This window comes from Lonchura striata, chromosome 6 (genome assembly GCF_050655825.1).
Source record: "Lonchura striata isolate lonStrDom1 chromosome 6, ASM5065582v1, whole genome shotgun sequence".
Taxonomy (NCBI): domain Eukaryota; kingdom Metazoa; phylum Chordata; class Aves; order Passeriformes; family Estrildidae; genus Lonchura; species Lonchura striata.
In genome coordinates, this window is record NC_140708.1 from 2,088,037 (window position 1) to 2,327,631 (window position 239,595).

General features: G+C 51.2%; 5 protein-coding genes across 10 annotated transcripts; 1 reads left to right on the forward strand and 4 right to left on the reverse strand.

The window, feature by feature from the left end:
• The first annotated feature begins 7,489 nt into the window (after positions 1-7,489).
• Positions 7,490-193,985, forward strand: CDH23 (cadherin related 23). Its single transcript, XM_077784783.2, has 69 exons — positions 7,490-7,637; positions 16,648-16,722; positions 19,869-19,946; positions 47,449-47,591; positions 50,380-50,427; positions 50,615-50,707; positions 86,329-86,523; positions 90,394-90,522; positions 96,892-96,970; positions 106,193-106,305; positions 108,245-108,433; positions 116,641-116,790; positions 117,557-117,715; positions 132,733-132,797; positions 133,312-133,549; positions 134,086-134,191; positions 134,275-134,402; positions 137,398-137,470; positions 137,695-137,811; positions 138,166-138,278; positions 140,335-140,442; positions 141,611-141,800; positions 142,591-142,736; positions 143,064-143,283; positions 144,084-144,236; positions 145,245-145,358; positions 146,415-146,563; positions 153,592-153,652; positions 154,511-154,659; positions 155,636-155,771; positions 155,957-156,345; positions 156,438-156,539; positions 157,055-157,057; positions 158,082-158,231; positions 158,933-159,061; positions 159,183-159,311; positions 160,898-161,125; positions 176,225-176,446; positions 176,529-176,648; positions 178,501-178,681; positions 179,531-179,664; positions 179,894-180,103; positions 180,253-180,360; positions 180,788-180,890; positions 181,725-181,850; positions 181,935-182,138; positions 182,360-182,818; positions 183,596-183,712; positions 184,289-184,513; positions 184,597-184,766; positions 185,037-185,174; positions 185,330-185,449; positions 185,862-186,039; positions 186,663-186,874; positions 187,449-187,643; positions 187,935-188,045; positions 188,229-188,358; positions 188,517-188,780; positions 188,905-189,066; positions 189,183-189,439; positions 189,698-189,795; positions 189,882-190,002; positions 190,172-190,251; positions 190,557-190,597; positions 190,876-190,936; positions 191,315-191,444; positions 191,526-191,648; positions 191,824-191,937; positions 192,859-193,985. Exons 2-69 carry the CDS (start codon positions 16,653-16,655, stop codon positions 193,183-193,185), a joined length of 10,083 nt encoding a protein of 3,360 aa, XP_077640909.2. The 5' UTR covers positions 7,490-7,637; positions 16,648-16,652; the 3' UTR covers positions 193,186-193,985.
• On the reverse strand, positions 147,579-151,381 carry C6H10orf105 (chromosome 6 C10orf105 homolog). 2 transcript variants are annotated; one of them, XM_085583779.1, is made up of 3 exons: positions 151,334-151,376; positions 150,240-150,541; positions 147,579-148,631 (listed from the first exon to the last, which is right to left on the reverse strand). In XM_085583779.1, the coding sequence occupies exon 3, from the start codon at positions 148,624-148,626 to the stop codon at positions 148,228-148,230; it is 399 nt and encodes a 132-aa protein (XP_085439905.1). In that variant the 5' UTR covers positions 148,627-148,631; positions 150,240-150,541; positions 151,334-151,376; the 3' UTR covers positions 147,579-148,227. The 2 variants fall into 2 exon arrangements, with proteins under 2 accessions (XP_085439905.1, XP_021384782.3); XM_021529107.3 differs by lacking the exon at positions 150,240-150,541 and having other exon boundaries at positions 151,334-151,381.
• VSIR (V-set immunoregulatory receptor) lies at positions 164,448-174,633 on the reverse strand. Its single transcript, XM_021529104.4, has 7 exons — positions 174,484-174,633; positions 169,492-169,950; positions 168,746-168,793; positions 167,397-167,504; positions 165,995-166,022; positions 165,385-165,572; positions 164,448-165,142 (listed from the first exon to the last, which is right to left on the reverse strand). Exons 1-7 carry the CDS (start codon positions 174,545-174,547, stop codon positions 165,105-165,107), a joined length of 933 nt encoding a protein of 310 aa, XP_021384779.3. The 5' UTR covers positions 174,548-174,633; the 3' UTR covers positions 164,448-165,104.
• A 219-nt stretch (positions 193,986-194,204) lies between the features above and the next one.
• On the reverse strand, positions 194,205-202,193 carry LOC110469904 (prosaposin-like). 2 transcript variants are annotated; one of them, XM_085583778.1, is made up of 14 exons: positions 201,589-202,193; positions 198,448-198,569; positions 198,114-198,188; positions 197,902-198,027; positions 197,514-197,708; positions 196,884-197,027; positions 196,589-196,645; positions 196,164-196,271; positions 195,878-195,964; positions 195,596-195,779; positions 195,356-195,525; positions 195,198-195,278; positions 194,973-195,080; positions 194,205-194,888 (listed from the first exon to the last, which is right to left on the reverse strand). In XM_085583778.1, exons 1-14 carry the CDS (start codon positions 201,647-201,649, stop codon positions 194,853-194,855), a joined length of 1,554 nt encoding a protein of 517 aa, XP_085439904.1. In that variant the 5' UTR covers positions 201,650-202,193; the 3' UTR covers positions 194,205-194,852. The 2 variants fall into 2 exon arrangements, with proteins under 2 accessions (XP_085439904.1, XP_085439903.1); XM_085583777.1 differs by having other exon boundaries at positions 198,114-198,191.
• A 137-nt stretch (positions 202,194-202,330) lies between these two features.
• LOC110469893 (prosaposin) lies at positions 202,331-224,372 on the reverse strand. Of its 4 annotated transcripts, none has more exons than XM_085583776.1 (15): positions 224,281-224,372; positions 215,658-215,791; positions 214,591-214,665; positions 213,792-213,917; positions 213,343-213,537; positions 212,479-212,622; positions 211,898-211,954; positions 209,588-209,656; positions 209,048-209,161; positions 208,203-208,295; positions 207,820-208,006; positions 207,519-207,670; positions 205,786-205,866; positions 205,159-205,266; positions 202,331-204,612 (listed from the first exon to the last, which is right to left on the reverse strand). In XM_085583776.1, the coding sequence occupies exons 1-15, from the start codon at positions 224,333-224,335 to the stop codon at positions 204,577-204,579; spliced, it is 1,626 nt and encodes a 541-aa protein (XP_085439902.1). In that variant the 5' UTR covers positions 224,336-224,372; the 3' UTR covers positions 202,331-204,576. The 4 variants fall into 4 exon arrangements, with proteins under 4 accessions (XP_085439902.1, XP_085439900.1, XP_021384777.3 ...); XM_085583774.1 differs by having other exon boundaries at positions 208,203-208,298; XM_021529102.4 differs by lacking the exon at positions 209,588-209,656.
• Between the last annotated feature and the right edge of the window lie 15,223 nt (positions 224,373-239,595).

Here is a 239,595-nt window from a genome sequence, read left to right on the forward strand (position 1 = left end):
ATCCCTGTTTGGTGCCCAGCAGTGCTGGCACTGTGACCCAGAGTTTGGAGAGTCCCAGGCCTGGCAGCCCAGCACAGAGGCGTTGCTGTGCCTTTTCCAGCAGCCTTTGGAGTTCAATCCAACTGGCTGAGGGGGAAAGCAAGCTGGGAGCTGGCAAAGCAGCAGCAGCAAGGGCAGCAGGATGCAGGAGAGGAGCAAGGGATGAAAGGGCACAAAGTGAAGGAGACGCATCTGCTGCAGCTTCTGCTCAAAGGAGACCAGCTGAGCCCATGCCTGACCTGGTTTTGTCCCCTCTGCCCTCTGTGCTGCCAGCTCCCCCTCCCTGCTGCAGAGCTGGACCAGGTTAAGTGTTGGTACTGGGGGCTTTGAAGCGAACAAACGTGCTGGAGGAGGCGAGGGGATTTTTGTTATGGAGCTATCTACTTTGTTAGGTGAGCTATATCATGTCAGCCGTGAGTGGCTTTCTCAAAGCCTTGCCCAGGCTGTCCTGCCTCAGTGGAGTGCCCCCAGGTAGGAATGGGCCCCCTTCTCCATCTGTGCCACCAGCCTTTGCTGGCAGAGCCTTTGGTGCAGCGCTGTGACCCCGGGGAGGTGGGAACCACCTCTGAAACCACCTCATTATCCTTCAGCAACACTTTGGTGGTGGCCAAAGAGTAGCAGGAGCAGGATGGTCTTTGAGGCCCCTTCCAGCCCAAACCATTGTGCGATGCCACAAAACACAAGTGGCCACTGGGGCTTGGGAAGGGCCAGCAGCCTCAGCAGCTGAGCTGAGCTGATCCTGCCCCTCCACGGGTGCCCCAGAGGAAAAACACAAACCTTGGCTTTGAAACCTCGCCAGCCAGCTGCAGGCTTGCCCGGCTGCTGTTCTCCTTTTACGTGTTTTATGGAGTAATTTGTACTATATTTACACAGCAGTGATAAACAGTTTTTAAAATGGAAGCAAAGAAAATGCTGCTGGATGAATTGTTACAAAAAAGCCCTGTTTGCCATTCCAGCAGGGGGAAAAAAGGGGATAAAAATCACCATCCTAGGGACATGCTGTTCATCAGATCTGGGTATTTTTTCCCTTGATTTGTGTGCCTAATGTGAGCAGAAGAAGTCGCAGATGCATGCTGAATTCTGCAGGGAACATATGCATGCATTTAAATCATTTACAGCATTTACTGGTGCAATTGTAAAGCACATTATTTTTCTGCATTTGTAATTAGGCTCCAAACAGATGGTGAAGGACTGTAGCTCCTGATTAGACAGCCTTGTGCTCTGTTGGACGGCGCTGTGAGAGAAAACTGAGATGAGAAACTTTTCCTTCTAATTTATCACGCCAGGGCGGGGGAGTGCAGGAGCTGGGGTTGCCTGAGCGAGAGCTCCTGGAGCAGGCTGGGCAGGGCTGGGCGAGCCATCCCTCTGCCATCCCCCTGCTGATGGATGGGGCACCGGGCCCCCTGCCCAGCTCCTTTTCCATCCCGGATTTTCTGGCCCTGCCTTGCCGCAAGGCTCAGGACACCCGGCAGGGTGGGATGGAGCTGCCGTGACAAATGGCTCGGGAATAAGCAGGAGCTGGGAGGTGAGAAGGGTTTTTACAGCAGGAGTGAGCTCCAGGCTTGTGGCTGTGTTGGAGGAGTGATGCCACCTGCCTGGCCTGGGGGGAGCTTTCCTCCTCTCCTGGGGGCAGCCTTGAACCTTGAACAGCACCACGGGCTCTGCACTGCCTCCTCCTCATGCCTCATATTTTAGAGTTTGTATTTTTCAGATTCTGTGCTGCTTTAGTGTGTGGGTCTGAGCTCCATATCAGGGGATGCTGAGCTCTCTGCACAGAGCAGGGAGACAAAACAATTCCTTCTCCAGCTGGGGACCAAGCACAAATGATCCAAATCTCAGCCCAGAAGCACAAACACCATGGGCTGGAGAGAGAAAAACAAGCAGGATGGGACTGCCTGGGCTGAAGCTGGAATGGGACAATGAACTCCAAGGTGCCAATGGAGCAGAACTGATCCCAGGGAGAGCCCCCGGGAGCGCTCGTGGGACCATTTTGGGTCCATTTTGGGACCATTTTGGTTCATTTGGGTGCAGCCCTGGCTGGGCTCTTGTGCTGCCCAAGGTGGATCCATGGAGGAGATCCTTTTAATAAATCCCTGCTTTATTCTGTGACTCTGTCTGGCTCTGCTCCAGGCCAGCCTTCACAAGGCATCACTCACACTCTCCCTCCTTCCAGCAGTCCTGGGGCCCCCCTTGCTATTGTCACCCTGCTGCCCCCCACCACACAGGGGACAATTGATCTGGGTTTTTTTGCACTTCTTCCTGCAGCTTCTTATTTTCCTGGCTTGCCTCCTGAAATCACAAAGGTAAGCTGGGTTACATGAAAATCACCTGGTCAAATGGGTTAAACGAGAGGCAACTGATGAGCAGAGCAAGGCAGAGGAGGAGCACGGTGTGAGACCCACAGCGTGAGCAGAACAGGATTCCCTTGAGGCAGCAGCGTGCCCAAAGTCCCTTTGTGTCCCTTTACTGGTTCCCCCCCAGGCTGTGGATAGGGGTGGTCGCCTTCCCTCGGGTTTTTCTTGTATTCCACTGTGTTAGCAGCGAGGTTAAACACAGGTTTAACCCCGGGGCTGGCCAGCAGGGTGCTCATCTTCCCCCTGGCACAGCCCTCCAGTGCTCCCTGATGCCAAAAAGGGCACAGGCAGCTGGAAGAGCACGCGGAGGGAAGGTGGCAGGGGACAGGGACACGGAGCAGCCGTGCTGTGGGTTCTCTGTGCTGCTCATGGATTCTCTGTGCTGTTCATGGGTTCTCTGTGCTGTTCATGGGTTCTCTGTGCTGCTCATGGGTTCTCTGTGCTGTTCATGGATTCTCTGTGCCTGTTCATGGATTCTCTGTGCTGTTCATGGGTTCTCTGTGCTGCTCATGGATTCTCTGTGCTGTTCATGGGTTCTCTGTGCCCGTTCATGGATTCTCTGTGCCCGTTCATGGATTCTCTGTGCTGTTCATGGGTTCTCTGTGCTGTTCATGAGTTCTCTGTGCTGCTCATGGGTTCTCTGTGCTGTTCATGGATTCTCTGTGCCCATTCATGGGTTCTCTGTGCTGTTCATGGGTTCTCTGTGCTGCTCATGGGTTCTCTGTGCTGCTCATGGGTTCTCTGTGCTGTTCATGGGTTCTCTGTGCTGTTCATGGGTTCTCTGTGCTGCTCATGGATTCTCTGTGCTGTTCATGGGTTCTCTGTGCCCATTCATGGGTTCTCTGTGCTGCTCATGGGTTCTCTGTGCTGCTCATGGGTTCTCTGTGCTGCTCATGGGTTCTCTGTGCTGCTCATGGATTCTCTGTGCTGTTCATGGGTTCTCTGTGCCCATTCATGGGTTCTCTGTGCTGCTCATGGATTCTCTGTGCTGCTCATGGATTCTCTGTGCTGTTCATGGATTCTCTGTGCTGCTCATGGATTCTCTGTGCTGTTCATGGGTTCTCTGTGCTGCTCATGGATTCTCTGTGCCTGTAGATGGCACCTTCTCCTCTGCTGAGGGAGACAGGATAAACCGAGGGGAGGGAAGAATCTCAAGCAGAGCTCAGAGCCAGGAGGAAAGTGCTTCAGGTGTGTGGCACGAAGTGACTCAGGGGGGTCCCACAGATGTCCCCTCTCTCTGTGGGTGCTCTTGAGCCAGATCACCTGGATCATCACTGAGCCCTCTCCAAGTTTACTAACATTCACTGGGAATCACAGGGGCTGAGTGGAAAGTGCTTCCAGCTGCACAAAGGGCTTTTTTTACCTTCATTAACCCCTTGTGGCTGTAACAAGCCCAGCCTGGGGCTGCAGGGTGCTCCTGGTGCCTTTAAGGGAAGACAGGTCCTTCTGGCCCCACCCGGAGCTGCACAGGGGCACAACTCTGCCAGCAGGCTGCTTTGGGCTCTGCAGAGCTCTTGCAGCCAGCTCCTACAAGGCTTTTGGGGGCTCACCAAAACCCCCTTGATCCTTGTTGCGTGTGTTATCCCCACAGGAATGCCTGGCCCAGGTGTAGCTCACCTGGACCCACCTGTAAGCACAAGCTGGATGAAGCCTGAGGAATCCCCACAGAATCAGGTCTGTGCTACAAAGTTGAGCCCAGTTTCTGCCCCTCCTGCTGTCTCCACAAGATCACCTTACAAAGATACAATTTGAAACCCAGTACTTCTGTATTTCCAAAGGAAAAAACAAAACAAAGCAAAAAAAAACCCAACAACAACAAAAAAAAGAAAAAAAAAAAAAAGAAAAAAAAAACCCACCAGCTGCTCTTTCAGTGCTTCTTCAGAGAGCAAATTCCAGCAGTCCCTTAACTTTGCTTGGCTTTTTCACCAGCCTCCTTCACTCATAAATTCCTAAACAAACAGCGTGATCCTAATATTGGCCCTAAAATTCTGTGTGAAATGGACCTGGAAATTAATTTCACACCGGAAAAGCCAGCTCACTGTCAGCCACAGCACAGGTGGTTGAAAAGAAAACTCCAAGATGATTCTACAAATTAATTCAGTGACTCGGATGAGAGGGTAGCAGGTGGGGAGCTGCCACCATCCCAAGCCACGCTGCACCACAGGGTGCTGGAAAGCTGTGGGAGAGGGAGGATGCAGCCATTCTCCTGGGGCTTGTGGTCTGGGGGGACAAAATCACCCAAAAAAGTGGAAGCAGGGGGCATGGGCTGCTTTTTCCTGAGCACAAAAACAGCCCTGCTCTCTTACACAGGTCTTATTTACTGAAAAAAAAAAAAGAAAAAAGGATGGTAGTTTGAGAAAGCACTTCCAGGGACCCTTGTGGGGGGCTCCTGGGGAAGAGGAGGTGTGAAGAAATGACTGATGGCACAATGTTTCATGGGCTGGTTTTCTGTGCAGGCCCTGGAGGCCGTGGCAGAATGTGGTCCATGGCAAAAAGCTAATTCAGTGCCTTAGTAGGGCAGAATTTTGCTCATATCTATGTTTTACCTGCTTTCCTTGTGATATTTCATCTGTTTAGAGCCAAATGGTGATCCCAGCTCTTGCAGGCAGAGGAGTGAGCCACCGTGGGGAGAACTGGATGCGGGAATGTTCCATGGCTGGGTGGAAAATGAGAAGGGGGAGAAGCCCTGCAGTACAATTTCAAGGTTGAGTGAGTGGTGCCAGGAGGCTGTGAAAGGCTCTGTTGAGCTGCTCTGTGTTCACAGGCAGGATGGAGAAGGGAGGTCACGGGGTCTGCCTCCAAAAAAATCAGGTTTCCCTGTAATGAGTGTGGTGAGAAAGGCTGGGATAACAGGGAGGTTATCCCAGCCCTGCAGCTCCCTGCTTTGGGGCTGGTGTTAAATGTGATCCCAGCAGCAGCCAGGAGCATCTCCCTGCTCACAAAGCATCACTTTCTACTCCTGCCTCTTTTCCCAGCTCTGATTCTGTGGAAAGGCCAGTCTCCCACAGGCTGGGTCTCAGGGTACCACGGATTTCTCCAAGCAGGAGCTGGGGAATGCCAGCTCCATGGGCTGGTTTGACGTCCAGCCTGCAAACAGCTATTGCTGTCCCTGCCTGATTTAAATCGACACTGGCAGGGAGGTGCAGCTCACAAGATACTGAATTCCTGTGTGTTTTGTGAACCCAGGCACCGAAATCCCCCTCGATGGGAAAGGCTGCAGCCTGTACTCCATCAGGAATGGGACTGGGAGCCAGGCCAGCAGGAGCTCAGCCTTGGTAGAACTGGCTTATGTAGAACATCCTCAAACCACTCAGGGTGTGAGCAGAGCAGAAATCCACGGTGTGAAGCCAAGGCACAGGAAGCTGGCAGAGGAGAGGTGTGCCCCTGTTTAAATAAAAACCCTGACCTGGATTTACCAGGAGAGGCCTTAAGTGAGACATCACCTGTGCAAAGTCACAGCAGCTACAGGCACCCCGGCCTGAGACACATCTGCACCTGTGGTTTTGCTTTGGTTCCTCCCCTTTTTTGTCATTTCTTCCCCTCATTAGCTCCCTGACTTTGGGATGTGGCTGGGATGAGCACGGCGTGAGGAGCCTGGCTGCGCACATGCTGCTGTGTGAGGATGAAGAGGGCAAGGAAGGGATGAAGAATCCCCCCCAGAGCAGGGTGCTCAGAGCCCCAGGCAGGTAACACCTGCACCCTTTGCTCTCCTGCTGACCCCAAGTCTGGTGCCAGCTACCGAGGCCAATTCCTTAAAGAACCCAACGCAGCCCAGGTGTGATGTGAGCAAATTATCTGCCAGCACTTAATTAGCTGCACTCAGAGAGAGCTCCTCGCCTTCAGCCTTTTGCTGGGATGTTGGGGTTTAGCCCCAAGGCAGCTGCGGGTGTGCCAGGGCTGCCAAGGACCAGCAGCTGGGCCAGCTTTGCTGGGGGAATGCCCCCAGCCCGGGGAGGACCAGGAGCAGACCCGTGCCAATTCCAACCAATTAGCCCTGGAGCTGTGCTAATGGCATAATTACAAGAATTATGGTCTCTGCTCAAGAGAGGCAAAGGCTTAATTACCCCCTCCTGCTGCTGCAGGGGCATTTGCCTGCTGGTGCTGCAGGACAGGGCTGAGGTGAGTGGAAGCTCCTCGCACCCCTGGGAGTGCTGGAGGCCGGGCTGGGTGGGGCTTGGAGCGCCCTGGTGCTGTGGGAGGTGTCCCTGGCCGTGGCAGGGGGGTGAAATGAGGTGATTTTGATGTCCCATCCAACCCAAACCATTCTGAGTCTATGATCCCCAAGCAAGGCTTTAGGGTGGGTTTTAACATCCTAAGCTGTGCTTATTCAGCGTTTTAATCAAAACTGGTCGTGATGGGGTCGGGTGGTAAAGCTGCCCCGGCCCCACGTGGTGGGAGCAGCAGGGCAGGACCCAAAGCCCGGCCCCTTCCTGGGGTCACCCCCTCGGTGCGAGGGTCGCTGTCACTGCAGGTGGCTTTTTATGGCTTTGTGGCTTCCAAGGTAGCACGAAATGGGGTGAAGCAGAGGTTTTGGCCATTTTCCCAAAAGCTGCTCGTGGGAGGGCTGGGACTGGAGGCAGGAGTGTCCTGCCAGGTTTGGGGGGACACAGAAGGGTTTGATGGGAATGGCGTCTCGGCTGTACAGCAAGTACAGCCCCGTGCCCAGCGAGGTTTCGGGGGGCAGCAGCTGGGCAGGAGCCTCCATCCATCCCTTCCTCCATCCATCCCTCCATCCCTCCGTCCGTCCGTGCGGCTCTCCTGGCACGCCGTGCCCGGATCGCTTTCCCCGCTCATCCATGATTTATCTGCACGCTCCGGGCCCTGCCAGCTGCTCCCGAGCACAGGTCAGAGAAATAACAATAGTAGCAAAAAAAAAAAAAAAAAAAGGTGGTGGGGAAGGATTAAACGCACCGAGGCGGAGTTAAACTTTCAGTAACCAGCGCCCGCTCGGGCTGAAGTTGGATTTGAGCCGGCGGCTGCTGGCCGGGGGCAGCCCGGGATTTGGGGGGCGAGCCGGGGATTTTGGGCGGCCGGGAGTCCCCAGGGAGGGGTCGGGAGGGGGGAGGTGGAGCCGGCGCTGAAATCCCGGGTACCTGGCGAGGGGCGCTGCGCCGCCCGCGTCAGCGGCTCCCGCGCTCCCTCCCCTTCCTCCTCCTCCTCCTCCTCCTCCTCCCGCGGCTCGCCAGGGCGCAGGGGGGGCATGGGGGGTCGCCGCTGACTCCGGGCTCCGAGACAGCCGCGCAGGTAATGCCCCGCCGCTTTCCTCGCTCCTCGCGGCTCTCTTCGCCCGGGAGGGGCGGGATGCGGGGCGCGGGCATCGCCCCCTGCCTCTCCCGGGGGTGGCTCGGCGCGGGGTGCCCCTTCCCCAGCCTCCTCGGTTTGCTTTCACACGGCTTTTCCTGAGGGCCGAGCCCTCTCTCATTGTTATTTTGGGCGGGGGGACGCGCTCAGCGCGGTGGTTTCCTTGGCAGGAGAGGGGGAGCCCAACCTTTGTCCCCTTTCCCCCAAAATAACGCCACGGATGTCCGCTGGTGCCGCTGTCCTGCCCCCATCCCCGGCTCGGATGCGGAGTTCTGATGCTGGGAAGCTGCAAAGTTTCTGGGATGAGCCGCTCGGAACTTCGTCCCAGCCGTGGGAATGCCGCGCGTGGGGGCTGAGCCGCAGTGCGAGCGGTGGGATTTTTAAATCCCCTCCAAACACTATCGGGACGGGAGGACAGCGTTTCCGAATGCCAAACTTGCCCTGGTTTTGGGAAAACACTTTATCTTAGATTATTTTCCCCCTTCTGGTTTACTTGCCGCTGCTTTCCCTCGTATCCCTCCAAACCTGCCGTCCTTCTCTTCTTTAAATTCCACCTTGCCGGCCGCTGTGGCTTCCCCGGGTCGCCTCGCCTCCCCGGCAGCGTTTTCCAGGAGAGAGGGATGCTGGAGCGGGACGTTCCCTGTGCTGCTGTGCATTTGCTTTGTTGTGGGTTTGGGGTTTTGCCCTCGTGCTGGGGGAAAAGCCGCATCTGGCAGCAGATTCCTCCTTGGGCGGGAGGGCTGGCAGGGCTCGCTGCACGCAGCCAGCCTGCCTCCTTCCCGGGATCTCCCCGGGCATCCTGCGGGAGCCTGGGATCAAGCCTGCCTCCTTCCCGGGATCTCCCCGGGCACCCTGCGGGAGCCTGGGATCAAGCCTGCCTCCTTCCCGGGATCTCCCCGGGCACCCTGCAGGAGCCTGGGATCAAGCCTGCCTCCTTCCCGGGATCTCCCCGGCCATCCTGCGGGAGCCTGGGATGCTTCGTGCGTGTGGGATAGAGCTGGTGCATTGGGATGCTCTAATTTTAATTTTTTTTTTTTTTTGGGTGGGGGGTATTGGTGGGAGCAGGGGATAAAGTATCCCCGCGGGATGCTCGCGTTTGTGAAAATTCAGGTGGTTGTTTCGGCAGAGTGAGTTTTACCTTCGTCTCTTCTTGCCCCCTGTCCTGGGGAAGGAGAGGAGGAGAAATCGTTGTGCAGTTCCACGTTCCTTCACCACCCCGCTCCCTCCTTCCCTCCCTCCATCCCCGGCACAAAGCTTTCTTGTTTCCAAAGGAGTCATGAAAAATACAATGTTTTGAGGGAAATTGTAAAGATGGATGTTGTCCCTTCTTTTATTTTTTTTACTATTTATTTATATTTTTGGGGGGCAGTTAGTGGGAACAACAACGTCTGGAAGAGGTGGGAGCCGTGGAGCTTGGCTGGCTGCTGGGGCTGGGCTGAGCCTGGGGAGAGCCCCCAGCCCCTGTCCCTTTTCTCAGGAGCATCACCTGGATGCAGCACCAGAACCACTCCTGCTGCCCAGCTGCAATCATCTCCAGATGCCCAGGGCACGGCAGCTCCTCTGGTGCAAGGAAAAAAGGCAATCCTGCAATCCTGCCCTGAGCAGCCGGGGGTGAAAGGACCTCTGAAAAAGGATTCGGTTTAGGAAGTTTCTTAGATGTTCTGTGCAGATGGTCTGGGGCACAGATTATTTTTGCATTTAAGAAGCTTTAGCATGTGGGATTGGCTTGGTGAGGGGGCTGGCCTGTGGCCTCTTGTTAGGGTGTAAAATATCCCAGCTGCTCACAGCCAGGCTAATGGAGCTGAAGCATGAACTGTTCCATGTGCAACCTAAAACTTCCGTGTTTTTTTTCCCCACTATACTATCCTGTTTCCTCCAGTAGGAATTCTAATAATGTTGCAGCAGAAATAGGGTTGTTTTGGGGCTTTTGTGGCCCAGGAGCTACAGAATTCCTGCCTTTGTGCTGATGCTTGTATCTGACTCTATTTCAGGGTGTAGGTTCTGCATCTGAAATGGGGAGAAACAAGGAATTCCAATGGTTAAGACCCAAATCTTGCAGATATCCTGGATCTTGCCAGGGGTTTGGTAAAGACCAGGGGCTGGTGGTAGCATTTATCTGTGGGCTGTGCTCAGCTTGATGTTTCAGTGTGGGCAGGAGATATTTGTTCACGGGTCCTGGTGACTTTCAATCTGTGAAGGTGAAGATTAGATGGGATATTGGGAAGGAATTGTGCCCTGGGAGGGAGGGCAGACCTGGATCCCTGGCAATGTCCAAGGCCAGGCTGGACAGGGCTTGGAGCACCCTGGAATAGTGAGAGGTGTCCCTGCCCATGGCTTTGTGGTCTTCAGACTCCCTCTGGCCAGAGAGGCAATCCTGGCACACGATGTCACTTTTGCAGCAACCATTTGAAGCCCTGGCTTGGGATGGAAACTGCTCAGGGTGTGGGAGGCCTGTGCTGTCCCTTGGGAGCCTCTGGCAGACCTGGATTGCTGTGCATGTTGGATAAAACAGCTGCTCTCCTGGGAAAAGAGAGGTCCTGCCTGGAGTGTGCTGAGGAGAGTCACAGGGGGCAAATTCCTGATGGAAATTGAGCGATGTGCCGCAGCCTGAGCGTGCTGCACCTCTGGAAAGGGCATGTAGGAGAGGGGCTGGAGAGCTTCAAGGGCCCTCAGCCACATCTGGGGTCTCAGGAGGGCTTGCATGCACAAGCCTGTCACTGGTGACGAACTGCTGTCATTAATCCAAATAACTTCATCCCTGCTGCAAGCCTTTGTCTTCCTATTCAATCCCTGCTCTCTGGGGCTGCTCCTTGGGACTGAGGGGGTTTCTCCTGAGGATCCCCATCCTCCTTTCCCTGTGCTGTCTGTACTTTTTTCCCTGCTTCTACAACCCCCAGCGTGCCCACGGTGCTGCTCCCTCTATTAGCTGGAACAGCCAGCGGGCCTTGGAGAGGTCTGGAGCAGTAAAGTGCCTCTCGCTGGAGTTAAGTGAGCTTTGTGTGAAAGCAGCAAGGACACTTCCCTCTTGATTTGGATGAGGCAAGAAATGGCCTGAGAGCCTTTGCAGCTCTGGTTCATCATTGTGAAGGGTTTTTTTTTAATGGGTTTTCCTATGGTTGTTGTAATTTTTTACGCTTCTTCTGAAGCATCTATTTTTCCCCTCTGTTTTTAAGATCTGAAATTCCAGTGTCCATAGGTCCGAACAAAATAGCCCTGCTGCTTTTTTTTTTAGTGTTGAAAGCTCCCAGCCTGGAGCTTAGGGGCAGCTGGAGGCAGGGAGATGGGATAAAATCCCAGGTACACACACAGCCAGGGCCCTGGGCTTGGAGCAATGTCTGCTGAGCATTACCAAGGGACATGGACTTAAATAACTCACCCATCTCCTTTGGCACAGCTTTAAAATGCAGCACAGTGACTGATTGGGAAGGGCTAGTGGTTTTGAGGCTGCTGCCTTGCTCTTGTGGCTGATGCTGACTTCTTTATCACTGTTGTGGGGGGACATCCTGGGGCAAAGCCTCCCTCCTGCTGCAAAAAGGGGATCCTTGCCTTGAAAGCTGCAGCTGGATGTGGCAAGGAGGGAGGTGCTGAGGCAGTCCCTCCCAGCACTCACTTTACCCCCCCCCCTTTACTCCCACTTCACACACATCTTGTCCTCTTCTTTGCCTTGAAACCCCCTGAACCAAGCAGAGCTCGTGTACTCAGGCGTGGAGCCCCCAGGATCTGTGGGCAGGGCTGGGTGGCAGCAGCACAGGCACACTCGGGGATCCTGTGTGGGAGCCCGAGGATGTTGGGCACTTCTCCTGCACCGTTTCATGGCAGTGCTTGGATGTGCAGCCAGGCTGCTGCCTGCCCTGGGTGGGAGGGAGGCTGCCTCCTTCCAGGCAGGGCACGAGAAGAAAGCGCCTGGCATCGCATTTCTGAGCAGGCTTGGAGTCAGGCCTTCAGCACCCCTCCACTTGCCACTTTGTCCATTCCTGTATATTTTCTAAGAGCCTGGAGAGAGGCTCCTGTCTTGTGGGACCAGACTGTATGTGTCACTTCACTGCATTCACCCTTCCACTTCCTCCTAGAGCAAGAATTCCCACCCTTCCTCCCCCTCCTCCTTTTCTTCCTTCCTCTTGTCCTCCTTTAAGCCAAGATCTATTGCTGTTGGCTGCTTTTCCACCTTTTCATCCCACGTTAGCATCATCTGCTCCTCAGCTTTGCTGTGTTGATTCCATGTGTTGGAGCAGCCCAGGAGCCTCTTGGCTTGGTCCCCATGCCCCATCCCAGCCTTCCTCCTGGCTCAGAAGCTGCTGCTCCAGCTGAAGAGATGTTTTGTGATGGAAAATGGTTGCTATGATGCCTACGGTGACTAGCAACCAGTGCTGGAGGCTCCCTTGAGCCAGTGCTGCCCCACTTAAAAAGAAATCGGGAATTCCTACTTCTCTCTCCCCAAAAATGAAGCTGCCCTCACCGTGGAGGGGTGGGTGGCAGTGACTGATGCAGCAGGGAGTGGGAACTCTCTTCCCAAAGCTCCCAGGGTGGTATTTTAGTATCCCATGGATGCAGAAGTTGAGTTGGATGCATTATCTGGCTCTTCCTTGGAGATGCCACAGTTGTGGTGAAAGGTTTGCGCGCTGCTTACGCAGAGCTGGAGGGTTGTTGGGATTATCTTGTGTCAGGGGCTTGGAAAACCCGTGATATTTCCCGTTCCAGGGGAAAACCTGTATCATTTCCTCTTCCACAGGAAAACCCGTGTCATTTCATTTCCCATTCCATGGGAAAACCTGTGTCATTTCCCATTCCAGGGGAAAACTCATGTCATTTCCTCTTCCACAGGAAAACCCATGTCATTTCCCCTTCCATGGGACAACCCGTGTCGTTTCATTTCCCATTCCATGGGAAAACCTGTGTCATTTCCTACAGCCTTCCTGCAAGGACTGGGAAGTTTAAAGGTGACATTTCCTCCTGGGTTTTTGGTGAAACGATGTCTTAGTGTCATTTTGCAGCTGATGTTTGTCTCCTGTGGAAAAGCAAATGTCTGGGAGCACCAACCAAAATGCTTCCACTCCTGTCCTTGGTTTAAAATGGAAATAAACTGCTGAAAGTGAGGGGAACTTCTGGGTGCTAAGGAAGGAGGAGCTCCAGCTTTTTCCCTGGAAGAGGAAAGGTTTGAGTACCCCAGCTGGGAAGTGCAGAGCTTTGTGGGGAGAAAGCAGCCCCATCTCCAACCTCAGCTTTGGGATGAGGGAAGAAGAGAGGAATTTCCATGCTCTTTTCTCCTGCAAACACCATGTCAGGTGGGTCGCAGCAGGTGCCAGCAGCTGTGCCCCTTATTCCCTGTGGGCATTCATATTCCCCCTCCCAAGTGCAAACCAATATCCTGGCCTGTATTTATTTAACCGGGAAATTTTATTTCCTTTCGCTGCAGGGAATAGAAAGCCAAAAAAAAAAAAAAAATAAAAGAAGGGGGCAAGTTTTTTCACTGGGAACAAATCTCATTTTCAAGAGTCCTGACAAAATGAGCCATAAAATTACAATATTTCAAAGTGCTTTGTAATTCTAGCGTGGATGGCTCTTCATCACGGAATCTGAAAGCTCAGAAAATATAAAACTCATTAGATTAAAATAAACCACCTACCGCACAGGAGAAAAGCTTATTTATCAATATCAATTTACTTCTGATTACTCTGTTCTGCAATTTGTTATTTTTGGGAATTATGATTTGGGCATGGCTCATGCCAATATGGGGGTGGGAATAAAAAAAAAAATCAGAATTAACTTGTAATTTTTTCCTTTTGAATCTTACTTATTGTAAAGCCCTGGCCAAGAGGCAATAATGAGGAGAAAAGGTGCATTTCTAGCTGTGTTTTTTTTAAGGAGCAGAGGGGAAGCTGGGAAAGCAGGAGAGGCTGCTTTTTGGTTGAGGGGTGGTGCTAAGCCATGTGCTTGGCCAAAGGGGGATGCCGGGGGTGGTTTTTGGGTTGCGTGGTCGGTGGTGGTCCTGGCTGCTCTTCCAAGGTGGCCCCAGTGATGGAGGAAGCCTGGGAGAGAGGGGTCCTCCAGCAGCCGGGTGGATGCGGGGACATCCCGGTGACACCTCGGGTGCTTCCACTCCACCTCCCACATCAAATCCTGCGGGGGGAGCAGTGCTGTCCCTCTTTGGGATATTCATTGCAGGAAAAGGGGTGTTTTTGGGAAGGCACACCCAGTTCCCTCCCGTGGCACCTGTTTGGCAGGCTTTGATTTAGACTTCCATTTCTTCTTCACACCCCCGGAGCAGCGCGGAGAGGTTGGAGCTGCAAGTTCTGAGCACCACGATGCTCTTTGGGGCAGGGAAGGCCAGGTTTGGGGTTAAGGCACAGGGCTTTGGGGTGATTGGAGGTGCCGGCGTGGGGCAGCTCGGGTGGAGACAACGGCGCATTCCACATGCGCGCAGAGCGAGCTCCCGCTGAAGTTTATTTTACAATAAACCAGTCCAGGTGCAGAGCCTGGCAGCGCTGTTAGGCACCCTGAGAGCAGTCCATGGCCCGGGCTGGAGCAGTCAGCTGAGGTGCCAGGAGGCTCCTGGAGCATGGCCAGGATGCAGCAGGTGGGATTTGCCACGTTTAGGGATGCAGCAGTGCTGTTGAGGCAGGGAAAAAGCCACTTCCCAGGCTTGGGAAGGAGGAGGCATTTGGAGAAAACAGGCTGGAAGACCTCTGCTTGAGCTGATTTCTGAGCTTTGAAGCCCTGGATTTGTTTGCACTGTGGTGTTTCCTCAGCTCCCCATTTTTGGAGGTTCTGTCTGCAGCTCCGTGTGCCTTGGGAGCAGCTGCCAGCGGATGGGGAAACCTCTGGGTTTAACATCAGTGCTTTGGCAGCCAGGAGGAGACAGCACCTGAGCTCCCAGGGACATTATCATGCTGGAAACTGCACCGAGTGCTTCCACCAAAGAGCCTCTTTCAGGCACAAGATGCAATTTAATCTGCTCTTAGTCACAATTTTTTAAGTTCTCCCCAGAGACTTCTGGATCCTGTTCCTTAAATTTGCAGTATTTGAGTGAACCATCTCGAAGAACCAGTGAAGAGCTGCAATATTAATGAAGACAGAGAAAATCAAAATGACATTTCAGGCAATTACTGACATAATGAAGTGACTGACTTGGAATATCCAATATTTAGATTTATCATGACACTCGAAAGGGGATGCTGTCAACCGCCTTTATTTCTATATCACATAAATTGTTCCTCCACTTCCCTGGTGCTTTTTAAACATGGGCTGTGAAGCTGGAAAATAATGTTCACGCTCACTTGGGCTGATAGCAATGCTGCTTGAGAAGAAAGTTAGCATTTTCCTTTGGCATTTTGGCACTGCAGAAGGCAGAGGATCTCATTTCCATCTCCTCCTCTCTGGCTGCAGCACCACAGCCTGGGTTCCATGCAGGGGTCTGGAACAATGATGCTGAAATTTCCTCCTCCCCAAAACCTATTAAAGCAGGGGGGAAATTGGGATGTTTGGTTTTTCTTAATCACAAGAATCTATTCTTCTTTGGTAGGCCAAATGTAGGGATTTAAAGGGCTTGTCAGGATGCCTGGCTCTGGGGAAAGTGGCCATTTTTGTTTAGAAACTGGGCTTTTGGATAATCTGCTGGCATTGAGCAGAAGTCAGAAACTTGTCATGGGGTGGAGGTTTAAATTCTTCTGCCCTTACTGTGTATTCTGAAGCAATGCGCATGATTGCACCTGCATGTCTTCTCAGGCTTGCACCGAAATACCTGAAGAAGCACAAAACACAGCACAACACCATTTTTCTTGTCTAGGCACAGACCTCTTCATCCCAGAGAGACTCTCCGTAGCAAAATAGCAGGAGAAATTAGAATTTCAGGCCTTTTCTGTGCTGACAGGGTTGTTACGAGCTGTCTTCTGTGACACATCCATCAGTAAAAATAAAATAGGTGTAGCTATAGCTTGGAGCTCCTTCAGGAGCATCCAGGAGGGTTCCTGTGAATCTCTGAGAGGGAGGCAGAGCCCTTCACCCTTAGCTGGGTTGGGTTAACTGTACCCACAGGATGCTGTGGAGGGAAGTTCAGCTGGCTGTCACCTCCTGCCCCTGTCCCTGGGGCTGCTGGTGGGAAGGCATTCCACTGCCCCACAGCTTGCAGAGCAGCCAGGGAAACGTGGGGAGTCTCAGACCAGTCCCTGGGGTCACTCAGGAAATGTCTGGGGGGTTTCCTTGTGCCTTTGTGCTCTCTGTAATGCGTGTGGTTAGCGTTTACCTGCGGGCTGGAATGTTTTAAAATCCACCTGTGCCCATTTCCTTGCAAAGGAGCCCTCGGCTGAGGTTTTCTGGGGTTGGTTTGGAAAAAGCTTTGGGTTTGATGGTCTGAACACCACCAAGTCAGGTTGTGGCTGTGCTGGCAGCTCCCTGGTGCTGTTTTATTCTGTTTCCTTAGCGTGGGGAGACATGTGCTGTGTTGAAAAATTAGGAGGCAGAGAGGGATGGGGACAGGCCTGGCAGCCTCCCTGCTTCCCATGCTCCTGCTCTGCGGCCACCCGGGTGGCGTGAGAGATTCCAGGGGCTCTGCTCTCAAATCTTGGTGCCTCTGCAGTGATTCTGGGTCAAGCTTCTGCCAAACCATCTCAAACCTGGGTGCTGACAGCTCGCTGCTGTGTCTCTCCCGGGTCACAGCAGCTCTTCCTTGCTGCTGGAACAGCTCATCCCAGCTGGGGCTGCTCCTCTGCTGGCCACTGAGGCCACCCTGCCTCGTCCCCTCACCAGAGAGGAGCTTGGGGAAGCAGCAAGGAAAAAATGGAACACCTCCACCAGGTGAATCCTGGTTTCCATTGCCCAGAGGATGTTTAAAACAGAGCTTTGATGTCCTGAGGGCTCCCCTGTGGCACAGCCTGGGGCAGGGCTGCACCCTGAGCCTGATTTCGGGAGGTCACGTCTGTCAGGGGCTGGACTTGACACTGCCTCTCTTCTTTGACAGGAACCATGAAGCATCCCGTGGCTGCTGCTGCCAGCTTCCTGCCTCTCCTCCTGCTCCTGGAGCTGGTCTCTCCAGGTGGGTCTGTCTCTGCTCTCTCCCTGCTCGGGGCTGCTGCTCACAGGGTGCAAAGGCAGCACTTGCTGTGCTTGTGTCTCCTGGTGAATGTGCAGAGCTGCACTGCTGGGGTGGTGTGGGGGGTGAGCAAATCTCCTCTCTCCATCAGACCTTTCATGTCTCCAGCCCGTGGCACCGTGGGGACCTGCACGTGCTGCTCCCACTTCTCCTGCAGCCCTTCCTGGCTGCACACGTGGCCCTCCTTGGGACAGGGGAGGTGGGGCTGGAAAAAGCCTTGGAGAAGGATGGATGTGCTGCTGAGCCAGCAGGGGTACATGCTCCTGGGCTGTCTCGATGAAAAGCTTTGGAAACTTCCAGATGTGGATTTACCAAGGCAGAGCTGCTGCTGGACCTGGCACGAGGTCAATTTACATCAATACAACCTAGGAAAGCTGGAGGGAGGGATCACAGGCAGGGATGCAAAGCAGAAGCTTGTTAGCTGTGTAGCAGCAGAGTATTGCTGGCAAGGCTCTCCCTCTGCTTTCAGCAGCAAAATGATGACCTGAACTGTGCTTAGATGTGTGCTGGGGGGGGGGGGGAAATAACTCCATCCCAAGCTGCAAAACCTTTTTTCTAATTCCAGATGGGGGGAAAGGCAGGGCTGTGGGCCAGGAGAACCTCCACAGGAAGCTCTTTCCACTGATGCTCTGGGTCTTTCCTGGCACAGGGGCTTCTGGCAGGGAGCTGGTGGGACAATGGCCTTTTGGTGTAGAAAATGTGCCTTTTAGGACAGGTTTTGGCACATCACAGGGTGCATAGGAGCTGTAAATGTACAGCAAAGCCCCGTGAAAATTGGGATTGTTACATGACTGCCCTAACCCCCCTGGGTGCTGGTGTGGGGAGAGGGTGCCCGTGTGGCTGTTGCTGATAAACAATAGGCAGTGTGTGTCCATGTGATAGCACTGTGCCCTTTGGAATAAAGGCTTTTTTCCCCTTTTTTTTCCCCTCCTGAAGCCTGGAGATGGCTTGGCCAGATTGGCAGCCTGATTAAGCAGTCAGTGGATGACATTAGCTGTGAGTGACAGGCGCAGTCAATCTCCCTCTGGTGTCGTGTTGGATCAAGGAGAGCCTCACTGGAGCTGGAGCTCCTCTGGAAAGGGAACAAATATGGAAAAAAGACAATCCAGCAAGTCCTTTACCTCCCTGAGAGGTCACCTGCCACCCTGTCCCATTGGAAGTGGGGTCTGCCTGCCAGCTGGGGACTTGCTCCTTCCTTGCAGTGACCAACTGCAAAGCCCTGGGCAGGCAGCGCATGGAGACAGGGATTTGGAGGCTGTGCAGCTCAGCAGAATTCCAGCCCTGCTCCCCTAAACCCTGCCCAGGGCTTGGGTTGCCATCTCTGTGATGAGCAAGTGCTGGCACAGCTGCTGTGCCTGGCACAGGGATAAGGGCAAGGATGCCCTGGGCACTGCAGGTGATGGAGCAGCTCTTCTCAGAAGGTTTGCAGAGCTCCTGGTGAAGCCATGAGCTGGGATGTAACGGGCAAGTGGAGCTTGAGTGGGCTTGGAGTGTTGGGAAGGGGATGATTCAGCTCTGGCAGTGGAGTGGCAGCTCCTGCTGGCCCCTGCTGCAGATGAGCAGAGACCTCCATCAGCCAAGGTCTCCCTGGAGCCCTCTCTTCTCCAGGTTGAGCATCCCCAGCCTTCCCAGCCCACAGCAGCCCCAGCTCTCTCAGATCTTCTTGGCCTCCTCTGGGGTCTCTCCAACAGGTCCATGTCCTCCCTGTGCTGGGGGGACCCCGGCTTGTGTGGAGGGTTACAGGGATGGAAACTCCAGCCCTTATCCTGGCATTTGCAGCCCAAAGTGGTGTCCTGCCTCCAGACCCTCCTCAGCATCTCCCAGCTCCCAGTGCAGGTCTCCCTCCTCCCTGAGCACACAGATCCTGTGTGCTGCCTGCTTTGGAAGCCTCCCAGCACCTGCTGCAGCTGCATTTGGAAAGTGCAACTTATTTTTAGCGTGCTGGTGATATTAAGAGATGTATGTTGAAACTGAAAGGTTTTGCAGAAGTGAGTCCTGTGTGCCACTGGCTGCTGGGGGTGTTTTAGCCTCATTTACCCCTCCCAAAGCCTGCTGGCCTCAGTGGCAGCCAGTGACAAGTGTGCTGCCAAACCTCTGGAGATGCCCTTAGCTCTCAAATAACCCACTTTGTCAGGTTCCTTCTTATTTTCTTTCCAGGTGCTTAACTCCAGAGGCTGGGATTTAAATGTGCCTTTGCAACAGTGCTGCCTCCAGTGCTTTCCCATTTCTCAGGGTGTTTAACCAGCCTGGTGCCTCAGGAAAGAGGGCAGCACTGAAAAATCCCTGTCTTGTTACGGAGGGAGCCCTGGGGGAGCTCGGGCTGCTCCCCAGTCCCGTGCCTGTGTCCCCAGGAGCTGGTTTGGTGGGATGCACACCTGGGAGCTGTGTTTGAAAGGTCTCAGGAGCATCTCCTTCCTTTGGGAGCTTGGCAGGCAGAGAGGCTGCTGAAGCTCGGTCTGTTCTCGCTTCCTGAGGTGGGATGCTGAACACACTCCGCTAAACCTTCCTGGGAAATCACTGTGTGCCTCTCCTGCCAGCTCTTTGCCCGCAGCAGATCTTTCCTGCTCGGCTCTTTCCCCGGCTCAGGCTGCCTTTGTGACTCTCCTCTGCACTCTCTCTGTCCCAGTGAGGCTGCGGGCCAGGGCAGCCGCGAGCCTCCAGCACGGCGGGCGCGGAGAGCAGCCAGCCCGGCTGTCAGAGGGGAAAGGAGGCAATTCGAGGCAAAGGCAGCCAGGGAAGGAGCACAGGGCTTTGCTGGGGTGCCTGACCAGGCGAAAGGCTCTCGGCTCTGGGAGCAAAGCAAAGGTATTAATCGTGGGCTAAACCAGTAATTGATGCTCCTGGTCCCCGTGCTGTCGGCTTTTCCCCTGCCCTCTGCCTTTTGGAAATCCAGAAAGGCTGGTGGAGGGAAGTGCCTCCCCTGCCAACTTTTAGGGGGGACCTCATGGGATTTCTGTGTCCTGCTAGCTCTCATCTTGGGGCTTGTCCCTTGCCAGCATGAGCCTGGTTCCCTGTGAGCATTCCTGAGCCTTTCCCAGCCTTGCTGGCCTACGCCGGGGACATAACTCCTGTTTTTTTCCTCTTCCCAGGTCAGGGCAATCGCCTGCCATACTTCATCAATTACTTCTTTGACACCTACCTGCTGATCAACGAGGACACACCTGTGGGTAAGTGGGCTGGGCATCACACAGTGGAAAAGTATGGAAGAGGAATGTTTTCCTTTTGATTGACAGATGGAGCTTTTCTTTCTTTATTTAGCTGGGGATCGGTTTTTTAGTAAATGCAGAAATCGACCCGGTCGTTCTCAGCGCCTTCCCAGGCTCTCAGTCCATTAAACTCGTGGTCTTCAATCAGGGCTCGTGACTGGCCTTTAATGTGGGAGGAATCGATTGGGAGGCTGGGATGGAGCCTCTGGAGGTGCCTTCTCCCACCTGCAGCACTTGCTGGAGGAAGGGCTCTTGCTGCACCCAGGTCCCCTCAGAGCTGCTGAGGGCTGGCAGGGTCTGCAGAGATCTCCAGTGACCGTTCTGCTGAGCCTTCTGTCCCTTCTAGGGTCCCCTTGGTCAGGCACTGGCAGCCCCTGTGAGATTCGGGGTGGTGTCTGCAAGCAGGCAGGACGTGGAGCCTTGGTGTGGGGGGAAGGTGGAGCGCGGTGGCTGAGCTCTGCACAGGAGAAGTCCTGGGAAGGGAAGCTTCATCCCTCACTGGGAAGCTTCATCTTCCCAGTGAGAGCTGGCTGGCTGGGAACAGCTTAATGGAAATGCTTCCTCACGGGGCACCTTGCTCTCCAAGCACTTGAGCCTGAAATACCTCATGGGAATTGGACTGAGCTCCTATTTTGTCAGAAAATAGGGATATTTCCTACAGCCTGCTTTCCAGTGAGACATTATGCGAGTCAAGTCATTCTTGGTATTACTTTGGCAGCTGAATTTAATTTTTTTTTTAAACTTTGCATTACCCTGTGTGTATATATATAATTGACTCTTAAGTATATTGGCACCTTGAGATTTTGTTTCCAGATGCACCGGAGGGAAATGTCAGCCCGGAAAGTGTTGACACACACAGTTGTTTCTGTGTTTCCTGCTGTTGGTAGGTGTTTTCTGACTTAAAGTTTATTAACTTGAAAAAAAAAATAGCACCTGGAAACACCTTCCAGAGATCCTGAGTGTGAGGAGCAGAACTGTGAGTTGTGCCTGTTTCCTGGGGGGGAAAACAAATTGTATTTTTTTGAGATCTGTTTGAAGGCCCATCCCTCCTTCCAGCATCCCCTCCCTCCAAACCCAGCAGCTCCCTGCCTGCTGCCTGCCATGCCAAAAGGGATCTTAAGCAACAATTAAGAGATCATTCCCCCTCTAATCACTTACAAGAGTAAATTAGTCTTGTCAGGAGCTATTAAGACAGAGAGCTCAGAATTCATTAGGCAAGATTGGGCCAGGGGAGCTGCTGGCGCTGCCGCCGGTCCAGGCTGATTAATTTCTCCCAAAACATCATCAATGCCCATCTGTTTCATTTAGGTCTGGGGAGAGCAATTTTCAGGTGGACTGACCCTGTAGTCAGTTATTTCACCCAGAAGTAATGGAAACACACACACACGTGTGCAGAGGGAGCTGGGAGCTCCGGGAAGGTGCTGGGGAGGGAATTGGAGAAGGAGGGAGATGCCTGGAGAGGAGGGATGGGGACTGGTTGGGTTGTGGTGGCATGGGCAAGACATGGAGAGCCCATGGCAGCTGCCAGCAGCTCTGTCACCCTGTATTTTACTTGGAAAATAGGAGAACTGACTGGATAGAACCCTCTGGGAGAAGAGCGAGCAGGAGAGGGACTGTCCATCTCCATCCTGCTGCTGTTTGCCTTAAGCAAAATCATTCCAAGGGTCGTTTTGCTTAATCCCAGACCTTTTGGAGGGCTGTGGGCCAGGGGTGCTGTGGATGCCAGGTGAGTGGCCCTGGCAGGGTGTGACGTGAGCTGGGAAGGCGGCACTGCTGCCACGGGGGTTACTGCAGCCCTGGATTTGCCAGCAGCTGGGGACGGGCAGGCAGCACTCCAGGCTCCTCCTGTCAGGGTCCCTGCTGCTGCCAAAGCAGCGTCTTCTTAGCATAATGTAATGACTGGAGTCTAATTGCCCAGCAAATGGATTTGCTGTGAGCAGGACAGGAGAGGGAAAATGAAGATGATCCATCATGTCAGGTCTGTAAGTAGCCTTATAACCACCTAGCTTGGACTCACCCAGGTTTCTCTGAAAGCTTTCATGCCTCAACGCCTTGCAAAATGCGTGACAAAAGAGGCCGTTCAGACGAGTGTAATTCCACTTCCCCTCCATCCTAGCGAGAACATTTTGGCCTCACTGGAATAATGTTGTCTTAAAAGAGTGGGAGACACTTCATCCACTGCACTTGAGGTGATAACATTCCCTTGGCCTTGCCCTCAGGCTGTGTTGTGTCAGGGGCATGGTCACCCAGGTGGGGACAATGTGTCCCCTCCTGCCCATCAGGCCTTGGTAATTCCTGCCTGGCTTAAAACCAGCAGAGGGACTTAGTCTGGATCTCAGGTCAGCTGCGTGGGGCTGTGAGCACGTGGTGGGAGGTGCCCCTGGGTACGGCAGGGGGCTGTAACAAGATGACCTTTAAGTGCCTTCCCCCCCAAACCATTCCACGGTTCCATGAAGGACTGGTGTCCCCTGTAAGGCCTGCCGGGCTGAGCAGGGCATGGCACAGGGAAAGCCACTGGGATGGCCATTCCCTGGGCAATGGGGGTGTGAGGACGTGCTGGTGACAGCACCTGGGCCAGCTGGCAGGTGGGGAGGCTGGGCTCCCACAGGAATTCTGCCTAGGCTGCTGTTTGATTCCATGGCTTACTCCTGTGCAGGAATGGCTGCAGCTCAGGCTCTCAGCTCTCCACCCCACCAGCTCACTGGGATGCCTGCTGTGACTGGTGAGATCCTCAGCCCTGTGTCCCCCAAATCTGGCTGTCTCTGAAGGTCCTGAGTTCGTTCCTCACATGGGCACCACTAAATCTTGGTTCTCCTCTTCTTCTTCTCCTCTTCTCCTCCTCTTCTCCTCCTCTTCTCCTCCTGTTCTTCTCTTCATCTCCTCTTCATCTCCTCTTCTCTTCTTCTCCTCCTCTTCTCCTCCTCTTCTCCTCCTCTTCTTCTCCTCCTCTTCTTCTCCTCCTCTTCTTCTCCTCCTCTTCTTCTCCTCCTCTTCTTCTCCTCCTCTTCTTCTCTTCCTCTTCTTCTCTTCCTCTTCTTCTCTTCTCCTCTTCTTCTCTTCTCCTCCTCTTCTTCTCCTCCTCTTCTCCTTTTCTTCTCTTCTTCTCTCATGTCTTTCTTTTTTTTTTTTTTGGTTACGTTTGGGATTGAAAGTGTTTGAGATGGTATTTTGTGTTTAGATGCAGATGTTTAATGTTTTTTATTTATATCACAGTCCTACAAGCTGTGAGTTTTACGGTATTTTACTAACAAGCTACAAAATGCTTCCTTATCTATCTTTACAAGTTTTTTAATGGAAAAACTATTTAATTAAGAAATGCCACTTGAATTATTTTTATTTTTAACCTAATAACTAATCTCTTATGTCTTGAAATGTGGATTTTTCTAATTACAAAATACTACTAAAAAACTACTGCTCAAAAAACTACTACTCAAACTCATGAAGAAGAAGGTGAAGAAGAAGGACTAAAAATCTCTTCTTTTAAGAGAAAGCTTTATATATATTACTATATCCTAAAACTAAGTTTTCTACCACACTTTTATTCAAACTGCACACCTATAATTTCAGTTCTGTCATTCCATTTTGGAAGCTTTTACACAGCCTCAGGTCAAATGCAGTGTTCCCTTGTGGGTCTGTGCCTTTCAGCACAGAAAGTCTGAAATTCTCAGCATCCAGGCTTCCAACAGCTGTCTCAGCACCTCCTCCCACCCTGGGACCATGGAGAAGTCCCAAGTCAGCAAGTGCCAGGGCCAGGAGCGTGGGGTGACAGCCTCGGCAGTGCCACATCCAGTGACCCAGGCTGTGGTCCTGCTCAGAGCCCCCTTCTCCTTCCCTCCCAGGAGGCCTGGGCTGTGCTCTCCATCCCGGGGCGCGCCACGCTCAGGGAGCAAGGCAGATGGATGGCTGACAGGGAATTTCATGGCTGCTCTGCCCTCTTCTTGCTCTGTGCAGCTTTTGCTGAGCTGGCAAACTCTGTGGCCAGGGATATTTCTCCCCTAAATTTGAATAGGCAGGGCTGAACCCTGCTCTTTGTGAGACCTGCTTCAGAATGGGCTGCAGGAGTTGTGCCTCTCACTGTGCCCAGGAGGAGCCAGGGATGGTGGAGTGCCACCGAGGAGCACGTGTGCTTGGCTGGCCAGTGGCAATGAAAGGCTTTAGATTGGCGTGTGACACCCTGTGCTTGCTGGGACACAACCATTTCACAAGGAGACTAAAGAGGAGCGTGGTATTTCAAAGGCAGGGTGCTCTGTGGTAGCTCCTCACGTGGATCTGAGGCAGCACATCCCTCTGATATTTGTGGATGATTTGATTTAATTCTCTGTACTAGAAAAGGACTGGGCCAGAAGGCTTTTATTCTCCATCCTCCACGCTCTGTGTCTGTCCTTTCCAAGGCAATCATCTCTTCCAACACTGCCTTATGCGCAGGGAGATGCTTTGGCACCCAGGAAAGGTCCCTGGGGGTGCTGGGCTGCTCAAGCTGCTGCTGAAGATATGGTTATCAGTGTAGAACTGAGCACGGGCTGAACCTGTTTGATCCCACAGCTGTGCCCAGGCTCCTCCAGATGCATCACTGGAAGGAAAAAAGACAAAAAAAGATGCTGGCTCTCCAATTCCCTGCCTGCTTCTGGACTGATTAAATAGTTTCAGAGCTCAGATATCCACACTTGAGGCTTGGGGGCCAGCTGTGGCCATCTGAGCTCGCCAGGGCCACCAGACCCTTTTCCCTTTGGTGTCCCCCTCACTGTTCCTGGAGAGGGGCTGCACCTGCTCCGGTGTCCCTCTTGCTCAAAAGGAGGTGTTCAAGCTGAAGACAAAATCATAAATGCATCTCGGTGTGCATAGGGTTGAAAGTCAGAAAGGACCCTAGAGGCACACTGCTAATGAGGTGTTAATTGGTTACCCTGTGGGGCTCAGGATGGATTTAAAATGTGGGCCTAGCTGATGGTAGGCTTGTGGGATGAGGTGCATTTACAGGAGTCATGATGGTGATGCCCCTGTGTGAAAAACGCCAATCACTTGGTTTTTAAAATTTTGAACGTTTAATAATGATAAAATGGTTATAAAAATAGTAATACAATTAGAGTAATAAAAATTTAGAGTTAGGACAATTACAAGACAATAAAAAACAAAGACTTAAGGATGTCTGGATGCTCTTGGGCACTTAAACCCTGACAAGAATAACTTGTGAACAAAGGAATAACCCTTAAAAACCATACACTGTTGCATATTGATACATACTTCATGGTTACGCATACATTCTATTTAAAACAAGAAACTGTGTCTGGACTATGTCAACTCCTTTTCATCCCTACAGTGTTTTTGAGTCTGGGCAGGGCCTGAAGAAATCAGCTTCTTCTGATAAGCAAATCATAAATTCCTCTTCTCTGGAAGATTTAGGTATTCTGTGACTGTTATCTCGAAGTGAATATCTCATTCTTTAAAAAAAAAAAAAAAGTATAGATTCTATTTTAACTACAAAACTACATTTACCATACTATTAAAATGTTAATGCAGCGCTTCTAATCCATATAACATAATACATATTGTATTCAATTTAACATTTGCAAAAAGCCAACCATAAAATATGCATTTTTCACACCCTGGACCCCTGGCAGTGTCTAAGGCCAGGCTGGACAGGGCTTGGAGCCACCTGGGCTAGTGGAAGGTGTCCCTGGCTGTGGGAGGGGGGTTGAAAGAGATGGTTTTGAGGGTCCCTTCCCACCCAGACCACTCTGTGAGAGGATAAGGGAGGCTGCCCATCCCTCTGCTGTGGGATTGTCTCTGCTGAGCTTCAGCTGCTGTGAAACCAGTAAATAATCCCCAGCTGGGAGGGCAGGCACGGGCTGGGACAAGTGGGCAAGTGCACGGTGGCACTTGGTCTGGTCACAGAACCTGGGGACCAAGTGTGTTGGCACTGACACAGGAGCTTGTGGTTCAGAATGGTAAAAAACCCCCACCAAGCTGCTTTTGTTGTTTATCTGACAGACATAAGGTGAGCTGGCAAGCGCTGGAGGACCCTAAAGTGCTTGGTTTGCTCGCTGGGTGGGCTGCCCAGGGAGCAAACACCCGTGTGCAGCAGGCAGGATTGGTTTGGCCTTTTAGGAAGGGTAATTCCAGAGGAGTATGCCGGGCTCTGGCTGTGGGGAGATTGCCTGGTTTGAACCTGCCTCTCAAACTTCCTTGTGGCCATCGCTGAGGTTCTCCTTCACAAAGGGAGGCTGTGGCCACCTCGCCTTCCTCTTCATTGTTTATCTATCACCCAATGGCTGTTTACTGCCCAAAACTGAGTTTTAAGCGTTCTTGAGTGCTCTTCAGAGGAGCAGCCTCGTTTCTAAGTGTGCTGAGGACCCTAATGAACAGCAATATTTGAGGAGAGCCTAAGAGGGGGATCTCAGCTCTCCCAGCTGAAGCCCTTTCTCTGTCATCTGAAGGCCCATTGATGAAATTACTTGTTGAGCTGCAGAAAGTACAGCATCTTTAATGAAAACTTAAGGCTAGAAAATTAGTTATTCCCAACATCAGGAAACTTAAGGCTTAAAAAAAAAAAAGCCCCACTCCCACCCAAACCCTTAACCCTGCATCATTAAATTAATCACTTCATCAATCACTTAAACTTTCATATCTGCTTTGCTAATAGGCAGTAACATTAATGCTCATGTTTAAGAAGGGGAAGAGGGAGAAGGAAGAAAGTATATTTGCAATATGGACTCATTAACATGCCAGGGTAACCTTGCTCCTCATCACACCATCCTGAGGTTTGATCTTGCCACCTTTTGAGCCCTGGCACAGGGGCCAAGCCCTTTCCAGGGAGAGGGAGGAAGATGTGGGAGCTTGGTAATGAGGAATGGGGTGATTTTTTATGTCTGGGATGGCTTTAGCAGCATTAATTATCTGTACATGGCTGGCTTCTGACTGGCTGTGCCCCGTTCCTTGTTACTCTGTAGTGCCTGGGCTTGGATGTCAGCACTGTCCCAGCTCAGGAAAATTGGGTCTTCCAGGCTGATTGGAGGCATTAACATGGGTGGCAGAAGTGACAAAGAGCAGTAAGTCAGGCTTAATAGAGAGAAAAAAAAAAAAAAACACAGGAGGGGGGAAAAGCACATATGTATGGATATGTGTGTATATATTCAAGTTAGGAGACATATATATGTGTGTGTGTGTGTCTGTGTGCGTGTGTGTGTGTGTGTGTAGCTTTGTGGAGGTATTCATGTTCTAGGGGAATATTATTAGTCAAGGGTCGTTCCCTGTGCTGGAGGGGAACACTCGCATTTGCACACACTGATAATCTTATTTTTGGTGGGGAAGGTGAACTGTGATTTCACTACCAGGGAAAAAAAGCCGTGGTTGCAATCTGTGATGAACATGATTGTGTGTTTTGCCAGATTGGAAACTTGATATTTGGGTGGTGTGAGTTTAAAAAAGAAGGGAAAAAAAACCTTAACCCTAACTCCTTTACCCTCTGCTTCTAATGTTGGCACATCTGAGATCTCTGCAGTCTGGACCTGCCCCATCCCTGGCAGTGCCCAAGGCCAGGCTGGAGGGGCTTGGAGCAGCCTGGGATGGTAGAAGGTGTCCCTGCCCACACCAAGGGGTGGAAAAAGACAGCCTTGAAGCTCCCTTTCAACCCAAACCATTCCATGGCACCCTCAATGACTCTTTTTATAGAATTTTCAGGCTAGAGAAGGAATTACCCTTTCAGTTAAAACTTCCAATAACTGGGCACTGTGGAAGACCTTTCCTTTAAGAAAAAAACCACCACCACCAATTGGTGGTTGTTCCTTGCTGGTGTAAAACAATCAAAAAAAAAATATGCCAAGGAGAAAAAAGTCAACAACAACAAGGAAACAAGGAGTTAACTCAAAGTCATCAGAGCAATTAAAACATGAAGAATATACTGAGTGAGTGCCCACTGTGGGAGCTGCCCCCTTCCAGAATGGAGAGCAGATAGAAGAGATCTCCATCTTCTGGAGGTGGATCCACAATTGGGGAATTGTGGGGTGCAGTTCCTGTTGTTGGGAACCCGCTGCTCTCCCGCTGAGCATCCTCTGCGTGTTGGTCCCTGGCACGCTGTGTAGACTGCCTGGCTGGCAGCTGGTTTTACCTCCTGGGCAGCTTGTTTTACCTCATTTTCCATGGTTTTGGGGAGCATGGGTCACCTCAGAGCTGCATGGATCCATCCCCTCCCCAGCTTTTAAACTGATTTATGGAGGTGTGAGCTAAGGCAGCTCCTGCCCTGAACGGCTTCGTGTGCTTGGCTGGCAGGGGGAGTTCATACACTGGTTCCTCCTGTCAGCCTGCTGGGGTGCTTTGATGGCTTTTGAATTAACTGCAGCCACTTGGGGAGGGGGGAAAGGAAGCCTTGTTGGACAACTCTGTGAAAACATCTGCTCCGTTCGCAGCGCTGGCCAGGGCAGTGAAAAAGCTCCATGCGCTCTCTCTCTTTAAGATTTATTAATATTGCTGGGTACACGAGGGGGGAAGATCTCAAACACTTGACATTTAATGGTTAGTAACTCAATTTTATTCCATTCATCTGCATGGTTTGTCAGGTGCCTGCTCTGGTATTGTATCACGGAGGTTGTCTTGCTGCCTCTGAGCAATTAGGAGGGTGATTTGGTACCTGAATCTGGAAAACCTTTTTATTTTTCCTTTCTAATTGATTATTAGCTTTGAGGTGAGAGTTGGTGTCATGGAACGTAATATCCTTTCATAAACAGTGATGCAGTGGCTTTACTTGCTCTGCTGTTTTGGTTTCAAGCAGTTAATTTGAAAAGAAGGAGGGGGGGGAATATTTTGAAATATAGAAAGTCCAAGGGAGATGAACAATTTGGGGTATGGAGAGAAGCGAGGAACATCCTCCCGGGCAGAGATTAATGGTTGTTACAAATGATTTTGGGAAATAGAGGGGAAGGAATAAGATGTGGCAGAAGACTGTAAAATAAGTACCAGCACTGCAGAAAACCCTGACTCTGGAAATGCACCTTTTCCCACATGACAGCAGCATCAGATTAAACACATCCTGCCGGATAAAGCAGCATTTCCCTGCCAGGGAGCACTGGTGTGTGCTGGGCAAGAAGTGAGGGGAATACACAGAAAGCATCAATCTTCCTCCACATCTCTCCCAGCTGCTTTCCATGGGGCGTGAAAGGTGGGGAAAAAACATCTCCCAGGATTTGCAAGTTGTTCTTTGCCTCGTGAAAATTGTCTGTGCTCCCATCAGGTGCAGAGCAAGGAGTGAGGGACTGCAGAGAGAATCAGCCAGAAGTCATTGCCCACCTGCTTTGCTGGGGTGGGGGAAAGAGTCAGAAATTGAGGCTCTGTACTGGTGGGGGGAAATATCCCAAGCTGGTTTCATCACACTGCAACAGGATGATCTTGTGGAGGCATAAAAATTGGCAGCATCCTCGAAGTTCACAGAACAGTGGCAGGAGAATGAGTTTCACTGGTGCTGGGATGCTCCATAGGCAGTTTCTGGCAGATACAGATGGGAAAGGTGTCTCCTAGGAGCGAGGGGGGACCTCCATGGATTTCCAACCAGTAGCTTGATTTTGCATTCCAGGTTGTAAGCGGGGGGTGTAATTTTTTTTTTATTTGTTTTGCTGGCTAGTTCATCTCAAAAGCCAAAATTGCTGTGCTTGGTGTGAGCACAATTCCACTGTAAAATCAGCTGGATTCTGTTTTCCATTGGTGGTATTCCCCACTCCAGCCCCCTGAGGTAGAAGTTCACCCCAGGACCAGCAAATAGAGTGGTTGGTCTGGGTTTGCTCTTGGTGTGTCCTGCACCCAGTGCTGTTATCCAGGCGAGCACAGGGACAGCTTTCACCGGGATGTGCTCCCAGCAGTGGAGGATGCTCTTTAAAAGAAGTTTTCCTGTCATGGATCTGCATGCAGCCTCTTTGGAACAGGGTGCAAGGTCAGTATTTAGGGTGCCCTGGCTGGAGGGGGTGACAGGGCCAGCTCTGTGCTAGGCAGGGGCTCATCCCTGTTTTCCATGAAACCCACTGCCATGTGCAAGTGGCCCCAGGTGGTTGGGTAATGGCATCCTTAATTGTGCTCTGAAGGAGATTAACTTCTTATCTGGCAGCCTGACATCTTTATTGTTATTAATGTGTGAATAATGCACTGTGGTGGGGTTTTTATGCATAATTCTGGTAACAAATATTTTCCTTTTGTTTACTCGTGTCTGTTACTTTGCCACCGTGGGATTCCCAGGCTCCAAGGGGGGGAAATCCCAGAGGTCAAGGAATGCTGCCCCTATTTCTTTCCTTATTAAATGGTCATGACACTGCAGCTCTTCCCCTTTATTTCTTCTGTGAGTAGAGGTGGTGATGGGCAATTCCTCTGGTAGTCTGGAGTTTCTGGGGACAGTGGGTGTTGGAATGGGACATGGAGGACTAGGGACCATCAGTCAGATGAGGCTTGTGATTTTGGGGTACAAACAGGGATGGGCAGGCTTGGGATGCTGCCAGGCATTGGTGCAGGTGCCTGTGGGGCTGGGGGTGCTCTGCAGGGGCTGGATGTGTCCCTCGGTGCTGGCAGGGCAGGGAAGGGGAGCTGTGGAGGGTGGGAGGCAGCTGCAATCTGTCGACTCCACGACAAGCAGCTCCTGTGATGTAACTTGCTATTGAACAGGATAACAAGGTCAATAATGCCTTTGCCTGGGAGAGCTTCAGCCAACACTTCTATCAAAACCAATATTAATTTTCACTAATTAGGAGCTGCAGCTAATGAGTGTCACAGCTAATTTACCTCATCCATAACGAGGGAGAGGAGGGGGTCAGGTGCCTGGGATCAGAGCCTGCAAATCTGCCTCCTTTCTGCTCCCCCTTCTTCCTGGCCCAACACGTGTTTGTCACCTGGGTGGCTTCTGTCTGCAGGGACGTGGGAATGTGTGTCTGGTGCTCTGCTGCCTGCCTTGGAGCACGGGAATGCTTTGGGAAGGCAGGGAAGGAGCTGGATGGGAGATGTGCTCTGCAGCAGGTGTTGGCTGCTCCAGTGAGGGGAGGAAAAAGAGCTTGGAAGGATGTGCAAGGGAAGTCTCTGGGAGAGAAAAGGATGCCTGTTGTCCTGAAGGAGAAGTTGGAGTGGAGTGTTTGCTCTTGAAGCTTTAATTTCAAAAGCCTTTCTTGTGTGTTTTATTATCCTGCTCCCTTTCATACCTTTAACCCACTCCCATCGGCCTGGAAAGCACCAAACAGTGAAGCAGTGAGTCTGTCACCATCCACAGTCTTGTGCCTCGCTCTAGGGAGCCTTTCTGTCAGCTTTGATCATGGGACAAGCTGGACAAGTGTTGCAAATGTTTATGGGGAGAGAACTTTTGTGTGCAGATAACTTTGGTGCTGTGCAGGTCGTCTTCCTGACCAGGTCACAGGCCAGGAGCATTCTGTGGATGTTGCCAAGAGTGCCAAGAGAAAGCAAATTCCTGATTTGGAATTATCTCTGTTTGGCTTGTAAGCTTGGTCTGATGGCTCAGACAAGGGAAGAAAGGGCACAGGGAACATGTGAAACATCGCTGAAACATCTTTATAGTCTGTGCTTTCTAAACAAGCCAGAGTCTAAGAATTATCCACAGGGATTATTGCCTTAAATAAGAATACACTAGAGAAATCTGCGGGCTGCTGTCAGACAGCTCATTGTTAGGGATGGCTAGAATTGACTGAATAAATGATTCACTGGTTTTATTCGTGTTGCCCTGAGTGTAAACCTCAGGAGCCTTCCCCGCTGGAATTGATTTGTTCTGCGAGCAGCACGTTCACCACCAGCCCGTCCTGATGCCTTGTAGGAGGACAGAAGAACTTTTGCCTGGTCCAGGGCATCTTTCCTGGGGCCTTGAGAAAAGGGCTTGGCTTTTAGGCATGTCCTGGGGAAGTCACACAGGGAGTGATGTGCAGGGAAGGAACGCAGCTGATCCCAGAGCATCCTTTTGGGGCATCCCGTGAGGTTCAGGTGGGAGCTGCTTGTGGTCATCCACGTGCATGGTGGGTTTTGCATCCAGTTTGGTTATCCAGATGCCCTGCTAATCCTGGTTTGGGCAGGTTTATTTGATTTTTTTTTTTTCTGTAACTATCAGCCTGAAAGAGCTATCCAACCCATGGCAGCCTCAGTGGGGAGAGGAGAATACAGAAACATTAATAAGTAATAATAATAAATATATATTATAAGTAATAAAAATAAATATATATTATATAACCATATAATATAACTGTATATAATATACTATTTTATATTGCATTATATATATATATTATATATAATATATATATATATATATATAATATACAGGAGACAGTTGTGCCCTGAGGCTGGTCACATTATCTGGAGGCCGTTCCCATCCCCTGCTTTCCCTTTGGTGGGGGCCAAGGTGGCTGGGAAAGTTCCTTGGAGCCCATTGCCCAGGGAAAAGCGACCTTCAGGCAGAGTTCTTGGGGGGAAAAAGCTTCCCCAGGCGTGACAGATTTGCCTGTGAATCTCCAGATTAATGCCCAGGTTCCCAAGGTCTGTCATCCTGCCTGGCACGTGAGCTGCTCAAAAACAACAGGCTCATCAGTCATTTGGGAGCCTGTGGACATGCCTGTGAGGGAACACCAGGGACAGATGGGACAACATCCTCCTCTGAGGGCACACACAGGCACCCCAAAACCTGAGGAGCCTGGGATTGTGTCTCAGGCAAGAGGTGGAATTGAAAGAGAAGCAGGGGTTTTGCATGAGAAATACCTGGGGTGAGGAGATGGAGGACCCCAGGGTCTCTCTTCTCTTTTTTTTTCTCATGGGAAGAGTCAGACTGGTTTTAAAGTAGATTCTTCACGAGTGTCTCTTATTGGTACAGGTATTAAGTTGGTTATGAATTTCTTGCACTTTTACTCCCAGGAAAATCCTTCCCTTATTCCTTTTGCATTCGCTCTTGATTGATAAGGTTTATTATCACTCTTTAATAACCACAGATACCATCTCAGCCCAAATTTGAGGAAATTATGGGAGTTACTAGGCCAGGGTATCTGTATCCTACCAAGGACAAGGGCTAGAGTAAAGGACAACCAAAAAAGAAGAAGAATTGCTTTCTTTTAATGGGAAGGAGGAAAAGAGGTGCATTTCTTGCAGTGGCAGCTCACAAAGCAACACTGCATGGAAGTGCCTGTGTGGTTGGATCGGTGGACTGAGTTTATTTTGGGGATTTCTTTGAGGTTTTTAGCTGTGCCTCATACTTTGGGGATTGGCAGCCTCTGGGACAGCGTCCCCAGGGCTGTGGCATGGCTCAGCTCTCAGCTCTGATGCACCAAGATTCATTTCGGGAGATCCATGAGGTCCTTCAGCAGAGCCAAGGGGTCGAGGGGCTGACGTGGATTCAGGCTGGAAATCGGTTTTAGGTGGCAGGAGTAAGGTGGGTTTTCTTCATCCAGCAAGTGGTCCAATAGCACAGGAAGGGTTCAGCTCTGAAGGGGCTGGGTTTGCATGGGAGTTGAAGCTGCTGCTCCAAAGGGGCTGGAAAAATATGGGTGTGTGTGGCACCTGTCGGGCCACAGGAGTCTCTAATGTGTACAAGTAGCAAGGAGATGCTGAATTTGGTGGTCAATGCCCATTTCTCCCTCAGTCAGGGCTTCAGGGGAAAGAGGAGCTCTGAAAGTCTTCACTTTGAGCAACTGAAAGAAAAAAGCCTAAAACTGGGATTTATTGGATCACTTTTCATAAATTTCCACTTTTAGAACAGTCTGTGAAACCTCAGTGATTGCTTTCTTTTTGCTTTCAAACAAGCCAGCAGCTGGGATTTAGCGTGGAGTTTTGTGTTCAGTTTGGATTTTTAAATGTATTTGGTTTCACATGTGACTGAGGGAGGTTTTTTTGAGCCCTGGCTGATCTGGACACCGGGTGAAGAGGGGTGTGTAGGCTCAGCCACCCCTTGCAGCTCTGACCCAGCCTGCAGAGAGAGCAGCCAGGCTCTCACAGGTCACCTTGGCCAGGGGAATCATGGAATCCGGCAATGGTTTGGGTTAAATCATCTCATTCCAACAGGAATCCACTACCCCAGGGAGCTCCAAACCCCATCCAGCCTGGCCTTGGACACCTCCAGGGATCCAGGGCAGCCACAGCTGCTCTGGGCAGCTATGCAGGGCCTGCCCACCCTACAGGGTGAATATCTTCCCAATATCCCACCCAGCCCTGCCCTCTGGCAGTGTAAAGCCATTTCCCCCTGTCCTGTCTGGTAGAAGGTGGCAGCTGCTCCTGTAGGAGGATTTGTGATTTCAGACATGTCACAGGTACTAAAGAACCTACGGTTTGTAGTGCCCTGTCCAGGGGGAGTCTGGGCTCGTTGCACACCCGAGGGGTTGCATCAGTCTTGGAAACAGCCCTCCACTGCTCCCCTTCGCCCTGTTCTCTTTGCTCTGTGGTCAGACTCCTGCAGCAAGCGTTTCCTGGAGTTCTGAGACAGAGGGGGCACCTGGAGCATCCTCAATCAGGAGCCCCGTGGATTCTTGCCAGGTGCTGTGGAAGTGACTGAGAGAGATGCTCGTGGTGGTGTTCTGCCTAAAGTCAATTAATTCTGGTGCTCTCGTTCTCTTTGTGACAACTTCTGAACTGTTACATGTAAGTAAAACCTTATAAAAGAAAGGCCTTATAAAATCAGACCTTGCTATTTCAGTTAAGCTAGCAACTAGCCTGAGAAGTTCCTGTGAGAAGAGAATCATAAGAATAAAAATTTGTTTGCATACCAATCTATTCTTGTGAGAAAACAGTTTGCACCTATATAAATAAAAAGTCTATCCCTTGAGAAATGGTGAAAAAAATGTAAACCTATCTAGAAAGAAAAAATGTAGTAAACATGTACACTAACCATTACCATCCAATAAAATGAATTTCAGTAATTTGCTGACCTATTAAATTCAAACACAGTACCTTCTAATACCATATAAAAATAAAATACCATATAAATACCATATAAAAATATGGTGTTATATATATAAATATAAATAATACCATATAAAAATAAATTGTGTAAAGATTCAACTGTTCTACAAGAAGAAACAAGTCTTTCTATTACAACACTGGACAAGCTGTTCTGTGCTTTTTTGGGAAGTAGGCAGGCTGGATGCTGTGTGTTTGTGTGAGGATGTGTTTTTGTGCAGGTGCCTCCACAACCCCTCAGAAAGCTCTTTCCAGAGGTAGATTACATTCCATCAAAGTGCAAAGGCATTCCCACCTGACCATGGTGACCATTTATGTGGGGTGAGCTGCCAGTTGCCAACACTCAGAGCGACAGTTGTAGGAGCAATTAGTGAGAAATCCTTTGCCTGAAATATGTTTTTAATAAACCATTCACTGGCTATATTCAAATAACAAATAGATTCCTGCAAACCAGAGTCTATTTGCAGGCAACTCGCAAATGAGAAAGGCTAAATTAATTGAATGCTCCAGTCACTGGGGATCGTGGTCCAGCTGTAACAGAGCTCTCCAGATGTTTGTTTGCAGAAGAGCGTGCTTTCATAGGAAAAGAAAAACACTCGTGGGGATATTAACTCAGAAACAAGTTTACAGCTGTGCGCTCGCACGCTCTGCCTCGCTCTCCCAGCAGCCACTGTGGAGCTCTGTTCCAAGGTTTCCTCTTGCAATAAACAGCCTCTTTATTTCTTACTCATTGTCCTCTTGGCCATCTTTAGACATCTGTGATGTCCAGAGTGAGGCAATGGCCCTGTGCAAGCCTCCAGGGATTCAGCAGATATCAGCCTTTTGTGCTCCAGGGTGTGCCATGTGCTGCAGTTCAGGCTGCTGTGGTTTGGCTTTTCCTGCTTTTGGGGTGGGTTTGCCACACAGGGCTGCAGGCTGGGAGAGCAAGAGATGGTTGGGAGAACAAGGCACTGTGTGTGGCTGGTTGGAGCTCACAGGGATGAGTGGGAGAGCCTTGCTCGCTGGGTTTGGTTTAATTCCAGCTAAAGACTGGAGCCTGGCTTTATCAGCACGCTGGAGTCACCGGTGCCGTGCTCTCCATCCATTTCCCTGGCCTTGTTTCTGTTGTTGAGCAGGTCAAGCTGGCTGTGAAGCCCTGTAGCTGAGGTGCCCCATTACTCACAGGGAGGGGACAATGGGACGTGGGGCCGCTCTTAAATGTCTCTGCACGTCGGCTTCATTAATAACCACCAGCTCCTAAATAGCCTCATTTATCAACAAGCAATTTCCTGCGTGCCCTGGCGGGGCTGCAGATAAGCTCCTGCTTCACACGCCCAGGCAGCACCTGCCAAGCGTCCCCCCACCTCCTCTTTGGCATTTCAGAGGGACAAAGAGGGAGGCACGGGAGGAAATTCTCTGTCCAAGTTGTCGCCAGCCCCGAGGAGCTGGGTTGTGCCTGGAGGAGTTGGGTTGATGGGTTGCATGAGTTTGTCACCCTTGAAGAGAGGCTTCCAAGGCCCTGGTTGTTTCTCTTGGTTCTCTCAAAGGTTTTGTTGCTTTCGTTGTGGCTGCTCCATCCCTGGCAGTGTCCAAGGCCAGGCTGGACAGGGCTTGGAGCAACTTGGGAATAGTGGAAGGTGTCCCTGCCCATGACAGGGTGGTTGGAACAAAGTGGTCTTTAAGGTCCCTTGCAACTCAAATCCTGCCACAACTCTTTGATGCAAGGAGGAAGAGGAGCAGGAAATGTAACCTTTCCAAAACTGGCTGCCTTGGGTTTCTGATTACTGCCCCGTTGCTCAAGTCCTGCTTTCACTGCAGCCATATCTTGGAGATCAGGAGGCACTAACTCAACTCCAGAGAGATAAATCAGGAAGGGATTTCACTGCATCTCCATTATAACGAGGCAGAATTCATCACCCAGCACATGTTTTGAAACCTCGGAGAGTTACGGTGACAGTCCAAGGCCGGTTTACTCGGGATCTGAGCTCTGCAGACAAAAGTCTGACTGCTGGCACCATTTCCTGTGCCTCTGGGACTGGGGTGCTCGTACCCAATCCTGCTTCAGAGCAAAACACCCTGTGCTATTTGGGCTGAGCATGGCTGTATTTTTGTTCCCCTGAACCATTCAGAGAGCACAGCAGCTGGGCAAAAGCTGTGGCAGGAAAAGGGTTTGTATTCCCTGTGAGACTGAGAGCCTCGGGGATGTTTCAGCTTTTGTGAGGCACAGATGAGGTTTCAAACAAGACGTGAATGAATCCCCTTCACTCGCACAAGTGTAATTTGCTGACGGGTTTGTTTTGTTGTTGGCTTTTTTTTCCTCGCTCCCCCATTCATATTGATCAGCTCCTCAGCTTGACAGGGCTGCTGGTGGAGGAAGCAGTTCAGCAGAGGGGCTTTCAGCAGGGCCTCTTGCAATGGGAGAAATGGCAATGGCTTTAAGCTGGAAGAGAGTGGATTTAGGCTAAATAGAAGCAAGGATTCTTTTACAGTGTGTGTGGTTTGGCATCTTGTTTTAGTGCTTCATCCCTAGGTCGGGTTGGCCAAGGCTCTGAGGAACCTGGTCTAGTTGAAGATGTCCCTTGGCAGGAGGTTTGCATTAGAAGGCCTTTGAAGATCCCTAGGAGCCCACTGTAGGTTCTCCATTAGCATTGCTAATGTGCCTGCCTCACAGTTCTGGGGGTGTCTGACCCCCAGAGGTGTCCATCAGCCCTGGGGGACCTGCTCTGTGGGCATTGCAACCTAATGAGCTTTATCTCCCACCTCATATTAATTGCAGAGCAGCTTCTCTTTTCTAATTAACACGAAGCTATGTTACCTTGCCTGGCTAAAATGCAAAACACCGCACGTGTCGCCTTACTCATAAATAATTTATTTACACCAAGTAGCAAAGCACCTCATTAAATAGATTTCTGGGGTTCTGCTCCTCTCCTGTTTGCCCTGGTGTTTTTACTCGAAAGTGAGATAAGGCCAAAGAGAAGCACTGAGCTCGAGGGCTGTGGGTCAGCTGCATCTTCTGGTCTCTGCCCTCCGGCTTTCTGTACTGAGGGGGAGATGGCCATGGGTGCGTGCCCCTGTTTTCCCAAGTTGAGACCCATGACAGGGTTTCCTTTGATCTAAGTTAGTTAAAAAATGAACATTTTTGGAGGGAGTTGAGTAGAAGGCAGGAAGGAACAAAGGAAATACTTCTTGTTCTTTCTGGGCTGTTTCTGATTTCAGAAGTTAATTAGAAAAGGATATTGTATGGATTTGGGGTTTCAACTTTGTGTCAGATGTGTTAATCAAGGCTGCATTAGCCAGACTTTTCTGGAGGAGTCAGTGGGGAGGGTGTACCGAGTATTTGACTTGTTTGGAGACAGGCATGGATGTGGAGCAGTGCTCATGGAAATCTTTGGCCGTGCAGAGGGGATGGATTTTGCCTTCAGAGGTGCCAGAACTGGGGTTTGGGTCTCATGCAGCCAGTGCTGCTGGGGCTTTTCCAGGATTGGTTTGCTATCAGTTTTTCTAGGCCAGTTTTAAAAGCCCCCAGGCAATGCTGGGATGTTTCTGCTGACCCCAGAGTTATGTTTTCCTTTGCTCTTCCTGTTCATCCTGCCTCCTCCCACCCCTTTAGGTGACCCACAAATAATTCTTAGTGGTCACATGAAGGCAGCTCTGAGGAGTGAGGCTGCCCCTGATATTGAGAGTTTTTCCAGGATTCCCTTTCCCCTGGGAGGTGTGTGGGTACTGCTGGAGATCCCAGTCTGATTTCCAGTTGGCAGTGCTCAGGAATGAAATACACATTCCTGCTTGAATTGGAAATGGTCTCTCAGGGTCTGCTGTGTCAGGATGACCCCAAAGTTGTAGAAGTCCTCGTTTTCTAGCTCCTGTAGTCAAAGAAGGAACCTGAAATGCGCAGGGTCGGCTTCTCAAGGTTGTTTATTTTTCCTTATCTAGAACATTCTTTCTCTGACCTGCTGAGCTCTGTCTAGCAAGTCGTTCATGGCATTCTGTCTGCTCTCTAGGGTGGTGTTTGCATTTTATACCAAAAACTACCTGTGCCATGTTTGCAATAATGTGCCAGTATCTGTCATTTATATTGGACAGTGTGTCTGTGCCTTAAACCAACAGAAAAGTGTCACCAGCACAGCAAGGCATGGAGGGCAAGGAGAAGAAGTCCAGGACACGCCCAAATTCCTCCATCTTGACGCCATGAATCCTAGTCTAAAAACCCCCAAATTTCTACTTTTTCACCCTGTGTTAACTCAAATATCACACTACTCAAACCCTTGTGGTTTGTAATTCCTCATACAAAGTGGGCATTTTTTTCCACGGCCTAAAATCAAAGCCACAGGTGTTTTTGACTCTGTGTCAAGGTCTCCGAGCCCCCTGCCAAGGTCTGGAGGCAGACAGGGCAGCCAGAGGGATGTCCTGGACTCTGAAAATTGTCCTGCCTCTTTTGGACCATCTTGGCTGTGCTCCTAAGGATTGCCCTGTCTTCAGGAAAATTCAGGATTTGTAAGGTGCTAGACCAAGTGCTCTCCTGAGTCGATGGGACATCTTGTGCATTTACAGCTCTGCCATAAAAAATCAAATTAATCTCATGGGATTTCCCCCTTTGTGACCCCATGGTGCTCAGTGCTAATGCTTCCCTCCCTCCCACCTTTTGTATTTATTCTTCAAGTTTACCAAACATGGACTTTCTACTCCAGGAAGTCTAAATACTTTAATTTCCCAATTCCCTGCTGCTCTTCTTGTTCTCTGACCCTTCACAGACAAAGGTGTGAGTGAACCAGCAGGTAATTTCCTTTTACAATTAGTGCCTTGAATACTTGGTTCACCTGCAGAGCTCGTGGGAACAGGATCCCATCCAGGCTGGAGCCAGCTCCTCTCCTTCCCCTCCTGTTGTGGGGATGAGGAGAGAAGGACAGATATCAATAAAAGTGAATAGGACTTTCTGACAGAGCAGCTTCTGCGAGGGAACTTTTTTTTAAAAAGGGTGCAAACAATGGATAGAGCAGAATTTGCATAAAACTCATTAGAAAAAAAGTACAAGTTTCATAAATCTTGTGATAAATTAATGCTATATCGTTCCGAACATGATGTATTAATTTTAGGATCAAATGAATGGGTCTGTGATCATTCTTGGTAATTATGAGGCACCCAGGCAGTTTGGAGAGGAAATTATTTTTAAGGGGCTTTTTTTTTTTTTAAGTGCTGGAACCCTTTTTTCACCAGAAATATCTTAACAGACTCCAACCCTTCCTTTTACACGTGCTTCTTTTCTTATCTCCTGGGTCTTTTGGTGTTTTATTTGATTTTATGTACTTCCCTCTTTCATGCTGGAGCAGCCTATTCCTTCCCAGACAAAAGGATACAAAAGCCCTTTCAGTTTTTGAAAATTCTCTGTGTTCTCCATGGTCTCAGGGAAGGCCTGTGGGGTTTGCAGTGAAGGGAAGGCAGGAATTGCTGGATCCCAGCTGGAGCAGGCATGGAGAAAGTACCTGGGGTGCTGCTGCCCAGGGATAAGCATTTTTTGATTCCCTTTTTTCCAGGCAGGTTTGGAGGTACCACAGCAGTGCTAAGGTGCATCAGTGATTTTGGCAGCAATATCCCAGCCTGGCTGGAGAGTTTTGGCCCATAAACCCCCATCTCCAGCCCAAGGAGGTGCCAGTGAGGGAGCAAAGGAATGTCATTCCAGGGATGTCATTCCCATCCATGGCATCCTGCAATGCTTTGGGTTGGAAGAGACCTTAAAGATCATCCAGTTCTATCTCCTGCCACGGGCAGGGACAGCTTCCACTGTCCTGGGTTGCTCCAAGCCCCATCCAGCCTGGCCTTGGGCACTTCCAGGGATCCAGGGACAGCCACAGCTGCTCTGGGCACCTGTGCCAGGGCCTCACCTCCCTCACAGGGAAGAATTTCTTCTTAATATCCCATCCAAATCACCCTCTGTCAGTGGGAAGCCATTCCCCCCTGTGCTGTCCTTCCATGCCTTGTCCCCAGTCCCTCTCCAGCTCTCTTGGAGCTTTTTCAGGCCTCGGAAGGGCCTCGAAAATCTTCCTGAAGCTTCTCTTCTCCAGGCTGGACAGCCCAACTCCCTCAGCTTCTCCATGCCCTGCAGAGACACAGCACCAGCACAAAGCCAAGCGTTTAAAAGTGGGTTTGGAGAGCTTGTGTGATACCTGTGCTGCTTGAAGGCTGTTAAAGGCTGATGGAAGACACTTACTCTGTCTCACCCATGTTGATGTAGATGTTGGCTTTAATGGGGAGGATGCCAGCAGCCAGGGACTGTGTGCACAGCATCTGCCAGGAGAGCCCCAGGAGTTCTGGTTATTTGAAAGATAATGTGAAGAAATTGCAATATGCCATTGATATTTTTGTATTTTTCCTCTCCTCATTTGTGTTGTAAAGTTAACCAAAGTGATCAGTTCTGAGCAAACCAAAGGAGCCCTCGGTAGATGGGAATGCTTAGCTCTTCTTTGCTGCTACTCTCTATCTTAAACAGCTTTGAGAGCCCTTTGAAAGAGCTTTGAGCACCCTTTTACACACCTCTGAGAGCTGGGGGCGGGCAGGCAGCGCTCTCTCTGAGGTTTACCCACTGGCTGTCAGCTCTGCTTATGGATTCTGCCTCCACACTGACTCCCCACTTAAATAACCAAACGCGGCAGAGAAATTACAGGCTCTGTCTCGGAGCATCTGAGGAGCCAGGAGAAGCTCTTCTGCTGTGCTTTTCGCTTCCCAGCTTGACAAACTCCCTCAGAAATGGTTTTGACTGCACAGATTTGTTTTCCTTCTTTCCTGTCACCTCTGTGTTTGGCTCCTTTCCCTCCCATACATGACAGCAGCTTGTGGTTCCTCGACCAGCTGGTCCAAGGCTTTTTCCTCACACCATTGGTGAAAAAAAAAAATCTTTTTCTGATGGCAGAAATTGTTCTTTTCTCATTTATTTATTGTGAGAGCCCTTTCTAAGAGGTGCTGGTGTCTCCCTGCCCTTTCTGGCTGGCTCTGCAGTGCAGGAATTGGAGTGGAGGCAGCCTTGGTGGAGGAGCTGGTGCTCCCCATCAGCACCTGGAAAGAGAAACGTGTAACGTTGAGCTCGGTTGAATTTTAGGAGTGGAAACTTCCCTGGCCGAGTCCTTCTGGAAAGTTTTGGCTCAAGTGGTCGAGCCTGTTCTGAGAAGGAGGCCAGGGAGGATCTGCTGGGCTTGTGCTTATGGATGAGCTACCAGACACCTGCTTTGGGAGGAAGGCTTGGCGTGAGGGGATGAGTGGCTCGCTCATGGAGCTGGGACGTGCCTTTAGGTGCCCCTGAGTGAAGCTGGCAAGGGTTTAAGCTCAGCATGGTTGTGTGGCAGGAGATTTGCTGTTCTGGTTCAGCCAGGGAATGCAGGAATGGAGGTGGAGAGACCCTGGTGAGAAATGATCCTCACTTCCAAAAAAATTAAAATGTTTATTAAAACCTTTTATCAAAAAAACCACAACAGAAGGCTGAATAGAGAAAATATTTCAGTGCTGGGAGCAGAGGATTTTTTCCACCATGTACTCACCTGCTCAATGGAGGTTTCACCTTTTAACCCTTTAGCCCCTCCAAAGTTCTGCCCAGTGGAGGGGGTCACTTCCTTAAATCCTGATGGGAGGCCAGGTGCTGCCACAGTGACAAGCCACCCCTCCCAAATGTTCCAAACTCAGGATAACAACACAAGGGGGGTAAAATATAACTGTGAGTCTATAAAACTTCTAACATATATAGATGATATTTGCCTTTTAATTGTGAGAATCAACCATGGCACCACTCATCTATCACACCTGGAGCCTGCAAGAGATGTCCTGAGCCCTGCTGTGCTTTGGTGCCCTCCCACTGTGGCACTGTCCCCTCCACACCAGAGGTTTTCTGTGCACACTCAGCTCTGGCTTTGTCCCCTCCAGGAAACTGATGAAGCTTCATTCCAAGCATGGGAGCAGCTCCCACTTCCTGTGACTCCTGCTCAAAACTAGATTTTACTTTACTTCCTCAGCCAGGGAGTCGCCATCCTTTTCTTTCCCTCTCATTGCTCAGAGATTGCTGAAATATTGGCATTTCATCTTTTCTTTTCAAAATCTTTGGGAAAGCATCTCCAGAAGAGCTTTCTATTCCTCCTTTTTCATTTTTTTATTTTTTTCTGAGAGGTGAAAGAGAAAATGAATCAGAGGCAAAGAAAAGGGAGCAGGTGACAAATGAGAAGAACAGGGCTGGAATTTCAAGATCAAATCCATCAAATCCCATGTGAGGGGCCAACCTGCTGTGATGCACTGGGCTAACTGGAGAGGCTGTGCTGGGGTGACTGGAGCAGGAAGGCAGGGCTGCTGGGGGAATGCAATGGGACTGGCTTGTCCCATCTCCCTCTCAGGGAAGAAGAGGAGCCAAGGAAATGTGGTGGTAGTTTTACTTCTGGAAGTAAAGTGTGTTGGTGGCCTTTGTGTAAGGTGGGGGTACAAAAATGATTTTTAACTCATTTAAGAGTTGAAGAATGGCTGAGGGGTTGGTTCCCTGTGCCAGCTTCTGGCCTTGATGGAGAAGCCACAATGTGGTGACTGTGCCCACACAAGTGACCCAGAGGTTGGGAGGGGTGAGGACGGGGAGCCGAGGAGAAACTGGTTCTTAAAATCAGAATTAAAATGCTTTTCATATTAAAGCCTAGCTGATGGCTCGATCTTGAGCCCAAAAGCCATCACAGAAATTCCTATTAACTCCACATGGGTATGAAAAACACATCTTAAAAGAGAAGCTTATTAGGCAATTAATTAGAAACCTGCCCCTTCTGTGCCCTCCAGCCCAGCCCAGCCCCTTCCTGCTGGCTCTGGCCCCGGGGCTCTGCACTTTCCAAAACCTTCCAGGAGCTCCAGCATCCTTCCAGAGACTGAGTTTGTTTTTTTCCCCTTTCCATCCTCTACTGAAAGCCAAACCAGTGGAGATGAATCGGTGGGGTGCAGCCCCTTTTCCCACTTTCCTCCTTGGCAAAGTGGAAGGGCAAGAAAAATGCAGATGTTTACAGCTGCAAGCCAGGTGCTGAGACAAGGGTGCCTCAATGGGATCCAAACGTGCTCCCCTAAAACAGCCAAACCTAAAAAAAAGTATAATAATATCTGATCAGGAAGAAAACAACAGAAAAAAAAAAAAAAGGCTCCTGAGGTCAATCAAAGTTCAACACTTGGAGAAAGAAGAAAATCTGTGTATGTGTGAGAAAGAGGGAGAAGTAGCTGTGATTGAGAGAAAGGAGGCAAAGGGAGACAAGATAAATTCTGATTATCTGGTAGAATCAAGACACTTAACTGCCCTGTCTGATTCCTGAGAGGAAACAAATGGAGCCTATAAGTTTGTACTGCAGGAAGATCATTTGTCCCTGTTCCCTCAGCCCCTGCTGGAGCCAGGTCGGTGCTCGGCTGGAGGAGGCTTGAGCAGCATCTCCAGCACGACCCTGGGGAGAGAGGGAAGGTGTTTTTCTTTGTGAGAGCCCTGAGAGGGGCTTCTGACAGATGTGCTGCAGCTCTGGCTCTGCATGGCCTGCCCAGGCTTCCTGATGATGGGGAAAAAAATAGGAGAAAATATATAAATACAATAAATAGGTGCTGAAGAAATCACTGGAATGTAACCTGGGCAAACTCTGTTGTGGTGGTGAAAGTGATGAAGCTTTAATACCACATTCCTAAACTTAGGGGTAAAACTTGGAGCAAAGCAATTGTGAAGTCTCATTTCTAATCTCAGGCCTGTGTTTTTCTTATCTTCTATGTATTTGTTATTTTTGCGTTTTATACACATGTAATACTTTTTTTCCTGGACGAGGTGCTCTGAAAGTAGGATGGTGATTACTGCCTGACTGGGCGATAAGGGGAAAGGTGCAAGAGCTCTTAGGTTTTGGTGCCTCCTTTGGGAGGGTTTATTTAAGATGGGATTTTTCTCTGCTCACACTGCTTCTGAGCTGTCCCTGGCTAAGCTCTAAAGAAGTTTCTTGTTTCTAACAAATCAAAGCACAGAGGAGATGAGGAATCTGTCAGTTTTGCTCCTTTTGGAGAGGAGGGTGGTTGAGCTCAGAGTGCTGATTTCCACGGACCCTACTCCAAAGAGTGACAGGAGGAACCCATGGAAGTGTGATGGTGTGCTCTGCCCAGAAATGAGGAATGCCTCCTTCTCCAGGCTGTCCTGAATTTAGGAACTTAATTCCCTGACAGCTGGAGGTAGTTGCAATGCAAAGAGAGAAGAGTTAAATATTAAGTGCTTGTTGATTTAGTTATTTATTTATTGCTACAACTGGGTTAGCAACACACCAACCACAAATATGATTAAAACTGGGTGGCACATGGTTTTCCTATTCAGCAGGAATTTTAAGATCCTTTTCCTTCCAAACTCCTTTTGGAGTCTGAAGTATTTATTGTTCTGGAGGGAAATGATGACCTGTTGATGTGGAGTTTGTGAACAGGAGGTAAAGGGTGGAAGCCTGTTCTATTAAAAAAAAAAATGGGCAGCATAAAGGGACATGATCCTGGATGTATTTTGTCCTAGTTACTGGCCTTCCCAGCCCTGGAGTCTGTCTTCTTTTTCCCTTGGGGCAAAGAAACCTTTGCTAAGGATGGCTTTGAACATCCTCCAGCATAAAACCAAGCTGCTGCCTTGTTTTTTGTCAGGGCTGCAAGCTTTGAGAAAGTGCAGGGGCTCGGTGTCCCTGGGCTGCACTGAAGAGGTGAGAACGTTGCAGATGCACACTCTGATCACAGGCTGGGATAAAGCCACTTGTTTTTGTCTTTCTCCAAAATGCCTTTGGTTGTGACCCATCACTCACTTGCACCTGTTGGTGGAAAAAATGTTTTTTTTCCAGTGGTTAATTCTAGCTGCTGCTTCTAAAACAACTGCTATTCCTCCTCCAAACAGGAATTTGTCTGTGTTTGGGCACTGAGTCTTGCTCATTGCTTTCTTGCTCATTGCTCGGTATCACATTTTGTCCTCCCCGTGGATGTGCTCAAGATGGCCTGAGTCATCTCACTCTTCTTAGTCATAGATGAGGCAGTTCAAGCTTTTAAAGTTTTTTTTGTTTTGTTTTTTTTAAAGGAAAAGCATTTCTGCTAGCTCTTGAAGTTTTGTGGCTTACTCTTGTGTCCAGGTCTGAAGGTGATGCAGCCAGGCAAGCAGCTCGTAGCTTTGCAGCCTTGGCAGAAGCAGCTTTTTGGCCTGAAAGCCTCTCCTGACTTCCCCAGAGCCCTGTGGCTCTGCAGGCAGGGTGTGGAGTGGCTCCTTGCATGCTTGAACCCCCGTTCTGCCAGCAGGGCTGGCTTTGGGACAGTCTCCTCTGCAGCTGTGGCCCTCCAGCCTTTTGAGGGTGTTTGGAGCAGGGCCAAAAATACATTTTCCCCAAAAGGGCCCAAATTACCAAGGGCTTCACCTGGCTGCTGGGTCCTCCCTGTTATGTGCCATGCTGTCACCTGAGCTTGTACCAACAGCAATTTTACATCCCACTGTTATGTCCCCAGTGGGGTTGGTGGCCTTGGGACCTGCCAGGCCAGCTGGGTCCTCACTCAAAATGTTCTTCACCAATGTCCTAGGGCACTAAATTTTTAATCACAAAGTCACTCGGGGCAAAGGCAAATGCCTTACAGAAGTCTATTATTTCTTCTTTATCTGCCAAAGTTGTACTCTCATCAAAGAATAAAATCAGGTTTGTTTGACAAGCTCTATTTTCCATAAAATCATGTTGACTGGCATTAATTATGTTCCTATCATTTAATTCTTTATTAATGGAATCTCATATTGGCTTTTTCCATTATTTCGGCCATGATTGATGTCTCACCAATCGATTGGGAATTGCCCAGCTCGCTCTGCTCTCCAAACTGTGCTGCTGCTTTTGCCCTTTGGTCTGCTGGATCTTCCCTCACCTTCCCAGAGGAATGAAATTTTGACATCTCTTCTCCTTGGCTAGGAGATCTGGGGGCATGGTGCTGCCAACAGACTGTGCCCCCACCCTCAAATCCGTGTGGCCAAGGAGAAATCTCATCCTTATCCCCCACCCTCAAGGCCAGGCAGCTGAGGGAATGTCCCACCCTTACCTCCATCCAGGAGGTTTTTCCTCCCGTTTCTCCCCCGCCGTGCTGGGGAAGTGGAGAGCAGCTGGCTGAGACAGCAGGCAGGCAGCCTTGGCAGACTGAGAGTGCACAGAGCTGTCACGGAGGGGCCCAGAACGACCCAGGGAGGTTCTTGTGGGACTGAAATGAGGCTCCAGGGCTGGTGGCTGTCCCTGCTCTTGGTGTTGTACCTGCTGGGGGTGCCCCTTGGCAGGAGGAGGGTGAGGGAGGCTGGTCAGAGTTAACCCAGGGGAGGTGTGGGCTTCTCTCTCTCTGGTGCCAGGGCTGAACCAGGCTGACTTTCTCTCTTGCTGAAGGGAAGGAAGGAGAGGATCTGTGCTTCAGTCCATCTGTGCCAGACAGAGCAGTCAGGCCATGCTCAGCCTGGCTCCCCCTGAGGCTCTGGAGCACCGCGGGCGTGATCCACAGCCCTCTGTTCTCTGACAAGCCACGTGTTTTCAGCATTTCTTCTTCTCTGCCACCTTTTGCTCAGGATTTCTTCCCTCTCTGTGTCTCCTAGGTTCCTCGGTGACTCAGCTGCTGGCCCGGGACCTGGACAATGACCCTCTGGTGTTCGGGGTGGTCGGGGAGGAGGCCAGCCGGTTCTTTGCCGTGGAGAGCGTCACCGGAGTCGTGTGGCTCAGGCAGCCCCTGGACAGAGAGGTAAAGCTGGGGCAAAACCACCACCTGTGCTCACAGAAGGGTGGCTATCCCTCCTCTGGGACAGCTGAGATGGATGCTGAGTCTGAGTGTGCCCACGTTCCCTGGACAGCAGGACAGTGGGGACATGGGCAATGAACAGCCTGCTCTGGTTTCATCTGACTTGTTGGTTTTCCTGGGCACTAGAATAACACCTGTGGGTCTGAAAGTAAAGGAATTAATAAGTGGAGGTGATCTACTAAGGAGCCAGGCTGCTCACACAGCCAGGGAAATGTACAGGCTTCCTCTTTAAATCTCTATGCCAATTAAATCCTTTACTATTTAGAACAGCGTGTCAAGAGATGTGAGGTATCCCTGCTTATTCAATCTCATCAAGACTTTTCATCCTTTCGTGGATTCAGGCTGCTGGATGCTAAATTTGGCAAGATTCTTGCCTCAAAGCTATTTTACCACCCCTATTTTCAATGGCAGCTTTGGTGTGCAAGGCTGGAAAGGCTGGAATCCCATCCAGGTGCCTGCTTTGCTAAAACCTTGGCCCTTTCTGCATTCCTGGAGCAAGGAGGAAGCGATAGTGGGGAGACTGGGAAAATATGATGTGATTTGGGCAATGTGCTTAATTTCCCCCGTGCTTGTGCTGCCTGCATTTAGTGCTGCCTTGGCCAGCAGCAGCCTTGGGAAGATCAAACCCATTAACACACCTCCGGCGCTCCCGGTGGGGGCAGCCAGGCATTGGGATGCAGAGGAGCAGGGTGGGGGATGCTCTCAGGCTGGAGCTGGGGGGAAGGCCAAACCCAATTTCACAGTGTTAAGAGCGAGACTTTGGGAAAATAAAGTGCTTTTCTTCACCCCTCTCCCCTCTGCCTCCCCATGCCAACAGCTGCTGGCTTGAGTCATAAATCTTCCCTCATCCGAATGCCTCCTGCTTCTCCACACTTCCCATGCCAGCCTTAAGCCCAGGAGGGTGATCAACAGATCTTAGGTGTCTTGTGGTGGGGAGCATGGGAAGGGAAGAAGCTGGGCAGAGCTTGGGTGCATGAATGGGCTCAGCTGATCTCAGGGGCTCAAAGTACGTGGGGCATAGTGAAGGCAGAATGGATATGGGGAAGGTGTAAAGGATGTGAGAGAGGTGTGAGTGACAATTTATGGTGGAGGAAGCAGTCAGAGGGAAGGGATGAGACGGGCAGAAAGCTGGGAGCAGAGATCACTGGCCTGCATGCAAATGTTCAAAAAGTCAGGGGAGCAAAAGCCACTCAGGTAGAAGTGGTGGGAAGGGAAAAGGAAGAGGTGAATTCTTGTACTGTGGAGGAGAAAGAAGGGGGAAGAATTCATAGGTAAATGATGCAGGAAAGGATGAACTGAGGAAAAAGAGGAAAAAGCAAATGTATAGAGGCAAAATGAATTTTAAAATATTTTTCTTGTACTCCTATGAAGATTAGAAAGAAAACGGATTTTTTTTAAAAAATGGTAAAGCCCGAGGCTAAAGAATTGTGTTAAAATAATTTTAGAGACAGCGATTGGTGTGTGGATGCTTCCTCTGATTATTTTATTGAGTTTTTAAAATTTAAATGCTCAACGGGTTGTTTCTTATCTCCTGCTTTTCCTTTCTTCCCTATTGCCTTGTCCCTGGTGGAAGAGGAGGGGGAAAAGAGGGCTGAAAAGCAGGGATGCAGCAGGGTGGGATGGCACAGGGAGCAGAGCATCTCCTCTCCCTGGGGATTTCTGCCTACAATCACTGCCCCGAGGCAGGACTTAGAAAGGGCTTTCCCTGGGTGCACTTCCCAGCTGTCTGGATGGAAATGTGGGAGCAGGAGTGGGTGCACACTGTGGGGAGCTGTTCCCCAAACCCTTCTGTGAGATGAACTCGACCCTGGTGCAGGCAGAGCTGCTGCCTGTCCCGGGGCTGATCCCATTAGGAGTAAGTCAGCCAGAGCTGCAGCAGGGAGAGTCAGTTCAGGCTGGCTTTTCCAGCCTGTCCTGCCTGATGCTGTGGAAACATCGAGTTGCTGTGCTCCAGCAGCTCAGGCAGGGCAAGGACAGCATAGCTGGGAAGGGACTGCCAGGACTGGAGGGGAACAAAAGCACCTGCTGGCGGGCAGGTACCAGGCTGATGCAGTGGCCCAATCTTTACAGGAGTCTTTGGCAAAATAGGAGCAAAATGATTGCTGGTGGGAAGAAAAGGGTCAGGAAGAGAAGGTCTGCCTCCACTAGCAATATCCCCCTGCCCTGATCCCCCAAAAATTCGCTTTTTCCCACTTTTGCTCACCACAGCATAAGTGACTTGAATAGATCCCTATTGCAAGCTGTTAACTTAGTTAAAGCAATAAGGAATAGAGAGAATTGTGTGGGAATTTAATGGAGTTTCAACCAGTTCTCACTACACAGGCTCGTCCCAGGATTGCCATTTGTGTGATAGGGAAGTTGGGAAAGCAGCAGCAGGATTTGGAGGTCCTCACTGAGACCGCGTTGCATTGCCACGGGTCCCAAATCTTGCTGTGTTTTAAGTGCCCAGCTGCCAATCAGGGAGCTGGTTCCTTAGCCCTGCATCCTCCTGCCCTGGGGTATGGCATCTCCTGTGCCTGTGGAATACACGGGAGCCCTGCTGGCATTCACATTCCCCAGCATTTCCTGCCCAGTGCAGGTCATGGCACTCCAGCACCTCTTCTCTTCTGGAAGGCCCTGGAAGCATTTTGCGTGTAATAGCATTGGCTAAAAGTCCCCAGCCTGCCACCTGCAGATAAACGCTACAGTATTTTAATTATAGTTTTTTTTTTTTCTTCTCTTTCCCTTTCAGACAAAGTCAGAATTCACAGTTGAATTTTCTGTCAGTGACAGCCAAGGGGTGAGTGTGACTTCTCATTTCATGGTCTGCGGCACGGGCGGAGGGGAGCAGGGGGCGTGGGTCACCTCTGCACCAGGAGAGAGGGGCCACCCCTCGGCCCAAAGCCCAAAAACACAGCCACCAGCTGGCTTTAGGCTCTAAATCCACAGCTGAAGCTGACTCCCTGCTGCCGTCCTTGGGTCCGCAGGTGATCAAAGGGACAGTGAACATCCAGGTGGGAGACGTGAACGACAACGCCCCGCAGTTCCACAACCAGCCCTACAGCGTCCGCATCCCAGAGGTAGGCACTCCTCTTCCCTCAGGGGCCACTCCTGCTCTCTGCTTGCCACCACGGAGCTGCCCACCAATGCACAAGCCTGTCCTCTTGCCCTGGATGAAACTTCTGGAAGTTACTGCCTGAAAACGGGCAGGAGCAGGGTGTTTGGAGTGCTGGGGGTGGAAGAGGAGATCTGGTGCTTTGGGGACATCTTCCCCGTGACAAATGGGAAGTTTGCAATTGAGTGTAAATGAGGATCTGTGTCTTGTTCTCTTCCTTGGAGCTGAGGGCGTGCACAGCTCTTGTCACAGATGTGGCCTGAGGCAGGAACGAGTGTTTCTCCAAATGCCCGAATTTTGGCAGAGTGCTGCCCAAAGGCTTCTGCCCTGGCTGGTGATTTCCTTTAACAGCCCCCTAGCAGGACTGGTCCCATGTTCTCCCTGGGACAAAACAGGTGGGAAGGGGCCACAGGAGATGTCTGGCCCAAGATCCCACTGATCCAGCGAGAATTTTCATGTTAGGCCAGATTGCTCAGGGCTTTATCCAGCCAAGTGTTGAATATCCCCTAGAACAGAGTTTTCACAACCTTTTGCTGTTCTCTGTGCTGGTCACTGCAAGGGAGGTGACATCTATTCATCCATCAGGGACAGTTTCTGCACCTGCAGCCTGACTTGGCCGGGAGTTTACAGGTCTGATGTGAATTTAGGCTTTAAGCTGTGGCTTCTGGTGCCAGGTGGAGAAGGTGAGGATATTCAATTTGAAACAGGGGTTTGGTAGAGCATTTGACATCCTCCAGTGGAGGAAACCTCTTTTTGCACCACAGTACCAGGGCAGTTTTTCCCAGACTCTTCCTGGGGTGTGGGTGAGGTCCTGTGTGCATTGTGTGTGTGTGGAATGAAGCAGCTCTGGTAACAGAGGTGCAAACGATTGTGTTACCAGGGTGTATTTAATATTGCTGCTGCTGCTGCCCCGCCGTGCGGGGCTGTGATCCCTCCCCATCCCTCTGCTGCCAGGATGAGGTTTCTTCATTACAGCTCATGATGTATGAGCCGGGAGCTGGAGTCTCATCTTTGCACCAGGTCATCTGAAACCTCCCCGTGAGAGTGACGCTGGGCCAGAGGCATTTCTGCTGCTCCTCAGAGCACGAGGCGTGGGGAAATGACTTGGCAAAACCCACAGCAGGAGCCCCTGCTCCTGCCCGTGCTCGGGGCTCTGCAGTGGCTGTCCTGCTTGCTGCTGCTCCTCCGGGTCGTGCTCTGCCTGCAGAGGTCTGCAGAGCAAAGGAAATGGCAGGAGGCTGGGAGGAGAACAGGCTCCTCTCCCCTGCCCTCGGACTGACCTCTGGTTCTGCTGTTACCTGCTCTGTGGAGAGAGGGAAATGGGTTTGTGTGACTCCTCTGGGAATTAGGGCTGTGTTAAATGCCAGTCTTTTGTATACCTGGAGTATCTGTGCCACATCTCTTCTTTCTGATGGCTTCTGTCCCTGATGCCTCAGGTTTTCGTTTTTATGTTTTTCAGATTCTGTGCTGCTTCAGTGGGTGGGTCTGAACTTCATATGAGGGGATGGTGGCTCTCTGCACAGAGCAGGGAGACAAAACAATTCCTGCTCCAACTGGGGACCAAGGAAAGATGATCCAAATCTCAGCCCCAGGAGCACAAACACCATGGGCTGGAGAGAGAAAAACAAGCAGGATGGGACTGCCTGGGCTGAAGCTGGAATGGGACAATGAACTCCAAGGTGCCAATGGAGCAGAACTGATCATAGTGAGAGACCCTGTGAGCAGTTGTGCATTTTGGGACCATTTTGGGTTCACCTTGGCTCTTGTACTGCCCAAGGTGAATCTACTGAGGCCTCCTAATAAATCCCTACTTTATTCTTTAACTCTGTCTGGCTCTGTTCCAGGCCAGCCTTCATAAGGCACCATCCTAAGAGCCAATATTGCAAAACTTGAGTTTTCCCAATTTCTAATATTAACCTGTGCCTGGCCTGGGGAACAGGGAGGGCAAAGGTCCTGATTTTGAATTATGGAATCTTAGAGTCACAGAATGGTTAGGATTGTTAAAGCTCCTCTAGTTCAGCTCCTGCCATGGGCAGAGACACCTTCCACTGGTTGCTCCAGCCTGGCCTTGGACACTTCCAGTGATCCAGGGGCAGCCACAGCTTCTCTGGGCACCTGTGCACCCTGTGCCTCCCCACCCTCACAGGGCAGAATTTCTTCCCAATACCTAATTTAAACCTCCTCTCTTGCACTTCAAGGCCACTCCCCTGTGTTCTATGACTCCATGCCCTCATGAAGAAAATTAGGGCTGGCTGAGAAAAGGGAACTGCAGGCACGTGATCTGGACAAAATATATATGTATATATATATATATAAAAGAAGAAGAGGCTGAACTTAGAGCCCCTCTGTGCCATATCACATGCTGTTCACGTGAGCTGTGGGTCTGCTGTGAAGGATTTCCAGCACTGCCTGGCTGCTTGGGGTACAGCAAGCCTGGCGTTCCCCCTGTGCAGCCCCCAGCTCTTGGCCTTGGGAGCTGTGCTCTTCTGGAGGTTGGCCTAATCTAATTATGAGGCAGAGCATGCCAGCTTCCAGTTTCTACTCGTGATCTTTAACCAAGGGCACCGATCAGAGGTAATGAGCCACAAATGCCTTGCTCCGCCAGCGTCCTGGAGGCACTCCTGTTCTTTTGCCAGGCAGAGAGAGCCTTGCTTTGCCAGGCACTGTGAGAGCAGGGGATGGGGTCTCACCACCTAAAGAGGACCCTCCAAGGGCTGCAGGCCATGGGAGGTGTCAGCAATAAATTTTTCTGAGTGTGGTGGCACAGCTCTCAAGGAGGAGATGTGCACTTGCCTGTGAGACCTGTGCTGAGCTACGAGTTTTCCTTGTTGCTTGCTCGTGACTACCCCAAGCTGGAGGTGATGTGGCATGGAAAAGTGGTGGGGTCCCACCCATGGTGAGGGATGACAGGTCACCCCATGCTCCAGACAGCTTGAGGGTGAGCAGCGAGGCATAGGTACCGAAATCCACCTCAGAGAGCACCCAGCCCAAATCGAAGGGCCTGTGGAGAATGAATGAAGAGGGCTGGAGCCTGGAGAAAGAGGAGAGGCTTGTGTGGTTTTCAATAGACTGGCTCTGTGCAGATTTGGCAGCTAATGAGGGTTTTTCTCTTTTTAATTTTGAGATAAATGGATGTATCGATTTGCAGTTGTCGTAGCTAATGGAGCAGCAACCGAAAGGCTATTTAAACCTCGCTGCTATTGTGTGGCACTTGGAAAGTCAAAAGAAGAGTGTGCACAAATAAATGGAACACGAAGTAAACTGACCTTTAAAAACAATACTGCCTCTAAATACCCATCCTGGTGTTTTACGGGGTCTGCTTGGTGTGAGAATGGGGATTTATTTGGGCACGGGGTGCGGGTTGTGGTGTGGAGAGGGATGGGGAGGATGCGGCACAGCAGCTCGGAATGCCCAGATTGGGACTGCTGGAGTGGCACTGCTCCCTTGCGCTTGCTGTGTGCTGATCTCATCCCTGGAACAGTGGAATAGCTGCCAGGGGGTGGGAGGGGGATATTGGGCTATTGCTCCAGCCTAATCGTCCGTCCCGTCTGGGCAAGGGCGCCCGGCGCTCCGCTGGCCACGAGGCAGCCAGGCAGGGTGGGCGCGCTCATGGCTGCAAAGGAAAGGGGAATCCTGCTAGCACTGGCAACTTAATTCACCAAGCTGGCCTCGACAGAGCTCATTAAGTTCCCGTGTATTCATTTCAGGCTAATGGCTGTCATGCTGGCTGCTGTTTGATTTGCTGTAATAGGCTTTTATGGCTTTCCAGTTTGCGAGGACGTGCGTGCCCGTGGCCGTGCCCCGTGGTGCTGCTGTTGTACATTAGTTAGCTGCTCATGTGCTCGCTACTCTGACCTTCAGGGTTTGTTCTGCTCTTGGTTGCATCCCTTGCACTTCATCTCCTGCTCACAGCCTCCTTTCTACCCCCCCTCACCCAACGCCAAGGTACCACGTTTCTGGTAGTCTCAGGGTTTTGGCTTTTAAACACGAAGAGATCTATTGCCGAGCCTGTGGCAGGTTGTTGTGGCCATGCCTCAGTTTCTGGCAAGTCCAATCTGTTTTATCTAATCTTTTTTCCATTTGGCTGGATCCACAGGGAACTCAGAGTTCTTGGATTGTCACGGTTCAGTGCTTTGAGGTGAAGCAAGCAAGCAGAGTGGAGCCAAGGCCCTGTTTGTGCTACCTGGTGTGATTGGGACATCAGGGTGGACTGTTCCCCCTGGGTGCCTGCTGGGCTTTTTGTCCCAGTCCCAAGCAGAGAACTTCCAGAGGCTTCCACGCAACTTTCCCTTTGCCTTTAACTCCTGGGGCAGTGGTGGAGCCACCATGCCTGGAGAGGATGTGGCACCCGGGGACGTGGTTAGTGGTGGCCTTGGCAGTGCTGGGACAATGGCTGGACTCGATCCTAGAGGGCTTTTCCAGCCTAAATTGCACTATGAGGTAAACTGACTTCAAATCTAGGCCCTCCTTGGGAAAAGCTGCTTTCTCCTATAATCCCCCAACATCCTGAACTTGCAGATCAAGCCACCCATGGCCTTCTCTTGCCCTTGGAGCCTCAGCAGTTCTCACACGCTGGCAGAAAGGTCATTTCATTCTTGGTTTCTTTGCTGAATGTTCCCTTGGGAGGTTTCCACTGGAGTTTTCTCTCCTTTTGTGCTCTCCTCCACCTCATTCCTTCTGTTATATTTATAATATAATACATTTAAGAAGTGATGTGTGTTACATCTTGAGGTTACGCACCCCCATCCCTGGAAGTGTTCAGGGACAAGGTTGGATGGGGCTCTGAGCCACCTGGTCTAGTGGAAGGTGTCTGTGGCAGGGGGTTGGAGCTCCATGGTCTTTAATGTACCCTCCAACACAAACTATTTCATGAGCCTATGATCTTCCAGCAAAAAGCTTGGCACTGGGCCTGAGATTGCAATTCAGCACCTCAGTCATTCATGAAATGACAGCTGCACCACAAGAGAAGTACCTGTAACTTCACAAGGACACAGGAATTAGAGCTCTGCTTTCAAATTTGTAACCACAGCCCTCTGCCTTGGGAATGTGCTCGTCTCATCCTGAATTCAAGCAGGGAGGGCTGTGGGAAAGGACTTTAAAAATGGAAAGGAAAGTTTCTGGTCTGCACACAGCAGTGTTGAGGTGGCCATGGTCCAGCTTGCAGGTGTCTTATCTCCCGAGCTTAGCCCTGATTTGCCAATTTATTTTAATTGGGAGGCAGGCGGGCACTCGCCATCAGCAGCAGTCCCTTCTGCTCGGGGAGCAGCCTTTGGGACTGAGCCTCCACCAGCTGCTGGCCACCATCTCCGTCCTTAATATGGGGGTGTAGCTGACATCGTGGCTTTTATGATGTCTTTTTCTTAATTGTGCAGAAAAGTATTTGGCAGGGAAGGAGAAGAGCAAGGAGGGGAGCGTCGCTGCCCCGTCCCACGGCACAGCCTGGAGCCAGGCCGTGCTCCACAGGCAGCAGGGGCAGGGAGGAGCAGAGCAAGGCCCAAAAGCCCTTGCTGTAATTAAAATTATTATTTTGCTTTAAGGGTAATAATGTCAGTAATTACATCCGTTTCCCTGCCATCCTGCCTGAGAGTCTTCGGGGGCTCGTATAATTCTATTGCCATGGCTGGAGGCCTGGCGCTGTGCATACGAAGCAGCTGCCACGAGCTGAGCTCCCCTCAGCTGCATTAGCCAGTCCCTTGCACACCCTCAGACACCTTCTGGGCCTTTCTTTCCTCCCCCCCTTTAAATAAAGAGTCTTTATAGTGGAGGTGATGATAGCAGAGCTGATAAGGAAGATAGGCCACATTGCAGAAATGGTCTGTAATCATTGCTGGTTGCTTTCCTCCCTAGTTGTTTGTTTGTTTTTTTTTTTTCATTCACTCTTTGTTTTCCTTTTCTCCTTGTCCTTATGTATCCATGTGGAGTTTAGAACTGAACAAATAATTTACAGTGAACAACTTATCCCCCAAATCCAGTCATCCCTTCCTTCCACTACCTTTGGGTGTGCAAAAATTTGCAAGTGTCTTGAACTTCTACTCAGTAAATCATATGCATTTTTTAAAATTTATTTATTTGTTTCTTGTGGGATTTTTTTGTTCGTTTGTTTGTTTTTACAGCTTCCTGGAAAGGCATCAAGCAATTCAGTGAGTTATTGAAGCTGTGTTCATTAAGCGCTGCTGGACAGAAAAGCTGGTTCTCCTTCCTGGCTACATCAACACCTCCATCTCCCCTCCATCCTGGCACCCCATTTGTGTGCCCAGTGGTGATCTCTCACCTCCAGGGCCGGCTGGACAGATAGGAAGTGGGGATTTGACTGGTGTTTGCTGTAGCAGGAGGGTGGAATCCAGAGCTTCCCTATGGCTGCCCTGGAAGGTCCAGGACCCTGGCAGGGGGTCAGGAACCCCCCTGGACAGAGCCCCCAGAGACACTGGCTGTGATCTCTGGCCATGGAAAAGAGTTTTCAATCTTACAGGATGAATTACCAGCTCTGAGTGTTTGATATCAGTAATAATTAAGTGTGGCATGGGTGCAAAAGTAAAATTTTAGGATTCTAGATTAGGGGTTCAAAGGGGACAAGATGGAGGAAATTGGGTGTGCCTTGTCCTTTTTCTCCTTCTTCATGCCCTCCATGTTTCTCTTTGGTGTTGGCATTTTTCTGTTGGTTTAGGCTGGGGACACACTGTCCAACGTAGGTGACAGATATTGGCACGTTATTGTAAATCCAGCCCAGGGAGTTTCTGGTATTTAATGTTTGTCACATCCCACTGAGGGCAGAGCCCCACACGCTGCCCTGCAGGACAGAGCTGGGCAGGGCAGCAGAACATGTTAGAGACAAACAGAATAAACAAACTGGAAACCAGCACAGACCAATTATGACTTCTTTGGCTGCAGGGCTGAAAGACAGAGACTTTTTACAGTCTCAGAATCATCAATAGCTCAGATTCCAACAAGGGTCTCTGTTGCACAGGAGATAATCTGCAGCAGGTGAAGCACTTCCCAAACTTCCCAGACATCCTCAGTTTTAATTGTCTTTATTGTTGCTGTCCACGTGCAAGCAAAACATAAACGGGCTGGGAAGTGCAGGCCCTGTCTTGGGCTTTCCTTCTGGTTTTGGGATGCTGGCAGTGTCTTCAGGCAAGAGCTTGGAAGCACAGCAGGCACCAGCTGTCATCTTCTCCCTGCCTTTTTCCACCAGGACTGGAGAAAAGAATGTAAATGAGACACAGTGCAGTGCATTGAGTAAAACACAGGGTTGGGGCTGAAGGAGTTTGCACAGCTGACGTTGTAGATATCAGAATTCTAAAATGGTTTGGGGTAGAAGGGATATTTAAAGGTGATTTAGTCCATTCTCCTGTCATAGGTAAGGACAATTTCCACAATCCCAGCTTGCTCCAAGCCTTGTCCAGCCTGGCCTTGAACACTTCCAGGGATCCAGGCACAGCTTCTCTGGGCATCCCCAGCCTCATTTTAAATAATTTTCTCCTTTGAAGCTGTGCCCAAGTAGGTGCTCAGACCTGGAGCATCCTTCACTCTGAAGGTCATCTGCCTGCAAGTTTTTGTTGTTACTGCTGGCGTGTCAGCTGTGACGCCAGAGTGTCTTAAGTGACGTCCTAGGGAGAAAGAAAGTGTCCCCTGTCCCTTGTCTGCATTCACCAGACCCTGGTCCTTTAATACACGTGACCGAGGAGTGAAATGAGAGATGCAACAGAAACTACTGGGGCGGAAAACTCCAAATGGCGTGGAAGTAATGTGTAAAGTGTCCTGGAGATAACAGTCATTTCCACCAGGCACAACTTGGGCTCTTTCTGGAAGGGTACTGCAGCAGAGAGGGGGGGCAGCCTGGAAATTAGAAATAGTCATGTGGTTCTGGCCAGTGGAGTGCTGGGCAGGACGAGGGGGACGGGGAAAACAGCAGGCTTTGACCAGAAATGGAAGCCGGTGTGGGGCAGCAAGTAATTTGGTGTCTCCATGCAAGAGCTGTCATGCTGGGAAATTAGGAAGTTATCTTGAGGGAGAGGAAGGGAAAGTGTACAGCAGCATCCTCTGAGTGAGGAGAGCACAGGCAAAGAGGGGCAAGGTAACTTGGGTAAGTCAGTAATCATGCCTTATGGGAGAAATGGGAAAAAGGAGAATCATCCTCAGTCCCCGAGCTCCTCGCTCTGGGTGCTGAGGGCACGTGTCTGCTGCCTCCAGATTCTGCTGGCTCTGTCCCACCCACGAGGTCAGGGCGTGTCTGAGCTCAGAGTGGCTGATGCCAGGTGATGGAGGCTCCTCAGGGTGCTGCTGGCAGCGGGTTCCTCAGAGCAGGCACGTTCCTCTGGAGCAGAAACAGTGCCTTGTGGTGCCGCAGCTCTTGCTGCTGCAGGAGCAGCTCAGCCTGGCCTGGAAGGTCTCTTTTGCAGGGGACATGCCAGCCCAGCCCTTTCAGTGTCATTACACTTACACATCTGGGCAGCAGATGGCTTCAAGGTCTCTTCCCTGTCTCCGTGCTGCTGGGAGCAGAGGGGTGAGGAGGGAGTGAATGTGACCTGCTGGCAATTAGTTTTATCTCCCTTTCCTCTGGTTACCATCTTCTCCCAGAAGCCTGGGATGTAACTTACCTCATGCCAGCCAGCAAAAGCTGTGTCCTCTCGCCTCACATCCCTGGTTTGTTTACCTCCCTCTCCATAGCTCACCTTTGGACTCACCAGCAGGACCGTGCCTGGATGCACAGAATGGTTTTTAGGAATAGCTTTAAACTCCTTCAGGTGGTGAGCAGCAACTGCTCCATGTCAGGAAGCAAAAAACCCATCACTGAAAATGTATTTAACAATTTTACTCACATACTCGTGCAGTTTCTTGGTTTAGGCTCCTTTTTTTCCATCACAGCACCTAAATTAAGGGATGATTAAGGTCTTTCTGAAAGGTGCTGTGTGAGGGACTCTGGAATTTTAGGGTCCAGACCCTTTTCCACCTGCAGTAACCAAGATCAGCAGCAGATCCATGAGGTGGGCGCACATTTGCATCTTCACTCCATGCAGCATGGGAATGTGAAGCTGCAGCTGGCACAAGAGGCACTTTTTCCGATAAAAACACCATTTTTAATTAAGATGGAAATATTTAGGGAAAATGTTTCCATTTTGACAGCAAAGCTGGGGAGAAATAGCATTTCAAAAGAACCATAAAAATCGCTCTTGCAATAGATTCATTCCAATTTCTTCTTGAGAATTGCATTTTGTGTTTTATTAGTTTGTAATGTGTCAGTGACAGTCATGTATAATAAGCTTTCTACTGCTGGTCAAACTTTGTGGTAAAATAATAGACTAAATCAGCCTCTCTGTAAGTTTTTAAAATATTTATGTGTGAACTGAACTGTTTGTATCGGTTTCAAACTATTTTCATTACAAATGGAGGGAATTTGATCTAAGTAGAAATTTCAATCAAAATTAGGGGCCATTACTTAATTTCAAACATTAATTGCTGTGGGAACTTTAAATGTGGGTGATTTATTTTGTTAGTGCAAATAATGGAGAGAGCAGGGAAAGTGAATAGAGGGTTCAAGGCAATTTTGGCTCAAGGAGGAAAAATATGGGGAGCTTTTAGTTTTGGAGATTTGCTTTATGGGAGATGTGTGAAACATATTTATTTGCTTTTCTAAGACAGGATGCAAACCCAGTGGGTGAAAAAGGAGAGGTGGTCACAGCTGTCACTTTGTGTAGGATGATGGTTGCTTGTCCCTCTTTTTCCAGGAAACTGAGCTCATTCTGTGTGGTCAGGGGGTTTTGCTGGGCTGCCAGGGAGGTGTGTTTGGCTGCAGCTCTGAGCTCAGGTGATGGTTATACCAGCAACCCCCTTGTTTTCCAGACCTTGCCTTGGCTTTCATTGTGGTGATATGTTACTTCCCTAGGCTTGTCCTGCAATTGTAAATCAAACTGGAAAGGGTAGTGGGGAGGAGGGAGGGGAGAAGAGGAGGTATGAGTGAAGTCAGCCCCTCCTGCCCAGCCTGTGTGAGATTAACCTCAGTCACTCACACGTGTTTGGAGGCACCTCCTGACCTGAGTCCAGCTGCTTGTGCCAGGATGGCCACCAACACTACCTTCAAACTGGTGCTTAAGGAAGAAAAAAAGGAGTTTGTAACTGATAGGCTGTCTGCTGGTATCCAAAGGATGCTTTTTTAAGTACTTCTCCATTCATTACCATCACTGGAAGATGATCTTTCCCTAATTAGTACATCTTTATTTAAGGGTAAGTTGAGAGCGTGGTTTTCCAAGCTGTGGAAAAAGAGGGATCTACCTGTGCTCCATCCCATAACCAGAGCTGGGTGAAAACCCTGAAAAGGGAACAATTTTTACTGCCTATTTGATTTAGATGACCCTGAATTGAAATGCTAGATCTCCCTGAATCTGCTGCACAATAAAGTGCTTGGAAAAACACTTTATTAAATGCGCAGCCAGGTGTGTGTTTGCAGATTCCTCAGCCCCCCAGGAGAAAACTCCCTGGGATGAGGGGGCTGAGAGGGAAATGGCAGGACAGGTGGATGGTTTGTTTTCCCGTGTGTAACTCATGCCTGTGGGAAAGGAGTTTTGCAAAGAAGCTGTGGCTGCTGGTGTGAGCCCTGTGGGGATGGTGGCGCTGCAAGGCACCCAGTTCTTGCAGCCAGCAGGAAAATTTCACCCCAGTCTTTGCAGCCAGCAGGGAAATGGTGCTGGGGAGAAAAGCCAGGAGTTGTGCAGGTGGGGGTGTCTCTGCCCTGTGGGACAGTCACGGCATTGCCTCTGAGCACAGCTGGAAGGTCCTGCTGGGGCTGGAGAGCGCTGGAGAGGCTGGGTCCCCCTACAGTGACAGGGATCCCCACCAGCCTGGCGTCCCTCTGTGTCACACAGCTCCACTGCAAGGCTTTCCCTTGGCCACCTCCTTCCCGAGGGCCTGGAACACAAGAGCTGCCCTGTGTGGAGGGCAGTTTTTCCAGCAAGTTTGTGCTGATTTCTCTCGGGGTTCCTAGGTCAGGGTGACCCCAAGAGATCAAAAAGAGCCTTTGCTTCCCTTTCCAAAGAAGGAGCCTGGAATGCGTCTGACTGTGCTTTCAAGGTTGTTTATTTCTTCTTATCTAAACATTCCTTTTCTGACCTGCCGAGCCCTGGCTAGCAAGGAGGCCATAACTTTCTGCCCTGAGCCCTGGGTGGCTCCCACCTTATATACTCAAAACTACGTGTCTGTGTTTACAATTTCTTCACCAATTCCTATAGTCTATATTAGACAGTGTGTCTCTACCTTAAACCAATAAAAAAGTGTCACCATCACACCAAGACATGGAGGGCAAGACAAAGAAGAAGGCCAGGACATGCCCAAATTCCTCCATCTTTTACCCCCTTGAACCCCATTCTAAAAATCCCAAAATTCTAGTTTTCTACCCTATGTTAGTTCAAATATCACACTACTCAAACCCTAGTGGCTTGTAATCCCTCATACAAACTTGGAAACTTTTTCACGGGCTAAAATCAAAGCCACGGGTGGTTTTGACTTCATGCCAGGGTCTGGGGACAGCCAGGGCAGCCAGAGGGATGTGCTGGACTCGGACAAGTTCACAGCTCCAGGGCGTGTGCTCCATCCAGTCCCTCGCCAGCACCTCCGCGTCTCGCCGCGTGCCCGCGCGTCACCGCTGCTGCGCCTCGGCGGTGTCTGGGGGAGGTCAGCTCTGCTCTGGCAGGCACAAATCTCTTTCTCACCTGGCTGTGGAAGCTGTGAGAGTTTCACCACCTCCTTCTCTTACAGTAGCACCTCTGAAACGGAGTGTGGGTGTCTGCACTGCGCTGGCCCTGTGTCTGCAGGGTGGGTGGGGCATTTGGTGGCCCAGAAGCTTGCACCCAGCATCAAGGAGCCTGATCCCCACGTGTCTGCTGCTTTGGGCTTGCGGGAGGCAAGCAGAGGCTGGAAGAAGAGCGCAGAGGAGCCGCATAAATGGTAGATGGTGAGGAGAGGAGAAGGCAGCCTCAGGGAGATGTTTGGGAAAGGCAGGACTCAGGCAGAGGAGAGCAGAGCCTCACCCTCACCTCCATTCTGCACGTCCGAGCTTGAGGCTGGGCTGCGGCAGGCAGGCTTTGTCTGGGGGGGACCTGCTTAAAAAGCCTCACCAGAGCGTTATGGAATCGGAATGTGAAGGGTAATTGAGCTGAAAGCCATTCTCCTCCCGCAGCCGCGCGGCGGGACCCGCTCCGGCACCCCGAATGGCACCCAGCCTGGCATCCTGCTGGCAGAGCAGGAGCTGGGGAGGCACCCCTGGCTCACTGAACACCCAACTGAACCAGCAGAGAAGCCACACTAGGGAGAGATGCAGAGGAAGGGTTTTCTTTTTTGCAGAAAGGTAAAGAGGTTCCTGAGCTGCAAATCTCCTTCCTTGCAGGCATTGGTTTGCTCTCCAGTTTATCCCTGCAGCTCAGCTGCCTTCACCCTGTGTCCTTCTGTGGTCACAGCCTTTGGCTGGCCCCTTCCCCACTCAGAACTCCAAAAAGCAGCCCCATGCTTTCTCCCTGTGCTGCCCATTAAGAAAATGCCACCCATACACACACAGATGCTCCAGAGCCTTCACTGGCATGGCCAAATGGCTAATTCCAAATGGTAATTTGGAATAACCTGAAGAAGCAGATGAATAAAAATCTTAACAAAAAGAGGAGTGTGGCTAGTCAGAATGGGTGTAGTCATTAAAAACACAAGTGAGGGTTTAGTGACTGTCCCTTGTCTCTCTAGTCCTGGGAGTTCATGGAAGGGGACAGGGGCTTGGAGAGCTGCTGGTGCAGCCCCAAGGAGGGGATTAGAGAAGACTCCCCCAGTTTGGACCCCAGCACATCAATGGTGTGAAATGCTCAGCCCAGTTGTGCGCCCTGTCTTCCGTTATTGATTGCTGAACAGGCACAGTTAAGTGCCTCTCATTAATATTTGTTTTGGTCTTTTCCCTGAATTCTGATGAGTGGAGGAGATGCTGCTTATCTCTCTCCTGCAGGTTTTCTTTCTAGAGGATTCCTCTGGCTGGTGACAAACCTGGGCTCTGTGGCCCTCAGGATGAGGGATGAATTGGTGGCTGACACGAACTCTTGGAAACTCTGCAGAAAGAAAGCAAGGAGGCAAAATTAACACAAAATGAAGATGTAAAAAGGCTCTGCTCACGTCATCCAGATGAAATATGGAATTCCAGGCTCACCTGTGTTTGTAAATGTCTTACAAGGGACTCTCTGGGCAAGTAGGTTGTGTTGGCTGAACTTTGAAATGGATGAGCAAGGAGGAATGTTGGGATGTGGGGCAGGCAGCCACTCATCTGCCTGGACTGCTGCCCATCAGTGCTCTGGTTTTGAGGTTTCAGATTGAGAGCAGAGGCTGTGGGAGTGGACATGTTCATAGTTTGGGTTGGGAGGGACCTTAAAGCTCATCTTGTTCCGCTCCCCTGCCATGGGCAGGGTCAGCTCCCACTGTCCCGGTTGCTCCAAGCCCCATCCAGCCTGGCCTTGGACACTGCCAGGGATCCAGGGGCAGCCACAGCTTCTCTGGGCAGGCTGTTGCACTGCCTGTGCCTTTTGGGGTGGTCTGTGTTCTTTTTTCTCTTCTGTCCCTAACCCTGCTGTGGGTGGGTGACTCTCCCTTTACTTTCTGTCCCCTTTTCCCAGGTGGCACACAATGCATGGGCCTGAATTGTTGGGTTTTGACCAGTTTCTCTCATCTACTCAGACATGAAAGAGATTTCTGAGACTTGCTTAAATAGGGCAAAGCACTTTCTCTTTCTGCCTTGTATAATAATGCCTTGTTTGTTAGGCTTGACTTAACTGCGACTGGCCCACCCAAAGCCATTGAAATGATTCTGAGCAGCAGTTTCTGCCTGCTCAGGTTGTGCTCCCAGGCACTTTAGGTGCAGCTCCTGAAATGAAAGATTTCTGGTGTGCCCAAAGTCAGTGAAGAGAGCTGTTTTAATGTGGTTGCTTCTCCAGCTTTTCAACAGAGAGTTGAGTTCAGGCTCTGCTCTGGAGTGATATTAGAGTCCATGGAGCATGAGAAACTGCATTTGTTTGTGGGTTACAAATGAAGACCTGTCAAAAACCTTTTTAGGCAGTGACAGAAGTTTTCTTTTTCATGATACATTTAACTTTTGAAGGCTTTGCCTCCCAAGGAGGCTTAGCTCTTCTCTCTCTCCCTTTCTATGAGTTTGCAAAAAGATGGTTGGCAAAAGTTGCTCTTCTCTTTCTCGCTCTGCATCCCCAGCAGTTTGATGGAGCGTTGGATCCTCTGGGATGCTCTTGCTTCTGGAAAATGGTGTGGCCAGGAACGAAGGGGGTGGCAACACTGGGGGAGAGGGGGAATGGGATATGGAGCCCTCCATGTGCTTCTTATGGGAAGAGGGCATTGGTTATTTCCATCGATTTGGTGCCAAGAGATGTTCTGCAAAGGATAAATGTGTTTATAGGATTTCTGTCCTTTTGTTGTAAGAAGCAGGAGACCATCCCTGGACACAGGAGTTTGCTGAGAGAGTGTCACATCAGTTCTTCATCACCGTGTTTGGTGTTGCAGCCCCGTTCCGAGGTGCAGGTGGTGTGTGAAACAGGCTGCTGCTGCTTGCTGTCTGCTGCAGCTCAGCCTTTTATTCGCTGCAGGCTCTTGGCAGGCACTGGGAAGCTGGTTTCAGACACCATCCCTCGTTTTGTGTGCTCCCAGGTACATCCATAGCTTCCATCTGAGCATCTGAAGCATCTGCCTGGCAGTGGGTTTAGGAATGTGCTATGACCAGACATGTAGAGAACAAAAAGGGGTTGTCAGAGCTGATGGGATTGTGGGCTTTTCTGCCTCCCTCCAAGTCCAGCTCAAGAGTTGTCTTACAGCATTTGTGGGGAAGGCAAGTACTTGTCACAGCCAGCGTGTTTGTGCAAGCTCAGCAGCGTGGGCTGTCCCCTGTCCCCTGTCCACCCAGCAGGATGGGGGTGCCCGGGGATGGGCTGGCTGCTGGCAGCCCCGATGCAGAGAGGCTCCCTGGCTCAGTCCTGCTGCACCAGTGCTGGGGGGGATTCGCAAGGGTTTTCCTGCCATTTGTAGGCACGGGTGGTGTCATGGCCATAGTGGTGGTTGGTGTCAGAAACCCAAAGAGCTGCCAGGGGCTGGGGAGGAGGAGCAGTAAGGAGAGGAGCAAACAGAAGGAGCTGCATGGCTTTTGTGAAAATAAATCTTCTTGCAAGGACAAAGGACCTCCATTGCAGAGAAGGAGGAGAAAGATGCTCCTGAGCGTTTGGGGAGATTTTAGCAGTCCAGTGGGTTTTTCCTTAGGGAGGAAGTGGTCGTGCTGACACATGGTGGCTGCCTGGAGCTCCCAGACAGTCTGGGACAAGGAGGTTTTAATTAACTCATTCTTCTCACATCTAAAGTTCATTTATTTCAGTTTACTTAGACATCTGCTTTCCCCCCTCCCTTTTCCTTGGGAAGGGGTGGGCATCCCTTGGCTCTGGAGCTGGGGGAGCTGCTCCTGCTGCCCACCCACTACATGCCACCGGGGCAGGGAGGGTTTAGCACTCCCAGGGCTGCTGGGTGTCCAGGCAGCATTTCTGCTCAGCTGCAGCTCCTGGAGGTGCAGGAAGGATGGCCTGCTGTGTTTTGCTCTGGGCAGTGCAGAGGCAGCACCAGCTCCTGGTTTCCATCCTCCAGAGCTGTCCCTGCTTCAAAAACTGCCCCTTTTCCCTGTTTTTCCCCAAGTTCCTTTGATGCTGATTGCCGAGCTGCTAGCAGAGTAGATCTTGCTTGTTTGCAGTTTGGCATATTCCTGCTGTGTGTCCCTTCCAGTGCTGTGCTCCCACAATGGTTGGGCTGCTTAAGACCCTCTGGGGTTCTGTAGACCCCAGACCTGTCTCCACTGCCTCAGAGCCTGTTCTTTGTAGCTCACGTCATATTCTCTGCCCTCAAGGTAAGTGGAAGGCATATTTCCCCTCCATTCTTCCTTGCTGTGTTTTTCCAGCAGGGATTTCTCTCACCAAGCTTGTTGTGGGCCATACATTTTGAGTTGGCACACTGAAAGTGCTTTCATTTAATACTTCTTTTATCAGGGTTGATTTTCTATTGCTTTTTCCCTTTGGGTGTGCTTGGGGGAATTTATTCTTTTTAACAGGTTTGTTCCAGTGTCAGGTATTGGTTCTAAAAGGCTGGGGGGAGGTGGGGGGGCTTTGATTTGTTGCATGGAAAATGAATTTGGCTTCTGTTCCCTTCCTTGAACTGGGAGGGATGGAAAAGAGGAGGAAAGTGAAACTTCTGCCAGTTTAGCAGCAGCTTTCTCATCCTGTGTGTCACACTTGCTTGTTTTCCTCTGTCGCCAGAGGTTGGGTCTTTCAGGAGCCTCATGCAGAGAAGGTGCCAGACTTCTCCTTGTGTATTTTAAGTGTCACATCCCTAATCCTTGCAGGTAGCCCATGCTGGCACAGTTTTCCACCTGCACAGTGCTGGCTGATGTTAATACTCCTGGTGCAGCAGTGCTGGTGTTCTCAGTTGCAGCAGTACCTGTAGGAATAAGCATTTTTTCATGTTGTAAAGGTGTGAAGACAGTGATTTTATTCACAGGAAATGCATGAGCTGGTTGAAGTCTCCATGTGAGAACTAGGGGAATGGGCACATGGAGACAGGATGATTTTATTATTTTATTGTATTTTTTTCAGTGCTATTTTCCCTTTATTTTTCCATTATGTTCCACAAGTCTCAAGTTTCTCATAAGCAGAACTAGAAGCAGGGTTTTGGGTTGGTGATTTGGTTAAATCTCGAGGAGGGATTAAATTGAGAAATACCCCCATACATCTCCCTTGCAGCTGAGGGCAAATTTAACCACTGATTCCAAAGCTTCCGAAAATGCCTTTGTCTGAAAATGAATTTTGGCCTCTCAAAGTTCAAACATTTATCCTGAGCCAGAAATATACACAGATTTGCTCTCTAATTTAATAAAGCCATCCAAATAATATGATTTCTCCCATAACCATCGTTTATGTTTCACAGCGAAATGATAATGAGAAAGTCATTAGAAGTAATAAACAAAACAAAACCCACACAGCAAATCCTTCACCGAGCCTGACGGATGGGAAGAAGAGCAGCAGTTGAGTCTTAGGCCACGGAATGTGCAGCTGGTTTGAAGGAGATGCATTCTTAAAACATTTTTTTTACATGTTGCATTTCAATGGGGTTTTGCAGGTCTGTGCTTGGTGTGGGTGCTGCACCCGTGCCAAGCTGCCATTGCTGCTCTCACCCCTGGTTGCACTGGGTGATAAACAGGCACCTTCCCCCACCCCCCCCCCCCCCCAAAAAAAAAAAAATACCCCTCCTTATCACACCTTTGACAAGGTGCTTTTGTTTAATTTCCTGGTTAAGTCTTGAACTCAGTACAGGGAATGTTTTGAGAGCAAGACCTACATCCAAAAGTGCTCTTTTTTAGCTTTTATTTATAGCTAGCTGTGCACTTTGCAGCCTTAGCACTCACTTCTGGGTTAGCCTCAGCCAGGTGAATTTTTCTTTGACTTCAGTGTTTTGCTCCAGTGGGTGTCTAGATTGGATATTAGGAAAAAATTCCTTACTGAAAAGGTTGTCAGGTTTGGAATAGGCTGCCCAGGGCAGTGCTGGAGTCACCGTGGCAGGAGGGATTCAGTGGCTGTGTGGATGTGGCACCTGGGGACATGGGCGAGTGGTGGGCTTGGCAGTGCCCAAAATATCCCACATTTGTTGCTGCTGGATGTTTATTCACTGTCTCTGATCCAGGCATTGGGGGAGGGATAGGATTTTGGTGACAGCTCTTATCTGCTGGTTTCTTGGAGCTCTCGGGCTTCCTCACGAGTCTCATTAATTTTAAATTAGAGGATTTCTTTTGTTGATTTTTGTGCTCTCAGAATCACAGCAAAGGCGTGTGGACCCAACACACACCTTCCCATCACAGACAGGGGTGGGATGCTGGAGGAGGTGAGATTTAGCTGTGCAAAAAGCTCTGTAAGGTGACAGGAGCAGAGAGGAAGGAGTTTTCTTGGAGCTCTTGCTGTCCTCTGCCCCTTATCCCTGGGCTTCCCCATCCTTCCAGATCCCAGAAGAGCTCCAAGGGCTGCCTGTGGCACTGTTGGTGCCATGCATCCTTGGTTTTTGACCCTCCTTTCCTGGCCCGAGCCAAGTGCTAACAAATAACTCCTCCAATTAAACAAAAAAGCTTTTCATTCTTCTTACACTGAATAGAAAATAAAAACCAATAGAAGAAATTCTGCAGGATGAAGGTTTTGGAGAGCATGTCTTGCTCTTTTTCTGCTGCAAACCGAGGCATGTAGAAGCCTTTTTAACTTCCTTTGAAAAACAAATGGTACATCTAAGCTGTCCTTGGGCAAACTCTTGCCTGCTGACATTTCAAAAATTGCTCTTTAAGGTTCCTCCTCACTCCCTCCTTCCTTGGGCTTCTCTCTCCTCCTAAAAGAAAATCCCATTTGTATTTACATCTTTGAAAAAAAAAAAAAGTTTAAATTAATAAATAACTGTGCACAGGCTGGAGCTGCATGAGGGTCAGAGAGGAGAGAGCTCTTCTGCTTTTCACTCCTTTTCCCTAGCCAGATATGCTGTGAGCAATTGGTTCTCCCCTGGGAAAATGAGACTCCCTGGCCTCCTGGCTGCTCTCATCCAGGAGGAACTTTTGTATTTAAACATGCTTAGCACTAAGCTGAACATGAATTTCCCCCAAGCCAGCAGAAGCAGCTCCCAGGCTGCGTTTTCAGCAGCCTGCTCGTGGCAGAGAGAGCTGCTGGGTGCGTGAAACCTCTGGGAAGCTGGAATGCCTCGAGGCATCCTTGTTTAAAACAAGCTCCCTGTTCGTGTCCAGAGGGCAAATCTTCATCTGGAGGTGCCTGAATTTGTTTTTTCCAAGAGGCTGAGCCTAAGGATGGTTTGGCAGGTGTGTGCTTGATTTGTCAGGGAGAAGCAAAGCGATGTTGTTGTCCTGTGTTGTTGTCTTGGCTGCTCGGATGCTCAGCTGCCCCTGGGGAACAGGATGGCTGCTGTGGGTAACTTGTGTAAAATGCAGGAGAACCCAGCGGGAAGAAATGATGGTGCCCAACTCCAGTTCAGAAGGCTGAATGACTTCTTTATTATAACTATGCTATAGTACATTAATATACCATGTAAAGGAAGATACTAAAACTACAAATTTACTTTCTCTAACTACCAAATCTAACTCATTCCCAACTCATGACCCTGTTTTCCGGAGTCCATGCACAGGTGAATTGGATTGGCCATCAGGCTCAAACAATCCTCACCAAAATCCAATCAAGCAATCACCCCAGGTAAACAATTCTCCAAGCACATGTGAAAAACGAGGAGCAGAAGTAGAAATTGTTTTCTCTTTCTTCTCTCTGTGCACCTCTATGAAAAATCCTGAGAGAGAGAGAAATGTCCCTGTGGCAGGTAACCAGCCCTCCTGGGGCTGAGAACTGAAGTCATTGTCACTTGGGAGTGCTGGAGGAGATCCTGGTGGCTGCCTGTGGAGTAAGAGCTGAGATGACAGATGTGGGGCTCTAGGTGGCTCCTCAAAATGCAGTTTATTGTACCTAAGATGTTACAGCAGTGCAGGGTTGTGGGTGACAGACCCTGTGCCTACATCCTGGACTGCTGTGACATCTTGGGTACAATAAACTGCATTTTGAAGAGCTGCCTGGAGGCCTGCATCTCTCATCTAGCTCCAGCTGCAGACAAGCCTGAAGACCCCTTAGTTTTGGTTACATTTCATTATATACTTTTCTTTGCTGAGCATCTTAATACTTAAAAACCAATCTATACCTTTACTTTTACCTGTAGCCTATCATAACTACATAATTGCCATATTATGGTTAATACTATCCAATCATATGAGTTAGTATGTTGCAGTTTAAGTTTAAGGTTGTTTTTCAGTTTTCTTGCAGAGGAAAATCCTTGGACCTTTTTTCTACTTGCCACATTGGCATGTTTATTTGCCTGTGGTATCTTTCTGTTTTCCCTAAGAACTATTTCTGCTTGGTAAAAACATTTTTTGTTTGTGATCAACATATCCTTTGCTCTGGTCATAAAACTTCCTTCCAACTCAACTTAACCTTTGCTTTCTTAGTCGTCAACAAAGACTGTCTCAGCAATCCTCAGTTTACATTTCCTCTTCTCTATCCAAATTATCTTCCATCTCTATTTCATTCTCAGGTTCTATGTTCAGAGAGCTTTCTGCCAAGCATGCATGTCTTGAAACTTTCTTGTCAAACTTTCATCCTTCCAACACCACGGCTTTATGGAGAGGTGTGAAACAGATGCACTCATCGTTTTGGGGGGATGTTAATGGTTCTGTAGGATGGGCCTTGTGTGTGGCTGCAGTGTGGAGGGGGTGAGCAAAGCATGGAAATTGGAGTTTAAAAAGTGCTGGTGGAACACAACTGCGGGGAACTGACAGATGTGCTTTGTTAATGACTGCAGAGGTGCTTTGGGTAAGAAGAATTGCAACCCCACGTTTTTTCCTGCAGCCTCTTTTTGCTGCCTCTCTGAAGGAAATGCCAGTGCAGAGGCCAGAATGGCAGAGCTGGTTTTCCCTAAAATCCCTGTCAGGAGATGTTACCTGGCACATTCCAGCGGGCCCCAGGGGAAGAGGAGAGCTCCCTTTTGCAAGAGGAGGGCCTCAGGAAGGTGGGGGATGATGGCACAGCCATGTTTTGCTGCCAGACTTCTCCATCCCTGCTGGAGCATCCCCAGGCTGAAGGCACACCCCGCCATCCTTCTGAAGGCAATTCTCATTCATCCAGCTGTGCTTTGGAAATAGTCACTCATCAGACACTTATGGATCTTTCAAGCACCTTTCTCTCCCTAATAATCCCACCCCTTGGGAGGTATCGATTCTCCTCTGTCGGCTGCCTCTTGGTATTCCACAGTCTGTGCCAGCCCCTGGAAATCGCTGAGCTGTCATTTTCACACAGCAATTACCTGCTCCCAGCTCCTTCCATCCCCACTCCTTTCCCAGAGATCCGAACTCTGCAGTGACAAACCACCCTGCAGAAAAGACAGGCTCGGGCTTTGGGAGGAAGGCTCACACAGCAAAAACTCTGGGGAGAGTTTCCCTGTGGTGTGATTGTCTCCAAGGTGCTCAGCTGGTTTTGGGGGGTGGTTTTTGCACATCCACACAAGAGGGATGTCATGGCTTCCCAGCCTGCAAATGGGACTTCATGCCTTGCTTTTCTGCTTGTGCCAAAAAACCTAGGAAGTTTTTCACATGGCTTCTGGCTAAAGGATTAACCTGGAGAGATGACGGCAGCTGTTTCCCAAGTCATCCTCAATCCTCTGCTGGGAAATGGGGTCCCTCCAGTACCTAGAGGGGCTTTTGAAAGGGGCAATGGGGAATGGCTTCAGGCTGCTACAGGGCAGAGCTAGATGGCAAGGCATATTGGGAAAAAAATTGTTCCCTGTGAGGCTGTGAGGCCCTGGCACAGGGTGCCCAGAGAAGCTGTGGCTGCCCCATCCCTGGAAGTGTCCAAGGCCAGGCTAAAGGGGGCTTGGAGCCACCTGGGCTAGTGGAAGTGTCCCTGCTTATGGCAGGGGCTTGGAATGAGATGGTCTTTAAGGTCCTTTCCAACCCAAACTGTCCTAGGACTCCTCTCACTCTCCAGAAAGTCATCCTTTGATTTGGGGTTATGGTTCACCCACCTGAGGAGGGGCAGATTTGGGAATTGTTTTAATTCCATTTTAGGTGATTTTTTTTTCTTTCTGGGTGAACAGAAGTTGAAAGACAGGAGGATTTGAAGCAGCAGGGTTTCCTCCAGCCCTGCCTGTCGTGGCACAGGAGCTGCAGCCCCTCAGGAGTGGCACCGAGCTTGGCACAGGGTCGCACCTCCAAACTCGAAGGCATTTTGTTATTAAAGCAGCATGCCTGGGCAGTGAGGGCTCTCACTTGAACAGAATCCCCATTCTAGGAGAGAATAAATTAAAAAGCCAACTGGCCACGGCTGCCTGCGAGCGCCAGGACCAGAGATAGGGCCAGAAGTCAGATAACAAACAGTGTCCAAAATTGCAGCGCCTGGTGCATGGCGTGAAATTAAAACCTCTCCTGCCTCCTCCTGCACGCCGTAACAAAACAGCTCCTGACACAGTCTGTCAGCAGCAGGAGTGAAGAGGAGAATAATTAAATATGTGGGAGTTTTTGCATCTGAGCGAAGGGAAGGGATGGGGTTTTTGTGCCATGGCCCTCAGGGGTTTGGTCCTGCAGCTGGATTTGAGTCGGAAGAGTCAAAACCCCCCAAAACCAGCTGAGCACCTTGGAGACAATCACACCACAGGGAAACTCTCCCCAGAGTTTTTGCTGTGTGAGCCTTCCTCCCAAAGCCCGAGCCCGTCTTTTCTGCAGGGTGGTTTGTCACTGCAGAGTTCAGATCTCTGGGAAAGGAGTGGGGATGGAAGGAGCTGGGAGCAGGTAATTGCTGTGTGAAAATGACAGCTCAGCGATTTCCAGGGGCTGGCACAGACTGTGGAATACCAGTCTGGGCTGCCTTGGTACCCTGACGGGCAGGAATCTGCCTTTTCCCCCGGTTTTGTTGGCTTTTCCTCTGAGTTTGGTGCCTCCACCTTCCCTGTGAGGCTCAGCAGCAGCCCTGGAATGTGCCTGCCTGGTACTGGCTGTTCTCTCCCCAGACCTCGCTGGCTTTCCATCCCTCGGGAAGGACATTTCTCTGGAGTTACCACCCAGGAGTGATGAAGAGGGCAGCACTTTTTAATCAAAGTTACATTAGGTGAAGCTGATATTATTCACTCTGCTTTATTGCTGCTATTTTTACACGGGGGTTAGAAGTTAATACTACCCAGCGAGCCTGGTTTTGCTGGATTCTGGCAAGCCCCAAAATCCATCAGCACATCCAGACAGGGCAGGAAAGAGCCCAAGCAAAAATAAACTCACTAGCTGAACTGGGAAAAAAAAAAAAATCACAAAAAAAAAAAAAAAAAAAAACCACAAAAAAACGCAGTTAAAAACCCAAACCTTTTATAAAAACCAGACCCTTGATAACTGAGGGTCTGGTCTGGAAGGGCAAAACCCAGGCAGGACCATCAGCTGCAATCAGCAGAAGGATGAGCTGCTCCAATCAGCATGGGAAGAGGAACAGGAGCCTGGCAGGAGGGCTGAGAGTGGGGGATGCAGGATTAGTTTTTCCCTGCCCTGGCAAATGATCCTGACTCTCTCCTGCTCCTCAGCCACAGCCACAGGCGATGAGGCTGTTGACAAGGTCTGATCCTGGTGGGGGAATGTCAACACTCAGGAAAAGGCTGGGACTGAAGGCAGTGCCTCAAAGGGAATGATTTCAGCAAGGAAAGTTTTTCCAGGGTTGTGTGTGTTTGGGTCTGTCTGGGTTTGGGGTTGTCCCAGATCTGCCAGCATCTTTGCCAGGAGGTAACATGGCATTACCTGAGTGGGGGGGAAAGGACAGAAGTGCAGGTTTTCTTCTTTCTCATTTGTTTTCTCTCTCCTTCTCCTTTCCCACCTTGTTCCTGCTCTTTAACACAGATGTCCTGTGCTGGCATGTGCTTTCTAAGCCTTTTCCTGCTGTATTATCCCTACAGGAGACATTGTGGTGAGCTTTTAGGACCCCATTGCCTTGGATGTTGTGATGGTCCCAGTTAAAACAAGCCCCAAAACACCAGCCGAGCACTATTGTCATGAAAAACTGGGTCTTTTTAGAAACCACTTAAGGTATTTTTAAAGTCTGCTTGACGTAACTGGTGTCACCAGTAGATTGCTTTGACTCTTCTTCTGATGTGAATTCTCAGTGTGCTTGGCAAATTCTTTGGGCTGGATTGTAAAGGCTGGTTCCTTTGACAAAATGAGGAGAAATTAGAGGGAAAAATTGTTTGCCTCAACACAGAGGCTATGAGACTTCAGGCAGACACATGCAATTGCAGAAAAAATGGTTTTTAGAAGTTTTTGCTGCCATCTTTCCCCAAACCGTGGTTAGGGGTCAGTTTGAAGGAGAGCTCGGGTTTTCAGAGGGGGTTATCAAGTCAATGTTGAGGACTGGCTTCACACTGACAGAAAGTAGGTTTGGCTTAGATATTAGGAAGAAATTCTTCCCTGTGCTTCTAAATCCCTGAGAACAGCCTGAGCAGGAGGTGAGGAGACCTCTCAAGCTGCCGGGGCAGTGGAGACAGCGTGAGGTGTTGTTGTCGAGGCAGGACGGGAATGAAGAGAACTGATTCAGAAGGCTGTGAGAGTAAACTCCTCTTTATTCAAATTACCCTGCTCTTTTATACAGAGCTCCACAAGGACCAACTCCATTGGTCCTGAAGTGAAAACAGCCCACAGCATTGGTGCAGAGTGCTTGATGCACAGTGATAGAACGTAACTATAAACAATGTGAAAAACAAGAGAGATAAAGAATTATTTACATTCTTTCCCAGCTCTTTCCCAGGCTTTTTGCCTGGCTAGAAACTCTCAGTTTCTTCCTTTGACTGAATCTGAGTCCCACATGAGGTGCAGAGGGCATGGCCTGGCTCAGCGAGGGACAGGCCCAGGGCTGCTCCCCTCGTGGGTTAAATCACAGCACAAACACCCAATTTCTAATGGCACTTATCAAAACTCAGCTCATCAAGTACACCCACAAAATAAATCAGGTTGGACGTGGCTTAGATACATCAGCACGTTAAAAATAACTTTTCCCTTTTCTCTCTTATTTCCTAAATGTCTCATCCCCAAGTGCAATGCAAGACACCCAGAAACACCAGGAATCTTCCAATAATTTGGGTGGCAAGGGACCTTAAAGCTCATCTAATTCCACTCCCCTGCCATGGGTAGGGACAACTTCCACTATCCCAGGGTGCTCCAAGCCCCATCCAACCTGGCTTTGGACACTTCCAGGGATGGAGCAGCCCCAGCTTCTCTGGGCACCCTGTGCCAGGGCCTCACCTCCCCCTGAGTAAAAAATCCCTTTCTCACATCTAACCTAAATCTCTCCTCTTTCAGATTAAAGATGAGCATCATACTTTTTTCCCCATTTGGTAAAAAACCCTCCTTTGGGTTGCTGGCTTCCCTGTCTTTATTAAGTGTCTAATTTGCTGGGCCTAGCTCCTGCCCGGCTTTTCCTGCAGCTCAAGGCCGTGTCAGCCTCCATATATTGTATTTCACAAAGCTGTTCCCTGCTCATCCCGCTGCCCAGGCTGTCTGTGCCCGTGAGCAGCCCGGGGCAGTGGGACACGGGGAATTGGGGTGTTGCCCCGTGGGAGGACGGTGGTGTCCGTGCCGTGGCTCCAGCAGGAGTTTGCTGCCTCAGCACGAGCACGGCCCGACGAGCAGACCCCAGCTGAACCCATCGATCCTTCCTCTGCTAATGGAGCCGTCCACGGAAGGCAGGGAAGTGTTTTTTGAATCAGCACAGCCGTATGGAATTTTGTGTTCACTCGTGCTGAGGGCAGGTCCCCGCTCTCAGGCTGCTGCAGAGTTTCTTTTTGATGGATCTTTGGGACTTAAAAATCCCAGATTTCAAAGGGAGTTGTGGGGTTTTTCCTTAGTTTTCTGAGGACATGTTACTCGTTCCTCCCATGGTCAGAGGTGGGCTGCTTTGTGCTGGGAAAGGTGCTTCTAGCTTCTCTGCCAGAATAATAAATAAAATAAATAAATAAGGCACAAAAGCAGGCCTGGCTATAATGAGAGTGCAAGGGATGGAGCAAGGAAAGGTGATCCTCTTTCCAGGATTACACATGCTAGATCAGAGGGTCTTTTGAAGATTCAAGAGAAGGGGATAGTGACAAGTGCTGGAATAAAAGAGTTAGCAAGAAGGCAGTGCAGTGACAAAGCAAGTCCCAGTTCTTCTTGGCCAGCTTGGTGGCCCTCCAAGGTGGCTCAGCACAGCTTGAGAGCCAGGGAGGAGGCATGGAGAGGGACGTGTGGCTAGATAAGCATCCATAGATTTCATGTATATATTTGCAGGATGTTGTATAAATGAAAACAATACCTAATGACTCGTGGCTATTATTTGAAGTGTCCCACTGTTACAGATTTATTTGTCATTTCTTCTAGTAACACCCATGATAATGAATTCATTTGTATTAATGGGGGTGTCGTGGACTTCCGTTGCTATCCCACATTAATTAATGTACCATTAAAAGGAAGTGGCACCCAATTAATATCAAGTGGGAGCGGTGGTGCCGGTGTCCTGTCATTAGGGTTTCATTTGTAATGCATTGTGTGAACACTCTGCCTTAATGGAAGTCATTTGCCATCCCAAGCATCACCCGGTGGGCGGCCATGGGGTGCCAGACACTGAAAGTTAGTGGCAACTGCAAAACAAAACAAAACAAAACAAAACAAAATTAAAAAAAAGAGGGTATTAAAAAAACCAGGATCTGTTTGGTTTATGGCATAGCCCTCAAGCAGGAATTGGAAAACAGATTTCTTGTCTTACCCCACACTGAATGCTCTCTGGTGGTGGTAAATCACTCTGGTGGTTTGACTTTGCTACTGAATTTTGATGTTGAGGGGAGGGATGGTGGAAAATCCCCCTGGATTCTGTAATCCTTTGCTTCCTGAAACAAAAGCAGCTATTGCAGGAGGGCAGACCTTGACTGTGGCCACCTGCATCCACCTGCTCCATGCCCACCATCTCCAGGAAGATGAGAGCCAAAGGGGTGCTGGGCCATCTGCCGTGGATGCCCTTGCAGAGAGTTTGGAGACTGCTCCAAACGCCTTTTTCCAGCAGGAAAATCACACCAGCAGGAGAAATGTGATGCTGCTGAAGCCAGGGGCTCTCTGACTGACAGGTTTTCGCATTCTTGGCACTTGTGTCTGACTTTCAAATGTCTCGTTAGACCATCTTGGCTTCCCATCTGCTGTCTCCAAAGCTGGGACTGACCTACCAGCAGCCGAGGAGAGAAGCACAGACTGCCTCCCAGCCCTTGCCCTGGCCCTGCCTGCTCCTTGAAGGCTGGAGATGCAGAATGGGAGAGAAATGTGATTTTTGTGATGAAATTTGGCTGTGGATGTTGACTTAGTGAAGTGGTGATTGCATTGCCACCCTTTTCTTCTGCCCCCTCCCAGAACAGTGGGAAGCTGCTGGATTTTGTGAGTTGGAGCTGGGTGATCTTTAAGGTCCTTCCCTACCCAACCACCAAACCATTTTAGGATTCCATGATTCCTCTCCTGGTCTTTCCCCTCAAGACCTGTGCTGCAGAAGTGGCTGGTGCCACCAGGAGCCCCAGCTCTTGGGGGTGCTGTGCCATGGATCAGCCACCGTGTTGGCAAGGACAGGGTTATATTTGGTGGGCAAGGGGGAGCCTCTGGGCAGGAAAAAGCAAGTAGGTTTATCCCACAGGATACCAGAGCATCTTCTGCTCCGTGTGGCTGTTTGTCCTCTGCTGAGTGCCATTGTCCTGCCAGCATGACCAGTTCCCCTGTGGGCTGGGTGGTTGTGATGTCCCTTCCTCGTAGGTTGGGCTGGGCCGCGTCTGCCGTGAACGAGCACTCTCAGATCCGAGTGTGGTTATCCAGCAGCTAATTCCTCTCCAGCTCCTATAAAGCATCCATTCCAGCTGTGTTTATGGTGTTTTCAAAAGCCCCTCAATTGAATTATAGCTCTGCGGTGGCTGTTTGCCAGTGTCACCCGATAATGAGGGAGGTCACTTAATAGAGATAGCAACAAGAGGTACATATTAATGAGAGCTGATTGAAAGGTGGGGTGGATTTCCACCAAAAGGAAAAAAATTGTAAAAAGGGAAATTATCAGGTTTTAAAATCAAACTTAGAAGTTGGAAATTGCCTGGCTGGGACGAGCAGTAATGCAATTAATAAATGTAATTAAAAGTGCAATTAAGAACACAGGAATTGGAAGTCTGCGCACATCTGTGCGAGCGTTCTGAGCTGGCACGAGCGAGGGACCCAGGATGGAGCATGGGGACAGAACCCAAAACACGGGGCTGGCTTTTTCCTACTGCCTGTGGCTCTGCTCCTGCACTTATTTCCCACAGCAAACAAGACCTGGGCAGGAACAGGTGAGTTAAATCAGCCCAGGATGAGAGAGACAGGGTCGCAGGTGTATCAGGAGCATAGCTGGAATCCATGTCAGCTGTGAAGGCACTGAGCCCTCCTTCCCGCCCGCCGTGATTCGGCATCGGCGGCAGCGCCTTTGCCTGTAGCACAGGGATGTGCCAGCCGGCTTTTGCAGAGCGCAAAGCTCCTCTCATCCACCCCATGCGTGGAGCAGAGGCAGGGAGAGAGGGAAAAGAGCCGCCAGGAACGCAGCAGGGATTTATGTAAGAGTAATAGGTTGACCTGAGCTCTAACAGGAGCGCGGAGCAGCGAAGCATCTCCTGATGGGAGCGGTCAGCTCCCGCCTTGCTGCAGGGCCGGGGGAAGCAGGAGTGGGGCTGGTGAGGCTGTGCCAGGGAGGAGAGCAGAGCTGCCTGCTGCTCGAGCCCCCGTGCCCATCGTCGTGTGCCCCCCAGCCCTTTGCGTCGCCTCATCTCACTGACCTTCCGACAGCTGCTGGGCCAGATTGCCTGCCGCTTTTGCACATTTATTTGCGTGGCTAGAGCATGCATCGGCATCCTAATCATCCCCACCAGCTTCAGCTGGGTGACTTTGCCCTGGGAGGTCAGATGGAGGTCCTCTACATGGCCAGCCACGGGAGAGGGATGGCTGGTGCGGAGGGATGAGCCCCAGACACACCAAAATAGACATTTCTGGTGCCCAGCCTTCTTGTCAGAAGGTTTGTGGAGGAATGAGCCTCAAATACACCAAAATAGACATTTCTGGTGCCCAGCCTTCTTGCCAGAAGGTTTGTGGAGGGATGAACCCCAAACATACCAAAAACAGACATTTCTGGTGCCCAGCCTTCTTGTCAGAAGGTTGTGGTGGTTTAATCCCAGCCAGCAGCTCAGAGCCACGCAGCTGCTCGCTCTGTGTGCTAGAAAAGTGGATGCATTGAAGGGAGCATCTGGAGAATGAACTCCCAGCTCTCCTCTGCTTCATCTCCCACCTTTGCTTCTCTCCCACGCTGACCCTGCTGTAAAAGTGTCAGCTCTCCATATTCCCCCTCTCAGCCCTTTGCCCAGGGGCTCCTGACATCAGGCCAGTTGGACAAGACTGATGCATCAAAGCATGTCTGGGGTGTTGGTGGCCCATGGCCCATGAAATGGTTTTGCTGTGGTGGGAAACTCTCAAAGGTACCGTGCAAATCTGCTCCCTGAGCAGGGCCAGCGCTCTGACAGCCAGAGGGACTTAATGCTGTGGGAGCAGGAGCCATGGGCCTCAGGAAAGAGGATGGATGGAAGCTGGGTTTTCTGCAAACAGCCTTTGTTTTGTTACCCTGGTGTGAAAGGAGAGCCTTTTCACAAGAATCACTTGTGGAAAGGACCTCTAAGATCATCAACTTGAACCACTAACCCAGCACTGCCAGGTTACACAGCCATGTCCCCAGGTGCCACATCTTTTAAATCCCACCAGGGGCAGTGACTCCACCACCTCCTTGTCCAGCACTTTGCCAGTGCTGGACAAATCTTTTGTGTTGGGCTTGCAGGGGCTGGTTTTTGGTAGCAGGGGGCCAGAGAGGTGGTTTCTGTGAGAAGCTGCTGGAAGCTTCCACCATGTCTGGCAGAGTCAATCCCTGATGGCTCTGAAGATGGACATGCTGCTGGCCAAATACAGGCCAGTTAGAGATGTTGATAACAGACTTAAGACGAAATCAAAACAAAGTTGAAGGTACAGTGTTAATTCCAGCCAGAGAAGAGGAGGAGGTGAGAACACATGAGGGGAACAACACAGAGACACCAAGGTCAGTGGAGAAGGAGCGGGGAAGGTGCTCCAGGCACCAGAGCTGAGATTGCTCTGCAGGCCATGGTGATCACCATGGTGAAGCAGCTGTGCCCCTGCAGCCTGTGGGGATCCCCAGGGGATACAGAGATCCACCCAGAGCCTCTGAGGATCCCCAGGGGATGCAGAGATCCACCCAGAGCCTGTGAGGATGCATGAGGGATGCAGAGATCCACCCACAGCCCATGGGGATCCATGGGGGATGCAGAGATCCACCCACAGCCTGTGGGGATCCACAGGGGGATGCAGAGATCCACCCACAGCCTGTGGGATCCCCTGGAGATGCAGAGATCCCTGTGCTGTCAGTGGGAGAGAGGGAGGGGTTGGGGAAAGAAAAGGTGTTTTCTAAGGACTTGCTTTACTTCTCATTATCCTCCTCTGATTTTGGTAGTAATAAACTCACTTTCTACTTCTAAGTTGAGCCTGTTTTGCCCTTGGAGTGTTTCTCCCAGTCCTTAAATCATGAACCCTTTGCTTAAATTTTTCTCTTCTCTGCCCAGCTGTGGCAGGGGAGGGTGAGTGAGTGGCTTTCGTGGGTGCCTGGTGAATGGCCAGTGTCAAACTACACCAGCTTTCCATGAAAAAAATATTCCTGCTATTCAATCTAAACCTCCCCTGGCACAACTTGAGAGGAACAATATGTGGCAGACCAGAGGAGGTGGTGCCCTGGCTTTTTTCAGATGTCCCTCATGTTCAGCTCGCGTGACTTGCCTGGTTGGACACATCATGGAACAGTTTGGGTTGGAAGGGACCTTAAAGGCCATCTAGCCCCAGCCCCATGCTGTGGGTAGGGACACTCTCCACTGTCCCAGGTTGCTCACATTGTGACCAGAGAGGGCATCTCCCCTGGACTGTTGCCTACCTTGTATTGCCACATCGTGGTGGAGCAGCATCCACCCGAAATTTTATTACCAATGCATGTTATAATATGGGTAATAATATAATGCATATTGTAATAGGGTTCATGATAAGATATTAAAGACTACTAGTGTGGCCAGAGGGTGAGGTGTAAATATTTTAAAAAGTCCCTTTTTGGTAACCTCTTTTTCAGCCTTAATTGCCCCTTTGCAGAGAATGTTACATAAGGCTGTGGTGTCCCAGCTGTCGGGGTTGGCAGGGCACATCTGTGTCTGGTAACTCCTGCTGAGGTCACACGGGAGGTGACAGCCCACGGGAGATGTTTGTTGTGGTGGCTGTGCTTGGGCCATCCCATGGCAGCTTTGGGATGGAAACACAACTTCCTGGGAGAATGAAAGGAGGATGGAGCTGTGGGACCCAGCAACAGGACAAGAGGGAACTGGCAAAACCTGATGCACAGGAAGATCCACCTGAACCTGAGCGGAACTGTCCTGGCCACGGGAACAGATTGTGCAGAGAGGGTGTGGAGTGTCCCTCTCTGGGATATCCCAGAGCCCTCTGGACACAATCCTGTGCCATGTGCTCTGGCATGGCCCTGCTAGAGCAGGAAGGTGGGAGCAGAACACTGTGGTCAGACTCATTCTGTGATTATTTGTGATTTCACACCTCTGCACTGCTCAGAGAGAGACAAGGTCTTGGTCTCTCCTCTGCCTCCCCCATGTGCACCAACATCCTTCCATGTTTGAACAGGGATTTTAGGGTTTAGTTCCTTATTTTGGTGTTAAAATTCCTTATTTTAACACCAACCTGTCCTTGCTGCTGGGGACCCACTTGAACAGAGCAGTCTCCTTATGATTAAGAGTTAGGGGCTCTTCCATTACTGTTCAGTGTTTCTTTTTGGATCCCCCCCAAACTTCTTCCAATACTTTTTTTTTTTTTTTTTTTTAACAGATTGAACTTTTCTTACTGGTTTATTGCAAAATAAGGAAGGCACAAAGGGCATCACCACCTAGCACCCCAGAGCCCTTTAATTCCTGGAGTTGCTCTGGGGGTAACCTGGGTGCTGGAGCTGCTCCTACTGAGCTGCCAGGTGAAGGATGGGGTGCTGGAGACAGGTTGGGAGCAGGTCCCACTCCCGTTTGCCCTCCTCCTCCCCCCCAGCAGGCTGCATCTGTCTGCATGTTTATTTTTAATCTCACATCTGCTGAAGTCGTAACAAAGATTTAATGACATGACACAGTTTTGTCACCAGTTCTTTTTTCTGTAGTGAATGAAGCCTCCATCGCAGGCTGCTGCAGAGAGCCTAAAGCTTTAAAAAATGACAGGATTTGGCGACTCGTGTAGAAAGCTCACCTGTTTGCCATGAGCACCTGTAGGCTGTTGTCTGCCTGGACAAAAAAAAAGGATGGATTTTGTTATTTTTGCCTGTTGGTGAGATAAGCATAACCACAATTAGTCTTTGTTAATGAAGAAAAACAATGAAGGATATGCAGAAGAGTCCTATAAATGGACCTGTAAGTGCTGAAAAAGCAGAAACATGATCCAGCACGGGGCTTTCCAAAGGCATCTCCCTGGCTTGTGTCCTCTGCTCGGTATTTAGCATCAAACATAAGCCCCGGGCTCTTCTGTTGATCCAGATGTTTTGCTTCATTGTTTAGATGATGGACCACAGCTTCTGAGAAATAAAGATGCCAGCTTCCTGCTGAGAAATATCTCGAGCCTGTTTGACCCAGAAATGGCAAGAGGATTTTAAAGACATACTTTTTATGCTTTTTAAGGCAGATGGCCTGAAATTCCACTGCATCCTGACTGCCTGCCAGGGCATGAGCATTGATGAGACCTTTTCCCTGCAGGACTGTTGACATGGGATGTCTGCGCCCTGCAGCTGGTTTTGCTGGTTTGGGGGAATTTTTTTGTTTGCTTGAACTTGAGCTGTGGAAAAAAAGATGCATTACCCAGAGCATTCCTTACAAATCTGCATCCTCTCCCCTGTGTGCTGTTGGGAATAAGGACGTGTTTGGTAGTGAAATCTTCTCATTGACCTGTGCATTTTGGGCAGAATCAGTGATTTCCCTCTCTCTAGCCATGCTGCTCTGGTTCCTGTAACACCCCTCCTGTTGCCTGGGAGCCCTTCTGCTCCCCTCCTAAATTCACTCGGGCTTTGCTCCTGCTCCCACGCTCATGATCCAGCCCTGGGGTCCCTCAGAGCCCCTCAGATGCTCTGGTGTTGATGTCCATGACTGATTCTCAGGGCCAGATCTTTGTCCAGAGCTGACCCCCTGCTTGTGTGGCTCTTGCTGTCCTGGCCGGTGAAGGGAGCTGCTGAGAGAAGCTGTAAAACAAGGATGAAGCCATGGAAGTCACCCAACGGTGTCTGCAGGTCCTGGAGACAACAGCACCGAAGCTGTGACCTCCGCGTCCCCTCCCGGCAAGGACAGGAGATGAAGTCCCCTCATAAGCCTGCTCTGGGGCTATTGTATGGAGTACAATGCGGGGGAAATCAAGCTCTCCTCTCTCACAGCCAGCCCAGAGCAGCCCCGTAATCACGGGTGACCAGAGAGGATTTGCATGTTAAATGCAGTGGCTAGTGGCACTTAAAAAGGAGAGGAAACACATTCATCAAGGCCAGCTTTATCCTTATGAATATTCTTATTCCCAGGGCAATAGAGCCCAGGCCCTTCCGTGCAGCCCTGAGCGTGCTCCTGCCCTGCCCCTCCCTGTGGATGGTTCATTTGTGGTGCCCCGTGCTGTGGCATTGGTGCCCCGCTGGCTCGGGGAAGGAAGGTGACTTGCTGGAGCATGTGGAGTGAGGTGCTGGAAGCAGTGCCCTGGCAGCAGCAACAGAAGGGCTGTGGCATGCTCTGGAGCTGCTCCTGGTGGTGATGGCTTGGGGCAGGCAGGGAGACCAAAAGAGGGGCTGCGGAGATGCTCTAGTCCTGTCTGAGAAGGTGTTTTAGGAGTGCTCAGAAAGCAAACACTCACCACAGCCACCCATGAAGGGCTCCTTCACCCAACACACCCCTCAGCTGACAAAATCCTAGTTCCTGAGCAGTTTAAATGCCCAAACCAGGATTAAGGTGCTGAGTGTGTGTCACAAAGTCAGGCAGCACGGCAACAGGGCAGGGCTGGGTTAAGCTTCCAGAAAATGAGCAGCTGTAAGGCAAAGGGCAGCAAAATTCCGGGACCAGATGGGCTGGGGAGGACGTGGTGTCTCCCTTGCTAGAAGCCTTTCAGGATGGGGATGATTTAGGTGGAGCACAGGGGCCAGGTTTCTCTTCTGAGGTCCCTTCCAGCTATCTTTTATGCTTTTGTGACTGCTGATGGCCAAAAAACTTGAAGGCGCTTTAAAAAATAATCCTCAGGCCTGCCCTGCAAGGCTTTCTAGAGCAGCTTGATTTAGAGGAGGGGGAAAAAAAAGAAAGGAAAGCAAATGGAAAACCTAAGTGGGAGCTGCAAGCTCTCACACCTTGGCAGAAGCGACACTGATGAAAGGGAAGTGGAATTTTGGAATCCAAGGTGAGCTTGGGTCCCTGCAATGCCACATGCCTGGATACCAGGGCAGGGGCATGAGGGATGTGCTTGGGATGAGTGTCCTGAGCCTGGGTTCATCACTGTGAGCTGCAAAGTGTGCTCTGGGTTCCCTGCTCTGTGGTACCTGCCACCTGCCTTGAGGACAAACTTCTGCTGGCCTGAGCATTAACTGGGAAAATTTGGCTTCTCTGGTTCTTTGTTTGTGCCATCACCCAGTATTGAGCTGGTTAAAAAAGATTCCCGAGTGTGGGGCCCTGTCTTCCTATATTTTTTAGTAGAAGTGTTGACTGGGACGGCCTCTGTTTTACTGCAAGCCCTGTGGTTCCCAAAAAACCTGAAAATGGCTGTCTGTTTCACAGCTTTGGCCAAGGATTTTCTTGGAAGCAGTGCCCCATCTTCTAAACTCTGCCTCTCCTCAAGCCTCCTTTCCATCCTCTCAGCACTTCAGGATACATCTCTGTAGGCTGAGGGAGACCAATTCAATATGAAAGGAGTTAACAATAAAACACAGAGACTTGGGGAGAGGTTTTCAGGAATAATCCCCATTATCCCAGCCACTCTCAGGTCTCACTTTGGACCTTTGCTGTGTCCCCTTTTGAGGTTTAGCTCCTTGCCAACCCTTTTGAGGGTGTCACAGGCAGGGGGACGTGCCCAAGTGTACCTGGAGCCCCAGCAGAGCCTTTTAGCTGGCAGTCTGTGCTCGTGCCTTTAGGGAGAGACAAGAATATGCATTTTAAGATTTGCATAGGAACATGCAGCTGTTCCACCAAAAATGGATAATTGTTCTTCCCGCTGTGAAGTTAAACAATAAGAAGTGCCAAACTGCACTTGCCATTGCTGATTTTGTGCACTCAGCTGCATATTTTATGCATGTAGATTAGTTCCAGATTTATGACGATGGAACTGTTCATGCCTGCGTTAATCGGGCCAGGTTGTAGTTGCTGTGGAAACTACAACTGACTTTTACATGAAGTTCTGTGTTGCATTTAATGCTTTTTTTTTTTTTATTTTCCCTTACTTTTTTAAAGCTCTCTTGTATTTAATACTTTGTGGTGAAAACAGCGAAGGAGTCAGCATCAAAAATAAAAATACCTTTGGGCAAAAAACAAGTTTCAGCAAAGAGAGCAATTTTTCTGGAAAGTTGGGATGTCTAGGAAAAATAAGGGTTTGTGGTAGAGTGCCACCTTGACCACAGCTGTATAACTATTATTATAAGTGTGTAACAACTATTATAGGCCCTGCAATACTGCAATAAAGAACACAGCTGTGTAACTTACAAATGGCTGGAAATGCAGGACTGGAGTTGCAGGGTCTCTGGATACCGCTCCCGGTGGGAGAAGGAAATTGCTGGTGTACGTTTGATGCGAAAACAGCACGCAGTGCTACCGATGTTTCTTTCTTATCTCCAGAACACCCCCGTGGGCACTCCAATTTTCATCGTGAACGCCACGGACCCGGACCAGGGGGCAGGAGGCAGCGTGCTTTACTCCTTCCAGCCCCCTTCCAGCTTCTTTGCCATCGACAGCGGCCGTGGCATCGTGACGGTGATCCGGGAGCTGGACTACGAAGTCACCCAGGCCTACCAGCTCCAGGTGAACGCCACGGTGAGTCGTACCCGGGCAGCTGCAGGCCTGCAGGTGCTGTCTGGGGTTTGTGTTATTGCCCTGCTCTGGAAAAGCTGCTGTATTTTCTGCTTAGCGAGGCGTTGCAGCAGTGAGGTCTCTGGGTGGTTTTAGGTCGCTGTGGGGAACGGCTGCACCTCTCCAACAGCATCTCACACGTGTCAGGGGCTTCTGCAGGAAGGGAACCAGCTCCTGGGTGGTGAAACCCAGTAGAGGGCAAATGTCAGAATCTGTGGTATTGATGATTCTGAGATTGTAGAAAGTCTCTGTCTTTCAGCCCCGCAGCCAAAGAAGAAGTCATAATTGGTCTGTGCTGGTTCCAAGGTTGTTTATTCTGTTTATCTCTAACATGTTCTGCTGCCCTGCCCAGCTCTGTCCTGCAGGGCAGCGTGTGGGGCTCTGCCCTGAGTGGGATGTGACAAACATTAAATACCAGAAACTCCCTGGGCTGCATTTACAAGAACATGCCAATATCTGTCACCTACGTTGGACAGTGTGTCCCCAGCCTGAACCAACAGAAAAATGCCAACACCACAGTGAAACATGGAGGGCATGAAGAAGGAGAAAAAGGACAAGGCACACCCAATTTCCTCCATCTTGTCCCCTTTGAACCCCTAATCTAGAATCCTAAATTTTTACTTTTGCACCCGTGCCACACTTAATTATTACTGATATCAAACACTCAGAGCTGGTAATTCATCCTGTAAGATTGAAAACTCTTTTCCATGGACAGAGATCACAGTGTCTCTGGGGGCTCTGTCCAGGGGGGTTCCTGACCCCTGCCAGGGTCCCAGACCTTCCAGGGCAGCCATAGGGAAGCTCTGGATTCCCACAGGCAAACAGACCATTCACAGAATCATGGAATGGTTTGGGCCAGGTGCCTTAAAGACCATCCCATTCCAACCCCTGCCATGGGCAGGGGCACCTTCTGCTAGGCCAGGTTGCCCCAAGCCCCACCCAGCCGGGCCTGGAACACTTCCAGAGATGGAGCTACATCCACAACTTCCCTGGGAAAGCTGTGCCAGTGTCTCACCAGCCTCTGAGTGAAGAATGTCTTTGGTATATTGAATCCTCCAGGCTCATTCCTTGTACGCTGTGGTTTATTACAAGTGGGTTCACCTGTATTAAGTTCAGACATCAAGCGTTAACATTCTGGTGGACAGAGGAGAACCTGGGGTCTTAATTACAGTCAGTGCCATCACACTGGGAGGGGACCCTTGGCATGGGAAATGGTAAATTCATGCCCCATGTGAGTGGGTGTTCAGTCCCTGGTGTTCAGTCTAGAGAGAGTTGGAGAATGTCAAGGAGCACACAGGCTGCAGCCCTGGATGCTGGCTCCTTCCCCACATCGCACGCAACAGAGGAAGGTGAGATTCAGCCCTGCAATGCATCTGTCCAACTCCACACTCAGGAGAGGGGGAGAAAACCCTCTCTGCCCCCTCCAGGCAGCTGGCTAGAGCTCTCAAAGCGTGTGATTTGATCAAGATCATTGTCTTGATGCAGAACCGCAAATGTCAGGAGGACACGGAGGGCTGTGCTTCTCTCTTCACAGCAGCGGGCCCGGACACTCATACACTGTAGGGCAAACATCACAACCTTTCAGCCCAAGCCCTGCATGTTCCAGGATGTGGAATTTGCTCCAGAAACTCGGTTTTTTGTTGTTTGCGAGGTTGAAACATACCTCATTTTGTTTGCGAGGTTGAAACATACCTCATTTTATTTTAATACTCCAGTGTGAAGAGGGCCTCTGTTTTTCGCTTCCTTGCCAGCGTCTGTCGCTGACACTCTTTCCTGGGATGTGTTACTGAGCTGTGTAGCAGGTTGGAAAATGTGGGACCAAACACAGTCCCTGATGGAAATGTAACTTTCTTCCAGGATTCTGATTTCCTTAAGGATGCAATGGTGTCAGCTTGGTCCATCCAGCTTTGTCTGGCCCAGCAGAGATAAAATGGGCACTTCATGGAATCCCACAATGGTTTGGGTTGGAAGGGGTTGTAAAGCCCAGTTCATCCCAACCCCTGTCATGGGCAGGGACACCTTCCACTATCCCAGGTTGCTCCAAGCCCTGTCCAGGCTGGCCTAGGACACTTCCAGGGATGAGGCAACCACAGCTGCTCTGGGCAGCCTGCTCCTTGCTCAATACACTCCTGGCATCCAGTGATTTCTAGCTTAGGGAATCCAAGGACTTCAGTGTTGTCTCTGAACTGGGCTGGGTGGCAGCTGTGGGAATATCTCCTTGCCTTGATCAGTTATACTAATTCCTAGAAGAGTGATGAGAAACCCTAGGGCGAAAAAAGAAATGTGAAGGTTCCACCAGTGTAGCAGGAGCTGGAAGAGCAGATTTTTGTCTGCCTGATGAGCAGTTTGCACAGTCCAGAGTGGGAAATGGGGTCATTGGGGGTTCAGGGTGGCTGCAGGGATTGCTGAGCAGCATGGGTGCAAGGCAGGAGTTGTTCTATCCCAGGGATGAGGGCAGCGAGCACAGGGTGAGGCTGGAAAGGACAGCAGGAGAGACGGTCCAGTGAGGAAACTGGATGCATGCTTGTTTTTTTCAGTGCTGTCTGTGATGCCTGGAACAAAATTTGAGAGGTGAAGGGGAGGGGAAGGAACATTATCTGAAGAAACAAAGGACTTGAACCTGATGGCACTAACAGCAGAGTCAGAATAAGCATCCACCCAGGCCACAGACACTGAGCCCTGCAGGTTAAGAGGATAATGTACAAGCTGAGTTGTTGAATAGAGTTTAAATTAACATTAATCTTCTGGCAATCAGTCTTTGCCTCTGCTCAGAGCTGCTTTGGGAGTGTGTAGTCACCTTCCAGCACAGTGCCTGATTGGGGGTAAGGAGACACTGATTCCCTTCCCTCTGTGTGCTCTCTTTGCTCCTGCCCTTAGCAAAGGGCTGGGGGCATTGGGGTCACTTTTGAGCACCCAGGGAACAAGGCTTCAGCAAGAAAAGCAGTGGCAGCAGGAGAAGCTGGTGGCAGTGCCTTCTGCTGTGGCTTTGGCTGCTGGAGGAGGGTCATGCTTGGAAAAGAGCCCGAGGCTCTGTCCTGGTGGGATGTGATGGAGCGAAAGGGAGGTGATCAGAGAATCATGGAATGGTTCAGGTGGAAAGGGATATTTAAAGACCATTTAGTTCAACCCCTTGCCATGGGGAGGGACACCTTCCACTATCCCAGGGTGTTCCAAGCCCCATCCAGTCTGGCCTTGGACACTGCCAGGGATCAAGGGGCAGCCACAGCCTCTCTGGGCAAACTCACCACCCTGACAGCCAGGAATTTCTTCCTAATACGGGATCTAACCCTGACTTCTTTTAGTTTAAAACCATTTCCCCTTGTCCTGTCCCTCCATGCCCTTGTGCCAAGTCCCTCTCCAGCTCTCTTGGAGCCCCTTTAGGCACTGGAAGAGGCTCTGAGGTCTCCCGGAGCCTCCTCTTTGGCTGTGTTAAGGCATCAGCACTGTGGGTATGAGAGAGGCTGCTGGCACCCACCCCTGGGTCTGACCATGCAGAGGTACCTTAGGCTTTGTCTGCATTAGGAAGGAATTTACATTTTGAAGTAGATGTTGAACAGCATTGATGCATTTTCACTCAAAATGTGATGAAAACTAAATTGGTGTTTGCTTCATTTGAAAGGACTGATGCTGCAATGAAATGCATATTGTATTTCAGCTTAGAGGGAGGTGCAGTGGACAATAATTCCAGCAGGTAGCTTGAAAAAGAGATGATTACCTCCACTATTCAGAAATCCTGTCCCAGCTACAACCACGTGAGACTTAATGCTGCTGAATAATTCTGTTTTTCTGATAAAAATCCTTTCTCTCCCCTCCCTGCCCCTTCTTTTTTTCAAGGACCAAGATAAAAACAAGCCCCTGTCTACTCTTGCCAACCTGGCAGTCATCATCACAGATGTGCAGGACATGGACCCCATCTTCATCAACCTGCCCTACAGCACCAACATCTACGAGAACTCGCCTCCGGTAAGGGCTGTGTTCTGTGGGGTTTCCTTCTGAAACAGCACACCTCCAGCCAGATCCAAAACACTCAGCCCTTTTTTAAAACAGGCAGCCTAAGCACAGGGGTTCAGCAAGCCTGGACCCCAAATAAAATCTTTTCTTGAGGGTTTTTTCTTAAATTCTGCAGGGGCTTTGTATTGTTCGTAGCAGACAGTCACCCTGTCTCCTCCCCACGGTCTATCTGCATGCCATTTCCAATAGAGAACTTGAAGGAAAAATCTAAACGTTCCCGAAATGAGGCAGTTTTGAAAATGCCAGAATCATCAGCCATTTCAGCACTTTGAGTCTTTTCCCCCAGGTTTTGCCAAATTGGTCCAATCATTTTAGTTCTTCTGAAACTCGGTTTGTCAGCAAACTCACTGTTTGTGGAAAAAAGTCTCCCAGTCTCTGAATACAGCAGGGATGAGGGTTTTTTTTCTCCCCCACAGATGTCAGGGAGCGTGGAGGGCAGCTTGGGCTTTGGGAGCTGTTTCTAGAGGGAATCTCAGCTAGGACTTCCAATGAGAAATTTGTCCCTTCTATTTTTGGTACTTTCCAGTCAGGATTAAAAGTCCACCCTGAAATGCAGTAGAGCCCTTGCAATCTACCCAGGGAATGGAGACCATTTTGGAGACTCACCAAGGGCTTTAATCCAAGCACCAGCCCTTCTCCACAGCATCCACAGCTGTGCATCCCATCACTTTGTCCACGGGAAAACATTTTTTGTTTGTGGAAGGAAAAACCTGCCTTAAAATCCTGGTGGTGAGCACCCACAGCACATGTGCACCCCATAACTTGTGTGGTGCTCTGGATCCCAAATGCCTGGTGGTTCTGTTCAGAGGGAGAGGGAACTCCAGTGTGCTTCAATTTGTGCCTTTTTATTCACTTTGGGGCAAAAGTGGACATGGAGAGTGCTGGATGAATAGGGCTGAGTTGTACTGTCCCAAATTCCATGGTGACATAGCACATTACCTGTCTGCTGGCCCAGAGGTGGCCAAAAAAACCCAGCTTATTCATGAACTACTTACAAGGTAAAAGTTTTGTTGATATTTTGGAGTATCTCTGAGATGGACAGAGTGAGCTGCAGGTAAATAAAACCCCACAAATCAAATCATGTTTAACTAGGAGTAAAAAATCTTTAAATGAAATTGGAGGAATGAAAGTGCCATAAGTATTAAAAATCCTAGAGTGCATCACCTCCATGGAGTGATCTTGTATTCAGGAAAGGGAATGTCTTCCAAATAATTATATACATTAAGGCTGAAGGAACCCTTTGTGTCAATATGCACCACAGTTATTCCTGGAACAGTCAGGAAAGCAGCAAATAACCACTGTGTAAGGTGATACAGGAAAATGAAGAAGGAATTCGCACCGGGTTTAGAGATTTTAATTTCTCTTGGCCATGTGCAACATCTCCAAAGGCACTGAGGTGTCTGAGAGGGATAGGTGCCACCGGAGGCATGGTGAAGAGGAAGATTGCTGGAGGTGGGGACTGCTTTGAGTGGTGTCACCCTCTGGTTTGGACTCAAATTCCCAGCCCTCCTGGGACAAGTTCCAGTGCTGAAACAAGGATGTGATTTGCTTTGCCAAGCCTGGCGTTTAACACAGAGTCATTTGGTTGGAAAAGACCTCAAAGTTCATCAAGTCCAGCCATTAATTATGTGCATTTTTTTGTCTCCCAGTGTAAATCTTCTCATCAGCTCTGCCCTACCCCCTGGGTGGAGCCATGTGAAGAGCGAATGTCTTGGTTATCAAAATGATCACCACCCATTTGGGTGGGGAGTCTGGGCTTGGCCAGCTCCCACCCAAACCCAGGCTTGCAGGTCAAACCAAGAGGTTGGTGTGCATTTTTGGATGATGTTTACCCTGACATGTGGCTCAGCAGGTCCAAATGTGCTCAAGGCATCTCATCCCAGCCCTAAATCCACAGAGCCACTGCTCCCCTTCTCTCTTCGTCCTTTTATCTGTGGTGCACAGCATGTCTGTGTTCCCCTATCAATGTATCAGGCAAAAATACCTCATCTAAAGTGTATACATTACCTAATAAAATCCTTCTTATTTGGGATTATTGCATCAAATTTTAATTTCCTCACTCGAGTAACAGCATGTCAGCCAGCCCGTCAGCGGAGAGCCGATAGAAGGTGAAAAGAGTGGATAAACTGCAGCAAATTACCACAAACAGATCTCTATCAGCCCTTTGACTGGAATTGACTGGAATTAAGAAGTGAGAAATGGGATTTTTTTTGCCATGGCAGCTTTCTGAAGCGCTCACCCCCTCCCCTCCTCCTGCTGCAACGCTGGGCTGCGCTTCGCCTTTCAAGTCCCTAATCTTGTAAGAGAAGAAGAAGAAAGAGGGGTGGAGGGGCATGAGAGGGGAGAGAAGTGCAGTTGTAGTTCTTATTTCTCTCAGGCCACGATCTGGGAGCATAATTGAGAAGCATTTTGGGCAGGTGCTTATTGTGACACTGAGAAGAAAGCAATTTCTTATCGGGCAGAGGAAGAGGACACAGCAGGGAGAGACTCTACTGTCCCTGGAGGTGTTGTATCTTCTTTCTTGATGTTGTTTATCATCCCAGCATGGCTCAGGCATCTCTCCTAGGGCACCCAAGTGTGCCTGCAGCTGTGGCAAAGCTCTGAGGTGTGTTTTTCATCCTCAAGAGGCTTTATGGGTGTCTGTCCTCACAGCAGCTGGAGACTGAGTGGTGTGGTTGGTGTTGAATGCCCTGCAAAGGAAGGGCTGTGCAAGCATTGCCACAGGCTGCCGGGGCAGTAATGGAATCACCATCCCTGCAGGGGTTTAAAAGACATGTGAATGTGGCACTTGGGGACAGGAGTTAGTGGCGGAGAATGGTTGGACTGGATGATCTCAGAAGGCTTTTCCTAAACGGTTCTGGGATTCCATGTCCTTCAGAGGAGCTGACTGGGGCTGGAGGAGAGGGGCCCTTTCCCCTTGCAGAGCTGCTGTGGTTCTGATGAGCCTCTGCTTTTCTGCACCTCAGCTGGTGCATGGTGCAGGCAGTGCTGCAGCTTCCCTTTGTGGGTGCAAGGGGAGGAATCCACTCTCCAGGAGACAAGCTGAGGGCTGTGAATGTGTGCTTCATCCCACAGGGAGCCTCGTGAGGGCAAGAGTGGGGTCAAACCCTGCTGGCACACACGGCCCCAGGACCAGCACTTGTATTACCTTGCAGTGGAATGGTACAGATATATGTCAAACATCATTAAAACAGTTTTAATCCTTCAGCACCATCCCCCTCCTCCTCAGAAACTCCTTGAGTTGAAGAAATAATGTAGAATCACTGCTGGTTTTGCCCTAGGGTCTCAATAGCTCCGAGTTAATTCTTTCTTACAATATTTCCAGCCCATCAGTGTGAACACTTTATTAAAAGCTCAGGGTTTTATTAAAAAAGGATTGATTTACCCCTGCCCCTCTTGAAAAAACCCTCAGATTTTGTTTGGATAATGTGCCATTCTTTATTTTCTTTGCCTTTTTTAAAGCATAGTCTTTCCCAGATTATTACTTTTCTAAACCTTCTTCCTCCTCCCCAAGAGGGGAAGAGTTATTCTGTTCTCTCTGTACCCACCAGCCAAGCCCTCTCCTTGCAGCCACTGCTGTCTGCAGTAGGTGGGCGAGGTGTGACTTGTTTTAAAAGGAAAGTCAGGGACATTTGGGAGCTTCTAAGAGCTCCAGGGTCTTGTCACAGGTTGTGCCCTGTGCCACTTCTTCGGCCCCTTTCCCAGGAGGTTCATGGCTGCTCCCAAACACTGTGGTTGCTCAGGAAGGGATGGATGGCAGAAGTGGTGTCTGCCAGACTTGTGGGCAGAGTCTGGATGGAAACCAGGTGGGATGTGAAAGATATTGCCAGGGTTCCAGGAGACAGCATCCATGGATTGTAGGGAAGGCATCATGACTCCAACATGTGTTTCTTGGACACTGGTGAAACATGGCTCATCCCCAGGAGGTGTTTGTGGAGCAGGAGGAGAAACACAGGAGGCTGCAAGGAGAACGGGGGGAGCCCCAATGCCAAAACCCAGCAGCAGGATATCATCATCATCATCATCATCATCATCATCATCATCATCATCATCACGGGCCTGCCGAGGGCAGAGGGTGAACCTCAGCATGGTCCCTCATTCCTTAATCAAATGTCTGGATAATTTCTCTCCCGTGGGCATCACTATGGCATACGCCGCTGAGCTATCCTAACTGATTCCTCCTCCACCCCTCCCAAACTTCCCCTGCTGCCACATCCCGTTCATCCTTTTATCTCTCCCTCCAGCCCTTGCCCTTGGCTCCTCCAGGAGGGGCTCTTCTGCAGATGAAGCATCCCATTGCTATTCCCCAGCCATGGCAGGGCCCTGCCTTCCCCCTGCAGGAGGCAATTCCCATTCCGAGCCGAGCGATGGGTGAGGAGCTGTCACCCAGCCCCGGTGCCTGCACACACTGCCCCTCCTGTGGGGGTGTGCCAGGAGGGGAGGGGGCTCTCACCTGCGCCGTGAGGGTGGGAGAGTAAAGATTGCATCGAGTTTGACTCTGCTGAATGTGAGGGTAATGTATAATACAATACAGAATACATAGTAACACATAAAATGCAATATACTATATACTATATTATAATTACTATTACAGAATATGTAATAACACATAAAATACAATATACTATGTACTATATTATAATTACTGTTACAATCTATTATAAGCAATATGCAATATACAATATGCTATATGCAATATATACTATATAATATATGCAATATACAATATACAATATCCTATAGACTATATATTATATACTATATGCAATATGCAATATACTATATATTATATACAATATACTATATGCAACATACTATATACTATTATAATTACTATATATTATAAACATAGTATATACTATATACTATGTACTATATACTATATACTATTATATATACTATATAATACAATTGAATATATATATAGTATAGTATAATATAAAGTATAATACATTATAATTTAAGCAAAACCACGCTGGGACAGAGCACACCGAAAAGCATCATCCTTTTTTTCCCCTCCACTTTGCCCTGCCCTCCTTTCCATGTCCCCTGTTCTGCTTTCCCACCTGCTCCTTGCCCACTTCTGCAGCGGTTGTTCTCTCTCTGTGCTCTTGGGAAAGCACAGTTATTGTCAGTAATTTAGAGGCTCTCCGGGCAGCTGCTGAGCCTCAGCAGCCGAGTGCTGCTCAGAGGCCAGTGACCTGGGATTTATGGCTAATGTTCTCGGTTAATAACATGGATTTACTTAAGGAGTCTGTTGAAATGCCCTCGGAGATCAGGGAACGGGCAGCCTGCCTGGCCCTGGGAGCCTTCTTTATGGCCAGCAGCGGCATCAAGCCCCCAGGGACATGGATCTGGAAGTCCTGCGAGTCCCTTCTTTCCACCAGTGATGTTTCAGCTTTCCCTTTGGCCTTCAAATGATGGATTGCAGGGCAAGCATGAGCCTGCCGACCCACTCTGCTCCCTCGTTAGATATGCAAACGCCTCTGCTGAAATTTCCTTTGAGGGAAAAGAAAAAAAAATTTGCTGCTTTCCCCACTGTTAATAAGCCAATGAAAACAAGAACAGCTGAGTTGTAAATTTTTTCACACTACATTAATTACAGGCATGTGCATGTGTTGGTATTCACAGGGGCTCACTGCACTGCGGCGGGGGAAGTTGACTTATGGAGCAGGATAGTTTTATTTCAAGAGCTAAACAAGATTTTTGGGTCCCTCTTATGTTGTTCTTGTCAGTTTTGGGGGACTTTTGGATCTTTCTGCTGGGCCATAGGAACAGTGCATGCTGCAGGATGGAAGATGAGGTTGGTGAGCCGGCAGTTGCAGAAGCTCCTGCCTGGGGGCAATCCCTGGTTCTCAGCATCTGTTCTGCCCTCCTCCTCCTCCTCCTCAAGGGTTTCAGTTAAAATCTCTGCAGCCCACTCAGGCTGCCGATGGTCAGTTTGAGCAGCCCTTATTGTTGGGGTGCCTCATCTGAGGAACACAGTGGGAGAAGAGGGCAGGTTTGAAACTGGGAAGCCAATGGCAGATTAAACTGGCGTTGTGACCAAACTGAAGGGGGTGGTGAAATGGAATTGTTTCCTGCTGGTCATGCCCTCAGCATTCCCAGCTACATCCTGGGGTGGTTTAGCAGAGCTCTGCAGCTCACACCAGCGTGATGAGTACTGAGCCTGAACTGTTTCAAGGTCAGGTAGTGGGACTTCTCCATGCCCTGCCATGTCCTAGGACAGGTTGTCCCTCAGCAGCTGGCCCAGGGTGAGAGGTGCGGGTCGCTGTGGGAGCCCCAGCAGTGCTGTGACAGCTGTCCCCTGTCCCTCCCCAGGGTACCACCGTGCGGATGATAACAGCCGTCGACCAGGACAAGGGACGTCCCCGGGGCATCGGGTACACCATCATCTCGGGTGAGTCCTGGGGGCACGGAGGGACCCCAGCAGGGATGGATGGGTGGGTGGATGGATGGATGGGTGGATGGATGGATGGATGGATGATGGATGGATGGATGGATGGATGATGGATGGATGGATGGATGATGGATGGATGATGGATGGATGGATGGATGGATGAATGGATGGATGGATGGATGGATGGATGGATGGATGGATGGATGGATGGATGGATGATGGATGGATGGATGATGGATGGATGATGGATAGATGGATGAATGGATGGATGGATGATGGATGGATGGATGGATGGATGAATGGATGGATGGATGGATGGATGAATGATGGATGGATAGATGGATGACGGATGGATGATGGATGGATGGATGGATGGATGGAGGGGATAGGCCTGCAATAAGTCTTTGTACATCCCATCCCTGGGAAATCATGGCGTAGAACAGGTAGAATGATTTAGGATGGAAGGGACCTTAAAGATGATTGTTCAGGATGCTTTCCACTAGCCCAGGTAGCTCCAAGCAAATCTGACAATATTTCACATTGAAACGATGAGCCACAAACAGCTGAACTTCACACAACCCCACGGAGGGGATTTTCTATTCCAGGAGGGAACAGGACTGAGTATGGACTGAACAGTTCCTGGTGGTTTCTGTGGTGTTTCCCAAAAGTTTCAGAAGATTTGATGCAAGGACTGGGTCTTTGAGGGTGCAGAGCTAGAGAAGGAAGTTTAATTAAAGTTGTGGTGGCTTTCTGCCTTCTGATAGGATTGAGCCTGCCTTTGCAGCCTGGCTCTGAAGCCTGGGATCCCTTCTTGGTGTGGATGAGTGGATCACTGCTGGGCAATGCTTTGCCCCTTTGGCTGCATAGCCTGAGGATCCCTTCTGATGGCAGCAGGGGCTGGGCAGGCAGGGATGGTGTTTCCCAATAAAACCCAGCTGCCTTATGCGAAGGCCAGTTTTGGGGGCTTAGGCCTGTTTCATTTAAGATGCCTTGAGCTCAGCAATCTCTGCCATAGCCCAGCTGACTTTGATGCTGCACTCAGATGCTGCTCTGGTGAGGACAGACAGACTGCTCACTGGGGTGACCCAGGAACGAGGGACCAGCTTGGTGGGTGTGGGTTGTAACCCTTTTCTTGTCATCTCTTTTAGTGGGAGGGCTCCTTCCCAGCAAGAAACAGGGACAGTGCCTCCCCGCCACTCTCTGCCACATGCTCCAGGTGCTGCCCCCACGTGCAGGAATAATTTCCCAGTTTTTTCTCTTAAAGCCCAGCCATTTCAAACCTCTTTTAATCAGCCTCAAGGGTCAAGGTGATTTCACCCTGACTTTCAAGTCCACTGATCCTGGCTGCAAGTATCCAGCCTTTGAAGATGCGAGGATTATTTATTCCTCTAATTCCCTCTGCAATTTATTTGAGAGATTCTCCCAGATTGTGGGTACCAGCTGGCCAAGGTGCAGCAGGGGCTGTCTTCTGGCTGATACGGGTTCTTTTTCACTGGAGACTGGACTGAAACATCCATCTAATTTTGCAGAGGTTGCTGAATTACAATGAGGACGGTAAAATAGCTGTCAGCCTGGCCATCCTGGATGGGCAGTGGGATGGTGGAGGGGGAGTCAGGACCCTCTGGGATCCAGGTGGAACATGGAGAGACCTGCAGGTAGATCACTGCACAGAGCCTTGCATCTGCTCTTATGTATGCCAAGAGCTTAACCCTTGCCTGCAGTCCTGCCTGCTGGGGGCAGCTCTCCTACCGGAGGATCCAGCAGAGCAGATCAAAAGAGTGATTAAACTATTCTGCACTACTATTTTTTTTCCCAAACATGAGAATTAAGAAGTGTTTTCCTAACTGGCTAGGCATCTTTCTCCTGCCAAGACCAGAGTCTCATGGAGAAGGGGTTGGATGGGAATGATCAGCCCATGGACAGAGCTAATGTTACTTTCTGATGTGTGAGAGTCCAGACACAGGACTGGCATCTAATGCGCTTCCAAAATCCTGCTCAGCCAAGGCAAGCCATTTTATTTTTGGCAGGCAGGTAAAGCCTAATTAATTTCTCATTATCCTCAATCATGATGGTAAAGGTCAGCGAGCAGATTTTTGTGCCTGAGCTGGAAAAATTTTATGGCAATTTGTAAAAAAAAAAAAAGAAAGAAAGAAAAAAAAAAGCCTAACATATGGGAATTGGGAAGCAAATTAAATTAGAAACTGACTGTAAGCAAAAGTGAAAGTGGGTGGTGGCAGTAGCAATTAAAGCTGGTTCTTCCAGGAGGGGAGGTAGCAGTGATGCTGCTGCCATTCCCCTGCAGGGATGGATGATGCCTTTTCCCAGCTCTCAGACTTTTTTGGGCACAGAGTTGGCATGTGGCTGGCCTGCTTTTGCAGTAGAGAGCTGAGAAGCAACCTGGCTGTTCATCATACCTTTGGTGTTAGTGCCTAAAGCATTGGTGTGCTTTGGAGGTGGGGTTTAAAAATTAATTTGGAATTGCTGCTGTCCCGTTCGGCTCCATCCCTCGGGCAGCCACGTCTGGGGATGTACTGCAGCAGCTCTTATTTATACAGCTATCTCCAGCACAAGGTCCTCCCGTGACAGGAACACAATAAAACTAAAAGATTAACCATAACCACATAAAATAAGACTTGAGATCTAGCTTTATGCCGCCAGCTTACAAAGCTGTTAAGGCTGAGATGATGGAGGAGCACTGGTGTAGCTCTGCCGTGGCTTTGGCTGCTTGTCCTGCCTGCATTGGGAATCATTTCCATATCTAATAGGGAAAAGCCATTCGGTTGTTTCTGCCCCTTCCTTCCCATCAGAGTGTTTTAACTCCAGGAAAATGTACTTTTTCACTTCACACTTTCAAAGGAACGTGCTCACTGCCCTGTTGATAAAGAAATGCATAATGAGACCTCACAATTCAAGCCCCTTGTGCCAACAGGCTGGTCAGTGCCAGGGCTCCCATTGCTCCAGAGGGTGTTCTGCTGCTTTTCCTGTGGCCAGAGCCCTGTGTTAGCCCTCCCTCCCAGCTGCGGTGACAGGCTGGAGATGCTCAGCCACTGAGGTCAGGACTCTGTTTGAAGGACAGATAATTAATCCAGCAAAGTAATCCACAGCTCCTTTTTGGCAGATTTATGGAGATAGCCTCTGTACCGGGGACTCTGCCTCATCATCTTTCATTTCCCAGGCAAAGCGAGTGACTTGTTGTATAACACGGCCTGTTCCAGATAAGGCTTTTCATTTAGGGGAACTCTTGGGCTAACAGAGATTGATTTTCCCGCCGGGAATGGGGAGGGCCCTGGCGTTTTGGGCAGGATCAGCCCTGCAGACGGCAGTGTGTTTTCACATTTGCTGCCTCTACACATCGCCTGGGGCACGGGGAATCCTCTGGCTCTTTAAGGGAAGGATTTTCAGCGTGAGTTAAACAGCAATTTAATTAATAGGCAGGAGGAGACTTTTGCCCGCAAGCTCCTCTTAGGAAAACATATTGACTCACATGTTGCTTGCTCGCAGTAAACTTTGGGCTTCATTTATTTCCAGGAGAGTCAGGATCCTTGGAGTCTCCTGGCAGGAGGATGTGAAGGTGACCTGTGCAGCTTGGGCAGGCACTGAAGGGTTAACCCAGGGGAAAGGGTCCCACACGTCAGTCTCTGCCTGCCTGACACATTTCAGGTGTGGTGATGGATGGGCAGTGGGAGATTGCACAAGGGCAATCTATACGTCCTTCCTGGGTCTTGGAAAGTCCTTCGGCGGAGAAGGGAGTGAGCTTTCACTCTCAGATGGTCCTTAGGGCTATTCACAAACCCTTAGGATGGGGTTCTTCCCCCCCCGCCCCAATTTGATTATTTTATAAGACTGATGCAGTTTCTAGCAACGCCTCTCTTCCTTTAACTGGTGCATCCTGAGGGAAACATGAATTAAAAATCATGATTTGCTCAATGCAGTAGAAGTGTGAGTTACAGAAGTGCGAGGGAAGCTGAAAAGAATTGTTCTCCATCTTCTGAATTTCCTGGTAATGAATAAAATGTCACAGATATATTTTTTTCCATATAATATATTTATATGAGTAAAAAATCAGTGCAGTAGCTCTCAGAACATGTTTCCCATGCTCTTAACAGAGCCAGAGTGTCCCACTACCTTCCTTGTGAAAGTGCAGCTTGAATCCTTGAGGAAAGGTCATGGCCAAAGTGGTCTCCAAGCCCTTGGCTGCTGACAATCACCTCCATAGCTTGAGCTGACTTAATAAAGAAGGCAGAGCAAAGCAAACCCCTTCGAAGGGGTTTGCTTTGCTCTGCCTTCTTTATTAAGGTTTTAGGGGAAGAACATCAGGGGAGAACCCTTGTGAGTGGGGACCTGCTCATTTTGCTATTCCCTACATCGCTCCGCGTTTTTCCCACATTCGCCTCGCTGGGTGAACTGCCGGGGTGTTGAAGCCCTCATAAATTACACCTGCTGGGAGGGCCTTCCCGAGTGATTTAAAGGCAGTCATCACGGCAGAACATTTCTGTAGGAGGACACGCTGATGGGTGGAAAAGTGCCTGGCGCCGAGTTATCCATCAAAAGCTGTTTTTTCCCACCCTGCCAATGCAAGGGGATGAGACAGCACAAAGCAAAGATGGTGGCTGCGGTCACAGCCCTTCTTCCCTTGGCTCAGCTGCTCCTCATCTTCCTGCACGCTGTTTTTTGTCGTCATGTTGGCATCTGGCTTTGTCTCCCTGGCAATCCAGGAGTCATTGGGAAGAGATATGATTGGGATAATGGTTTGCGTGGCAGGCGGTCCCGCAGCAAACAGCCCCCTGTAATTAAAACTATACATTCCCTTTTATGTGGAAATAGGAAACAAAAGCATTTTTCTGTTTAGTTTCTGGGACTTCCTGTTTAGCTTCTTGGGATTTAGTGGGTGTTCAAGGCTGAGCAACCTGGTCTCGTGGAAGGTGTTTGGAATTAGATGATCTCTAAGGTCCTTTCCAACCCATATCAGTCTGGGATTCAATGTTGACAGCCAGTGGAAACCGATGAACTTGGGCCACCTCTGTTTAGGTCATGGCTAGCAAAAACAGCTGGTTCAGAGATGCTTTTCAATGGAGGAATTTCAGAAATCTGTGGATCCTGGAGATGTGAGGTTTATATCAAAAAGCCCATTTGAGATGATATGGAGGAACGATGGTTGTGGTCCAAGACTCAGAGTCCTTTTGTGTGAGGAATTACACTCAGAGCAGAAACTCTGCAGGTTCTGTTCTCCTCTCTGGTACTCAGCCACAGCTCCCAGGAAATCTGGGAGGGGGATTTCTTCACTTTGGGTGACAAATACCTCATTTTATTTCCTGGTACTGTACATTCTGCTCTAAAAAGGTGAACTCTGCGAGCATTTGATGTGAGCTCCTTTTGTGGCTCTGCAAGATCAGAAGGTCTGCTGGTTGTGCTATAATGGACAAATCCTTGGGGAAGGATACTAAAAAGGGCCTGTTTGCAGAGCAGGCCTGTGAGAAGGAGCACTGGCACACAGCTTTGGGCTCAGATCTGGTATTCCAGAGAGCTCCATCTCCCCAGAAGAGCAGCAAACCAAAGTCCCAAGCAGGAGAAGGGGACACTGGTTTTATACAGTTCCTCGATTTCCCGGAAAGCTCAGGTGGTAACAGCCGGTTTTCCTTTGGAATTGACTTGTTGCCTTTGAATTGAAGCACGGGGCAAGGTCCCTGCCCTGGCACTGCTTCCCTGCCAGCAGCCTGGGGGCAGGAACTCAAGGTGAAGAGCAGCGAGGTGCTCACGGAGCTCATGGACTATTTATCTGCTAATAACTGTGTCTGTTGCTGACTCCATGAACCACATCCAACAGCATCTATTTCGGTGCCCGAGGAGCCCTGACGGAGCACATTTTGATTAATAAATTATCTGGAGCAAGGTGTGTGATGGGTTCCCCTTTCACATCTCATGAAAGTCACCTGCTCCAAGTTCAGCGGTGCCTTCCCAGCGTGAGCAGCCCTTCCTGCAGAGGGGGGTGGGAAAATTATCCTGCCCTGGGAAAACAGCTTGCTCTGACTGACAGGTGGCTTTTCACTAGAGGACGGCAGTAGCTCCATCTCTCCCTCCAAGGGTTTTGAACAGTGCTCAAGGCTAAAGGGGTAGGAAGGAAGGAGGAGGTATTGATTCCACCATTTTTTTCCCCCTTTTTCTTCCCCCCCCCCCACCCTTTCTCTGGGTTTGAGCCAGTACTTTTAACAGCCTTTTTAAACTAAGAGCTTGGCTGAGGGCAATTAAACATTATGGCTCTCATCTATAAAACCCCTCGTTATAGCAGTGTTTCTCCAAAATGATGCCTATGCCATCATCCGTTCCTCAATGAGCTTGGAAAAACACTCTGAATGGGCTCCTGTGATCCATCCCAGTGCTCCCAGCCCAGCATCCCATCAGTGCCTGCCTTCCCAGACTCCTGGCCAGCTGCAGTGTATGCAGGATGTGTTCTGCTGCCCCTGTACCTGCACACAGACAGATGGATGAGAAACTTCTCCTTCTTCTTGACCCATGTCATAACAAAAAGCTGGGCTTGTGGGTCCTGAGCAAGCCTGTTCTTTGCCAGGTGGGAGCAACAAGTCTGCCAGAAGTGGATTCATACTGCTGTCCCAAAGTTCTCAATTTTTTCTCATTGTCATTCTCCCCTTTCCCTCTGTCTTTCTGGTATTTAAAACATTTCCTGCCTTGTTTTCCTTCTCTCTGCCCCCTATTTTGCTGCTCAGCCTTTCCTTTCACATCCTTTAATTCCTGCCACATTCCTGTGTGTACCTCTGGTCTCTCCAGAGAGAGGAAAGGCAAAATTGGCTAATTTCTCCCCACCTTGTTTTTTTTTCCTCTGTTCTCAGGAAAGTGAAGGCACTTGAAGATTATCAGAGAGATTTTGGCAAGGGAAATGAGCATTGTTCATCAGCGTGAGTGTTTCAGCAGGGATCACTGGTCAGAGCAGTGCGGAAGTTGTGGTTGGAGAGGTATTGGAGACACCTCTTTCCCTAAATTTGCAAAGGCAGGAAGTCTCAGCTAGTATAAAGGAAGCCCCAGTGGGCATAGGATGAGTATCTGATGGTGTTGGGGAGGCTGAGCTAGAGAAAAGCCTCTGATGAGCAGCCTGGGAGGCCTTTGGGCCCCCAGTTGAGTTGTCCATCCTTCAAAAAGTGACTGTGGTCAAATATGAAATGCATAACCCTTTTTAGAACACAGAACATAGTGCTGTGTTGAGTCAAATTCATCCCCTATTGACCCAATTCCACTAAATTCCATTGTTTCTGTATTTTATTGCACTCCATATTAGGGGGAGGTGACCCTGAGGCATAAACTTTGCCATGGCAACCTGGTGTCCTGGAGCATTGAAATGCCTGGCAGCACAGTCCATTCTGTCTCCTGGATCATCCTTCAAAGCTGGGATGGGAAGAAGCTTCCTAAGGAGTCAGCTATAAATTACTGCATGAAAGTGGGCAGTCAGGATGGAAAAAGGAGAATTGTCTGAGGGAGGAGACTGAAGATCTTCATGTACAGCAGCAAAAGATCAGGAAAAAATCCCACAAGGCCATTGCTAATATTTTAAGTAGCCTGGCATCAGCTCATTAGGCTGGCTGGTGGTCAGTGGGGCATTTGGGATGGAGAGAAGGGAGGAGCAAGGCCAGGAATGGGAGGAATTCTGTCCAGGAGGAAGATAGAATGGCTCAGGAATGGGGAAAAAGGTGTCAAGGCACGTAGGGCTCTGGGACAGAGAGGAGAGGCCAGGTGGCTCCTGGGGTGAGAGGGAAGGAACGGCCAGGCCCAGAGGCTTTGGGCATCCCAAGGAAGGTGCTGTGATCAAACAGAGGTTGGAAGGGAGCAAGGTGGATACTGAGTGATGGGAGACAACTTTCTGTGGCAGCAGATCTGTCTTGCAGCTCCCTTCCAGGGAAATGACAAATGCTGTGTGTGTTTCCTTCATGCTGAGATGTATTGAGAAGACAGGATTTATTTTTTACTTCCTTTTGACTGGGATGGCTGGAATTTACCTGCAGGGTTTCCTGTCTCCCGTCTGCATCTGGTTCAGGGGTTTCTGCATGCCTCAAGATGCTGAGGGGAGCTGTGTGGGTGACCATATGCCTGAATATGACTTCCTTGGTCATCACTAATTCAGCAGCCTGCTCTGCTTTTGTGTCAGGCTGGTGTCAGGTGTCCCAGGCTCCACACACCAACTGCTTGCTTCTGTCTGACTCACAGGGAGAGCACCTGGAGCTGCCACAAGCTCATTCCCAACAGGACACTGTCTTTTTGGTACCTGCTGGCCATGACACTCGAGCATGTTGTCTTTATCCTCTCTGGGTGTCTGATTCCAGAGGAGGATTCCAGCTGGGGATGGGATGGGATGGGATGGGACGGGACGGGACGGGACAGGATGGGATGGGATTGGGATGATGTGGAGGCAGCCCAGTGCTCTGTAGCATCTTGGCTGCTTGCTTGCATGTAGGGACAGGGACAGGGAGAAAATTTGGCTCCAGTAGAGGAAAACCAGGCGCCTGCATAGGGTCAACACATATGGCAAGAGCATAAAAGCAGGGCAAGTGCCTACACTATTTTGCTGATACTTTCACTGGCTTCTAATACATCCAGCAAAGAAATTCCTGAGCTGTGTGAGGCTTCTCTACTACTTGATAGAATTTTTTTTTTCTTTAAGCTCTGCAGCCTTTCCTTGAATACATGTGGACTTGTATCTCCCTCAGCACCCTCTGGCAAGGGGCCCCACAGCTAAAACACCGCCTGTTATGTGGAGGATTCCTCATGAGCTTGGTCCAGCTCTGCCTCCCTGTGATTATCTTGGACTGATGTCCTTTAATCCCTGTATTTCAGGAGAGAGGCCATGCCCACCCCAGGAACACCATACCCTGCAAATGCAGGTGGTCACTCAGAGGGGAGCAGCTGGATTTGGTCCTGCTTTCAGTTTTGCTATTGCAGATTTTAATAACTAAAACCCTTTGAAACTCTCCAGCTGCCTCCAGCACTGGCAGGTTTTGGCTGTGGAAGGACAGCGCCATTTTGAGCCCTGAGCCAGGTCAGGTGAGAGGAGGAGTGTTACAGCCATGACATTTCAAAGCATATTGGAATGGCATGCTGGGTTTCTAGAGCCCTCTGCTTGGAGCTTGTGTCCTCTTGCTTCCTTCCCTGCTGCCTCCAGCACTTTCTGGGATCAGCTGTGCCAGCTGCTTGTGCTCACATTCCTGTTATTTTTCTCAGGTAACACCAACAGCATCTTTGCACTGGACTACATCAGTGGAGCCTTGACCCTAAATGGGCCCCTGGACAGGGAAAATCCCTTCTACAGCGCCGGATTCATCCTCACAGTGAAGGTGAGACCTGCTCCAGCTGGGAAGCACATTGACAGAGCAGGATGGGGAGGCTACCATGTTGTTCTCTTGGGCATCCAGAGCTACCATGTGCTGACCAAGTGAGAAGTTAAACACAGTTCCTTTGTCTGGTGACTGCAAACATGATGTGTGAGGGCATTTTTGCTGTCCTGCCTGTGGCTGTGCCTGCTGGCAGCAGGCAGATACCCCAGGCTTGCATGCAGCACCAGACACATGCTCAGGCACCTGAATTGTGCCTACTTTTGCCTGCTTTCCCTCTTTCTCCCCACCAAAGCCCTGGATAAATGTGACATTTTGTCTTGTCATCAGGCAATGGTGTAACAGGGCATCATCCATGCCTTCCTGGCACGGGGAAGGAATGATGCTGGAAGTTGCCTTGTCAAGAAAAGGCACTGGAGAGTGGCTTTCCAGCCCCACCAGCCCCACCTGAGAGTGACTCCCTGGCTCTGCTCACAGCCCTGTAATTAAAATCAATACCAAGCTGGGCAGCTAGTTGGAAACACATTTAGAAGTATAGATTCTGCTGGGCCGGGGTGGGGAAAAATCAGCAGTGTAGGAAGGGTCATTGATTGGGAGGGAGGCAGCCAGCACACTGCCTTCTTGTTTTGGCAGGTGTGATGCCTCCTTGGAGGGGGGCAGAGGCACAAGAAATCACCCCTCTAGGTCCCAGACACAGTTCATACCATGGGGCTTTTTGTGTGAGGAGGAGAACCTCACCCATCCTTGGTATTGTTTAATTCAGGCTTTTATAGTTTCAAAAATCAAAAGAGGGAGGATTGTCTGCTTTTGCTTGGTATCGTTTAATTCAGGCTTTTATAGTTTCAAAAACCAAAAGAGGGAGGATTGTCTGCTTTTAACAGGGACAAAAATATCTGTTTAGTCTTGGAAAGGTTCGTGAGCCTGACAACTTGCCCGTTTTCCACCCTGCATGACAATGGAGTTCCAACCACGTTCTGTTGGTCTGATAGATTTCCATGTCCTCTCCCCACAAACTTTGCATCCTCCTGCAAATGCCAGCTCTCTGCATCCCGCATCCCCAGGACCCAAAATGTTCTCTGCTGCTCTCATCCTGGAGCACACAGTGAAAATACAGCTGGATTGCTCCTCGCTGGGATCAGCCTGTTCTTGCTGTTGTGTGCAGAAGCAGTGAATAGCAATGAGCCGTGTGGGTCGTGATAGCATTGCTTTTCCATGCCCACAGCAAAGCAAGATTATCCAAAGGACAAGAGGAGGGATTCGGCTTGAAAAGGCTGTTTCACGAGTCTTGCTTCTCTGGCATTAAAATCTGCACTCTCTTCTTTTGGGAAGGCAGAATTAAAGTCCTTCTTGAGACAGAGGTGCGATGTGGACTCATGACTCAGCTCTGTATTTAGACACGTGTTGCCAAACCTATTTTAAGGTCTAAGTCTTTTTTTCCTCTGGCGCCCTAGTTTTCAGCATACTGAGTGGTTCACTGTCAACTCCCAGTCCCACATCAGGGATGGCAGAGGAGAGAGCAGGAGTGCTCTTTGCCCTGTTGAGCCTTCCCTTATTTTGTGGACTGTCCCCTACATCTCACAAGGGACATTTTTTCTGTTTAAATGCTTGAGGCACAGAAGTCTCCTACTTGTTTTTGTGTGACTCTGGATCCTGCCAACCTGATGCATGACAGAGTCAAGGAAGAACTTGGCCACAGCATCCTAAGGGAAATGTTAAACCTCTGGGGAGGTTTCTGAGAGTGTTCTGGGATTAAAGGATGAGTGATGGGAGAGCTGGGCTAACATCTCCATGTGTTAATGGAACAATGGCAGAGCCACTTTGGAATCCTTCTGTGGCAAAGTGGAGGAAGAGAAAGCTGCAAGAGTCTCACTACACCATGTACACTTTCTTTCCATTCATTCCTTCTGGAGAATAAAGGCTGCCCTGTTTTCTCTCCCTGCAGGGGACAGAGCTGAACGATGACCGCACTCCCTCCAACGCCAGCGTCACCACCACCTTCAACATCCTGGTCATTGACATCAACGACAACGCCCCCGAGTTCAACAGCTCCGAGTACAGCGTGGCCATCCCAGAGCTGGCCCAGGTGGGCTTTGCCCTTCCCCTCTTCATCCAGGTGCAGGACAAGGATGAGGTGAGGTATCCTCTCCCTCCTTTGTGGGGTAGCACTGGTTTGGTGTCGGGGTGGGCAGGGGAGAAGTCACTGAGGTACCGAAGTGCACGGTTCTGTCCCAACATCCACTTTCTCAGCTCTCACTGCTGCCACTGCTCTGTTTGCTGTGTACCCCGAGTCCAGTTTCCCTCCCCAGTGTGGAGGCACTAATGCAGTCAGGATTGCACAGCTCCTGAGAGCCAGAAAATAGGATTGTCTGGGAGGCTGATCCCTGCCTGCCTCTTGAGGGCTCTTGTCAGGCAGCGCTTCGCCAGTCTGGTTTAGCAAAGGAGTTTTCCTTTTGGGCTCCCAACGGGGACATGCCAGGGATAGGGAAGACAGGAGCCCCAGGCTGAGTCAGGGAGGAGGTAGGAGATGCCCCTCAGAGGGGCGAGGACTGGGATACCAGTTCATCACTGCAAACAAGCCAGGAGTGCTGGAGCCTAGTTCCTCCCACGTGTCAACAGAGCTCCTATTTGTCATGCGCCGATCCGCGCCGTGTTTGGGATTGCAGCCTCTGTTCCAGCCTTGGGCTCCCAGCCTTCAATTACTCTGATTATCTGACTTGCACAGTTCACGTCTGGCTGCTCCTGTGTGCTGGTCCCCCCCAGGCCCGCCACGCTGCCGGCTGCCTGCTCCAAACTAGTGCTGACACCTCATGGTGAGCTGTCCAAAATCGCTTGGAAAGGCTCTGCCCGCAGGCTCCTGCTGTTCCCATTCTTCTTCAGGCTGAGCAGGAGATGAGGGGAGAGGGTTTGTCAGAATAAATGCCATCCTAGAATGGGTTGGGTTGGAAGGAAGCTGAGAGATCAGCTCATTCCAACCCCCCTGCCACAGGCAGGGACAGCTTCCCCTAGACCAGGTGGCTCAGAGCTCCATCCAGCATCATGGCAAAACATCACCAGGATGTTTTCCTGATGTTTCAGGTAATGGGAAACAAAACCATCCCCTCACAACCCCCAAAATCCCAGTGGGTCAGTTAAAATGTGGATCTTTTAAGTTGCATTTTCTGGCTGAGAAGATGGATTTGCTATTCCCCAGCCCTGGGTGGAGTTCACCCCGTCTCATCAAGCCACCCAGAAATCCCATTTTTTTCCATCTGAAGTGATTATGACACAGAACTAATAACTTACTGGTGACATGATGTCACCATCCAGGAGTTATGAGTTCAGCCTGAAGAGGTGCAGATGAGCTATTAAGCAGATAAAGAGACTGTTTTTTCTTGAAAATGTCAATTGCTAATAAAGAAGATATGGATATGACAGATGCTTAGGATAGTTTCTGAATAGAGCTGCTGTCGTACTTGCTGAGAGATGTCAGCAGATCCATTCTTGAAGGGCATTGTAACACTTCTGTTTGTGCCACCAGGATGAAGGATCTGTCATTATTTCTGGTTAAAAGCTCATTTTACTGGAGTGACTCCCATTCAAGAAATCACTTTTCAGCCTTGCTAATTTTAAAATGGGAGAATAAAAAATAGCCTTGCCTTCCCCATCGCACCAGCAAAAAATACAGGCTGTTCTTTTGATGTATTTATTTAACTTCCTGAGATTTCCCCAAAAGAATTGGCTGAGATTTTTAAAACTGCTGAGAGAGGATCTTTTGTGCTAAGGGAGTCTGAAGGAGTTTTACTGTACACGTCTTCAGAGACCATCATATTAACACAGATTGCTTTGACCATGGCATTATTTTCACTGATAAGAAGCAGAGGAGATCTGATTCTTGGAATATCTGGAGGGAGGAAAGTTATAAGCAATTGGTTACCTTTTTTTTCTGCAATATCCTGTGATGGATCTTCCTTATTTCCTCTCATGGATGCTTGCTACTGGGTTAACTGTCAAGGTAGCACTTTGGGGGGAACAAAGAGGGAGAAGATGCCTGGCTTGTGAAAAAGATGTGTATGAGATAGAAGTAGGACTGCACCTGCAGCCAGCACTGCTTCCCAGAGAAGTATTTGTAGAGCTCTGAAGACCCACCAAGTTTCAGTGAAAAAACTACAGAAAGGTTAGATAGCTGCCTGACAGTGATATTTTGGATGCTCAAGTGCCCCATGAGAGCTGTGAGGGTTTTACAAACCATCTGGATTCGAGGTAGCTGAGGTGGCACTGGGCTCTCTCTTCTCTCCATGGATGCAGGGCTGGAGGGATGCGCTGGCAAGGACCGAGGTCTTCAGGCAGGGATGTGACTGAGGACGTGGCTGACAGAAGCTATTCTGGCAGCACTGGCTTCATGCTGGAGATGACACAACTCATTTGTGTAAGGGGCAGAGGGAAGCCAGAAGAGAGTTATACACATCTCCAGGGAAAGCAGAGAGAGAAATAAATGAGAGCAGATGGGTTGAGACACAGGAAATCAAAACCGGAGTCTTTGGGAAGATCGCTTTGCTCGAGCTTTTCTCAAGCCTCCCAACTTATGTCACAAAGTCCTGGGAGAGTCCCTTGGCAGATTGCTTTGTTTCCTTGGCCTGGGTCTGGCCCCTCTGGAAAATTCAGGCCCTGCTCCTTTAACCCTCCAGCTTGTTGAGGTCCTGCTGTGAGGGAGCAGCCTGGACTCTGGCCCGTGCAGGGCTCCTGTGGGTCTGGGTGGTTTTTGGGGAGCCTTCCTGTCCTTGTGCTTTTGTAGAGCTGGGGAAAAGGCTGTCACATGGGTCTGGCTTTAACACACACCGTGTGGGCTGCCAAGGCTGTTAAACAAGGCTTTTCAAAACCAGGCCCACACAGCCTTTTTTAACCGTGGGGTTTTTGGCCTTTCTTTCTTCTGGTGTGTTTTGCACAAACTGAAATGATGGTTTTTGGAAGGAGTCAGATTAAACGATTCAGCAAAGCACTTAAAAATGCATTTCCGAGGCACACAAGACCACACTTGAAAGCCTATGCTTGGCTTTCCCTCTGTGCTGTAAGTGCCTTTCTGCAGCTCAGTTGGCATTAACCTCTCAGACAAGGTTCCCAAGCGAGTGTCTCCAAGGAGAAGCCCTTCCTCGGAGCGCAGCCCCTGCAAACTCCCACCTTTCACCCCCCAGACGTGGTCTTGCTCCAGGAGGAGCTGTGAGGTGGGATGGGGAGCTCCTTAAGAGGGGAGCTGAGCCAAGGTGGCCCCACACGTGGATTGGGGTGCAGCCAAGGGGTGTTCAACTAGGTGTGCTGCTTCTCCTTTCTGCATTCTCTAGGACTTACTGAAAGGTAAATCAGTACACAGGGTTTGCACTGGGTTTTCAATCTGCCCCTCTTGAGCAACTTACCTCATGGAAGGTGTCTCTGCCCAGGGCATGGGTTGGAATGAGCTGAGCTTTAGGATCCCTTCCAACCCAAACCATTCTGGGATTCTATGAGCCAAAAAAAAAAACATTAATTGCTGTGCAACTGAGTTTCTCTCCCGCCAGATAGAGAGCAGACCCTTGAACAGCTTTCCCAAGCCATTCAAGAGCTGTTTATGAAAATCCATTGAGGTTTCCCAGTGTTTAGGCTGAGCCTATACTCAACTGGACACCCTCAGGCTGTGGTTGGGTTCTCCTCATTCACATTGTGGTGGTGCAGCAGGGGGGAATAAATCCTGTGTGTGAGGCAGAAGATTAGAGCATTGACTTATCTGCTTTTACAGCAAGGTTTGTTTCCAGATTGAGAACAAGAGCCCTGATCTGGGGAGCAGGTTGGTGTTAATTCACAGGGCTCATCTGCTGCTGGGCTGGGATTTAAGAGAAATAGATGCTGATTTGGGGGACCTGGATGCTGATCTGAGAGACATGGATACTGATCTGGGAGACATGGATGTCCTTTTTGGATATGCTGGTGTTCTGTACCTGGTGGTTTGATGCAGTATCACAGGGAGAAGGCAAAGTTTTGGCCACCCAGGAAAAGGAGCAGGGCATCCTTTGGGGCATCCCCCATTTCTTATGGCTCTGGGATCCACGGAATCCTGTTAAGGGAAGCAGCAGCCTGCTCTGCCAGGGCATGCTGGGGCAGCCAGCTCTCCCATGGTGGCTTCCACTTGATTTTCCTCTGCGCAGTTGAGTGAAGAGGAAGAAAAGGGCAGAAGCTGTCTGAAGCACCACTATCATGGCCTGACATTTTAAAATCATTTTGAAACAATTCTCTAATATAAGCACATCGAGGAAGGTAAATGGGGAATTTAAAATAAGGAAAATCTGGGCCATGGGAATACGCTCTCTTTGTTGCACAGAGCTCCACCAAAGACCCCCACCAGGATATCCTGGTGTGCCCATGTGTGTGCAGGTGGCAATATATGATTCATCCAGAGCATATATATGCATATGACAGGCACAAGCACTATAAATATGATCTACATGGCAAGAAACTGTAAAGGGGAATTGACAGCACACGAGTATTCTCTCCCAAAAGTGCCAGCTGCCAGTCGGGCTGAATTAGATTTCACAGGGGTTTTTGCAATACATGGAATTCACCAACAAATTACCCTTAAAGAGGGAAAATCAATCATTTGGAGCAGAGATAAGCTGAAGGCGAGGCAGCCTCGGATTGATCCCCGTCTGTGCAGGCGTGTGTGGAATTCAGCAGATAACCTGGGGAGAGCAGGGAAGGAGAAAACTCCTCCGGGAGGGAGGGAGCGGGCAAGGGCTGACACAGGAGGGACAAAAAGATGGGAGAATAGAGCTGCTAGTGTGGGGAGGAGGATCAGAAGGGTCGGGGAGCATTTTGCTCCAGGCATCCTGCATTGCCTGCGAGCCCAGTTTCCTTAGGGATGCGGGGAACAAGTGCCAGTGCCCAGTGAGCTCTCAAAAGGGTTAAAGGCAGCGGGTGGGACAGGGGTGCTGGGATCCCGAGCTGGCTGGGCAGTGGGACAGAGACAGGCAACACCCAGAGAGGCTGTTCCGAGTTAAATTCTTTGAAATGGGTGCAGGCAATAAACCTTGTGTTTTCAGAGGAGGGATTAAGTACCATTTGTGTCTGACTCACCAGAGCCAGGCCTAAGTTATCCAAGCTCTACCAAAAGGCACTAGTTGCTTTCAAAGAAACCCCAACTTCTTCTTCTTTCTCCTTCCTTCACCTCCACTCCTGAACTCTCAGCTTTCCTTTCTTTGCATTAGAATACAAATAGAATTTGAATGAATTCAGAATGAAGGATATTAAATCCTCCGTAGTTTGCTGTAGGTAATAGCCCAGAAAGTGCCTAGAAATTGACTGGGAGGAAAGCTGGCCCTGCACTGGGTTTTGTGCTTCAGGAAGGCAGGGCTCTCCATTTTGGAAAAGCAAATTGCACTGAGGGACCCAAAGGCAAATCTGTACTGAGGCAGTGTGAAAAGGACAAAACCGAGGAATCCCAGGCTGCTTTTCCCAAGTCTAGTTCACTTTGTGCTGAAAATGATTGCAGGAAATCAACCTACCCGTGCACCTCAGGAAATGTTGTGGGTGTTGAAGGGTTGTCTGCTTTTCTAGGGATTTGGCTTATTTTATGTTTTACTTTGTATTCTTGTGTAGCCATTGGTAAGTGATGCTAAATATTTGCTGTGAATGCTGGAAGGTGGAATTATTCCAGAAGCATTTCTGTGTATGCTGCCACAAGGAAGGGGCTGAGTGGGAGCATTAGTGGTGGATGAAGCCAGCAGGTGATAGTGGGTGGAAAAGCAGCAATAAAAACTATGATCCATCCTCAGTCCCAGCTGAAACAGCTGATGTGGCTGCCCCAGCCTCCTGGTGGGAGCAGGGGTTTCCTGCTTTGTAGTGAACTCTGCCACGCGAGTGTGGATTGCAAGTTAGGAGAGCAGATTTTTGTCTCATTCACAGCAGGTGCATGAGCAGGTCCCACATGAAGCTTCAGACCTCTGGGGTGACAGCTGTACCCACCTGCTGGCATCTCACACCCTCACACCTGGGCTCCTGCCCTTGCCTGCCAGGGTCCTGCCTATGCCCACGGCTCTCCCCCTGCAATTTCAGAAGGGATTTCAGGCTGGCAACCAGGACTGTCTAAAATTCTCAAAAAATGCTGTGTGATCAGCCAGTGTGGCTTTTTGGAAGCAGGGTTTGGTTGTGAGGTTGATGTGGCAGCCACGGCGCGGCTCCGGTTATGCGCTCCGAGGAATACGCGCACGGAGAACAAAGCCGTAATTATGCCCAACTGCAGCTCCAGTTGTCTTTGAGCTGAACCAACATGAAATTTCCCTTGGTTGTGGTACTGGCTGAGAGATCTGATTGCCAGGAAGGAGGCAGTGGGCATCAGCCTTGAGCCACAGCGAGGCAAACCCCGATCACTGGCATGGGATGAGAGGAGATGGAAAATGTGTAGTTGCATCCCAGTGCTGGGTGATAGCAAACTTCCCTCCTTCCAAAACCTGTTTTTTATAGGTCAATTTGTTTCAGAGGGAGACAGGTTTATTATGGTAGGGTTGCTGAGCTTTGGCAGGCTGCTCCTTAATTTGTGGCTCTAAAGGAAGGCAAGGGGCTCGGTTGATTTGCAGTGGTGGGGAAAAACTCGAGCCATGCAGGAGCTGGGAGGTCAGGGGATGGAGAGGGGAATGAGCACCTAAAGCAGGTCACTGATAACATCCTGCTCCTCATCCTCGGTGCTGCAAGGAGATGATGGTGCTGGGTGGTGATCTCTGCACACCAGGATCTTTGAGAGCCCAGGGATGCAGCGCTTGTTTTTCCTCTTCCCAACCACGTTTCAAATCCCTTGTTTGCTCTGGGTGGCAGGAGCAGGTAGGAAGGGGTGAGGGAAATGTAAGCAGCTCCCTGTGGCTTCCTCTGGAGTGGGGGGTCCTTGCTGTGAGCCGGGCTTAGCCAGACCCTTCTGCTGGGCAGCTGATAACAATTTGAATATTCAGAGTTGCTTTCAGGCATCTGCGGGGGGCTCGCAAGCTCCGGGAACCAGGAGCAAGGAAAGCAGCATGGGGGCCGAGGCAAAAAAATAAATAGCTGAATAAATATATAAATGGCAACTCACAGCATCCCTCCCCAGAGGCAGCTGTATCCCCCTTCTCCAGACCTCACATAGGGAGACTGAGGCACTTGAGGGGCTCCTAATTAGGGATAGTGGGTATCTGGAGCTGATCTCCTTCCCCACCTAGAAGAGAATTAATCCACCTGGCTCTCTTCCTGCAAATACTTGGATTTCTTTTGATGTTTCAACTTTTATCTCGTTGCCTCCAACAAACTCACTCTTCCCTGGCTTCCAAGAAAATCCCTTGCATCTTGCTGCCACAAAAGGTGCTCTCGTGTAGTGAAGGGAGGGTGCAGGCCCTGGGAGGGATCCTGAGGGCTCCTCAGCAGAGATGGGCAAAAATTCCTCAGTGGAGTAACTTTTTGTCACTGGTGGGAAATGGGAAATGGTCATTTGTTGTAAGCCAACATCCTGAGGGTAGGGCACAAAATAGCTTGGGAAGTAATGTTTCCTTATGCCATTCTCTGTATCCTCTGCTCCCTCCCTCCCAAGGGTGTGTCTGGGGGATCAGGAGCATCCCTCACTTCCTTGTTCAGGACTAAAACAGCTCATGGGTGGTTCCAGTCTACCCTGAGATGTTCCCACTGTCCACCCACAGCGTGCTGCTGGGCTCCTGAGGCACTGGGTGCCTTTGTGTGGTTCTGTGAGTGTCCTCGGGGCTTGCTCCTGCTGAGGGGCTCCACTGGGAGATGCTCAGTGTGCCTTCAGCTCCATGGACTGCATGGAGGTGTGCAAGGAGAAGGGCAAGGCAGAGATTCTGCTCATGTCACCCACTCTCAGCGGTCACACTTAGGCAGATTTTGCTATTAGTGCCCCTTCGTGCATTTAATTGGCCACTTTTTCTGATAGGAGGGAGATCATTCAGGGAAAATTGGAAATTCATCCCCAGCAGCTTCTGAACTTGCTTTTTGTGTGCTCTGCTGGGCCATGCTCTGGGGAGGGGGCCATGCTCAGAGCAAGGCTTCAAAGGCACTGGTATGTCTGTGGCCTTGCTGCTTTGCTGGCCAGGTCTTGGGAAAGGAGGAGTTTTCCCAGTTTCCCAGAGCTGCCTTACTGGGAAAAGCCTTCTTCTGCATGGGAGAGGTACCCAGGCTGTGCCCCCAGCCTGAGGCAGTGAAAGCCCAGCGTGTGACCCCCTGTGTGGAGTGTGCACCTTCAACCAGCAAAAGGGACTTTCCCTCTGTGTGCTGTGCAGGGTCATCCCGGGGTGCATTCCCACTGCTCTCATGTGCACGTGGATTTTGTAAATAAAACACCAACCTTGCTTTTTCCCTTCCCAGGGACCCAACAGCGTTTTCGAAGTTTACCTGGTGGGCAACAACTCCAACCACTTCATCATCTCGCCAACCTCCATCCAGGGGAAGGCGGACATCCGTGTCCGCGTGGCAGTGCCGCTGGACTTCGAGACCATTCCTCGCTATGAATTTTCGGTAAGACTGCGCCCCTAGGCTCTGTGGGACAGCCACAATTTTCAGCTTGACCCAAGAGTGGCCATTAAACATCTTCCTCTCTCTTATCCAGTAGCTGAAGAGGGCCTAGAAGAAAGATGGAACAAACTTTTCAACAGGGCCTGTTGCAATAAGGACAAAGGGGGATGGCTTTTGATGGTTGATTTAAATTAGGTTTAAGGAAGGTTTTTTTCCCATGCAGTGGTGAAACACTAGAACAAGATACCCAGAAAGGTGGATTTCCCATTGCTGGAAATTCAGGGTTAAACTGGATAGGGCTCTGAGCAACCCAGTCTAGTGGAAGATATTCCTGGCCTTGGCAGGAGGCTGGGCTATGTTGCCTTTAAAGGTTCCTCCCAACCCAAACCATTCTATCATAATGAAACTATGAAACAATGGAGCACTACAGAACGGCCAAAAAATTGGAAATTATAATAAAGAAGGAAGTGGGGAAGAGATTTGCTCTGCGCTTTCTCTTTTCAACATCTAAAGGCTCAGCTGCAAGAGCTTAAGCAGAGCAGGGCCATAAAAGCTTTATAGAGCATAAAACTTTGTTTTAAGAGCACCTATCAGGCGCCAAAACCCTCCCCGTCCTCCTGGTCCATCTCTGTTGGTGGTTTGTCTTGAGCTGGCTCAGCTGGTGAGGGAGCTGAGGAAAGCCTTGTTTACTCCACTAAAGAAGGATGGGTAACTCTCCCCAGGCTTCCCAGCATTTCCAACCCTCCCCTTGCCTTCCCATTTTGCCCAGCTCTTCGCAAATGAGAGCGTCCCAGACCACGTCGGCTTCGCGCGGGTGAAAATCAACCTCATCAATGAGAACGACAACCGGCCCGTGTTCAGCAAGGTCCTCTACAATGTCAGCCTCTTTGAGAACACCACCGTGGGCACCACCGTCCTCCAGGTCCACGTGAGTAGGAGCATCCCACTGCTTTTGCCGAGTCCCTGACACGTGTGTTGCCTCTATGGTGTCCCTCACCCAGGGCTAGCCCGGGAATGGAGCATTAGGAGGTGCTGGTGGTGGGGTTTACCTGGTGGGCAACCTGAAGTCCTCCTCCTCTAAAGCACTAAAGCCCAAACAGACCAAGAGTAACTCATTTTTAACACAACAATGCATTTGATTTGCCTTGAAGTGTCTGGAGAAAAATGGTTCTCCAGGGAAGTGTGGAAAGTAGCCCCAGCTCCGTGATCCCTCCTCTCCGCTTTATTTGCCCTGGAAGCTGGAAGGTTGGCGGGGTGTAGACTTCTCATGGGCTTTTGGAGCAGATGTCTTGACCTTTCCTGTTCTCTGGAAGTTGTGTATGTGTTTCCTGCCACACCAGGAATTCAAAGAGAGAAATGCACTGCATTTCATCTGCAGACACCGATCCCAGTGGTCACGGTGCCCCTGGTGTGGCTTTTCCCACTGCCCTCTTTGGAAGCATCATCTTCCTCAACCAAACCGAGGTCAGTTGCACCATTAAAAGAGCAGAGGATGGAAAAGAAGGGGAATGGCTCTGTTTAGCAGAGTGTGGTGTTACATGGCTGGCAGCAGAACAGAGGTGGGAAGAGGTGTGGTGATAGCAGGGGGTGTTTCCATAAGGCTCATTTCCTCGGGGTTGGTTGGAATCCTCATGGACAAGACACATTTCCTGGTGCATGAGAGCAATGGCAGCACCAGTGTGGGGCACAGCAAGAACCACAGCAAAACCCTGTGCTGAAATACCATTGGAAAAGGCATCAAAGCTCCTCTGGGATGGGGAATATCAAAGCAGGGAGCACCAAACCCCCTGCTCCACTTTGGGTGTGTTACTGCCACTACCATTAGTTGTGAATGAGTTTGCTTGGCTCCCTCTTCAATGAATTTTCTCCAGCTTCCCTCCTGCCCCCTCCTTGTCCCCCTGCTCTCCCAAGGCACAGCCCCTGGTCTCTCATCCATGCAGGAATGCCCACTCAGAGGATAAAAGCCTGGACAAAAAGAGTTGGGTGCATGTGCCTGTGTGTAAGTGTGTTTACTTTACAAACAGATGGTGTGAAACAGTATAGAGCCCCCAAGCTGTTCCCATCTGACAGTTATTAATATTTCAAGCAGATGTTTAGCTAGTCAGGCCGTCAGACACTAAACAATGAGATTGTTACTGCGTCTCCTCTTTCCCCAACTTCCAGCTATGCCAGCATTTCAGAGCGAACACAAAATGCCAAGAGTTGAATCTTCTATGGTAAATCAGAATGGATGCAATTAGTGCTGAAATCCAAATTGCCCTCCCAGCTGATCCCAAACTTTTAACAACCCTCATAAAGTACCAGCTCCTCCTGCTGTGGCCGCTTGCCTTTGAGCTGCAGCCCTCTGGTCGCTGCCTGTCTGTGCCATGTCCCTCCACCTGTCCCACGTGCTGCAGACAAAAAGCCTGCTTTCCTTGCTAATAAATTCCTCCTCTCCTTTTCTTCCTTCTTTTCCACTTGCTCGAGAATATTCCTGGATGTTCACACATATGGGTTAGAAATGGGGTTTTGGAGAAAGACTGGCCAGCCACATGGCATGCCCACTCCTTTGGTGGTTGCTGGATGACATCCTCATGAAACAGGACTTTTCTTGGCTCTCTTCTTTTTGTGCTCCTTTGTGCAAATAAGTGCAGGTTTGGAGAGACAGTGGGGTTCAGGGTGCTGAGGATAAATCAGGTGGCTTGTAAGGTCAAGGAAATAGATGAGCAGGGATGAAGAGGGGAGTGTGTGGGCTGGGTGAGTGGTTGCTGAAGGGTGGCAGGAGGCTCCATGCCAGCTGCTGCTGCTGGAGATGGCCAGGCACAGCTGGCAGGACAGAGCAGTGCCTGCAGCATCTTCCTGGCAGGGAGACAAGCAGCTAAAACCACAGGAGCTGAGGCAAGGGGAAGTCACTGATTTTCTGCCCAGCCCAGAGTTCTGGGAAAGGAGGATAAGTTGCTCCCAGCGACCCAAAAACCCCTGGACTGTTTTCCCATCTTCCAGTGAGTGCATCCTGGCTATCCCACCTTGGCTGTGGCTGATGGGCTGTGTGGAGGTGAGGGGAAAGGCTCTCCTCAATGCCACCCTCTCCAGGCTGCCCTCAGCATGGCCAGCTGAAAGGGAAAGGCAAAAGGAAAGAGCAAGTAGACTTCATTTGCAGTGACAAATGGCCATTTGTTTCCACAGCATTTCAGCTCCTCATGTCAGTGACAGCAGAGAAACATTGCCTGTTGCAGGTATAAATCAACTGTGAAACAACCCCAAGTGAGGCAGCCACAGGGACCCAGAGGTGCTGCCTGCTCCCCGCTCCCTGCCTCTTTCCCTTTGCCCAGGGAGGAGTGGGCTCAGATCCGTGGATTCCTGGTCAAACCTCAGCCGCTTCCCTGGCACGGAGCAACCTTGATCCACCCTCTGAGACTTTGTTTGCTCTCTGCTTAGCATTCCCTCCATCTCCCTGTCCATCCATCCATCTGTTTAATTCTGTGCCTGAAAGACATTTATTGTTTAGACTCAGGTAGTCATTTGCTTGCACAAGAACATCTGGAGAGTCCAGGCTCCACGGGAACAGCTCCTGCCCTGTACAGGGAGCCCACAATGTGCCCAAAGGCAGCCTTCTCTCCTGCCTCCTTGCTCTTGGAGCATGAGAACAAGCTGAGGGATCTGAGAAAGGGGCCAGCCTGGAGAAAAGAAAGCTCAGGGGGGCCCTTCTGGCTCTGCACAACTCCTGACAGGAGGGCACAGCCAGGTAGGGTCAGGCTCTCTTTCCAGTTAACTAGCAACAGGACAAGAGGAAACAGCTTCAAGTTGTGCCAGGGGAGGTTTACATTTTCATGTTAGGAGAAGTTTCTTCAGTGAAAAGGGTGGTCAGGCATTGGAACAGGGTGACCAGGGAAGTGGTGGAATCACCATCCTTGGAAATGTTCAAAAAGCACATAAATATGGGTTGTGGGTGCATGGTGAGCTTGGCAGTGCTGGGTTCGTGGTTGGACTCTATGATCTCATTTCCAGCCTTAATGATTCCATGACTGTTTACACATGTGATAAACTCCTTAGGCCAGAGATTCCTGGTTTTGAGGTGTGAAGGGCTCCTCACTCCAGCCAAAGCTTCCAGGCCACATAAATCATGGCTGTTTGGAAGTACATGTCCATTGCACGTCCATGACAACTGAAGGACAAGCAGCCTGTCCAGGGCTCTGCAATTGTTAGAGGTCTCTTTCAATGCAAACTTCATTTTTTCCCTGCCCCAGACTCTGCTGTGCCAGGAAAAGGCAGGCTGGAAAAGCTTGGAGGTCCCACACAACAGCAAACACCTTTTGTGAAGCAGGAGCAAAGCAGGGAGGTGAGCAGAACTCATCCTGAGGAGATGGGCCAGTTCTGCCCCAGTACCAGCAGATATTGAAATATATTTTTTTTTTTTCTGAAACAACTGGCCATGAAGCCTTTTAATAACATAACAGAAAAGGTCAGGGAAAGAATTTCACACTTCTTGAGCAAGCAGGCAGCCAGTATAACTTCATGCCTTCCAGGAATGAGGCAGAGAGAGCATCGCACCCTGGATTAACTGGGGCTCTGACACCTCCACCAGGTCCTGCCTGCCTGGTGGCCAGTGCCTTTTGATGGGTGCTGGCTTCCCTAATAGGAGCAGGCTGGAAGGATGGACCTGGAGAGGTGTGCTGAGGCGTGGTGCCTGCTCTGGCTTTGGGAGAGGAAGCTCTGGGGAAGGACCACCTAGGGGGATGAATGGCTGTGTCCAGCTAGAGCTGTGATCAGAGTGATAGAATGCTTTGGGTTGGCAGGGGCCTTAAAGCTCATCTAACTCCACTGCTGTGGGCAGGGACATTTTCTGCTAATCCTTAGGCCCTTGGGTCCAGAGGCAGGAGAAGCCTGTTACTTTCCATCCTGCTCCAGTCTGCCTCATTGCCAGCAGCTGGGAGGAGTGTCACTGCTTCCCAGGCCCTCCTTCAGCACCTCAGCTGGGACAGGAGAAGGCAGGGAAGTCTGGGGGCTCCAATGGCTGTGAAGGAGACTGGTGCTGCTCTGGCATCAGACATAGCTGCCCAGGTCTCTGCTCCCTCCTCTCCCAGGCATGGAGGGTTTGGAAGCAGTGGAGGGTTTGGAAGCCGTGGAGAGTTTGGAAGGAGTCGCCATGGCTCGTTCTGGTGGGGCTCCCCTTAGGAGCTCTTCTGCAACCTGGCCAGCGCAAGAGAGAGCTTTCAGATGGAAAGTTTTTTGGCTGGAAGAAGCTACACAAACATGGCCTTCCTTGTGAGGTCACCAAGACCCAGCCCAGCTTCCAGTGAGCTCCCTCCAACAGGGAGAGGAGGGGGCAGCTCAGCCCAGCATCCCCTCCTGTCCCTGGGCTCAGGGAAGGTGCTGAGCCCGTGGCCTCTCAGGGTCCTGCCCCGCTGCAGAGCTGCAGGGTGTGACAGCAGAGAGCACAGTGCCCCTCCAGAGCTGCCTTTGGACACTGCTGCTTTGCCAGCAGCTGCCAGGGGCCTCCTAAAGCTGTGCTCCAGCTGCTGATGGATTTGCTAGACCTGGAGAATGGGGAAGGGGCCCAAGACGGCCCAGCAGGAGGTGGGAATTAAGGGGCGGGAGATCTCCTTAAGCTCCTCGTACTCCACAGATCTGCACAGCAAAGTCCTCCTGAAAAGCTCTGATAACCAAAATCATTAAAGCCCAAACAAACCAAGAGTAACTTGTTTTTAACACAACAATGCATTTGATTTGCCTTGAAGTGTCTGGAGAAAAATGGTTCTCCAGGGAAGTGTGGAAAGTAATCCTAGCTCCGTGATCCCTCCTCTCTGCTTTATTTGCCCCGGTCTGGCTTGGCTGCCCAGGCTGGGATCAGTGGCTGTGGGCTCCATCAGCTGGCTGCCAAGCAGCAGAGAGCTGGGGGATGCTGCCAGCCCCCTTCCTGCTCCCCTGTTGGAAGCCTGGATGCTGAGAATTTTAGACTTTCCGTATTGAACGGCTCAGATCCTCAAGAGAACACTGCATTTGATATGAAGCCATGGAGAAGGCTTTCAAAATTGAATGATAGCACTGGGATTGTGGGTGTGGAGTTTGAATAGACGTGTGTGATATCACATGGTGGAAAACTTAGAATTTAAGGTTTTAGAATATAGTAATATATATAAAGCAAGATGGAAGTTTTAAGGGGGAGGCTGGTCCTTCTTCTTCACCTTCTTCTCCACAGGTTTGAGTAGTTTTCTGTAATTAGACAGAAAAGTCTTGATTGCAGGACAGGGAGGCATGGAGGGGCTTGCAGGGAATGAATTACCCACTTACCTCCCTTCAAGCCCCACACAAACATCTCCCAGCAGGCATTAGCCCCTGCTGCTCCTGATCCTGCCCTGCCAGCTCTTCCTGACTCCAGCCAGGTCAGGCATGGTTCACATAGACGAGCCATGCTTTGGAAATCACATCAGCACCTCTCTGGGATGGTTTGTGTAGCTATTTGTCCCAAATCATTGCTGAGTCAATGACTTCATTCTCTGTGGGATATCCCCCTCCCGAATTCCTGTGAGGTTATGTGCTCTGCCGTGCCTTGGTGTCCTCCTTGCCCTGAAACACCTCTGGCCTGGGGTGGGGCTGAGTTTCTCCTGATGACAACCACCCTCAGGAAGTCTGAAATGGATGTGGAGACTTTTCAGAGCTTTAAATACGCACACACACACACACACACACGCACACACACACACACACACACACACACACAAAAAAAAAAAAAAAAAAAAAACAAACTTTTGGGCAAGCTGCCAGTGGGCTTTCCAGTTTTCTTTTGGAGACCCTCAGAAACAATGTGAGCATCCCCAGCAGACTTCAGATTATAAACTGTGGTGTCCAATTCAACCAGCAGACATCGATTTCAGCATGGGAATGATTCTCTGTATCTTGTGATATGTGGCAAGGCAGGTAAAATAAGCACTCTGTTCCCTTGTGGCATGACAAACCGAATCTCTAAGGCAGTCTTGTGTGTAAAAAACCCCACTACTTTCTCTGTTTTTAAATTAAATCTGGATTTAAAATTTCAGATTATTTGACGGAGGAGGTGAAGGGATGGTGTCCCTGTGTTTTTGGCAAATGCATTAGCCTGTGTATTCTTATGTATGTGCATTCAGAATATATATATATATATATATATACACACATATGGGTTTACATTCCTGAGCAGTCCCTTTCTCCTACCCCTCCAGGGTTGTCCCCTCCCTGAACACCATCCCCAGCTCACCTGGATTCTCATCTTCCCCCTCCCTGCCACTGCACTTCCTCAGGAGAAGCCTTGTTAGTAAGAACCTAATGAAGTAAATGTGCTAATTAACCTTCCATTACTCTCCTCATTAAATCAACCTTTAATTTGGTTGGCAAAGTTCCTCTCCTTTACCACCCAGCTGTCAGTTTTCTTCTGCTGTCTCGATCTCTCTTTGGCCTCCTGTTGGGGATGGGAAAATCAATCCCGCCCTGATTTTCTTTCCCCTTCTTTCCAGCCAGCTGTAAACGCCAGTCAACAAGAAAGTAATAATGTACTTTTCCCACCCTGGCAAGGAGAGTTGCAGACATCAATAAACAGCTATTTAGGATGCAAATCACTTTCCCAATCAGCCATCAGCCTCTGAGTTTGGCAGGGATGGTGCCCATGGTCTGTGGGCTCCAGCATCCCCTCATGGTGCTCCCACATCCCATCCTGCTGCTTTGCAGCCATCCCAGAGCTACTGTGGGGTGCCCAGAGAGTTGCATCCCTCTGGCTTTGTCCTATTCCAAGTACTGACGTGGGTGGAATGAAGCTCTGCAAGCCCTTAGGAGTTCTTCTGGTTCCCTTCAGGATTCACCCCACCCTGCATCCTACATCCCTGTGGCCCTCTATCCCCCAACACCTGTGGAGCTGCCTCTGTCTGTTGTTTCTTGGTGATCTCCAAAGCTTTTTTTTTCCCTGTTTTTTTAAGAACAAATAAATGCAGGGGGGCAGAAGCAGATGGGGATCAAAGGCAGTAGCAGTGGTGGGTGGGGGGCTCACCTTACACGTCAATGGATGGATAAAAAGGCATCCAAGGATCTTCCATGGGGAATTGGCATGGGATAAACCATTCCCTGTCCCTTCAGTGGCAACTGGGGTCCTCTCCCAGCATTAGAGACCGGTGCAGCCCATCGTCTGATGATGGTTGGCAAGGGCTGGTCCCGTGAGGACAGCACAGGGCTTCTCAACCTTTTCCAGCTGACTGACCCTCCACATTTTGCTCAGGGGGTTGAGATTGTGCCCTGTTCTGTGGGGACTCACCTGCCACACCTACATTAGGAGCACCTTGCACCTCCTCTACCTTCTCGCATGGGTTATGGAAGTACAGGGTGGGGAAACACTGGGAGGACTCCCAGCCCAGCTTCCTCCTTTCCTTCTGCTTTATGTGGATGGAAAATGTCTTGGAAAGTCCTTGCTGCAGAGGAGGAATGGACAGGGGGCTGATAACTGGGGACTGCCAGCCAAATGTTCGGGGCAAGCTGGGTATGGCAGAAGCTCAGACATGCGGAGAGGATCTAAGAAAGCAGGAGGGTGTTCAGAGGGCACTGGTGGGAATATGAAAGCATGGCTCAGCAGCAGCTCGTGGAGGCTGGAGAACTCTCAGCTGGACGTTTCTGATGTCCTCCAAGCCTGGGCTTTGTCCTTTCTTCCAGCCCTTCTCCCCACCTGTGGCCCACACAGCTCTCCCTCCCTGTCAGCATCTTAATTGATCTTGTTGTTCTCAATCCCCCCCTCCCCAGTGCTCCATCTCCAGCTGTGCTTAAACAGAACAAAATCTCTTCCAATTTCCCTGCCGCTTAAAAGAAAATTGAATCCTTTATCTGCAAGAGAAGAGAAAAACTGCAAACACAAGAAACAGTAAAGAGTTAAATAATCAAAGCAGATGATTCCAAATTGCCTGGAAAGTTAAACATGAATGGCTTGGCTTCTTCCTGCGTGCTCCTTGGGTTTTTACAAGTATAAAAATATGCTTGCACTCCTTGTTCCCATTAAATATTCTTATCAAGCCAGCTCTGTAAATAAAGGGAAGGGGAGGAGGGAATTACCAGGCATGATTGACAGATCTGAAGTCTTCGTCTTTCTGTCAGGGCCCAGTGCTCTTTGGCTGTGTTTATCTCTTTAATCTAAATATCAATCCGTGAGACTGAAATGGGGTGGAATAGGAATCATGACAGCCCGAGAGCTGAGGATAGAGAAAGAGAGAGAGAGAGAGAGAGAGACTTATTGCAGCTTGTGCAGCCTCTCCCTGTCCTGATGGAGCTGTCAGGAAAAATGCACAGCTAGAGCAGAGGTGGGAAAACAAAACAAAATCACAGCCTGGCCCCTTCCTCCTGTCCAACCAAAAAAAAAAAAAAAAAAAAAAAAAAAATCCCAACAATTCAGCCTGTGAGAGGGGAAAGAAAATCAGGAAGCAAATGCAGCCCTGCTCCTGTCCAAATTACACAAGCCAGGCAGCAGGATTCCCCCCATGCCTCCCACTGTTCCCAGTAGGAGATGAGGTTGGATGGTTTCCCTTTGCTGCTGGCTTTGCCTGGTGATTTGGGTTGTGGCTGAGAGTTCAAGGGAGAGGTGTTCCTAAGGTGATGCTCTTTGCCATGTGAACACCCTGGCCTCACACCTCCTTCTCAGCAGTCCCTTTAGGGCCATCACTGTCTTCACCTTGATACATCCTCTCCCAGACTCCTCATGTTTTTACACCCACAGAGTTCCTATAGAGCCAACACTCCTGTGATTTTAATCTGTTTTTAAAGCTGTCCTCAGCCCCCACGTCTCTCCCAAAGCATCCAAGGCTGTTTCCCCGAGCAAAGGGCTCCCATGGGAATCAGCACCTAGGGGCTGCTGTTGGCTGAGTGACACTGTGACACGGGCAGTGTTACCCCTGGGCAGATGACCTTGAGCTGCCCCTGGTGCTGCTGACTTGCTGAGGTTGGTGTTGAAGAGGAGGGTAATTTGCCTGAACTGGGTGTTTGGGAGCCATTAGATGTGAAAATCAGTTGGGTTTTGCCATTCCCTTTCTCCAGGCTGGGATGCAACATGTTCATGTCCGCCTCATGGCAAGGAACTGTTCAGCCCATCCCTCCTCCTCTGTTTTAACCCTCCTGTGCCTGCTGGGCCTCTCACCTGCACGAGGTGCAGTTGCAGATGGTGGGTGGAGTGATTGGCTTCCCAGAGCACTTGCAAACACTTTAGTGATCATTGAGAATTTATATTTCTTCCACCAGACTTTGACCTTAATTTCTTCTATTTTGCTGGGCTGTAAAATTCATTAGAGACCCAACAGCGAAGTGATTGAGATGTCAGGCCAGGCAGTTGTGGGGTTATTTAATCGCTGAGTTGTGCCACTTGCCATTTAGGTGGACAACGGGGGAATATGAAATCAATGCGGTTCATTAGTAGAGGACTTGCACCCAGCTCCAGCAAAACCCGTGGGCATTTAAATGGTCTTGGGTGTCACCAGTGAAAGCTCATGTTGGAAGAGCGTGTTTATCTCACTTTTGGGCCATCTTCTGTCACTTGGTGTTTTAAAGCCCAGTTTCCAGCCATTCCAGCAGCCTGGCTGCAGTAAATCACTGCCCGCTAAATCAGGGCTGCCCAGGCAAGTGTTAACCTTGCCTGTGTGGAGCTGATGTTGCAGGGGCTGCTGTTATAAAACACAATCAGGAAGGCTCTTGTTTTCCCTGGTGGCTGGCAGAAGAGGTGAGGAAAAGCTCTGCCATTCCCAGGGGGGTTGATTGACTATTTTTCCCCCCTAGCCGGGTTCAGCGCAGCCCTCCGGGGTCATTAGCGCCGATTGAGCCGGCTGGCCCTGGGCAGGCTTTGGAGCCGCTGGGGAAGCGGTGGCAGCCCGGCATTGCCTTGATTCCCCACTCCCTCTTTCCCAGCTAATCACTGGAGCCACCGGGCTCCCGTGCCAGCCAGCCAGCGGCTCTGATTGCCACCTCCCGCCGGGCAGCCTCTCTGTAAAAGCCTGGGGGGAACGCGGCCGGGCCAGGCAATGCTGACAAAAGAGCTGTTTTCCAACTAAAGTCATTCCGTAATAACTTTAAGTAGGTTTTCCATTGGTTTTCCATTCGGCTTTTGCAGCCCGGTGATTGCATCTCATGGAAGCCCTTGGCCCTTCACATTTGTCGCCTCCAAATCAAAATCAAATCCCAATCCCAGTGGCTGCCAGCAGTTAACTGTTATTCCCCTGGGACCTGAGGCTGCCTTGAGGAAGGGATGTTTGGATGGCTGCCTACTTAATACATGCAGGTTTTGGTGGCTCCAAAAATCAGTTGGATGCCAGGGCATGGCTTCCCATCCTGGAATTCCTGTACCACAGTCTGAGTGGCCCATGGCTGCCCAGTCAGCCCCAAGCAGCAACTAGATCTGCCTCACTTTCCTAGAAAACAAACAAACAAACAAAAAAAAAAACCCCAAAAAAAACTTAGGAAGCAGATGGGAATCCTCCTTCTGTTTGCTTTCCCAAGCCACAGGCAGCTTGCTGGAGGAAGCCTGGAGAGCAGGCAGGGACAGGCTCTGCCCGGTCACTCCAGTAGCCTGACAGCTTTTTGACGTCCTGTAATTGCTTTCCTGCCACAACTCTTTTAAGCAGAGAGCTCCTGGCCAAAGCAATTTGTTCCCCATCAATTTTTATTTCCTGCTTTGTGCATGTAAGGGAGGGAAAACAAAGAGGGTGAAGGAGAACAAACAGAGCTGGGACCTGCTCCGTTGGGAAAGATGGGATGGGTTTGGCTCTTCAGCCAGGCAGGACATGGCAGCCCTGATCATCATTCCAATAAGCTCTGCTCACCCTGCAACCGACTTCCAGCTGCTCATCCCTGTCTAGCAGTTTTGGGAGGAGGACTGCCATCCCAGGGGCTCTGTGGGGGATCTGAGCCACCTCGAAGGCTCTTGGTTCTTTGAGCCCTCGCTGACTCCTCCTGCCGTGCTCCCTGAAGCCGCTGCGAGTGGAGTTAATCTCCAGCAGTTTAAGGAGTCGTTGAGTGGGTCTGGCGGATGATGAATGTCGAAACCATTACCGGGTGAAGCTCCATGGAGCTGTTTAAAACTGAATTCTCCCATGTAAATTTCTGCTCCATCAATCCTGATGACATGTCAAACATTGCTATTGTTTCCTGAACAAATTGGATGACATGCCCTTTCCTGCAGAATTGCCCAGGAGAGAGCAGAGCTGCTTGCCAGCTCCTCGCTTTTGTCTCCAGCTCTGCTGGCCTGCGGGTGGGGAAGGGTGGATATGATGAGCCTTGGTAGGACAAAAGGAGACATCCCAAATATTTGTGCTCGGGGGATGCAGATGGACAGAGAGTCAGGCCGTGAGTATTTTTGTGCGATTTGTGTGCTGGGTGCCCACATCATGCTGCAGCAAACCAAATTAATCCTTTGGGTTATCCAGGCTTCCTCTTCTTGCCACTGTCCCAGAGTTTAGCTGCACAAATGTGGGATATTTTTAGAAATGGTCTGTGCTGGTGACAGCTCATAAAAGTACAGATGTGGACCCGCATTTTCATCCTGCCCTTTTGCAGGCTCCAGTGGGCAAATCCCGCTTTAATATTCCGAGCAGGAGAGGAGAGCCGTAAAAGCCATTTGATTGCTTCTCCAGGTGGAACCCCGAGAAACTTCCAGCCAGATGCCTTTCCTCCCTGGGCTGTGGGGATGGATGCAGGGGGGGAAAATGAGTCAGTGATTGGGAAAAGCCGCAGGAAAACAGCTGGTACCCTGGGACTGCTGACAGCTCGGTGGGGTTTGGGGTGTTCTGCAGGCGTGTGCTCTCTCGCAGCCCTCGGCGTCGCTCTCAAAGGGAGTGTGTGTTGCCTGCCCAGGGGCTTGAGCAGCTGAGCATCCTTTTTTACCCTTCGAGGGGAAAAAGCTTGGTAATGCAGAAACAGGTGAAGATCCCAAATTAAATATGCTGAGCGTGCGTGGTTTGGCTTTTTTTTAGCATGTTCCCTGTCACGCTCAACTAACCTGCTCCATTGCCCAGCATTATCTCCACGGTGCTCAGTTGCCAGAAAAGCCATCCAGCCGGCCTCACCTTCCACCTCCCTGCTGTAAATCAGGGACATTAATTAGCCTAGCTGGTGAGGTGCTGGATGGGGCAGAGTCAGGCTGCCTGTCCTCCTGGCTCCTCTGGAGAGGGGCTTTTTGCCTCACTGGCACTTTTGATGTCATCACAGCTTGTGGTCCAGCCGCCCTCCTGGCTCCCCTCTCCCCAGGGCTCCCATTCCCTCCTTGCTAACCTTCTTTTAACCTTCCTCCTTCCCTATCTTTTTTTTTTTCCCTCGTCAGAAGAAAATTACACTTTCCCAGTGTTGTCTGTCACTGCAATAAGCACTTATGAGTGCAATTGTATGGGGCCAAATGAAGGGAATTCATTTTGCCCGTGCTTTCTGGTACTGTCAGACCCCCTGTAAATCATTATCTCATCACCAGCCCATCCAGGTGCATGGAAAATGCTTTTCTGGGTGCTGCTCTCGCACCAGCCACTTAGGAATGAATGGAACTGAGGGATTCACAGCAGTTGTGGACACAGAAGAAATGTATAGGAAAAATCCTGACCAGAGGTTGAGGGCTGGCAGTGCTGAGGGTGCTCAAAGCGCTCAAGGATTTCAGGGAGAGAGGACCCAAAAAAGGGTCTGGTGGCAGGTGTTAGGATGGGGGATTAACCCCAAAATGAGCTGGCTGATGGATGCTGGTGTGGGCAGATGCTGGGTTGAGCCCCGCTTCTCTCCAAGTGTTTCCATATAGAAGAGTTGCCATGCTCTGCCTGGGATGGAGCACCTCCATGGATGTCCTCTGGGAGGGAAGATGGACCACAGAAGGACTTGTCCCCCAGGAGTGGGTGCTGCTCACTCTCTGGGCATCTCTCCAGGCAGATTTCAGCAGATTTGTTTCATTTTATCCAACATGCTTCCAATGGCCACGGAAAGGAAATCGCATTGCAGCAGTGGAGAGGAAAATCAGCAAAATCAGTAGGTCTGGAAGGCTGGATCCTCCAGAGCACCCTTTGGCTGGAACCAAGCAGCAGGAGTTCACTTCTCAGCCTGGGAAAGTGTCTGGGGAGAAAAACTTAAATAATCCTGTCTGGTTTTCCTGCCTTTTGCTCTCTGTCACCTCGTGGTGTGGCAGGGGAGCAGCACATGGGGTAAAGCTGTGTTCAAGCTCCTACTCTGCTGTCAAGGGTAATCAAGGCCATTGATAAATCAGGAAGGTTTCAGGAACAAGCTGTGTTCCATGCCACTCCTAAAATACAGCCTTTTCCTGGTATCTGGACATAAAATGTGTCTTTGACCCTGCTTCTTCACAGACCTGTTGGTCTCTAAGTAATCCAGACAGGACTCAATTTAGAAAATATACTGGGGGAGAAAAAGGATATTTTGGGGATTGCATTCCGCTTTCCTCACCTAAAAATAAAATTTTCTGCTCCTTTTTCCTGCTGCCACTCATGCATATTTTATATATTCATTAGAGCAAAGACTTTGAAACACAAATAAATCTTGCTTTGCTCATCCAGAGCTGACACAGTGAGTTGTGAACACCTTCCCCAGAAGGTGCTGGTCATTTAGCCGTGACCAGCCTGCTCCAGCTGCAGCAGCTGATGGTGGAGTGGATTCATCCCACAGCATCCCGAGCCACTCCATCCATGGGAATGCAGCAGATTGCACCCCCAGAAGGGCTGTCCTTTTGGAAAGCAAGACCAAAATCACTATTCCTTGCTTTTCCAGATCTGTATTTTTACCTGGGGTGCCATTCTGAAATGTGAGAGATTTTTATTCCTCTACTCTTGTCATTGGCACCGTGAAAGCCATTCACTCACCCTCCCCTGCCACAGCTGGGCAGAGGAGAGAAAAAAAAAATTAACGAAGGGTTCATGGGTTGGGATAAGGACTGGGAGAAAACACTACAAGGGGAGGTACAAAGTGAGTTTATTACTAACAAAATCAGAGGAGGATATTGAGAAGTGAAATAAGCTGTTATAAATCACCTTTTCTTCTCCCCAAACCCTCCCTCCTTCCCAGTGACAGCACAGGGGATAAGCTGTGGGGGTTTGGATCAGTTCATCGTCTAAGGTTTTCTTCTTCTTGGCTCAGGGAGAGCAGTCCTTCCCCAGTAAGACCATGGGGTCCCTCCTACGGGGGACAGTTCTCTGAGAACTTCTCTAGCATGGGTCCAAATCCCATGGGCAGCACTCCTACCATACCTGCTGCAACCTGAGTCACTCCCACGGGCACACTTCATCCCAAACTGCTGCAGCGTGGGTCACTCTTCCATGGGGTGCAGTCCTCAAGGGCAGGCTGCTCCAGCCTGGAAGCCAGCCCCTTCTCTCCACCAGGTCTTCCACTGGAGCACAACCTCCTCCAGCTGCTTTTCTTCTTAAATCTGACATCACAGAGGCATTACCATCATCTCTAACTGGCCCATATTTGGCCAGCAGCATGTCCATCTTCAGAGCCATCAGGGATTGGCTCTGCTAGACATGGTGGAAGCTTCCAGCAGCTTCTCACAGAAGTCACCTCTGTGGCCCCCTGCTACCAAAAACCAGCCCCTGCAAGCCCAACACAACTCCAGAATGCAGAGGGAAGGATATGAGCTGTGGCTGCAGAGTCCCAGCTTTCTGCCGTCATGGGGACAGGAAGAGTGGCCCTCAGGAATTATCCATGGAGATGTTTATTTCAGATGTGCTTCTCAGGCTGGCTTAGTGTGTTAGGAGAAGCAAGTAAGTGTAATATTTCCCACTGCCAAACATTTTGGGAGCGATGCTGAGGAATGTTGATGGAGGGCTGTTAGCTGGAGCAGGCTGGGAGTCAGGGATGAGCAGGGGAGTGCAAGCAGCCCCTGCCCTGAAGCTCCTGAGGGATAAATGGCAGCACAGCAGGTCTGCAGAGGTGTGTTCAATGCAAAGTTTCCATAAATACCTTCATTTATTAATTACACTTTATGTTTTCCAGGCAACTGACAATGACGTGGGCACATATGGGAAAGTGAGTTATTTCTTCAGCGATGACCCCGACCGGTAAGTGTGACTGGCAGGAGTTTGATCCTCCAAAATCCTCTTCTAACCCCACTAGGCAGTCACAAGGCCATGAAAGGCATTGGTTATGTCCTACCTGAGAAATGCCCTATGATCCCCCGGCTCTGCTGTCTCCCAGAGGTGTGAGCTCAGCACATGCCTGGTGCTCAGCATGTTTAATTGCTTTGCCAAGGTGGGACCTGCAGGCACCAGCATTGCTTGGGACCAGTAAAAGATTTCACAGCGAGTTGTCAACCCTGGAGCAACACCTGTGGTGGAAAGTTGGGGAAGACACATGGGCTGCCCAGCAGAGCAGGTCTGTGGGCCTCTGCACCCATTTTCTCTGCCTCTGGAGCAGCACTGAGGGTTGCTCACTGCTCAGCTGTATGGAGCTCTTGAAGGTGTTCTGGGACCTAATATCCTGCAGAAAAAAATCATGAACGTCACGCTGTCAGGCTGCTGCCTCTCCAGTGTGTGGTCACCAAGGATTTTTCCCCTTCCTTTGCTGTCCCCTCAGCTTCTCCCTGGACAAGGACACGGGTGTGATCATCCTGACAGCTCGGCTGGACTTTGAGACCACGCAGCGCTACACCCTGACCGTCATCGCCCGCGACGGCGGCGGGGAGGAGACGACGGGGCGCGTCAGGATCAACGTCCTCGACGTCAATGACAATGTCCCCACCTTCCAGAAGGAAGCCTACTTGGGGGCCCTGCGGGAGAACGAGCCCTCCGTCACCCAGGTGGTCCGGCTCCGGGTGAGGGACTGCTGTGGCTCCTCCACTTGGGATGTGCAGGAGGGAGACAGGAGTGGGTTAGAATCACAGGATGGTTTGGGTTGCAAGGGAGAGCTCAGACAGTTCCAGCACCCTGCCATGGCTGGGGACATCCTCCAGAAGACCAAGTTGCTCCAAGCCCCATTCAGCCTGGCCTTGAACGCTTCCAGGGATGGGGCAGCCACATCTTCTCTGGGCAACCTGTGCCAAGGCATCACCACCCTCACAGGGGAGAATTTCTACCTGATATCTAATCTAAACCCCCCCTCTGTCAGTTTAAAATGATCAGTGCCTGCGATGGGTTTAACTTCCAAAGCAGGTGCCAACAACCAGTTTCCTTCTTGCATGAGAGAAGCAGGTGAGAGGAGGCTGGATTACAGATTCCCTCAGGGCTCCTGATGGGCACAGCTCCCTCCATCACTCTTACAGTCTCCTTGGGCCCAGCCTACACCTCCCGTCCCCTCAGCTCTCCCTGGCACAGCTCCCATGCCCACATATTCCCTCTGCTCACACCTTAGGCATCTGATGAGGACTCCCCTCCAAACAACCAGATCTCCTACAGCATCGTGCAGGCGTCTGCCTTCCGCGACTACTTCGACATCACGGTGTCAGAAGGGTACGGAGGTAGGTGCTGGTCCTGGCACCACAGGGGCACCCCTGAGCCTGCCACATCCTGCTCCCTGACCCCTCACTCTGCATCCTTCCAGTGATCAGCGTGAACCACCCCTTGGACTACGAGCAGGTGGCCAACGGGGTCATCTACCTGACGGTGATGGCCAAGGACGCCGGCAACCCGCCGCTCAACAGCACCGTCCCCGTCACCATCGAGGTGTTTGTAAGTACAGTGCCTGCATTCCCCTCGTGCTTGCCCTGCAATTGCTCCAGAGCAGGGCTATTAATCCATCAATAACCCAGCAAGACTGTCCCACCCCATGGAGGAGGTGTATGAGTGGATTCCTATTACACATGTCCCGTGTGTGTGTCGTACGTGTCTCATGCCACAGCTAACCACGGGGTGAGGAGCAGAGCAGGAGCGGTGTGGAAATCCCTCTGGAGGAGGGGTTTCTGCTGGGAGGCGCAGAGCAGCGCAGCGTTCCTCGGGAAGATCAGATCAGCATGTCACTTTGAGGCACATTGTGGTTTGAGGGTGTCTGCAGGGATGTGTCAGTGATGGAGACAGTTGGGTTGATAATGTGTCAGTCTCGCAACTGTGGGATCTCTGCCACGCTGGCGGCAGCGTCAGTCTGGGAAGGTGGAGGAGATAAATCCAACGATGCTGTGAGATGGGAATGAAGTCCCATGAGCATGTCTCTCCTTCAGATCCCTCACCATGCTCGAGAGAGGGGGAGCAAGGAGTGCCCAGGGAGTTGGTGGTGGTTAAATACATCCTTCCCACACTGGGCTTTCGACAGCATAAACACCTCTTTTTCAAGACCACACTTGAGTGGGTCATCTCCCCGGGTTGGGTCTGTATGCTGGCAGGGTTTAAGTAGCTGTCACTTTTCCCACTCTCAACCAAAGGGAATTTCTCTCAGTTGGAAAAAGAAAAGAAATAAAAGCCAAAAACTAGGAAGAAAATGAGGGGGAAGTGTTTTGTGACAGCACTTGAGGAACAAGAGCTGTGAGAAGGCAGAACCAGAGCGAGTGTGGAGGGAGGTGATTTTTTTTCATCCTTTGGTTGTTGGTTTTTAATAAAGAAGTCAAACTCGCCTTGTAGATTTCCCATTAGGGGACAATACGCTTTTGTAGAGGGAGCGCCGAGTCAGAACTAATAGTGCGCGCCGTGCCAGGATCCCAGGAAATAGCACTGCTAATAAGTTTCTGCCTCACTCCCTGCCACTGATGCCCTGCTCAGGGCGATGAGCCAGCAGCTCACGGCGTGCCTGTGCCTGGAGGAGAGGGCTTGTGTGCTTGGTGTGAGCGTGGGCCACGCTCAGCATCCTTGGAGATGGCCTGGAGAGATAGGGCAAGGGGGATCAGCTTCAGACTGGAGGAGAAGGGAGGTTTAGGTGGGATTTTGGGAAGAAATTCTTCTCTGTGAGAGTGGTGAGGCCCTGGCACAGGCTGCTGAGAGGAGCTCTGTGTGCCCCTGGGTCCCTGGCAGTGTTAAAGACCAGATTGAATGGGGCTGGGAGCGACCTAGGATAGTGGAAGATGTCCCTGCCTGTGGGAACTGTCTGAGCTTTAATGTCCGTTCCAACCCAATTCTCAGATTCTATGATACAGTGGCTGTCCGAGGGTGAAGGTGTAGGGAGGAAGGCTGAGGGTCAGTAGAGCATAGGAAGCTGGTTTTAGCTGGTTAGGTGGATTTGTCTTCTGTGGGAGAGGAAGAGTGCCAGGTTCTGTCTGGCACCGCTGCAGGTACTATGGGGAGCTTTGGAGCTCCTGTGGCTGAAGTGGGAAATGTCCTTCTCGAGTAGAAGGCAGGTGCAGACCAGCCCTGGCCAGATGGAAAGCCAGCCAGAAGCAAACTCTGCCTCCTTGGGACTAGGCTTGCCGGGCCGTGGCCTTGCTGAGCATGGCCTGATGATCTCAGGAACATTAATGACAGCACACAGCATCTGCTCTGGCTCATGTCCACCCAGCTGGAGCCCCAGCTCAGCCCCATCCAGCTGCACTCAGCCTCTCCCTTGCCTTTAACCTGCCCAGGCCTCTGGGGTTTGGCCTGGATGAGCCTCACCGATCCTTGGGAGAAGGAGGAGGAGGAGGAGGGATGATGCCAGGACAGGCAGCAAGTTCCTCATTACCCTCAGAGGACATGCCAGCAAAGCTGAGTGACTCAAAAGCTGATTAAAGACCACCTGCTTACAGAAACTAAAGCAGGGGCTGGCAATTTAATTGCAGCATGATGGGCATCGTTGGCACGTGAAATTGCTTCAAATCTCAGGTTCGGTGGCAGCAGGAGCAGCTGAGCCTGCAGGTCCATTGGTGGTCTTCAGGTAGAAATCATCTCCAGGGCAGCCCCAGGGAAATGGAGAGGTCCATAACAGTGTTTTAATGTCCTGGCAGCTTCATCCTTCCCTCCATAGGCAGTTGGGTTTGGTTCATTTAAGGCAGATTCTTAACCATGTTTAAACAGCACTTAAAGCCCCCTGGGGGAGCTTTAAACCAGTCCAAAATCTGTTCTGAGGTATGTTGCAAGCAACTGCTCCTGCCTGGTTTCTCCAGGATGGCCATAGTCCCTGGCAAAGACGGGCTTGGAGGGAGCACATTGGTATGCAAACCAGCTTTCCCCCCCAAAAAATGCTATGGCTGGCCTCTGTGCAAGCACCCACAACATTCCTCCTCTGGAAGGAAGGCATCCAAAACTCAGGAGTTCCCCTGGCCAGTCCAGTTTGCCTCATGACCTTGTGGCCAGGATGACCTGGAGCACTGAGCCACCCCTGTACTCTGCAGGGAGAGAGGATCAGGTCTGTGCACGATGCTTCATGTGGTGCTTCATGTGGTGCTTCATGTGGTGCTTCATGTGGTGCCTGAGGCTTTCCAGGCTTATGGCAGAGTCAGGAGCAGCTCAGAGGATGCTCCTCTGTCCGTGGTGGTGGTTCCTCAGCCCCGTGCTGGCTCATGAGGTGATGGGGTAGTCAGTACCATCCCCACTGCAGGGCTCACAGAGCAGTCATCTCCCCTCAGCCTCAGCCACCTCCACAGTGAAACCCTGAGCTCAGCCCCCCATGCCTCATCCCCCAGGGCCCCCTTCCCCTGGTTGGCATCTTAAACGGGTCCCACCTTGAGATGCAGCCACCCAGGAGCATCCCCATAACAGACTCTTGGAGCTGCTTGACCATTTTGCCTTTTTCCCAACCAGCCTCTCGACTTTCTCTTTGCTTCAGGATGAAAACGACAATCCCCCCACGTTCAGCAAGCCCTCCTATGTGATAACTGTCATGGAGGACATTATGGCAGGTACAGGACACACCCCTGCTCCTTCCCTGGGCTCCCAGGAGGGCCTGAATGGGGTGGGTGATCCCTTTTGGGGAGGTAAAGTCTCATAGCTGTGGGGCCTGGGGGTTTGGACACTTTGTGCATGTGCAGGAGAAGGGACCTTCTGTCTGGGTGACCTGCAGGAGCAGTGTAGGGGCACAGGGCAGTTCTGGCTCATCCCAGTCCTCATTTCTGCCTCCCCCAAGGAGCCACAGTGCTGTTTCTCAATGCCACCGACATGGACCGGTCCAGGGAGTATGGGCAGGAGTCAATCATCTACTCCCTGGAAGGCTCCTCGCATTTTCGGATCAATGCTCGCTCAGGTGAGCCTCTGGACTTGCTCTGCCCTTTTCTTTTCAGCTCTCTCTTTCACCCTCACCCTTCTCTCCTCTCCCCCAGTCAGCCTGCTTAGGACTCCCTCAGTTTGAGGGATTCACCAGATTTCAGGCACTACCATTTGCTCAGCCAACCTGAGAGCTCCAGCTTCAGCAGAGGCATCTGTGGAAACTCAGCTCCTCAGCCTAAGGAAAGCCTTGGCTGTGAGGGTTCCTGTTAGTTCAGGAGCTGCCTGATCCAAGAAAGCTGCTTTTGGATCCAAAAAAGGGCCCATTTGTGTATTATCCTGACCTTGGTTTTAACTATTTCTTTTTTAACCTTGTCATTTCCTGTGGCTGCAGGAGAGATCACCACAACATCTTTGCTGGACCGGGAGGCCAAATCCGAGTACATCCTCATTGTCCGGGCAGTGGATGGAGGCGTGGGGCACCATCAGAAGACAGGCATTGCTATGGTGAGTGTGGGAAGAATTCCCATCTCCCTGAGCCACCGGTGCCCACCCGGGACTGTGGAGAGCTGTAATGTTTCATTTTCGCTGTGTGAAGAGCACACAATGGCTCCTGCCCTCCACGCCACCCCTGCTGTGGCTCCCAGAATGACTGCCCGGGTGGTGTGAGCTTGAAATCAGCTTGCTTTCCTGGAAAACCACTCACACAGGAGCCACTTGACTTTCCAGAGCCTGTGGATGTGGTAATGAGACCTATTTGACCTGCAGAAAGCTCCCTTTGTTCAGCTCCCTTTGTTCTCTTGAGAAGGGGCTTACTCGGAGAGCCTGCAGGTACAGTGATTATTCCACGAGGCCTGGCTCAAGGGCTTCCAGCCAGTCTGGAATGCCTGTGCTCCTGGGAAGGTTGTGGTAGAGCTGCACCTTGAAGCCTTGTGCTTTGCCTTGCCCTTTTCAGGCATCAGGGAACCCCTATGTTGGCAAAGCCAACAGGAAATACCAGGAGATCAAAAGCCAATCCTTGGTGCACTTGATGACCTTAAAGGTCTTTTCCAACCCTAGCTATTCCATTATTCTCTCTCACTGCTTATGGCATCACATTTCTTTGGACATTTCATTCATTTGGATGCTCCTGGGATGCTCATTGGGGTTGCAGGAGAGATGCCCCACAGAACACAAGGCGATGCAGAAAAATGTGTGGTTGTGCTGAGGAACAGCCCTAAAACAATTGTCCCTCCTGCCAAGGGCCATCAGACTGGAAGCTCCCTATGGAACCTCCCAGTGATGGCCTTGGCTGGGCACCAGCATGGAGTGTGGAATGCTGAGATCTCCTTTGGGGCTCCAGATGGGATTGTGTTCTCTTATTAGCCTTGTTAAAAGACAAAACAAGGGCGGGGGGGGGGGGGGGAAGGTGCCTCCTGATCCTTAAAATGTTAAAGAATATTAAAACTCAGTGAGACTAGGGCAGCAGAGTAAGTTTATCTGCTGGGATGTACACCTGGCACTCAAAATAATAATTTTTGATTGTGAATAAAGGTCCATTCAGGGGCCTTGCAAGGTCCCCAGGTGATGTAAAGCACACGAGCTGCTCGGAGTAGGGGTGGGCCAGCAATCTTCCCCAGGGACCTGCATGGTGCCTTGGCTTGTCCCTGGAGACCGAGGTGTCCAGACTGGCCTCTTCTACCACGGGGTGGCACCAGCAGCTCAGCCTGGTGTGACAGCGGGACACAGCGAGTGGCAGCAGAGAAGATCCCAGGAAAAACCTCCACTAGGGCCTGCTGAGGGATGGGGGCTGCCAGGGGCTCCCCTGGAGCTGCACCCTTTCCCTCTGCCACCTGTAGAGCCCCACAGGCTGGGGAGAAATGGATGCGGTGGGGAGGTGAGAGACTCCCAGGCAGCAAGATGCAGCCCACAAGCTCACTGCTGTCACTGGGATGCCATTTGTCACACGGAAAATGAGGACAGGTAACACTTTAGGGCACCATCCTCGCCCCTGCTCTTGTCTTCACATCTCCCACCCCCTGTGTTCCATAGCCTCTCCTGATTTCTCATTCATTCTTGTTTTTTTTTTTTTCTGTCGCTTTTTACCAGCCACTCAGACTTTTCCTTCCTGCCACATTCCCACTGCATCTTCTGCCCCACTGATTTTCTTCTCCCTTCCAGTGAAAGAGCTGTTTGAAGACACACCTTGTGCCCTGTGCTTGCTCTTAACTGTGGTAAATACACGGGAACAAAACCCAGTTTGGCTATGCCCGAGGAGCCTTGGCTGCAAAGTTACAGGATGTTGATTTTCTTGCAGGTTTTGCCTCCAGAGGGTGAACACAGCATCACAAAACCATAGAATAATTCAGGTTGGAAAAGGTCTCTAAGAGGACCGGGTCCAGCCATTCCCTCAGCGCTGCCAAGCCCAGCACTAACCCATGTCCCCAGGTGCCACAACTATTAAATCCCCTGGGGGATGGTGACTGCCACAGCCTGAAACACACGTTGGGTACACCCAGGGGACGTTCCACGCCTCAGGAGCCTGTGCCTCCTGCAGCAGCTTTGCCTCCTTGCTCTCTCCCAGGTGAACATCACGCTGCTGGACATCAATGACAACTACCCCACCTGGAAGGACGAGCCATACTTCATTAACCTGGTGGAAATGACCCCCCCCAACTCAGATGTCACCACGGTATGTGTGAGGCAGGGTGGTGGTTGTACCAAGGGTTGGCTGGAGCAAGGGGTCACCTACAAACGGGTGTCACCAGTGTCACCTTCAGTCCAGCGCCATCTTGCAGAATTCCATTTAAAAACTTACTCCTGAGTTTCCCTGCTGCTGCCCATCCCCTGTGTTTCTTCTCCCTGCTGGGATTTTTTTTTTCTCCTCTCCAAATTGTGTGGATTTTGGCCAAATCCTCCTTTTCTTAGCCTTGCCTGTGACCTCCTTCAAGGACCTCTCGGAGAGACTTTGATTTACAGCCTTTCAAGTCCCTCTGGTAAAATAAAAGACAAGAAGAGGGGGAGGCTTCTATTCCATCATGCCAAGAGAGAAATGACGGGAACAAAATGGAAAATAAATGAGGGGAAAGTGAAGAGAATCCCTAAAATCATATAAGGAGGAAGGCTAAAAAAAAAAAAGAAAAAAAAGAAAAAAAAAAGGGACTTTTTTTGAAGGGGGAGAAGGGTCTGGCAGTGCTGCCCGAGCCAGAGCACAGTGGTTTTCTCTCCTTCAGCCCTGCTGTTCAGTGCCAGCTTGAAGTCATCTTGCCTTTGACAACCCAATTAGTTGCTGGGAAAATAATTATTTTGTCACCGATCCGATGTAAATTCAGCTGCAGGATGAGCAGCGGGAGCTGGGGAAGTTATAAGGGCAGTGAAATTGGGGTGGTTTTCAACGTAAATGTCCCCTGTAATTAAAAAGGTCACAGGGAGAGCAATAAAGCACAAAATATCTGGCATGGAGAACTCCACCAAGGAATTATTCCCAGCATTCTTGACGTGGCAGCACAAGTTCCTCAGCGTGCCTCTTTGTCCCATTTACTTTATTTTTCCAAAGGGTCCTCTTTTTTAGCTGGTGTTATTCAAAAGGTGGAAAATCCAGTTTGATGGCTGCACATTTGTGTCTTGTCATGCCATTATCTCCTGTGCTCACAGGCCAATTTTGGGGAGATTTAACACCACAGCAGAGGTCTGGAGGGTGCAAAATCCCTGCAAATGTCATGAAAATACAGAGCTGGGTGGAGGAAGAAGAACTCCTTGCTGCTGCTGCTGCAGGGAGGCCAAACTCGACAGCAGCAATTCCCCGTGGGGACTCCCCAGGGAGTGAATTCCTGTCATTTTGTGCTGTTCCCCCACGGCAGGTGGTGGCTGTGGACCCGGACCTGGGGGAGAACGGCACGGTGGTGTACAGCATCCGGCCTCCCAACAAGTTCTACAGCCTCAACAGCACCACAGGCAAGATCCGCACCTCGGGCGTGCTTCTGGACCGGGAGAATCCCAACGCCCAGGAGGCCCAGCTCATGCGCAGGATTGTGGTGTCCGTCACCGACTGTAAGCTCCCACCCCACACTGCCCGCTTCAGCTGCTGAGCTGAACCTTCCCCAGCCTGATTTTGCCTTTATGGCAAAGTCTCTTCTGTTTTCTTCTCTCCTGTTCTGAACAGGAGTGTTTTTGAGGCGAAGAAATGGGAGTAGCTTTAAACCTGCTGCTAAAACAAACTAAAAACGTCTCAAAATGTGAGCGCAGTCATTCATGTAGCAGCCCTGAGAATGTGCCTGAGAGGCAGGAACTCTCCCTCCCCCTCAGCTCTGCTCCATTGCCATCCCAGAAAATCAATTGAGCAGGTGAGGGAAACAGAGCTGATGGGCTTTTCTCTGGAAATATTGCCATAGGGAAACTTTTCATAGGAAAAAAGATAGATATACAAAGATAATTCTTTCTTTTCAGGACAAAGGGGAATGGTTTTAAACCAAAAGAGGAGAGGTGGAGATTAGATGTAGGGAGAAAATTCTTTACTAAGAAGGTGGTGGGAGAGGCTGCCTAGAGAAGCTGTGCCTGCTCTAATCCTGAGTGTCCCACGCCAGATTGGATGGGGCTTGGTCTAGTGGAAGCTGTCCCTGCCCATGGCAGAGGGTCGGAATTAGGTTATGTCGAAGGTCCCTTCCAACCCAAACCATTCTGGAATTCTAAGTGTCCACTGGTGGCAGATCATGCATGACAAATCAGGTCCATAACCCCATCCTGCACTCCTGTCTGTGTAGCAGGTGAGGGCTCCTTTTTAGGGGAAGGGGTGGAAGCAGCTCAAGCATTTACCTTGCAACCCCATTCCTGGCCTCCACAGGTGGGAGGCCACCCCTGAGAGCCACCAGCAGTGCCACAGTTTTTGTCAACCTGCTGGACCTGAACGACAATGACCCCACTTTCCAAAACCTGCCCTTTGTTGCTGAGATCGCCGAGGGCCTTCCCGCAGGCTCCTCTGTCTTCCAGGTGAGCGTGTCCCACTGCTGCCATTCCTCACGCTGGGAGCTGCTGCCATGGCTTCTGCAAAGCGGGCTAGCAGCTCATCCTCTCTCTTCTCCGCATCTTCTCCATCTCCTCCATCCTCTCCATCTCCTTCTCTTTGCCATCCCCTAGCAGTGGAACAGGGGGGATGCAGAAGGGGTTGTGCATCTTTACTCCGTGGGCTCACCCCGGCTAGGGAGGATCCTCCAAGGCCATTTCATCCCTGCCAGCATCCCCGGGGCCAGAGGCACTCGGGATTTCTGTACCATGACTTCCACGGCCAGGAGATGATCAGGGTGCTCTCCCCACCAGGTGGTGGCCATCGACCTGGACGAGGGCCCCAACGGGCAGGTGTCGTACCGCATGCAGGTGGGGATGCCCCGCATGGATTTCCTCATCAACAGCACCGGCGGGCTGGTCACCTCCACAGCTGTGCTGGACAGGGAGAGGATCCCCGAGTATTTCCTGCGGGTGGTGGCCAGCGACGCCGGCACGCCCGCCAAGAGCTCCACCAGCACCCTCACTGTCAAAGGTGGGTGCAGCAAGACCCCCACGGTGTCAGACCTCACTGGAGGAAAGGCAGTGTCTGTAGGAGACTCACTGAGGCCTGGAAACAGGATCAGGTCTGGCTTTGTGCCATAGGGATGGCTCCGTCCCCACAGGCTCCGTGTCTGCTATCAACACACTGCAGAGATGGAGAAAATGTGGTGTTTCTGGCAGGGCCCCCAAAATTAACCTTTTTTTTTTTTCTCCATAACCCCATCCCCAGTGTTGCTTTTTCTTTTGCTTCGGCATGTGATTCCCATCAGCTGCGTGCCTGGACAGCCCACGCAATCCCAGTTCAGAGCTGGAGCCTTATTGCGAGGCCTGCCTTTAATTTAATGCCTTGCTGTTTACTGGCTTCGTGCAAGTCTTGTGCTGAAAAAGGATAAGCGTCATCTGGAAAAAAAACTGACCCTGGATTGTCCTCAGGCCTGAGTTTGGAAAAGAAGTTCCTGGTCTCTGCCATACCCCAGGAAATACTGAGCTTATATTTAAGCCCCAGATATTGCTTTGAATGAGGATGGATACAGGCTTGGTGAAAATAGTAACTTGAATTTCAGTGACGTAATGGTTTTTTGCCCGTGAGGAGGGTGATCTGTGTGTGTCAGAGGCAACCAAATACAGCCTGCAGCCACTCTGCAGGCACCCCCACTGCAAAATGGCAGGGAGAGTCGGGCAGAGCATGCCCTGGGCTGCTGAGAGCAGCAGGCGGGAGGTTTGGGAGCCCAGCCTGGCATCTGCAGGAGGGGCAGCCCTGGCAGGACACTCAGCTCTGCTCTCCCTTTTCAGTTCTGGACGTGAACGACGAGAACCCCACCTTCTTCCCTGCTGTCTACAACGTGTCCCTGCCCGAGGACGTGGCCCGGGATTTCAAAGTGGTCCGGCTCAACTGCACGGATGCCGACATCGGGCTGAACGCTGAGCTCAGCTACTTCATCACAGGTGTGAGCCCCATGCCAGAGCAGGAACTTGGGTTGCAGGAAGGCACAGGCTGCCCCAGATCTCGGCCAGGGTGTTCTGCACTCAGCTCTGCCGTTCCCAGCCCCTCCAAACCTTGTCCGGCATCGCCCTCTGCTGAACGGCCCCGCCTGGCTCCCGGCCACGCTGACCACTCTGCTGCCCCTGGAAAAGCCTGAGGATGGGCAGAACACGGCTAGGGAGCAAGGGCTGGGGTGGCTTTCAGCACTGTTTATGGTTGGAATGCATAAATGGAATTTTGGGGCATTTTCGTAGCCCTGTGGGCAGGTGGGGTTGGGTGGGCAGCAGTGCCACCCAGGCAGTGCCCTGCTCGCCCCACAGCTGCAGCACCTGCAGGAGGCTGGGGAATCCCCTGGCCACGGTTTGACTTGCAAACTGCACACTGAACCCTCAGGAAGAGGGTAAAAACAGAAGTGTCACCAGAGAGTCATTTTTCCCACAATAGCAGCCTGCTGTTCTGGCCTCTCCTGCCTCTCCATAGGTGAAACAGGGTGTGTTGTCCCACAGGTACCATGGGTCACATGCAAAGTTACCCCAGTTTGCTTCAAAGCATTCAGGAAATGATCCAGCTTTTCCTATGGCCATTGGATTTTTCCTGTGCCGTGAGGCAGAGGGAAGGTGCTCTGCCAGGGACAAGGTACAAAACGTCCTTGCACAGCTGGGCTGACCCTATGCCCAGGCCACAGTATCTGAGGAAGTGGCCTCAAGCTGCACCAGGGAAGGTTCAGATTAGATATTGGGAGAAATTTCTTCACTGAAAGGGTAGCCAGGTGTTAGGACAGGCTGTCCAGGGAAGTAGTGGATGCTTCATCCCTGGAGGTGTTCAAGGCCAGCTTAGACAGAGCTTGGAGCAGCCTGGTCTAGTGGGTGTCCCTGCCCACAATGAGGTGTTGGAATAGGATAATCTTTAGAGTCCCTCCCATCCCAACCCAACCCATTCCAAATTTCTGTTCTACTTGTGCTTTGCTGCAGGTGGGAACCAGGATGGCAAATTCAGCGTCGGCTTCAGGGACGGGGTGGTCAGGACAGTCGTGAGTCTGGACAGGGAGACCGTGGCATCCTACACACTGATCCTGGAGGCCATTGGTAAGGACTTCCCAGGGATCCCACTGCCACACAGCCACCTGTGGTGACCTTGCACATTTCAAGCTGCCTTGCAAGTTTGTCAGAGGGGCAGCAACCTCTGAGGTGCTCTCCCTTTCACCTAGGGAAGGCAGGTCCCCTGTTCCTGAGAGGTTCCACACTGGCCAGGGCAGCACTCTACTCAAAAATGCCAACGCCACAGCATCGTTCCCCTCCTGCCATGCCAGCCCTTGGCTCTGTGGCTGCTGATTAACCCTGAGCCACCTGGCACAGGCAGAGGGTCCATGTGCCCAACTCAGCTTGGCTGTCATCCCCAGAGCTTTATAATGATGTGCCTGTTCACAGAGGACTTGGATGTCCCTTTTGAAAGGAGAAGTAAGTGGCCTGGTCAGAAATGCTGGGGGCACAGCATTGCAGGTGCCACAGGGGCTGCAGCAGGGATGCTTCACTGCCTGGGCACACAGGACTGGATCCCAAAGGGCAAAGGGTGCCCTTCCCATGGGATCACACTGCCTGTGTTTTCCCAGGTCCCACAGGCTCCCAGATGGGTGGGTTTAGTGCTCCCTACAAATCAGGCACGTTGAAAAATCCAGCCCCAATGCCTGCTTCCCAGTGCCTCATTCTTCCTGGCAAATCCGAGAGCTGTGCTGCCATGTCCTTGTCTACTGAACATCAACCCATCCTGGTGCTCTTTGACTGTGAGCTGAGCTGCAGCTATGGAAGATTCATCAGGCTGTCTTCATCTCCCAAATCCCTGGCTCCAGCGGTCCCTTCACTTGGTGTATGGAATTGCAAATCCTCTCTAATGATCAGTTGCATTTCCAGCCTCACTGGGCTCCATGGCAGAGCTTGGGAGTGGTTTGACTTTTTCTTTCAAAACAGGAAGGGAAAAACAAAAACCAGAAACTCATGGTTCCACGTGGGATTTGAAAGCTGCAAAAAGATGAAATGTTTTAGTTTAGAAATCTCAATCCTGTTATTTGAGCAGCCACGGGCTGAGCACCACCTGTGCAAAGAGGAGGTGAGTGAACTCCCTCCCTCACCTTTCTGTCCCTACAGACAATGGCCCCGCGGGGAACCGGCGCACCGGGACTGCCACGGTGTACGTGACTGTGCTGGATGTCAACGACAACAGACCCATCTTCCTGCAGAGCAGCTATGAAGTCAGCGTCCCCGAGGACATCCCGCCTGCCAGCAGCATCGTGCAGGCACGTGGCCCTTCCCTGGGACCCTGGGGTGGGAGGTGGGAGGCCCCCACCAACTGTGCCTGACCAGGAGCTGCTGGAAGGCCAGGGCAGAGATTTTCTCTCCCTGTGTTTTCCCCCGGGCAGGGTGAGATGCGTTCTTGCTCATCCGCTCCTCTGCCAGTCCAGGCTGTGCATGCCAGGGAGAAGGCAGCAAAGAAAAGGGAAAATTAAGAAACTCACCCCATTTCTGCAGGGGCTGAGAGGAGAAGAGCCAAGCCCTGTGCTGGCGAGGCCACTTTGGCTACATCCCTGCTTTCTCCCTCCTCCCAAGCAGAGCTCCCCATGGGAAGGGAGAAGAGTGCCTGCAAAGAGATGCTCGGAGAGGGGGGGAAACGCTCGGAGAGGGAGAAAAGCCTTTGGAGTTTGCTTTCAATTTTGTTCCTCTTTGAGGGAGCGGTGGGCAGAGCTGAATGGCTCAGTGAGCACGGAATGAATGCAGGCATTCACACAAGCTTCCACCACCCCTTCAAACCCAGGGCTCTTCTGGAGCGGGCACCAAAGGCTCTTTGCAGAGGGCCCTGGGAAGGCTCCTCCTGCCTTCAATACCTCTGCCGGCACCGGGAAAGGGACAGCTTTGTCCCTGGCTGTGGCAGGCAGGATGAGTCACCGGCAGAGAAGAAAGGAGCCTTTTGCCTCCTGCAACAAAGGTTTGCTGGGAGCCTGTGTCTGCTCCCAAGGGATCCTGTGGTTCCTCATCACCTGTTGTGCCATGGCACGGTGTACCTGATCTCTCTGGGATCAGGCATCAGTTTGCGATCCCAGGATGGAGCTGTGTCCCTGCACAGGAATCCTAAAATTGAGCCGATGTGGCAAACTGGAGGAAGGGAGGGAACTCGAGTCTGACTGGCAGCAAAGTGCCCTTTCTTAGAACCCACTTCCCAAAAGATGGGGATGCCCTTGGAAGTCCATGGCAAAGGAGAGGAAGTAATTGGGGGAAGTTGTTTTTCCACAGAATAGCATGGAAGAGAAACACAAATGAGCCATCACCCAGCTTTAGTTTAATTTACACCTTCAGTGTGAACCATTTGTACCGAAGGTCTCTCCTTTCAAATGCATCCCCATATCCCCAGGGCAGCAGGAGAGTTTCTGAATGTTTCCCCATCCCTTTCTCCCAAAACCAGGCAGAGCAGGGCCAAAGAGCAGGAATGGGAATGCACTGACCACAGCAACCCACAGCTCACTGCATGGAGGAGGGTGAGGGACCAGGCAGCACGTGGGGTCAAGAGCTTCCCTCACCTGCTCGGGGGGAAGCTTCCACTGAGGATTGCTTTCTGTGGAGCAGCTTTGCCCTGGGCTGCCTCTCTTCAGGTAGCCAGGGTGCTCCCACTCTCTTCCAGGCTGTTTGTTCAGGTGGAGCCCAAGTTGCACAATGTGCTCCAAAAGAAATGAAGCAGCAGGATTTTTTTGGACCACCGGGTGGTAGCTGTGCGTGGGTGTAGCTTGGATGCCTCCACCTTCCCTGGCAGGAAGCCGTAACCTGGAAAGCATTTGGGAATCTGACGTTGCAAAATCTCCTGTCACCTCACAGAGCCACTGCCTGGAAATGAGTTTCTCAAAGGGTCTCAGGATACCAAGGAACGCTTGAGAAGTGAGCCAAAAGCTTGGAAAAGAGTAGCAGGGCAAGGTCACATTTTGGTGGACTCCATGATGTCCCAGTCCTGGCTGGCGGAGAAGCCTCTGGGACAGGCCAGCGGGCCCTGAGACAGCAGCTGGCTCCTCCTGAAGCTGCTGATGGAGCACCTCAGGGAGCCCAGGCGCTTCCAGAGCCTCAGCTGGGGCTGGCTGGCATCCACGGGGTGGTGGGGCAGGCACTCCCGGGGGCCGGAGAGGGACCGGCCCGGCGCCGCCACCTTGCAGAGGGTGACGAAGGCGAGGAGGGTGGCCAGGACCAGGAAGATGCAGACCAGCCCAACGATGATGAGCAGCCAGTCTGTCACCTCAGGGGATGTGGCACTGGGTGGCACTGGCTCCAGAAGGAGAGGTGGGGTCGGGGAGGTCCCATTGCCAGAGTCCTCTGTGCTCATCTTCCCTGCAAGGTGATACAGAGAAGTGGCACAGGCAATTACCACGTGGGAGCTGGACAGACAGCCACCCTCTGGTTAAACTGATGGATTCTTCATACCCAAGATTCTCCCAGCCATGTTCTCAGTGGCACAGGGGGACAGGAGGTGTCCATCAGCTTTGCCAGGAGGCAAAGCACAGAGGTGGGGTTTACACTTGCAAAGTACCACCCTGAAGTGAAGTGCAAAACCACCTGGCAAAGAAATCTACCACTATTTCTGCCACGGCCTCTGGGGGACACTTGCAGGGAGCACACACGCATTGCATGAAGATTTTCTGGAAGAGATAAATATCCATGTACTACGGAAAGCTCAAAATCCTCCCCCTAAGCTGCTGAGGTTTGGTTCTCCTCTGTTCCCCAGAAATGTGAGTTTGTTGAATTGGCTGTCATTTGGGGTTTTTGTCATTATTCTCCCAAAGAAATTGGACAGTTGTTTGAGCCTGTGCCCTGAAAAGTCCCCAATCAAGCTGTGGTATTGTACTAGCACTTTATTATTTTGCAGTGGTGAAGAGTAACACCCTCACCCTAACTCATGCCAAAAATCCTCGTGCAGGCATTTTGCTGACCTGCTTTCAGGCTCAGACATGTCACTGGTGATGCAAACCAGTTTCCCGAAGTGCTAGCAGTGACAGCTCTTACCCAACACCTGGTGGAGATGGTCCCCTCCCTTCTCCAGTGGGTCAGATCCTCCCAAAAGCATTTTGCAGCCACTTTTTTGCTCACGTGCACATCCCCAGCCCCAGCCAGGCTGTGCCAGAGGCTGGCATCTCTCCAGATGGAGATGAGAAGCCAAGGGCTGAGGAAATCCTGTTTGTGCCAACCCTCTGCAATGCTCCTGGTGCTCCAGCCTGTGTGCTGGAGGTAAAGCTTTATTATGCTGATTTTCCTGTGGAGATGTGGGAGAGCTGTCTCACTGGTCTGTGGCTGGGCAATCTCCTGCTAAACTGGGATTTGCATTGAGCCAATTTAAAACCAAGATCTTAGGAGGGGAAAGGCAGGGCTGCAGGGGCTGCCAGGGTCTCTGGGTCTGCTCTTGCAGCCACCATGCCAAAGTGACACAGGTGTGTGTAAGGCACAGCCAAACATTCACCATAAAACATTCCAAAAAGTGGAGAGCAGACATCAGTGGCATGGCTTTAATCACTAAGGGTGTATCAGCCTGCTCAGAGCTTGGGGGTCTTTGGGGAGATGGTGCTGTTTCCATGGGTCAGAGCCAGGTCTGTGCCTGGAAAATGGGAAATGCAAAAAACAAATGGGTCAGCATTTGAGAGGGTGAACCCCTGTGTGCATTGCAGGCAGTCCTAGACATGGAGCTCTGGTCACCTCCTCCGCAGTGATGTTTTTTCCTCTCTTCACCCCAAATGCAAATTTATCCTTAATTTTTTATCCTTAACCAGCCCCATCCCTTCCCCTCAGCTTTGGGAACAGAGCAGCAATCCCAAGAACCCCTGCTCCATGGCCAGGCTCCTCTGTGCTGCCCAGGGCAGGGGAGCCAGCAGGCAGGGCTGCAGCGTGTCCCCCACCACAGGCAGCCTGAACCAAGGTTTCCAGGGCTACCTTAAAGCTGGCATTTACCGACTGCACGTGGTGACCTTGCATTGTTCCTTGAGAGCCAGCCGAGGGGGTGTGGACAATCCCTTCAGGCTCTTTAATTCCTTCGGGTTGTTTTTGCTCCCTTGCTCATGGCTGCAGAGTTTGTCTTTTAAATTCACTTGACATTGTTCCATAGGAACCCATCAGGAGGGATCACACCGATGTTTTCCCAGGCTTTTTCAGTCACACCCTGGTTCTCCTCGCACCCAGCTCAGCTGGCAGAGCTTTCATGGCATTGCCCCTTCCCAGCATCACTGTCCCACCCAGGCTCCATATTCTTCACCCTGGTGGGTTAAAAGAGATTTTCCTGTCTTGGAAATCCTCCCCAGAGGTTCATCCCTGCCTGATCAGCTCCCGATCTGACACATCCCCGTGAGCACTCGGGCTCCAGCATTGGCCGCGAGGCAGATGAGGATCAGAGGGGGAAAAAGAGACATTGCAAGAGGTAAAATGCCCCTGAGAAAGGCGGAATGGTAGAAAAAAAAAAAAAGAATTATTCTCGTGCAGCAGAGAGGGTTATTCTGCCCAGCGCCAGGCACTGCTCCCTGGCCTGGCCCAGCTGCCTAGCTCGGCAGTTTTTCCGTATGCTCTCCCTCCCTTTCCTCAAACTCCTGCAAAGAAAAGCCTGTTTTCAGGCACTGCCAGTGGCACAGCTCCCATGAAAAACAGCTCTTATTCCCCTCCCCAGCTTGCTTAGCAACACTTTTCCTGGAGCTCCCCAACCTTTCCCAGTGCACTAAATCTTTCCACGGGCTCGCAGGAGGAGGTGATGCTGGGCAGTAGCAGCCCCGCGGCTGCCTGGGTCCCCCGGGCCCTGAGCGATGCTGCTCCCCACCAGCCTCGCTGATAATCGGCAGAGCCGCCTCCACAGGACCTTGCCCCTCTCCCATCGCCGGGAGAGACAGAGCAACGCGGCTGGGAAGGGAGGAGGGATGTGCGCCCGTGCCACCCCGAGCTCTGCATCCCCGCCCATCTCCAGCGCTCTCCCCAGGCCGAGGGAGGCAGCTCTGCAGCCGGGCTCCGGCTCAGCCCCGGGGTGACCTCAGGGGCTTTGCCGCGGGCTTTGGGCTCCCTACCTCTGGCTGTGCCGGCCGCTCTCCCGGCGCCTTGCCTCGCACCGCGCTCTGCCGCCTGCCAGCCCCCTCCTCCCTTCGCGAGGGTGGCACAGGGGCGCGGCCGGCTGGGGACAGCCTGGGCGAGCAAAGCCAAGGGGCCCCGAGCCCCTTCCCGAGCTTTGCCAGCTCTGTGGTGCCCCGGAGCTGCGTCCTGCCGGCCTGTGTCCCCTGCTGGGCTCCAGCCCCCTGGGATGCGTTTCCTCAGGATTTGTCCCTGGAGGATGACTAAATCGTGGGCTGAGCCCCCCGTGGTGGGAGGGCTGGCACCTGCCCTCCACATGCCTGCTCCCAGAAGATCGACTTTTTTCCCTTTCTTTTGTTGCCCCTTCTCATCCTCTTCTGACACCTTTCCCCCAGATGGGGCTGTGACAGGCTGGCTGTGCCTGCAGCCCACCCCGTAGCAGAGGGATAAATTAGGCTGGAGCTCAGCTTGGCTGCACCAGGTGCTTTCCACCTGCAGCAGAAAGAGCTTTTCTCCCTCTGCTTGCCCTGCAGTGCCATTGTTTTCCTGAGGCTGGGACAGTTTGTCAAAGTACCACTTCTCCTTTGGGACCTCAGCAGGTCAAACCAGCAGCAGCCAAGCTTTCCTCAGGCTGCGGGTTGGCAGGAGCACGCCCTGCTTTAGTGCAAACTCCCGATTTTTAATAAAAAACAAATGACCCGTATCACCTAGTTTATGTACCAGAGCTTCAGGCTTGGGTGAGCTGGGAAGAGGATGGCCCAAGGACTGTTTGCAAGGTGCAGTTGGCTCATCCTGAAATGCCCTCTCCTGGGCACAGTGGGGCAAGGAATGGCACCAAAAGCTGAAAGGTTTTGCCTCCCATCCCTTTGTTTTCCTGCTCTGGCTACATGATAGCTTTTCCCTGTGCCGTGCCAAGGCAGCTGGTCTGCCTGGGCATCGCTTGCCTGCTGTTGTGGGGCCCGTGCACCCCATGGGAGAGGAGACAGCCCAGCTCTGCCTCAGGAGCCCAGCAGGTGAAAGAGCTGGTCTGGGAGGGAGAACTCCCTGCTGAGAAAGGAAGCTCTTGGTGGAACGTGGAATAAGCCACAAGCAAGAGATAAACTGGTCTGGGACAGAGGAAAAGAGCATGTGTGGGCACAGGGATGAGAAATCCAGATAGAGGTCAGTATTTTCCAAGTTTTCTGCTGATGCTGGGGGGCTTGGTGGAAAGGAGCAAGAGCAGTTCAAGGTACCCCAAAACCACATTTCAGAGGAGCATCTTTGATTCCTGTGAGCGTTGTGTGGGGCTGGGGGTGAATTCCCTCACTGTTCCCACTGCACGTGCATCCTTTGCAGCAACCTTTCCTCTTCCCTACATAAATCTGGGTACAAAACTTCCCAGGAAAAAGGAACTGCTGGGTGGTATTGTAGGAAGACGCCTTGCAGAGGGAAGCAGGGAGAGAATAAAGGCTCAGGCATTCCTGGCATCCTCACCCTGGTGATTTGTGAGCAGCCATGCTGCGGTCGAGCTTTGGTTGCTTTGTGGGGAGTGGGTTTTTCCAAGAGAAGATGCAAGGGCCCAGTGCCAGCTAGACTGGAAGCTCTGCTGGTCACTGCCAGGTCCTGCTTCCCAGCTGCAGACTGCTGGCTGGGGTTTAGGGAAAGCACTGCAGTCTGGTTCAGTGACACCAGAGGGGACCCGTGCCTTGGTTTTCCCAGGGCGGATGGCAGACTCGGTCTGTGCCAGGACTGTGCAGTGCATCAGAGCCTAGGGCTGCTCCCACTCCTGCTCAGGGGCTCACAAGAATGCTCTGGGCTGGTTGCATTCACAATTCCTTTGGCAGTTTTTCCAAGTGCTGCTGCTTGGGTGACTCACCAGGATGCCATGGGCTTGCTGCCCACCAGGCATGGGAGCAGCTCCCCCTGCCCAGCACGAATCATCCCAGCAAGGCTCCATCCCTGGCGGCAGCACCACTGGGACAAGCAGTGGAAGGCAGGGCAGGATTGATGGAGGCATCTCCTCCAGCACACAGACCTGTGGGATCTGTGGTGTGGTCCTGAGGCTCAGCTCCCACCTGAATCCAGCAGCCAAGGGCTCCTGAGCCCACTGTCCCTGCTGTCCAGTGACAAGGGCAGGGCAACTTACTTGGCTTTGTATCTGGTAAGCTCCCCCGCTCAGGTGGAGGAGAAGGATGTCCAGCTTCGGCAGGGTAGGAGGACTCATCCTAATCTGGAATTCTCTGCCTTTGACCTCTACTCCTCTGCTTTTCTCATGAAGGTGAAAGCCACCGATGCAGACGAAGGCATTAACGGGAGAGTGTGGTACAGGATTGTCAAGGGTAAGTCCAGTGCCCCTTCGTGCATCAGGGAGTTTGTCCCAGTCTCTGCCCAGCCTCAGGAGGTTGAGCTCGCCATCCTTTTGCACTTTGGAGCCCACTGAACCATTTCTCCCAACCCTATGCAAAATTCAGCTCTAGGGCTCATTTCTGGGGAGTGATTTGTCATGGATAGACTGCTAGATAGAATCCTAACATCACAGAATGGTTTGAGTTGGAAGGGATATTAAAGTTCACCTCATTCCAACCCCCTGCCATGGGCAGGGACACCTTCCACTACCCCAGCATGCTCCATGGCCTTGGATACCTCCAGGGATGGAGCAGCCTCTGGGCAACTCCTCTGGGCACCCTGTGCCAGGGCCTCACCTCCCTCACAGGGAAGAATTTAATTCCAATATCCCATCTATCCCTGCCCTCTTTCAGTCTAAAGCCATTCCCACTGGTCCTGTCACTCCAGGCCCTTGTCCCAGGTCCCTCTCCAGCGCTCTTGGAGCCCCTGTAGGCACTGGAAAGGGGCTCAGGGTCTCCCCAGAGCCTTCTCTCTTCTCCAGGCTGAACTTCCCTCCCAGCCTGGATCCAGAGCAGAGCTGCTCCAGCCCTCAGAGTATCTTTGTGACCTCCTGTGGGCTCACTCCAACACATCCACATTTTTCCGATTTGTTGAGATTCTGTAGCTCCTCCTGACCTGATCCAGGGCCAAACACTGATGTAGCTGAACCTGATGTAGCCAGAGGAGATGGGGCTGAAGTTTTGCTCAATAATCTCCCTCCAAAAGAGCCTCCCCAGAGAGGGCTCAGTGTGTCAGCAGGATGGGTGTGGAGGCAGTGGGCAACATCCCTCTCGTTTTTTCCCCATTTCCAGGAAATGAGTACAACCACTTCCGCATCAATCCCAGCACGGGGCTGGTGATGCGAGGTGTGCGGCACCTGGACAGGGAGCAGAACTCCTCCCACGTGCTGGAGGTGGAGGCCTACAACACGGAGCAGGGGCCCATGAGGAGCTCCGTGCGGGTAAGGACCTCGCAGCCCCCGCGGGCTGAATGGCAGAGCCGCTCGCGCAAAGCGTTCGCGATGTTGGTCCTTTCCAGGGCTTGCAGTTGTACAGGAAATCAGAAAGATCTGGCATGGAAAGTCTCTGGGGACTGCTCATGGGTAAAGAAGAGCTTGTTGGTGGGGGCTTTGTTTAATTTTTCCTTTTTCCTGTGATGTTTCGGTGCCGTTAGGCTGCGGAGTGCAGCAGTCACTCAGAGGGAGTCCTGCTCGCTCAGTGAGATGCAGCTCTGCTGCTGGGAAGAAAAGCTGAGCCTCAGCCTGTTGAAAACCATGTGTCCTGGCCAGGCACTATTTAAATAATCCGGGAGCCAGTGGTGGCAGTCTTCAGCTGCGGCACAGCAGCTTCCCACGGTTCCCACAAATCCAGCCCTCCAGCTGCATCTATTCTTAGACCTGTGGTGGGGTGGGCTCTGGCTGAGTGTGAAGTGCCCCCGGCACCAGCAGCAAGCAGAAAACCAGGAGAAGGAAATGTGTTCCCTGGGGAAACAGCACTGAACTTGGAGCAAAAAATTTCCCACCGAGTGTCCAACGTTTCTGTGCTGCGAGGTCTCCAGGGGTTTGATCACGGGATCCCAGAGGATGGAGGAATTAATGTACCCAGTGCACCTTCCCCCCAGCAGGGAAAGACTGACTCACTCTGACCCACAGGGCTTGTTTAAATCTCTGATGTTAAGCCCCTTGTGTTCACTCTCCATCACGTGGTGTTTGAAGAAGAGGTTGTCACAGGGTCATGGAATGGGTTGAGTTGGAGGGAACCTTAAATCTCCCCTAGTTCCAACCCCCCTGCCATTGTCAAGCACACCTCCACTAGCCCAGGTGCTCCGAGCCCTGTCCAGCCTGGCTCTGAACACTGAAATGTTTCTCCACGAGCACCATGAAGGGTTTGTTTCCCAAGCTCGCCCGGTTCACGCATGGTTTCTCCGGGGCTTCCCAGGTGATCGTGTACGTGGAGGACGTCAACGACGAGGTGCCGGTGTTCACCCAGCGCCAGTACAACCGCCTGGGGCTGCGGGAGACGGCGGGAATTGGGACCTCGGTGGCGGTGGTCCGGGCCACCGACCGAGACACAGGTGGGAAGGGCAGGGAGGGAAGAGCCCAGTGTGGGGGAGGGCGGTGAGATCGGCCACCGCACAGATCCCGGCTTGGCTGGGCTGAAATCCCACGGGATGGGCTCTGCTGCGGGGAGGTATCAGCAGGGGCTGCCTCTTCGGGGTGCTTGGTCCAGCCAGCACCACGGTTCCTGCTTCCTCCCCAGGGAACGGGGGTCTGGTGAGCTACAAAATCGTGTCGGGCGCAGAAGGGAAGTTCGAGATCGACGAGAGCACAGGCCTCATCACAACCATAGAGTACCTGGACTACGAGACCAAAACCAGCTACCTGATGAATGTCTCTGCCACGGACCAAGCGCCCCCCAACAACCAGGGCTTCTGCAGCGTGTACGTCAGCCTGCTGAACGAGCTGGACGAGGCCGTGCAGTTCTCCAACAGCAGCTACGAGGCCGTGATCATGGAGAACATCCCCCTGGGCTCCGAGGTGCTCCGCGTCCAGGCTCGCTCCATCGACAACCTCAACCAGATCACCTACAAGTTCGACCCCAACACCAACCCCCAAGCGCTCTCCCTCTTCAAAATCAATGGGATCACGGTAAGCAGCCACGGCGTGGACCCTCCTGGCTTGTTTGGACACTGTGAGCTTTGGTTTTGGTGGCCAGCACAGCTGTTGCTCATGCTTGGCAGGGTGTGATCACGGTGAAAGGCCAGGTGGACCGAGAGAAAGGGGATTTCTACACCTTGACAGTGGTGGCTGATGATGGAGGACCAAAGATTGACTCCACGGTGGTGAGTAGCTTCTCCCAGTTTCCCCACCATCCACTGTCATCTCCATCTCCCAGGACAGCCTGTCCTAGCGGAGCTTTCTGCTCCAGCTTCCAGGAGGGTCCAGAAACCCTGTTTTGGGGGCAAACCTGCTAAAACAGTTTTGAAGGAGGTAAATTTAGGGGCCTTGAAATACTCCACAGTGGTTTGTGTTTCAGAGGGTTGTATTTAGCAGTTTCACAGGCAGCTGGGCTGGGGTTGATTTGCATTTCTCTGCTGGGTGCAGGGCCAGCCCATGGGTGCCAATGGCTCTGCTCTCTGTACTGAACCTCTCCCAGGATCAGGGGCAGATATGCCAACCTTAGCTAGAAAAAAACAAAGAGATGTCCCAATCCTGGAGCCTCCAAATGGCTGCAGAGGGGCACCCATGACCCCAGATACTGCTGTGGTAGGATGCAGGGTTAACCCACACTTCCTCATCCCTCACTAACTCCTCATTGTTTGTGTTCTCTGTTTCTCCCTCTGCTTTCCTCCAACAGAAGGTAAGCGTGTTCATCGTGCTGGGGACCAGAATCCCTCCCAAGGTCCACACTGAGGGACTGGGGTGGAGCTCTCCAGCCTTGTGCCACCAGCACCAGCCTCCCTGCCACCCCCAGGACGTGGGGCAGCCCTGTGAGGCTCTGCTGCTGCCGAGCAGAATCCCGGCTCCCCGATCCGGCACTCGGGACAGCAGCTGCCGGATCTGCCGCAGGGACTGAATGAGCTCTCCCTGCTCCTGGCTCTCGGTTTTGAATTCAGCAGCAACAATAACTGAATCACCCCAGGGCGCAGAGCTCTCTCCCCAGCTTCCTCCCGGGATGTTGTTGCATTCAGGCTGGCCGCACCTGGGAGCTTGGGGCACCCATAAATAAATCCCCGGGAACAGAAAGGTGCTTCCTCTCTCATTTCTGTGTTGCCCTGAAGCACTTTAATTACAAACTCGATGAGAGCATTTCCTCTGCCCAATTGTGTCCAAGGTGTCAGGTCCCCTTCAAGCATCATGTGCCTTTTTCCAGGAGGGAGCTCAGGTCTCCTCCACACCCAGCTTGCCCTCGTTGAGTTAAAGACACTCAGCTCTGCCTTCTTTGTGCCCACCGAGCAAATCCTACCTGACCCTGCTGCTGTGAGCATGGATGAAATCACTGCTAGTGAAAAGTTTAGTAGGAAAGGGTCACCCTGCAGCAGCCTGAGCTGCTCTGTGCCTGGCTATTTGGAGGATAAAAACCAGAGGATGTTCCACTAAAAAATACGCTGCTTGAAAGCTGCAGCAGCCTTCCAACTGTTTTTACAGCCTCCAAGTGTCCCTCCTTCCCCTCATCCTCCTCCTCTTTCGCTGGCAAGGATGTAACTTCAGCTCCTGGGCTCAAACAGCTGCATCATTCCCAGTGGGGATGGGTGACACACTGTTGGCACCTCACAGGGGTGTGGTGTATCAGTGGTGTGCCAGGGTGTCAGGGTGGCTGTCATTGCCAGCTGGGCAGAGCTCTGGCTCCTGTCCATGCCCTGAGTGCCATGCCCCCCTCACAGGTGACCATCACCATCCTGGACGAGAACGACAACAGCCCCCAGTTTGACATCACCTCTGACTCGTCTGTCAGCGTGGCCGAGGACAGTGCCGTGGGCAAGAGGGTGGCCCTGGTGCTGGCCCGAGATCCAGATGCAGGCAAGAATGGCCAGGTAGGTAGGGAGACATTTGGATGATGCTCTCAGACACGTGGTGTGATTCCTGGGGTTTTCCTGGGCAGGACCAGGAGCTGGATTCAATTACCCGTGTGGGTCTCTTTGAGGCTGTGTGTAGTGTTTCACTGACACACAGATCCCCCTGCCAGCATCCTCCCAACCCTTCCCTGTGTCCCTGTGAGAGCAAACTCTGGTCATTAATGCCAGTGGTTTTGGGGGGGTTGTGCAGTCAGTACCAAGAGTCCCCAGGCAAGGCAGCAGGAGAGGTAAAGCATCATCCTTGGGCTCTCTGGGGCAAAGAGCTCTGTGGGACAAGTGTCCAAAGGAGCCCTGCAATCTGAAAAGCAGCTGTGGCCTCTCCTGCCGTGGGGGCCAGCAGCAAAGTCCTTGGCAGGCTGAGCAGGAAGCTCTCTGACATTTGTTATTTTCATTACCCTGCAAACGATCATTAATGAGATCCCATCACCTGTAGTAACAGAAATTGCTGGCAGCATGGGAGCTGCTGGGGGGTCGGCCCCATTTGCTTTGGGGTGCTGCAATAAGCCAGCACACCTGTGGATCCCACTACATTGGAGCTTTTCGAAAGCTGACACATGTTGGGAGACATGCTGGATTTATTTTTCTAGGGTCTCCTTTCCCTTCTTCCTCCTCAGCATCACTCTGCCTGCCCTGGTTTCCTTTCTCTCTGATGCTTCCAGGTGACTTTCTCGCTGACGTCGGGAAATATCGGCCGGGCTTTTGAGATCCGTACCACCAACAGCACCTACGGTGAGGTGTTTGTGGCACGGCCGCTGGACCGGGAGCTGCTGGATCACTACACCTTACGGGTCAGCACCAAATCTCCCCCCTCACCCCCTGAGTTTCTGCTTTGAGCGCCAAGGCTGTTTGCTAGGAGCTGTGAGCTTCAAAATAGCACTTTATCCCTCAAAAATCCACCCCCGACCACAGATCCAAGCGTCGGATGGCGGCGTTCCCCCGCGGAGGAAGGAGCATGTTCTACGAGTGAACATCCTTGATGTCAACGACAACCCCCCTGTCATCGACAGCCCCTTCGGCTACAACGTGAGCGTGAGCGAGGTGAGCGCCCAGCTCCTCTCCCTCCATCCTCCCAGGGTCAGGTCTGGCCACAAGGCAGGTGGGGACAGGAGAGTGTCCCTTTGATTTATGAAATAATGGATACTCATCTAGTACCGATATAGTTAGAAAGTGTGTGTTTATTCGACGCCGGGCAGCGTTCGGGATAGCTCCCGAATACACACCACACCTTCCAGTTGATTGCAGAGCCTTTTTATCCATACAAGTATTGAATACCCAAAATACAAATACATATTCATCATTCTGGTACATCCCATTCCCCGCTTCATATGCTAATCACTCCAAAAGCTGTTAAGCATGCCTAGTTTGTTCCTTGAAATGGGTCAGTGTCCCTTTCATGGGGAGGGGTCCCAAAATGAGGAAGTAAATGAAGTCTTCCTCCTTCTGACCTTTCTACCTTTTCAATGCAAATGTGACAAATGAACTCTTGGTAGAACTCCCATTCCTTGTCTTCAATTGGTTTCAGAACAGAGGAGGCCCACAATTGTCTTATGTTCCTAAAAGCTATTTGTCAGTTTATATTCTTCATTATAAACCCAGCTAACTCAACATTGTGCTGACAAGCAATCAATTATTAGTTAACTACTAACTCCTAACTTCATCAAGGGCTACTCATTTATTATTATTATTTTAATTAACTCTAGTAAGGCTTATTTCTAACTAAAACCTTAGCTCCTCTAAAATCTCTAAATTCCTTAAAATTTACGTTTCACCTTGAAACATCACCTTGGGTCATTTAAGCATTAGCTACCCCCTGCAAACCTCACCTTGGGTCATTTAAGGATCGGTGACCCCTTGCCACCTTCACCTTGGGTGATGTAAGAGTTGGTGACCCCTTGAAAGCCCTCACTGGTGATGTACTCCTTGTTTTGGGCTAGGAAATAGCTCTACAAGCAACTTAAGCCTGTGAGGCTGCAGGGAGCAGCCGGAAGGAGAAGTGGCTACACACCCATGGAAATGCCACCTAAGTGACACAAGAGATGGTGCGGTGCAGAATAAGAACAGCTTTCAGGAAGCAGCTTAGCAAGGGCTAGATAATTAAGCAATAAAACACAATCAGGCATGAAAAAGACAACTTATTTCCTGACAGTTTAATTCCTGAACTGAGGCAGGGGGTGATTCTCAATTTGGTGATGAAAAATGAAATATGAGTAATAGCCAGTGCCACTTAGCTGTGAGGAACTGCTGCTCATGATTTATAGCTTGGCATTAAGGATATTGCCCTGTTAAGGTTTTCTTATCTATTTAATACTTGTTCAGAGCAGGCTGAAGAACAGAATTTCTGTTTTGATTTTCCCCATAATGGGACTATCCAAAAATAATTAGCTGAGCTCTGGATCCATTACACGGCCTTCACCTTTGCACACACTGTGGGTTTTATGCTCTCCCAGGCTGTGCCAGCCTAGATAAGACCTAATGTGCAGCTTTCTGCTGAGCTGCCGGGTGTTGGGGCAGCGAGTTTGGAGCCTCAAGCTCATCAGTGCCCTCTCTGTATTAGAATGACATTATTAATTAGGTATTTTATACGTGATGGGGGCTCGTGGGATTTACGTCGCGTATCTCTGCAGAACGTCGGCGGTGGCACGGCGGTGGCCCAGGTACGCGCCACCGACCGGGACGTCGGCCTCAACAGTGTCCTCTCCTACTACATCACCCGTGGCAACGAGGACCTGACCTTCCGCATGGACCGTGTCACCGGCGAGATCGCCACCCGGCCCTCCCCGCCCGACCGCGAGCGCCAGAGCTTCTACAGCCTCGTGGTCACCGTGGAGGACGAGGGCAACCCCTCGCTGTCGGTGAGCCGCCAAAATGGGCCTTTCGGGGCAAGGGTGGGGCTGGGCAGCACTGTGGGAGCGAGCTTGGCACTGAGTGTGGGATGTGAAAGGGGAGAAAAGGTACCAGGTGTGATGTTTTGGGGACTCGGGGTCCAAACCTGCTGTGAACAGATTTGGTTCAGAGTCTCCTTCAATGCCTGGTCGTGCAGGACCCTCCCTCACAGTTGTTCAGCAGGCCTCATCCCCCATCTCCAAATGAAAAAAAGAGGAGCATCCCTATGGGGAGGTGTGCTGGCTGCTCCTGCCCTGCTCACAGGCTGGGTTTGGAAGGACTCCAGACATTGCCCACCTGTCTCAGCACTGGGAGTGGCTGGAGCAGCAGCTCAACCACATTCACCATTGATCGTCTGCTGTGGTCCTTGTGAATGAGAGGAGCTCTGGTCATTGTGACAAACGCCTGGAGTGCCAGGACAAGAGGGAATGGCTTCAGACTGAGAGGGGGTTGATATGAGACCCCACCCATCATCCCATGGTCTAGGGAAGAGACTGTTTTGCTTGGGTTATTGTTTGTGCCTCTGAGGATGACTCAAAAAGTCAAAAGAGCAAATACCATGTGGGCCATTTTCCAGCTCTGAGTCCCTTCTAACCCCATGTTTCTGTAGAAAGGTGCCTGAGCACCCACGTGCACAAATGATGAGATGAGCTGATGCATTGTGTGACACTCTGCCATCCTTCCTGTCCCCCACCTCCACCTGCTATCTCTCACCATCTCTGTGCTCTGCCTACATAGCTCTGTCTGCAAAGCCCTGCTCTACATTTTGATCAAACAGGTCGCAGCCAGCAGTGCAAACTGTGACTGTGATTCTCACTTCAGGCTTTGCACTCTCAGCTCCTCCCTCCCGGTTGGTTCACACTCCAGCTTCTGCATCACCATCTTTTCCATTAGTTGTACTGTCACTGAGGTTTAAACCTAGCTAAGTCTCTTCCCCAGCATGAGAGAAGGCTGTGCTGTGGCTGCACTGCAGGATGCCACCAGCTCCTCCTTGTCCCCACCGCTGTGGGAGCAGGCGCTGATCCTGGTGTGCCGAGGAATGCCGTGTGCTGAGCTGGCAAATCCCGTTGCCCTGGCAATGCCCACTTCCCTTCCCAGTGCCAGCAGGGACGAGTGGCACAGCTTATCACTCCACACCGCCCAGGCAGTGTCCCAGCAGCCCTGCCCGTCCCCACAGGCTCTGCCGTGTGCCCACCATGTCACGAGCACACGTCATGCCAGCAGCAGCAGCAATCCGAATCCCAGCCACACAAAGTGCCCAGTGACCCAATTCCTGAGCGGAGAGAGGAGTTTTGGCCCTTTTCAGAGCTCGAGGAGGACACTCAGGTCTTGTGAAAGGCTGTCGGGCGTGTTGCTGGGTGCCTGCTGGCCTCACGCCTGGCTGGGGAAACGATGTCGGTCAGGGGCTTGCTGCCTGCCAGGAACTGGCCTTGCACAAGGAGCTTCAGCCTGATGCAACAATGCACAAAAGGGGGTGATTGTTTCTAGTTTGTACATCCATCCATGGGTTTCAAGGTTTGGCCTTCTCTGTGTGGGAGAGGCAGAGGAGACAGAGTTGAGAGAGGACTAGGAAGTCCTCACTTAGAAGTGGTGATCTGGGATGCCCAGGACAGCAAGGGAGCAGGGAAGGCTAGCCAAGAGGAATCTCTTGAGAGCTGGAAATGTGGGAACAAAAGGATAAAATGCTGCTGATAATATAAAAATATTTTCATTTTAAAAAGCATTGCAGGAGAAAAGAAACCTTCACAAGCTGGTGATGTTCAGCTGGAAGGTGTGTGGGAATTGCAGGCGTCACCTGGGCACTGTTTGACCCTGGGGCAAGCCAGCAGCTGCACCTCCCCAAGAGCTGGCCCTGCTCCAGAGTGGTTGGGATGCTTCCTGCAGGAAGATGTCTGCCCAAGGAGGGTGCAGCAGCCCTGTGCACTGGGACAGGGATCCTGCTGGCACCCACAGCCCCAGGCACTGGCGGCTCCAGCAAGGCAGGGTGGATCTTCACTGCCCAGATGTTCGTCTTGCAGCTGGGTCACCTTCACCACAAGCATCTGTGTCATCTTCTTCATGGAACTGGGGGCCAAGGTGTGGGGCCAGCACCCCTGTGCCAGGATTCTTGCTCCAGAATGTGTGGAAGCCTGGGAAATAATTTCTTCTCTCTCCTAGAAGCCTTTAGTTTTCCTTCTGGAGAGAAAACTGATGCCACTCCGTGCCCCAACATGCCACACCAGAGCCTCTGGCAGAGAGCTTAGCTCTGCCTGCAGCACCAGGTTTCCCAAAACATGGGGTTCCTGCCACACAGAGCAAAACCTGTTTCCTACAAAGCTTCATTCTGTCATCAGGCAGTGCATTCGTTAGGGAACAGCGACTTGGAGAGGGTTTCAAAGCTGTTAAGACCTGCAGGCAGGCAAAGCCCTGGTGTGCCTTTCCAGCTGGGGCTGCTGAGACAGGGAGAAGGAAGAGCTGGAGGCACCAGGTGCTGGATTCCCCATCAAAGCTGGGAAGGGACTGAGCCATGGGTAGCAATAAAGCATGAGTCCCATGCTCAGGAAGTCCCATCCATGGTGGTGAGGGTGCTGGCTTCTCCTTCATCCCTGCACCACCCTGAGGGTGCTGGCTTCTCCTTCATCCCTGCACCACCCTGAGGGTGCTCCTGCTGAAGCCAGTGCTGGATTAATAAAATCCTACAGTTCCCCAGCCCATTCCAGAGGCAAACACTTTCTTCCAGCCACACAGTGTGGAAACTTGTGTGCTGCCAGGGATGCTCTGCCTGGCCACACTGCCTGGTGCAGCTGTTGCTCAGGTCTGACTCTGTTGCACTATGACTAATGTTTATGTCTGTCTCATGGCCAATTTTTAACCCACCTTACAATGAAAAGAGAAACCAGAGGAAAAAAAAAACAAACAAAAACAAACACACTGAGTAACAGTGTCTGCCACAAGGTTTGATATCACCACTGGGGCTGAGTCACACTGGAGCCGTAGTTTCTTCTGGATAAGCAGTGCCAGATGCTGTTGTTCAGATGCTGCACGAGCACCCACAGCCCCCAGGACATCACAGAGTCCTCTCACAGTGGCCCCAGCGCTGGCTGCTCTGGCTGTGCTGCCCCAGGAGGGCAAGGGGAAGCCATCCATAGCATTTCCCACTGTGCCTCCCATGCCTCTCCACGGGGGCTCTTGGCCACCTCACAGGAACATCCTGCAACACCCTCCAGATGAACTTCCTAACTGACAGGCATTAATAATTAAAAAAAAAAAAAAAAAAAAAAGAGGAAAAAACCCAAATGAAAACCATAAACATCCTTTTTTCCTTTTAATCAGCACTGATAATGAAACAAACAGAAAGATAAATTGCCCTGATCCCAAGCCAAGGATAAAACTGCAGTAGAAATAAGGCTCCTCCCAACATGTGTTCTGCTGAAAGGCAGCAGCATCACAAGTCCACGGCCATTTCAAAAGGCTGGTAAGGAAAGAGGGCTCTGGTGGCAGCAGGGAGCCTCTCCCCTTCCTGTTTTGCAAAGAAAAAGGTAGTACGAGGTTGGCTGGTGATCCTGTTTTGTTCCATGCTGAATAAAGTATTTTACCATCCACTCCCAGAGAGGATGTTCAGTCAAGGATCCAGAAATGTGTTGATGTTGCAGAGCTTAGACCCTGGCAGTAAGTTAATCCTCAGGGAAGTCTGCAGGTGCAGGACATCCTCAATTTTCAGCTAGTCTGTAAAATGTGAGCAGTACAGAGCCACGCACTTCTCCAAGGAAACAGGTAGTTAAAAATCGAAATCCGAGCAAGAGAGATTCACTTCCAGTCCCAGAGCAGTGGCAGGATGGGAGACAAGGGCAGGGACCCCGCACACAGTGCCATTTCTTAAGGCACTGCTGCTCCTGGCCCTGCCACCCTCAGGACTATTGTCTTGGTGAGCATGGCGTGCTCTGCAGGATGTGGTTTCCTCTGGGCTCCTCAGGCTTTCAAGGAATTTGGTGAGTCAGGAACAGGATCTGGAAAAGGCAGCCAGGGATATTAGTCCAGCTTAAACTGAAGGGATATTATTCCAGGAAGTGACCAAACTCTGCTTCTGCGTGGAAAACAGAGGGTTTAGGTCCTTCCCATTTTTCAAGCCACGGGACTTGATGTCCCACACAACACCAAGCTTGCTGCTGCTATTTAACCCCTGGCTGTCCCCTTTCCTTCCCACCTGTCCCACCACCTGCAGAGGGGCTCGGCAGTGCTGGTCACTCACCCAGGGTGGGGAAGAAGCAGTCCCCGGGCCCGGGGGGGGACAGGGGGGTGCTGGGCTCCGAGAGCAGATGCCGGCCGGACTCCGAGGGCAGCCTGCTGGCCAGGTAGGACAGCTGGGGCCGGGGCCGCGGCTCCGCGCCGGCCGGCGGCGCCGCCTCGAACACGGGGTTTTCGATGCCCTGGGTGCCGCTGTGGGACAGGAGAGGCGTTTGCATCTTTACTTCAGAGAGGTTTTTTATCCCCAGGGCTTTGGCTGAGCGTTGGGAGCAAGCAAGAAGGGCAGGGAGCAGGTTCAGGTGTCTCAGCTGAGAGGAAATGGGGAGCCCAGTGCAGGGGGAAAGTTCAGCCAAAGGGGTTTCAGGCTCGTCCTGAAACCTGCTCGGGGTGCAGGGAGATGCAGGCCCTTGAAAAACGGAAGGAGGCACTTTCCACGTGGAGAGAAGGAAGAGAAACAGCCATTTCCCAGAAAGGGAAAGGACTCAGGGCGTGGGTGACACCCCTTTCACTTTGCTGGGCTGAGGATATGTGCTGGCTTCACAGGGAAGGAGGACCTTTGCAGGGGCTGGGATGCAAGGGCATGTGAGGAGCTGGGAGCTCGTGGATTTCCTTACCTATCCATCCTGACAAGCTCGTGGGCACCTGCCAAAGACAAAATGTTTGGGGTGAGTGCTGGCAGCACAAGGCCCAACATCAGGCCCAGACCCACTGCCAGGGCACTGTTCTGGTGTCTTACCCACCTCCAGTTCCTCGTCTCCCTTTGCATTCCTCCCTCACCTGCTTCTTTAGCCCTCTGCTTTGCTGCCAAACCTCCTTCTCTGCATCCGTGCCCTCTCCCATCCTGTTCACTCCCCAGCTTCATCCCAGGTTGAGACCACAGGCTCCAAAGAAGGGGAAGAGACACTTCTGCAGGTGTGGGGTGAAGTGAGGTGCAGCTGCAGCCTGGCCCCGCTCCTGCCCACCTGTGGCACCATCCTGGGGCTCTGCAAACACCACCTGGCACTTGGCTGCCCCTCTTTGGCTGGGCAGCCCCGGGTCAGGCATTCCCTCGCCCCCAGATCCCACAGCCCGTGTTACTGGTCCCTGCTGGATGCCTGCCTGGCCATCACCCTGAGGTGCTGGAGTTTTGGCCCAAATTGTACCCAAGGAAGGCGCTAGGTGGAAATAACCTGGTCCATGATACCTGAGAGGCAAACCCCCCTGGATTTTGGCTGCCCTCTGGGGTGAAGTAGCATCCAGGTGATGCTTTGCAGATGGAGGTGGGAGCTGCAGCCCAGCCACCGCTAAAGCAGTGCCTGAAGGGCGTGGCTGTCCAGAGGCCAGCTGCTGCAAAAACCACTTCTCCAAAGGTCTCCTCGGAGCCACACAGCCCCACCGAGCGGCAGAGGAAAACCGCAGGGCCCCGCTTGCCCAAGGGCTGATGAAATGGCTCTGCCAGTTAAGGTGGTGCCCCTTTCCGCCTAATTACCCAAATCTCCGGGAGCCAAGCACGGGCGGGAGCTGGCAGCCAGCTATGCCTCAGCACAGCCTGGGGTTACAGGGCTGGGGCAGCAGAGGGGAGACCTGGCTTGCTGCAGTCCTAGGGCCACAGACATGTTGGGGCTCTTTTTAAAGAGCAGGGTGAGAAAAAGTGCACACAATGCTTTTCAGTCACTTAGAAGGCAAAGCTGCTATTTCAGGTGTGCAGTGGAGGGAGGGATGAGTGAATGAGGTAGCTCTCACAGTGGATGTGGAGGAAAGGGCTCAGCAGGGAGCATCCTCATAGTTTCAGAGCCTCCAGTACGCTGCTGGTGTCCCCTCCTAGCCCACACTCCTCACCAGCAGCCTGCAGGCATGCTTGGCCCTTCCCAGGACAGCTCTGCAGGAGGCACCTGGCAGGGACCTGACCTGGGCCACCTTACACCACACCCAGGGGACCTGGGGCAGCCAAAGCAGCTGATGCCAGTGGGGCACATCCCACCCAGCCTTGCCAGGCTGCTGCAGCCCAGGAGGTGAGATGGGGGTCCTGGTACGTACGTCTGCTGCTGGCAGCTTGTCTCTGCTTGTAAATGAGGAGCAGGATGAGGGGCAGGCAGAGGATGCCCACAATGCAGGCGCCCGTGGCCAGCACGGCGGCCGTGATATCTGCAACAGAAGAGCAGAGATGAGCCCTCCCATTCACCTTCCCTTCCCTGGGCTTCCCCAAGCCAAAATCACAGGATTGTTTAGGATGGAAGAGACCTTAAAGATCATTCAATCCGGCACAGGGCAACCCCGTGTTGCCTCAGAGCTGATGCAGTGTGGCCCCCACACACAGGATTCACACCGGGGTGCATTGCCAGCTGTGGAGATAAGCTCTGAACCCCAGCCAGGGTCCTTCATTGCTGCAGCACATCCCAAGGCTTTCGGTCTTCTAGGTATGAGGAGAGAAGCCCTGATAAAGGCTCCCAGCAACTTTGGAGCACTGACCGACCCACTGCCAGCCTCAAAGTGCTCGGGCATCAGAGGGCTCGTTACCCACAGCCTCTGCTAATTAACGTGCCTCTGGAGAATGTCACTCACAGAGGCTCCCAGAAAGGCTGGCAGCCTGCAGGCACTTCTGTGGCCATCAAGGTCCTTGTGGGATGGCTCATGGCGAGGCTGAGGGCTGCTTAGGGCAAGGTTCAGCTCCTCTCCTGCACATCCATCTGAGGAAGCAGCTCATTTCCCTGTGTGTCTGTGTTTTAGGAGGGGATGTTTTTCTCTTTTTTCCTGACAGGGCAGGGTGTCCCAGCACTTGGGACTGAAGGTTAGGGACAAGAAAGCTCCTGGGGACCAGGAACTGCTTCCCTTCTTCGGGCATGCTGCAAAATAATTTTAGCCAAATCTGCCCATTTAGGAGCCAGCAAAGGGGGACAGACAGAGCGACCCAGCAAGAAACCAGCTGCACAGTGAAGTGTGGGCATCTCCATGTCTAGACACAGCTCCGGGGGAGCCCCACTTTGTCTGAGCACTCAAGCAAAATCTGGGTTTCCCCTGCTCAAGACAGAGGTGGCCCAGGCTTGGGGTGTAGGAAGAGGTTCCTGCAACTCTTTATCTTTCTGTCCCTTCCCGTTTGCTTGTGGAAGCCCCTGTTGTGGGAGGGGGCTCAGGTGCTTTAGAACAGCAGGGTGAGTGATCTCCATGGGCTTCAGGACAGGCGTGTCCAGGTGATGGGCTGAAGAAGGCTTTCCCTAGCCTGGGGATGTGCCTGTCATGCACACCCCGTTGGAACAGCTCTGGAAACCACCCTCCCAACAGCCGGCTGTGAGGTTGCATGTGGGCACTGGTGTGTGGGCACTGATCCCTAGGGAATGCATGGGCCAGGATGGCGAGCAGCACATTGGAAAGAGGGGTTTTCCCTTTACCTTTGCCGGAGGCAGTGTGAAATGTGCAGTTTTGAAGCCCTCCTTTGCCTGCAGAAGAGAACAGAAAAGCTCAGGATTCGCTCAGTTCTCACAGATCTCCCGACCTGCTGGCTGCCCTTGCCTTTTCTCCCTGGTATTGAGAACATCATTCCAGAGCAGCCCAAAGCAGGAGTTTAATCCTGAGAAGTGTTCACTGAGATCCCTGCTGCAAGACTCCCTTTGTCCAGGGCAGCAGGGCCCATCCCTGACTGTGCGGCCAATTTTTTTTTTTTTTAAGTCTAAAAGAAAAGCAATCTAACACTGCAAATCAAGGCCAGGAGATGCCTTCCCCTCCCTCATGCCTCTCCCACTGGGCTGCTGTCCCAAGGTTGTCTGTGAGCCCTCACCCAGGCTTGCACCACCAGCCAGCTCCTTTTAAGTTTAGGCTTGTTTTCCTCTCTGCCAGAAGGAGGTTGAAGAAGATCAGCTAAACTATGTACCATGGATTTTATTGCATTCCAGCCTCTTGAGTTATTAAGATTTTTCTTTTTTTTTTCTTTTTTTTCTTTTTTTTTTTTTTTAATGTTTCATTGCTCTCAAGCTCTAATTCAAACCTTCAACATCTGCTGCTCTTTGACTTCTGGAACACGCCCTGCAGGTCCAGCATCAGCACACGCTGCTTCCCCAGCCCCAGTGCTGCATCCCTCGCCACCCCTTCCCTGGCACTGTGCCCTGGCACGGCTGCAGGGCTGGCAGGACAGCCTCACCTCGCTGGATCTGCAGCTCCACAAAGCCATGAGCCACCTGCACGGTGTGGGGCTTGCTGTGACCTTCCCTCCTGACCTCCACGGCGTAGCAGCAGTAATTCCCGCTGTCCTGCAGCGTCAGGTTCCTCACCACGAGGTGGAAGGTGCCGTGGTGGTCAAGGACAAGCTCCACGCCGTGGTGGCCGCTTTGCCGCCCGAGGGGGGGTTTCTGGGAGGCGTTGCCTGGCAGCTCGTGGTGCCTGCCGAGGTCATGGCGCAGCTCCTTGTCGGTGGCGTTGCGGATGTGCCTCTTGTCGGAGCAGCTCTGGTCGCCCGTGCTGCTGAAGTACCAGGTTTTGTAGAGCAGGTCGTGGTGCTCGGCCAGGGCGCCGCTGATCCGGCAGCTCAGGGTGACGTTCTGGCCCTCGGGGCAGACGCACAGCGAGTACGGGGTGGTGATCAGGAAAGCTGCTGCCCCTCCTGCCAGGGAGAAGGTACCAAGTCAGAGCCTGGCCTTGCCCTGAGTTTGTAGCAAAACTGGCCAACAAAACACCTCAAACCCACCAGCGATGTTGGCAAAGGGTGGGGAGGCCCTGGCACAGGTTGCCCAGAAGAGCTGTGGCTGTCCCAGCCCTAGAAGTGTCCAAGGCCAGGTTGGATGGTGCTCTGAACAACCTGGGATGGTGGAAGGTGTTGAAACTACATAATCTTTAACTGCCTTCTAACTCAAATCTTCCAGGATTTTGCATTGGGGCTGGGAGCACAACTTGACCCTAGAAATCAACTCTGCAGCAGACACGTGCTTTAAATACAGTTATGCATCAGCAGCAGGGAGGCAGAAGCTTCTCTGGCTACAGCAGAGATGTGGGGCAGGGAGGCAAAGGAGAATGAGAGAAGAAGCAAGGCAGCAGGGTTATGGCTTGTTAAGGAGGAAACACAAGCACAGCTGGGCCAGCTGCAGAAAAATAAAAGGAGCGAAAACAAACAGAAAAGTTCTGGGAGGAGCAGTGGCCCCCCTTCTCCCCCAGATGAGGCGGGGAGCAGGTCCCACCCTCCTTGTTTTTCAGGCCCCAGGGAGGAAAAGGGGGAACTGGCTGATGCTGACAGTGAGGAGCTGCTGGAAAATGAAAACAATTTTCAGAAAGAAATTCTGGAGTGTGGCAGAAGTGGGAGCAGGAGGCATTGCTGGTCTTTCCCCAGCACACTGATGGGGGTACTGCTGGGTAAGGGGAGCTGTGCTTGAGGGGAGGGAAAAGTGCAAAGACAGGAGAGGTTTTGGTGCTCTGGCCCTGCCACACCTTCATGTTTGCAGAAGCGCTAACGTCACTTCGAAAACAGAAGAAAAAGCAGTTTCTGGGTTTATTTACTTTAAATTACTGTGGAAGAGAGGTTTCTGTGGCTGGTTTGCAGCAGAGAAGATGTGACAAGGACGAGATGGTGGAGGGTTTTTTTTTGTTTTGGTAACATCCTGTTGTGCTACGTTTCGCTTTGAGGTTTCTCGCTTGCTATATCAAGAGGCCCTCAATCACAGGCAGGGCATGATGTGCCTGCCCACAAGCATCCAGCCAGGCCAGAGGCTCCCCACTGCTGGGCCACCCAGAGAGCACCCTCCTCCTGAGAGCAGAGTCACCCTGTCACCTGCCTGGCCCTGGGCTCTGCAGCAGAGAGTGAAACCAAACACGTGCCTGCCACCTCTGGTGGCTATCTCTGACTCTTAGGTGATGGTGCAAGAGGAGCCCGTGAGTCCCTGCCAGAGGTTGCTCCGCAGGGAGAGGGAGGCTTTGGGAAGGAGATTGGCCCTGTTGCACTCCCTGCTCTGGAGCCCACAGTGCCAAGGAGTCCCCAGAGGCAGAGCTGGGTGACCTTTGCCTGACCACTCCAGCTAATTGCTTCCTGCTCTCCACAGCACGTGCAGCAGCACGTCCTGGAGCTGCTCTGGGGCAGAGGTTTGTGTGGCCTGAGCCCAGCTCTGCCTCGCTCGGTCTCGTTTTCAAGCCCTGACTTCTCCTTCTCCTGGGGTGCTGCTGGGGCCAGGATGCACAGCCAGGCTGGAGGGGTTCTGGCAGGCAGCAGAGTGGGTCCCCCACCTCCTTGCCAAAGCACCAAGCACAAAAGCACTTCAGATGTGTTTCTGATACCTGCTGCAAGGGGAAGTGCCCCATTCACATCGGGCGTCTCCTGGGAGCCAGAGGAAGGGAAGCCAGGGCTCTATTGGAGGAAGCCACGCTTGCAACACCTTCCAAAAGTATCAGCAGGAGTCTTTTGTTTTCCACACACCCCCCTCAGTTGCAGTAGGGCTCATCCCCGCATGGTTTGTGAAGCTCTGCCTTGCTAAGCCACCCAGCCTCCAGCTCTGGAGCTTGATGGGAACGGTTTGGCTGGAAAGTCAGCGCAGCCCACGCTTTCAGGGAGGGGCAGAGGTTACCATGTGTGCAACCTTCGGCATTACAGGCTTCCTCTCTTTCTCTGCAGCGGGGGAAGGCTCTCAAAAGCCTTTGAGTGGAGGGGAAAGCAGCTGGCAAGACACGGTACAGCCCAGAGCAGTGCCAGGGCAGTTGGTGCTCCATCCCCAAGATGTACCAAGGCTTGAAACACATGCTGGATGCCAGATGGAGCCCAGAGAAGACATCTTCTGGTGGTGTCTTTATACTAAAGCCCATGGATCTTTAATCTTCTGGGCTTCTTCCATGCCCAGAGCCCAGGCTTGGCTCCTTCTACATCCCAGTCAAACCATTCCCTTTGAAGTCAGAGCTGCTGGCAAATGCCAAAATAAAGCCAGATGTCCATCTCTGTACATCTCCAGCTGGTTGGACCAGCTGAGGGCTGAGCTGAGAGCTGTTGTCTTGTCACCATCTGGTAAACGCGGAGGAGGTCTCAAGCAGGTGCCAGAAGTGCCCCTTCTCCTCTTTGGCACCTCAGTAACTTTGTCTCCAACCGGTGGTGATGCATCTGTGCGGCGCAGAGCCCAGTGCAGTGTTGGTACATCCCAGTGCTGGCTGGCATCACTCTCTTGACACATGGGAACTCTGCTTTCAGACAAAGCAGAAACACAAAAAAGTGCAGAAACCTGTGCTGCTTGGCCAACCAACAGCTTAAATAAGTCAGGATTTCACACCAAATTCTGGGTTGTTGACCAAAATCCTCTCCTGGCTGCTTCTCCTGTGTTTGGTTCCCAGCCCTGGCAAGCAGGTGCTTGATCTGCACTCCTGTGCTTGGCAGAAGTGATTTCCACATCTTTCCACTCCGAGGAAATCTGCAGGGATCAGGAGATGGAGCCTTTGGAGGGGCTCACCTGCTGCAGAGGAGAGGCTGCTGGAAACAGAGGTGGAGCAAGGAGCTCTGCTTGCTTCCTCTTCTGGGAGTTCTTGTAGCAGGCTCACATCAAAGTGCCCCGAGCCTGTTGTCACTGTGCTGTGATTATGCCTCAGTTATCAGCCAGGTGAGATGTGCAGGAGCATCCGTAGCTCTGCAGAACTACCTCGAGCACGAAAGAAAGAGGAGAGAAAAAACTTGCTGAAGATGCCCAAGGCATGTTAACAGCCCTCATCTCCTGCACCCCAGGAGCCAAATGGCTTTCCAGCAGTGGGGGTACCCATCATCCAGGCACTGGAGGGAGCAGCCTCGGGTGGTCCTGCCTTGCTCCTCTTCCAGCACAGCTGGCTCGGGGACGACACTTGGGATGTGATTTTGGAAAGCCCAGCTCAGCTGCCATACTTTAGGGGAAGAGGAGCCACTTCCCCATCCACCTTGCTGCCAGCATCCCCAGGCTGGGTGTCTCCAAGGACTACTTCTCCATCAATTCCTGCTAAAATTAGTCGAGGGCTCAGAAAGTTTTGGCAGGCGCGGGATTGCGCAAAGCTCGGTTCCTCTGGCACCAGCCTCACGCTGAACATCAGCATCCAAGCCTGTTGCATTGCAGAAGGCCTGAAGTTCAGTCCCAGCGCCCCAGATGCATAAATGAAATCATCCAAATCCCTGTGGAGATGCTGGGAATTGCTCCCTGATGCCGAGACTTGGATGAGAAGCAAAACGTGGTTCAATCCACACCAACCTTGGTGTCCCAGAGGAGAGGAGAAGAGACCTCTGGCCCCATTGCAGTGGGGCATCTTCGGGCATCTTTTCTTCCCGGAGATGAGCTGGCAGAAATCGTGGAGGCAGTCACTTTGTCCCGGGAGAGAGGCTGAAGCCAAGCCCGATGCTCATCCTCCGCCTGCGCAGGGCAGGGAGGGATCATGGTCCTTCCCAGCTTCTTTCTCCGAGTCGTCGCCCAGGGTGGAACCGCGGTTTTAATGCCACCACCCCCGTTCCACTGCCTGGCCCCGGACCCCCGGATGGAAACTGCCTGCCAGGGCTGGTGTGGAGTCAGGCATGAAGGAGCCCCCTCCCAAAGCATCCCCTGATAAGCAGCCAGCGAGCTTCCAGCGCTGGGAAGCGCTCAGTGCGGGGAAGGGGAACTCGGCAGCCGCTCACGGTGGCCCGGGCCACGGCTGGTTGCTCAGCCGGAGGAGCTGCCCGGCGCATCTCGGCGGAGCGCAGCATCCTTAGAGAGGGCATCCCGGCCCCGCTCGCACAAATCCCCTCTCCCCGCTCCCCCGGGCTGTTGGAAGGGTTTTCTCACCGTGGCCCAGCGGGGACCCCCACCGTGCCGGGGAAAAGTGCCGTGCGGGAACGGAGCAGCTTTTGCAGCCCGGGGTCTCCAGCGGGAGGCTGGCGGGGACGGGGAGCCGCTTCCCTTCCACGCATGTTAGATCAGAGCAGAGGAAGAAAGAAAAAAACACCCCAGAGTTTTAGAACAGCGGTTTCCCTGTGGCCCCTTTACCCCAGCACAGCCAGCACCGTGTGAAACGCTGGCTCGGCCCCCCACACACCAAAATCACGGGAGAAGAGAGCGAATAACGCCCCAGACGTTCCAGATTCCTTGCGCCGAAGCAGAGCCCCGGGCGGGCGAGCAGCGTGCCCCAGCGAGGAGAGTTTCTCCGGGCAGGGAGGAGAGCAAAGCGAGCTGGAGCTTACCGTGGGAAGCGAGCAGGCAGAGCGCAGCCAGCAGCAGCCCGGGCCGGGGGGACGCTGTCCCCATGGCGGCGGGGCGGCCGCGGAGAGGCGGCCTCTGCGGAGCCACCGCACGCTCTGAGCAGCCCCGCGGCCGCAGCCGGACTCGCACTCACAGGAAATTTCATCGCGCAGCGCTGCGGAGAACGGCGAGCACCCCCCCGAGGTGAGAGGCTGCAGGGAGAGCCGCGGGTGGGGACCGCTCCGGACCCCTCCTCCTCGGGCAGTGCGTGCCTCTGCCGGGTTCCTTCCCTTCCAGCCTCACTCAGAGCCGGCCCTGTGCATTTTTGGGCTGCTAAGGAGGGTGCTGCCCATGCCAAGTGACTTTTGGGCGCTGGTCTCCATCCCCTTCCCAGCAGGAGCGGATTCCTTGGGCCAGCTTGTAACTTTGCTTGCAATTACTGTATTTCCCTTGTTTGTGAGGACTTTTGTGAGTATTAGGGAGGCAGAATCTCTCCTGAGATGAATGGGCAGCAGGTACAGGGAAGGGTTACTCAGAGCAATGCTGACTTGGAAAAGAGAACGGACCTTTCCCAAAAAAAAAAAAAAAAAAAAAAAAAAAAAAAAAAGGGAGCAAAGAATCCCCCTCCTACAGCCCATTTACACTTTGCCCTGAAATACCAAAGCAGTGCCGTGGTCTGACACATAATTCCTCCTGGAGCTTCTCTTCAAATTCCAAAGGCATCAACAAAATTTCTGGCTGCAGCTGAGAGCTGCCTCATTTCCAGTCAGCCTTCCCTGGAAAGTGGAGCCCAGATAACGTGGAGTTTTGCAAACCACAGGAAACTTTGCTGCTTGCCTGCTCTGAATCCGGAGTTGTTCAGGGAAATAGAAAAGTACCTAATTATCGTGTGGCATTGTGGTTTTTACAGCAAACACGGCTGTGATGCTCCTGCCATAAATGTAACCCTTGGCTGGCTGGGAGAAATTTGTTGCTGGGGGAAGGTGTGGGCATGAAGCCCAGGCACCCCAAGAAAATCGTTTATTGTTCCAAGCCCCCAGCTCTGTTCTGAGCCCTTAGGCAGAGTGGTGTGCCGTTGTCACCTGCCCATCCCCAGGTGGGGTGACACCTCCATAACACAGCCGGGACATCCAGGTGTCCGTGCAGGGGCAGGGACCACTGGAAAAGGCTCCGACCTGACTGAGCCCGACCAGCAGTGACATTGTGGTCAGCAGGGAGTGGGTGGGACTACAGGAGGTTGGTCCAGTTGCCCAAGATGCTCAGTTTTGTTCCTCCCCTGAGCCGTGGCAACATCGTCTCCGGGTATTTTCCATCCATATTGCCACACTTGTTAGGAACAATCAAGGTGTCCCCAATGTCAAGGCAAGGACTCACACACACCCCTTCCAAAGGCAGGGAGGCACAGTGGGGTTCAGTGTCTGGTTTTCCCTGTGCCATGGGCTGCTCCCTGGTGTTGCCAGCAACGTGTGAAAAGGGGAGGGATTCCACAGAGACAGGCTTTGCTTGGGAATAAGGGTGTGATTTAATCTCAGTACATTTATCTCTGTACCCAGCTGTCACCTGGAAGTGCATCTGAAGCCACGGCTCATTTCATTTGGAGCCCTGCACGCTGTTTGTGTCTCTTGGCAGTGTTGAGCCACTGTTGGTCACTGACCTGGACAGATCCAGCCTTTCCTAGCCAGCTCCAGAGATTGCCCAGCACATGCCTCCACAGTGCTTAACACAATGCCCCGTGTCCCACAGGCCACCACCACGGTGTACGTCACCATCCTGGATGAGAACGACAACGCTCCCGCCTTCCGGCAGCAGCTGTACGAGGTGACCCTCGACGAGGGTCCCTCCACACTCAATGCCACCCTGGTCACCGTGCAGGCCCTGGATCAGGATGAGGGACCCAACGGTACGGTGGCCTATGCCATCACCGAAGGCAACATCTTGGGTACCTTCCACATCGACAACGCCACGGTCAGTACGGACGCCGGCCCCTCTGCAGATGCGTCCCTGTCCCGCTCCCCTCACTCCCAGCTGCCCTCCCCTGTCCTTGCAGGGCGAGATCCGCACGGTGAAGGAGCTGGACTATGAGATCAGCCACGGGCGCTACACCTTGATCGTCACCGCCACCGACCAGTGCCCCATCGTCTCACGCCGGCTGACGTCGACCACCACGGTAAGGAGCTGACGGTGGGGTTGCAACACTGTGGCCTCTCTGGGGTCAAGGAGTTCCCACTTCATGAGCAGTTTCACATCTCCTTCCCACTGGTCACCAGTTGTTTTTCCCAGCTGTGGCCAGTTTGCCCAGTTGCTGATGCCTTGCTCCCTCAAGGGTGTTTCAAAACAGGGTCGTGCACAAGAGATGCTTCTGGGTTAATTAGCCCAGTTATTTGGTCCTGCAGAGACAGAGAAATTCCTGGAACTCCTTTGAAGTTGAATTATGTTTTCTTGAGATGTCCTCTTGGTCCTTCCAGCTTGAAGGGACCAAGTAGCCCTGCAGGTAGTAAAGTACTATAGCATTAATTTCAGCTTAATCTTTATCTTTTCTTGCTATTTAGGTGCTTTTAAAATTCCCTTTTCCCCTGTAAGGAGGTTATTTAAAGCCTCTAGTCATTTTTATATTGCTTTTCTCTGTAGCTCTTTCTATTTTCCCTGGGCCACGGTGACCTGAACTCAGTGCACTGCTCAAAGACTGGGGAGGGCAGGCGAGCCGCTCCAAAGCAAATATTTTGCAGGGTTTGAGTACACTGATTATTTTTGTGACCAAAACCAAAATTTGACTAATTGTACAGCATGCCCAGATTGATTTAGTGGTCTGCAGATGGCAGGGATGGGTTAAACCTTCTGTCTTGATTGCCATGGACCATTGTACCTTACCTTGATATCAAGCTACAGGTTTTGTAATCCCCGAAAAGGAGATAAGTTTTTGTGTGTGAATGGGAAAAAGAAGAAAAACTGAAGGGGAGACACCAGTGTGGGAAATTTCTTTGGATAAAATCTGTCCACACAAGCCTGGCAGTGGGACTCCATGCTTGGACAAAGGGAAGGCCTTCATATTTGGGCATCTAATAGTGCTGGGGATGACCTCCTGGCCCAGAACAGAGCCAGGGTTTAACTGCAGGCAGCAAAGGCAGCAGCTGCCATGTACTGCAGGCGAGGGCAGACCTTCCCCTGCACTTGGCTCAAGCAGAGACATGAACTTGGAAATCCCTTCAGCAACAAGCACCGACACCAGTAAAGGTAGGAAACACCCTCCCTCCACTGCTCAAGGAGTTTGTGCCAGCAGTGTTTGAAAACACAGCATTTAGGAGGAGGTTTAGGGATTATTTGAGATCCCCAGTGATGGGAAGTCCATCACCCTGATAAGGCATGCCAGTGTTTGTTTTCTCCACTGCTAGGAAACTGAGCAGAAACTTGGATGTACTCTCTGTAAAGATTAGATTTAACCAGCAACAAATGCCCATCTGGTGGATTCCACTGTTCTTCAACTCAGGAGGTCAGAAAACTCATTTCCAACGTCTTTCTCATAACCACCTATACCACCAGTGGTGGCGGTGGCTTTGTTGGAACAAGGATGAAACCTGTCAATTTTTTCAAGTTTGCTCAGTATTAGGAATTAAGTATTTTTTGGAGGAAAAGGAGTGAGCCAGGGTGAAGCTGGCTGCAGAGATCGCATGTCTCCAGACTCATCTCTGTGGTTTTGTCTGTCCTGCTTGGACTTGGATGTGGAGGACATTGGGCTTTTGGGGTGAGTTCCCCACCGTGGTGTGTGGCCCAGAGGTTTAGCAGTGTGCAGCTGGAGTCCTGTAGTGTGCGTGTAGGATGGGCATGATCAGGAATAACGGAGTTTGAATCTCTGAACTGTGAGCTGGATGTCTGGTGAACCCAGAAAAGCCAGAAATGCAGGAGGTATTTGGCGATGTCACCCATCCACAGCTTCCCACACTCATGGCCAGCGGGGTGGTCTTCCCTTCCCCTTCCATCCCTCTCCTCTCACAACCCTCTCATGCTTCTCACCGTGGCCGCAGGTGCTGGTGAACCTCAATGACATCAACGACAACTGTCCCACCTTCCCACGGCCCTACGAGGGTCCCTTCGATGTCACCGAGGGGCAGCCCGGCCCTCGTGTCTGGACTTTCCTGGCCCATGACGGGGACTCAGGACCCAGTGGACAGGTGGAATACAGCATCATCGCCGGGGACCCCCTCGGTGAGTGGGGACACGGGGCCTCCCTTCTCCCGCTGGTTGCCCCATGGAAGAGCCTGGCTTGCAGGAGCACGGGGAGGAAGCGTTTCAGAAAAGCCATCCTCCCTCCCAGCTCAGCCTGTCGACACCAGGAAATCCTGTTTTGAGCAACAGGAAACTTAACCTGTTCGTGCCTGGACAGGGGGTGGCTGGGGCTTGTGGAGGGAAGGGGAAATTTGCTAAACAATAAAGGCAAAAAGAAGTCCAAAAGGCAAAAAAACAAAGCACAGAAAGAGAAACTGAGCCTCGTCCCTGAGTCCCTGTGGGGTTTGCAGAGGGTTGGGGGACCAAGTTGCTCTGCAGCACTCACAGCTCCACCAGCACCATGAAGCAGATGGCAGAGGAGCTGGGGGCATTCCTAACCATGGGGACATCTGGATGTCCCTCAGTGCAGGGAGTGATGACTGTGGTCCAGGGGATCTGGAAGGCAGAGCTCAGTCCCATCTCCCATCTGACCCCACTGCAAAGCTTTTCCAGAACCAGCAGGATGAGGCCCTTTGGCTCATGGGGGGTCTGTACTGTGTAGTCCACCCTGCTCCGGCCATCCCAGGGCATGGAGGGGCTGTTGGCATCTTCAGAAAGACCCAGAAAACAGGGACAGGTGCCTCTTATTTGGCCATTCACCCCATCCCCTTCTCCTGCTGCTACCTGGGGTTGCATCCAGCACAGTCCCCAGCTGTCAATCCTCCTATATCTGCAGTAACAGGCCATGGGTTTGTCCCCAAACCTGCCACAGTGCCCCAGCTCCCAGAAAAGCCACTCCCTCGGGGAGCCAGAGCACGGTGAGAGCCAGGGCTCCGCTGTCTCCGGTAGGGGAATTTGTCATCTCCCCGGTGGAAGGAGAGCTGCGGGTGAGGAAGGACGCCGAGCTGGACCGCGAGAACATCCCCTTCTATAACCTCACCATCGCTGCCCGGGACCGCGGCGTGCCTCCCCTCAGCTCCACCGTGAGTTCCCCAGGCTGGCACGGGGGGCTGTAAGCTGTGCCTCATGTTTAGTTCCTTCCCTTTTGGTCTCTGGCTTCATTCTCCTCCCCTCCACCGCCTTCTCCTTGTCCCTAGGCCATCCCATACTGGGCTGAATTGTGGAGACCCACCTCTTGCCTGGGGAGTGCAAGAAAAGGATGGGAGCCTGGAAACATGTGCCACATGCCTGCCCTGCTTCTCTCCCTGGCAGATCCTGGTGGGTGTCCGTGTGCTGGACATCAATGACAACGACCCCGTGCTCCTGAACCTCCCCATGAACCTCACCCTGAGCGAGAACGCCGCCGTCTCCAGCTTCGTCACCCGCGTCCTTGCCCGGGACGCGGACCAGGGCCCCAATGCCCTCCTGACCTTCGACATAACAGCAGGGAACACGGAGAATGCCTTCTACATCAACAGCACTGTATGGCCCCGGAGCAGGGGTGGGATGCTGGGACAAGGAGGGTGGGAACCCAGCTGTGCTGTCTGGCACCCTTGTCCTGGCAGGAAATGCCCTAGGGGAAGCATTGCCCACATCCCACGCGGTGTTTTCTCCCTTGTTTTTCCCGGTAGAGTGGCATCGTGTACGTGAACCGCCCGCTGGACAGGGAGCGGGTGGCCGAGTACAGGCTGACGGTCACGGTGAAGGACAACCCCGAGAACATTCGCAATGCCAGGCGGGTAATTACAGACACTGCCGGGGCCTCCGGGAGGGCAGGTGGGAAAAACGGCCAAAAACAAGCGGTGCCTTTACCCACGGTGTTTCTGATAGCAACCCCACCCCCAGAAAGCACCTGGGGATCACGAGGAGGGGGCTACAGCCCCATTCCCAGCAGAGAACAGGACCAGTAGGATCGAGGGCAAGTCCAAATTTGTTTACTCCATGCAACAGCAGTAGATGTCATGGAAGGTGGGACAATGTTGGGCTGGAGAGTTGGACAACCACAATGATAGTGGAGCATCCTTTGACTGCCCCAAAAGGAGGGTCCCTGCCCATCTTCACAGGTCGTCCAGGGAATGCAGCTTTGACCAGAGGTGGGAGAGGGGGGAGGTGAACTCAAGGAAAGGACATTATGGTCATCGCCCTCTTGTCCCAATTTTCCTTTAGGATTTTGACCTGCTGGTCATCTCCATAGGGGATGAGAACGACAACCGCCCCCTCTTCACCCAGGGCTCCTACCAGGCTGAGGTGATGGAGAACTCGCCCCCTGGTAGGTCTCTCTTCACTCCCTTTTGTGGCTCCTGGAGACTCCCTTCAGGGCTGGATAAGGGGAGGTGTCTCCTGGCCGTGGTGGAGGAGACAGGACATTGAGCAAGGCAGGGCTGCACTGGGACAGAGTTGCTGAGTTTGAGGAGCTTGTGCCTTGATGAGCCTTGAGGACACCATAGCTTTGGTCCATGCTGCTTGTGGAAACCCTTCCAGGCACAGGTCAAAAAAGGGCACCGTTTGGGATTTGCTCAGCTGCAGCAGGTGCCCACGGGCTGAGCGGAGCCCTGGGGGTAGCCCTGAGGGCACTCATCTGCCCAATGCCCTGAAGAGGATGGGCTACCATCTCTCCATCACCTGGAATTGCCGTGCTCCAGGGGTTAGAGATTTTTAAAAGAGTCCAGCCTGTCCAGATACACATTTTCCAGACAAAGAGCTAGAAACACTATTCTTATTTTGTGTCGCCTTCCTGCCATTTAAATTGCTCCCAGCTCCAAGACCTCAGGTATCCTGTCCTGCCATTGAGCAACACCTCAAGCAAAGGGTTTAGGTGCCTCCAGGTGGCACCCTCAGTGGCAGAGTGCTGTGGCACCCCTCTGATGGATGTGTCTGTCTGTTTGCTTTTAGCTGGATGTCTCACCACCTCTCCTGGGCCTCGCGAGTTGGTCTGCAAGGCTGCAGCAGCCACCCCCCAGTGCCTCATGCCCCATGAGGCCCGGCTCTGTCACCTCCTCCATCCATTCATTGCTGTCCCTCATGTGTCACCGGGGTGGGAGGGGGACAGGGGGGCCCTGCAGGGGACTGCCACCCTCCCTAATGCTTCTGTCATCTCATCCAGGGACTCCGGTCACAATGCTCAATGGACCCATCCTAGCTTTGGATGCTGATGAGGGCAGCAATGCTGTGGTGACCTACGAGCTCCTGAAGGCATCCCTGGACCTCTTTGTTATCAACAACAAGACAGGTGGGGCAGCTCTGCTGGTCTGTCCCCAACCCAGGGCCACCAGGTCCCCATGTGGTGTGCCACAGGCTTTTTCCTCTTCTCCAGGTGTGGTTTCAGTGAAGCCCGGTGGTGTGATAGACCGAGAGGCTTTGCTGGACCCTCACCTGGAATTCACGCTGGTGGCTCGTGATGTGGGGGGGCTGAACAGCACGGCCAGCCTGGCAGTGGCCATCCTGGATGACAATGACAACCGCCCTGTCTTCCAGCCAGCATCCATCACGGCACGGCTGTTGGAGAACAGCCCTCCAGGTCAGGACTAGATTTAAGGGTGGGAAATGGGGTGACCTGGGTGTCCCCTTGGGACTGTGAAGATCCAGCTCCCAATGACACAGTTGACCAGGATGGGGTCAAAGGGAAAATCTGAGGATTGAGGATGCCCATGTTGCTTGATGATATTTGCCTTGGGACCAAGGACTTTTTACTGCTGTCCTCCAACCCTCACTTGAGAGGGCTGTGTCCCACCTTTCCAGGCTTCTCCGTCCTCCAGGTGACAGCCACGGATGCTGACAGTGGCCTCAACCAACAGCTGGACTACCGTATTGAGGGTGGTGGCCTGGACAGGTTCCTGATTGATGCCACCACGGGGGTGATCCGCGTGGCCAACATCACCATTGACCGGGAGGAGCGCGATGCCTACCGGCTGACGGTGGTGGCCGTGGACCAGGGCACGCCAGCGCTCTCGGGCACCGCCACCGTCAGCATTGTCATCGACGACGTCAACGACTGCCAGCCTGAGTTCATTAACCCCATCCAGACCGTCAGCATCCCCGAGTCAGCTCCCCCTGGCACCGTGGTGGCCGAGGTGACCGCCATCGACAGGGACCTCCACCCTCGCCTGGAGTACTACCTGCTGGGGATAGTGGCCCGCGATGACACGGACGCACTGGTGCCCGAGCAGCAAGGAGCATTCACGGTGGATTTTAGGACAGGTAGGAGAGCGGGAAGGGCGGAGTGGGCAGTGTGGACCCCTCTCCTTGTTTCTGCTTCTACTTCTTCTTCTCTGCCTGGAGGTAGGTGTCTGAGGTACAGGGCAGTGGTGCTCCTCTCCTGCCTCCCCGCTGTCCTACAGTGCCCTGTCTCACCCTGCCCTGTCTTCTCTTTCCTGTCTAAGTGACTTGACTTTGCTTTCTTTTCCGGCTCTCGGCGCCAGGTTTGTCTCTGTGTCTGTGCTCATTTCTGTCTCCGTGCCACCCATGGCCTCCCTCCATCTCACTCATCTCCACTGGTAGAGATGGCCTCCGTTGCGGGCCGGGGGCTGCTCAGCCTTGGCAGACTGCACCCCAGCACCCTCCCTTGGGGAGCAAGGGGGCACTCCAGGGCAGGTGGTGGGCTCCTTTGGGGAAGGAGGGCCAGGAGCTCCACACGTCTCTTTTGGAGGCACAAAGCTGGTCCAGGACAGAAAAATGCCCTTGTTGGAAAAGATACAGGACAAGGTTGTTAAAGATGCTGAGCTCAGGTGGATGGGGTTGTGTAACCAGAACCACCTGAGGCCGTGTGGAAGAGGCAGGTAGGAAGGACATGGAGAGTAGGGGGAGAGGAGTTGTCTCTTCCTGTAGTTCTCAAGTGTTTTCCTCATTCACCCTTTGGAGAGGCAGGAGAACAAGCGTGGTGCAGGATGCAGCAGTCAGCTGGTACACACCTCCCTGCCCAGGCAGGGGCACAGGCACAAGCCTGGGACATTACATCCCTCTTTTCGGGATTCCCAGGAGCTGTGAAGATCAAAACTCCCCTCAACCGTGAACTAGTGGCCACCTACGAGGTCACCATCTCTGTCCATGACAACGCCAGTGAAGTCATCGACCGCTCGGTCAGCGTGCCCAACGGTAAGGGTGGGGTCTGCCCAGGCAGTGTGGGGACAGGGACTGGCACAGCCCTTCCCAGCCACCAGTGCAGCTTCTGGGTAATCAGCAGCTTTCCCACCGTCCTCTCCATCCTGACCAGCAACATTTCCAGTGGGACCAGTCCTGGACAAGCTCCCATCAGGTTCAGGTTCCCTCCTGAGGGCTCCTTTAGAGAAAGTCCCAGACATCCCAGGGCTGCAGTGGGTATGAAAAGGACTGTGTGCCCATAACCTTACCACAGGAGACACTCATCTCTTCATTATGTTTCCTATCATAACTTGCCAGCCCACTATGGGTAAATTCAGGCTCATGTGTGAGAAGACACACGAAGATCAGGAGCAGGTGTCCCACTGCAGCATAGGGACTCCCATGACGAGCTCAGGGCATAGTGGCTTTGGGGCACATTAAACTTTTTCTTGATGAACCAGCACCTGCTGGCTCTCTGGACTTTCACATTTGTGCCTTTACAACCCTCCTTCCTCCCAGCTTTCCTTCCCTTCTCTTTCTCACTTTTTCTTCTTCTCTTCTCTTCCCCTGTGGTTTCCACCGTGGCCACAGCCAAGCTGACAGTCAACGTCTTGGACGTCAATGACAACACACCCCGCTTCCGCCCCTTCGGGGTCACCTACTTCACTGAGCGGATCCTGGAGGGAGCCACGCAGGGCACGACGCTCATCTCCATCTCAGCAGTGGACCCAGACAAAGGTGCCAATGGGCAGATCACCTATGAGCTGCTGAACCTCTCTCCAGAAGGTTACGCCTGTCTGGAAGACCATTCGGCAGGTTGGTGGTCTGGAGAGGTGGGACTCTGGGGCAGGTCAGTGATCTGGGTCAGGTCTCTCATTTCAGGGTCTGCCATCCTCTAGGGAAGGTTGTGGCCAACAGGACAGTGGACTATGAGGAGGTGCAGTGGCTGAACTTCACCGTCCGTGCCTCCGACAACGGCTCTCCCCGCAGATCCGCTGAGATCCCCGTGTACCTCCAGATCGTGGACATCAATGACAACAACCCTGTTTTCAGTCAACCCTCCTACCAGGTGAGCACCCTGTCAAACTGTGTGTGGGGTTGGGCCCTGCCTGCCTGGTGAGGACAGGCACAGAGCTGGGGGGTTGTCCAGGGACACCTTCTCTTCCCTTTGCCCGTGCTTGAGCCACTTGGAGAAGATGGTCAAGCCTGGCACGTGCTTTGTGCCAGCACCTTGCTGGGAGTCTGGCTGTGCCCAGTCCTGGGTGCCAGCTGTGCCCTGGGTTGCTGCCCGCTGAGGCAGCACGGGCTGAGCCAGTCCTGCCTGCTCCCTCTGTTGCAGAAAGCTGTCTTCGAGGACGTGCCGTTGGGTACGGTCATCCTGAGCGTCACGGCCACCGATGCAGATTCCGGGCAGTTTGCTCTCATCCAGTACAGCCTGGGTGATGGAGAGGGCAAGTTTGGGATAAATCCCAACACGGTAAGGAGCCAACCGAGGGTGGAACAATACACGGGAAGGGAGGGGAGGCTTAAATGGTCCCAGCTTGTGCCTTGCTCCCACACCTCACCTTCTGCCCCTTCTTGAGTACCAGCTCTGCCAGACGAGGTCCACCTGAAGGTCTCTGTGTGCTGCAGGGTGACATCTACATCCTGTCAGCCCTGGACCGGGAAAAGAAGGATCACTACACACTGACAGCTGTGGCCAGGGACAACCCTGGGGATGTCTCCAGTAACAGTCGGGAGAACTCTGTGCAGGTAGGACTCTCCTCCTCCCACCACCCCTTGGGTGCTGGTCACCAGCAGGAAGGCATTAAAGCTCCACCTTTCCTCCCCAGTGGCTGGACTAGGGGGAATTAGGAAGAGTGGGTGATGCCAGGAGCTGTGGGGTGGGTGGTGCGGGGCACTTTGTGCTGCAGGGACAGCACATCAGCAGGAGGGGCAGGGGAGGGTGACACTATTGTCTGCAAGTGCTGTGGCATGAATGGGTGTCCCAGCCATGGCGGCCCCCATTGTTGGAGGCAGGAATTCAGCTGGTGGAGTTAAACAAATAGCAGGAAGGGCACCTCTCTGCAGCAGCAGAGCTGCGGGTCACAGCAGGGGTATGGCCCCAGGGGCTGCCCAGCCTTCCCCAGCCTCACATCACCCAGCTGGCTGTGCTTTCTCAAAGGTGCTGATCACAGTGCTGGACATCAACGATGTCAGGCCCCAGTTCAGCAAGAGCCAGTTCAGCACCAGCGTCTACGAGAATGAGCCAGCAGGGACGTCAGTGATCACCATGAGTGCCACCGACCTGGACGAAGGGGACAACGGCGTGGTGACCTACAGCATCGAGGGTCCTGGAGCAGGTGGGTGTTGGGAGCAGGGGGCTCTTCCACAGGGAGGAGGGTTATGAGGAGGAAGGAGTCATAGGCACCATACCTACACCCCATCTCTGGCGGCTGCTTTGGACTCCTGGGAGCAATGCTGAAAGAGTGGGGCTTCCTCCATTTCTCTGCAGTTTCCAGTTCCTCATGGTGTGGGATGTTAGGACTTTGCCTGCCTTCATCCTGCAGCCCAGCTTTGGCTTATGCTCTTGTCTTCCTCACCTCAGCAGGACTTTCTGTTACACCCCATGTGGCTTGGAGCAGACTCACTGCCTGCTTTAGGTGAAGGCTTTGAAGGGCAAAGAGGTGTCAGTGGATAGTGATGGTGCCTGAAATCCAGAATATCTGCACCCAGAGAAATTGCAGAAATAAGTCTGCACTGCTCCAGCCTGGGCATGAGTGAAGCACAGACATGGCTGACCAGGGAGTAGGTCCCAGAGACAAGGATGTAGCAATGGGCTGGCATGCTCTGAAAGCCCTGAGACCACCCACACCCCTGGCCTACTTGGGGGGTGCACTTCAGCTGGTTATACTCATTTCTAGTCCTAATTTATCTGGTGCAAACTGTCCTGAGCCAGAGATGTGGGGTTTTTCTCTGTCCCCAGAGGCTTTCAAGATCAATAAGGACTCTGGGCTTGTCACATCCCGGCGGCGCCTGCAGTCCTACGAGAGGTTCAACCTGACTGTGGTGGCCACGGACAAGGGGCATCCCCCTCTCTGGGGGACCACCATGCTCCACATCGAGGTCATCGACATCAATGACAACCGCCCCGTCTTCGTCCGCCCGCCCAACGGCACCATCCTGCACATCAAGGAGGTAAATCCCTTGGGAGGGAGAAGGGTCGTGGCATGCTGAGAGTGTGTTCAGGAGCACTCCTGCCTGTAACAGCAAAATCCAAACTCCATCTCCAGTGGGGATGCAACAAGACCTTGATTTAGCATGTGGCAAGAAGTTTTGGGTCGTGGGGGTGGACGTTCCAAAACAGCCTCTCTCCATACATGCGAGCAGGGTGATGGGGCAGATTTGGGGAAGAGAAACCCCAGCAGCACTCAGAATTAGTAAACAGTCAGTGCGTGCAGACCGTGTTTATAAACACAGTGACACTTGAGATGCTTCTCCTTTCTAGGAAGCAGGCTTGACTCAGCCAGCCCCCCGTGCAATTTCTCAGGCAGTCCCTGAGAATTGCACCCAGATTGTCTCAGCCAGTCCCTACCCACCAGCCACAGGGGATCACGGCTCCATGTTGCCAGCCCCCTGCTGGGTTTCGGGTAGTGGGAGCTTGCTGACCTCCAAGCCCAAGGGATTTTGGACCAAGGGGGCCTGGAGGGGCCAGGGGAGCAGGGAGTTGGTGTGCAGTGCCAAGGCTGAAGGGCTCTGTGTGTGCAAGCAGGAGATCCCCCTGCGATCCAACGTCTATGAGGTCTATGCCACGGACAAAGACGAGGGTCTCAACGGAGTGGTGCTCTACAACCTGCTGAAAACCGGGGCAGGGAACAAGGACTGGGAGTATTTCAGCATCGACTCGGTCAGCGGGCTGATCCAGACGGCCATGCGGCTGGACCGGGAGAAGCAGGCAGTGTACAACGTGAGCCAGCCAGGGGCCAGGGCAGGCCTTGGGGCTGTGGGTCCGGCATGGGACTGGTGGGATGCAAGTGATGTGGTGGGGATGGCGTCACCTGAGAGATCACACCTTAGCAGGAACTGGGTGGTTATCAAGTGTCTTAGGGGGGTTGCATCCTGGTGGGCCAGCACCCTATTTCCTGTTAAATCCCCCCCAAATTCTCCAGTATCCAGCTGTCCTCTCTGTCCCTGCCTCAGTGATGTCTCCCAGCCCGTGTGGTTCTGCCCAGGACAGCCCTTTTGCCTCTCTCCCCAGCTGATCATCGTGGCCTGCGACCAGGGCCAGCCACCCTACGAGACAATGCAGCCGCTCCAGGTAGCGCTGGATGACATCGATGACAATGAACCCATCTTCCTCAGGCCACCTGTAAGGCACCAGGGTGAACGGGGTGGGATGCAGGGGATGCAGGGATGGGGATGCCAGCGAGCACGTGTGATGGGGTGTGCGCACCCGGGAGTCACCACGGTGGAGAGCAGCGTGGAATTCGTCCAGTTTTGTTTAAAGCAACCCCAGTGCTCATAACATTCCTTTCCCTGGGGTCTCTGGCAGAAGGACAGTCCCCAGTACCAGGCACTCTCTGTCCCCGAGCACTCACGGCCAGGCACCGTGGTGGGGAACGTCACCGGTGCGGTGGATGCAGATGAGGGCTCCAACGCCATCGTCTACTACTTCATAGCAGGTGGGTGTGGAGATGGCAGCTCTGTGTCCCCCACACACCCCTCACCCAGGATTTCTGTCCTCTTCTTGCTGCCTCTCTGCCCCGCTCAGCAGGCAAGGTGGCATTTTGGAAGTGCCAAGCCCAAAGAGGACTAACTGGGAATGCCTTTCTGCACTCAGCTGGGAACCAGGAGAGCAACTTCCAGCTGAGCCGAGAAGGGAAGCTGAAGGTCTTGCGAGACCTGGACCGGGAGAAGGAGCCATACCACTCCATCATCGTCAAAGCATCCAGCCAGAGGAACTGGGCTCCTCCCCGGGGCCAGCGGGCAGCAAGAACCCAGTTCTGGGACCTCAGCGAGGACCTGACCCTGCAGGAGGTGCGGATCTTCCTGGATGACATCAATGACCAGTCCCCCCAGTTCACCAAGTCGGAGTACACGGCGGGTAAGAGGTGCCAGGGGCTGGGGGGGCACCAGGAGCCAGAGATGCTTCCAGGAAAATCCAGCAGGATGATGGGGCAGTGAGAGCCAGCCTGGCCCCAGGTCCCTTTCCCATCTCTCCCTCAAAGGGGTTGCCACCGATGCCAAGGTGGGGTCGGAGCTGATCAGAGTGCTCGCAGTGGACGCCGACGTGGGCAATAACAGCCTGGTCCTGTACAACATCCTGGGCATCCGCTATATCAAGCAGCACTCCAATGACTCCGAGGAGGTGGCCAACATCTTCAGCATCGGTGGGTGCCCAGCCTGCTGCAGGAGCATGGGGCCTTGGGCAGAGACATCCCTGTGGCCAAAGACGTCCCCAGCGCTGGGGTCACTGATCTCGGGCTTGTCACCATCCATTCCACAGGAACCCTTGATGGCATCCTGCGAACCTTTGACCTCTTCACGGCCTATAACCCCGGCTACTTTGTGGTTGACATTATGGCCTCTGACCTGGTGGGCCACAACGACACGGCCATTGTGGGGATTTACATCCTGCGGGATGACCAGCGGGTCAAAATCATCATCAATGAGATCCCTGACAAGGTCAGGCAGTTCGAGGAGGAGTTCATCAGCCTGCTCTCCAACATCACGGGCGCCATCGTCAACACAGATGACGTGCAGGTAACCATCTACCTTGGAGGTTACTCTGAGGGGTGGATAACCTTCCACATGCTGTTTGGGAGGTGTCCTTCAAGGGACTCTTGCCTGAATAACCATAGACACCCCTGGGCTCTGAAGGTGACGGATTCACCGCAGGTAGGGGTGTACTGAAGGGGTCCACACTGATGCTTGAGGGTCTCCTGCCACGCGAGCACACCTCAAGGCATGCTCAGGAGGAGACTCCTCTCCCACCCTGCAGACCTTGCCGTCTCTCCTCAGTTCCACGTTGACAAGAAAGGCCGGGTGAATTTTGCCCAGACAGAGCTGCTGATCCATGTGGTGAACAGGGAGACCAACCGCATCCTGGACGTGGAGCGGTACGTCCCCTGGCCCCCCCACCCAGCCTGGCTCCTTGGGGACCCTGATTAATGTCAAGGTGCCCAAGCAACCCTTCTCTTCCCAGGGTTATTCAGATGATAGACGAGAACAAGGAGCAGCTGAGGAATCTCTTCAGGAACTACAACGTGCTGGACGTGCAGCCTGCCATTACTGCCCGTGCGCCGGACGACCTCTCGGCTCTGCAGGTAGGGGTCCAGCTGGGACTGGAGGAGCTGCTCGCAGAGGGGGTGGTGTGATTCCCATGGTCCTGGTCAGTGCCTGGAGAGTAGATGACCCGTATAACTTGGGGCATGTGGCCACCAGCAGGTGCTGGCTGCATGCCAGGGGTTTCCCCCATGCCTCTGTCTCTCCTAGATGGCAATCATCGTGCTGGCCGTCCTGCTCTTCCTGGCTGCCATGCTCTTCATCCTCATGAACTGGTACTACCGGACAGTGTGAGTAACTCCTGGGCTCTGCCCAGCCTCTGCAATGTCCCCTTAGACCAGGGAGACCTTGTGTGGCTTCTCTTGGCCCTGGAAATGCCAGCAAGCAAAGGAGGGCATCAGCTTCCCAACGCCTCTTCCTCCAAAATGCATGGTTTTAATACTGATGGTATTAGTACATCTCCCATCAAAGCTCCCCGGCCTTATTTAATATTTAATGCACACCCTGTATGAAGTGTTATTGCAAAGCTGTGCGTCCTTCTCCTTTCCAGCATCTTCCTTATTTTCTTCCCCAATTGGTTGTGTTTCTTTCACAGGCACAAAAGGAAATTGAAAGCCATCGTGGCTGGCTCCACTGGTGAGCAGTGTTTGGGGTGTCCCAGCTGCATGGGAGAGCATGGAGGCGGGTCACAGGGAGACATGGGCTGTATATCAGAAGTGATCCTGCCCAGCAAGGTCTGATGGTGGGAGGCTGTTCTCAGCATCAAGCTCTGTGTTACCTGCCACACCCCACCGTGTTTCTCACTGCCTTTCTAGTTCCTCTTTATCCCTCCCTGATAAAGAAGTGTCACCCCATGGTTTGCTGCTAAGCCCACGCACGTGCTGCCCTGTAACTCTCAACCCTGCCTTTTGCAGGGAACAGAGGCTTCATGGACATCATGGACATGCCAAACACCAACAAGTACTCTTTTGATGGGTGAGTGCCACCTCCTGGGGCTGGAGGCTACTCCCAAGAGAGGGAAGCCTGTGTTTTGGAGCCAGGAGGTGGAGACATGATGTCTCTGCTCTGCTCTGCATGGAGCATTACTGATCCTGGGGCACATGCTCGCTCTGAGAGCTTTCTAAGCTAAAAAATATCATTAATTCTCCTGTGACTCCATCTCTGCCAATCCTGGCCAGGTTTGGGCTAAGCAGAGATAATGGGCAGGGTTTGACACATCTTGATCCAGAGCATTCGGATTCATACCTGCACAGGGCAGGAGGAGGCAGCGCAACCTCAGCACCGTGGCTGTGGACGGGGTTAGGGATAACGCCGCTCCTTCCCTGCCCTGAAGGCTGTTCCTCCCCCGGGCAGGGCCAACCCGGTGTGGCTGGACCCCTTCTGCAGGAACATGGAGCTGGCGGCGCAGGCGGAGCACGAGGACGACCTGCCGGAGAACCTGAGCGAGATCACCGACCTCTGGAACAGCCCTGCCCGCACCCACGTGAGACACGGGTGGGACCCCGTGTCCTGTCCCCGCTCCGGCCGCCCCCAGCAGCTCCTGAGCCGCTCCCTCCTCCTGCAGGGCACCTTCGGGAGAGAGCCCTCGGCTGCCAAGCCCGAGGATGACCGCTACCTGCGGGCAGCCATCCAGGAGTACGACAACATTGCCAAGCTGGGGCAGATCATGCGGGAGGGACCCATCAAGGTGAGTGCTGCGGGCAGGCGTCCTGCACCGAGGAGGTTTCTCTCTCACAGCCGCACCTTCCAGGTTCACAGCGCCGGAGGGTGATGTCGCTCCAAAAACCACTGGGATGAGGCCGGTCTCCCTTTGATCAAACCATCTCCCCTGGATAACCCACAGTCTCTCCCCCTCCACCCAGGGCACTCTCCTGAAGGTGGTCCTGGATGATTACATGCGTCTGAAAAAGCTCTTTGCCCAGCGGATGGTGCATAAGGCCACCGCCAGTCAGGGGGACCGCTCCTCGGTCTCGGAGGTAGAGGGTGTGCATGGGTGTGGGGAGATGCTTGCCGTGCCCTCTGGGATGCAGTGTGGTCTTCCTGGCCCCACAGGCTGTGGTCACTCGCTGTGGCCATGCTCCCTGTCACCCAGTGGTGCTCACACTCTCTGCTTGGTCAAAACAAGCCAGATATTGGTTTTCCACTGGTTCCCACTGCTGTTTTTAAACTGGTTTTCCAGACTGCTGGTTCCCCACAGTGACTCCCTGTGTTTCCTGTGATCAGCACACAGCTGATCTCCCTTGGAGAGGATATCCCTCTTTGCAGATTGGGCTCTCTCCATCAACTCCCATTTCTGCCAAGGCTAGCCAAAGCTTTGGGGGATCATCTTCCCTTCCTTCTGCTTCTCTGGTTTTTGCCTCAAAAAGAAAGGTTTTTGAGGCAAAACTGTTGGCATGCAGAGTGTTGGTGCAGAAGGGCTGGTCTGGGGAGAAGAAACTCCTCTTGTGGCCTTCTACCCTTCATGAGGGTGCAAAACGAGGGGCAAAGAGAGCAGAGAAGAGCAGCGGGAGGAGAGATGCCTGTCAGCCCTTCTGCCCTCCATCTATCCATTCCCTTATTCCCCTTCAGCCCCATCCAGCCTTCCTTCATCTTTCCCTGTCTGCCTCCCGCCCCTCCACCCTCATACAAATTCTAACCCAAATTCCAACCCGGGTCCAAATTCCTCCTTGGCCACTCTGAGGACAGCTGCAGGACACACCACCCACCTGGCAGCCAGTGTCTAAGCCGGGGCACCCGCCAGGGGTGATCCACCTGGTGATCCTCATCACCATGCTCTGAAGGTGCTTCAGAAGAGGAGGACCCTTCCCTCTGGCTGGACTCCGGCATTGCAGGAGTCAGGGAAGCCAGGAGCTGCTGCGGCCACGGTGGTGATTCCCTCCTCCGTGGCTCTCTTGCAGCTGATCCAGAAGGAGCTGGAGGACGAGGAGGAGGAGCGCAGCCCCAGCCAGGGCAGCCTGCGCTTCCGACACAAGCAGCCCGTGGAGCTGAAGGGTCCCGACGGCATCCACGTGGTGCACGGCAGCACGGGCACGCTGCTCGCCTCCGACCTCAACAGCCTGCCCGAGGATGACCAGAAGGTGCTGGGTCGCTCGCTGGAGACTCTGACCGCCGACTGCGGGGGCTACAGCGACCACAACGCCCGCACCGAGTCGGCCAAGTCCACCCCCCTGCACAAGATGCGGGAGGTGATCATGGAGAGCCCTCTGGAGATCACCGAGTTATGACGAGCGGTGCTGCCGCTGCTGCTGCTCCAGGCCAGCCGGGGCCGGCGGGGATGCAGCGCAGAGCCGGGGGCCGTGGCGGGGGCAGGGGCAGCCCGAGACCGGTGCTTGGCCCCTCTTCCCCTGCAGGAGTCCAGGCTGCCCGGTGCAGATCACTCCGGCAGCCTTGGAGAGCTTGGCCCCGGCAGAGGGCTCTCAGGACCGGAATGCTTTTACTCGCCTGTCATTTATCCATGAAACCATTAAATTTTTTTTATTTTTCTTATTAAAAAAATTAAAAAAAAAGGTTTTTTTTCTAAAAAAAAAAAAGGGGGGGAAAAGAAAAGCTGAATGAACCTGATGAGTCCAGACTGGACGGGGGGGGAAGGTGCAGTGAGGATGCGGATGATGTGCTGCCACAGTATCCCCAGGCACAGGCTGGGGACAAGCAGCTGTCACACCTCGATCACGAGCATGGGGAGGGCCAGGGAAGCGTGGGGAGAGACCGAATCCTTTTGGCATTAACGTCACCTTTCCACTAAGGAAAGACCCAAAAAATTAAAAAGAAAAAACCCAACCCAAAGACATTCCTCCATTTTGCTGGCTTTACCAAAACTTGTTGCAATGTCAAAAAAGAGAGAGACTAACTGGGGCTTCTGGATGTCAAGTGCTCGTGCGTGTCTTTTGTTGCCCTTTTCTTTCCCCTTCTCTCTTGCATTTGGGTTTGTTTGTCTGGGGATTTGTTTCCAGTCGTGACCTTGTGGAGAGTTTCGGGCACGGTCTGTTACGGGACTCAGAAATACAGTGTCTATGGTTTTGGGTAACCTGTCTGTCGTCCTTCCTGCCCGGATCCATCAGGCCCAAACCCCCTTTGGAAGAGAAGACCCTCTTTTAAGTCACCCCTCGAATCATCATCTTCACGAGATGCCACCCTGGGTGTTGCTGCACCTTGGATTTTGGAGGAAGCATTAAATGTTCTCCGGGTTTACCCACACTCCCATTGCAGCCCTCAGCACAAGGAGAAAGGACACAACCAGCCAGGCTCATGGGAAGAGTTTATTTGTGATGGGATGCTCCCATGCACACCCAGGATCAGGCACTGCAGGCATCCCCCCAATATGGCAGGGAGGGATGAGCCAACACCTCACTGCCCATGGCTCACCACCGCAGCTGGGTCACCACAGGACCCCAGCAGGGATGGGTGTGTGAAAGGAAATCCTGGCACCCAAACTCATTCATTTTATGTTCAGGTGAAGCTGCCGCCAGCCAGCAGTGGCAGGCCTGTGTCTGGGCAGCAGAACCCAGCCCAGCCCACGGGGACAGATCCATGTTGCAGGATCTGGGCCGTACGAGTGGTTCAAGGTGGGATGGAGAAGTACAGAAGGGATCGGGGATGGAGATAGAGGTGGGAATAGAGGTTGGGGATTTTGCAGTCACCCTGAGAGACGTCAAGGCTGAATCCCTAGTCCTGAAAATATTAACGAGTCCCTTAACCTGATTTGGAAGTCCAAGCCCCAGGAGTGGAAGAGGAAGCGGCCGAGGCCGCTGGGGTTCCCCGCAGCCCCGCCAGCGCGACGAGGCCGGTTGGCTCCTGCCATTGCTGTCTGTGAGTGCAGGCACGTCCCAAGGGAAGGCAGCCGGGATCCCAAACCAAACGGCAGAGCAAGTCCAGCCAGCTGGGGAGACGGCTCCTAGTTCCACACGTGGCGCCGGCAGTGTGCGACGGCCTGCGGGAGGGACGGGGACGGCGCTGGGGCGCAGGGACCGGCAGCACCCTGCTGGCCCCGGAGAGGGGACACGGCCGCACTTACATTGCACTCGGCCGCCGTGGCCATGTTCTTGCACCAGTACTGCGGGCCCCAGACACAGGGGGCCAAGCCCAGCAGATCCTCCTTGCCTGAGTCACAGGCCCTGATTTTCTGCATTGCAAGGGAAAAGGGTGGGAGGGAGAGGAAGAAATCCTCCATGAGGAACCTCTGATCGCCCCGGAGGATGCCCATCCTGGCCCGGGCCGCCTCGGGGATGAGGACACTTACAGTGCAGACAAAGGTGGGGTCCATCATCTGCACGAAGAGCCGCACGGCCGCCGGCTCGTACTGCAACACCAGCGCCTGGCACTGGGAGGGAGAGAGGGGTGAGCCCAGTGGGGACATCAGGGGTGGTTTTCTCGGGCTGGGTGTCCCCCTCAGCTCACCTTGCTGGTGAGCGGCATGGGCAGCATGGCACAGCCCTTCTCCAGCACCTCGCCCAGCTCCTCCAGCGTCTCGTTCTTCAGCAGCTCGTTGTCGACGTAGGTGATGACGATCTGGCAGACGTTGCAGAAGGCGCCCGCGCTCGCCGCCAGCTGCTGCAGGGATTCAGCCTCTGGAGGACACGGCCATCAGCACCCAGCGGAGGGGACACCCCACTCCCCGGGGCCGAGGTGCCAGCTCACCAGGCCGGGTGTCCCCGCTGCGGGGGCAGCAGTGCAGCATGGTGCAGACGGCCGCGGGGTCGGTGGCCTCCAGCAGCATGATCACCACGGCTTTGCCATAGGAGTTGACAAAGTCCTTGCACTGCCCGATGACGCCGTGGGGCAGCATGTAACACACCTTCTCGATGTCGTTCACCAGCTGCTCCTGCCAGCACAAGGCAGAACAGGGAAACCCCGGCTCCTTGCTGCCCCTTGGCCCTCTGTGCCAGCCCCCCAGCAGCAGACCACAGCAGTGGGGCTCACCTCTGTCACGTTGTTCTCCAGGAGGCTCTCGACTGTCTTCACGGTGAACTGGCACACGTCACACAGTGGAGTGCTTCCCACCCTGTCCTGTCGGGACAAGGGGGTCATATGCATGCCAAGCCCCCACAGAGCCACCTCATCCTGTTCCACCATCATCCCCCACGTAAGGCATTCCCCACCTCAGATAAACAGAGGTGCTTGAGGAAATAAAACACAAAATAAGGCTCCCCCTTTACAATGCTTGGATTTTCAGGAGCACAGCAGAACTGAGGGGGTCCCCACTTACCCCCAGCATGCTCAGGACCTGCATCACCCTCTCTGTGAGCAGCGTGTGGAGGGGCAGTGCCGAGTGGGAGGCACAGAGTCCCAGCTGGCCACACAGCTCCGTTGGGTCCTGGGGAGAGAGACGTACCAAGTCAGGCGGGCTTTGGCGCCAGGGAAAGGAATTTCAGCACATCAGGGCATGCATCTCACTTACCTCAGCCTGCTACCGGTGGAGGGGCCAGAAAATGGCAAGAAAAAATGAAAACAAAGTGTAATTGCAGCAGTTGCAAGGCAGAGAGGAGGGGGAAACAAATTAATATTTTGTAGGAATATTAGGCAGTGAGTTTAACAAAAAAAAAGGGATCATTTGCCAATGAGGCACCTTGGCTGTGCTGCTCAGGCCCCCAGCTGTCACCCAGTGACCTCAGGGAGCCCTCAGCCTCTTACCAGATAATGCAGCAGCTGGGCAGCCGTGTCCGTGTACTCGGCCAGGGAGCGCTTGCACTGCGGGAGGGAGACACGGAGTCAGGGCCCGATCTGGCCACCCCACCCCAGGCAGGCATCTGCAGAGATGCTCCCATCCAGGAGGAGGCAGCCCATCCCTGGAAGTGTCCAAGGCCGGGTAGGACAGGGCTTGGAGCAGCTGGGATAGTGGAAGGGGTTCCTGCCCATGGTGGAGTGAGATTGTCCTTAAGGTCCCTTCCAGCCCAAACCCTTGTGTGATTCCCTGCTGGCCCCTCACCCGCTGTGCCAGGTCGGGTGTCAGGGTCTCGCAGACCCGCTTGGCGTGGCCCACCAGTGCCCAGGTGAAAGCAGCGTTGGTCCCCAGCGCCTGCTGCACGGCCGTCGCCAGCTGCAGGCAGTCCCCACACACCTCTTCCATCTCCTGCAGGATAACAAGGCAGAGACACATTGGTACCCCATCAAATAAAACCAATCCCCCCACCCCTAACCTGCATTTGCAGGGCTGGGATTTAAACACTGGCTGCAATTTGGGGCAGCACTCCAACCAGCATCTCTCATTTCCCTCCTGCATCCTGAAATATCCCCCCAAATTGATCACACAGCCAGAAGTCATTGCAGCTCTGCAGAAATTTTAGGGGCTTTCTCTAATTATTGTTAAGTAGGTGACACTTTTAAGGGGATTCTCACCCCTGAGCAGCATTAGGACACTGGCACAGATTGTCCAGAGAAGCTGTGGCTGCACCATTCCTGGAAGTGTCCAAGGCCAGCTTGGATGAGGCTTGGAGCAACCCGGACACGTTCTCTGTCCGTGGCAGGGGTTTGGAATGAGATGTTCTGTAAGATCCCTTCTGACCCAAACCATTCCATGGTTCCATGACCAGCACCATCCTTGCATGTGCCACGGTACCTGGGCTTCACCGTGAGGCAGATCCTGGGGATGGAGCAGGAGGGGCACGTTGGCCATGAAGGGGGCGATGAGGTCATCAAAGTCCTGGGTGGGGCCTGTGGCAGCTGGTGGTGGCTGCTGATTCCTCAGTGTCCCCGTGGGTCTGTCTCGGCGCAGGCACAACTTGATGGTCCCACACACCACCTTTGGGTCCGACTGCGGGAGCAGAGGGGTGGGGTGGGGGCTCCTCCATCACACCAACTCCCCTGCCCCCACCCTAGGTCATTTCCCTCTCCATCTTGTCCTTCAGATGGTTTGTCCCAGGCTCCAGGAGCATCCTTTGCTCTGCAAGCCCCCAAGAAATCCCAAACTATGGAAAAACCCAAACCCGGGGCTCCCCCTGCATTACCAGCACTTGCTTGCCCAGCTGGACAAGGACGAGGATGCCGGTGTCCACCATCCTCTTGCACTTGACAGACCAGTCCTGGAAGGGCAGGTACTGGCATCTCTTATCCAAGAATAGCCGCAGCTTCTCCTGCATGACAGAGAGAGAGTTCAGGGCCTCAGTGGGGTTGGTGGGGAGGAACACCAGCCCCACTCCCCCGTCCCACTGAGACCCACCTCGGTGCGGTTGTCCTGCAGGATCTTGCCCACCAGGGAGACTGCCACCTGGCACAGGTGACAGGGGATCCCCTTCTGCTGAGAGAGAGGGGACACGTCGGGATGCTGTCATGGCACCCAGACCCTCCCCAGATCCCAATCCTCCACCCCAAAAACATCCCACGTGAACGCCCTGTGGCACCCATTGACTTTTGCCATTTGCTCCGCAGACCGCTGCTGCCAGATGCGGGGTGCTGGGGTGGGCAGGCCGGGATCCTGCCGCCATCTCCGTGTTCTGGGCCAGATGGGCACCCCTCCCGCAGCCCCCCGCATTCCCTGCTCCCAGCACGGTTACCCCCAGCGCCCGGTCCCACTGGAGCCGGCAGAGCTCCAGTGCCCCGCACTTGGCCGCGGTCGCCACGTCGCGGCACCAGTCCTCCGGCCGCTCGCCGCACTCGTGGAGGGGGCTGGCCCCGGCTGTGGGAGGGAAGAGGAGACTGTCAGCCCTCAAGGTACCCCAAGGCATCAAACCAGCCTCCCTGTGTGCACCGCAGTGAGCTAGGAGTGATGCTCCTCGCCCTCCTGCTGCGATTCCACCTCAATCCCAAAGTCGTGGAGGGGGTGTTTAAATTATATATGATTTTTTAAGGTCGGTTTGGCCAGGCTGCCAGCTTTTCCAATGGGATGTCATAGGGTCATAAGCAAAGGGAATTTGGGGCTCATCCTCAGCCTCCCAGCACCCTCTGACACGCTACTTATAAGGCAGCTGCTTGTAAAAGCAGCAGTAAATCTTGCAAAATGGGCAAACCCGGGGCTCCAGATAATCACGCCACGGCTCTCGGCAACGATTGAGCAACCCCACTTTTGGTGGGGTTCTTTTGGTTTTATTTCCTCCCCACGACAGCATTTTCTCCTGGCTGTAAATCCCCGGCACGGCAGCGGCGGCATGGCCCGCCCCGCAGCGCGGTGCCGTGGCGCAAGAGCAGCGCTTTAATTGTCACCTTGGTGTGTCAGGACTCATTTCTGATGGGGCGAGTGTCGCCACCGGGAACTGTGCCCACCCAGGATGCGGCTGGGGAGGAGGCGGCGAGAAGGCACAACCCAAGCCCTTCACCGCCTTGCTCGGGCCGGGAGCTGCTCCGGGAATTTGGGAGCAGCAGGCGGGCAAAGGGACAAACAGACCCTGCTGCAGACCTTTAAGCAAGAGGCGCTTCTAAGCAAAGCACAACCCTCCCCGCTCCAAGCGTTTACATCCAGCTTTTATCCCCCAGCCCTGTCTATGATTTTGCAGGGCAGGAATAAAGCCAAAAGCAGAAACTGCTCCTTCCACGCGGCCCTGCCCTTATCGGGTTTCTCCCCAAAAGCCGCTTTCCCCGCGTGCTGCATTTTGTCAACGCCTCCAGTTCATCCGTGAGACTTCAGCGTGAGGTACCCAGGGCCACCCTGGAAATTCCCGGGGGCTGAGGGTGTGGGGAGAGGGGTCCCAAGCCCCCCACACCACTCCCGCCTGCCCCGGGAGCGCTGCCGGGTGCCGGCTGGTGTTTCAGCCCCGATTTCCCCATCGGGCTGACAGCAGCACTGGGCAGGCGGCCCCGGGGCAGGGCGAGTCCCCCCGGCTTCCCACACACCTTCCCGGCTGCGCCGTGCCGCGCTCGCCGCACCAGCTCAGAGGGATATATTTATGTTTTCAACCCCGGCCCCAGCATCAGGGCAAACAGGAATGGCAAGTCAGCGGAGGCATTAAGGGGCAGCACCAAAACCAAGGAGGCGGGAGACAACAACCCCACGGCTTTTTTCTGAGCTGGTCCCGCAGCATCTCTCACGGAGCTGTGTTGGAGCCCGGACCCCATGGTGAGGTCGGGAGGATCTAAAAGACACGGGTGATTTGGCCCCACGCTTTTCTGGCTCGTAGAGATCCTCAGCTCAGCCCTTACTCTTCACCCCGCTCAAGCTGAAAGTCAGGCAGCAAGTTCTGGGACAGAAAGTAATTAGGACTAATGTAACACCCAGCAGCTGAGGGCAGGGGGAGCTTCCCCAGGTGGAAACCACTGCCACGGGGCAAGCAACTGGGGCAACTGGTGTCCCGTCAGCTCTCCTACACGTCCCAAAGCCGTGCTGGAGCCACCTCATGCTGCCAGGCACACAGGCAGCAGGGTTATTAAATGATGCCATTTTTGGCAAAGGAGCAAAGCAGGGGTGCTCCGGTGCCACTCCGGTTCCAGGCCAGCCACAACTGCCCTATTCCAGTCTGCCAGGCCCGGGGGATGGGGTGGGCTTCGTTCAGGGGGTATCCAGCAGGGAGCTCCAGCTCTGGCAGGGCTGTGCTGGCATTCCACGGAGCCTCGGAGCGCCCCGGCCGAGCCGGCCGAGCCTGGCGAGCCAGTTGTGATGTAAACCCCGGGGGTGGCAGCGTGGGCCCCAGCGCCCCAATTCCCGGCCTGGCGCATGCCCCTGTTACAGCAAGAACCATAAATACACTTTTCCCAGCTCCCAAACCCCTCTCTCCAAAGCTCACAGGGTGCCCGGGGCCGCAGCAGCCCCACGCCGTGCGGCCAAGCCCCTCCGGCTCAGGGGGCAGGCGGCACCGCCGGGCCGGACGTGCCGAGCACGGGTGAACTTTCCTGCTCTGCCTGTTGCTGGCTGGAACACCCAGACACGTCCTCCCCAGGCTGGGTCATGCATGTGCACCCACAACACCTGGGCACATCATAACATGGGAGCCCAGTGGGCCAAGCCTGGGATAACTGGGGTGCAAGGGGGCTCCTGACTCTAAAACATGGGGGGTTGTTTGCAACAGCAAGGCTTCTCTTATTCCAGGGGAAATTTCCCCAGGAAGCAGCGATCTGCCCTCAAGCAAGAAGCAGGGGTTGGAAGCAGGCCTTTCCCAGCTTGTTTCCTGGGGATGGGCAGGGGATGGATGACTAAGGAACAGCAGCAGAGATTCACCGGCAGGAGGATTCACTCGCAGATACACAAGTGCCAATGCTGAGAGGGCTCCTGAGGTGAGTAGAGAACATCACCCCATCACCCACAGCAGAGCCAACTTCCTGCCTCCTGCATCTCCTATGAGGAAAAGGGCAGCTGCATGGTCACTCTGTATGACAACCAAGTGGCTTCCCCCAGCTCACACATCAGCAGCCAGGCCCCAAAACCAAGGGCAGGAGAGAGAGAGCAGCTCCTCTTCCCCACTACAGACACTATCATGACTTCCCCTCCTTCCATGCCCCAGCACACCACCAGCTGTGCCTGAATCCCAGAGAAGGGACGGAACAAACAAAACCCTTTTACTCCGAGATCACCTTTAAAGGCAAAAGTTCCAACTCTCACCTCCAGGTGGGTAACACAGACAGCAGTGCCACCTTCCCCAGCTCTGCCCAACTCCAACACCAGAGGAAGCACCTTATGGAGCTTAGACACCAAAGCTGGGAATAGTTTTGGGTTTCAACAGGGTTTTCTGAGCTATCCACATCCTACCTACCTCCAGGCCTGGCCTTACCTTGGTAGGAGCCCAGGCACACAGAAATGATCAGCACCAAGCCACTCCATTTGCTCTCCATGCCGTTCCTAAGAGTCCTCAGTGGCTGGTTGCTCTCCTGCGCTGCTCCCAGACTGAGGAATCTTGGATGGGCTGGGAGAAGCAGTGAGAATCCACACCTACGCAGGGCAATTACCACACCCCTCACTTTATGCCTTGATTAGAAAATCATCACTGGGAAGGGAGGGACCAGAGGCAGGCAGGCACTCCCAGGAGGGCAGAAGCAGCCCAGAACCTGCTGCTCAATGCTTGGCTGCACAGGGTGGGCACGGACAGGGAAAGGTGTCCTGGAGCCACGTGACAGCACCACGTTCTCTGCCTTTGAATGACATTTTTATATTTTATTTGGAAGCCAGCAGGGAATGAGGACACACAGGAAGCCACATTAAGCACGAGTCAGCAGGGAAGGCTGGTATCAAGTCCCTCTGGCCTGCGCAAGGCAGCAATTGCAACACAACTGTTGCCTCACACCAGGCGTTGTGTTTGTCCAGGGAAGAGAGAGGCAGCAATCCCAGGCAAGCCTCTTCCACCTGCAACCCTGCTCAGCAGAACAAAGGCTTGATGGGACACGTAGCGTAATGGGAACCTGAATCCATTCAGTCCCAGATTCTCAGTGCCACCCTGGGATGTGCCTTCTCCTGGCCCTGCAGCCAAGGGGAACCTTAACAAGAACCTTTGCCGTGGAGAAAAATTAAACACAAACTTATCGGTTTACAGAAGTTTTTATTGTTCATTAAGGAAGCTTTTGTGCAAAAAAAACCAAAAAAAAAAAAAAAGAAAAAAAGAAAAAAAAATCAAGACAATGTTCTTTAGAAAGCAACTGCACAGTGTCCCCCCAGCATGACTCAAGCAGGTCAGGTGCCACGGTCCACAGGAAGGGAGAAAACTAAAGGGACTCCCAGCAGCAGCACAGGACTTCCCCTGGTTCACCTTGCCCAGCATGAATCCTTCTAAAAACCCCAGGAAAATAAAACCTTCCTAACCTGCCAATGCAGCCCCACCTCCCCCCAAGAAAGATCCACACCATCCAGTTTAAAACACCAAGTGCCACCCTTATTCTGATGTGTCATACAACTCGTCCCTTCAGGGCAGCGCTGCCGGGGACAGAGCCCATCTCCTATCTGCTCCATCTGCCCCAGCTGGGATACACCACCAGAACCACTACACAAGTCTGCCAGGACAGAAAGCTGCAGGCATTTTATGTCTTTAGGGGAAATTTTCCATTTTTTTTTTTTCCTCTTAACACCATGAGAGCTTCAGCAGTCAGGAAACAGAGGAGTACAACCTCTGTTGCCATTTGTCAGCATTGCCCAGGCTTTTAGTATGCACACAAATCAACTAAAAACCTGAAGTCCAGTGGTTTTCCAATTAAAAATACTCTACTTCCTGCTACAGCATTGTTACTGGAGCTCCTGCACGCCCCACACACGACAGGAGCAGCAGGAGTTACCAGCATCCTTCTGCACAGGACTGGAATTTTCAAAGCTCCACATCTGCCCAGCTGCTCCTTCCCAAAGGTCTCCTCAGAGCTCCTTCAGTGCCTCTGACTTTGGGAATTAACTTGATCAGAAGTGCACACCCAATGCAAGGCCCATCCCAAGCAACACAAGCAGGATTCTCATGCCCCAGGACCCTTCACATCAAGGGCCTGCCATGTTCCCAGGATAGCAAGCCTGCCTTGAAGGCCTTTTTGGGGGGGATTTTAGGTCATTTAAGTGGAAAGGCAGGCTGTCAAGCGTGCCAGTAGAGCTTTAAATAGCTACTTTAGTGCTCCTACCACCTGCCACCTCTGCTTGCTGCATTTCCCAACAGAAATGGGAACTCTGGGTAACAATTCATACCTCCAGTTACTCACAAGGGTGTTAGTGAGAGGGTGGGCAGCAGTGGGAGGTGCCCCCAGACCTCACAGCACCTCTCAGGTTCTAGACTGAAATATGCTGTGAGAGAAAAAGCAGAATCAAGGAACAAACAGGTTACAATAAAACCCATTTTTTCCACAGATTCCACCCTCAGTGCTGAGCTCCCTCTGACATATTCCCAGCTCCTGCTGACACGATCCTCCTCCATCATCCAGTGACAGCTCATGCCACCTCCTCAGCACCCAGCTGGCTGCTTGTGGGAAGCTGCAAGACCAAGCAGAAATGAGCAACTAGGATAAGAAAAAAGGGAGTCATTGCTCAGGTACACCAGCATGCTTCAGGAAACTGACATCCCACTGGACTGGGCTTGGCAGCAGAACACCTGTGCAGTCCAAGGAAATCAGAAAGATGTGATCAAAGGCTGAGGGAGGGTTTTTCTTAGCTATAACAACACCATGAGCAACAAGTGTGGTCACTCAAATGCAAAAGGCTGATCATTCAAATGCATCTTTTTAACTACCAGTGATTTTGAAAGCTAGCTGGGCACACAAAGCCCCCTCCCTCTGCATCTGCAGAGCTTTGAAAATTCCAGCCAAAAGGATTCCCAGATTCGACATTATCCCTTAGAGTTCCCAGACACAGAAAATAAACATTCCAGCCAGATGTTAAAAATGCAAAGCATGTAAAATCTTCCCAATGCTGCCTACAGAAAGACATTTGAAAGTTTAGTTGCTATCTTGCTCTTTTTTTTTAATTAAAAGATAAGAGCCATGTCTCATTTCACCATCTCTGTCATTCCTCCCAGAACAAAAACACTTCAGCCCTACCAATTAAAAAAAAATCTACAACACACTGACTATTTTTAGGAGCATAATGGGTTAAACTGTACAATCAGAAATATCTTTAAGTCAACAATGAAAATCTGATCCTTCAACAGCAGCACTGCTACAGAAGAGTTACAACAAAGGAACTTGAAGGTCAAATTGTTAATGAGGCAGAGAGGAGGGACAGGTGAGATACAGCTCTCCGCCAACCTCGGCCCACATTTCCTAAGAGCCATGGCAAACTTTCAGAACAGGAAATTCTTCTTCTAGTTCCACACATGACGTTTGCAGTGATCAACAGCCTAAAGGGGAAGAAATAGCTGATATTAGTGGAAAAAAGCCAGTTTGCAAACAAGCAGCTCAACACCTTATCCTGAGCCAAGATCTTGGGAGCAAATTTGTTTTCCTTACAGTAAGTGATTTCAGAGAGGACTAGAATAAATAACATTTTGAGCCACATCAGCCAGGAGCTCTAGGAAAGAAGGCTGATGACCCTTAACCACTAAGGCCTGGCAGAAAAAGCAATACTGGAAGCCAATTTTTAGAACCTGCTGAGAGATTGTGACATGGTCTGGTGGCTGCAGGAGCACTGACTAAATATAAAGCTGACACTCTACCTTACTATACATTCTGAAATACTGGCACACAGGTGTGGGTCACAAAAAGGAGAGGAAAGTCAGCTTTGAGAAAGCTAAGAGCTGTGAAACACTCTCTAATCAAACTAGTACCCTTTTGCTTATTTAGAACTGGAGTTCATCCACTTTGAAGTGCAGTAAAAGCCAAAAATAGCTCAGAAGGAGCTGCCAAAGGTCAGCAGGAAAGCGGAGGCAGAAGGCTGTTTTACATACGTTGCACTGAGCAGCAGTGTCCATGTTCTTACACCAGTAGCCTGGACCCCAGACACAGGCATCATTCCCCAGGAGAGGCTCTTTAGCCGACTCACAGACTCCGAGTTTCTGGGAAAAGAGCAGCAGCAGAGTCAGCACCTTCCTAACTGCACCAAGAGAGCTCAAGCCCAGCCTTGTGTCTGAGCTCCCACCTGAGGGAGTGTGGAAGCTGCACTGAGGCAGCTGCAGGAGCTCACGCTGAGGTCACACCTGCAGCTGAACCAGCAGCCACATAACCTGAGCCAGGGCAGAGTTAAGTTACTGGAACTCCTTCATATCAAGTCATGAAAAACAATCTTCTAGAGAGGGACTTTTCTCAAGAAATGTCACTTTCCCTCCCACCACATCGAGGGCTGTCACTGAACCCCTGGCAGTTCTCTGCTGCTGCCCTGCCTTGTACTGGGCTGGCAGTCAGACATCTGTCCATTCAGGATGCCCCAGGCCTTGCACAAGGGGCTTGCTCCAAGCATTCAGTGTGCTGATTTTGATTCCAGCAGAGTTTCTGCATGCTGGGCACTGAAAGGCACCCAGGACAGTAGGCACGACTGTATCAGAGCCTGCCCTCAATAAAAGCAATGCAATACTCACAGTGCAAACAAAAGTGGGATCCATCACCTCTGCCAAGAGTTGCACAACCACGGGCTCATATTGTTCCACAAACTGCACACACTGTAACAAAACACAGAGTGAGAGATTCTCCTGCTGGAGCCTCTGAAAGCAGAGGAATGTGTGGTCTGCAGCAGGCAGGCCTGTATGCTACCCCAAACACCCCAACAACACACTCCACAAGGACAAAGCAGAGACTTCAGCTCTGCACATGGCAAAGGAGTCAGGCACTAATCACACAACTACATTGTTGTTTCTGCTCATACCTGCCTGCAGACACACTACGAGGAGATAAGGGGTCACAAGGAAAAGAACCAAACAGGACAGGTTTGGGAAAAGAACTAAGCAGAAGAAGCTTTGACAGCAAAGCTTCATCTCTGATCGTGGAGATCACGCCTGTCTCAAGAGGAAAGCACACAGAACCAGCTGGAGACAAACTTCCTGAGCAGGACAGCAGCAAGGACTCCCAGGCACTTGTACTCAAGTTATTCCTTCAGACAAGGCAGCAGCAGGAGCACTTCCTGCCAGAACAGCCTCTCTCCCTCTAGTGGAGAGGCTGGCTCCAGAGCTGAGGAAGATGCTGCTGCTCTCAGCAGAGACAAACAGCACCAATTAATAAACCAACCACAGCTATTAAACAGCCTCCCAGCAGGAAGAGCTGTTCCACAGCTGCTTTAAGCTCCTATATTCTATCCCCAGTAAACTTACAAGTAGCTGCCACTTGCTGACACTCAGCAGCCACCTAATAAGATTGTCAGGTAAATCTTGATATCAGTGGTCTAACAGGTGTCCCACAGGCTGGAATTACACCAGCCTACTTTCAATTACTTCATTAATCCCCTGAACAGGATCAGCGTTGGGAAAAAAAAAAAAAAAGCCTTCAACTGTTCCCACCCACTGTTCTCAAGAGAATTTCCAGGCAAGCCTTTCCTGACTGCAAATTAGTACAACAATCCAGCCAGTCAATTCAGACCCTCAAAAGCAGACATCTATTCAAGGGCCTGCCAATTCCCAAGTATGGGAACTGAGCAAACCTAAAGCCCCTGCACCCCAAACTCTTCCCAGCCTTTAGCAGAGAAGGCTGTTACAAAAACCAATGAGAGAAGCTGCTCTCTAGCTTTTCCAAATACTTTGCAAGATGTCCCTGCCTATGGCAGGGGGGTTGGAATTAAGGTTGGCCTTTAAGGTCCCTTCCAACCCAAACCACACCAGGATTCTGTGTTTCATCCTCCTGCTCATCTCCACCTGCCCTGCCCTGACTGGAAGGCAGGCTGCCACACTGCAAGGTCATTCAGCTGCCTCAGAACAAGCCCTTCCCCCCGTTTTTTTTTTTTTCTTTTGCTCTACTGGACAGGAGAAGCTGCTATGCTTCGGTGCTAATCAGTAAAGGGAAAAACCTGTGAAGGATCAGGTTGCTGGACACAAGCCAGTCCCAGTTGCACCTGTGGACAGTTTGTCTCCAGCCAGAGACAAGGCATTTGGCCAAACATGGAGCCCTCTGTTAGGGGTACCTGGACATTTATAGCAGAAGCAGAGACACTTGTGAGACGGACCTAAAATTAGCATATAGACAAAATATCAGATGAAACGCTCAGAAAATGAGGTTAATCATAACTGTCACTGTTAGGACCTGTGTAAACCCAACAAATCAACAGGGACAGCTCCCAGCCACCAAGAGCATGGCTTTTAGTCCGCCTCCTGCACAAACACCTTACCTGTTCACTGACAGACTCTGGCAGGAAATGACAGACTTTTTCCAGTAAAGCTTCGATTTCAGCTGTCGTGGCATTCTTCTCTAGCTCTTTGTCTGCATAAGCCACCACCATCTTGCAGATATCACAGAAGCCACCTGCAGGTTTCACGACCACTGAGAAGGACAATAAAAACCAAACCAAACATCAGTGCTTGGGTAAAGAGAAAGAGAAGAAAGGAGGCAGTATCAGCAGTGTCCTCAAAAGAGATCTCACCACAGGTGAACCAGCTCATTTTGAACACCACAGACCCCTCATCACCCACCTGGCTGCTGGGGAAGCTTGCTGGCTGCACAGCATTTCAGCATGGCACACACAGCTTCAGGATTTGTTGCCTCCAAGAGCATGTCAATCACAGCCTGGCCATAGACCTCGATGAAGTCCTTGCACTGGTCCTTGACACTTCCCGGGAACAGGCGGCAGACCACCTCCATCTCATGAACAATCTCCTCCTGAAGCACAGAGCAGGAGGAGTAAATGAGGGACAGAATTTTTGACTCTGTTCATATGCACATCTTTTCTGTCCCACCCAGGATAGAAATGTTGCTGTTGTGAAAAGAGGCAATAAAATTGACTTTCCTTCCTCTTTCAGTGCAGCCCTATCTCAGGAAAGCCTAGGAAGGGGTACAATGCCCACCACTCACACACCTCTGTCTTGTTGCTCTCCAAGAGGCCAGTGACTTCCTTCACCATGGTCTCACAGATCTCACACAAGGAAAAAGTCTTCTCTTGAACTGAGGCCTTCTGAGCAAACAGAAAAAATACACACACAATAAATCAGCACTGGACCACATCTGACAGGGACAATTCCTAACAGCATTTAACTAGCTCCTCAGTTCAGGCTGTATTCAAAAGGTCACACAGAACCTAAAACCAACCTCAAAGGTCTCAGTAAAAAGGCTGGCTGAATGAACAGGTATTTTGTATGACTAATTTTCAGACTACAACCCCCAGGCTGTACAAGGAAATGAATTTAGTAGACACAAAGAAATAAGCAATCCCACAGAGACAGAAGTCAAGGGAAATACATAGTGGTTTTTAAAATACATTAATAGAGGACAACATTTCCTAGAATTGAGAGCACCCTCCTGTTTGCAAAAATACCCTTTGGAGAAGCCAAGGTGCTTCTTCGAACTCGGAGCTTCAGCATTCTGACTCTGATCCCTCATCTGCACATGAAGAGTGCTGCCCATTTTTAAAAGGGATCAAAGCATTACTCCAAACTAAAAGCAAAACACAAACTGAGAATTTACATTTAAGGTGGCACACAGAACTGCTGGAACAAAAGTTCTCCTTTCAATCCTGAAGCATTACCTTGTAGCTGTGCTTCAGTGTAGGCTCTGCTGTTCAAACAAATCAATCAGCATCAGAAACAAAACAAGGCCAGGAATTTATATGCAGGGAGACTTGAACTGTGCATGAAAGCTCATCTTTTTCACCTAGTTTGTACACTAAAGCAAAAAGGAAAGCAAAGTACAAAAAGCCCATCTTACCTCCACAATTTCCATTTTCACTTCATGAACCACCTGAGCTGGCACCAGAGGCTGAAGGGGAACAGACTTCACAGAAGAGCAGAACCCAACCATGGCACAAATGTCCTTTGGTTGCTGGAAAGAGATGTACAAGCACAGTTTTTAAAAGTGTAGAAGTCTCTGCCCTTTCTACAGAGCCTGTGAGCAGGCACAGAGAGCAAAATTTTGAAAGGCTCCAACAGAACTTAAAGTTTCATGACTACTTCTACTTCAAGTATTGCCAAAGCATTTGGTAAGGTTATAGGCAGGACAGCTACTGGATGGAATTTAGCAGTTCCTGTTCAAGAGGAAGAGGTTAAAAAACCCATTTAAAACAACACATCCCAGGAGCCACACTTCACAAGCTCTTCAAGAGGAGCTGACTTAAGAGCACCAGAACAAGCCACCAGCAGCAAGTCAGAGCTGCATCCACAAAGCTGCTCCCAGCTTTGAGTAATCACAGAAGAGGCCAAAAGCTGAAAGAGAAGCCTAGAAGCAACTCCTTCCTCATCCACAAACTACCTTCTTTAAAGCTGCCAGAAACATCACATTCTGCAAACAGAAACAGTTTCTTGCATTACTGAACACAGCCTACAAGAAACAAAAGTTGAACTTGTTAAAACCCAAGTCTAACCATTTGTGCTGCAACAATTGAACTTGCAGTGCTCTCACAGTAAGAGAAAACAGCAAACAGAAACCAAGTCTGTAAAAAGGCTTTCTTAGTCAAAGAAATACACTCTTCATGCATTTCTTTTTTGGAACATAGATTACTAAACACACAAAAAGAAATGTCAGACATGAGGAAAACCATTCTAAGGAGGACACCCAAAGTGAAAAGGGCTGTACAGAGTGAGACACAAAACTTGCATTTTCCCACCTAAAGTCTACTTAAGCTAGAAAAAGACACCCCTGGCTCTACAGGTAATTAGAAGATCACATCTCACCCTGTTCCAAGCTTCCTACAGCAGAGGCTTATCCCAGAGTTAATATTAATACATCATGTAATACATCATGCCACAGTCTCATGCACAGGCAAAAGCAGCACTTCAGAGACACTGTGCTGCTTCAGACTACTCCAGGCAGCACCTTTAAGTCAAGCCCTTTGGTTCATGCATTGTAAGAAGCATTTCCAGGTATTAATGTTACAGCAACACCCACATACACACACGTTCCCTAACAGAGGGGTGACAGACACAAGGTCCTACAGGACAGGTTAAATTAAAAGTCCAAATTCCTCTAGGAAGCCTTCACCTTTTCAGTTCATATACTTCAAAGATCTATACCACTGTCCTAGATTTAAAAGTTAACCAAGGAAAGACCTGGGAACAGCTTTGTTCAAGCCCTTTTGAGCCCAGACTTTAAACCAGCAGCTGTCAGTAGCCACTGGCATGCTTTTTTCACATCTATCCTTCTTCTGTAAGAGGGAGGATATTTTCTGCTCTACTGGCCAAAGCATAATCCAGTTGAAATCTTGGTAGCACAAAGTGGTATCTGGAGCTGGAAGTTGGACTGATGCACTGGAGGAAGCCTTTAGTCTTCCTCCATTTTAACCACATAAATATCCCTTGTATCTGTCAGCACTGAGCACAATCACACCAAGTGTACAGCTAAGAGAGCAAGAAGTGAACTACAAGCCCTTTAAGAGCAAAGGGTGAACTACAAGCCCTTTAAGAGCAAAGGGTGAACTACAAGCAGGCTATCACCACAGGCAAGTTGCTCACCTACCTGATCCTTCTGTTGACAGGGGAGATTGGAGACAGAGGAAGAGAGGAGAAATTGAAGATAACAGTTAAGAGAAAAAAAAACACATCAAGCACTAGGAACTGCATATATTCTTTCCACAAAGATAATGGAATATGACACAGTCCCACCCCAAAGATCCTCAGCTACAGCAACTCACATTTAACTGCACAGTGCTAACCAGCATTATTCATCTGCAGTTATTAAAAGCAACCTGGGCAAGACTACCTCCAGAGAGTCTGGACAACACTCAGATGCACACAAAGGGTAGTAATATTCCAATTTCAGATATTAATAACACACGGCATTGCAAAGCTTAGAATGAGAAACTGTTGGAACAAACACCGACTTCCCCCTCAAATGTTTAAGAAAAAGGATGAGCTTCTAAGTAGCCTATAGCAACTAGGAACAAAAAAAGGCCGGCCACTGTGTTGCCAAATTCAGGTTCAAGACAGCCACACAGTCACCTGTAATTTGTCATGCCACCTGTGGCATCTACAGACTGCTCTAAGGAAAGGCTTAGCCATTTTTTTAAAAGGCTCTCAGCTCTCTGGATAAAGAGGTGCTATGTATGAGGCAGATATATGCTGCTGCAGAAGGTACCACTCACTTTCCATGGCTCCTGTCAAGAGCCCAGAGAGCAGGAACCTTCAGACAGTAATTCCAGAAGGATGTGTAGCCTTGCTTTCAGGAGATACCTTATCTCTCACACGTGAACTAATTTTGCAATACTGTGACAAAGCCAACTCTTACATCCTTAACACAGTATTTGGGGGAGGGGGAAGTGGTGTAAGCACAGGACTGAGATAAAAGAATATAAAGGAACATGTGTAATGTATTTTTATATTTCAAAATATTAGAGTGCCTTTTGCACTGAAGAAGTGGTTATAAAATGGAAAGAAACATACTAAAGAAAACATCCTAAAACTGAAATTACTATTCAAAAAACACCAAAGCATTAACACCAAGACTTAGAGAGCAAGGGCTCTCCCCAGAGTTTTACAGCAGTGCATGTTTCCTGTTTCCAAAGAAGTTAGCTACACAAGCCAGAAAAATTAACTGAGAGCAAATAGTGCACTCTGCTGATCTTACCATGTGCATCATCATCTGGATGGCCAAGTCAGAATACTCAGAGATGTAGGTCTTGCACTGCAGAAAGTGGGAAAAGAAAGTCTCATGACTACCAAACCACTCATGCTGTAGAGTTCATCTAGAATTTTCTAATACAACTCAAGGTATTTATTTACCTGCTCTACTGCATAACAATAGGTCTTTCAGAGCTTGGCCCAAACACAAGATGGCATTTCAGGTTACAATACTGCTGCACAGGTAACTGTTTAACCTTTTCTCATCCTCTCAGGGCAAAAAGCCCCAGCCCCCATTGATACAACCACATTACCCACCCAGACCATTTTTGTGAAAAAGGCCTTTAAGGGCTAGAAGCAATCTGGAGTCCTCCTGCTCCTCCCCAGTCCCACATATCCTACACCCAACCTTACTGACCACGAAGTTTACAATTTCAGTGTTGCTATTGTTACACTGTGTTAACACATGCAACAGCATCTCCTTTGTGATATTAAATAGAGAATATGATCAGGGGATTAAGGCACTGAACAAACTGTTTTATGTTTGCTTACATGAACAGAGTTTTTCAATAAAAAAGGACAGTTTACCATATCAGACATCCCAGGTCCCAAACGGTCACACTCCTCCTTGGCATGAGCAACCAAAGACTTCACAAAAGAGGAGTTTGTCTTCACAGCTTCCTGAACATCAGTGACCAGCTGAATGCAATCCTGGCACACATCCCCACTCGCCTGGACAAAGAGTAAAAGGAAACTCAAGTTGACACAACTTCACATGACATGGTTTGGAAGCTCCTGTTACTACCAAGTTTTACAAGCTATTCTGAGCTCTGTACAAACCTTAATAAATACTCTGGAGAATCCTTTGAAGCCTGAACTAGCAGGGAGATGAGCTAGTGCTGCTGTGTGCACCAGCCACTAGATGGAGATTAGGTGCCTACTTGGCCCCAAAGCCCAGATAATAGTTAAGATACCAAATCTTCAAATCTCTTGGTTTTGTTACAGACCACAGTGAGGAGGTTTCTAAATCTGGCATAGATCTTACCTGCTCCACCCACAGCAGCTCGTTCTCAGCCCACTCACTGCTCAATTCCCACACTCCTGCTTGCTGTCAACTCTCAGCCTCTGCACCCAAGTTCATTGCCTCATCTATTCCCCTTTGTCAGCTATCTGTTCTTTGCTAATCCAGTCTGTCACCCCTACGATCAGAGACAAACGAATGCCCTGAGGGGCACAGCTTGCAGGTTGTTCAAAATATGGGAGAGTTGTTCTTCCTTTGAACCCCGGTGCCAAGCTTTCTCTCAGAAGAAATTGTTTCCAACAAGATCTGCTTGATTACAACAGTCCTGTATGGCAACAGCACAGCACAAGACTTGCCTTTACACACTGTAGAACTTAGTCCAAGATTATACATATGGTCTATGCTAGAACAGCCCTTAGTCTTAGGCTTACCTTAGGTTTCTGCTTGGGCTTGTCCTGAGGGTAAAGGAGAAGAGGCACGTTAGCCATGAATGGAGATGCCAGCTCAGAGAAATCCAGCTCTGGGATCTTGTTGGTCTGGAGCTGTTTCTGGAGCTTCATTGCTGCAAGGTGCTTCTGAAGGGACTGGCACAGAGCAAGGGCACTGCACACAACCTCAGGTTTATCCTGGGGGAGACAAGATACACACATAAAGCTCCAAACTGATGTCATTTTATAAAGTTCAGAGTAGAGTCATTCAGCTGAAACATGGTAAGACAGGGAAAATGTTTCATAGCAAAGAAGGAGTCTTCAAACTAACAGTACCAGCAATACACAAAGGACTGAAGAATCATATGCAGAATCTGAGGCAGAAGAGAAATTCTGGCATCAAGAGGAGCACAACTTTTAATACCAACAGCTGAAAATCATTATCTACTTACGAGCTCTTCCTTGATCATATCCATGATAACTGGTAGGTAGGAATCCACAATTTCTTTGCACTCAGAGACGAGGCCTGGGTCAGGAAGGAACTCACACGTCTTTTCCAAGTAAGAGCGGATCTCATCCTATGAAAGATGAGGTGAGCAGAGACAGATTATATCTCTCTCTCAAATGCTCCTTCCATTCCCAAAATGCACAATACAAGCACCTCGGACTCAAGTAGGTCCAGGTAGCAACAAGCAAAACTAGAATGAGGTTCTAACTATACTAGATACATTTTCCCCACTTCTGGGCCTTCAATGAGACCCTGCCACAGAACAAACATGTCATGCCTGCACAGCCCAGCCTCACCAGAACAGAACACTTACAATTAAGAGGAGAAAGTGAACTTCTGGGCTCATGGGACAGTGACTTGTTTGTATACAAAGTCCTCACCGGTTGACAACAGAAAAAGGGAAGCAGTGCCCACAAACCAAAACAAAGGCCAACTGGTGTAACCACCCACTCCTAGAGACTGCAGTACTCCACCTTTTAATATTGGTGCCCCACTGACACAAGAACAACTTCATTAAGCAGCTACAGTCAATCAGGGATGTGTTAAGGCACAGGAGGCTCTAGAATTTGCTAATTTCTAAACCAGCAGAGGCTATTTAAAAGCCTTTCCTCATGCACTCTAGTCCCTTTCAACATCTGCTGCTTATGTTAGGAAAACAACACAGACTACTCTTCCACCCCCTCACCATGAGATCTTGAAACCAAGCAGTGTTTTGGGGTGAGGTGAAAAGGAGCTCTGCCTACCTCAGTGCCATTATCCTTTAAAATTTTGCCAGCAACCGTCACAAGCTCCTTACATAAGTCACAGGGAATACTGCTCTGGAGAGAGAAGCACAGAGTTACTTGGAGAAAGAATTGTCTGTGAGAGCAGAGTGTGAACAACACCACAAAGAGCAAACATTACATCAGGAATTAAGGAAGAAATATTGGTTGAGGTCAGGGTGGGAAGAGGTATTTTCAAACAAAGAGTGAGGCTATTTCAAGCATGTCCTGCTACAGTTTCGACAGTAAACCAATGTTGTATGAAGAAGCTGGCATGTTACCACTTGTTCATTTCACCTCCCAGCCCCTTGAAATACAAAGCTGATTGCCCCAAGACACCTTTTCCTTTTACCTTTTCCTTCAGAGTTCACACTTCACTTCAGGCTGCTTCAATCATTAAGTAATCACAGTAGTAAGTAATTGTGCTCTGATATTCCTCCCTTCCCCTACTTTTCCTTAAATTAAAGTATCTCTTTCCAGACATAGCCAATGTGGACTGAATGCATCTGTAAGTAAAACACCCATTTCCCCCCAAGAAAACTATGAAACAATACCCAAACTACAGCTACACCTCATATTTAGCGCAAATGCAACATGAAAAACTGTACTAAATGTAACATTTGCAATGATATCTACTGTCATGCCTTCCATAATTTAGCATATGGTGCATCTTTCTGGGAACTTTAACCTTTGAGAAAGACCTAAAGAAATACACAGCCTTTTGTAATAATTGCGCAAGCTCAGAAAAGACTCCTATGAATTAGGAGTCAGTAATAATACAGAGGAACACGTGAAATCCACTAGCTCCATTCCATACATTGCTGGGTGATTGGGCAACAGGTCATGGGAGAAGTCAGTAGACAAGTTGTGCAAGGCAGCGCAGTGAAAAGCAACCTCCATCCAGCACCCAAATTACAGCTTGGCAACCTCGGCAGAGTCTGATGCAGCACTTAACTCCCATCAGAGACTTGAGAAATCTTCCTCAGCATGTGGCCAGCAGCCACCTGAGCCCCAGGTGGGCCTGGGGGCTCTCAGGGGCTGGCACTTACCACGGCAGGCTTGTTCCAGACGTTCTGCTGGCAGTGTTTGACTGCCCCGCACTGCGACGCCGTGCGAATGCTCTGGCACCAAACCTCCGGCCCCTTCGCGCACTCCTTCTGCCACAGCACAGGGCTTGCCACGGCTGCCAGAGAGAGCAAACCGAATCAGCCTTTCAGCTGCAAAAATAGCTACCTGTTCATTCATGTTTTTAAGGACATTTCAATCCAGAAATTTTTGGCCTGTCCCAAGCACAGGTTACAGAGTAAAAGAAGAAATAAACGTAAAAGCTGTAAAGGTTGAATTTCCCAAGGCTCAGCACCTCAGCAGTCCATTCCCCCATCATCCACCTTTCATAAAAACCAATTTAAAAATCCCAAAATACAAAAAAACTCCCTTTGCTTAGCACACAAGAACTACTAGATGATTTGAAACAGAAAAACTGCTCATTACAGAAATCTACCTACAGACAGCTGACTGCCAAAGCTACAAGCTCCCTGTTCTCCTGCCCTACTGGCACTTCAGCTCTGAAGCAGCTTGTGATTACTGTCTGCATTCCTCCACCCACATGAAGCATCCTGTTCTCACACAGCAAGTGACAGAGTGAGGAAAGAAATTAGATAAGGAGCCACAGCAATTTTACAGGGTATTGCATGTATGACTTAAGAGCAGGTACAGACCAAAACACTGACCATAAACAGAAAGCTTTAAGAATGTTCTTAAGGAATGTTCTATCACACTTTTTAAACCCACTAAATCTATTCAGACTTCCCTTTTTATTCTTCTTGGCCAGGTCTTCAACCGTGTACGGAAAGATCTGTGGGGGTGAAAAATGTACCAGTCTTTTTTTGGACATTACCTCCCATCCCATGTGGGACTGCCATGTAACCTATAGAGCTTTCAAGTAAGATACAGAATATCTTTTCTGGACACAAGTACTGGTAAAGACATGTAAAGTATCTGCACTATGAGCAAGCAGTAGGACAAGTGAATCAAATTATGTTTTCACTGATTTCCAAGGTTCTTTTTTTTTTTTAACTGTGCTGTCTGGACCTGGCACCCAACTTCTCCCAGTTTTTAAAACCATCCTATGTGTCAATAAACTCTGTTTCTTCAGGAGACAATGCCCTACATTGCACTAACCAATCAAGAAACAACTCCTAAAATCATAGAGCAGGCAGGCTCCGAAGAAATACACCACGGTCCAAGCCTACAAGGCACTGCTGCAGAACTTAACAAAAATTAAAACAAAACAAAATATAAACCCAACCTATTAGCTGTACAGATGTTCTATTTACATCAACGCTGTTTGTACATCACAAAACTCTAAAATTACACTGTCAGCCACAAGGCAGGAGTTCAGGTGTTTCATTCCTATGAAGCTTCTGGTAAGGTTACAGCAGATGAACAATCACTTTCCAATTTCTCATGCCTTGCTGTAGGCAATTAGAGGATCGATTTAAAGCTGAATTACCAGTGTATCTACAAGGTATACAGCCACCACTCATCCAACAGCCAGATGAACACTGCTCTATAGGTGGCATTCTGCAGCCTCCTCAGCTGCTGATTTATAAAGCCTGTTTACACTGGACTTCAGAGGAATGACCCATTTATTTTAAGAAAAACGTGCTTTGCACGCCTGATTTTTTGCACAAGAGCTTGAAGCTTGTCAGCCTCTGTCACAGTAAAAAGCCTTCATTGCATATTATTCTTGAGCAGGACAGCACACTGGTACTGCCTGGGAGACTGCAGGAGTAAGACCTGAAAGCCTCTAACAATGTATGGTTAGCAAAATATTTACAGCCTATTCTAAACTCCAGCATTATTGATCTGGAAGCCCTAAGAATAGTTAATTTTCAAAGTCAGAGTGGCCAGCCAAAGAGCTGGCAGCTCTGGCAGGGTGACAATAAACAAAAATACACTTGGTTGAGGGAAAGTTATTCTTCTCTTTCAGATACTGGCACTGAACAGTGGTAGGAAGGCTCTGGAAGGCAGAGTCAAGCTCTGAATGAAGTCAGTCAAGACCTGGACTTTAAGCAGCGGAATCAAGGATTCCCAACTATTTACAAGCACAGCTTTTAACCTATGCCTTTATCAAAAGACAATTACTCCTCCTACAAGGAAACACACTGTAAAGTACAAAACTGAACTATACAACTCCAGTAATAGTTATTGCAAGCAGTCTCTCAAACTCCTGATTTAGGTGAGTGTTTTAAAGCCAAGTGGAAGCATTCATGCTGTAACTGGCAATGGTTTGATGAGGCTCCTAGTGAGCTTTCGGGTTTTATTTGATTATTTTACTTTTAAGATCCTGTCACTGTATGACTTTTCAGATCTGTACCAGCTTCAGCACAACGTCCTTTTCCTTCTTCCTCACAGCCTTAATAAGATCATTATTACATGTACGGCAAAAATATCATGCTTCAGATTTATTTTCAGTTATCAGCTTTGCTGGCTGTGTGTCAAGACAACTCTAAATTTTATGTTTTCAGTACAGAACTTTCCAGTCAAACAGCGACTAAACAAATTTGTTTGTTAGGGCCACATGTGGCTGGCACATTTTAGAGCAGCTGCAGAACAAAGATGACACAAACTAATCATGGCTTCTTTTCTGTCACCTTCCACAGTCACTTCAAACATAGTTAAATTCTTACAAGTTTGTTCTGTATTATAGGAAAATACTTTTGTTTGAAATATTACATCTAATACGAAAGGATGCACCTTCATTACAACAATATCCTGGGAAAAAGAGAAACAAAGCTAAAAAACTCTGCATTTATTCAGATCCTGCAGATTCAGAAAAACAATAGCTGGAAACTCTCCACTGTTACCACTTTTCCCCTTTTAGCTTGCTCTCCCTATTTAATCATGAAACAATTTTTCCCTCATATATTAACTTACATTACCACAAAAGCACACATGCCAGTAAAGTGTGTTAAGACCTTGTGCTGTCTCAGAACAAATAGTTTTGAATTTTAACTCTTCGCTCCAAAAGGAGTGAGACCTTTACATGGTATTTCACATTCCCAGCACAGCAACAACCCAAGAGAAAGCAAAGCACCTCAGTTACCTCACACTGATGCCTAAACCCAAGGAATTACTTGCTTTGTTATCTCTGCCATCTCTTTATTTTATATATTGTTTTTCACCTAAGGTTATCCAATTTAACAGATTTCTCCTTTCTCTGTAGATCAGCTCTCAACAGTCACATGTCATGCCCACCAAGACCTGTCCCCTCCATTTCCTGAAGTTCTTGCAAGTTTTTAGAGCCTCAAATAAGTTTATCTCTGAAGGCCAAGGTGTTCCACTGGTTTCTCCCTGCCTGAACCACTTCAGATGTGGCTTCTCCAATACAAGAAAAAAGCCTTTGCTTTACCAAGTTTATCCTAACACACAAACACAAATTTGGGAAGTAGAGGTGATGGTCCCCTCAGAAAATATCACCTTCTCCACTTGGCTTATAGAGCCATGCATGTGAAAGTACAGCCCAGTTCTTCACTCCTCTCCAGAAAACAGGAACCTAAAAGGAAGGAAGCTTATGATGTCTGGATTACCATTCTGCAAGGACAGCTACAGGAAAATTGCTGGGCAATAACCTTTCTGGGAAAACACCTTCCCTTCCCTCAAGCATTTGTCTCACTCTTCGTCCACTGGAGAGTCAGTGAATTTTCTCTTCTAGATTCTCTGAAAAACATCCTAAGAAATCCCCTCCCAAGCTGCACTGAAGCTACAAATGAGACTTAAAAGTTAACACCTTATGTAAGAGTCAATGAAGAGGGATTCTGAGGGGGCAGACCAGATTCCCTAAAGAGCCAAAGGATGAATCAGAAAACTACCATCCAGAACACAAAGAAATTCAACCTGGAAACTCCAGCCTCCTCCAAACCCAACTGCTAGAAAAACCCTTGGTTACAGACAAATTAACCTGTAATCTGGGGGGAAAAAATACACGAGGAAAGTGCTGAGCTGCTGTTCAACTCAATGGATTGAAGTAAAATGTGAAGATCACTTAGGGTGCTGCCAACTCTCATGCTTTTGTGACAGTCCAGCCTGCCTAGATGTATTAACCTATTCATCAGGAAGGATGTTACTCCCAGGCTGTCCTACTTGTAATGCTAAAAAAAAAAAAAATCATTATCTCCCAGAGACACTACAGACCAAGCAAATGCATCAGCCTCTGCCATCTGTGCTCTGCCAGTTACTGACTTTTCCCCATGTCCTTTGAGACTTGCAAAAGCAAAGTGTGTTTAAGTCAAGAAGGATCAACTTCTCTCCACCAAAGTTTACAAAGTGTCAAGAAGTGAAGGAATGACCCCAACCTGAAGTTATCTGAAGGGCTCGATACTCCACAGCCTCTCTGGGCAGTCAATGAGTAAAACTTCAAAAGTTGTAACCGCATCACACACCAGTGACTCTTGCCAAAGGGCTCCTTTGCCTCTGAATTAGTGAGGCAGTGAAGTGACCATAACATTTGAGGGATTACAGAAAATCTGAATTAAAAATGGAAGAAACGTGGCTAGCTGTTACCAGCATTCCAGTTAAAAATAAGTCTTCATCTTCCTGTCAAATATCCACAGATGAAAAACCAAGTATGTAACGTTACTAAGTAGCATGATGTGCAAGAAATGAGTTTGGAGTTAACACTACAACCAGGCTCTTCCTCAAAGTTGGGAGCTCATTCTCATTTTGGCACACTGCCTCGCCTTCCTTTGCTTCCCTCACCAGAACACAAGCATGGCAAGAGAAGCCCTGTGTGTAGGTATGAGCAAAGTTAAAGGGAGAACTGGATGAGCTGGGACAGTAAAATCACCTCTACTGGGCCAGTAAATTGTCACAGGTAACAGCAAAGGTTGCGAAAGAATAATTTCCAAGTTGGCCAGATGTTGCCAAGCCAGGCCTGACTGCTGCATTTGATTTTCCTATGGCAGAATCCAGAAGAGGTAAGTGGATGTTCTAGGGCACCTGGTAGTCATCAGGAGTAAGTGGCTCCATGCAGTATGCTAAGATATTCCCATAAAGTTATGAGCAACATTGTTCCCTGCAGGAGATGCCTGTAGAAATACTCTAGAATGTTTAGGGCATACTTGTGGTCCATCTCCATTCTTTCTGGTTTTGTTCTGAGGGTTTTTTTGGGGGGACACGGGACAGATTTCATGTGAGTCTCTGCAGAAATCCTGTATTTATCATTATTTTTTCACTAGACAAATATATACACGGCACAAAGACTGGGAAAATCTGCTATCAAGTAACTGAAACCAAACATTGCCCCATGACCAAATACAGAAAAGCACTGTCCTAAAATACATACACACACTTCAATGCAGCCTTTTTAATTGCACAGGAACTCTGATATTTTAGTGTCAGCAAACAAATTGCATTTAAAAGCTGCTCCATTAAAAAAAAAAAAAAAACAAACAGAAGGTGAGTAAATCCTTTAAAAAAAAAAAAGCAAAGTCTGTTTTTATGTGGTAGAGTTCTAAGGCGCTGCCCCAACCTGCTTTGAAGAATCAGATCTACACGAGACACAAACAAAAACCCATGGCAGGCAGCAGTAACTGGCCCTGCTTCCACCCCAGATACAAAACCAACATGTCCCTGCATTTTACACCAGAAAAGCCTTCCCTGAAATAGCAGAGCCTCAGCTGACATCAGGTGACGCATCGAGTTTGGTGACAAGCTCCTTCTCTCTCGCTCCACCCTCTGCATCACCTCGGTGTTCAGAGGCTGCGGAAGCACAGACCGAGGCTGCAGAAAGGCTGCCCGGGGCTAGGGCAGCTCTGCTGGGAAGGGCTGGCTCAGCTCCTCCAGACACAACCAACAGCAACCCTTTCTATTTATACCTGCCCGGCAAACAAGGAGGGGATTGTGCAAGGGCAGGTTTACACAGGGCACATGACTGCTGGGCTATCAAAGCACCAGCTTCGCTATGTGACAGCCTCATAAACAGTCCAAGAAAACACAGACTTTATTTCTGTACCATCACAGCACTCTTTAGGTCAGAAAAGACCTCCAACATCAGCAAATCCGACCTGTGACCAATCACCACCTTGTCATGCAGGCCTGAGCACTGAGTGCCAGGTCTGACATTTCCTGAACACCTCCAGGTTTGGTGACTCCACCGCCTCCCTGGGTAGCTCATTCCAGCACCTGACAAGCCCTCCTGAGATGGAATTCCTCCTAATTTCCAACCTGGACTTACCCTCCAGAGCCTTCCTCAGCTCCGTTCCCTTCTCTGGGCACGCTCCAGCACCTCAGTGTCCTTCCTGTAGTGAAGGCCCAGAACTGGGCACAAGATTCGAGGTGTGGCCCTCAGCACAAGGGGACAGTCACTGCCCTGGTCACGCTGGACACACCACTGCTGGTACAAGACACATTCCACTCTTCTCCTAATTTAATCTGCAGCAGCAGGCTGCACCAGCCTGGCACTTTTTTTATTAGAAACCACATTCATAGCAGAGCAAGCTTGCAAACTACAGAACAGCCCAGTTATCTGCTTTATCCATATCCTCAAGAAAATTCAAGCCCAGCTAACTCAGCCTACAAATTTCCCGTCCCCACATGTTCTGACCAGTGTTTGCTAGAGGAATGACACATTAACTTGAATCTGCCTTCCTTACAAGGTTTTAAGTCTATTTTAGACGAGGAGGGATGTGAAAAAAATAATATTCTCCAAGTTTTTACTTTCCACTCCCATTTTAATTTCTAATTCAACAAAAGGGGGGAAAATACTCAGTTAAAGAGAAACCGACTCCTGCTTTAATAGCACACCCAGCTTTTCTCCTCCCTGCCTGGCCTCAAAGACAAGGAATAATCAGAGTGCACATCAGTAGTGCGGAGATGCCAGGACCTGTACACCCTGCTTTAATTCTTCCGTGTCTCCCTTAAAGGGAAGATGAACAGAAGCTCTGTAAGTAGGTCAACCAAAAACCCTCACGGCCTGTAAGGCAGCCAAGTGACTCCATTAGAATCTGACAAGGCTGGCTGAATTTTTGCACAGTTAATTAGCGAGCTCGGCAGACAAAAACGGTGTTTCAGGATGTCACAGCAAAATCTTCAGGAAAATCTGCACGGTAGGTGAGGCAATGAGCACTTATAACAGAGCCCTGGTGAAAAAAGACAGCTGTTTATTTGTGTTAAAAGTAATTTCCTAAGGAAAAACAGGCCTGACTAGTCTCCTGCTGTCCTCAGCTGCATGCCATGCCTTTAACAGGTAGGCCAAGCTCATTGCTCTCATTGCTGAACTGGTTTCTCATTACAATTTCCCTAACCACGCTAATGGGAAAGCTGGTGGATACTTCAAGGTGAAGCCTTTTCACTTTCAAAGCACAAGAAACTGCAATGATTTCAGCGATTTGGAAGTAGTCCCAGAAGGAGTGGCAACTGATGGCAGCTAATTCAGTGCAGAGTAGATTCAAAGGACACTAGGAAAGCACATAAACATGTAGAGTGAAAGCTGATATTTGCTTTCTTGCTTCCTGCCTGAAAAGTCTGAGAAAACCCATTAAACTGTCCACATACCAGCATATTAAATATTATCAGTACATCTAGGGGAAAGTGTCCCTGTCCTCAGCAGAGGGCTGGAACTAGATGACCTTTAAGGTCCTTTCCAACCCAGGCCATTCTATGATTTTATGACATTAAAACAACAATAAAGTACAAGACTCACACAAAATCATGAAAAATTTTGCAGGATTATTTACTGTACTGTGCCAGCTGGTTACTCCTAAATTCTTTAAACAGCCAGTTGTGGTTATTTTTTTCCCCGCTAACTTTTGAAATGCTGCAGGTTAAACTTGTGAGCAAATAAGCCTTAGTATTAAATAATCTAATTTAGAAGAAAATTCTCCAAGTAACTGCCCATCACTGTGTAAGCCCTTACATTCTGGGCTTTCTAGGTATTCCATCCCACAGCCTAAAGGTGTATTACCACTCGTCAAACTATGAATCATTTCTGTATGTCTGTCAAGCTTCTGCAACGTACAAAACACAAGCACTGCATGTCCTGGCCTCGAATCCTACAGCTAAAGGGAGATATCATCCACTCCCCCCATCACTTTCACCTCAGCGACAACAGGTAATGAGACAGCGAGCAGCAAAATCAGTGGAATTTTCCACGCGGAGCAGGAGATCCTAATGCAAAAACACAAGAGCAAAGGCAACCTCCCGCCATCTGCAAGAGGATTAGCAGCCGTCTATCCCTGCAGCGGCGGCGATCACCGGCGCTGCTGGCAGGAGGCACAGCCGCTCCCGACGGTCCGCACAGCCCGGGTGGGCTCCGAGCTGCCCGGCCGGGGTCGCACGCAGCTCCATCGGCGAGTCCTTCCCACCACACCGGGAATGGCCGCATCCTCGCCGGGACTCCCCCTTCCCCCTGCCTTGCCCTGGCGCTATTTTTGGGCGATTCTCCCCGCCTCAAACACAGGCTTCCCATCGCTGCCGCCCCTTGAGACCCCCACAGCCCGGGATGCGGGAGCGGGCCCAGCTGCGGGAATACCATCAGCGTTAGGACCGGCCTTCGCCCCCTCCGCGCTGCCCTCATCCTGCGCACGCTGGGCGCTCAGAGATGCTCTCCCCGAGCCCGCCGGGGCTAAGCTGGATGGGGAAGGGGCTCGGTAGGCGGAGGGCAGCGCTTACCGGCGGCCAGGAGCCCGAGGAGGCTGAGGAGCCCGAGGAAGAGCGGCCGCGCCATGACTCTCGCTCCGTGCCCGTCTGCAATGCGGCGCCCCCGGCACCGCCCGCTCCCGCCCTTATATAGGGGCGGGCCGCGCACGCGCGCACGGCGCCCCGCCCCCGCGCACGCGCAGTGGCGGGGCCGGGGCTGTGGGGACCGGGGCTCCTGAGGGGGTGCGAAATGGCGGCCGCGACTTGGCTTTTAGCGGCCGGAGCCGCGGCTCCCCGGCCCCCTGCGGCTCCCCAGCCCCCTGCGGCCCCTCAGCCCTGCAAATCGCGCTGTCTGGCCGGGAGGAAATAAAGTCTTCAAGGCGGTTTTTGCCTCCACCGCTGCGCCCTGGGTCAGTGGGAGTCTCAAAGGGAGGAGCGCCCCATACAGACCAGCTAGGCTGGCAGCATCTGATTGAGGCACTCGCCAACATGGAGACATAGCGTTAAGGAGTTGGAATACACCTTTTGCAATCTGCTGCTTTGCGCTTCCCACTAGACCAAGATGGTCAAGGCTGTTTCCCACCTGGCTTTGAACAGCTCCAGGGATATGCATCCACAAACCTCCCTGTGCAGGGTGTGCCAGCGCCTCAACCCCCTCACAGTAATAAACGTTTCCTCCGACCTAAATTACCTCTCCTTCAAATTGTACAGCTGCTGGTGAAGAGTCCCTCCCCAGCTTCCCTGTGGCCTCCTTCAGACAGCGGGATGTGCCGTGAGATCTCTGCAGAGCCAGATCATGTTGGTATGTGCCAGCATGGTGCTTCCCCTCACAGGCTTCCCATCCTGCTTGGGGGGCAATGGGAATGAATGCTGCTTTCTCCTGGCCGTTGTCACAGGGCAGCCAGGTATCCCTGTGGTCCACATGAACAGCCATTAAAAGTATAATAAAAACCAGCAGCCTGAATTCACTTGCTCTCTCCAAGCCTCTTACTCCTGCCTTGCCCCTTGCACTGATGCAGCTAACTGGAAAAACAAACTAAACCAGAGGGGGAAAAAAAAAAGCAAGCAGTGTTTTCCTGACTGGATCAGCAAACTGAACCAGCTCGGCTGAGGGACAGAGCAGATCCCTCGTGGGCTCCCCAGGACTGGGCAGAGCAGCCAGACCAGCTCCCCTCTTCTTCTAAACCCACACTCAAGGCCTGCTCCAGCTGCAAGAAGAGCCTTTGATAATGGGCATCCCTGTGGCCTCAGCATAACACAAACTTATCCCATCTAAACAGCTTGGACCCTGCCAGCTTACCCGGTCCTCTCTGGGGACCTTCCAGGTACTGCCCTTCATCTGAGGGCACACGTTTTTGCCTTATTAGGTCCTTGCCTACGTGTTCATTTTTCAAGCACCAGACTTGTTGATAACATTTAAGGTTTACTTGCAGCATAAACATTAGGAGGAAGTGGATCTGTTACGCTTCACTTTGCCAGCATAACACACCTTTCTCCTTTCCTTGTAAGACCCTTTTAAAAGGCCAGCTAAGAAGCCCCAGTTCCCGTGATTCTCTTCACAAACCACATCAGAACTGGATTCTTACACAGGGCCTTTGCCCGTCCACAAGTGAGCACAGCTTCATTTGGAGCCTCCGGAGCCTCTGCTATCACCTCATCAGGAGCCAGGTTCTTAGGTAATTCCCAACCTGGAGCCAGGAGCACCCAGACTGAATCAGCGAGGCAGAAAGCCACCCCTAATTTTGGCCAGACTAAGCAAGCAACCTTTACTCTGGCTCTAAAGCCGCCTTGCCTAGGCAGGGCTGCCCTTATCTCATGAATGCACATAAAGTGTTGACGAGGCACCTCAACTTTCCAACCAGCAGCCAGCTACTAACCTGGGAAAACACACACCAAAAAAAAGGAGCTTTGTGAAGAATATTTAAAAGGAGGTTAAGTAAGACTGTCTGGAACAGGAGAGCTATTTCAGCAGGCAGGGTGTTTTTCTTCTGGAAGCTGAAGGACAGGGGCAGGGAGGAAGGAGTAGCTTGGAGCTAGCAGGTTCTTCCCCCAGTCTGTTAGCATTTCAGGCTAGCCCAAGTTTTCCTGGAGCTTTGCCAATTCCCATTGATTTGGGACCTTTTTTTCTCTCTCTTAAGCACATAGCATATAACATTTGGCATTAACAAATTGTCTCCATGACTTCGCTTTCCTGGTTTTGCCATACTGCCTGATAGTTTCCTCACTTAAAAATTGAATTAAACAAAATAAAGCAGCATCAAGAGTTCAAGCACCAGCTCTCTGCTGTGAATGTTTGGAAGAGTGGGAAACTCCAAAGGATGTCTCAGTCTCTTGGGACCAGGTCCAGGTCACCACCTTCTGCTTTTGCTGAGCTTCTGCTGAGATTTGGGGTTTTTATTGCAGACAAACCTCCCAGATAAGGTACCAGATGAGGCTTCTCAGGAAGGATCATGGCTTGTCTGTAGTGACGTACAGCTGAGTCACTTGGCTGAGGGAGAAGGGAGCCTTCCCCAGCTTAAACTTGTTTTTTAGCCCCATTTTCTGGGAGGCGCGTGCTCTGTGTGGAGAAAGTGAGTAGGAAGAGCTCGGAAAGCTGCAGCCAAGTGAAGGACTTTCCTGCACACATGACTCACTTTCCAGCTGCCTCCCCTACCAACCAGTTGGACTGGGCCAGCACCAAAGCCCGGCTGGTTTTGATGCTCAGTTTTGTCGTGCCTACAGCACAAAATTCCTTCCACATCACCTCGCCCTCCTGGCACCCAATTCTGTGTTTTGCATAAGTGGGGCACGTGAGGAATCCCTGTTTGGCAATCCCTGGAGGCCAGCCAGAGGCCCCTGCAGGCTCTGGTTTTGCAGCTGCAGCCAGCTCTGCGGGAGAAATGTTCTCTTTGCAAAAGAAAAAAAACAAAACAAGTGAAATAAATAAAGAGAGGCATTTTCCACAGCAGCCTGCCTTTCAGACTCTTTTGCATTTCCACTCAGACTGCAGCAGGAGGAGGAGAAGAAGCAAAGCCAGCCACAAATTACAGCCTGACAGCCTCGTGCAGAGCCTTGAACACATTTGAAGTTTATTCCAGCCCAAGAGCAGCCTTCCTGTGATTCACCAAATGGTTTGGCTTGCAGGTCCCGCTGGAGTGGAGACAGAGACCCACACGCACCCACCCTTCCTCACCACTAAAGTGCTGCAGAAAAACAGCTCCTGCTCTGACATTCTTCCCAGAGCAGAAAGCATCAGAGAATGTTCCAAATGGGATAGCAGTGCTGCAGGGACTGCATCCAAGGGCAGAGCTGCAGCTCAGCAGCACCAGCAGCAGCCAGGGCATGTCTCACTCCTCCTGGCACACACACACACACAAAAGAAACAACCAAAAAAATATAACCCTTACCCACAGAAACAGACGATTCTTGACTGGATCAGGGGCCTGAATCAGCCCAAGGTGCAGAGGGCAGCACATGATGAGCCAGCTGGGCTGTAAGAGCAAGACTACATCAGCTTCAAACTGGAAGAGAGTAGTTTTAGGTGAGATATGAAGAAGAAATTCTTCCCTGTGAGGGTGGGGAGGCCCTGGCACAGGCTGCCCGGAGAGGCTGTGGCTGCCCCATCACTGCAAGTGTTCCAGGCCAGGTTGGACAGGGCTTGGAGCAACCCAGTCCAGTGGAAGGTGTCCCTACCCATGGCAGAGGTTTGGAACAAAATGGCCTTCAAGGTCCCTTCCAACCCAAACCATGCTTTGATTCTATGACCCTGCACATTTTCAGCCTCTCGGCCCCCAGCATCAGCTCAAAAGCCTCTCAGCGCCGAGCCCAGAGGCTGATCTGGCCTTAGGGGTGATCCCTTCCTCTCCCCAGGCAGTTTTCCGCCTGGATCCGGTTCCTGGCTGAACTCCTGTGGCACAACACGGGGTGAAAGCACGGAGACCCATCCCCCTTTGGCAGCCGTGCCCAGCAGAGCTCCCCATTGACACTGCCAAGGTCACAGGCTGCATTCCTTCCCACCTTCAGCTCAGCCACAACTTAATTATCAAAGGGGGTCACATCAAGCACAATGGATTTTCCAAGCAAAGCATAACATAAAACCTCAAATCACTGCAGCTAATTCTCATTTCAGTACTTTCTTTGTCAGCTGTCACAAGTTGTGCATTTTAGCCACAAGCTGTGTTTTGTTTCTGGGCTTTCTCAGCATTTTAGGTGCTGCTTACTAGGATTAGACTATTTCGAGGCAAACCATATCCCAAGGCAACTGATGCTCCAAACCAAGTAGATCAACACAAAGAGTATCAGCACCCATAAAGGCCTTTGCCTTCATGAATTGGGATTTCTGACCAGCAGCAAGATCTTGAACAGCAACAGGGTTGCCAGAAAAGCAGATGATTCCTCCTAAATACAAGGGAATCAACAGTGCAGCATCAGCTCATCAGTGTTTTAAAGGATATGCACCAAGATGCAGAATTCTGTTCCTGCTCCCATTGTGTCATCTTGTCAGGGTCATAAGCAGTAAGATTGCAGCCAGAGAAATCTCTGCCTCAATCTTTGAAGAAGGGTTTCTTTCTATAAATGCAAAATCATCTGTTTCTCTAAATCCTATTTAACCCAACCCCCAAAAAATTTAGAACTATACATCTAGGTTTTCCAGGAAGAAAACAAAAATGTATAATAGATTTTTAAATATATTTCAGTACAAATACATAAAACAAAAAATATAGAGAAAATAGGGGGCTGAGATCCTTTCATTAGGTCCCTGCTTTGCAGGTTTTCAAGGCTTACACTTAGAAGCTTTTTTTTTTTTTTTACACTTAGGGCTTTTTCAGTAGTGGAGGTTATTGCATGCAGTGTTTTCCATCTGCTGTGACTCATCTGGGCTCACACAGAAGTGATTAGAAAATCACGGGACTCCAGGAGCTACAGCTTTAAGGAAAAGCACAACGAATTACAGCTTCTGCAGGAAAAATAAGAGTTGGCAGAGAACAGCTACAAAGGCTGCTGTAAGGAACCAGCCTGAGGAAACACACCCACCCCCCAACTTTCTTCTCACAGTTTCCTTCTCTATTGAAATACTTGCTTTCTCTTCCTTCATTATCCAAAGCAAAAAGGAAGGCAGTAATTATTGAGGAAGAAGGTAAAAAAACGAAGAGTTTTGACTGGAAACAAAAGCCTAAGTGAGCTGTCCTCAAAACTTTGGATGAGCTAAGAGTTGATGTGTAGGAAAAAGAGAAGGAATAGAACAGAAAGATCATGTAGTTTAATACCTTAATAAACAGCCTGAGAAGCCAGGCAGGGATTGCTGCTTTCCTGCTCACTGGATTCCATGCTATTGCAAGGTCTACAGTTCTTTTTTTAGGTCACAAAAAGCATCAGGCAGCACCTTCTCACGTGTGATCTCAGCTCAGCTGCACACTCACAGCCCAGGACTTTTAAGCCAGGCTGTGGATTTCAGTGAATTTGCAGCAGCAGCCAATCGCTGTGGCCAAAAGTGGCACGGGTTGGGATTAATCAAAGTCACAAGGCCACAGGGGGGAAGTGGCAAGTGCAGCCACTGTGGCTTCCACCACGAGGTTTTTCATCATACCAGTGGCTACAACCCACGCCCAGAGTGGTGGGCATCTGAATAGCTGCCCTTTGCCCTCTTCTACAAAAGGGTAAAAATACAGGCAGAGACTCAGTCTCTTTCTTCCACTGTCCAGCCAAGTCTGGGATTTTTAACAGTTTGGAGCAAGTTGCCCAGTGTGGTGTTCATCCCTTGCTTGCTCCAAGTTTGACGTGCATCCCAGAGCAAACTTCCTGAGCCTCTTCTAGGGTTTCTTCACCTTCCAATTTCATAAAGCAAAAGCATGTTTCAGTCCAGGGAAGAAAACCACCAGGATCATGGCACAAGGAGGGCAAACAGCTATGATTCAATGCCTTTGGATTTCACAAGAGGACTCCCTGGAGCAATCTCCTTTCCTGTGTCCTTCCCACTGTTCACCCAACATCAGCTGGGCAAACACTGGAACGTCTCCTCAAAACAGCAAACACAGGCAAAAGAAATGCTTTATGAATTCCATGGGCAGTGCTGACTAATGAAGTATTGGCAGCCTGGTCTTCCATGGCAATCACAGTGGCAGCCTGCAGCCTGGTTTTCCACGGCAGTCACAGTTTCCATGATTATCACCTCATATGTGTCTTTACACTTGCTCTTCACAGAAAAATAAATAAATAAAATTAATAAAGGCTTATTTTCACTCTCAGTTTGTTAATCCCGGCCCTAAGCAAGTCAGCAACGGTACCCACACAAGCTCAGCTACTGCCAGGAAATAACTGGAGCAAAACTCACCGTTCTGCTGAGCTTTGTTTGCCATGGTGAACGTCAAAGGAGAAATAAAACCCTCCTTATCCTTCCCCAGGGAAGGGCAGAGAGGCGTAGGAGTTAGCATTCAGCCTTGGGCACTGCAACCCAGTCAGCTGCAGAACAAAAGCATGGCTGAGCCCATGGAAGAAAGGGGAGGAAAAAAAGGCAAACCCCACTCTGTCTAGAGCAGTAAATGGTATTCCTGACTTAACACACTGGGTCACACCCAGCACTTGTGGAAGGACAGGGAGAAAAACCAACCCAAGGCACCCACCACAACCCTGCTGAAAAATAACCACCCCCATATCCTCACTAGGCCACTGCAACTCCCTTTTAAAACTTATCCAGCAGCTGCTTCCCCTCAGGTTGTAATTCTCATGCTCAGCTGCAGCTGGTCTCTCTCTGTGCTCCTTTAGTGGGACAAGGTTCAGAACCATGTTCTGTCCTTGCTAGTCGATCTGCAAATGAGACTTAATTAACCCCAAGAGATTTGGAAACTGGTTTTTCCATAAAAATGAGGATTATCAGGTTTGAGCTGCTCCTGTTTCACAGGGAAGCTTAGAAAGCAAACAGGTTTCTATGACAGGAACAGGAAGATACATGGAATCTGTAGGGATTTCTAGTTAAAGTGTCTGGGTTTCCCAGCTTGTCCTGAGCAGGTGTTCCAGTGGCAGCCTCCCTGCTGGCAGCAGTGCTTCCTCCTACAGTGGGACCACACAAAGCAGGTGATCTTAGTGGGCCTCATCCTGCTCCCTCCCTGAGACCCATGGGTTCTATGGCAGGAGGGTCCTGCCCTGTGTCTCGCACTGTTCTCTCATCCCACAAACACCCCTTTCAAATGAGACCCACCACAACTAGAGCAGCCGAGGTGGAGAAACAAGTTCCATCCTTCCAGGCTGCCAGGATGCAGCAGTGCCATTTCCTAGAGGTGGATCTTGCAGAAGTCCAGCTGCGGGGCTTGGCTGACCCTCTGGACATCCCAGTGAACTCCCCAGGCTTCTGGGCAGATACTGGTTCTCTGTCCCTTATCTGCTCTGGTGCTTTTGTTTCAGATCCTTTTTTGGAAAGGCCCTTCTGTTATGAGCAAGGCTCCAAAGGTCCTGGTGTCCTCATTGTGTGTAAAGCAGTGAGGACTTGGTTATCACCCAGCCAGAAAGGTCTCCAGGCAGAGATGTTATCTCCCCTTTGCAAGCAGACCCAGCAGGCCAGAGCGTGACTTTTGGGATTGTCAGGAACCACCCCAGTGCTGTGAACACCCGGTGCTGTTCACAGTGGAACTGTTGCACGCCTGAGCTGGTGCTGGAAGGGGCTTCCCTGCCACCCGGCACCCCCTGGGCACGTGCTCCTGCCGCTTCCCTGCCCAGGGACAGACTGACCCTGAGCAGGCCTGCTCAGCTCCTGATCCAGCCACATCAGGAGGATCAGGGAGATCCAACTCTACACTCCCCCTGCAAAGGAGAGGCAATAAAAGATAAGATTACAGGCTCACTTTACTGCAGGTCTCACAAAAGGAGGAAGAGGGAACAAGTGTCAGGGACAGAAAGCTAGCACAGATGATCCTTCCTTAGGTGGATTTAAGCACCCCATGGAATAGCAGGGCAATAAAAATATGATATACAAGTAACCCATTAGGGCAAGGAAATAAGCTGCACCAATTAACCTCACTGATGAAAGCATTCAGCGTGAGGAATCTCTCCCAGCCTAGAGCTTCTTGAAGGTTTCATCAGTGTTTGAGAACACCTTGATAAAACCACACCATTTCATAAAAAAACTTGCCACCAAGGATTTGACTTAGATTATTAACAAGTCACTGTTGCCAGAATTTATTTGCATACTCTTAAGGCTCGTGATGTTTGGGTGAGGAGCAGAAGAGGACAGCCTGCAGCAGAAACCACTCTTTGGTCTGTGCCTGTGGCCCTGTGTGGTGCTTCCCAAGTAAAACCCAGTGGGCACTCTGGCTGAAAAGCTCAGCACCCAAAAACCTGAGTCACTCCTTGGGTTTTCTGGGTGCTCTGAACTTTCCACTAGGAAGTGGTTCTCACTTCCTTCTATTTAGAGGTCAGAGAATGAGACAAGTCACCATTTTGCAGGCATTTCTTCTCCCACTGAGGCCCAGAGTGGGTAACTGCTGCCATTTAGCACAGTCAGCTCCATTTTGCTGGGGTTTTCTCTTCACACACAGGCTGGTCAGAAAGAAAAGGAGCTACACTTGGTTGATCCTAAATAGAGTTCCCTTTCTTGAATGGTGTGTTGGGAAAGTGGGTTGGCCAGATGAGGAGTTTTCATGTTTGTAGAGAGCAGGGAGACACCCTGGATTTTACCCAGCTGAGGATGCTGCTGACCTCGCTGAGATGCTGCCAGCCACATGATGGAATTTTTTCACTGCAGGGCTGCTCCAGGGCCAATGACACTGGTACAAATGCACTTGCAGACTGCATGTGATCCCCCTATCTCACTTGCCTTTTTTCCTCCGTGACAGAAGCTTCAAAGGCCGAAGCAGAAAGCACAAGGCTCCCTGCTCACCTGGGAGAGCAGCAGACTGGCCTTGCTGGGATAGGGGACATCAGAGGCTTTTTCTACTGGTGTCACTACTTTAAGCTTTGCCAGCCTCTCTTCTTGACAGAAATCCCCCTGGCTCAGCTGCTCTCATCATGTCAAAAGCGAATCTTCTGCGTTGCAGGTTTGGAAAGCGTTTGCAATGATTAAAAATAAACCAACTTCTTTATTTCCCCCTCAGCAGTTTTAGAGAAGCGGAATTGAAAAAGGAACAGAAAATGAGGTGCAGGGTCATTTGAAGATTCTGCACATGTTTGTGGGGGGCAGTGAGGGTAGGGTGAGTGGAGCTCAGTCAAAAGCACATCAGCTGTCAGCACCTGGATTCCCACTGAGCTCCCACCCTCATTATGAAGGCCTGTTTTAATTACACCTGCTGCTAAAGTTGGGGAGAGAGCCACTGAAAGTCCCTCTGGAGAGCTCAAATAATGGGATGTGCTGGGGCTGCACAAGCCAGACAGCCAGGAAAGCAAACATGAAAAATCAGCAGTGTCCACAGGTCCTGGATAAAAACTGGCCAAGTATCAGTTCTCTCTCAGCAGCTCCTTCCTCAGCTGCTGAGCAGACAGCAAGTCCTGCTGGCTTAGGGACAGCTCTTTTCATGCTGTTTGGTGGCTGTCATCTCCCCCAGCTCCTGGGTCCTGTCACCAGGGCCACTGTCTGGTCTTGCTGCCCTCTTGGTGGCCAATTTGCTTTTTTTTCTTGATGGCAACACCCTCCCCATGACAGCTGATGCACCAGGGCTGTGCGCCATGGCATCGGGTCAGGGACACGCCTGGGGGCTCAGCAGAGTGGCTGAGCCAGGAGCAGGCACTGCCTGGGAGACAGGGCTTAGGCAGGGAGCAGACAGGAGCTTTTTTGGGTAAATCATAGAAGAGATGTAGAGGTTAGATTACGAATGTTTTTTTTCTTTTAGGAAAGGATTTTGTAGAAATCTTTCTGCTTGTCAAATTGATTTATTTGGAATGGTTAATTCAAAATTCAAAAGTTATGCAATTTGCCCTAAAAAATTTTGCAAAGAAAATTTCAGTCAAACGTCTAGAACATCAACTACTAAATTCATCTCTAAAATTAATTCATAAACCCATTAAAAGTCATACAGTCCTTGATGCAATCATGTTTTTTACAGACGGTTCAGGGAAGTCTAAAAAATCTGTGATTGCTTGGCAAAATCCCAAGACAAAAAAATGAGAATCAGATATTAAAGAAGTAGAAAATTCTTCACAAATTACAGAGTTAACAGCAATTGTGCAAGTATTTTCAAAATTCACGTTTCCTTTTAATTTAATAAGGATTCATTTTATGTTGCAGGTGTAGTGGAAAATGTGGGAATCCAGGGCATTCCTCTGGCTGCCCTGGAAGTTCCGGGACCCTGGCAGGGGTCAGGAACCCCCCTGGACAGAGCCCCCAGAGACACTGTGATCTCTGTCCATGGAAAAGAGTTTTCAATCTTACAGGATGAATTACCAGCTCTGAGTGTTTGATATCAGTAATAATTAAGTGTGGCACGGGTGCAAAAGTAGAATTTTAGGATTCTAGCTTAGGGGTTCAAAGGGGACAAGATGGAGGAAATAGGGCGTGTCCTGTTCTTTTTCTTCTTCTTCATGTCTTCCATGTTTTACTGTGGTGTTGGCATTTTTCTGTTGGTTTAGGCTGGGGACACACTCTTCAATGTAGGTGACAGATATTGGCACATTATTGTAAATATAGCACACGTAGTTTCTGGTATTTAATGTTTGTAACATCCCACTGAGCACGGATTCCATCAGAAAGGGCAGAAGGGTCTCCGTTAAAAGAGGTTTTCAACGACCAGCTATACAGTTTGCTCACAAAACTAATCTTCCTTCTTTCTATTCGACAAGAACCTTATTGCATAATGCCCATCCATTCACATTCTGCACTCCCAAGTTTCACAGTCGAAGGCAATGTCACAGTTGATCTACCAGTTATGTCAGCATAGAATACACTTTCAAATATTACCCAGCAAGCTGGGAGCGCGTTCCCCCAGCGGCGGGGAAGGGCTGCGGGAGCGCAGACGCGGGGCCGGGCAGCCCCGGGGCAGCAGCGCGGGCGGAGCCGGGCTCCGCAGGCGGCTCCAGGGCCGGGGCCGCGCCCGGAGCGGCGGCCGGCAGGCAGCAGCAGGAGCCCGGGGCTCCGAACACGCGGAAAAACACGGAGATGGCGAGCTTGGCTCTTTTACAGCCGTCTGTGACACGGGAGCCGGCAGCGGCAGAGAGGGTGGAACACCCCGCTGGTGGTTACAAGTGTTCAAGTATCCATACAAACATAATAACAAGCAAGAAAACCCAAAAACCCAATCAGGCAAACAAACCCCAAAATAAAACAAACAAAACAACCAGAAAACAAACAAACAAAAACCCCAAACAAACAAAAAAACCCTAGAAAAGTTTCAGCTCTTAGTTCTGTATTCCACAGAAAAATCAGGACGGCCTTGGCACAGAGGATAGAAGCTCCCTTGTGAGGTTTATGTGGGAAGGTTTCAGAGGAAAAGTCCAAGGACAGGTGGATCAGTAATTAAAAATGGCATTCAGCCCTTGGAAGACAAGGAGGATTTTCACACTCACCTTCCTGGTACCAGCCCATAGCCAAGGAGTCTTTGGAGCTCTCATTAAAGCACTGAAAGCGCTTTCCCTGGGAAGGTCTGGGGCCGGTGATGGGAACCTGGAGCCGCTGGGATGGCTGTGCACACAGCCACTCACACCCTGCTGCCAGCCCCGGGGTGATGCTGCCACACCCCGGCTCGGGGATGAACCTGCTCCCTCGTCAGTGGGGGGGGGATTGTTAGGTGTTGTTTATTTTCCTTTGGGAAAAGGAAAAGAGGAGGAATTGTAAAGTGTTCTGCCAATAAATTGCATCCTTTGGGGTTTTCTAGCCTCACATTCAGCATCCACATGAGGCATTTCTTTTTAAACAAGCTTTGGAGACTCAAAAAGGTGCAGAAATAGCAGTGCTTTATTATGCCAAAGGAAAGTGCAAGTTAGCCTGTTCCCTGAAGATCGACAGATTTGCTTTTAACTCTTACAAGTTCAAAGGGCTTTAGATAGTATAGAGAGAAAATTAGATTTCATGGTTGGAATGAGGTGGTCTTTTAGGTTTTTTACAATTAAACTAGTCTGCAACTCCCCGATATCTCCCTACATTTATATGTCATGGTTTCCCACTTTCTGCTCCCAGCAGATGAAGCCACTGGTGTTTAAAAAAGGTGGAAGTGGTTTGGAACACGGATCAGTCCTGCTGCTCATTGAGTGAGATGTTTTTCAAACTGAAAAGATGATATTGTGCAATAATCTGTGATGAAGACTGAGTTCCCTAGAGATTAACTCACATTTAGCCCTCAAAAGTTCATTTTGTCCTCTACAGATTAGCACAGATTTTACAATCAAAAGAACCATCTGACTTCTCTGTCTTATCTCCAAAATGTTCATTCTTTCCCTGACAGATTGCTTACATTTTACTACTTAAAAAATCCCCACTGATTACCTCTGGATTATTGCAAAAAATGTCATTCTGTTCCCTACAGATCATCTCAGATCTTACCCCCAAAATATTTGCTGTGCCTTACAGATCACCTAAAGTTTTCTAGATAAAATTTTTCCTACCTGTTGATTACCTCATTCTTACCTCAAATCCTTTTCTTCCCTACAGACTAATCAAATTTCCACACTATTTTGTCTCTTACAGTTTAAGTAGATTTTACCATCCAAAAAACAACTGATTACCTCTATTTTATACATAAATTGTTAAAGCAGATCCTGCGAGATGGGACAATGTTTTTTATCATCCGATGTCCTCATCAGATACTGCCCTGGTGCCAAGAGAGGAAAAACCAGTGGAGGCTTTTATAAACTGAAGCCCGACCTGGTCACTGCCACATCGTCAACTTGAACCGAGGGTGCGAAACCAGCAGCAGATGCGCGGTTTAACCAGCAGATGCTGGTTATTCCCCGAAAACCCAGAGCATCCTGGTTGCTATAGAGACACGTCGCCCTTTCCTTGCTCCTGATGTCATCCTGGGGACTGCTCCTTTGCCTCCCCGGCCTCGTGCAGTGTCTCTGTTGTCCCTGGGGAGGAGGAATGTGAGAAGCGAAGGGCGGAGGAAACACAACTCCCAACCTCTCCCGGCAGCGCGAGGGGTGCAGAAGCCACTTTGTTCCTCCCCGTGTGTCTTGGTTTGAAAAGTAAAACCAGTGAGAGGCTCTAAGTCAGAAATATAATTTATTAGGAAAAGGGAACAAAGAACCAAATATATACAATAGCACAAAAGAACCACTGACAGAGGCAGAGATACAACCTGACACTCTCTGGCTGGGGCAGTGGTAGCAGATATGGCTCTGTCTGAGCAGTGGTCCTGTAGACTGATGTAGTTTCCCTCTGGAGGTCCAGTGCAGAGAAGGTCTCAGCTGTTCCTCTTGAAGAGAGGATCTCCTTGCTGCCTGCACAACCCCACTTATATCCTTGGTGGCATCGTTTGGCTCCTCTCACTCTGTGGAGCATCTCACAATAGAGCTCTGTGATCTTATCAGTCATGTGGCTAAAAGAACAGGTCCCCCTGGAGGGACTTATCTCTGAGTCACGAGATAAGGAAAAAAAAAGGAATTGCAGCTCGAGGTGGTAATGGAATACACCCCAATATTATAACCTAGGACACCGTGCCGGCTTCATTATTGATGAGCAGGAAGGTGATCTCCGTGCCCAGCCCCACGTGTGCTTGCAGAGCTGGCAGGGAGCACGGCCCGGGCTCAGGCTGTGCCCCACAGAGAGGGGAGGTCCCTCCTCTGCTCCTGCCAGCCCCGGGACTGCCGCAAAAGCATCCTACAAATACAGTGACACCCCACTAGTGTGGGTGTTCAGCTGCCCGCCAGCCTCTCTCTGCCCTCACCTCAAAATTATTTACATTTTAGGACTGTATTTTTGCCAAGATCTTTGCCCACAAAAACCGAGGCAGAATGTCCTGTTCCAGTTGAAATAACAAGTGAGGAGCTTAAAAACATTTTGCCCTGTCTCAAAACCCCACAAAAGTCCTGCAGTGTGCCAGCCAGACTTACCTGCTCTTCTCTGACACGATCAGCCTGACAGCCTTCACAGGCCTGACCCTGCCAGCCCTGGGGTTGGGCAGAGACACTGCCCTTCACCCAGCTCCATCAGCAGCGCTGCAGAAGCCAAAGCCTGGGAGTCACCAGAGCAATCCTGCCTACCTGCAGCTGGATTGCAGAGCTACTGGATTGCAGAGCCACTGGCTCTGGGTGCCTGCTAAAAGCAGGAAAAGGGAGGGAAGGAAGGAAGGAAGGAAGGAAGGAAGGAAGGAAGGAAGGAAGGAAGGAAGGAAGGAAGGAAGGAAGGAAGGAAGGAAGGAAGGAAGGAAGGAAGGAAGGAAGGAAGGAAGGAAGGAAGGAAGGAAGGAAGGAAGGAAGGAAGGAAGGAAGGAAGGAAGGAAGGAAGGAAGGAAGGAAGGAAGGAAGGAAGGAAGGAAGGAAGGAAGGAAGGAAGGAAGGAAGGAAGGAAGGAAGGAAGGAAGGAAGGAAGGAAGGAAGGAAGGAAGGAAGGAAGGAAGGAAGGAAGGAAGGAAGGAAGGAAGGAAGGAAGGAAGGAAGGGATCACATCCAGGCTTTCCTGCCTTGCTGTCTGCATACCAGCTGTGCTACCAGCTGCTGGCACTCTCCATGCAAACCCATCCCCATCACCTTGGCTCACTGGAAGCCACTGAGGAGCGATGAACGCTGTTGATCATCACACTTAAATGCCAAGAGAACTTGCATTTTGCTGTCTATGCCACATGCATAGCGGAAGAACTATGCCAGGAATGTGAAAGAAAGCTGAAAGTTTTTATGGGGAGTAGTTTTTTGGATCTCTCTCTCTGCTTGCAGAGCCAGATGTCTTCCAGCTCCTCGGTGTCTAACATTACAGAGCTCTGAGGGAGCTGAGTGAATTTCTACACTGAAAATAGACATTTCTGTAGGATTTAATGCTCCAGAACCTAAGCCTGCCCTGCAGGGACAGCATCAGCCAGTGTCCCCCAGTGCTTCTGGGCTGCTCCCAGCAGGATGCTCTCACTCCCTGCCCTCTTGGAGCAGAGATGTGACCTCACCAGCACAGCACCTCAGAGTGGGACCAACCCCCCACAGCTGCTGTATGGGGATAAAGTGGAGTCTGGGGAGAAAGGTGCTGATCTCGAAGCCAGTTTTATCTGAGGATAACAAAGAGGAACGTTGCCACAAGGTGGTCGTGGAGATGGAGCTAGGTTCATCAAATGATGGGATGGTGAGAGCTGGGGCAGGAGATGTTTGGAGTGGATAAAAGAAACAATTTCTCCAGTACAGCAGCAGTGAGCAGAGAGGTTTACGAGCTCCATCCTTGGAGGTTTGTGGGATAAAGCCCTGACCACCCCACAGTGTGCCCCTGCTTTGGCCAGGGAGTCTAGAGCCCAAACCAGCCCGTGGTGCCCGGGAGGG

Excerpts from the sequence above, each read along its gene's own strand:
- LOC110469904 (XM_085583777.1), bottom strand. The coding sequence starts at position 201,649 with ATGGAGAGCAAATGGAGTGGCTTGGTGCTGATCATTTCTGTGTGCCTG. Across the intron at positions 196,272-196,588 it reads CCCAGCTGCTGCATTATCTG|GACCCAACGGAGCTGTGTGG; the intron begins GTAAGAGGCTGA and ends CTCTCTCCCCAG. Across the intron at positions 195,081-195,197 it reads ACCCCACCTTTGTCTGCACT|AAAATCAGGGCCTGTGACTC; the intron begins GTAAGTGTCCTC and ends CTTGCAATGCAG.
- LOC110469893 (XM_085583774.1), bottom strand. The coding sequence starts at position 224,335 with ATGGCGCGGCCGCTCTTCCTCGGGCTCCTCAGCCTCCTCGGGCTCCTG. Across the intron at positions 209,162-209,587 it reads TTCTGGCAGCTTTAAAGAAG|CAACCAAAGGACATTTGTGC; the intron begins GTAGTTTGTGGA and ends ATCTCTTTCCAG. Across the intron at positions 205,267-205,785 it reads ATCCCACTTTTGTTTGCACT|AAACTCGGAGTCTGTGAGTC; the intron begins GTGAGTATTGCA and ends CTCTTTTCCCAG.
- CDH23 (XM_077784783.2), top strand. The coding sequence starts at position 16,653 with ATGAAGCATCCCGTGGCTGCTGCTGCCAGCTTCCTGCCTCTCCTCCTG. Across the intron at positions 153,653-154,510 it reads GTGGTACAGGATTGTCAAGG|GAAATGAGTACAACCACTTC; the intron begins GTAAGTCCAGTG and ends CCCCATTTCCAG. Across the intron at positions 190,252-190,556 it reads AACTGGTACTACCGGACAGT|GCACAAAAGGAAATTGAAAG; the intron begins GTGAGTAACTCC and ends TTTCTTTCACAG.
- C6H10orf105 (XM_021529107.3), bottom strand. The coding sequence starts at position 148,626 with ATGAGCACAGAGGACTCTGGCAATGGGACCTCCCCGACCCCACCTCTC.
- VSIR (XM_021529104.4), bottom strand. The coding sequence starts at position 174,547 with ATGGGGACAGCGTCCCCCCGGCCCGGGCTGCTGCTGGCTGCGCTCTGC. Across the intron at positions 167,505-168,745 it reads TCACACTGCCTCCGGCAAAG|ATATCACGGCCGCCGTGCTG; the intron begins GTAAAGGGAAAA and ends CTTCTGTTGCAG. Across the intron at positions 165,143-165,384 it reads CTGCTTCTTCCCCACCCTGG|ATCCTGTTCCTGACTCACCA; the intron begins GTGAGTGACCAG and ends TGCCTTTTCCAG.